This window comes from Triturus cristatus, chromosome 2_2, assembly GCF_964204655.1.
Source record: "Triturus cristatus chromosome 2_2, aTriCri1.1, whole genome shotgun sequence".
Classification (NCBI taxonomy): domain Eukaryota; kingdom Metazoa; phylum Chordata; class Amphibia; order Caudata; family Salamandridae; genus Triturus; species Triturus cristatus.
The window spans coordinates 1,224,115,580-1,224,348,946 of record NC_140582.1 but is presented as its reverse complement, the minus strand read 5'-3'; the positions used below and the strand labels follow the sequence as shown (position 1 = coordinate 1,224,348,946).

Below are 233,367 nucleotides of genomic sequence, written 5' to 3'. Positions count from 1 at the left end.
GGTCTTTTAGCACATATGATAAGGATGAAATGGTTCCTGTTGGCTATTATGCAAAGTTTGGGATGTACCACTTTGGGCTGGTTTTGGGTTGATGCTGTTCTGTGATGGGCTGCATTTGGGGGTTGAACTTTGACAGCTTAGGGACGGGGCTCAAAGTCAGGTAACACTGGACCAGGCGAGGGGCTGCTTGGCATATGACGTCACGTCCGCTTTCACATGTGCAGGACGTGAGAGACGCGTTTAAAACGCTTTGACGTCACCGGACCTGCATTAGCCCCGCCTTCATCGCCATTCTAGTTCCTTTCTGCTCTCGAGGGAGGGAGTGACTGATATTCGATCATTTGTGAGTGACTATTATATCCCAATATCCTTATTTTTGCAGTGCTGTATTGGGGGGAGGTGGTTAGAAGCGAAAACATTGCTCGGGAATTATTTTGATAATTTCTATTTATTCTCTGCGTCGCTGCCTCGTCGAGGCCTAAAATGACCCCGAGCTGTAAAACGCGTCAGCCGGATCGTCGAGTAAAGAAAGGTGTGAGGTGGGCCCGATTTCCGGCCTCAACAAAATATTGTTTTTAGCTTTCTTAGTCCACAAGTGTTTTCTATTTTTATTTGCTGTTTAAGGTTATATATAATACGTTGCCTGACATATATCCTGCAATGATATCTGCATATAACTGAACTACATGAATCCTGCAAAAGTATAGAGAGAGATGTGGGCTAAAAAGTCCGGCTTTAGGTGATTTTGCTCTTTTTTTATACCGGCCGGGACATTAAAATGCAGGGGGTGTCGGCTGAAAACAGGCCAGGTGGCAGCCCTAGCCAGAACACGAGCCGAACCAACAAATCAAATGTTAAATGATGGGAGCAATAGAGATTTCGCAAACCACTGAAAATAAACTTGTAAACAGTGTCTCATAAAATGAAAAAAATCTACATCGCAAGATGGGATATTCAATCCCCTATTTATAATAGGAAAAAATAAAATAAAATTATGAGCCTCAGAAAACCAACAGTTCACTTCCCAGTTTAATTTCGAGGTGAACGTTACTTTCAAACAAGCAAGAACTTTTTTAAGTGGTTGGATTTCTTAGTAGGTGGTGTAGTGTTGAAGAAGGGACGCTCCAAGCCAGGTAGTTTATCTCGTAGATTTATTTGAGGTGGTAAATTATATACAGAGAGATAAAGCTAGAGTCTTAGTAAGAGCCCCACCAGGAGCAGCTTCCCTGCTGCTCAGCCCTTCATCCAACTGATTCACGCACGCAGACATTCCAAACACAAACATTCCATCAGGCAGTCATTCTGGCTGAGCAGCAGGATACCACACATCTCCCCCTTTACAACGCAAAGGAAGGAAGTGTTAAAAGGCATCAAATAGGCAAGAAAATGGAAATAAAATATAGTGAATGGTACAATGGAAGAAGGCTAGAAATAGAAATATGGAAATTGCAGGCAGAAGAAATAAAGTGGATAGGAAGTGAGAAGAGATCAGTACAAGCGACTATTACACCATCTTCCTTTTCACAAAAACACAAAATAAATATAAACGTATACAACAGACCAAAGAGAAACCAAATACTGATCATGTATGCTGGCCAGGCAAACAGAAAAGTACAGGGTGTTAGAAATAAAATAAAAATGAAGTAGTAAGTAAACATAGAATATGCAGAAATGGAAAAAGAAGACCCCACCTGTCAAATGTGTGGAGAAAGACCCCACCGTGTCAAATGTGTGGAGAAAGACCCCACCGTGTCAAATGTGTGGAGAAAGACCACCCCGTGTCAAATGTGTGGAGAAATACCACACCGTGTTAAATGTGTGGAGAAAGACCACACCGTGTTAAATGTGTGGAGAAATACCACCCCGTGTTAAATGTGTGGAGAAAGACCACACCGTGTAAAACAAAATGCAAATAAAAGAAGCACAATAGCACATGACACATGCAGCCATACCAATAATTCAATATTAAAAATTACCTAAAAGGAAATAAAACATGTAGCATGTAAAAGAAAATCTTGCAGTCATGTAAATATAAATTGCGCAGGACATCGCAAGAAAACAATTTTAAAGAGCTGAAACTTCTCTCCGGTGAGCGACTCCTCACCCAAAGTCCTAGACAGAAGCACGAAGAAGTAGAAATGGAAACACAAACTACTTAAATAGGGACATGCAAGTTCCAATGAGGCACATGTAGCAATGAAGAAGTTGTGTGACTCTCCATGTGTGTCCAGTACATAACACATTCCTTTAGACGTGTACACAGACGCAGAAAGTGTGGGAAGAGAACACACCAGCTCCAAAATGACTCTGAGGCAATACATGTTGCTTGTGTAACATGTGGCAGGAATGCGGAAAGAAAAAGAGCAGTACCCTTGTTTTGAAGATTTGCCCTTTATAGAAACTTCCAAGGTTGCATGTCTGCCTAAGACAGAGCTTTCCAAAGTATGTGTCGCGACACGGTACTGTGTCGCCTGACATTCGTGGGTGTGTCGCGCGACGGTGCTCTCTAATCAAGCATGTACGTCCGTCTTAAATCTTTAAGACAAACGTACATGCTAGATAGGACGTACGTACATTCTCGTACGTCATTACGTCTGCGCTGCATACTTTGGAAAGCTCTGGCCGGGTCTCCCTTCTGCGGGTATCTTTGCTGCGGGTCCTGAGCTCTGGTCCCGTGTCCGGCAGGAAGCTGTGGGGGCCGCGGCGCAGGATGGGCTGCACAGTGAGCGCCGAAGTTAAAGCCGTGGCAGAGCGGTCGAAGATGATTGACATGAATCTGCGGGAGGACGCGGTGCGGGAGGTCAAGCTGCTGTGTAATGGGCCGGGGGCGGAGGGGGCGAGCCGGGCGGTTTAAAAAGACCTACTTTTAGTGCTGCAGGAGTGGTATTACTGGGGGTTGACGAGGGGTCCATGATCAGGATCAGGCCCGGTTCTAGCGGGTGAGCCAAGCCCTTCCAAACAGGAGCCTTGGCCCTCGCAGTTAGGGCTTGAAGGCAGGTGCACAACGGAATTGGGCTCAAAGAGCTGTCTGTGTGTGTGTGCACCCGGGCTGAGACAGCTTCCCACACACACAGCTTTGAGATTATCGCAGCCGCACCCAGGTACTTCACAGGTCTTTACAAGACCATTTACATGTTAACGAGGCTTTGTTTATTTTTTCACCCCTCCATCTCCACATGGCGAAAGGGACAAATCCTTTGTTTGGCACTGGTAACCTTTGGCTACTGTTCTGCTGTGTGGATATTTCCTTTTCTATGCAGTGCAGGAGAAAAGAAGTTTGTTTATTCCTGTCACCTTTCCTGACCCCTGCAGCAGTTTATCACATCAGGCTGTGACACAGTTTGACTAATGGAGTAGGTAAGAGAATTTGTCACTATTTGTTTTTCGGTTTAAAATGTGCACAGGACCAGCAGGACACATACTTTGTGCGTGCTTCATTTAAACAGTTTTTATCATTATCATGGCCGATGCAGGATAAAATAAGACAACACAACATGCCCAGATAACGCTGGTGATTAATGATCCTGCTGGAGGGCAATCGTTTGTCTGTCCGTAGTTTTTAAATGCAGATGAACTGTATTTTATGTGGAAGCTCAGTGGGTTACTGCCTTTGACACAGAGATCCTTGTGTTACTTGCAGTTCAGAAGTTACAATCCTAACATAGGACAGTGACCAATGAACTGTCAAAGAGCTGCATACAAACATGAATGGTGTAGTTAGAACTTTGCTTATTTTTGTTTTGTGATATAGTTAGAACTTCCTCAGTCTTTCATTATTCTAATGTTGCTAAAATGAGTATGTTTGGGCAGACATACATTTTTATCAGTAAAGCTGACCCCCATGGACTACTCTTTAAATCCTAAAGTTGTGTTTCCCCACACCAAACCCTCTTAAAATATATTGCCCACCAGTATGGATGACGTGATTCATACACCTTGTAATCCTCATTGGCTTATGTGACATTCCCTGTAGACTGATTTACATATTTGTATGACTCATTGTCTCTGTATAATGTGTGCGTGGTGTAAAGTACTGACACACACTACACTGACATGAGTAGCGCTGTACAACAAATGAAATGCATATGAGAGAGGGGCTACGTAAAGATGACGGGCACTGTTGGAGGGTGGCAGTGAGGGAATCTGAGGAGGAGGTAGTGGGAGGGGCTATGGAGCGATGAGGGGCACTGTTGGAGGGCGGCAGTGAGGGAATCCGAGGAAGAGGTCATGGGGTGGAGGGGGGAGCTAGGGAGAGACGAGGAGCACTGGTGGAGGGTGGTAGAGAGGGAGTCTGAGGAGGAGGTCATGAGGGGGAGGGGCTACAGAGAGATGAGGGGCACTGGTGGAGGGTGACAGTGAGGGAATCCGAGGAGGAGGTCACGAGAAGGAGGGGCTATGGGGAGATCAGGGGCACTTGTGGAGTGTGGCAGTGAGGGAATCCGAGGAAGAGGTCAATAGGGGGGGCCATGGAGGGATGAGGGGCACTGTTGGAAGGTGGTAGTAAAGGTATTTACGGAGAAAGAGGTTATTGGTGTGGCGCCAAAAAAGACTTTCGCATCAGCGCTAAACCCGGCCCTGTCATGGCCTTTCTGTTTTTGTTTAATTAGCAGTCTGGTCATACAGGCTACTGTGGAACATACTTTAAAGTGCGTGCTAATTATATTTACTGCTGTATTCAATGTTTTAAGTTTGAAGGGGATTTTACTTGTTTTTACCGGGAAAAATGAAAGTGGAGCACGATGGTGCCTGATATAGGTTTGGGGCCCAAGGTCAGCTGTGAGATAAGGTGCACTGGATAGGAGTAATGGATAATCAAGCCTGTAAGGGAGTGCGTTGCAGAGTCTGGGGTCAGGTGGAGGTAGTAATGAAGAGGGATTCTCCCTGAAGGCTTGCTCAGAGGAAGCCCGAGTAGTGTCAGTTGCCTGATACTACCACCTCAGGAACCTCCTTTTCCCATCAAAGGAACATTACATAGAAAAAACACTTTTTGAGAGTGATAATGTTTAGAAAGAGATTTGGAAAAGAATGCGTTTTACTGGGCTTTGTAAGACTAAGAATAGATAAAGGAGGGCCCTGAAGCAGGCCTGCCTAGACATATATGCGACAAATCGAACCCGCAGTGGCCCACCCAAATGCACCCTTGGCCCACCCAAATAAAAATTCCTGGAGCCGGGCCTGATCAGGATACTTAAATAAGAGGTCGCAAGCCATGGGGCCATTTTTACCAGCCCTTTTCTACCTTATTCCATGTCCCTCTCTCACTTACACACACCCAACACCCCAACCCTTTTGGTTAAGACATGTCATTAAACAATCCCTAAAGCACGGCTAATGCAACATGTTCACTTCTCTTTAGCAGTCACTGCTGCAAGCTGTTTCAGGCAATACTCTCACCCCTGCACCCTGCTGTATACAAAAAGCTGAACTAAAACCACAGGCTTTTACCACTGAACGATGAGTTGAACAACTGTATTACTTTTACCAGGTAATAACCCGACAAAGCAAAATGACAACTATCAATTATTTAACAAATCCTCTCAATCATCTCACAGCTTTAATGACTGCCGCTGAAAACAAAAACTAAAAATCAATATTAGTCACTGCCAGTAGCACAAGAAACCAAACATGAAAGTTATATGTTTGTTTAGCAGGTCTATCGTAAGTACATTTGAGCTCATTACAATATTTAACAAATTAGATTTTGCTTCGGGTTGTGCAAAAAAATTATGCAACCCTGATGCAAAATCAGGGCCTTAACATGTATTTATTTTTTAAAATCCTGCCACAAAGAAACTGGCAACAAGGAGAAATGCGGCAGTAAATCTGTTCTACTCAACTGGTTGCAAAGTCTGTATTTTAAAATATCATGGGGTTAAGGCACCTGTGGCAGAGAACTTTGTGTGCTCAGTAAAGCTCAGGGAATAATAATAATGGTAAAATAACTATTTGCTGGAGAGGTTTGTGTTTTGTCTAGTCCCAGTTTTGGATCAAAGTAGTATTGAGGGTTAATAGGTCTCCTGGAAAGCACATTATGTAACGCGCAGATGACAGATTTTTATTGTATGTAAATGGGCAAGTGAGTTAGCGCTTTGAACACAGAGATCCTTTTGTTACTTGCAGTTCATAAATTGTAATTCTTCTAATATAGCACAGTGAGCCAAGAAGGACATGTGGCTCCTACACCTTGTAACTCTCCCCGTCCTATGTAACACTCTCTTGATTTACACACATCATTTATTGTCCATGTATAATGTGTATGTATAAAGCGCTATGACACTCTGCAATGGGATTAGTAGCACTATAGCGCTGTAAAAGAAACAAAACAAAATAGTGGCATTTAAATTGTTTGTGTAAATACTGGGACAGACTAACAAATCTGACATTCCTACACATGAATATCTCTTATATAAAAGGACTGAACAAAGTCAAAAGCATGCCTGCCTCTTGTGTGATGTGATGTGATAAGCTGTGTGCCTTCGTTTCTCCTCCATTTCATTTAGATGTGAGGCTCCTGATAGCTCCCAGCCAGGATACTCCAACAAAAGGAAGCCTGATGGCCCCTTAACTTCGACCTTTGTTATAGGCCCAGATGGAATCTGATAAGCCCCTTCCCCGCCTGTACATTGCTGCTTGGAACAAAAGCAAACAATGTGCAGGCACTGTTGAATGTGTCCCGGTGTCTAAAAATTGCACCAAGACAAGTTTACCATATTTCTGTGGGGCCCAATCTCATAGCAGGGTAGACTGCGATCACCCTGTGAAAAGAGTAGGGGTGGGCGGAATTGGCGGAAGGCACTTCCGCCAATTCTCGCGAGAATGCAAGCAATTTCCGCGATCACGCGATATTTCCGTGATCGCGGAAATTGGTGCTTCCGGCCTGCCGCTGCCGCCCGCTACAGTTTGTGTACGTTGCCAGCCACGGCGCCGACGTCCCTGGGGTCCCTCGAGTCAGCTGTCCATCGTAGTGGGGGAAAGGGCGGAAGACGTTGCCCACCGCTGGTGTGTGGGGCGGGGCTTCCATGCAGTTCACATTCCGTGGGCCAGAGACGCCGCGGGCCAGAGACCGATCAGAGCAGCTGGTGTCAGGAACTACACGGGGATTGCGCGACAGGTAAGGACCACAGCTAGTTTTTGACGGTAGATATGGGGAGAACAGCACACCTGCCCAGCCTCGACCTAGCTCCCGAATGTATTGTGCCGATGAATGCGTTACTGAATTTGAGCTTCAACTCGGGCACCTGCTTTATTTATATCTGTAAGTGCTTGGCCAGGCAACAATTTCCGTTCCCTCCCGGAAATTGCGACAATTCGGCATTTCCGCGTTCAGGTCGGAACGCGGAAATGTCGAATTGTCGCAATTTCCGGGAGCGGAACGGAAATTGTCGCCCACCCCTAGAAAAGAGTGGATAGACGCAGTCTACCCTCAACTTGTGCCCGGTCTACTACATAGTGCCAAGAGATGCATGTGCGTCTCTTGACGCTATGTAGCAGCTATTGCTCATTTTAGTAATGACGAAGTTCACCTATATGCCCTAATACTGAAAAGCGAGTAGATAGGTACATAGTACATTTCCTTTACAACGAACCATGAAGCGGTGTTTAGGAAATTAATAATATGCTAGTTAAAACAGGTGCATTTAGAAAACTGAGGCCCAAGCTCCTAACTAGCAGGAAGGTCATTTATTTTCTTGATCTGTGCGTAAGTGGATGAGCTCAAAGGGGTCAGTACACATCACTTATCATGTTGCTGGCTCGGTGAGTGAGGTGAATAATAGAGCCGATCTACAAAGAAAACGAATTAACAGGGTTGGGGCGGGCGGGAGGAGATGGAGTGAGTGAAAACACCAGCACTCGTGTGGAGTGCTCAAAGACAAAGTAAATAGTAGCTCCTATAACGGGAGCAGTGGATGGACCCAAGCACTTGGTCCATGTTCAGGGGGAGGGTCAAACACAGGAAGAAGCATGACGCTTTTATGCTATGGACTAACGGGAATGACGGATATGAGAGCGCGATGGAGCAAACCAGTGGTAAGCCTATGGTCGGGCTGAAGCTCACAGATTGAAAACATGCTGTTCAAGACAGCACATGCGCAGCCTAGACGGGACCTAAAAAAAAAGGACAGAATGTGACAAACAAGGCCAACATGCTTATTATATAATAGCTCACCAGCAACTTAATATTTGGCCCAATACAGGAAATAGGTTTTCTTTTGATAACGTGGTGAAACAAAACCTCCACAACCCAAACGACAGTTGATCCAATGTACTGCCTTGTTTTTTTTGACTGGGAATTATTCTAATTTGATTCACATGTTTCTTTTTAGTACTTAAGAAGGAAGAAACGTTTGCCAAAACCAACACTCCATATGCTGTGGGGGTGCCCTTTTTGTGCGGTAAATCACTGGGGCATGTGTCGAAATGTGCAGGATTATATTCTTGTTTCAGGCACAAACCTAACCTTATTCCCTGTTTTGCCAGACACTGTCTTTGTTAAGAACAGATTCACAATTGCTTTATTAAACCTTCTTGCTTTCTCCAATTTGATTGAAAATGCACCATTTGCCCACTATTTTTTAAAAAACCCCGAACACCTCTGTGGTGATTCCGGCTCACTCGCTACGCTCGCTCGCATTACCGTGTCACTAAAGCAGGAATGTCAAAAAAGTGTGTCACCAACATGAAAAGTTTGGAAACCTGTGGCCTAAGAAGTAGTCAAGTCAGAATAAAGATTCGGATCCGCAGGACACAAACGAGGAGAAAGTCTGAGCACCAAAGCACCAGGCAGAAACAAGAAGACGTAGGGCATTTCAAACACAGGAAAAGTAACGTGCGAGCAACGACTCAACCAAGGCAAGTAAACTGATTGTGCAGTCAGAGTAGGGAAATGAAAGAACAGTACTTTGTCTGCGCCAATTGCAGTACAGATGAAGATGCAGGTTGAGATTTAAGAAAACAGTACCTGCATAGGAGCACGAGTGTCCACTGGAAGAGCACTAACGCAGATGGAGGCGCAAAAGGACTTCTTCAGCCTCACAATAACTTTATTGAGGCAAACGAAAATGTGGTTGGCAGGAAACATGGTCGGCAGAGATGTTTAGGCAAATCCAAAATGGCGGCACGCACGGTGACGCCGCGCTGGGTGGCTCCCGGCATCACCATGCACCAAATATGCTTAGTATCCAAAACCAACTGAAGACGTCACAGTGGAGTGAAGAGAGAAGTCACGAGGCAGCAGGAGGAAAGTAATGCTGACAGAGGTAAGGCTGCGCGCTCTGTATGTGCTCGTGGCAGATTTTTAAAATGAAGCGGTTAAACTGGCAATCGTGAAAACGAAGTAAAAATGGGCAAGATAACTCAAAGCATTCAATCAGCCCAAAAACTTCAATGTCGCCTCCACTGAGAGAAATTAGGCAGTCTTACAAAAGCACACAAATACAGCATCTGCGCCGTGTTCAAATGTCGCATGAAACTAATTACCGGTAATTGACAAGGAGTTAAGTGAGAACGGGAACATTTTCCTTCAACAAAACGAAATTGCAGGCAAATAAAATTCCCACTAACCTCCAGGAGATGGCAGCAAATATCTAAACAGTTCCGTTTTAAAAAACAAGAAAATTAGAGTGCTGTTTAAATTGTCGAAGTCTGAAATTGACAATACAGCTGGCTTTTGAGCATGTCAAACGGCCTCTTGTCATGTAAAATTTCTCTGGTTTCAGATTTCTTTCGCTGATATTGAAAGTACCGGTTTAGATTTCCCCTGATCTGGGCTCTCTGTAACCTGCTCTGTAACCTGAGCAGGAAACAAAAAAATGAGGGCGAAGGATGTCGTAAGAACTGCAGACAGCAGGCAGGAGGTAATGGCAAAATAAAGTTGTCTCACAATTGCGGCAAGTAATGGCAGGCAGCAGGAACTGGCACTTTTAGACTGGGTTGTGGGCGACCGATGGCAGGGTCACTGGTGGGGCTCGAGGTGGCAGTGTAGTTTTAAAAGCTTAATTTCAGGGAAATTCCTTTACAGCGTGAGGGGAAAGCTTCTTCAGGTTGATGAAGTTCAGCACTCCTGGTACCAAAATGTAGTGTTGAAGAAGGGACGCTCCAAGCCAGGTAGTTTATCTCGTAGATTTATTTGAGGTGGTAAATTATATACAGAGAGATAAAGCTAGAGTCTTAGTAAGAGCCCCACCAGGAGCAGCTTCCCTGCTGCTCAGCCCTTCATCCAACTGATTCACGCACGCAGACATTCCAAACACAAACATTCCATCAGGCAGTCATTCTGGCTGAGCAGCAGGATACCACAGGTGGTGACAATAGTTTTGTTTTAACTTCATAAAGTTTTAATGAGCACAGCTTATCTTCTACCTGTTGCCTCGTCGCGGTGAAATGGTTCACTGAAATAAAAGACTCCACAGCTCAAATGGTATGGTTGAAGGCTTTAATATGCTGTCAGAATAAGTACAACGGAGTGCAAAACACTATCAACTCCCTCGACTTCAACCGCAACACCCAAAAGGTTTCTCAGCGACATGCTTTAAGTATGGCTTCACACGAACACTCCCACATCACCACAGGCACCCGCGGAAGTGGTTTGAATTAAGTAAAGGTTCTTTTCCTAATACTGCTTCTGAGACATACGACACACACTGCATTGAGCAACAACATAAAGCCTGAAGCATTTGCCGGTCCTGACATACCTGGACCCAAATAGGGCTAGCCTATGATACATACATGACAAGCAAAGAAAGGTATGATGAGAGAGTCAGACGGGTTTCAAACCGAAAATATAAATGTGTCCTTCATTCACAAGTACTTCACCCAATATCTGTTAGGATTTTGAATGCAGAACATGAAAATAGGCTGCCAGTAGTAACTAGCTCCTACAATGTGTTGCCATTTAAAAATACCAGTAGTTTCAAGTAAGAAATTGCGTAGTTGGTTGAGGGGGTGAAACCCTCAAGCAGCAACCACAATTCTCCAGGTGAATTCACAAGCAAACCCCAAACTAGCCTGTGCTCAACCCTCGGGTAGTTTGGCACGGAGCAGTCGGACTTAACTAGGAGGCAATATTTGTGCAACACTTCAAACAGTAACACAGTGAAACCACACCACAAAAGTAGCCCACAACAGGGTTAGAAAAATAGAGTAATTTTTTATAAATAAAACAAGACGCTAAAAACAAAAATCCAACAAGACCAAAGCACCAAAACAACAATCAGAACCAAAGATATTCAATTTGAAAGTTTTTTAAATAAAAAATAACGACAAAAGGCATAAAGTGCCAACTGTGGGTATCTGGTCGCACAGTTCGGGATCAAAGTTGCAAGTTCAAGCCAACCGCGATGGAGCATGGGCGGCTACAGGAACCAATTTAGGCCCGCTGAACAAAGTACCTTTAATCCTAGTTGACAGAGCGTTGTGAGAATCCGTGCAAAAAATGCGTTGCACAGCTGAAGTGATGCGTTGGTTCTGAGATGCGGCTAGGGTGCTGTGCGAGGTCCTGTTGTGTTTTCTATGATCCCGTGAATGGGTCTTGTGATGCAAAGTCCGGCATTAAGGATGCAGTGCCCAGTCGGGCGATGCATTTGTTCATTCATGTGGCTCAGGTACCGGCTGCTAGAACCAAATGGCTAAGGCAGGAAAATGCCAACTTTCTAAAAGTAAAAGAAATAAACATTCACCCCACCACAAATAACTTGCTTTAATCCATAGTTCTTTTGCTCACCACGCCTCCCTAGTTTGGACCCAGCCATATGCAAATCAGTCTTGACCCTGTTCCTCATGGGAACAGTCCAGCCTGAACTGCCTAACCAGATCCTCCCTGGACAAAAAAAAAGAACATCCTGGGACCGGTTTCAGGGCATGACCCCTCATCAGCCAGGCTATCTTAAGTCCAGTGGCACAGTGAGCACAGGACCCACATCTGGGTGTACCCTTCCCACTTAATGCGACCAAAGCAAAAGAAACAAAGGATGGACGGAAAGCTGAACAATGCAAACATTTACTCCCAGTCACAAAGATCTGGGTTTAATCCATCGTTCTTTTGCTCACCATGCCACCCCAGTTTGGACCCAGCCATATGCATATCAGTCTGAACTGGCAAGCCAGATCCTCTCTTGACCCGAAAAAAGCATCCTGGGACCAGTTTCAGGGCATCGCCCATCATCAGCCAGGCTATCTTGAATCCAGTGGTGCAGTGAGCATGGGACTCATGTCTGGGCATACCCTTCCTATGAGGAACAAACCCGGATCTTCAGCTCCGGAACACTACCGGGTCACAACGCTCTGGCATGCCTAGACGCTAATGACGCTCCCACGCACCGGACCAGGTATTCTATCTTGGTTCCTCACTCTGTTCCATCGCGAGCACCACAAACCCTCATTGTTAAGGACTCTGTCGAGCCCTTTCTCGACCTTATGCGGACTGCACAAATATTGGATCATTATCCATCCTTTTACTAGTTGGCGCTTTACAATAATCTTTTAAGGCATAATTCTTGTATTCTGACGATGATCCGCATATCTTAATTGGGATCGAAACTTCTGAAGGAAGTGACCCGATTCAGGTCAATCGCGACCACCTCTGCCTTCCAAGAAAATAAGAGTCCATCAGACAGTAGAGAATACAAACCAAAGCATTTATTAATATTGCGCTACCGCGGAGCCCAGTCTGACCAGTCTCCTGAGATGACTGGCGAGGGACTGACCCCGTCACATGGTAGCACAAAATATACATTTCCAACACCTCTAAAGTCCCGCCCAAACTGGAATTTTCCAGCTCGGGCCATGGTGAACAAAGAAGGCAAACAAGGATGCACCATGGCACAGGGCTGGGTACATGCTATCTCGACCCCAATGGCGCTCGACCAGTGCCTACTATAGTATGCAACCATAGATCGTACATTCACACCAAAGCTTCAACCTTGAGAAGTACAGGCTGGAGGTGCAGAGGCAGCCTTTCTGCTGAGGCACGCATTATAAGACAGGAGCTTGGTTTCAGTTACAAAACAAGATGGCGTCAAGGAGAGCGCCATGAATACTATCTTAACACGGTATAGAGCATAAGCATTGTAAAGGGAACACTTTGAGTCTATGCATCACGGAAATAACATTTCAAATCTAACAGACCCTCCTATTAGCATTCATGCTAAGCTTTATTGGTGCCATCAGGTAAGGGTCTTTTCCCATTCTAAAACAGGGAAAAGAGGAATATTCGCACATAGACTACCATTGTGAACACATGAACTGTCCATTGAAACTAATACTCGAAAATGTTAAACACGTAATCAATATTAGAAAATACCCTCATCCATACTTAGCAAATTCTGAATACCCTGCATCATCATAGCTTTTGATTTAGAATCCCGCATCAGGGTCCTGGGACGTGCCTTGAACATTGATACACAGCAGCCGCAACAGGCAGGGAGGCAGTGTATACACAGACAGCATGCCAAAATGATACCTGCTATGGCAACCAGAAAAAATTAGGATCTTCCATCTCCCAAGTGACAAACAGGCCCCAGAAACGTCCTGTGAATGACCATGTACCATTCTCCTGGTGTATATCTGAGGCTATTTTATGCAATTTCTGTATAGCAGCGTATACAGTGGGTATGTGGTCAGGGATTTACAGAACAGCTACCGCTGATGGCGGGACAGGCCCCACCCAGATCAGCTAGGATAACGTCTAAAACCATACGATTTTGGAGGGCAACACGTCTCGTAGCCTTGACCTCTACTGTGATATTTGTCAAAATTCCTGCAGTTGTATTGATGACTCCTTCCACCACCCTAGTGAGCCGTCTAATATTAAGACTATTCGCCATAGGCCCACAAAAGGGTATGATGCATTTCATTGCGTCCGTGAACTGCTGCAAGGTGTCTGATCTATGTCATCAGTGCTAATCATTCTCTTAAACCGAAGCACATGGGCACCTCTACGCTGTAAGCAGTGGCCCCCATTGTAATGGGGAGGAGCTATATACACGGGTGGCCAGTGGTAAGAAAGGTAACACCATCCCGACCACCTTTCAGGAAGCCAAATATAACATGAGCTCCACAAACAAAATAGACATTAGGTGGCGGGATCAAGGGTGGACTATTTGTTGGCCTCAAGCTATAAGTAGTGTTGCATCTGCTCTCTCACATCTCTATTTCTACAGCTCCCTGGACACAGAAAGGAGCCATGACATCCACCACTGACGGGTATTGGCTTATCTTCAGTAACGTTGCGGGTCCGAAAGGACTGATAGTATTCTGATGCGTTGAACTGTAGAAAATTGTCGCTTTCCACCTGAGACCAATTTCGCTTCCTCACTCCCTTGTATGCATGCGTGCAAGAACTCAAGAACAACCTGCCAAACGGCTCTTGGCCTGTGGGAGCACCAGGGGGTACTCTGTGCTGGAAGTGCAGTTTGTGTCAGGGTGCGAGAACTAGTACTTTTTCATTCCAATGTACCAGCCTGTTAAAATGAACGGACCATGCTAAGCAAGGCAAACCATCCCTCACAGCTACTAACAATGACAATGGCATGGATAGCAAATTCTCACTTCTATGAGTTACTGAGGGCGACAATCCACATACCCGATGTTTTGTCGTATTATAAGCAATGTTCGTCTGATGCAAAGTTTGAATGAACACATTATCTTTATAAGACTTCCTGTGCTCCTCCTTGTGAGGCGCCTGACTAACAAAGATATATTCGGGGGGAACAGGCGTAGTACCAATCGAAGTATGCCCAGGATAATTCTCCTCAAGAAAATACGTCACCCCAAGTATTATTATTAAAGAAATCAGAATTACTGCTACAAACATAGCTTTATTTTTCACAGACGAGGCCGGCCCATCCTGCTCAGGGCACCGAGCTGCGAAAGACTGCTCCTCCTCTTTAATAGGGCAACCAAAGAGATACATACTTTTAAAACAGCGGAAAAGACTTACACTTGGAGCCAAGCTGGAATAAAAGCAAGAAACTGAGACATTATATATATATTGTTCGTTAGGCGAGGGCGCTGTTGAGCACCGGCGGTGGAGCAGTTCATCTAGCTCAGATCCAGATCCCAAGTTGCAGGGCAAAATATCTTCTCAGAAACAGTTCTTTTGCCCTGGTGACTGTCTGAATAATGCACAAATCTCCCTGTTCCTAAGCTTTCGTTGGTACCACGGACTGGGTATGTTCGCCCTATTCTTCAGCAATGCAGTCCATCCCTACTAACCTGACTTTCCCTTTGGTGCACTGTTCCTCTTATTGGGGCGCAAGTTGTTACTCAACACTCCAGGCACAGCGGGGGTCAGAGAGCAAAGGGTCAGGCTCAAGGGGACCAAAGGGTCGGACTCAGACAGGTTGGTGAATTGGCATTCAACTGGACGTGACCCAATCACAGGAAGGCCAAAAGGCTGGGGCTCCTGGATGGCCTTAATTTCAGGTGGCACCTCCTTATTCAGCGCTGCATGATTGCCCTCCTCTGTCGGTGCCAACATGAACCGGGCGTCCAAAAAAGGAATAAACCGTGGCACCTGCTCCGTCTCACAGTCCCGAATCCCGTCTGCGACCCTCTGCTCCTAGGGCTGCGGGAGGGGCACCCTCTTGCAATGAGTGCTGTGGATCCAATTCTTCCGACTGTTGACCTTCACCGCTGTCCTGGTGGCCAGAAGAACCTGCAGTGGTCCCTTCCAGCGTGGCTCCAAACCGCTCTTCCGCTGAAAAATCCGGACCAGTATCTAATCACCTGGCTGTATCTCGTGACCCGGACCCTCTGGAGTTACTTGCAATGTTTCAGCAATCTGCTGGTGAATAGAATGCAAATTTTTAGTCAACTCAAAAAGATAGTCTATAAGCAAGGGGTATTCTATGTCTGAGAATCTACGTGGTCGCGAGACGCCCCCAAAATTTGCCGGGCGTCCAAACATGACCTCATACGCTGACAATCCTGTTCTAGAGTGCGCTGTGACTCTCGTAGACATTAGTGCTAGGGGTAAAGCATCTGGCCACTGCAATCCTGTGCTCTCTTTGATCTTGGCCTTTTTTAGCTTAAGAGTACCGTTGTACTTCTCGACCAAGCCTGCTGATTGTGGGTGGTTCGCTGCATGAAACTTTTACCTAATGTGCAACCCTTCACACCTCAATTGGACGACCTTGGCATCGAAGCGGCTGCCATTGTCACTTCAAATCAAACTGGGCAAACCGAACGCATACTGCTTGTCAGTATATATATTGACAGCCAGTCCCTCACTCAACTCGCAGGCACGAAGACGGGCCACCAACTCTGCAGCTTGCGCTGATTGATAGGGAACTTGTGATGTCTCAACTACAGTGCGTAGGGTGGTGATAGCATGTGCCATCTGGCAATTTAAAACAAGATCCATCGACATATTGCTCCCCTTAGTGTTAAGATAGGGGAACATCAGTCAGGTCTACCTGTCCCTTTGTCTCTTCCTCCATCCGGAAGATGCAATCATGCACATTCGTATCCTCACTTTCAGAAGGGAGGCGTAGTAACATGGCTGGGTTCAGAGTGGCACATCTTTTAATGGTGACATGTGGTGCTAACAGGGTCAGCTCACAGCCAGTCAGACGTGCACTGGTAAGGTGCTGCGTCTTCGTTCTGTTCAAAAGTGTGTCCCACAGCATGCGGGACCTTAACTGTGAGATCAATATCAAGGACGAGACCTGCCGACTGTCGGATAGAAATAGCCACAGCCGCGACTGCTCTCAAACCGCCAGGGAGGGCTCTGGCGACGTTGTCAAGCAGAGCACAGAATTAGGCACACAGCCTTTGCTTATCTCCAAAGGTCTGTGTTAAGACAGAGAGCGCGCAGCTAGCCATTTCGTGTGCGTACAACACGAACGGCTTTTGATAGTCAAGTGCCAAGCACAGGTGCAGAGCGCTATTGTTAGTTGCTCAAAAGCATGCTGATAGTCATGCATCCAGGGCAGGGGTTCATGCAAATCTTTAGTGGTTAGGCGCAGTAAGGGCTTCGTTAGTAAAGCAAAGTCAGGGATCCAGAGGCAGCATTATGAAGTAATACCTATGAAGGCTTGCACATCCCATTGCTTCTTAGGGATGGGCATCGTAGTTATAGCAGCAATGCGCTCAGGTGTTAGGTCACCTACTGTTGATGGAGGGAAGGAGACTAAGTAGGTGACCTCCTGTCGACAATATTGACATTTAGAAAGGGACACTTTATGTCCGTGATGGGCCAAATGCATCAATACTTTAACCGTTGCATCCTTGCAACCCTTCTCGGTATCTGAAGCTATTAAGAGGTCGTTCACGTACTGCAATAGGACACTACTTGAGGGAAGGACGAGGGAGTCCAATTGGCTTTTTAAAGCTTGGCTATAGATACTAGGGCTTTCAGTTTAGCCCTGAGGAGCCTGACAGAATCTAAAGCTTCTGCCGGCCAGGGCGAACCCAAACAGGTACCTGCTATCTGGGTATATGGGGAAGCTAAAAAATGCATTCTTCAAATCAATGGCAGAAAAGTATGTGGCAGAGGGAGGAATCATGGTCAGGAGAGCAGTGATGTCGGGGACAACAGGGAGCGGGGGGACCACTATTTTATTCACCTCACGCAGATCAATCAGAAAGCGGTAGACATCGGGATGATCATCTGGGGAACCCGATGGTGCCCTTTTTAGGTCTCGCCTAGCGACACAGCGCATGGTTTGCGAGATTTATTGTCGATTTTTCTTCCGAAGGGGGACAGGAAATGTGCACGCGTCGGACAGGAGATGTGCACGCATACGTGCACGCGTACTGCTCACGGCATTTCAGCAGTAACGTACTCATGGCACGCTGTCACTTTCTCTCCCTTCCCCTGTCGGCTTCAGATCATCTTGGAAGCTCCCGGGGACCCTGCATGGCGTCAGCAGTCTCGGAGTCGGCTCACCATTCTGTGATTATGGGCAAGTCACTAATCCCCGTCTCTTCCACCTTTATTGATGCTTTAATTTGTTTTGCCCTACGCATTAATGTAGATTTCCCTTGATGTTGCAGTTTTAATTCCTTTTGTTATGCCGTACGCATTAATGTCCTTTCTAGCTGCATATTTCCCATCAGACCCTAGCCTGCCCGCTGCCTTTTTCTCTGCTTGTTGCGTGTTTCTAAGCAGACACCTGCCTCCGTCCCTGCTTGCTTCATGTTTTGCAGCAGACCCCCTGCCTGCCTGCTGTCTCCGTCCCTGCTTGCTGCATGTTTCCCAGCAGTCCCTCCCTGCCGCTCTCCGTCCCTTCTTGCTGCATGTTTCCCAGCAGGCCCCTGCCTGCTGTCTCTGTCCTGCTTGCTGCATGTTTCCCAGCAGACTCCTGCCTGCTACCTCCGTCTCTGGTTGCTGCATGTTTCCCAGCAGACCTCTTCCTGCTGTCCCCGTCCCTGCCTGCTGCAGTACGTTTCAGAACCCCCATGCCCAGAAGCAGCCGTGTAGAGTGAAGTGAGCTGTGCTCAGAGCCGGACTCACCCGACCGTGAACAGCAAGCACGCCACCTTCTGGGGACAGCTGCAGGGAAGAGGCAGGGCCGCGTGTCCTGGTCACTTAAAGGTGTCATTCCAATGTCAGCAGCAGAAGTCTATCTTAGGAGGCGAGCTGGTGTGCCCGAGGTCCCGGAGAAGGCTCTTGTGTTGGATTCAGGGCAGTGTGCACGCTTCATCCCCCTCAGAGGAACGTCTTCAGCTGTAAATGCTCCGGGTGAAGCATCTATTGTGGTGGACCCCAGCAGCAGGGCTGCTGGTGGGTCTAGCTTGGAGACAGCAGCCAACTTGTCTTTTAGAAAATGTAATAAAAATGCGTTCAGGTATATTTGGAAAGAGGGGCTTTCAGGCACCATCAAAAGGCATCTAGCTCATTCAGTACGTGTTCAAGATTGAAACGTTTATATTGCCCGTTAGTCACAATTAACCACTTTGCTCCGAACATCAGAAATAGAGCGCAAGAGGGCAAAATACATTCTTGTGATGTAATTTTAAAATGTATTGACAATACAGCAGTTGACCTTAAATCACTATCAATTAGCTAAAATGGTACCTACAATGAAATTATTTTCAATTCAAACACCAACATTTGAATTCCGGAAGGTTCACGGTTTATAATTTAATTCTATCTCTTTGGAGCGCAAGTGACCATGCCCTTCTGTGTTGTGTTATATTTTTCAATCACATACAACTAACGTGTTTTGCTGTCCTTTGTAAAGGCTGGCTTCTGATTCGTTAATAGGCTTGTTAGTCCCGCCTTAGAACCACCATGTCTTAATTTGGAACTGCCCATGAGGACTGGCCCTTTTATTTCTGTGTTACATGGTATGGTTTTTTTCGTATGTGAGCACTATTTTCTATAAGGAGTTTTGTGCTACTGCAGGCAAAACGTGCTTTACTGCGACATTCAGCACGCTTTCACTTTCCAACCTCCCCCCACCCCTACCGGACAATGGTGGTCGCCTCATTGCAATGCTATAGGTCTCGCATTTATGAGAGTTCCAGCTATTGGTATTTTAAATAACAATGCCTTTTATTTATTTATTTTTTTGTACTGGGGAAGACAAGGCAGAACAGCATTGTCCTTAACTCTGATGGAGACCTGGGGTATCTGCAACAGCCCTACGTCCGTATCACCTGTAGCCCATAATGTCGTCAGCATCTCTTAACTTCAGCAGAAAGAGGCTCATCTTTTGACAAACACTGCTTAGAATTCACTACATTGGGTTCTATGGTTATATAGACGCCAACCGGGGAGCACGAAATAGTCACATGTAACTTCAACAAGTCTAAACCCATTAAATTTCCTCCACAGTTAGATGTCAATAAGAAGGGCAAATCTACGGTGAAAGGACCAATAGTCGGGGCCAGTGGCTCAGAGATGGGGCTCTCAACCGGTACACCTGAGAAGCCTACCGAAACGTTATTTTGGCCAGACAGGGCTGTCTCATGGACCAGTGAACGAGAAACGACGCTATTCATTGCGCCTGTGCCCACCAAGAATTTCTTCGCTGAGCACTGCAGATCAGCAGTAACATAGGGTTCCCGCTAATCCATAGGGAACTGAACTGATCCCTCACCCTGCCTTTGGCTGTCCTAGCTGTGGGTAAGTCTTGTCACTTCGTCCATACCATAATCATCATGGTAATACTGTTGCCCCCTTGGGTCATCGAAATAGTTCTGCTCAGACCGACCTGGCTGTTCCTTTTCTCCCCGGTCTCCGCCATAGCCACATGCTCCCTGGCCTCGTCCCCTGGACTCCCGTCCCCTCGGAGCCTCAACCCTTTGGACACTCACTATGCCAATGCCCCTCCTCCTTACAGTAGTAGGCACACTGGTTTGGAACAGGGGTGTGGAATTTTATAAAATATCTACTTGTCCATGGGGCAGTTTGCTTCATAAATGTACTTGTCCTGTAACAAAATCCACTTGTCCCTTTAGTGCCATGTAATGCGGTGACAAATTATGGCAGCAATCTCATTATATAAGAGCTTCGGAATAACCTCTCTGATTATGCCAGGGCTCCTTCCATAGTAGGGTTTGAATACTAGCAATTCCCTTATGTTGCCACGTTTCTACAGATCTACATACCAGCACTGAAGGTAAGCATCAGTTCCAGGGTTGGAATGCCCTTTTGAGTCTGTGCAAACCTACTAATTTGCATATTTTAAGGGTTTTTACCAACTCTTCTCTAATCTTTTCCCATACTGAGAAAGGTTGGAAATTTACTCCTGACAATGGCAGACATAAAACTTCTTTCAGGGTTGGGGAGAAAATGGTTGGAGGGAAAGTGAACTTGCAAACACTCAGATTTTCGCATGAGCACATCTACACCTACATATTAGCTCATGCTAAAATAGAGTTCACAACTATTTTCTAGGAGTACTATTTCTTGGCCTACTTCTGTAAAGTCTTGTGAATTCATGAAAGTCATATATCTGCACTTAATGCAAGGACATGAGTGCACTTTTGGGACTTTAATAATTGGGCCCCTGATTAGGTCTGGCGTTAACCATGACATTTTGTGTATATTAAAATTTTGTCTCTCTCTCTGTCGGCTAGCTTCACTGTGAGTGACAGCATTCTGTTCTTTCACAAGGAGCATAATCGACACATAGTCGTCTTGTTCAGTGCCAGGAACTACTGTTGCAATGTGTGCTTTTTGAGACCAAAATAATTTTTGCTTTTGCCAATGTTTGTTATAATGAGGGCCCGGTAGCTCCCACACCAATAAGGTTTTACAAAAAACATGCCAAAACAAGTCACGCATAGACAAAACCAAAGGGCTGACCAACAATTGCAGACCAATTGGCTTTACCAATGCTTGTTTAGTTTTATTTCCCATAATCTTATTAAAACGGGTTTACACTGATTTTCCATTATGAATATTTTTGGGAAACACTAGCATACATCAGCACATTTGACTAAATGATGCTGCAGGAAAATGGTACCTAAAATGTTACAGTAGTTTAGCGAAATGTTTTTGCATTTGTTTTGTGAACATTTTATTTTGAAAGCAAAGAATAATCAATCTTGCTTTCAAGCTTCTGCATATATTTGCATCTAATCAGAGCATTCTGGGAGCAGTATGCATAGCCTCATATTGCTAAATATTGAAAACGTGTGTACACATTTTTATACTGGACCCACTGTCAGAAGTACAGTCTGAACTTGCAACATGTACTTAGATTACTCACCATAATGATAAAGGTTTTGCATTAATGAACCATAAATACAAGTTTGAGCAGCATTAACACATGGACACAAATATTACCTTAACTGCAGGCAAAGCCTTTCCCTAATCCATAATGTGGTACTGTAAACTGGCAGTCAAAGGGTTTGTGATGTAGGGGGTTGGGCCTACTTGTCCCAAGGACAAAATACACATGGAAACTTGTTGCCCTTGACCCCAAACAATATGTCCCGGGTGTCAGGCTATAGGAATTTCACATCCCTGCGGTTCGGCCCCACAGGCGTAGTATTCCTGCTAGTGCCGGGCAGCTGCCGGGCCGTTCCAGTGCCCTCTCCTCTACTATTGCCCCGGGACACCTGTTTCATCAACACCTTTGTCTTCAACTCCTTATCTTTCTTCTCTAGCTTCTCCTATTCTTCGTTCTCTCTGTGCTCGTAATACAGGGCCATACTTAATATTACCGATGGCGAGGAGGTAGTCCAAGTGCTCTCCGAAGCCTGCAACCGAGTCTCGATCGCAGGAAGCAGGTTGGTAACAAACCTGTTAACAAACAGCCGACGCCTCCCTCCATCAACAAATCCTGTCCAGTAAAATCCCGAAACACCCCTTCAAACGTAGTGAAGAAGTCGGATACATTTTCACCTGGTGACATGCTGTTAACTCATCCCAATCTACACTACTAGGTGGGATCAAGTAGTGCATATACGTGATAATTCGACCTGGCAAAGCCAGTATCTCGGCCTTAGGCTTCTCGCCTCTCTTTATCCCATGCCCTGATCTCAGCCCAAGTACCATCCAACTCCACTACGTGGTCCTGTGTGTGCACCTGCCGCCAAATATCAACTGGCACCAGCAATCTGAAAAACATCTCAATATTGGCCAGCGTCATCACCACCGAAGAGACAGCCTCTGGCAAATCTTTGTAATATTATCTGAACAATGGGGTAACCCTGTGTCCCTCAGAACCTGGGTGTGAGTGTTATAGAAAACAATGGTTCTGTCGGGTATGATCAAACAATTACTTTGTTCTATGAATGGATCAAGAAAAATTCAATATATCAATCCGAAAATGGAGAAATCAATCATAGAGAAGAGTATTCTCTTTTTGAACGGACCACATAAATTGTGAGATACAAATCACATACACAATGACAAAATACAAATCACGATGAAATCAAATTTGGAGGGTGACATGCTGTTCTTTATATATAAATTGCATCATTTATATAGACACCCATATCATTTATAGCAAAGCACGGTTGCCAAAGTAATCAGCCATAAAGTGAATTCGTGAATCAGTGAAAAAGTGACATGCGTGACAAAGTTGTGCATAATATATACAAGAATTAAATACAAAAGATTTTTATGTACACGATATAAAAAAGGGGGGGGGGCAGTTTTGAAGCAAAGTACAATGACACAGTTTCACGGATAAATCAAAGTATGTATGTAAACAGGTCTTGAACTGGTCCTAGCTATTATCGTCGACGTTTCAACCCAATATAAGCGACACTAAATCATCATGCGGGTCTTCATCAGGACTTTAAAATACACAATGGCAACCTGCAGAAGCAAGTAAAGTGCGTATCAACGTGTGGCGTGTAATAATTTAGTGTATGTGGTCCTAAATCTACAATGATGTAACAATAAAGAGGCCATGACTCACCTAACCGTCGGTCTAGGCTAGCCTAACAAGCAAGTATTCAAAAGACGAGTCACTCATCCAATGGGGTAGCTGAAAGTTAAAGTTAAAATAAGGGCGGGATGATATTAATTAAGAAATCATCATACCGCTATCACCATTAGTCATAATTCTTTACAAGGGGCTCCCTCTGTGATAAAGGGGATTCATAACATTCGAACAACCCCCTGTGCATCATGACACACTGAGGGAAAACCCAGATGCCAATAAAACGCAAGAAATGCGTCTAAAAGCGGTATCTAATTTAACAAAAAAAATAGCCCCGTTGGAACCGTTACCAAAAAGGCTAGTCAAGAAAGTGACGTGCTAGAATTAATTAGAACATCCTAAAACGCGGGCTGCTCTTAGGACAATTAATTAAATTCTTAAACAGGAGGCTCGATTGTAAAAGCAATCTCGTTAGATAAATTACGAAAACATGAACGAGTTAAGGCACTGAAAACAGCTCACCTCAAGGGCAGTTTACTAACTGCTAAAGCTGTGTTAGTTGGGTATTATCCGTCAGATCCAATCTGATGTCAAAAGTTATAAGAAGATTCTACCAGCGTCTGCAAAGAACAACAAACGCGCTCTTAATGAAAAGCTCGTGGCTACGTGAAAAAACGGAAAGACGCTTTGGAAGAATACTCACTTAGAGTGAATTCAAAGTTTTACTGTACAGCGATATCGACTCACGCTACCAGACCGCCTTTCGTTGTTGTGGGAAACCGCAACTGACAAGCCGGCTGCTATATGTAAGCAAGCTAGTTCCACCCTGCTTGACGTAGGCTGGATGACGTACCGGGATCGTTGCGAAGCAACTCCGGTCGCGTCAAAAACCTAAGACAGCTGAAGGATTAACGAGAGCGTCTCAGAGCGCTGTACTGACGTCAGCCGTGAGGGCTTGAAGGAATTAAACATCAGCCCATAAGGTGACTAGGCAAAAGGAGCCGATTTAAGGAAAAAAATTACTACGTTGTAGACAGCACGCGCTGCCATTGTTAACCGTAATTTGAATCATTAAGTGAGAAGCCATTGGCATGTAGTTATTCGTGGACTAGTCATTTACACAGACAATGGATTCAATAAGTGTGGAACAAAATTACTCCGTTGTCAACAACCCTGTGCTGTACAGAGTTGAATAACAAATAAACAAACAGGGGTAACCCTATAACCCAAGGAACCTGGGCTTTATCAACAAAATGTGAACAATGGTTCCAAAAGGGGGAAGCAATTATTTATACTTGAGAGAAATCAAACTTCACAAAACACAGCATTAGTAGATCAAAAAAGGATTAATCAATATTACACAACAAATAATATTTGCAAAAAACCCAAATAATTTATTTTTTGAGATTCATTTGAATGTCAACTCATTTGTCAATTCATTGGAATATGGACGAAAAATGAAGAAGGCTGTATATACAATAATATTAACAAAGAAACGACGCAGTGACAAAGTGAATAAGGTGACTAAGTGTAGTAGTGAAGATGCAAGTATTTACAATATATATACGTGATAATCAATAAAATACATAAACAATTTTTGCAGAGATTCGCAAAAAACGTCCTCAGCTTAATTATGGATAAAGAATAAACCTTGTAAGCCACATGTCCTAATTGTTTTATGGTATATACAAGGAATTCCAATTGATACGGGACTGTAGAACCGTCAACGTTTCGACCCTATAGTAACCAGTCGTTGTACATAGTCGTATCGGGTCTTCTTCAGGACATAGGTAGTGTATAACAGCCTACACAAAATAAATATATATAGATCAGTATCTAAGCTGTGTTCAAAACATTTTATTTGACAAGGAAAAAGTTTCCCATCAACTCACCTAAAATTCAGGTGACGAGATAGATGTTTCCCAAATTGCAGTTATTGCCACGCGATTTCAATCCGAAGGCACTGCCTGAGGACATGTGTACACATTAGTACGCATATACTAAATGCGCAAGGTATTTAAATTACAGCATTGAAAACATAAAAAAATTATTATTAATTACCAGAATCGTAGAGGGTCCTGATTCGTCTTGGTCTAATTTTTAAGTTTTTCTCTCTTTATACTCTGATTGCAAGGACCTGTTGTGGATATAAACCCAAATGGGGATAATCCGAATTGTATTCAAATAACTAAGATCGGGTAGTGTTATAAATTAATGAACCCCGTAATTGCTCACCTGACTTCAGGGTAGAAATTTGGATTATAGTGCTGTAGACATCAGGACACAAGTTCAGCTGAAAAAAGCATGAAGCAACCCAAATTTAGTGACACAGGAGTTGCTTGGTCTATTCAGACGTTAGTTTTAGGTCAGGTGTTCCAAACATAGATGCATGTCGTGATTACTAGCAAACAAACGATTTTGGATACAGTATTATCACAAAATGGATAATCGCTCCTCAAGTGGCAAAGACTAGTCGAGAGTCATTGCTAGCTACTAGCAAAAAACGATACTATCAAAGTTTCACACGATAGTTAATCGCTCCTCAAGTGACAAAAGACTATTCGAGAGTCAATGTGTGCGATAATTACGCAGACTCCCCAGATCGTGACGGGCAGCTTAACATTCAAGCACCGGAAAGACTGTGACCAAGCCACACGATCCGACTTCGTTATTTAAGGAGTCTATTCAGCTAGCGCAAAAATTATCATGCAAAGCAATTTTACGTGCTTCCTACCTGATGTCTTTCGTATTCATCTTCTAGTTAAAGGGAGTCCGTCTGCTGCATGCAACCGGTAGCGAGCCGAGCGTGCAGCAGCTATATTGGAGCTGTCAGCGGACATAAAAACAGGACTGGTGTGGGCCAATTCGATTGGTCTTTCAAAGACACCCCAATGCTCAAGCGTTTGAGGCAATTGTTTACGCACTTATCTTGCAAACAAGCTAACATGTTTGGGAAGTGTTAGGAATTCTATAACTCTTCAGAGTATAATTTCAAAGGCTTTCCTTATTCGTGAGGGCTTCATTATATATTAAAAACCAATGTGCCTAATTATTTTAAATCGTCAAACGCTTGATATCATAGTCTGGCAAAAAACGTATAGATTATTTGTAGGATGTATCGGCAAAGGATATAACATCCCAACATTGCACGACTTTGGGAGTATGACTTCCTCCCTAATTCCGACATATACGAAACACGTTAGATAATTAGCCCACAGTTCCCTCATGTAACAAAGTCATGCTTCCAGGGACATAGGTGGTGTCTATTGGCAAGTGTGACAGAGGTGGACAAGGTTGTCAGCTCCGGCATTCCACATAAAACAGTTCAAGCATTATTCAATGCATACACCCAAAAGATAATGTAGTGAAAAAAGACTGTTAGTTTCGTATTGCACATTAGATTCATCTAATTAATTTCATTTGATGTGTTTTTTAAGAAAATCATATATACAACGCGCATTTGAACAGACACAGTGAACATAGCACAGAGCTATAATTAAGTATATCAGCTCAGACAGTGCACATAGGCCAGTTGATACATTGCTTTACACAGTGAGTATACACAAATCATAGGTTTACATTCTATATATACCATGTGTTCGTCGCACATCAGAAAGGCACAGTGAACATGACAGGTATCAGAAAATAGACTTATCTCAGATAAACGAGGCATAGGGTAAGTCTATACTTATCTAAAGCATAACATTCCCAGTTGTTTATTGGTCTCCTCATTTTCATTGAGTCCTGTCTTTACAGAGTCCAAAGAGTGGATCCATCTACACTCCTTATAGTTGAGAATGGAATGAATGTTACCACCTCTCGGATGCAGCCGCACCCTCTCAATTACTGTCCATCTCATGCTTTCCGGTAAATGGTTGAGACTTACAAAGTGGTCCACCAGAGGGGCCCCTTGTGTTCTACACTTGATCCTGCTCATATGTTGTAAAATTCTACACTTAATTTTTTGTGTAGTTTGCCCTACATACACTTTATTGCATGGGCAATAGATTGCATAAATAACGTTGTTGCTATTACAGTTGGTAAATGTGGGTCGCGTGTAGCTTTTTGTATCATAAACAAATGTGAGGCCCTCTATCGTGGACATGCAAGCTTTACAGCTGCCACATTTTTTATGGCCCAAAATCGGTGGTAATGATAATTGTGAGCGTATGTCTGGTTTGGGGGGACTCTGAAGGTAGGCGTTAACCACAGCATCTTTTATACTCTTGCCACGTTTAAAAGCAAAAAGTGGTAATTCAGCAGTTCCAATTTCCGTGGCCACCAAGTTCCAATATTTGGCTATTGTTTTCTTGATGGCTTGGCTGTCTGGGTTAAAGGTTGTAACGCAAACCAATCTATCATTCACCTTTTCGCTTTTTTTGGTCTCTAATAGAGTCTCTCGTGGGCAATACCAGGCTCTCTTTTTAGCCCGTTTCAGGAGTGTATTAGGATAGCCTCTGTCCCTTAGCCTTTGTGTTAAAACTGATGCTTCCTCAAAGTAATCTATTCTCTGGGTGCAGTTACGCCGCAGTCTTAGGAACTGCCCATAGGGCAGATTATCTCGAAGACTGCGAGGATGATTAGAATTATAACTGAGAAGAGCATTTCTCTCAATGGGTTTTCTATAGAGTCCAGTATAGAGTACCCCTTCTGTGGTTTTCACATTGAGGTCTAGGAAACTAATAGTTTCACTGTTCTCACTCATTGTGAATTTTATGTCGTTTGATCTTACATTTAACCATTCAAAAAATTCCCTCAGAGTTGTAGTTGAGCCGGTCCAGATCATAAAAACATCGTCGATATAGCGTTTCCACATATCGATGCTGTCTCTGTATGGATTACTCTCATCGTACAGAAAGGTCCACTCAAAATTGTCCATGTAGAGATTCGCCAGGGACGGCGCATAGCTCGCACCCATAGCAACGCCCTTGCATTGGAAAAAATATTGGTTCTGAAACACAAAATAATTTTTGGTCATTGCGATGTCTAACACTGCTGTTAGAAATTCCGTAGGGATTCTGTGAGGGGTAGGTCTTGCATTGAGCACCTCTTGCACTACCGCAAGTGCCTCGTGCTGAGGAATGCTCGTGTATAAAGATGACACGTCTAGGGTTACTAGGAGTTGTTTCTCCTTGTCAAAAGGATGATCCTCTATGAACTGGATCATCTGAGTAGAATCCCGTACATAAGATTTGGTGACAGTCACAAATGGCTGTAAGAAGTAGTCAATATACTGATTAAGAGGTTCTAATACAGAGCCACACCCCGATATAATTGGTCGTCCGGGTGGCTTGTCTAGGTTCTTATGGACCTTTGGCAATGTGTAGATTGTGGGGATTCTAGGGTTAGTTTTAGAGAGAAATTTGGACTCTGGAATGCTCAGGAAACCTAATTCAAGGGCATGTGCCAGTAGGGAGTCTATCAGAATTTTTATTTCAGATGTAGGATCCTTCGTGATTGGTTGATAGCTATCACGATCATCGAGTTGTCTTTGAATTTCGTCAATGTAGTCATTCCGATTTTGTATAACGATTGAGCCCCCTTTATCAGCAGCCTTGATAATTATTTGTTCATTGTTCTTAAGGGACTGCAGGGCCAGTTTTTCTCTTACCGGGATATTGTAGGGGACAAATCTAGGTTTGTCCAGTATAGCCAAAACCTCTTGTGTAACAATTTGCTCAAAAGCCACTATTTTGTGGCTCATAGTCTGTATGGAAGGTGTAAAGACAGAGTCAGGTTTAAAAGGTGTCGCCGCAATAGAGCGAATACAAGGTTCTCTTTGTGCAAAGAAATACTTCAGTCTAACCTTTCTGAAAAACTGCATAAGTTCAAGTTTTACCAAGAACGGATCCGTTCTTTGAGTAGGCACAAAAGATAGTCCCTTGGAAAGAATATTGTTTTCTTCTTTTGACAAGGTATAGTTGGAAAGATTAATAATGGGATTATTATCATTTAGGACCACAGATTCCATTTGAATATTGTTGGCAACCAAAGAGTCTTCAGTGTCATCCACTCTGGGCGGGGCATTTATAGGTAATGAGATTACATTGATGTTCTCAGGGATTGGACTATCTAGGGTGGTTGAAATTACCACCGGTATGTCTGGCGCCTTGTTGAGATTTCCCCGTGGTTCCCCTGGTCGAAGAATCTCACTTGTTGGTTGCCTCTTTGGGGTGGGGGATTCAGATTGCCCCTCTGGGTGTAGGTCTGCTGGTTCCCGCCCCTGCCACGGTACCAGCCTCTCTGCCTTGGAAAGCCCCTTCCTCTGTTGGAACTCCATGGCCCGTCCCCTAAAAAAGGCTGTTGTTGAGGACCTTGTGGTCTCTGTGCAGCACTTGTCGATGCTTGTTCACTTTCTCCTTCGGAGTTGCTCCCAAAGGAGGAATTTGACAGAGTGGTGAACCTTCGTGGCCCCTGTCTGCTACGATTGGTATAGAACCCTTGATTATCCTGCTGGTAGTAATCGTCCGAGATGTACGGATATGTTATTTTTTTATCGTAGTTCTGTATATCCTTCTGCAGTTTATCTGCCTTTTTCTGTAGTGTAAACGTATGGAATTCGGCAAGTGTTTTCTCAGCCTTTTCCAACGCTTCTTTGGCGTTAGTTAAAGTATTATCTCCTACTATCTCCCTTTTGAGGTCGTTGATTTCTTGGATTAGTTTTTTCGAGTATTCCAAAGCCGTTTCTACTCCAAGTACCATCCAGTACCTGGAGCAGTTGTTTGAAATGAAGCTAAAACCTTCTCTAAATTTAGGAATGTCAATGAAGATGGCCGGTTCGTTTCTAACTTGGAGACCTTTCGGGATAATATTGGCCTGCAGATATTTCGGCAGGAAATGCCCATGTAGTCGTGTTCTTACTAACTTCTTTTCTAGGCGTTCCAATTTAGTTAATTTATCATTTAAGGTCGTGTTAATAGCAGATAACTCTACTCCAAAGGCATTTGCTGCACCTTGTTCTGCTATCAATTTAGCTATGTATTCTTCAGTATATGAGAGAGTATCTGACATATTTTATTCAAAATGAATTTGCAGAAAAAACCCTCGCAAGCCAGCGCTTGCACAGGACAACAAATAAACAAACAGGGGTAACCCTATAACCCAAGGAACCTGGGCTTTATCAACAAAATGTGAACAATGGTTCCAAAAGGGGGAAGCAATTATTTATACTTGAGAGAAATCAAACTTCACAAAACACAGCATTAGTAGATCAAAAAAGGATTAATCAATATTACACAACGAATAATATTTGCAAAAAACCCAAATAATTTATTTTTTGAGATTCATTTGAATGTCAACTCATTTGTCAATTCATTGGAATATGGACGAAAAATGAAGAAGGCTGTATATACAATAATATTAACAAAGAAACGACGCAGTGACAAAGTGAATAAGGTGACTAAGTGTAGTAGTGAAGATGCAAGTATTTACAATATATATACGTGATAATCAATAAAATACATAAACAATTTTTGCAGAGATTCGCAAAAAACGTCCTCAGCTTAATTATGGATAAAGAATAAACCTTGTAAGCCACATGTCCTAATTGTTTTATGGTATATACAAGGAATTCCAATTGATACGGGACTGTAGAACCGTCAACGTTTCGACCCTATAGTAACCAGTCGTTGTACATAGTCGTATCGGGTCTTCTTCAGGACATAGGTAGTGTATAACAGCCTACACAAAATAAATATATATAGATCAGTATCTAAGCTGTGTTCAAAACATTTTATTTGACAAGGAAAAAGTTTCCCATCAACTCACCTAAAATTCAGGTGACGAGACAGATGTTTCCCAAATTGCAGTTATTGCCACGCGATTTCAGTCCGAAGGCACTGCCTGAGGACATGTGTACACATTAGTACGCATATAAATGCGCAAGGTATTTAACCCCTTCAGTGCCCGCCCCTTTCCCCGCCCAGTGCCGGCCGTTGCATTAGCGGGCGGGGTCTATGACGAGCTGGACTCGTCATGGGCACAGCGCCACCGCGGCCCATGACGAGTCCAGCTCGTCATGGGCACTGAAGGGGTTAAATTACAGCATTGAAAACATAAAAAATTATTATTAATTACCAGAATCGTAGAGGGTCCTGATTCGTCTTGGTCTAATTTTTAAGTTTTTCTCTCTTTATACTTTGTTTCAGTAAGGCATGTTCAAAATAACATTTGTTTCAGTGAGGCATCGGAGTTCGTTAATTACAACACCTATACAAGAGTACACAAAAAGGTTGCAAGGGAGCATTCAATGTTCAAGATGAAACATCAAAAATCGTTAGTTACATCACCTATACAAGTATAAACAAAGAGTTGCAAGGGAGTAGTCAATGAGTAAGGCACAAGGGATATAACGGATTTACATGTGGGAAGAAATGTTACAACAAAGATACAGAATACATTAGTTGTTATTCAAAACCCATAGTATCAAGATGACATATTTCTTCTAGGGAATAAGTCATAGCCTATAATACAGTGAGTTTGCAGTTATATCAAGATGAATTATAATTGGCCCATCTCTCTGGATGTTTCCTCAAGGCTATCCAAACCATGCTCCACAGTATTAAGAGAATTAATCCATCTACATTCCTTTCTCTTTAAGTTAAACACAATTGAACCCCCTCTTGGAGCTAGGCTTACTTTGTCTAGTACCCACCATTTGATGTTATCAGGCTGATGGTTTTGCGCAAGAAAATGGTCCACCATGGGGGCCCCTTGTGTCTTGCATCTGATGCGACTCATGTTGAAGTATCCTGACTTTTATTTTTTGCGTGGTTTGACCCACATACAACAAGTCATAAGGACACCTTATCACATAGATGAGATTGGAACTGTTACAGTTTGTGAAACTCAAGGAATTATACGTTCTGTTGTGGTAGACAAAAGAGGATCCCTCTATTGTCAAGGGACAGGCTTTACATTGGCCGCATTTGTAATGGCCCATAAGGGGAGGTAACCCCAAATGATCTCTGAGCCCCCCCGGGGTTTTGGTGGTTCAAGATATGCCTTAACAACACTATCTTTCACATTCCTACCCCGTTTAAAAGCAAAAATTGGTTCCTCAGTAGTTGAGAGTTCACTAGCCACGAGGTTCCAGTATTTTTTGATGATTTTCTTCATGTCATTGCTCTTGGTATTAAATGATGTTACACATACAATTCTCTCATTTTTGGATGTACTCTCCTTGACCTGTAGAAGTTGGTCTCTCGGGCAATACCAAGCGCGTTTGCGTGCGCATTTCAAAAGGCCAGTAGGATACCCCCTTTCCTTTAACCGAGTGGTGAGGATCTCAGTTTCTTTAAAGAAATCAGCTCTTCGTGTACAATTCCTCCTTAATCTGAGGTACTGACCATATGGGAGATTATCTCTCAAGCTGCGTGGATGGTGAGAATCATACTTGAGAAGGGTGTTTCGCTCCGTCGGTTTTCGAAAAAGGTCACAAATTAGCTGTCCATCATCCACTTCGAAGGTGAGATCCAGGAAATCAATGGTACTGTTGTCATTCATCATGGTAAATTGAATATCATTTGATCTTTCATTCAACCAGTTGTGGAATTGGTTAAGTTCATCCTCAGTACCAGACCAAATCATTATCACGTCATCTATGTAACGCTTCCAAACCGTGATATGGTCAATGAAAGGGTTTTGGTGGCTATAGAGATGTTCCTCTTCATATGCATCCATAAAGATATTGGCCAGGCTCGGCGCATAAGTGGCCCCCATCGCCACGCCTTTACATTGATAGTAAAATTGCTTCATGAAAATAAAGTAATTATGCTTCATCTCAATTTCCAAGAGACCAATCAGAAAATCGGTTGGTATCCAATGAGGTCTCACTCTCCTATCAAGGGTAGCTCTAATAACTTCAAGAGCCCTGGTCTGGGGAATGGAGGTGTAGAGCGAGGATACATCTAGTGTGACAAGTAGTTGGGTTTGGGTGTCAAAAGGTTGTCCCTCCAACAATTGAATGATGTGAATTGTATCACGGACATAGGATTTGGTCTCAGGTATCCATGGTTGTAAGAAGTGATCTATAAATTGGTTAAGCGGTTCCAAAATAGATCCACAACCCGAGACAATTGGTCTTCCTGGTGGCTTGTCTAGGCGCTTGTGTATCTTGGGAAGGGTATAGATGGTAGGAATCCTAGCTTCCCGTTTGTTTAAAAAATCACATTCAGGTTGACTAAGGAAACCCTTCAACAATCCATCCATAGTAATCCCTTCAATCAGTAATTTGACCTCGGCTGTGGGGTCCCTTGGTATAGGGCAATAACTGTCTCTACATCCCAATTGAAGCTCTATTTCAGCAACATAGTCTTGTGTGTTCTGCAGGACGACCGCTCCGCCCTTATCCGCTGCTTTGATCACGATTGCCTCATTGGCTCCTAGTGTGGAAAGAGCCAACTTTTCTTGCTTGCTGATGTTATATTTTATGTATTTCTTTTTCTCCAAAAGCTCCATGATCTCCTCAAGTACAATTCTTTCATATGCGAGTATTTTCTCGCTCATCATATACGCACTCGGTGTAAATGTGGAGGGAGGTCTGAAAGATGTAGCAGTAGCTGCAGGAGCATAAATATTTTTAGAAAAATAATATTTCAACCGAATTTTCCTGAAGAAGCGTTGTAATTCAACTTTAACATTGAAGGAATCGGGAACCGTTTCATTGACCATATCACGGTTTGGAAGCGTTACATAGATGACGTGATAATGATTTGGTCTGGTACTGAGGATGAACTTAACCAATTCCACAACTGGTTGAATGAAAGATCAAATGATATTCAATTTACCAAGATGAATGACAACAGTACCATTGATTTCCTGGATCTGACCTTCGAAGTGGATGATGGACAGCTAATTTGTGACCTTTTTCGAAAACCGACGGAGCGAAACACCCTTCTCAAGTATGATTCTCACCATCCACGCAGCTTGAGAGATAATCTCCCATATGGTCAGTACCTCAGATTAAGGAGGAATTGTACACGAAGAGCTGATTTCTTTAAAGAAACTGAGATCCTCACCACTCGGTTAAAGGAAAGGGGGTATCCTACTGGCCTTTTGAAACGTGCACGCAAACGCGCTTGGTATTGCCCGAGAGACCAACTTCTACAGGTCAAGGAGAGTACATCCAAAAATGAGAGAATTGTATGTGTAACATCATTTAATACCAAGAGCAATGACATGAAGAAAATCATCAAAAAATACTGGAACCTCGTGGCTAGTGAACTCTCAACTACTGAGGAACCAATTTTTGCTTTTAAACAGGGTAGGAATGTGAAAGATAGTGTTGTTAAGGCATATCTTGAACCACCAAAACCCCGGGGGCTCAGAGATCATTTGGGGTTACCTCCCCTTATGGGCCATTACAAATGCGGCCAATGTAAAGCCTGTCCCTTGACAATAGAGGGATCCTCTTTTGTCTACCACAACAGAACGTATAATTCCTTGAGTTTCACAAACTGTAACAGTTCCAATCTCATCTATGTGATAAGGTGTCCTTGTGACTTGTTGTATGTGGGTCAAACCACGCAAAAAATAAAAGTCAGGATACTTCAACATATGAGTCGCATCAGATGCAAGACACAAGGGGCCCCCATGGTGGACCATTTTCTTGCGCAAAACCATCAGCCTGATAACATCAAATGGTGGGTACTAGAAAAAGTAAGCCTAGCTCCAAGAGGGGGTTCAATTGTGTTTAACTTAAAGAGAAAGGAATGTAGATGGATTCATTCTCTTAATACTGTGCAGCATGGTTTGAATAGCCTTGAGGAAACATCCAGAGAGATGGGCCAATTATAATTCATCTTGATATAACTGCAAACTCACTGTATTATAGGCTATGACTTATTCCCTAACAGAAATATGTCATCTTGATACTATGGGTTTTGAATAACAACTAATGTATTCTGTATCTTTGTTGTAACATTTCTTCCCACATGTAAATCCGTTATATCCCTTGTGCCTTACTCATTGAATACTCCCTTGCAACTCTTTGTTTATACTTGTATAGGTGATGTAACTAACGATTTTTGATGTTTCATCTTGAACATTGAATGCTCCCTTGCAACCTTTTTGTGTACTCTTGTATAGGTGTTGTAATTAACGAACTCCGATGCCTCACTGAAACAAATGTTATTTTGAACATGCCTTACTGAAACATATGTCACTTTGAACATTCCTTGCGTATCATTCACGTAGTGCTCTGTTTTAATCTAATTTTTTACATATGACCAGTCTACGAACTATCACGTGTCAATGGCGATTTTAGTTTCTATTTGATAGCTCTAATTATGACACACATTTACAACACAGGGTTGTTGACAACGTAGTATTGTTGTGCTTCACTCATTGAGTGCTTTGTTGCATTCTATTTGTGTATAGCGCATTGATGTGCTATTCAACTCTGTACAGCACAGGGTTGTTGACAACGGAGTAATTTTGTTCCACACTTATTGAATCCATTGTCTGTGTAAATGACTAGTCCACGAATAACTACATGCCAATGGCTTCTCACTTGATGATTCAAATTACGGTAAACAATGGCAGCGCGTGCTGTCTACAACGTAGTAATTTTTTTCCTTAAATCGGCTCCTTTTGCCTAGTCACCTTATGGGCTGATGTTTAATTCCTTCAAGCCCTCACGGCTGACATCAGTACAGCGCTCTGAGACGCTCTAGTTAATCCTTCAGCTGTCTTAGGTTTTTGACGCGACCGGAGTTGCTTCGCAACGATCCCGGTACGTCATCCAGCCTACGTCAAGCAGGGTGGAACTAGCTTGCTTACATATAGCAGCCGTCTTGTCAGTTGCGGTTTCCCACAACAACGAAAGGCGGTCTGGCAGCGTGAGTCGATATCGCTGTACAGTAAAACTTTGAATTCACTCTAAGTGAGTATTCTTCCAAAGCGTCTTTCCGTTTTTTCACGTAGCCACAAGCTTTTCATTAAGAGCGCGTTTGTTGTTCTTTGCAGACGCTGGTAGAATTTTCTTATAACTTTTGACATCAGATTGGATCTGACGGATAATACCCAACTAACACAGCTTTAGCAGTTAGTAAACTGCCCTTGAGGTGAGCTGTTTTCAGTGTCTTAACTCGTTCATGTTTTCGTAATTTATCTAACGAGATTGCTTTTACAATCGAGCCTCCTGTTTAAGAATTTAATTAATTGTCCTAAGAGCAGCCCGCGTTTTAGGATGTTCTAATTAATTCTAGCAAGTCACTTTCTTTACTAGCCTTTTTGGTAACGGTTCCAACGGGGCTATTTTGTTTGTTAAATTAGATACCGCTTTTAGACGCATTTCTTGCGTTTTATTGGCATCTGAGTTTTCCCTCAGTGTGTCATGATGCACAGGGGGTTGTTCAAATGTTATGAATCCCCTTTATCACGGAGGGAGCCCCTTGTAAAGAATTATGACTAATGGTGATAGCGGTATGATGATTTCTTAATTAATATCACCCCGCCCATATTTTAACTTTAACTTTCAGCTACCCCATTGGATGAGTGACTCGTCTTTTGAATACTTGCTTGTTAGGCCAGCCTAGACTGACGGTTAGGTGAGTCATGGCCTCTTTTTTTTTACATCATTGTAGATTTAGGACCACATACACTAAATTACACGCCACACGTTGATACGCACTTTACCTGCTTCTGCAGGTTGCCATCGTGTATTTTAAAGTCCTGATGAAGACCCGCATGATGATTTAGTGTCGCTTATATTGGGTTGAAACGTCGACGACAATAGCTAGGACCAGTTCAAGACCTGTTTTCATACATACTTTGATTTATCCGTGAAACTGTGTCATTGTACTTTGCTTCAAAACTGCCCCCCCCCCTTTTTTATATCGTGTACATAAAAATCTTTTGTATTTAATTCTTGTATATATTATGCACAACTTTGTCACGCATGTCACTTTTTCACTGATTCACAAATTCACTTTATGGCTGATTACTTTGGCAACCGTGCTTTGCTATAAATGATATGGGTGTCTATATAAATGATGCAATTTATATATAAAGAACAGCATGTCACCCTCCAAATTTGATTTCATCGTGATTTGTATTTTGTCATTGTGTATGTGATTTGTATCTCACAATTTATGTGGTCCGTTCAAAAAGAGAATACTCTTCTCTATGATTGATTTCTCCATTTTCGGATTGATATGTTGAATTTTTCTTGATCCATTCATAGAACAATGTAATTGTTTGATCATACCCGACAGAACCATTGTTTTTTATAACAAATCTTTGTAATAAGCAGTCAGATTTTTTCTAGTGTCTGGCAACTGTGTCTTAAGAGACAAAACCTCCCTCCTTTTCCAAACGGACCTTTGCTCGCGGCCTGGTGACTTGGTCCTGCCCATTTGGTAGCTCTGGTATTTCGGGGTGGTAGATGGGATGCACTTCCCTCATTGGATGTATGTTGAAACCTCGCACGCGATTACAGCGTGTGCTTTTACGACGCGTTTAAAGCATCGCAACCACCGTTACATCGTCAATTTCCACAACGCACGGCGTTGCAACGCAGAAACAGTGCTTCCTATTGCCAAGTACATGCCATCGCAGACTCTAAAAGCGCAAGTCACTACAACGCATTCTGTCCGTCTGATGCCGTTCTTAGTGCGTCCTACCACAGTTTCTTTGCTTTTTTTCCAAAAGCGTGATCCCGCCTCTAACCACCGGCCCCCACTGCAGTGGGGTAATGTGATGTGCACCAACCAGCAACCAAAGCAGTCCATTTAATAGCGATTGTTTGTAAAGATCATTTACGTCATAGTGCACGTCACCATACGTCATATGCAATTGCGTTTTTAATAAATTAGTAAATGTTCTCCATTTGTAATAGCATGATGTATCCAATAAAAGTGCGATGTGGATCCATCCACTTGCGTCACCAATTAATAAATATTCACTGTGTAAAACCGCGATGTTCAAATGTTAACACTGTTCAAATGCCACTTATGTCAGCATATGTCATATCCAATTACGTTTTTCTTCATGCACGTTTTTTAATCAATTAATAAATGTTCACTGAATGTTCAGTGAAATGCGATAATCAAAATGCGATAATCATGCAAGTTTTTAATCAAAACTAAATCTAAACTTGCTGTTATTGTAGCTCCGTAACTTAAGGGGAGAAGTGAAACTACAAGTTCCAGCAAGCTTATGTTGAAAACATCGCGGGTGCATTACAATGCGATAAATGTTCACTGAAATGTTCACAGCTAGCTTGAATTCAGTGGCAAAGTGAGCAATGTAATACTCAACCTGAGACATTCATCCTTGCTGAGCATTTATGAGGTTGTTTGGCACATAGTGTTGGGTAGATTCGCTGCAAAAGCTGCATTCATTCGTTTGCAGACATTAATAGTGAAGCAACAGGGGCACATTAGCAAACTGTCAATAATGTGAATCCAATCGATGTGGAACCATCCACTTACGTCACCAATTAATAAATGTTCACTGAAATGCGATAATCAAAATGAGATAATCATGTGCGTTTTTAATCAAAACTAAATCTAAACTTGCTGTTATTGTAGCTCCGTAACTTGGGAGAAGTGATTACATTAATGCGATAAATGTTCACTGAAATTTGCGTTGCGATGTGGATGAAAACCATTGTGGAAAACCGTGATGCGATGTGATGCGATTTAACAGCATGCGCGATGTAAAAGCTTGCATTGTAAAGGTTGTCGCGATGTAAAAGGTGCGTTGTAATGCACCCGCGATGTTCTCTCATCGTTGTAATGGGTGTTCGCCCCCTCATTGAGAACTGAGACACTGCAATCGTGCTCTTTTGGATCAACCTGCCTCGGTATCCAATTAACGTTGTAACGTTACTAAAAACATAATTAGGGGCCATGCCTGCTGCATACACACTGTCCCGAATATCATAGATAATTTGAGGGGGGCGACACCCTTAAAACACTGCTCCCATTGCCAAATCAGGGTAGCCTACATGCTTGAGGGACTGCTGTTGCACGAACGGCTCATAATCTTTCAATACACTCCACACAACCGCCACACTGTAAATCGGACTCTGAGCCCACTGAGAGGTCTGGTCAGCCACCATCTTCTTCTCGGCATCACCCACATCAGACTGAATTAACACTTGCCCCATTCTTTCCTTCCCAGCCTCTTGATCCCCATCATCCAGTCCCTGCACCGGTGTGCCAGCATACAACAAGGGCGAGGAAAGGGAGCGAAGGGAGGACACACTCGTAGATGTTATCGAAACTGGGGACACTAATGTCTGTGTCGTGGGTGTAAGCGAGAGAGGTAGGCATGAGCCAAGGGAAATGGGCACAGCACATCGACTTATAATTGCTGCAGTTCCGGCCGATGGAGCCGAAGAGGAAATGAGGGGTGCTCCATCTGAAACCGTTGAGTCAGGGGCAGAGGAACCGGAAGCAGGAGCATGGGAGGCGAGGTGCTGGGTCGGCGGGGCTGCTGTATATACCCTTTGCGGGGCATAAGGAGGTGGCAGCCGCACATCTAACAGATCCTCCACGAAGGGATCTTCCTCAGGTGTAACATAAGACTTATTGCAATCTAAACTTCCGGTCTGCACACTCTATACCCTTCTCTATCTTCTTTCTCTCGTACGCTATAGCCTTTTGCGTTACTGTCTGCGTTTTGCCCTATCCGGGCCTCCTTCGCCGCTCTTATCCACCTTTGTTTAGCCTCCTTTTGCCATACCTGAAGATAGTCAAACATTGACTGCCTGCTTCTCTCTACAAACAACTTATCCTGCAAGAAGTACAATTTCTGTTCATCAAAAGTACCTGTCAAAGGCCACTGTAACTCGGCGTTGTCCCTCGTATATTTGTGCCAGAATGTACTAAACATAATAGGGCTAAGGCCATGCTTCACATACATGTCGAAGTTTGTGGTGCCTTCTGGAGGCGCAGGCTGCCGCCGCTCTTCCAATTGAGCATCAGCAGAACAACAACGGCACCTCAAACAGCAGAACTAGCCAAAACAGGGCATCTTCAAGAATAAAGAGAAACAAATTCACTACTTGTACTCGACAAGTGACTTACCAAGTCCTTCCCACAGGTCCCTCCTCAGACCAGAACTGAATGCTCAAACGACAAAGCCAGTCCGCAGGCCGCACCAGTTCTTCAAATCAGACTCCGCATCACAAGTCCCAAACACTAGTCAAACCCCAGGCGTTTTCAAAAAAAGCCAAATTCACCAAGTCGCCTGGCATAGGGTCAACAGACCTGTGTCTCCAAAGCGGTCAGCAGTCGTTTCAAGTTCACAAGCAAACCAAGAAATGGTCTCCAGGCCAAATAAAAAATCATTCAAGACGGAGCAATATTTATCAAGAATCAAGACAAACTCACCTAGTGCACACAGGTCGAGCAAATTATTCTCCACTGCCAACTCTTAGGACCAAACAGCCAATTCTAAGGGTTTCGCCTTTCAGGACCCCAGTCGGGATGACCACTAGACGAGGCGCCGCCGATCAGACTGGCGGGGCAGCTGCGAGAACTAAGCTCGGTCATCGTGGGGATCCCCAAACCGCCCGTCCAACCTAATGCGACCCCGTCCTCCACACCCGATTGCGGGCGAGAATGGGACACCCTGTGGAGTCCCTGTTTGGGCGCCAAATAAATGAAGTGACCCGAATCGGGCCACCCTGGTCACTCCCGACAACCTCTCTGCCTTCCAAGAAATGTAGTCTTTCAGACAGTTGAGAATACATACCAAAGCATTTATTGTCGTTCAGACAGTTGAGAATACATACCAAAGCATTTATTAATATTGCGCTGCAGCGGAGCCCAGTTTGATCAGTCTCCTGAGATGACTGCCGATTGACTGACCCCCGTCCACACGGTAACACAAAATATACATTTCCAACACCTCTAAAGTCCCGCCCAAACTTGAATTTTTCAGCTCAGGCCATGGCAAACAAAGAAGCCAAACAAGGATGCACCATGGCACAGGGCTGGGTACTATCTCGACCCTAAAGCCGCTCGACCAGTGCCTACCATTCTAAGATGTGGGAACGGGTTTATCTAACAGCAAAGGTATGCAACAATAGATCGTACATTCATTAGTGCAGCAAAGCATCAACCTTGAGAACTACAGGCTGGAGGCGCAGAGGCAGCCTTTCTGCTGAGGCAAGCATTATAAGACGGGAGCTCCGTCTCAGTTACAAAACAAGATGGCGCCAAGAAAGATGGTGCGATGAATGCTAACTTAACACGAACTAGTGTATAAGCATTGTAAAGGGAACACTCCAAGTCTATGCATTACAGAAATAACATTTCAAATCTAACACTTCGTCGACCGCAGTGTCTTGATTTGATTTTCTACTTGCATATGTCCAGAAAAGTAAAGACACTTTTATGTATTGTGGCTCAGAATTTGTATTGTGTTACAAGTCACTCAAATGAACATTTCCTGAGACCTGGAAATCGTTTGATTTCCATGTTGTTTTGCCCACTATTTCTTTTATGACTATTTTTTATTTCAAATTTATGGTTGTTAATAAATGATTTAAGTCTCCATTTGAAGTAAGCAAACATAATTTTCATTGAAATATTCTATGTTCTATTAACAATTTCGTTTTTTAAGGGACCCTTGTTTGAGCAGTATAATTTACAGGCCCTGGATACATGAAGTACCACTTTACTAGGGACTTATAAGAAAACTAAAAAAATGATTTTTTTCACTAAATTTGAGGTTTACATGGGATTCTGGGTAGGAAAACGTTGGGGGATTCACACAAGCCATACCTCGCTGAACTCCCCTGGGTGTCTAGTTTTCAGAAATGTGTGGGTCTGGTAGTTTCCCCAGATGGCTGCTGAGCTCGGGGCCAAAAACCCAGGTGAACCCCCTTGCAAAACCAGGTTGTTTTGTGATAGGTAATTTTGATGTCTCCTCAATATGTTTTGGGCCCTTGCCTGTTGCGGGTACTTGACCCACCCACGCGAGTGAGGTACAATTTTTATCAGGAGACCTGGGGGAACGCTTGGTGGTAGGAAATATGTGGATCCACGAAGATTCCAGAACTTTCTCACACAGAAACGTGAGAAAAAGTGGGTTTTTTCAGCTAAATTTTAGGTATGCAGGGGATTCTGGGTAGGAAAACGTTGGGGGATCCACGCAAGCCATACCTCGGTGGACTCCCCGGGGTGTCTAGTTTTAAAAAATGTGTGGGTTTGGTAGGTTTCCCAAGATGACCGCCGAGCCCGGGGCCAAAAACCCAGGTGACCCGCCTTGCAAAACCAGGTTGTCTTGTAATTTTGATGTCTCCTCAATAAGTTTTGGGCCCTTGCCTGTCGTGGGTACTTGACCCACCCACGCGAGTGAGGTACCATTTTTATCGGGAGGCTGGATGGTAAAAAAATGTAGGTTTTTCTGATATCAAAATATTATGACAAATTAATGCAAGAAAACATTTTTTGGTTTGCATGGCACTGTGAGTAAAAAAAAAACTTGTTGGGATCTATGAGAGGCACACCACCGAGCACTCCCTATTTTTTTTCGTTTACAGAAGGATATAACGTTGGTAAATTTTCCCTAGAGACAGACTACTTAGCACAGAAAGACAGATGAGACAAATACGACTGCCTATCCATCTGTTCCATAAGTACACACACATACTGGTTGGATTTGGCACGAGGGTGAGTGAAAGGTTCAAAATTTATATTTGATTAACAAGAGATTTCACAAAAAGTTAATAATTAAAAGGTTAAAAACCTGAGCCAGTGACTCTCAGCTCTTGAGCTGTAAAACCAAGACAAGGCACCAACCTCTTTACAGGCCATTCACACACCTTTTATACGTGACACACAAGACCATTCACACCACCAGCCGCGGGCCCAGCCCATTACAACATTCACATCAACAGACAGCACCATTCAAGGGCTCATCACTTTCATACGCCTACATGACTGACACTGCAATCACACCAGCTGGTGGGTGACATAGTGTGTGCAGTGGCGTTTGGCTAGCAGAGTGTTTAATGGCCAGCAGCAAGTCACTTCTCACACCGCCAGCCAAGCCCCAGCCCACGCTCACAGCCAGCCATGCGTCAGTCCATGCACACCGCCAGCCATGCACCAGTCCATGCACACTGCCAGTCATGCGCCAGTCCATGCACACCGCCAGCCAAGCGCCAGTCTACGCACACCGCCAGCCAAGCGCCAGTCTACGCACACCACCAGACAAGCGCCAGCCTACGCACACCACCAGCTAAGCGCCAGTCCATGCACACCACCAACCAAGCGCCAGTCCGCGCACACTCAATTTTTTTTTTAACAAGAAAGAAATTACTAACCAATTGGAACTAGATACAAAACTATAACTACAAATACAACAGCGGTAACTTAAGACATCATTCTAATGCCAAACGTGAAACTGAACAACAGATAATCTCTTTTGAGTGTGATACAATCTGAAACATGTGGGCACACACAGCCCAGAATTAGAAGGACAATCAGCACAGTGCATACGACTCCTTCCGCATACCTCTTCGCAAACAGACTCTACATTTCTTACAGGGATTGTTTTTTTTGGGCGTGGGAGCAATTAAATCGGGAAAGTATCGATCTTTCAAACTAGCCACATTCTCCACCACTCCAACTCTAGGAACACTTGCCTGTTCCACTACAACAAGGCTGCCTATCACAGACTCTTGAAGCTGAACAAAAGTCATCTTTCACGCTGGAGAACACTCCTTGAACAGAACAAAAGCTTTAAACGTTGCTACATTGAAAAGATGGAGGTATGGTCTCAACTTCTTCAGCACCCAGGCCACAGCAAATGCCTCACGCTCAATTGCACTCCACCTCTGTTCCCGGGGAAGTAACCTCCTACTGATGAAGGCTACAGGTTGGTCTAGGCCAGGGGTACTCACAAACTTTCTCTTGGGGGCCAAATTTATAGTGTGGTTTGTGGCTGAGGGCCGCACCTTGGGGGCGGGGTCATTGGGGGAGGGGGCGGGGCTAGAGCAAAAAAAAAAACTGTGACCATGAGGTGGAACACAGGTTCCTGCAGCGGACGCCTTCGTCCACTGAGCCAGCGGACCCGGCATACACATATCTCTCTCTCTCCCTCCCTCCCTCCTCCGTCTCCCTCCATCCTCCGTCTCCCTCCCTCCTCCGTCTCCCTCCCTCTCTCCTTCTATCCGTCTCTCTCCCTATCCGTCTCTCTCCGTCTCCCCCTCTCTGTCTCCCTCTCTCTCTGTCTCCCTCTCTGTCTCCCTCCCCTTCTCTCCCTCTCCCTCCCTCTCCTTCCCTCTCCGTCTCCCTCCCTCCCTCTGTCTCCCTCCATCTCCCTCCCTCCCTCTGTCTCCCTCTGTCTCCCTCCCTCCCTCCCTGTCTCCCTCCATCTCCCTCCCTCTGTCTCCCTCCGTCTCCCTCCCTCCGTCTCCCTCCCTCCATCTCCCTCCCTCTGTCTCCCTCCCTCCGTCTCTCTCTCTGTCTCCCTCCCTCTATCTCTCCCTGTCTCTCTCCCTGTCTCTCTCCCTCCCTCTCCCTATGTCTCTCTCCCTCTCTGTCTCCCTCCCTCCCTCTGTCTCCCTCCATCTCCCTCCCTCCCTCCGTCTCCCTCCCTTCCTGTCTCCCTCCCTCTGTCTCCCTCCCTCCCTCTGTCTCCCTCCGTCTCCCTCCCTCCATCTCCCTCCCTCCATCTCCCTCCCTCCGTCTCCCTCCCTCCGTCTCTCTCTCTGTCTCCCTCCTCTATCTCTCCCTGTCTCTCTCCCTCCCTCTCCCTCTGTCTCTCTCCCTCTGTCTCCCTCCCTCTGTCACCCTCCATCTCTCTCCCTCCCTCCCTCCCTCTGTCTCCCTCCATCTCCCTCTCCCTCCCTCCCACTCCCTCCCTCCGTCTCCCTCCATCTCCCTCCCTCCGTCTCCCACCCTCCGTCTCCCTCCCTCTGTCTCCCTCCCTCTGTCTCTCTCTCTGTCTCCCTCCCTCTATCTCTATCTCTCCCTGTCTCTCTCCCTCTGTCTCCCTCCCTCTCCCTCTGTCTCTCTCCCTCTCCCTCCCTTCCTCTGTCACCCTCTGTCTCCCTCCCTCTGTCTCCCTCCCTCCCCCTCCTTTCCTCTCTGCCTCTCTCTGTCTCCCTTCCTCTCCCTCCCTCTGCCTCCCTCCCTCTCCCTCCCTCCGTCACCCTCTGTCATCTCACCCTGTGTGTGTCTCAGCCCTCAGCCCGGGCTGAGACAGCTTCCCAGCGCGCACACACACAGCCGCACTGAGACAGCTTCCCAGCGCTCACACACAGCCCCACCCGAGCACTTCACAGGTCTTTAAAAGACCATTTACATGTTAAAGCTTTGTTGTATTTCACCTCTTAGGCCCCTGCATCTCCACTTTGACAATCACTGGAATCCCCCGGCCCCCACAGAGCAGAGTCTCAGAGCCCGGGCTGCTGCACCCGACACTCCGACAGTGTTTGCTAACACTATTTAATTTATTTTTTAAAACACATGTAGGATGCCTGCAAGGTCCGCGGGCCGCAGAGGAAGGCTTGCCGGGCCGCTGGCGGCCCGCGGGCCGTACTATGAGTAACCCTGGTCTAGGCCCTCTTCATTAATCTGTGATAGAACAGCCCCCAAACCATGCTCTGAAGCATCTGTTTAGACAACAAATTCCTTTGAGAAGTTGGGCGCCTGAAGTACGGGTGCCGTACACATGGCAGTCTTCAGGGCGTCAAAAGCCTTCTGTCAGGTGTCAGTCCAGTTCACTCTCTTGGGCTGCTTCCCGGAAGTCAGCTCCGTCAAGAGTGAAACAATGTTGCCATACCCCTTGACAAACCTCCTGTAGTACCCTGTGAGTCCTAAAAAGACTCTTACCTGCGTCTGAGTCTTGGGGGGTTCCCATACCAGGATGGTATCAATCTTAGGTTGTAGGGGCGCCACCTGGCCGCTCCCCACCTGGTGTCCCAAGTACACCACGGAACCCTGCCCTATCTGGCACTTACTCGCCTTGATCATGAGGCCTGCTGATCGCAGTACCATCAACACTTCCCAGAGGTGGCGCAGATGTTCTTCCCAACTGGCGCTGAACACCGCAATGTCATCCAGGGAGGCGGCACTGAAATCCTTCAGTCCAGCCAACACCTGGTTGACCAACCTCTGAAAGGTGGCAGGGGCATTCTTCATCCCAAATGGCATAACCCGGAATTGGTAGTGCCCATCTGGTGTGGAGAATGCTGACCTCTCCTTTGCCCCATCGGTCAAGGCGATCTGCCAGTACCCCGATGTTAAATCAAATGTACTGAGGTACAGTGCAGCCCCTAGCCGATCAAGGAGCCCATCAGCTCTGGGGATGGGGTACGCGTCAGTTCTGGTGACTGAATTGAGTCCTCGATAGTAAACACAGAACCGGAGCTCGGGTGTGGCACCAGTTGCGGCAGCTTTCGGGACCAAGACCACTGGGCTGGCCCATGGGCTGTGAGAGGACTCCATCACCCCTAAGGCAAACATCTTGGAGACCTCCTACTTGATGTGAGCTCTGACCCTGTCAGTCACTCTGTAAGCCGTGTGCTTCACGGGAGGACTGTCCCTAGTTCACGTCATGGACGCACCACTCAGTGACACCGGGAACCAGGGAGAACAAATGAGAGAATTGCCCCAACAGTTGGCGACAATCTTGCTGCTGTTCAAGGGTCAGTGTGGCAGAGAGGTCGACACCATCCACTGACCCATCTTGCTCGGTCGCAGACAGTAGGTCCGGAAGAGGCTCGGTCTCCTCCTCCATCCATCATCCGTCGCTAGGAGCATGCCCACTTCGGACCTTTCTAAGTGGGGCTTCAGGCGGTTAACGTGTAGGACCCGCAAAGGGTTCCTCGGAGACTGCAAGTTCAGCAGGTAGGTGACATCACTCTTGCGCTCAAGCACCTCGAATGGTTCGGACCACCTGTCCTGGAGCGCACAGGGCTCTACAGGGGCCATGACCCAAACTTTCTGTCCAGGCTGAAGCTCGATCAGAGTGGCATGCTGATCGTACCGCTGCTTCATCTCTTCCTGACTGGCTTCCAGATTCGCCTGAGAGAGATGTCTGAATCGCCGAGTCTGGTTCCTGAAGGCCAGTAACTGTATACATCCTGGGGAGGTTTCCTGGGAGATTGCTCCCAGCCTTCCTTGACCAGACCCAACACCTCCAAATGAGACCTTCTCTCCACCTTAGCCCAAGGGTCGTTATCCAAATCGTTGCCCAACAGACAATCAACAAGCATGGCTGACCTCACAGCGACTTGAAGAGTACCTGAGCCCCCCCCCCTCCCATTCGAAGGGAACTTGTGCCACCTCACACTGGCTCTGCGAGTTGTCCACGGCAACTACAGGAAAGAATGCATGGGGGATAACCTGCTCTTTGGACACCAGCCGGCAACTGACAGCTGTCACACTAGCCCTGGTGTCTCTTAGAGCCTCCACCCTTTGGCCATTGATGGTCACCCACTGCCTGTACTTCTTAGTGTTATCAGGCAGCTGGGTCCTCGGGACCATCTCAAAGTCTCCTAGCGAAACAAGGGACATTTCTGCGTGACCCCACCCACCTTGGGCACCCATCTCCTCCCATCCCACCCAGGGCTACACTCGCCATCTAACAGGGTGGTGCACGTGGTGGTGCTTTGGAATCCTTCAGGGGACACTGTGCATCATACCAACGGTGGCCCACTTGACCACAAGTAAAGCATTTAGAGGGGCCCCTGTGAACAGGTTTACCTGTCGGGGCTTCTTGCTTTTTTCCAGGGAGAGGCTGGGAACCCTTCCCTTGGTTCCCTTGGGAATTACTTTGGGGCCCTTTCTGGAACTCCCTCTGTTTACCCTTGTCCCCCCCATCTTCTGCTGGGGACCCTGCCCACCTTAAGCGAAGTCTCCCTAGTGACCCTTGTAGACTCGGGTGCTGACCCAGCGATCCGCCTCCTCAGCAAGCTTCCTAGGGTTAGTCAACTTGCTATCAATAAGGTGCTGGCGTAGCTCTGGAAAACAATTAGAAGACAAGTGCTCCCATGCAAACAAATCGTGGATCGCTTCAAAAGTATGCACTTTGCTACCCTTCACCCAACCATCCATCGCTGTGCAAAAGAAAGACTGATACCCCACCCAGGTAGTTGCCTCCAGCTTTTTACAATTCCTGAACCTCTGTCTATAGAGCTCTGGGGTCAAACCATACCTTGTCATCAGGACTTCCTTCATATGGGCATAAGACATCCTATTCTCACTGGGTAGGTCTAACGATGTATCCCTCCCATCACTCGAAAAGTGGTCCCACAGCCCTGCTCCCCAATCCTTCTCAGGAACCTGGTGGGCCAACATTGCTATCTCATAGGCTGCAAACCACTGCCCAATATCTTCCTGTCTATGAAACTCCTTGATGACATCTTTCGGGATGTGGACTCTGCTTTCTACAGGCACAGATGGTGCGCTGCCACCAGAGGGATTGAGTTCTAAGCCTTTCGCTTTGAGCTCCAACCCCCTCAACATTCTCTCATGTTCCAATCTCATTCTCTCTCTCTCCAAGGACAACCTGCTATTCTCTAGGTCCCTCTGACCCTCTAACTTGAGCCTGGCCATCTCCAGCTTGTGCATCCAGTCTCTTTGCCGGTCATCCAGCTCTCCTGGGGACGGACCTTTGAAAGAGATGCTACTGTCAGGCGGGGACGGTAAACCTTCCCTGGCTGGAATCAACGGGCTATCCGGCTGCCCCTCTGCATCCCTGACTGGCTCCACCACCAAGTCTGGGGTTTTTCTCGCTTCCATCCAGGCCCTCAGCGCCTTTTGGTATTCATCCTTCTTTGACATACCTTGGGTAGCAACTTCCAATTTTCTGCAGAGGTGCTTCAGCTGTTTCACATTGTAGGTTTCCAACCTCTCTTCCTCAAAATCGATATCCATAGATGCAACAGATGCTGGTCGGCTCATGGTAGTAAGAATAGGCAGTTCTGGGTAAAACTACCGGTCCAAGGAAAGATATTCTACTCAAAAAGTATGTGGTTGCGTTTTGGTCTGTACTCACTAGTAGTGTACACCAATCACTGTATATGAGTCACAAATGCAAGTCTGAATCTTCAACGCTGACCACCAATGTTATAACTCGGGGTCTCTAGTTGGCAATGGTATACACATTTGTCCAAATACGGACCCTTACGTCTAAGTCAGGGAAATGGGATTACACTACTGGATAACCCCTGCTCACCCCCTTGGTAGTTTGGCACGAGAAGGCAGGCTTATCACAGAGGCAGTGTGTTAAGCATTTGTGAACACATACAGTAATACAGTGAAAACACTACAAACTGACACCACACTGAGAAGTATATAAATAAGTATTCTTTATATAGACTTATCACAAGACCACAAACGACAAAAATCCACAACACTGTAATCACAAGTAGTACTTCACGATGGTAGAAGTACTTCAAAAATAGGTAATTCACTCAAAGTCTTTAGCAACAGATAACTCCAACGGGAGTTATCACAACGTCGAGGTCAAAGAGATCCCAAAGTATGGCGCCGACCGCGAGGTGCGCAGCGTCGGGCACGGAGTCAAATCAGACCCCCACAGAACAGTACCTTGAGAAGCGACAACAAAGACAGCTCACGGCGTCGGGAAGATGCGATGTCGTTGGCGCGTTGCAGCGTCGGTTCCTTGCTTCGGGGGAGATGATGCGTCTGTGTCCTGGATGCTTTTGCAAGCAGGGGAGGCATTGATTCCTGATTGGAGAGGAGGTGACGTTACGATGGCGCCGGCACCACGATTCCTTACGATGTCACGATGTCGATGACTTCTTGGCCATCTTCGTCGAGGATCGGCTCCGCGATGACGTCGGTTGCGGAGTCGATACGGCACAGCAGCAGGCGTTGGTCTATGGGTACAAGTCGGAGCAGCGCTCACGACTTCGATGTGGATGGCGGCAACGTTCGCTGGCTCTCGTGTTGCAGATTACTTCTGTAGCGACTGAAACAGCTAGTTCCAGAAGCAAGCACAGAAGGGGTGAAGTCTTTTGTTCCCCTGAGACTTCAGACAGGAGGCAAGCTCAATTCAAGCCCTTAGAGAAATATTCTGCAAGATGATGAAGTTCTATAAAAGTTCCTTCTCCTTTCCTTGGCAATGAAGACACCACTGCAGGCCAACCCACAACAGCTCTCTGGCAGAGGGGCAGTACAACTCCTGCAGCTTCTTTCGGTTCTTCTCCTTGGCAAAGGTTTGGCTTGTGTTCCCAGAAGTGATCTAAAGTCTTGGGGTCTAGGCCCCAATATTTATACTCAGAAATCCTTTGTCCTCTGAAGGAAGAGGGTCCTGTACCTAGTCCAAACCAGTTTCGGGTGCATTCTGCCAGTGCACAACTTCTTCCTTTGTCAGAGTAGGCCATGGCCATCAGACGCTCCATAGGAGGTGGAGCCAGCATTGTGGAAGGCAGGCACAGCTCTATTCAGGCCCAGGTGCTAATCCTCCCACCACTCGTCAGGTAGATCGGCCTATTCAGCCTAGTGCTGATTCACCCTGTCTCCTGGAGCCCCTCCGACCCTGTCCCTCACAAAACCAGAGATACAATACACACGCTAGCAGAGGCAGGCTGGATGGTTAGGTAAGAAAATACAGACTTTCTAAAAGTGTTATGTTCAAACACAGAATGTTAAAACCAACTTCATTAAAAGATGCATTTTATCATTCTGAGTTCAGTCATATTAAATTCTACCTAGTTCCCTGAGTCAGTTAGGATTATGAGATGTTATCATTAAACTGCCCATTCTGGCCTATGGGAACAGGTAGCCTTTTAATAGTGAAAAACTAAATAGGTTGTAATTCAGGTCATGCCACACACACCAGGGCATGACTTACCTATTTCATACAATGCACCCTGCCCATAGGCCTACCGTAGGGGTGACTGATATGCAGAAAAGGAGAAGTTCAAGGACCGGCGAGTGGGTGCACTCGCCGAGTCGACACGGCAGTCCCTGACGGCATACGGTGCTCTGCAGTGGCAGGCCCGTGTTACACTTTACGGGCTGCTTCGGCGGGTGGCACAATCGGTGCTGCAAGCCCACCAGCAGCATTTCATTTACAAGCCCCGGGCACACGCAGTGACATTACGAGGGTCTGACAGTAAATCAAATAAGTCATTCATGGAGTCACTAATCAATACATCAATTTAACACAGGAAGCACCTGCAGTGGGGCACTGAATAGCAGTGTCCCAGTGCCCAAAGCATCTAAACCAGCAAAACATATCCGAAGACAGAGGAGGCAATCCGTAAAAAATGGAAGGGAGACTCACGCCAATGGCACCAGGTCTAACAGTGCCCTCTTGCTAGAATTGTACTGTCTAAAAACCACACGACCCTTGAACAGGACCAAAGACTCATCAATAGCTATTTCTTTCCCAGGAGTATAGGTCTCTGATAATCGATCTAGAAAGTGATCAAGAACAGATCGAATTTTAAAAAGACGGTCACAGTCAGGGTGATCTCATGGCAACGCCGAAGCTTTATCAATAAAATGCAGTATCCGAAGCACAAGTAAATACAGATCACGACTCATAATTACAGGAAATATGGCTGTTGCCATCAATCTACTAGTAGACCAATATGAAGCAATGGATGGCTTCCTTATCAAACCCATCAAAAAAGATTTATCGAATCCAGTATCTTATCCCACTTGGAGTTTCAGAAAAACATTTTTTTTTTAAACTTAGCCCCCAAGGCTATAATTTATTTCAAATTAGCTATTTCTCCACTGTGGGTATCAGGAAATAGTACTGACCGGCAGCAAGTCCTCATGGTGACTGCCGTTAATAGAAATAATATATGGATTTGGAGCAACTGTTTTTGAGAATGTTTTCCATAGTCCCCCTCTATAGGACACGGGTTTCCAGTTTGTATTACCTTGCATTAAGTGGTGATCATGTGAGCACTGCGCAAATGCTGGGCTGAGAGCATGGGCCACGTCACTTATCCTGCCCTTCTCTTACCTCAGAGCTGAGCATCACTCGGTGCCCTGGCCTTAATGGGAAGCGCTAGTGAAGCACCTATCGTTTTTTGTTCTTGCTGACCTGGGAACAAGAAAGCCTAGACTGCTAGGCACAGTTTCTGAAGGGGATGTTGGTCAGGGTTTATGGGAGCTAGGCCCTCATTTGAGGCTGGTACCCTGACTGGTGTCTTGAGAGGTGCATAGGAGAGATCCCAAACATATCACTCTCACTTTGTTTAGAATGCTGGAGACCATAAATTTAATTATAAAAGACGTAAAAGTAAAATATTGACTTGAGGGTAAAGTAGGATCTGGGGCCCAGTACGAAACAGGCCCGAGCCTTTACATGGCTCGCCCACCTCTACAACTCCCATAATGTACTAGGACATTAAAGGAAAGCAAACAACCTAATTGGCTTTTTCTTGATGCTAGGATTGACTTCACTCAAAGAGTTCCTGTTTAACTCCTAGGGAAATTTACACTGGCCTTATGTCTTATCTTAAAAAACAAACTTCAGTCCACTGTTGGATAGCAAAACACTAGAAATTGAAACCTTATTCTAGAGATCCCCTAAAGAAAAGAGAAGATGCATTGGCAAATCCAATAGGTGTTGCCTATGCAAGATATGTTGCTTTTGCCGTGCTGTTGTGCAACATGCAAGTCTAGAACAAAAAAGACGTGTTAGGGCACCTATTTTTTTTTAAGCCGTGTTGCACAACAGCCCACGTTGCTGTGCAACTTTTTTAGAAAAAAAGCAGGGGGAGCAACACAAGGCGGAAGGTGGAAAGAGCAACATTAACAGTGGGAGGAGGGGGTATAAGGAAAACAAAACGAGGGAGGTGGGGGCAAGCAGCGTGGTAATTGGGGAAGATTAAATGGTACCCCAACAACCTCAGGAGCAGCGGACAGGCTTAGAATAAGTTGAATCAATCAGTGCTTGGTCCCTGCTTCACAGAAAGGAAGGTAAGTGCCGCTTGGCCTGTGATGGGCAATTAGGACGCTGTAAATGTCAATGGGTGGGCTTCAAGCCCTGTAGTGTAAATTTGTGTCTCCCAAGTGAGTGGGCATGCAGCGCATGGTTGTTACAGGCTCAATCTAAGAGCTTCTAAGCAAGTCTGCTCATGCCCAGGAAATAATATTGTGTTGTTCATTCACTGGGCAAGGTAAAAAGCCCTTATTTGTTTGCATTCTGAAAAGACCTGAAAACACCCCGATGTATTTGTTTTCTGAAAACACACCTTTTAGCCTCATATCTTCCTTTTTGAACCTCTTTGTTGCATTTGCTTGAATCACTATATCGTTATATTGATTCCATGTTATCTTGTTATTTGTACAGTTTTCCATTGCTCTTGTGGCTAGGCCTGTCCTGCAGAAATACTTCAAATGAATATTAAAAAAATATATATATTGTGGACGACTTGTTAGTGGGAGTCCAGATACTTGCTGTTCCATTGGGCTTGAGGACAAATATGTTTTCTTAGACCATTGGAATGTTGGAAGCTCCATTGAAAACAACTTTATATCAACATTGAGTAATGGGATTGTTGAAAGTGGTGGTTTTGTGTGTGCTCGTTGCGTACATGAGTAGAAGTGATGTAGCTGATGGTATCAGTAAATGCTCTGGGCTTAGAGGATGACTGCTCATAAACACAAGTATATCTCATTTCGAGTTGATGTGGGGAAGAAAGGTTTGTTCAGCGCTGTCTGTAAGGCTCATTTCAACAGGCGTAAGGAGGAAAGGGTTGGTAAACCATCAATCAATCAAGCGTTTGTTAAGCGCGACTACTCACCCGTAAGGATCTCGAGGTGGGGGGTGCAGGTTCCAGTCCATCAAGGTAGGGGGTCCGTCGAGGAGCCAGGTCCTGAGGTCTCTTACGAAGATGGGAAGCGATGTTGTCTGTCTGAGGTGGAGCGGAAGGGCTTTCCAGGCCTTGGTCGGGAGGAAGGAAAAGGAGCGGCCTCTCAATCTGGTTTTTCTGGTGCGTGGGACCACGGTGTAGAAGAGCTGGGCTGATCGTAGGGTCCTTTGTGGTTCGTGGAATTTGAATTGGCTGTTCAGGTATGCTGGTCCGGTGTCGTTGAGGGCCTTGTGTGCGTGGGTGAGCATCTTGAAGGTGACTCTTGCCTCTATGGGGAGCCAGTGGAGTGTGTGCAGGTGCTGGGAGATGTGGCAGTGTTTTGGCAGGTCGAGGACCAGTCTTGCGGCGGCGTTCTGAATGTTTTGTAGCTTGCGGGTGAGGTTTTTGTTTATTCCGGCGTAGAGTGCATTGCCGTAGTCGAGTCTGCTGGTGACCAGGGCGTGATTGACAGTCTTTCTGTGTTCAAGGGGGATCCATTTGAAGGTCTTACGTAGGAAGCAGAGGGTGTGGAAGCAGGAGGACGAGAATAAGTTGATCTGGCGGCCCATTTTGAGCTCTGAGTCAGGATAATTCCTAGGTTTCTTGCCTGGGTATTGGACCTTGAACTTGTCCGTCGGAGATTCTTTGTTACTTTGTCCACCTGCAACTAACATATTGCGAACTTTGGGACGGTGTTAAATATAAACATCCCTATTATTTAACAGTATGTGGTTCAAGTGACTGTGGAACTACTGCGACGATAAGCAACTGGATCTTGGCTGTGACACTGACTATTCTGACTTGACGTCCATTGGGGAGTTATATTCAGATGATATTAAATGGCATTTTGCCTCTTAATATGAACAATCTAAGGATTGGGGTAAACCTACGAGGATATTTCCATCTATGATCTACGCTAGGATTTAGTGCCCTGAAGAAGTCCTGTTTCAGGACGAAACGCGTCGGCTGGTCTGCTTTGTAAAGTCACATAAACTGATTTTCTATGACGTTTTGAACTATTATATAAATGAAAATAAAATGAATATAAGGATTGGTCGTTGAAGAAAGTCTTTAATTACAAAGGATTTTTTTTGTTCTTAAGCCTTTCATGTGGTGCACCTCTCGATTATTGGTATAATTCCTAGGTTGCGTGCGTGGTCCGTGGGGTGGGCGGGTTTCCGTGGGCCACCAGGTGTCATTCCAGGCATCGGGGTTTGGGCCCACGATGAGTATTTCCGTCTTGTTGGAGTTTAGTTGTAGGCAGCTGTTTTTCATCCATTTGGCGGCATCTTCCATGCCTTCTCAAAATTTGTGTCTGGCGGTGTTGGGTTCGCTGGATGGGGAGAGGATAAGTTGGGTGTCGTCTGCATATGACAAAATGTTAAGTCCGTAGGTTTTGACGATGGGGGCGAGCGGAGCCATGTAGACGTTGAAGAGCATCCTGGATCCCTGCGTCGTGAAGTCTGTGTATTAGGGTGCGGTGGTGTTGGATGGTCCAAGTAGTTGGTTTGTAGTTTTCAATGTAAGGGATTGAGTTAGAGCATGGGTCTCCAACCTTTCATGTAATGAGCTACTTATGCTCATTGAAAATCATCCTCAGCTATTAATAACAGTAAGGGAATAGGGACCACCCAATCCAAGATTGTCAGCAGTGATCACATCAGCATTAGGCAGAGTTTCCAGTAGTAATGTAAAAAAAACTTTGGCAACTTGTAATTACTATACAACCTGCCAAAGAAGAGGTTGCTAAAAGGAAGCATTTAATTTCATATAATGTTGGTCTGGAAAAGAGGCTCATTATCAGTGTGTTAAAGTGCATGCTGTCATGGTCATGTATGCCGATTACCTTTTAAATTGAGGAGTGTGACATTTGCTAGCTAACATAAATAAGTTTCATTTCTAGTAGCCACACACCTCTTAAAGAAGCACTACCCCATACCCAACAGTTTGTCAATGACCATCTCCCAATAGTTGTGTCTTTCCTGGGGCTGGGTGCTTCCTCGTTAAGCACTCCATTGCTCTCAAGTCAGGTTCCTACTGTACACATAACCAACACATGCATATATACAAGAGAACGATGGAGAGGCTCACACAGAATCTTTCTGTTTTTTGCTTAGCCAATCAAAGCAATACCAATAACAGTATTATGGTACGTGATACACATGTTTCCAAGGGAAAATGAGAACACAAGACAACCAACCCTATTTAATACATGTTGAGTGTCACAGGAAGCTTCAAGCTAATATAAAATTGTGTCTATGTTTGATGAAACGGTTAATACATTCTGGATTACGTATGTGGTTTATAACACTGCATTACATAGGAGTATAAATGCACATGATACACATTTTTAGGTTATTGTCACCTTGTATTTCTTAAACCACAGTTTAATTGCCATAATACCACGTCTGACATATTTGTCTCTATTGAACTCCTGTCTAATGGAGGTGGAAAATTAGGAGAAACCAATCTGACTCTCTTGATACATGTAGTTGTCCTCCAAATACTCGCTACTTTGCCCTTGCAACTGCTTAGGAAATGCTAAAGATTACCACTTGACCTGTATTTCTTCTAATGTGCTTGCTAAGTACTGTTGGTTCTGTTCCACTAGTGATATAATACTACATATACATGGATTTTCGTAAGATCAGGTTTATTATATTGTTTTCAAAATATCTTATATTTCATAATTGTTGACTGTGAAACAGCATAGATATTTAGAAAGTCTACTAATAAATTTTAACAATTCGTTCCATGTATTGTGACATTACTGTTATATCAAAGATAGAGATATATTTTTATAATTTCTATTACAACAAAATATCACTGGCTGTGCAACACATCATGTGCCAACTCTTGACATTGTAGCGACATATGATGTGACTTGCATAATACGACATAGGCTTAACCAAATTGGCACTGAACTGTACGCAAGAGTAAACCTCAGCAGACGGGATGGTGATAATTGGCAAATAGATAGCACAAGAGATACTTAAAAATGTCGTATAGCCAGGGCACATGGCCCATGCACTGATACAAAATCAAATTGTGGGTACATTTATTTGTGATAACATCGTGAACACGTGACAAACTGATGGGTTAATAGTTGATACACGTGGATATGCCAGAAAATGGAGATGATGCCATAACACCATGTAAATGTAACAATGTCAGAATTGAATGGCACTTAGCCATTACCTTGATGAAATGTGAATTGTCAGTAACAGACATTAAATTGCAAAATATAACATACGTGGGCATGGTGGTCAGAGAATTACAACTTTATAGTCAGAATGTGTTTGGAGAACCTTGAGCATCACTGGAAAAAATGTTTAAAAATGTAACAGATAATTGTTTTTAAAAGAAATCTTGTTAGAACTACATATCCCATAATGCCTCATTATGGGCAACATGTGCTACCTTTATATACCTGTATAAATATGAAATGAAAGTAGCACTCACCCAACCGTGATCAAGACTTCACAGTCGAAACGCGTTGGTGTAGGTGGTGTGATTAAAGAACTTTGAAATATCAACTCCTGGATTGCGGCATAATTCTTTTGTTGGAGCAAAATGTATGTGGACTTGATTCCACCATGTATGCCGGCACCAGTTGTGAGATCACTTTGCTGGTGTATATATGTATGTGTACATATATATATATAAAATATAATCACTTTTCAGAGTTCAAATCGATTTGTCAGGTTCCTTGTTTTACTACTGGATGTCCTCTTGTAGGTTATGAATCAGTTCCGCTTTCTTTGGAAGAGAGTTTCCGTAATCCTGGAGACAGGAGTCTGCTCAGGAAAGGACCACATAACATGCTCACAATGAAGTCTCCTTTTCATTTCAGTAGTCTCACTGGAAGACACAATTATTATTTTATTTAACATGTATGCTGTCTGCCCGAATGCCAGATTCTCTTCCTGCTGATTACCCGGATATTCCCACACTCATGCAGGGCTTTTAATTTGATTATTTGATGGTGTTTTTCAGACAGTCGCCAAATTGAGCACTTGCCTATATCGTACGAAAAGATGAGTAAAAGAAAAATAGATTCGGATTGCCAGTCACTTTGTGATGAAGATAATGACTGTGGAGAAGCTGCTCTTGCATGTAAGTGATGTTTCTAATATTTGTTTGTGACATCATGGACCCATGACCTACTGCTGCTCTTGACATTAAAACAATGACATCGATGCCTAGAGTAGCTCCATTCTATTTATGAAGAGCCCCGAAGAGTTAAGAAGTCTAGTGCTGTATATTGACAGCAAATCATTAAAAACATAGACAGGATCAGTTGGTATAAAGTATGAACTTCTGTATTATATGTGTGGACTTGTGTGCAACATTAACTTAATGGCTCTAATGAGGGCGTCTTCATCCTGCTTACTAATTGTGTCCGGATTCCCCTCTGCACACACATCAACACTATGCCTAATTGCATTCTCAGGCACACTCGCCTTTCCTTAGTGTCCCCAGCACAAATTAATATTCTCATGTAAATATACTACATATTCCCATTAACAGTTAGAATGTTACTACTATAAGGCTTTCTAATACCACACACTTATAAAAAAGACTGGAACAAAGATATAAGCAACAAAACCCTATGGCATCTGACTTATCAGCAAAGACAACTTTGTGGCCATACACAAAGGTCCTCTTCTCAATGAGAGACCAGCAAGTACACATCGGTGCAACACTAGATTACTAAAGCACCTGCACAGTTCACCCACCTGAAAAAACACCCGACAAAATAAGTAATTGTAAACACATATGACTGGTCCTACTACATGGCCATAACCATACATAGGCAGGATATAGGTAGGGGTAGGTGGTAAACTCAGGCGGAGTTCAGAGTTTTTGTTACTCCGCTTGGAGGGTAGAGTTTGCCAAACACTCTGCCTACGCTGCGTGGCGGAGTTACCAGCACCCACCGCTATAATTAATTCACATTATGATCTCCAAACGCCCCTTCCACCGCCCACAAGTAATCACCGTTGGTTGGACCGCCAGTGTCAAATGATGTCACTACCTGCAACTAGACCTGTTTGGAAACAATTACTAGTTACGTCTGTGCAATTGCATCAGGAGGAAAAGTATAAAAGCAATGTTAGTTTTTTATTGGGTGTGCCATCCCGGGTTCCTATCACCGCCTTCTCCCTGAATCTACTCCTTCAGTGCCCCGACCGCCCTGTCATCATGGCCAATTGGAGCCAGGTTAGGGGTGGGCCTGCATGTCTCCTCTCCCTTTCTTTGTGCAGGCTTGTCGGGCAGAGCTGAGGCGGCGGTGGCCACCAGAAGTGAAGGTCTGACCTCCAAAGGAGCACACTCTTTTTGAACCCCTGTCAACAACAAGATGCGCTGGGAACGGTAGGCCACGGGAGGATCGACAAAAGAATGCACAGGAGGGCTGGGCTCCTGGGAGTATGCTCCAGCAACAGGAGTGTTGTATATTTTCTATAAATCTATAAAGGATCTGCACGTTTAGACAACATAGACTGTGGGATTGGTGTCAGGATTGATTCCAGACACCCCCACCGGGTATGTTCGCCTGTATACCAGCTAGTTCACAGTGCCACTGTAAACTCCTCTTACCAGGGAGAGAATAGTTCTTGGCAACTATCGAACATGACAACTCTGTCCCATCAGGGATCGTGGAAACAGTGCAATACTTTTTGCTCAGTCACTCGTGCTCACTTTGTCTCAGAGAGATACACAGTATAAAAGGTGGGGACTTTTTCAATAAGTATTTATTGAACCAGTGTCATTCTAGCGTAAAATAGGTGTGCTGAAACAACCATAAGACAGAAACAGATATAAATGATTATAAGCACCAACAGGGTAAAAGGATGGTAGGTTCCTACCATAGTGCTAAAATAATGAATATATGCAGGTATGGAACTACATGACCGAAATAATGCGTACTCCTACGATGCGACTCTAAATAGATGTACCTAAGTGTATCTAGCATGTATGTAGGTGTAAAGCCAAGAATCCCTCTAGGTTAAATTCAGCCCCATTACCTGAGGTGAGAGATTGTGGGACCCCGTCTTGGTCTCGAGATGGACACCCCGCAAGGGATGTCAGACCACCGCGAGCTGGAGAGTCTGCATGCAGGAACCTCAGCGTCTTGTGTCAGCATGGAAGTCCTTCTTCTCCTCTGCCTCCCTCAGCAAAGATATGGTGTTTATATACCCAAGGTGGTACCCTCGGGATCTACCTTGCTGTGTCATGTCGGATTAGTATGACGGAAGGCATGACCCTTGTACATAGTTATTATGCAGGAGATGGTAGTCCTGCTGAGACTCCAAGAATGCTCATGCATATTGGATGAGGCTAGTTTTTTGGAGAAAACCCCAAGTCCTGTAAGCAGTACCGTAACTAGGTAAAAGGTCAGTCCCAAGAACCGTTATGTGATGGTAGGGGAAAAATAGTTGAAATGTTCAGTTATTACTTGCGCCTACATTGGGGTACATGTATGAAACATAACAGGAGGCCCTCAGTGAAGCTCCTAATGAGATCAGGGGCCAAGAGGCTACCATCCACTCACCCTTTGGGAGAATGGGTGGGCACAAGCATAGATACACAAGGGCATCCTAGTCCTTGGAACAGCAAGAAACTACGTCAAAGCCCTCAAGAAGCTGGGTGAGAATTGGGCAAAGCTGAGCCCAGAACATCGCCGACCATTCGAGATCCGTGCCGCAGCCCTCCGGAAGAAGTACTGATCTACTTTGGCAGCCTACCAGGGCAAGATAAGTTGAGTTGGTATTAGATGCTAAGGATAAAGTTTTCTTCTGTGTTTAGATTGCTGGAGTTTTGGGGTTGAGGGCATACGTGAGCTGCTGGCGTGAGTGAACTGCTTGTGTTTGTGACATTTGAGAGTTCCTGGGATGTTTTTTGGATTGCTGAGGTCCTTGAGTTTTTTAATTTTTAGTTTATTAGGTTTGGGTTAGATAACAGTTGTTTTTGGTGTATTGAGGTCACTGAGGGTTTAGGCACTTTGGGCTCCTAAGGAGCTTGGATTGCTGAGGTCCCCTCCAGTGTTCTTGGTGATGAGGTATTTCGGTAGCTTAGTGGGCGAGTGGAGCTACTCCACCCTCTTGCAGAATTCCGGTGAGTTTCTATGCATCTATGCGGTATTCCGCATAGTGCAACTCAACCCTATATATAGGCAAACAATCACTGCAACAAACGACCCGCACATGAGAAGTCACATTAAATGACTGCAAGTCATAGCAGTGAATAAAAGTGTACTTGTTGAAACCCTACATAATGCAAAGCGGTATTCTCCTTTCCCAAGCCAACATCAACAAAACCACTCCGTGCCCATTCTACGAAATTACCAAATGATGTCAAAGGGTACTTTATTACCTGTGTTTGCAGTTCTTAAAAGTATGCCTGTAAGGAAAACACCATGTTGAAGGGGCAGTGACCTTACTCTAACATGCATCAACGGAACAAGCATATGCAGAGTTTACGCAAAAAACGAATCATGCAAAGGGTACCCTCATCCCCCAGATTGCACTCCATACATAAGTGCATCATGCAGAAGGGTATTTACTTTCTTCTGATCTACATCAACAGAACAAGCAATGAAACCTCTCTCGAACATCAACGGCACAACAGCAGTTTACACGTGCAACGGCACAGTACATACAATGTCCAGTTCACAAAGGTTATGCATCTGACAGCTAGCTGGCCCTTTGCAAACAACCGCACAACTCACAGCTAACTCTTTGGTAAAAGTGAGTCTTTTGCATATGCAATGGTGAAATGCTAAAATTGAGGATAACTTATTCAAATTACACGCATGCTTTGGAAGCATATATTTGACAAAGCCAAAGGAGCATACCACCGCGCCTTAGCATTGCTGGTCTAATAATCCCAATATTTTTTTTTAAATGCATGAACACAATTTATTTATTTTTAAATGGGATAATGTGCCTGTATGAGGCAACATTATCAACTTCCTTTTTGGATTTTAAAAAGTAATTCCCATTAAACAAATTGATAACAAATACATTTGGCTGAAAATGGTACTAAACTGCCCTCTTGCAGAACCTCAAATGTACCCTCTAATAGGCTAGGCACCGACAGTACCAAAGTAAGACACTGCACTTTTATAAACTCCCGAGCCAGGCAGTCTCTCCATTATGCAATCCAAGGTGTCTGAGGCAGTTTGATTTTCCTGCTCACCAGAGAAGTATACCTCAACACGGTGCCTTTCTGAGGCTCCTTCTTGGCTGAAAATTTTCATTGTTCATAGTTCATCTTTTGGCTTGGTTCAACGTTTTCTGACTCTTCCTTAATTTCACATTTTTTCCCCAGTAATTGCCATTTTCCCTTTTGAAGGGTTTCTCTTCACCTTTTCCTTTAGTGTCAGACCAGCTCTCTTTGACAGGTGGCCATTGTGTCGACAGTAGATTGTCCAAGAAGGATGAACATAATAATTGTCCCATCTGTCTTTCAGTTCTCAATCTATCATGTGGTTTAGGATATGCCTTTAGATGCCTTACAGGTGCTTTAGGATTTGGTGGCAGTTTGCCACAGGGTGAAGAAAGGAGAAATAGTCCTTCTACCTCATGATCTACTGCTTCCAGAGAGGTCTGAGTCCCATTTGAGAACATTTGGCCAGTCCTGGATTCACTAGCGATCAAGGTTGAGGTGATTAATGTTGCAATAAGAAGGAAGTGACCCCATTAGGGCCACCCGGGTCACTCGCGACCACCTCTCAACCTTCCATACAAATGAAGAGTCGGTCAGACAGTAGAGAATACAAACCAAGTATATTTTATTCAAGGTACACTTGAGTGAAGTCCAGTCTGACCAGCCTCCTGGGATTGCTGCTAAGGGACTGACTTCAGCAGGCATGACAATACATTATGTTCAATTCAGCACCAGTAAAGATACGTCCTGACTGGAAATTTACAGTTGGTAGCTGGTAAACAAATTGAGGTACAGAAGGATGAGTTTCGATCCTGAGAATGGGCACAATCTATCTTAACTCCAAGGTCACTGCCTGTGCCCGCTGCTCTAAGGGTGGCAGCAGGCCTATTTAGTGGAAAAGGTATGCACTAACAAGAACAGTGTATTTATTAGTACAGCAAGGCTCAACCTTGGAGAAACGCAGATCATAGCAGCTGCTTTCAGCTGGGGCAGCGAGACAGAAGTTAGTTTCAATCTTGACTCAAAAAAGTGGCTGAATATACACTGGTGCCGCAAATACTAACTTAAGACGTACAGTGCATGAACAATTCAGCTAAAACATTTTCATTCCAATAGACCATCCTTTTAGCATTTGCTAAACCATTTCAGAATTGGGAATGGGAAAGAAGCAATACGCAGAGAAACAAAATACATCAACACTCAGAATTATTCATATATTCAGTATCAGAAATTGACATTGCAGGGGATGATGTAGAACCCAAAATACCCTCATCAATCTGCATCATGTTGGGATTATCTTTTTGCAACATGATGGCAGCCCAGTGTCTGGAGCTGTCTTTTTCTGTTTTGGGAGTGAGAACTCTTATACAATAAGTGCAGCAGGTCGGAAGACAGTGTATGCAAATACAACATGTGAAGAAAATATGTGAAGAAAATACCAGCAATCACAGCTAGAAAGGTAAAGATCTTCCAGCCCCAGGACATTAACACAGCCCAGAACCAAACCAGAGAGAGTCCAAGTACCATTTTATTAGTGTATGTCAGGTGATAGTCTAGGCAACTTTTGTATGGCAGTATACACGTGGTCAGGTATGTACATACAACAGCTGCTGCCAATAACGCAACAGGCCCCTTCCTGATCAGCAAGGATGACGTCTAACACTATCCGGTTTTGTAAAATGACGAGCCTCGTAGCCTGGAGCACAGCAGTAATATTGGTCAGTGTCCCTGCTGTTGTATTTATAACCCCTTCCACAACTCATGTGAGCCGACAAATATTAAGGCTATTTGACATGGGACCCCAAAAAGGTATGATACCCTTCATGGCATCCTCAAACTGTTGTAAGGTAGTATCTGTCTGATCTATATCCTCCGTGTCAATGACCCTTCTGACAGATATACACTCCTACACTTTCAGCTGGTGAACTTTATGGTAAGTGGACGGAGCTATATACACAGGGGGAAGGAGAAAAGAGAGATAACACCTGCCTGACCATCCTCTCGGGAGCCAGACATAAGCTTGAGATCCACATTAGGTTGTAGTATTAAGGACAGACTATCCTTCGTACTCAATCTGTAGGTGGAATTGCATCTGCACTCCCCCACCTTTATTTTCAAACCAACCTCTGCAACTACTGATGTACGACAGTGGCATGGACAACAAATTATCACTTTTATGAGTCACTTAGGGAAGCAATCCACAAACTCAACAATTAGTGGTATTAGACACTTATGCAACATTTTTATAAGCATGTTATCTGTAGATGACTTTCGGTACTCTCCTTTGTGAGGGGCCAAAGTGACAAAAATGTTTTTGGGGGAATTGGTGTTGTACCAACCAAGGAATGTACAGGATACTTCTCCTCCAGGAACCAGGATATCCCCAAAACAATTATAAGTGCAATTGCAACTATTGATTCAAAAACTATTTTACTTTTTGTGGACCAGCCCCGCACGGGACGCCGAAGCGCAAACGGCTGTTCTTCCTCAGTAATAGGCCGACCAAACGGATACATTATGAAGCAACAAAAAGGGAATGCAATAAAACTGATGGCAAGGAGGCAAGTGTTCCCAGTGTCCATCTGAGCCTCACTGGTGGACACCTGTTGTTCATCAACGTTGGCACTCTTGAGCACCGGCAGTGGAGCTGCTCAGTCCTAGCTCGCGATGATTCACACGTCGTCCAGGATATTGTACCCCCCTCCAGGAGAGCACGTTTGATTTATCCTGTCCAGTGTCCGAAGAATGCACCAATTTCGCCCTCACCCAAAACTTACACCGTTGGTACTACTGACAAAGTACACCCTGACTTGTACAGTCCATCCCTAACTAATCTGACTTCTCCTTTGGTGCACTTCACCTGAGGACGCAAATTGTACCTGGTGACTCCAGGCACAGAGGGGTCAACGAAGAGGGGCTCCTTAATGGCCCTGATCTCCGAGGGGACTGCCGCATTTAGCACTTCATTATTTTCAGCATCATTTGGGTCCACGTTCGAATCGCATCGCTGAATAGCATGAACTGAGGCACCTTCTCATGCTCAAAGTCCCCAATGCCCTCCCTTACCCACTGATAGTAGGGCAGGGGTACTCTGCGGCAGTGGGTGGAGTGGATCCAATGCTTTCGGCCGGCGACTTTTATGGCAGTGCGGGTAGCCAGGAGGACCTGGACAGGTCCCTTCCAGCGAGGCTCCAAAATCTTTTTCCGCTGAAATTTCTTCACCAGGACAAAATCACCGGGCCTAATATCATGTCCAGGCCCCTCGGGTACAGGTGGAAAGGACTTGTGTATCTGTTGGTGAATAGAACGCAAATCTTTAGTCAACTGGTACAGGTGATCAGTCAGTAAAGGATAATCAATCTCAGAAAATGTACGAGCTCATGGGACGCCCCAAACATTCGCCGGGAGTCCGAATATGAACTCGTAGGGCGACAATCCTGTCTTAGAGTGTGCTGTTGTTCTTGTGGACAAAAGAGCTAATGGTAAAGCATCTGGCCACTGTAACCCTCTGGTCTCCTGAATCTTTGCCAATTTGAGTTTGAGAGTACCATTGTACTTCTCAACCAAACCGGCAGACTGGGGGTGATTTGCAGCATGAAACTTCTGTCTCATGTGTAGTCCCTCGCAAACTAGCTGGATAACCTTGGCATTGAAATGACTTCTATTATCACTCCAGATCAAGCGGGGCAAGTCGAAGCGAGGAAATAACTAATTTGAGTATCTTTGCAGTTGCAATGGCTGTACTTTATTTAGTGGGGTAGGCCTCAACCAATTTACTGAATGCACAGATAACCACCAACACATACTTCAAATTATTGACCCTGTCCATTTCAATAAAGGCTATCTGGAGGACCTCAAAAGGGAAAATGGGAGGTGCGAAATACCACGTGGTGTAGGGGTACCCTTGCCAGGATTGTGCATCATGCAGACCATGCAGTATGTTACTAAGGGGCCTATTACGATGGCGGCCGGACAAAGTCCGCCCGCCACCGTAACGGTGAACGGGACCGTCCACCAGAGGTGCGGCGGTCCCGCTGTGGCCATTAGGATGCCACAGCGGCATCACCCATCCACAACATTGTGTCTGGCGGTGCTCACAGCACCGCCCGCCACAATGCTGTGGATGCACGTTGGGCATTGGCATGCACAAGGTGACGGGCACCGCGCGGTGCCTGCCACCTTGTCCACGCCAATGGTACCCCCTATGTGCACCCCACAACACTCTAAGGGCCCGCATTGCGCCCCCAAAGGCAAGGACCGCATGCCTTTCGCCATGGAAAGGCGATGAACCGCCTGCATCATAATATGGATGGCGGTGCCTAGCAGACACCGCCACCATGTTATGCCCTTTTTTCCGCCCAGTCGCTGAAAAAGACCGGCGGAAAAGCGGCGGACGGTCTTTCCGTCTGCTGCGGACCCCCCAGCCATACTAATATGGCGGGGGGGTCAATCAGGCAAGGATGGCGAGTGGATCGGCCCCGCCGGGCCAGAGGTGGCTACCGGCGTGGGCGATCCGCCCGCCATTCTAATAGGCCCCTGAGTGTGTTACCTGTCTTGGGGAGTTTGTCATTTTGCCATACGGGGTCTAACAGTTTGCAAATACCCTTAGCACTGATATGGGCTGTGGCGTGGGCCATTGTCACTACAGGAAGAACATATGCATCTGACAACATCCATCTCAGCTTCCCTGATTTATCAATCCAACATCCCTCATCATTAAAATTATCTGTACTTACCTGCCACACCGCTAATTCCTCCATCGTGGCCTCACTCTGAATTTCCTTTACATTCTCAAGTGTATCCTCAAACATGGAAAACTCGGGCACCCACCTAGCTGGACCTGCTACAGACATCCTTTTCATCTTTGTTCAGGCTGTTTCCTTAGCTGTCTCATCTGCAAAAGCGTTCCCCCTTTCCCACCTTGTCAGTAACTTTCTTATGAGCGCTGCACTTCACAATTGCTAATTTCTTAGGTAGTGTCAGAGCGGACAGAAGCCTATGTATAAGAGGACCATGCTGAATGAATGTTCGATGGGAAGTGAGGAACCCTCTCTCTGGCCAGAGCCGCCCAAAATTACGGGTGACCCTGAAGGCAAATGTTAACAACCAGTCCCTTGCTCAATTCACAAGCTCGAATAGGGGCAACTAATTCAGCTGCCTGGGCGGACTAATAGGGAACTTGTGATGTCTCCACTACCATGTGCAGCGTAGTAATTGCATATGCTGCAGTGGTGGTGCCATCTTGTAATCTTGAAACAAGAGCCATCGACATATAGTGTTGCAGGGATTCTGCTCATGCACAGAGCTATGCGCAGGAAACCAGCACCTCAGTGAATTGCGGTGTACCAAAAACTCACCTCAGTACCCAGAACCCTTATCCGACTAGCATCAGTGTCTCATTCGCTCTCCGTATCATCTCGAAGGTACCAATGATTAGACAACCCAGAACATGCGACTTACAGTACTCTCAGGAATGGTGGGAATCGGAAATCCCTGTTTGTTATTATTCTCATATCAGTCCACAACAAGAGTAATCAGAGACACAGTAAAGTTTAAAATGTTTATTTTATAAACTACGTGTCCTAAGATGCAGTACTTTGGCTAACATAAGCAGACAAAGTATTAAGAGTAAAACCATTAGCATTGTTACAATACCATATAAAATGAAGGGAGAAATCATGTTACAAATGATAGTGGAATTCAACCCCCCTCCCTTCGCTAGTAAGCTAGCATTATTAAACGAATAGAAGGTCTCTAGGTTTGAATGGGGAACCCCATACCGTAAATATCAGCTTAGGTGAATCACATCACAGGCTCAGCTTTGCTCTGTGTCTGGAAAAAGTCTTCTCCAAAGTGTGTGTCTCATGCATGCAAACTGCAATATTAAAGGCACTCGAATTTCAGATATTTGCAGCTGTGTGCGTGTTATGGCTAGAACGTGGGCTGATCAACCTGAATTCAAAAGCATACATTGTTTGTTGGCCCTGACTGCGTCTGCACACAATGTTCAGACCAAGGTCGCGGTGCACATCTAGGGATGTGAACAACAGACCGTTCCCATGTGAAGAAAAGGCAAGCAAGCAATTTTCATATAATAAACTCTATCTGCAGTATCGTGTGCATAAGCAGCAAAAGTGGCAAGATGGCGTTTTAACTTCTAAGACGCTTATGCTAACATAGCAATGTGTGTACCTGGACCTCCGTCTCCACTGCAATAGTTCCCCTTGTGGATCAGATAAGGGAACATCAGTCAGATATACCTGTCCCTTCGTCTCTTCCTCCATCCAAAAAATGCAATCCTGTATGTCAAGCTCCTCATTCTCAGAAGGGAGGGGTAGTAATTGGCTGGATTCAGAGTGGCACAGCGTTTAATCGTAATGTGCATTTGAAAGAGTGTTAGCTCATAACCGGTCAGACGTGCACTGATGCGGTGCTGTGTCCTTGTCTTATTCAAAAGTGTATCCACAGCATGGGGTACCATAACTGTGAGGTCACTATCGAGTAAGAGTCCCGCCAATTGTCGTATTGAGACAGCCACAGCCGCGACCGCTCTTAGAAAGCTCGGAAGGGCTCGTGCAACAGGGTCAAGCACAGCAGAAAAATAAGCACAGTCATTGCTTATCCCATAATTTTCATGTTAAAACAGAAAGCGCACAACCACCCAGCTCATGGATGTACAACACAAAACATTTGGCATAATTAGGGGTACCAAGCACTGGAGCCGAGTAAAGCACAGTTTTTAATTGCTCAAAAGACTGCTGACACTCTGGCGTCCAAGGCAGGGGCTCATGCACATCTTTTAGTGTTAGTGCAAACAGAGGCTTAACAAGAAATGAGTATCCAGATATCCACTGCTTGCAATAGGAAGTGATACCTATGAAAGCGCGCACACCTTTCTGAGTTTGCGGAATAGGCATTTTCACATTGGTACTGCTGCTCTCAGGGGTCAATCTCCCACCCTCCTTCGACAGTAGGTGACCTAAATAGGTGACCTCCTGTCGACAATACTGAAATTTGGAAAGGGATACCTTGTGACCGTTGTCAGCTAGACGGAGCAACAATTTAACTGTGCTATCTCTGCAACCTTGTTCTTTGTCTGAGGTGATGAGCAGGTCATCATCAAATTGAAGGGGTGGACCAGGTGCTCTCTGAAGCCTGTAATCGAGTTGCGATCTCATGGGGCAAATTTGAAACAAAAAATCTACTAACAAACAAACGCTTACCAACTTCAATCGACAAGTCCTGTCCACTATAATCCAAAAACACACTTTCAAACCGAGTGGAAAAAACTCGGACACACTCTTATCTTTCTTCTGACGACACGCCGAGAGCTTGTCCCAATCAATCTTTCGGGGTGGGATAAGGGAATGCATATAGGTGATAATACGGCCAGGCAGAGTAAGTATCAGGCTTCCTGTCCTGATCCCATCTTTTAATTTGGTCCCAGGTACCACCCAATTTTGCAACGTGATCCTGTGTATGTACCTGTCTCCAAATATCAACAGGAACCAACAAACCAAAGAAAAGGTTAATATCCGCAAGCGTCATCACTGTCGAAGAAGCGACCATTGTCAATTCCTTGTAATATGCAGTAGGATTTTTCCTAGGGTCTGGTAACTGAGTTTTAAGGGACAAGACCTCACTCCTTTTCCATGGAGTGTAAACCCACTGTTCCTGGAAACGGGCCTCTACCCTTGGCCTAGTGCACCGCCCTCATCGGGTACTGAGATACCGGGGTGGGGCTCTTCTCCAGTAGCCTTCCCCGACAAGCAACCAATGTTGCAACATTACCAAAGACATGAGCAGGCTCCATATCAGTAACACACATGATCCCTAATATCGTATATAATCTGCGGTGCTGCACCCTTGAAATGCTGCTCCCAAAGACCGATCAGAGTAGCCGATATGTGCTTAAGGGCTTGTTGCTGTACGAAAGGCTCATAATCTTTCATCACACTCCACACATCTTTCACACTGTAAATGGGGTTATGAGCCCACTGTGCTGCCTGATTAGCCACCATTTTGTTCTCTGCATCTCCCATTTCAGACAGGACCAATGTCCCCCTCATCCGCTCTTTAAATTTCGCCCACTCTCTATTCGCAGGGCCGCGTATCGGTGTCTCACTACTCAGTGATGTCGGGCAATGGAGGAACACAGCGGGGTGACAACAGAGGGAGCAGGCACTCATGTCATTGTCAGCTGCGTCATGGGTGTACAAACTAGAGAGAGAGAGAGACACCGAAGCAATAGGTGTTGCAGAAGTACTAACAGTCACAGTTGCCACAGACGGCGAAGACAAAGGACAGAAGGTGCTGTGGGCAAGGCAGTTTGATTCGCAGAAACAGAAGAACCGGGGAGCTGGGCCTGTGGGGGAAGAGAGGGATATACCCCCTGTGGGGCATACGGAGGTTGAGGTCCGTATGCTCCCAAAAAAGTACCTCCACAAAAGTATCAGTTTCTTCTCGGGCTACATAAGATTTATCAATATTCAGTCGAAACTTCCTATCTTCACGTTCTATTCCGATCTCTTCTCTCTGTCATGCGCTACAGCTTTCTGAGTCAATGTTTGCATCCTCCCCTTCCGGGCCTCTTTCTCTGTTTTCATTCGCCTCTGTTTAGCCTCTTTTTGCCATGTTCTGAGGGAATCAAATATCGACTGCCTACTACTTTTCGCAAACAGCTTTTCCTGTAAAAAACAAATTTTTGTGTTAATCAAAATTGCCTGTCAACGACCACTGCAACTCGGCATTGTCCTTAGTATATTTGTGCCATAACGTATTAAACATAATAGGGCCAATTCCATGCTTCACGTACATATAAAAATTATGAGTGCCTTCCGGAGGCGCTGGCTGACTTTCTTCCAATCGAGCATCAGCAGAACAACGACAACACAAAAACAAACAAGCATTGGCATAGCTAATAGGTTGCGCCTTCTGTGAGGGGTAATTCGTTTTGCAGAATATGAGGCCTCCATAATTAATATGTTGAAAATTGTCTCCTAAATGGGAAACAAGCACCCAATTGTAGCAGTTGACTCTTTCAGGGAAGTGTAGTTCAAGGCCTATTGAGGGAGTTAGTTTTGGCTAGTACTCACCATCCACTAGTATGCATTAATAACATTAAATAAATGATTGTCAGTATTCTTTTATTTAAAAAATAAACATACTTTTTATTATACAAACACTACTAAATACCCTGGTGTAATTTACAAATATTTACATTAGGCAGATGGAAACACCTTTGGTGACATTCTGAAATCACATATGACCCCCAGTGGATTATGACCCCCGCAAAATCATACACCTGCCACCATACCAGATAGAACATCACCATATAGGAGGGGTCATGTGAATAAAGAGGTCTATTGGCTTTGTCAAGGTATTATTGTATTGAAATGTAAGTCTGATCTATTAATTTGGTCAAAGGGTTATAACAACAACATGTAGGGCAAGCCTATTGCATGTTTGTAAAAAGGAGACACACACAAAGGGGTGAAAAGCGGGTAGGGCTGGGCACAGTTCATTACACGTTACGTTGCTACTTATAAAAGTCTGCCTTAGTGAGGGACTGGTAGATCACACCCCAGCTTCAAACATCCATGCAGGACAGTCTGTTACTGTCTGTAAAAGGAGAGACACACAAAGGGAATGCGGAGAACGGGAGGGGGGTGGGAGCATTGTGAACACGGACAGCGGGTGGGGGGCGGGAGCAAACCAACAAAAGGTGAACATGCGTGGCACACAAAAGTGAAAGCGACCGCTTTTGGGGCAAAACACACACACACTTCAATAAAATATGTATTGCTATCTGTGAAAGGCTGGTAGGGCTGGGTACACTCCATTACATGTTACGTTGCTGCTTATAAAAGTGTGCCTTAGTAGGGGACTGGTGGATCACACCCCAGCTTCAAACATCCACGGCGCACAGTCTACTACGAATGCGTGTTTGTAAAAAGGAGACACACAAAGGGGTGTAAAACTGGTAGGGCTGGGCACAGTTGGTTACATGTTATGTTGCTGCTTATAAAAGTCTGCCTTAGTAAGGGACTGGTGGATCACACCCTAGCTCCAAACATCCACGCAGGACAGTCTACTGTGGAAATATGGATTTTTATGATCAGTTATGTCCCCTATCTTGGACCCCAACGGTTTCATGTATAAATCACAAGTACATGTATGTTTCCTCCAGTTCCAGTTATGAAGACGCAAACACATGTGCGTCCACCGTCAACATGTCCTCTTTCAGATCCGCCATGAATGGGCCGGATATTCTATTCCTAAGTATGAAAGGCCACCGGCTTTATATGGTTCATTTATCCCATTTTACGGTCCAGGCGAGTAGGCCCTGATTCTGCCATCAAGCCTTTTCTTGCCTTCTGCCTCTGAAAGCTCCAGTCTGAGCTCGCATCTGTATCCATGAACTTTGTCCTATTCCCTGCGCGGCTAACGGTGCCTGACTCCAGCCTGTTGCCTGCCAAAAACTGTATTTCACCTTCGAGATTATCTGCTCCGCTCCCTATCCAATGCATTCCTGTCTAGTAGTTTAAGTAAACATTCTTCCAGCTACCGAGCAAAGGGCCCGGCTTCTCTGTCTTTATGCAAGTAATTCATAGCCCTGTTACTATGGAAGATTTCTGCCCTCGCATCTAGTGTAGACACTTAGACGCTAGTACACGCACTCACAGTCAGTATAGAATAGATTTTGTTCGAAAGACCTTTCCTTTTGGATAACACAGTTCTTTAAACATAGGATGTTAGATATGATTTGGGATTAGGTTGACTTGACCCCCCAGACTTCTGTCTCCACATGTAGAGCTAAATGTCAAGTCCCCTTCACCCCCTAGTTGCACGTCAATCACACGTCATACTGCTGCGCGCGCATTTCTGCCAAGTATTTCTGCTGACATTGCGAAATTCTTTCATGAAACCACCCATTTATGACATCATACCTGATGACGTTCTTTAGTTACGCCCAGTTACACCCATTTTAGTTACGCATGTATGTTTTATCTTTGCTATCAATTGTTACGCCTCCTGCATCTGTTTCACTGTAATGCCTATTGTATAAAAATGATTACCTGTCAATAAAGTATGGTCCTTCACTTCCTGAACCTTCGTGGTGATGGAATATGGAGTCCATCAATTCGAATTGATTTTGGAATAAAGCCCGTTCCGAACCTCTAATACCACGGATTCTGCCTCTTATTTTACTGAGCTATTATTATAGATTTTCCGCATCAAATTAAGAACCGGTAATTAAATTATTTACCACATATATGGCGCCCGAATAGGGACACTTTCTCATCTCACGCGCCGGAGGTGCGTTGCAGGCCCGGTCTCCTGCCACAGCTGGACGGACAACAACGCGTACCCACAGGATTTCCTGTATCTCCCTCCTGCCGAGCGGGGGTAACTGAGGCTGCGATCAACACCCAGACGAGGCGGTGAGAAGTGCGAAGTATCCCGACCAGAGCCTAGCTGAGAGAGCAAGATCCGAGGTATACAGAGGCCCACCAGTTTCCGAAGTTTCCGAAGTTTCGAGTCGAGTCCAGTCCGATTCAAGTCCAGTTCAGTTCAGTTCCGAGGCCTTCCGTTCCGAGCTACCCGGTGAGTACCATTGTCGGGGAGGCGTTCTGACGTGCACATAGGTTGTGCCGGTCAAGACGGGTTTGGGTACACAAATCCGGTCTGCACTGTTTCAGCAGTGTATCTGTACTGTTTAGCAGTATATCAAGTATGTCTAGTATATAATTCAGAATTATCTAGTTAGTACCGAGTATTATGCTTAGTGACTAGTTCCCTAAATGGCCATCATTGTTGTTCATTAAATGTTAAATGTTAAAATGTTTTAAATACGTTCTGCATATTGTGGTGTGAATGACTGTTCATTATTGTGTTTTGTTGTATTAAACGTGTTCAAAATTAGGTATCAGATCAGTTCTCAATATGCCGCTCTTTTCGAAATTAAGACAGATCAAAACTAGAAAAGGGGTACTCGAAGAAGCTGTTCCCATTCCTCCTAGGGACACTCCAGGGTACTTCATGTATCATAAACATGGCCTAGACGCCATATTATTTCTTGATTTATGGGTAGACTACACCAAGGAATTACCAGAAAGTCAGAGGTGGCCCGCAGCTGGGACCTGGGATTGCAGATTGCATCATGAAAGTAGAGGAAGATTTATGGAAAAAGAAAGCTAGACAGTCACAGAAAGATGCCATTGAATTATGGCGTAAAGAATCATATAGACGTACAGAAAAAGCGCTCAGACAGGAAGAGAAAAGTAAGGAGAATTCAAATAAAGTCCGAGAAAGTCTATTAATTGAAGAAGGTACTCGAGTAAAAGCAGAACAAACAGACAGACAAAGAAATGCCCTTATGAATGGTATGTATCCTCTTCTGGCCGAAGGATTACCTAAGGCTACTCCGGAGATACCAAAAGACTTGCCACCCCCATTGTTTCCGATAAAAGTACATCCCAAAGGGCATCCCAGAACCGCAGAAGATGTTTTTCTTTCCTCTTATTTAGACGACGCAGCTCCCGAGTATGCTAATACTGCGCCACATAGACCGCCTGCCGAGGGGGTTCAACGCCAAGACCCTCCTCCGTCTGTACCTCCGCAACAGCAAACTCCGACACAAGTTCCGGCAAGCACATCTGTTTCTACATCTGTATCCACACCTATGGTTGCTATATCACGTTCAACGAATCCTTTCACATCCAGCACCCCAGGTGGTGCTACCGGAGGTACATCAAACATTTTTTCCACGCCACCCAGAGTAAATAAACTTTCCTTTCAAGAATTAGCCCACCAACGTACGCCCAAACTAGTAACTCCCGACACGCTCAAGGAACTTCTAATAGATTGTAGATATGACCCTGTGCCCGGAAAAGGGGACGAAATGCTGCTGGCATCATTACGTATCCGACGAGCTGCAATATATTTAGGGAGACTACCAGGAATGACTACACATTTAGAAAATATATATCACTTTGTCCAGTCAGGGCGAGATTCTGAGAGTATTAACAGAGCCATGGAGTACCAGAAAGTGGAAATACAGGGGGAACTGTTACGTTTCCTCATAAACTGTATGATCAGAAATCAAGACCGACCAGGGGTAAATCCGGAAGAAATGCAAATTCTTACCACATGGAGTCGGAATATATCAGAGGGGAGACATGATAAACGATCATGTATAGTAGCTATGTGCCGAAAGATCCGCAAAGAAATAGAACGAATACACGAAGAAAGATTAGCAGTAGACGAGCCTGAACAAACCGAGGAGGAGGAAGAATTAGAACTGCCCACAGGACAGTTAGAAACAATGGCCTATGTAGGTAGAGGAAGATCTTGCAATAATACTAGATGCTTTACTGATCCGATACGCCCGATACGTCCAGATAATAGCAGAAAATTCCAAACTCCTATAATAAATATAAGGTCCCCCGAACATTCGTTCCAAGCCGCTGACAAATTACTCCGAGAACGAAGGGGTTATCATATACTCGATTCTATGGACGAACAAGAATTAGCCAGGTCAGCCGTTCACTGGGTCGATAGTCCCGGAAAATATAGTGATGATACACTAGCGCACACGTTTTTGAACCTCACCCCAGATGAACAGCGTTTAGCTGGTATCTATATGATTCAACAACTCCTTATATTATATAAAAGCCAACACTCCGATCCTGGCCCCTTACCTGATATATTGACTGAATTACTCACGAATAAATGGAGAGGTTCAGGTACTGAGTTAATTAGAGAAATACTAGAATCCAGAAAGCAGTACATTCTTTTTGTATGTCCCGAACATGTCTCACTGCCCATCAAGGAAAGAACGACGTATTATATGGATAGACAGAATCCCTTACGCGAAGTCCACCCGATAAAAGGTGAGGACAATCAGTTTAAACGTGTATTTGTATACACACCTATATCTAAAATAGAACTATTAGAAATGAAGAAAGTGGTACCCAGTCATGACAAAGACCCAGCGGGTTTCCACCGTGAAATTAAAGATATGTTACTCATGGGAGAATATACCTATCCCGACATTATGACAATATTGAAGGTATTAATGCCTGCGGGCATTTACGAAAAACTCAAGGAAAAGGATTGGGAGGTGGGAGACCAGAAGATAGATTGGACAGCATTAGAAAACGAAGAAAAAGCTCGAGGTTCAGGGCTTGGGGAAAAGACCAAAACACTACCAGGTTTACTAGTACAGGTACTGCCACGTTTATTAACTACGAAAAAGGAAGACTGGGGTGCAATCTCAGCCTGTAAACAAAAGCACGATGAGGATACTAGTGATTTCTATGCCCGATTCGAAAAATGTTTTGGTATAAATAGTGGAATAAAAGCAAGTAGCGAATCGTATCCACATCTGTTTGTGACAAAATTAGTTGAAAATTCCTTGCCCCAAGTTAAGAATAGAGTATTGAAATTCGAGAGTACCTGGCAAGGTAACACTCCGTCACAGATGTTACAAATGTTACAGTACCATCACAATAGAATTAGAGAGGAACAAGAACATGAACAAAGACGCATGAAAGACACGAAAATGAAAATGCTAGTCTCCCAGACAGTTCCAGCTGACGGTCATAAAAAGGGTATGACACAGTCCAGTGTTTCAGCAGGTCCTGTAAAAGGGACATGCAACTATTGTAAACAGCCAGGTCATTATGTACACGATTGTCCAGTTTTAAAACATAATATCGCCATAGGTAATACAAAAGAAAGACCACGGCCACTTAGACAGGATCAGAACCAACAAGGAGCTCCGCAGCATGCACAGTCCATGCCAGCTCCGCAACAGTCTATGTCAGCTCCACCACCGCAGCCTATTGCTGCCACACAAACAACGACACAACAGATGTACCAGACCGCACAGTATGACTATCCTGATTATCAACGATACTCATGAAACAGCCTAGAGAGGGAAGTTGGCTTACCCCTTATTGAGGTTCCTGTAGATCAAGAAGGACCTTATGTACACAGTGAACTATTAGGCCAAGATAGAAAATTTTTACTTGATACAGGGGCAAGCCGAACAACAATAAAACGTAGTGAAGTTCCAGGGGCACCCCTCTCAGGCTCACAGAATATTTCCCTTGGCTTTTCAGGAAAACCTATCATTAACTAAGTATCACAGCCTCTTCCACTTACGATTGGTCCCTTGACACGAACTACAGATTTATTGCTTACTAAATCATGTCCAGAAAACCTGTTAGGCATAAAAACATTGAAAGCTCTAGGAGCTATAATATGTTGTTCTCCGGAAGGATTAAGATTGTTTTTACGTGATTTCAAAGGGCACTATGTGTCCCGAGACATGGATGACCGACTGCAGACTTTACCCACACATTTATGGGCACAAGGCCCTACAGATGTTGGTTGCATGAACATTACACCATATCGAGTCACACTAAAGGCAGGAGTGGTACTACCACGAATGCGACAATACAAGTTACCCCCAGATGCTGTAGTGGCTTTACTGCAAATCATTGACAAGCTTATTACCCAAGGAGTGGTTGTGGAAACCGACTCCAATGTATGTAATTCACCGATAATTCCGATTCTTAAACGAACTGATCCAACAGCCCCGCCAGTATATCGATTGGTTATTGATCTGCGCGAATTAAACAAATGTATTGTACCACAATACCCCGTAGTCCCAGACATTTCTTCATTACTGACAGCCATTGATTCCGAAGCAACATTCTTTACTGTAATTGATCTCAAGAATGCCTTCTTCAGCGTCCCAATAGATCCGGAAAGCCAATACTTGTTCGGATTTAGTTTAAATGGACGAAGCTTTAAATTCACACGCGCACCTCAAGGATTCACAGAAAGCCCCAGCATCTATAGCCAAGCACTGAAACGAGAACTCGACAGTATCCACATGCCAGTCAACACTGCCCTGCTTCAATATGTCGATGATCTGCTGATCACCGCTAGAAGCGAACCTGAATGTGAAAAAGCCTCACTGACGGTTTTACAATTTTTGGCCGAAAAGGGGCACAAGGTGTCCCCTTCTAAGCTGCAATTCTGTGTCCAGCGAGTTGTTTACCTTGGGCACTCGCTGTCCAAGGAGGGAAGGCAGCTTACACCAGATCGCATCCAGTTAATTGCTAACATGCCAATACCTAAGACACAAAAGGAGGTGCGGGCTTTCATAGGCCTCACTTCATATTGTAGGCAGTGGATCCCTCAGTATGCATTTCTAGCAAAACCACTCATCCAGTTGACAACACAGGAGGCAGCCACATCGACTGTTCTCCCTTGGACTCAGGAACATACACAAGCTTTTGAAAGCCTAAAGAAAGCTTTATGTCAAGCGCCTGTTTTAGCAACACCATGTTACAATAAACAGTTTACACTCTTTGTTACAGAACGCGAAGGTACTGCCTTGTCAGTACTCACACAGGAACAAGCAGGATCACACAAACCATGTGCTTATTTTTCTAGTACATTAGATCCCGTAGCTCAGGCTCTGCCTGCGTGCCTGAAATCAGTGGCAGCGACAGCTTTAGCAATCAGACAAAGCGATGCCATAGTGTTAGGACATCCATTGACAGTACAAGTACCACATGCAGTAGAGGTTCTCTTGAACCGCACACAAACACAACACTTGACTATAGCAAGACTCACTGGTTCCGAATTAACATTATTTCAGCCACACATAGAAATCAGACGTTGTAGTACATTGAATCCTGCCACACTGTTACCAGTAAACGGAACAGACCCACTAGCACATGATTGCATTGAAGTTATTACTATCACGACGAAACCTAGACAAGACTTGACAGACGTCCCATTGTCAGACCCACACCTGACGTTGTATGTAGATGGTTCATGTATGAGAACAAATACAGGAGAGTTAGTGGCCGCTTACGCAGTCACAACAGACACTGAAATCATTGAAACAAATTGCATAAATACCTTGTCAGCTCAAGCCGCAGAGCTCATCGCTCTGACACAAGCCTGTATTCAAGCTACGAATAAAAAAGTCAACATATACACTGATTCACGTTATGCATTCGGAGTTGTACATGACTTCGGCGTGCTGTGGCGAGAGAGAGGTTATTTAACTTCTCACGGTGCTCACATTCAGCACGGACCCCTCATTCATGCCTTATTAGATGCAATACATCTACCCACTGCAATATCAATTATGAAATGTAAAGCTCATACGAAAGTTACTGATATCATTTCTCAAGGCAATGATCTAGCTGACAGAACAGCTAAACAGACTGCTCAAACTCAAACATCTGACATGACAAAGACAATAGTCCCGACACCAACACATTGCATGATGGTTAAGGATCCCGCTCTTGACGTAATTGACATACAGACACATGCTACACCAGAGGAAATAAAGAAATGGACTGAATTAGGATGGATCCAAACGGATCAAGGATGGATGACGAAGGAAAAATCTGTATGGTTCCTTCCTGATTCGATGGTCCAAGTTATCATTAATACTGTACATAGTCCAGCGCACCTAGGAGAAAAAGCTATGCTAGACAGCATTCAACACATTTGGTTCAACAAACATTTACGAGCAGCAGCTAAACAAAAAGTTCGTACCTGTATGATCTGTTGTCAGTTTAACCCAGGTAAAAGCATTCCCGTAGAACAAGGTGGATTTCAGCCTCCTGATCACCCCTTTGAAGTCCTCCAGATGGATTATATCCAGATGGAACGATGTCGAGGATTCAAATATGTTCTCGTAGTTGTCTGTGCTCTTTCCCGTTGGACAGAGGCATACCCGGTTTCAGATTACACTGCCCCGACTACTGCCAAACAGTTGGTTCGAGAATTCTTCCCACGGTACGGTTTACCACGTGTTGTCTACTCAGATAACGGCCAGCCGTTCTCATCCGAACTAATGAAACACGTTTCACTTTTGTTAGGCTATCAGTGGAGATTTCACTGTGTCCGACACCCCGAGGCAGCAGGTCTCGTGGAACGACATAATCAAACCCTGAAAATTAGATTGTCCAAAATATGTAGAGAGAAAGGTGTCGACTGGGTAGTAGCCTTACCAGTTGCACTCTTTTACATGAGAATGGTAGCACACTCTCGAACAGGGCTATCCCCTTATGAGGTGATCTTCGGTAGACCACCAAATATGTGGGGGACGCCTATACCACGCAAAATAACTGATGTTGACTGTAATATGCTGACAGATTACTTGGCTTCCTTGATGTCTGCACTACAATCTTGTCGTTCACAGGTAGCTGCAGCCTTTCCCGACAACACCGAGGTGAAACCCCATGACGTAATTCCCGGGGACTTGGTGTTAGTGAGGAACTTTGACCGGAAGTCTCAGCTGGATCCTAGGTGGAAATCGCCTCAACTCGTACTGTTAACCACGAGGACAGCCGTGAAGATCGAAGGTCGAAAAGGCTGGATACATTCAAGTCATATCAAGAAATTTCATGGACTACCGTCCGATGTAAACGACACACCTCGCGTGTCTTCACCGATTGACTCAAAGCTTCCTTTGGTTGAACTGAATGACAAGGAACAATATAAACTAAAACTAAGGTCTAACAAGTCAGACAATTTGATTGTTTAAGTCCTCTCCAAGGTGAATCGGTCGAATTTGTCTCTGACATGTATCCTCTAGACCTGAATAGAGAAAGAAACCGAAAAATGCAGTTGAAACAACATGCGTACTGTAAATCACTGCGTAGTCATTGCACAGTGACGTTATTAATTTTGTTTTTCTTAAGTCTTTTAATAATCGCTGCAAGTATATTGTTGCACATATATTATCCTATTTCTAAACATATTTACAATGTTACTGCTGAACATTCTTTTAGTGAATTACCCCCGCATGAGTTGTCCTATAGATTTGCGCTGCGCAATAACACTTTTATTAGTATGTTACATCATTCCCATCAGGTTAGCAATGCTACAAATTGTTGGATATGTGGCCGACTCCCTCCCTATCAGAACTATAAGGGAATTCTGCCTCTCTTTCCATACCCGTTCACACACAATGGCTCCTGTGGAGCATGGTTTAGTTTGATTAATTCCCTAGATTCGAATTCTGCAGTTGATCAAGACAACTGGGTATGGGGAAACCTGAACTTAGTCTTACTCAAAGTCTGTTACCCTAACAAGGAGGGACTTCCCAAAAGAACAGGAACTGATCTAGAAAATGAAGTATATGGATTAGGTAATTTTACGCTTAATCTCATGATCCTGAATGTCGAATCCGAAGCTGCACCAATTTTGCCCGCTATGTCAGTATTTCCAGTTAAAGGTGAATTATGTGTAAGAAAGAATGGTTCCATACATATGGGCCATAGTAGATGCACCACTGTAATAGAATTCAGTGATCAAGGCAAGTCTACATTTAGAGCTTCTCGCCATTCCTACTTCATATGTGGTCAGACTGCATATATACGTTTGCCTCTAGATTGGGATGGTACCTGCTACATCGGATTCCTTTTGCCACCTGTTTTCCTAGCTCCTCCTGATTATCATAGAAATACTCATTTAGTACACAATAGAGAACGGAGAGATCTCCCAATAGTCGATTACACTGAGACAGCATGGGAAAAATACACAGATTTCAATAAAGGTCTCTTTCCCTATATAGGTACAGTTACCAATAGTAAGCTGATACGTAGATTAACCAGAACCCTTGAAGCAGTAGTGAACGAAACTATTTCCGCCTTAGGCAATTTAACAGAAGAGCAGTCTGCTATGCGGATTGTTGTGCTTCAAAATCGTCTTGTCCTTGACGTCATCCTGGCCGATAGGGGCGGGGCTTGTAGGGTCATCGGATCAAGCTGTTGCATTTTCATACCAGAAAATTCGCCATCTGTATATAAAGCCATAACTCGCCTTCATAAGATTGTAAGCCAGATACACCAGAATCCAGGCACCTGGACTTGGTCCGGTTGGTTTTGGAGTGTATTGTCTACCTTTGGATGGAGGGTCCTATCCTTCCTAGGTATTGGCTTTCTCATATTATTCAGTTGCTGTCTATGCCTACAATGTGGACCAGCGATTTGTGGTCTGTGTGCCACATCGTGTATTCCACCATCAAGATTTCATTCATCACGGAAGAAGAAAGAAGAACAAATGATGCTATATGAACAGATCAACGGATTGATGAAGATTGATATCTCTTAAGGGCAAGTAGGGGACAAGGAGGGAATGTGGAAATATGGATTTTTATGATCAGTTATGTCCCCTATCTTGGACCCCAACGGTTTCATGTATAAATCACAAGTACATGTATGTTTCCTCCAGTTCCAGTTATGAAGACGCAAACACATGTGCGTCCACCGTCAACATGTCCTCTTTCAGATCCGCCATGAATGGGCCGGATATTCTATTCCTAAGTATGAAAGGCCACCGGCTTTATATGGTTCATTTATCCCATTTTACGGTCCAGGCGAGTAGGCCCTGATTCTGCCATCAAGCCTTTTCTTGCCTTCTGCCTCTGAAAGCTCCAGTCTGAGCTCGCATCTGTATCTATGAACTTTGTCCTATTCCCTGCGCGGCTAACGGTGCCTGACTCCAGCCTGTTGCCTGCCAAAAACTGTATTTCACCTTCGAGATTATCTGCTCCGCTCCCTATCCAATGCATTCCTGTCTAGTAGTTTAAGTAAACATTCTTCCAGCTACCGAGCAAAGGGCCCGGCTTCTCTGTCTTTATGCAAGTAATTCATAGCCCTGTTACTATGGAAGATTTCTGCCCTCGCATCTAGTGTAGACACTTAGACGCTAGTACACGCACTCACAGTCAGTATAGAATAGATTTTGTTCGAAAGACCTTTCCTTTTGGATAACACAGTTCTTTAAACATAGGATGTTAGATATGATTTGGGATTAGGTTGACTTGACCCCCCAGACTTCTGTCTCCACATGTAGAGCTAAATGTCAAGTCCCCTTCACCCCCTAGTTGCACGTCAATCACACGTCATACTGCTGCGCGCGCATTTCTGCCAAGTATTTCTGCTGACATTGCGAAATTCTTTCATGAAACCACCCATTTATGACATCATACCTGATGACGTTCTTTAGTTACGCCCAGTTACACCCATTTTAGTTACGCATGTATGTTTTATCTTTGCTATCAATTGTTACGCCTCCTGCATCTGTTTCACTGTAATGCCTATTGTATAAAAATGATTACCTGTCAATAAAGTATGGTCCTTCACTTCCTGAACCTTTGTGGTGATGGAATATGGAGTCCATCAATTCGAATTGATTTTGGAATAAAGCCCGTTCCGAACCTCTAATACCACGGATTCTGCCTCTTATTTTACTGTGCTATTATTATAGATTTTCCGCATCAAATTAAGAACCGGTAATTAAATTATTTACCACACTACTACGAATGCGTGTTTGTAAAAAGGAGACACACACAAAGGGAATGCGGAGAACAGGAGGGGGGTGGCAGCATTGTGAACACGGACAGCGGGTGGGGGGCGGGAGCAAACTAACAGAAGTTAAACAAGCGTGGCATGCGAAAGTGAAAGCGACCACGTTTGGAGCAAAAAATACACACACTTCAATAAAATATGTATTGCTATCTGTGAAAGGCTGGTAGGACTGGGTACACTCCATTACTTGTTATGTTGCTGCTTATAACAGTGTGCCTTAGTAGGGGACTGGTGGATCACACCCCATCTTCAAACATCCACGCCGGACAGTGTCCTACGAATGCCTGTTTGTAAAAAGGAGACACAATAAGGGGTGGAAGGCTGGTAGGGCTGGGCACAGTCTGTTACACATTACGTTGCTGCTTATAAAAGTCTGCCTTAATGAGGGACTGGTGGATCACAGCCTAGCTTCAAACATCCACGCTGGACAGTCTCCTACGAATGCGTGTTTGTAAAAAGGAGACAGAAACCATGTGAATGCGGAGAACAAGAGGGGGGTGGGAGCATTGTGAACACGGACAGCGGGTGGGGTCGGGAGAAAAGCAACAGAAAATTGAAAAAGCGAGGCACGCGAAAGTGAAAGCGACTGCGTTTGCAGCAAAAATACACACACTTCAATAAAATATGTATTGCTATCTGTGAAAGGCTGGTAGGGCTGGGTAAACTCCATCACATGTTACGTTGCTGCTTATAAAAGTCTGATTTAGTGAGGGACTGGTGGATCATACCCCAGCTTAAAACATCCATGCAATACAGTCTCCTACGAATGCGTGTTTGTAAACCGGACACACACACAAAGGGAAAGTGGCCAATGGGAGGGAGGTGGACAACAGGTGGAGGCGGGAGCAAAGCAACAAAAAATTAAACAAGCGCAGCCCCGAAAGTGAAAGCGACCGCGCTGTGTTTAATTAGTAACATGATCCACGACGAGGGAGGAATTCATCTGCCACCCTGCGCGCTGCTGCTTGTTACCAAGAGCAAAATGCTGTGGAAGTGAACCTTAAGAGAAGAGGTGGGACATGCACCCGCCTTTGGCTATTTGCGTGCTTTCATTATTGAAAGCCACACACAAAGGCCAATAGAATTGTGGGAGTTGTCAGACCCACTCGGAGAAGTTTTGGGGAAGTTTGGAGTGCTCACAAGAAGCCTCCATAGAGCAACGCATGCGTGCTGCACTAGGCTCGACCTAAAAACTACTAAACACCGGCATTTTCAAAAGTAGGCCAAATTCATTATGTTGCCCAGCAAAATGCTCACAAACACTTTGTATCCAAATCGGTCCTCAGACCGTCCCAAATGCAAACCAAAATCGGTCCTCCGACCATACAAAAGACAAACCAGAATGGTACCATATCCACAAAGAACCAAAGCAAACTCACCTGGTGCACACAGGTCAAACAAACGTATTCTCCACTGCCGACTCTTCGGACCAAACGGTCAGATCCAAGGGTTTTGCCGTTAAGGACCCCAGTCGGGTTGAGCGCTGGGTGAGGCACCGACCGGTCAGACAGACTGGGCAGCTGCGAGTTCAGGACTCTCATGCAGGGATCCCTGATCCGCCTGTCCGACCCAACAATGGCCCGACCTCCCCAACCGTTCGCAGGCGAGGATGGGACACCCAATGGGGTCTCTGTTCGGGAGCCAACTGAAGGAAGGGACCCGATTAGGGCCACCTGGGTCACTCGCGACCACCTCTCAGCCTTCCATACAAATGAAGAGTCGGTAAGACAGTAGAGAATACAAACCAAGTATATTTTATTCAAGGTACACGAGTGGAGTCCAGTCTGACCAACCTCCTGCGATTGCTGCAGAGGGACTTACTTCAGCAAGCATGACGATACATTATGTACAATTCAGAACCAATATAGACATGCCCTGACTGGAAATTTCCACTTGGTAGCTGGTGAACAAAGGGAGGTACAGGAGGATGAGTTTCGATCCTGAGAATGGGCACACGCTATCTTAACACCAAGAGCACTCTGCATGTGCCCACCGCTCTAAGGGTGGGAGCAGGCCTATCAAGTGGGATCATAGCGGCTGCTTTCAGCTGTGGCGCGAGACAGCAGTTAGTTTCAATCATGACTCAAAATGGCAGCTGAATATAAAATGGTGCCGCAAATGCTAACTTAAGACGTACAACGCATGAACAATGCAGCTAAAACATTTTGTTTGAGGCATATGAGCTGCAGATTATACACTGTGCATAGATCGCCATCTGGTGTTGGGCCCGGATGTTTGCAGTTTGTTTTTCCTCTTGGAAAGTCTTTGGAAGTCACGAGGTCAGTGACTCCTCCTTTGGTTCGTATTGCGCATGGGCTTCGGCTCCATCCTCAGATTGTTTTTTTCCGCCATCGGGCTCGGATGTAATACTTCGCGCTCCGGTTCCGAACTTTTCCAGTTCAACGATCGACGCAAAATCCTCGCTCATCAAGATTCTTCAGATAATAAATCATCTTAATCACCTTCTCTTCGACACTTCTTCGATTCCGGTCGTCGACGGCGGCCTTCGGGCCTATCCCGGCTCCGGTCTCGGCTGATGGAAAGAACTCCCTTCAAGAAGTGCCCTCGATGTGGGTCCAAATTCCCCCACACCGATCTTCATGAGGTGTGCAACCTCTGCCTCTCCCCTGAACACGAGGCTCGAGACTCTCCCACCTGCAAGTCTTTTAGATCCAAAAAGACTAATCGAGATCGAAGGGCCAGACGCAACATGGCGCACTCCTCGACCTCCGCTCCAGTCGACATCTTCGGGGACGACGTCGAAGCTCCGGGACAGCAGAACATCGAAGAAGACGACGACGACCTCGTCAGTGCTTCTGAGGCCGACGACTCAGATGTGGAGGACATCACCTCGGCGCAGAGGGTCGTGAGTACTATACCCCCTCCCACACCGATACACAAAAAGGCTTCGGTCACGCCTTCGAGCCTAGGCAAGACCAAGGACACTGCTTCTAACACCCCACCTTCGGGCCCGGTGAAGAAGCCTACTAAGCCTTCCGGCAGCTCGGGCACGAGCCAGCCTACCAGCGGTGCCGAAAAACACCCTTCGGCACCGAAGAAAAAATCGGCCTCCACCTCCACACCGAGCTCAGTACCAAAGCCCTCGGTGTCTAAACCCGCCCTCTCGGTGCCGACCAAACATCATAAGGCCCTCGGCGCCGACACTCCCGTGCCGAAGCCTCTCTCGGCACCGAACAAAAAATCGGAGGTCCCGAAAAAGCACGGCACAGACAAGCCTAAAAAGCCGTCGGCCCCAAAAACCTCGGCGCCGACCGAACAACCAGTGTCGCAAGAACTTTTCACACCGGATCCTATGCAAAAGACACTTACCAAGGATCCAAAAACTGGACATTTGACACTGTCTTCAAAAAAGAGACATTTGGACAAACCAGCTCCACCTCCAAAGAGGAAGGACACTGCTTCCTCCCCTTTCAGAGTGCCTTCCCCACCCCCTCCACCTTCCCCACCGCCACCTTCTCCACCCCTGCCTCATCGCTCTCCGACCCTGTCTCCATACCATGATGATCAAGGGGACCCTTACTACGATCCAGCAGATGTGCCACAAGACCCCACCCCTACTGGATCCCCAGACCCATGGGATGACTACAACAATCCGGACATCCCAGATGTCCCACAGGATGACCTTTATCCATCTAGGCCATCCCCACCAGAAGACTCGTTAGGTTTTCACCACCTACTACAGAGGGCGGCACATTATCATGGGGAAGAGCTACATACTGACCCAGTAGAGGAAGATTTTCTCCTAGACACCTTCGATACTGCACATAGGTCTACTGCTATACTACCTATGCTAAAAGGAGTAATAAAACATGCACCAGAGGTTTTTAAAGACCCAGTCAGGGCTAGGGTCCTAAACCCACGTATAGAGAAAAAATATAAAGCCGCCCCCACAGATCCTTCATACATTAAAGGCCCTGCACCACTGGATTCCTTAGTGGTATCTACAGCTAGGAAGTGTTCAAATTGTCAGGCGAAGCACCACCACCTGACAAAGAGTCCAAGCTCCTAGACGCGTCAGGGAAGCGCACTGCGTCACAAGCCGCCAATATATGGCGTATCGCCAACCCTCAAGCGCTATTGGCCAGATACGACCGAGCGCATTATGATGAGTTAGAGACCATCATGCACCATCTCCCTGAAAAATACAGAAATAGGGCTAATGAATTGATTCAAGAGGGAAAAACTATAACTAATACCTCTATACGCTGTGCCCTAGATGCGGCAGATACAGCCTCCAGGGCCATAAACACCAGTGTCCTCCTCCGTCGCCACGCCTGGCTAAGAGTTTCAGGTTTTAAACCTGAGGTGCAAGCCTCCATATTGAACCATCCATTCGATCAACAACATTTATTTGGTCCAAAAGTTGATGAAGCCCTCGAGAAGATGAAGAAAGATACTGATACGGCGAAATCCATGGGAGCCCTACAGTCACACACTCCTAGGCGATCCTTTCGCCGCTCTTCCTTTCGGGGCACGGGTAGAGGCTACTCCTCAGATAGAGCATCCACGTCCTACAAATCTCCTCCTCAGTCTACCTTCACAAGGGGTTATCAAAGAGGCGGCTACAGAGGCAATAATAATAAAGGCAGAGGCAAGACAAATACCGCCCGCTCTGCCACACCATGACTTTCCCCCGCTCCCTCCAGACCATTCCACTCCGGTCGGGGGCAGAATACAAAATTTCTTTCACGTCTGGGAGACCATCACCTCAGACAGATGGGTGACTCAAAATATTCATTAAGGGTACTGCCTAGAATTAACATCTACCCCCCCAAACATTCCACCCAGGCAACGCCCAATGTCACAAGAACATGCCACGTTATTAAACCAGGAAGTAATCTCCCTCCTGCAAAAACAAGCCATAGAGCAAGTCCCCATCAATCAGCAAAATTTAGGGGTCTACTCCCTGTACTTTCTGATTCCAAAAAGAGACGAGACTCTGCGACCTATTCTAGATCTCAGACCTCTAAACACTTACATACATTCAGACCATTTTCACATGGTAACCCTTCAACAGGTTCTTCCACTCCTCTCCCACAACGACTTTCTCACCACACTGGACTTGAAAGACGCATACTTTCACATCCCAGTACACCATGCTCACAGAAAGTACCTCAGGTTTGTAGTGGACGGGCAACACTACCAGTTCAAGGTGCTCCCGTTCGGGGTCACAACAGCACCAAGGGTATTCGCCAAGTGCCTAGCAGTAGTGGCGGCACACCTCAGAAGACAGCACATTCACGTCTTCCCATATTTGGATGACTGGCTAATAAAAGCCACGTCCTACGACCAATGTGTGCACCACACCGCCGCTACAATGCAACTACTTCACCAGCTAGGTTTCACGGTGAACCACCAAAAGTCCCACCTGGTACCATCACACACAAAACAATACCTCGGTGCCACCATAGACACCTCAAAAGCCATAGCCTATCCCAATCCTGCCAGGATTGCCAACATACAGGCTCTGCGTCAAAAATTCACACTTCAACACTCTCTCCCAGCAAGAGTGTTTATGCAACTTATAGGGATGATGGCCTCTTGCATTTTCATAGTGCCTCATGCAAGACTCCAGATGCGTCCACTCCAAGAGTACTTAGCGCGCCAGTGGAACCAGGCCCAGGGGCAACTGACAGATCTGGTGTTGGTGGACGGTCGCACCCATCGCTCTCTGCAGTGGTGGAACACCACAAACCTTTCCAAAGGTCGACCGTTCCTGGACCCGGTTCCACAAATAACCCTAACAACAGACGCATCGCTCTCCGGCTGGGGAGCTCATCTGTTACATCTCACAGTGCAGGGCACATGGACGCCGCAACAGAAGTTACTCCACATCAACCATTTGGAGTTACCGGCAATCTTCCTAGCCCTAAAATCCTTCCAGACGCGGATTTCAGGCAAGGCAGTCCTCATTCGCACAGACAACATGACTGCCATGTACTACATTCAAAAACAGGGGGGCACACACTCTCCACAGCTCTCTCAATTAGCACACAGCATATGGAGATGGGCAATTCCGCAGAAATTTTTTCTCCTGGCCCAACACGTCCCAGGAGTCCAAAACACCGTGGCAGATCTGCTCAGCAGACAAACGCAACAGATCCACGAATGGGAACTTCACCCACAGGTTCTTCACCCGTTCTTTCAGAAGTGGGGGCATCCTCAGATAGACCTCTTTGCCACCCACGAAAACAAAAAATGCCCAAGCTTCGCCGCCAGATATCCACACCCATTGTCCAAAGGCAATGCGATATGGATGAACTGGTCAGACAAATTTGCATATGCTTTTCTACCTCTCCCACTAATTCCATTAGTGGTGCGAAAGCTACAACAGCATTCCCTCACGCTCATACTGGTAGCTCCAACATGGGCCAGACAACCGTGGTACACCACACTACTGGAACTCTCGGTAGTACCACACCAAAAGTTACAACTCTCACCATGCCTCCTAACCCAGAACCATGGAGAGATCAGGCACCCGGACCCAGCTCAGCTCAACCTTGCGATCTGGCTCCTGAGGTCCTAGAATTCGGATACCTTAACCTTCCCCCTGATTGCATGAATATTATCAGAGAAGCTAGACGCCCTACTACTAGGGCATGCTATGCTGCAAAGTGGAAAAGATTTGTTGTTTACTGCCATAACAACACAATCAACCCTCTAAATGTGTCCATACAGCACATCATATGTTACTTGCTCCATCTACAAAGGTGTAAACTAGTGTATACATCCATTTGGTTACACCTCGCAGCAATTGCTACTTACTTTCAGAACAGGCAGCACCTATCGCTTTTCAGGGTGCCTGCCATCAAAGCATTTATGGAAGGCCTCAAAAGAGTAATTCCACCCAGAGTACCACCCTCACCTGTCTGGAACTTAAATATAGTTCTCACAAGGCTAATGGGACCGCCTTTTGAACCATTACATAAATGTGAGCTGCAATTTCTCACATGGAAAACAGCTTTTCTAGTGGCCATCACTTCCCTTAGAAGGGTTAGTGAAATACAAGCACTCACTATATAGGAACCTTTTCTCCAAATGCATCAGAGCAAGGTTGTACTCCGCACCAACCCAAAATTCCTACCCAAAGTCATTTCTCCCTTCCATCTCAACCAGTCGGTAGAATTACCAGTCTTTTTCTCACAACCTCAAATCGTTGCGGAAAGGGCTTTACACACACTGGATGTTAAAAGGGCCTTACTTTACTACATCCAAAGAACACAACCTTTCAGAAAAACCAAACAGCTATTTGTCTCTTTCTCTCCACCACATAAAGGCAACCCTATTTCTAAATCGGGGATAGCTAGGTGGATTGTAAAATGCATACAGGTTTGCTACCACAAGGCAAAACGAACGCTATCTGTTCCCCCTAAAGCCCACTCTACAAGGAAGATAGGGGCTTCTATGGCTTTTCTAGGGAACATACCATTAGATGACATCTGCAAAGCAGCGACATGGTCAACACCGCACACTTTCACAAAACATTACTGTGTAGATGTGCAAACCAAGCAACAGGCTAGTGTGGGCCAGGCTGTACTAAAAACACTGTTCCAAACAACTGCAACGGATGCCGGTGGTCGCCGCTAGGGTTGGGTACTGCTATATAGTCTATGCACAGTGTATAATCTGCAGCTCATATGCCTCGAATGGAATATGCTACTTACCAGTATGCATCTGTTCTTGGCATGTAGAGCTGTAGATCTATACACGCCCACCCGCCCCCCCGGCTACCTGTATCCGTTCCAGTCTATCTTATTTAGATACAACACACATGGGTTTCTTTACTGTTATTACTACGCTCCATCTTTCCCTGCTGGCGAAAAACAATCTGAGGATGGAGCCGAAGCCCATGCGCAATACGAACCAAAGGAGGAGTCACCGACCTCGTGACTTCCAAAGACTTTCCAAGAGGAAAAACAAACTGCAAACATCCGGGCCCAACACCAGATGGCGATCTATGCACAGTGTATAGATCTGCAGCTCTACATGCCAAGAACAGATGCATACTGGTAAGTAGCATATTCCTATTCCTACAGATATTAGATGTCAAATGTATTTCAGAAGTCAGCCTGTCAGCATTTGATGGCTTCTCATTCAGTGACATCTGTCACTGTATTGAGGGCCATGAGTGCGATGAGGGATCTTCTTGAAACTTTTGCAGGACCGAAAGGTCTAACGCTGTCATCAGTGAGAAAATGAGACCCTGGAGAAGCATTTAAATGCTCCAGCATCTCCAAAGACACAACCTTCTGTTGAAGACCTTCCCTCCCCTGCTTCATTGTTGCAGGATAACTCTCATCCATCCAGAGCTCCAGTTTCTCCATTTACGCTTTTTCCTCCTCTGCTGGCTCCTTCAGCTTTGCAACAGTGACATAAGGAAAAGAAACGTTGTGGTCATGTTATTCCAGAAGATGGACCATCAAAGAGAATGAGTTCAAAAAAGACCCTCACTCTAGAGATAGCTCAGAGAGGCCTCCCATGTTACTCCTCTGAGAAGACCGTTGGCCTCTTTAGGGTTGGATTTGAGAGGGCTGTCCGTCAAGTGCCAATGCTCCAACTCCTAGACCCCAGTGTTTTATGTGGTATAGTTTCACAAAGTGACAAACAAAGGCGGTTTTGGAAGCTGAACATCGAAATTGCTAAAACTGTGTAAAAGACATCAATAATGTTCGAGACTTTGCTTCCAAAATCTCAAGCGCGGTGTATGGTTGTACTGATTCCATGTCTTCTTGAGCCTATATATCATATCTAATGCCAGCGTCTATGAAAACTCCCAACCACCATAAGATAATAAATGCTGGGCACAGGAATCAGATCCTCTCTTCTTGAGCTAGGTGCTACTTCCTGATTATTTTGTAGCTTTGGGAAAAACAAGGCGAGAAGTAGTTGGAGAACCTGTTCTTTCCAAGCGGTCTGAGGGTGCAAAAGTCTTTGTTAGCAGCCTCCTGCACTCGTACTCGGACCATGGGGCTGCGAGGAATGCCTTAATACGCACTCCAGTTCCACAGTTTGGTCTACACTACTTTAAAGCACCCCCTGTGAATTGATGGGCAGTGGTGGACTCCAAACTAGTGTCTGCTGATACACTGACCCCTGGTGCAGCATGGAATGGCTCCAAACAGCCTGCACTATAAACGACAATGGATCTGCAAAAGCTGCTCCCCATACCGCTGGCAGTAGGCATCAGCACTCAGACATGCTGAGCACTCGAGCCAGCGAGGCGAGCCTCGTCAAGGCGCGTCGCCTTGTTTTGGACCCCCCCCACCAGCACTGTTGTCCAAATTCAGCCCTGAGCAATAGGCCTGTTCCCCACTCGATTAGAAGTACAGTCATTTCTACAACGGGCCTTGTCTCTGTCCAAGGGCTGATGTGAAGTGTACACATGCACGATTGCCAGTAATCATGGGCACGAAGTTAGAGGCTGTCTGTCTGTGACCCCGACCTTGCCCGCATGGAAATCCTACATACCTACCCCCATGCTCTTCTAGCCTCATTGGCCTCCTTACTCTTTGGGCAGATTCCCCTCTCCCCCAACCAGTCTACCAGAGTTTTTATCCTGTTCTGAGTACGTAAAGCCATCTTTGTGCTATTCTCCTTCACCCCCATGACTGCTTCTGGGTTTGCAACAAATTGTTTCCCTTCAGGACCCCCTCCACTCCTTGAACTATGGATACAATAATATCTGCCCTGGCTAGGCACTGTTCCTAGAACTGCCATATGTCAGGCCCGAAAGCATCATGCCAACTTTACTTCTCAATGGTGTTTGCTGGTACGAAATCTGGGACTGCTTTAAAACAAGACATGCCCTCAGCACCATCCTCAAGGCTATGGAGGGCATAGTTTCCAAACTTTATGAATTTGACACCACAATGAATGGCCTATACGTGGAATAAAATCTCTAAGGTGACTTTGTGACTGTGCATAAACGCCTCGACACAGATGCACGCCTGGAGGATCATGACCCAGTAACCCAACTGGGACTCAGAGCTCTGGAGCCTTCAACAGAAAGTCCTGGACTTGGAAGCCCACTCCTCAGGGTGTGAGAAGAAGCTGAGAGGAGCAGCATGGTAGCCTTGCTACAGAACTTGATGCCACAACTCCTTGTCATTGGGTGGAATGAACCGCTGGTATTCCAGAGAGCACATAGACTTCGGTCATGTCGCTCCCATGCCTGCCTCCTTCAACATACTCCTGTCCAAACCATCCTACAAAAAGCAAGAGGGGCCTGGGGTGTGTCCCAGTGCGTGACTTAGATGGCTTTGCTGGCAAAGAATACTGTCCTGGGCACCTGTAATGATATAACCACATAGACTCGTGGCGGAATATTGAGGTACTTCAGAGGGGTGCTTGGAAACCTCTGCACTTCGTTTTGGGCAGCGCTTTTCACTGCTCTCAGGTTTCGCCAACACGCTCCAAAATGGCGGTGTTGATTTGCTGCTCTCTAGAGAGCTGCGTCATGGACATGATCCCCTGTTCTGAGGTGGGATGGTCTACACGCTAAGGGTGATCTTCAATTTCCCTCAACAGTAAGACTTTATTATATTCTACCTACGCGTGCTAGCAGCTCTCTCTGCTTTGTACTGCGGTACCTCAGCTCTTCAAAATGGGGGCCTTTTAAATTCCGACTTCCGCGGGCCTTACCTTCAACCGTTGAGGTCTCTCCTGCTGATTATGCCTGTGTGCTCGAGTGCTTTATTGTACTCTCGTGGTATGCGGGTCCTGAAAATGTAACATGCAGTGCTCACCTCACTTTTTCCCAGAGACTGGAGTCCTGAATCCTTCTACTGGAATAGATGCCTGTCACGCTACCGACCCGGCTCTTCGGTAAAACCTCCTATCGCCGCCGGCAGATGTGGTCTCTTGACACAGGCTCCAAACATTTTTGAGGACTATAGCCGTTCACTATACTTAACATGATAGGCAAACATAGGAAAATAATAAATAAACAAAGTGACAGACAATGTAGTAAACTCTGTGCCTTGTATGAACAAATCAGTGCTTTGCCTACTAAACTGGTCCATGTATATAGTGGAATGCAGTGAAAACAAGTGCAACTCAGTGTTTACAAATTAAATCAGTGGAGGCAGTGAAATCAGTGTGTCTAGTGAGGGCCAGTTTGTACCAAGAGACTCAACTTTATCTGTGATTCAGCGGTTGTTTCGGTTATTCTCTTGTTGTCCGCGGTTATCACTGGTATCATTTCACTGTTTGGCTACAAGGCATTGTTCTGATAGCGAAGCTTTCAATCACATGTTCTTTAGTCCTCAGGAGCTCAAGTGATACATCTTCTGAAATCTATTCTTCCCCTGGAAAGTGGCATTGCGTATTTTTCCTTTTGTCGTACTGAAAGTTTTCTGGACCATGCTCCCAGAGTTCAAATAGCTTGCTCCTGGGCCATAGTCAATACTTTTAGCTGCTCACTTTGTTCGCTATTCTTCCAATGCAAACACTTTCAATCACTGCGGGCCACATGGCGGAGGGTGCGAATGGAAACATGAAGGATATAGACACTCAAGCACCCTGAAACTGAGACCAGACTCTGCATCTACCTTGGAGGCCATTTTGCTCAAACTCAACACTGTGCATGACATTGCCCAGAGCACTAAAACAAATACTGATCTTCTCAAATTGGAAGTGGCGGCCATCCGTAAAGATTTTAGAGATATGTTAATACGAATGTTCAATGTCCAGAAATATTACGGTGGAAGACTTCACAAAATCTCAAGCCAAGCAGATCTATGGTCTTGAATGGTCCATTACAGCTCTGAGAAGAGCTCTCACTGATCAGGAAGACCGTAATCATAGGAGCAACCTACATATCTTTGGGCTACCAGAGGGAATTGAATCTTCTACCCCATCGGTTGCTGATTTTCTGATTACTTGGATTACGGAAGCCCTTCAGTTGTCTTTTAAAAAAGACTTCGAGATTGAAAGAGCCCACAAGGTTCCAAGGTTCCGACCCAAAAATATGTCATTTCCGAGACCATTGATCCTTAAACCGCTGCGACACCAGCACACGGTGCAAATGTTAGCCCACATGAGGAAGATATGTTCGTTGCAGTGGCATGACCACAAAATGTGCTATTCGTCATAAAGGTTTTCTGAACCTACGGAAAAGATTGTTGGACTTAGGCATTCCTTGCACTTTTGTAGGTCCTACGAAATTCCGGATAACCTTCAGAGGCCAATTAAAAACCTTTGCAGAAAGAACCCTTGGACTTGGCAATGTTCAGTCTGAAACGCAGATTGAAGCCGACGCTTTGCCCGGTGCTTCTTCTTCTCATCGCTGTGCTTGAGCTGTTATTTGCTCTACTATTTTAGTTCTTGGGGCACAGTTTATATCCTTTTTTTTAAAGAATTTGGTTATCTTTTTGGTGTTAGTGAGTTCATAAACTTTCCTTCTTAGCTGTGTATAACTGCGTATTACTGTGGCCACTCTTGGCTCAGATGCCTTACTCCTTTATTTCTCACTCTCATAATCAAAATCATATTCTTACTCTCACAATCACCTTCTTAATCACCTCACATATCTTTACCATGTCACTTAATCTCTGTTGTCAGTGTTCACTGACACAACATTGCAACTCACTGTCAGTATGTATTATCACTATATATTGACTTTGTCACTCTCTTTGTTACTATTTTTGGTGCCTAATTTGTTTGCATTTATTGACTCTTCTCAATGTTATTAGACACAGTCATCTCCAGGATTTAGCTATTACAGTTTCCGTATATCTCCTAGTCTTCTGTACACTTTCGTCTCGTTTCTACTTCTTTATTCAGTGACATCCAATGTTTCTCCAGTATTAGGGTGTCTTTCATAGATTCACATGCTTGAATATTCCCCGTCGTCGGAGTGGGAGTCCCACGGTAAATAAAATAGCAATATATATATATATATATAATAAAATATATACATAAGTAATCATATAATTAGCGCATGTAGGTGTAAAACACACATAGTGTACCTATAAGAGAAAACTCCATAGGAATACAATGGAGAGAGACAAAAGACCCTTGTAGTCTATCTCTGTCATTATGTAAGTCCGAACTCCAGCCAATCAGGCGTCAGCCCCTCTCTAGAACCTTCTCCTCAGAGCTTCTCACCTCAGATTTTCTACCGCACGTCGTGTGACAGGGAGTCTCCCTGAGCTCTGCTCAGTTTTTGTCAGTGAGGATGTCTTCTAGTAAGAAATCTTTGTTTAGACCATGTTCTTCATGTGGAAAACTGCGTTTGTTCTCTGAGGACCCACACAGTAAGTGTATTTACTGTTTATATCCTGACCATGAGGTGGCAAAATGTAAGTTTTGTAGAACTTTTTCTACAAAAACTCTAAAGGACAGAGAAGGCCGCCTGCTATTATGGCTACAGAGACTGAAGGACAAGGATAACTCTCCCTCTGATGTGGAAAGTCTCTTTTCTGGTCGTTCTCAACCAGCCTCTAAGCGCAGTAGTGTGCAGGAGTTACCATCTCCTTTCCTGAAGAAAAAGAAGCTGGCTTTGCCTCTGACAACTGCCACCTTTGTGGTTTCACCTACTGCTTTGTCGCCTATGGGACACTGTTCTCAGGCTGCTGAGGCGTCTACTTCCCATTCCTCGGGGAAAACTTTGTCAGCCTCGTCGACGATGCTCCCGACGACGAGATCTGCTGTTTCTACCTCGTCGACGGTGACCCCGACGACGACGTCAGCTGCTTCGTCGTCGACGAGCGTTATGTCGACGTTATCCTCGTCGACGATTACCATCACTTCTTCAAGGGCGGTGACTTCTGTTGTGCCCATTACTTCGACGTCGACGAAGAAGGTAAAGGTTCCGTCGACGAAGACTGTGTCGTCGACGAAGACGTCGTCGAGCTCGTCGACGCCCATTCCGTCGGCGAAGAAAAAGAAGATCCCGACGACGACACTGTCGACGGTGGTTCCGTCGACGAAAGCCTTGTCTACGAAGACCTCGACGACGGCTCCGTCGGCAGCGGCTCCGTCGACGGTGGCTCCGTCGACGGCGGCTCCGTCGACGATGGCCCCGTCGACGGCGAATCCGACGACGGCAATCTTGTTGCCACAGACGTCGTCGACGATAATTCCGTCGACCATCATTCCTTCGACGACGGCTCCGTCGACGAGTACATCCCCACAGACATTCGTAAGGGTACGAATACGCGGTGTGGCGACTACCCAGAAAACAAGAAGGGAAGGAGTTTCTTGGACACCATTACCTCCTACTGTGGGCTTGGAGAGCCAGGAACATAATATTCCTTTGGGAGTTGCACAGCCTCCCTCACCATTATTCGCTACAGATTCGGATCAGGAATCCGAGGGGTTACCGGAGTCTTTCGGAACGGCACAAAGTCCATCCGACTTGGTTATTAAGTGCCAGGATGTCAGTAGTGAGGATGAGGATCCGGTATATATACACCAGGCCCCTCCGAAGCATAAAACGGCGACTCTTCCTCTGTCGCTCATTACTAATCTCCAACGCATGTTGGACGACTACAACCAACGGTTCCCTCTATCCCCTCAACGTTCAGAGGTTCCGTCAACCCCGGTGATTCCAGCAATTATTCCACCGGTGCCTATTGTAAATCCTGCTCCACAGATGCCGCCTGTACCTCCACGACAGGTTCCGGAAAGGGTGTTGCCTCATTATGAGCCTGTAGAGGAAGGCCCTCAGGACCCGGAAGAGGGTGAAATCCCAGATGATGATGGGGATGTAGATGACAATGATGATGATATGGCGGAGTGGGACAATTACCAGGCACAAACACCATCCCCCTCACAGATAGTAACAGGGGATTCACCTCCAGTGGACATAGCCAATTTTCACCAACTGATGGAAAGGGCATCACACCGTTTTAAGTTAACAACGGAGCGCAGGGAGGAAGATTGCTTCCTTTATGATTTCAAGAATCAACCCTACAAACAGACTCATGCTATTCCCATAGTTGAGTTTATTTGGGAAGAAGGCAAGAAATTAATGCAGACACCGAATACCTTGCCAGCTCAGGTGCCTCGATTGGAAAAGAAATATAAGGCACCGATAGGAACCCCAGCATGCCTCACGGGTCAGGCTAAACCTGAGTCGGTCGTTACGCAGGCAGCGCAACGTAAGGCGAAAAATCCGGCATCTTCTATCACCTCGCCTCCGGATCGTGACGGACGTCGGATGGATGCCATAGGGCGTAAATTCTCTTCTATGGCCTCTACGGTGGTTAGAGCAGCTAATGCCTTGGCCATCCTGGGACGATATGACAGACAAGTTTGGGCTGATATCTCGGATGTGGTTCAGGAGTTACCAGAGCCATCTAAAGTGGAGGCAATGAAGTTGCTCCAAGAGGGAGAAGCGGCATCGGCGGAAATAATCGATTGTGCAGTGGACATCGCCTGCATGGGTTTCCGTCAGCTTGCCGGAGCGGCTGTTCTGCGTAGGCAAGGATGGTTAAAATCTACATCCTTTCGTCAGGAGGTTCAGTCTATGATCTTAAACATGGCATATGACGGCGAGTCTTTATTTGGGAGCCACGTCGATGAAGCTCTACAGTCCATAAAGAAAGACACTGAAACAGCTAGATCACTAGGAAACCTTCAATTTCAGCGGAGTAATTTTCGTGGTGCACGCGGACGCGGCACCTCCTCAAGTTTTCGAAGAGACAATAAACAATACAAACCTTACAATCAAGGGTCCAACCGTTACTCTTATGGACAGCAACAGCAAACATCACGGCAGCAAACCTCCAAGTCATATAGAGGAAAATCCTCATACAGAGGATCCGCATCAAAGAGACAGTGACTCTTACCGGACAGACAAGGTTGGAGGTCGAATCTCTCTGTTCTTTTCCCAATGGTCCTCCATCTCAAAGGACCGTTGGGTTTTGGACATTGTGAAGAAGGGACACGCCTTAGAATTCACCAAATTCCCTCCTCCCACTCCACCCTCCGGACCGCCACCAGCTCACATGAAAGAACTGTTGCATCAAGTCCGACTTTTAAGGCAAAAAGGAGCTATAGAACTGGTACCAGTGTCTCAGAAGGGAAAAGGTTTTTATTCCCGGTTCTTTTTGATCACAAAGAAAAACGGAGAGTGGAGGCCCATCCTCGATCTAAGAGCACTAAACAAATATATAAAGAGCCAATCCTTCCGTATGATGACGCTGGTAGACATCTTGCGCTTACTCTTGCAGGAAGATTTTCTGGCGACTATAGATCTCCAGGATGCCTATTTTCATATCCCTATTTTACAGCGGCATCGAAAGTTCCTGCGTTTTCGAGTGGGTCAACACGATTACCAATTCAAAGTGTTACCATTTGGCCTGCGCTCAGCCCCTCGAGTGTTCACGAAGGTACTGGCTCCAGTAATAGCGTATTTGCGCCTCCAGGGAGTGCAAATATTTCCATACCTGGACGATTTTCTCCTGAAATCTCAGTCAAGCACTCACCTGCGACAACACACTCTTCTGTGCCAGAACGTGTTTCGCTCTTTAGGCCTGTCCGTAAATGTGGAAAAATCCCAACTTCATCCGTACCAACAAAGAGATTTCCTGGGCGCAACTCTGGAGACTGTGTCAGCGAAGGCATTCCTCTCCCAGGAGCGTCTCAAAAGGATGCTGCGACTGGTGGCTCTGATCAGATCAAGAGAGTCAGTTTCTGTGAGACTATTAAAATCATTTCTGGGGATGGCGTCATCATCCATTGCCTTGATCCCTCATTGCCGGCTGAGGACACGTCCTATCCAGGAAGCTCTGGATGCTCAGTGGCGTCAGGTAACGGGATCTTTCCACGACATGATATGTGTCACAGATCAGATAAAGTCAGCACTCGCATGGTGGGCAATTCCAGCCAACTTGACGGAAGGCATGTCCTTTCTGTCGCTGCCACCGGACAGAACACTCACAACAGACGCCTCATTGGAAGGATGGGGCGCTCATTTGGAGGATCTCTCTGTGAAGGGAAGATGGTCCACACATCAAAGATCTTGGCACATCAACAGGTTGGAGCTCATGGCGATTTTTCTGGCTCTAAAATCGTTTCTGCCTTTGCTCCAAGGAGAGTCAGTGCTAATACAGACAGACAACACAACCTGTATGCACTATGTCAACAAACAGGGCGGAACAAGATCCCCAAGTCTCTCCAGGCTAGCTCAAAGAATTTGGGACTGGTCTCTCAGTCATCAGATCTTGCTTACGGCAGTCCACCTGCCAGGAGTATCCAATGTCCTAGCGGATTCCCTGAGCAGGTCCTCCTCGTCGACCCACGAGTGGGAGTTGCACCAACCCACTCTAGAGAGGATATTCCAACTATGGGGCCGTCCGCAACTCGATCTCTTTGCCACGCCGGAGAACCGGAAATGCCGAAATTACGCAAGCTGGCATCCCCACAAGCAATCACAAGGGAATGCCCTTTTGATAAACTGGTGCAATCTATTTGCGTACGCCTTTCCTCCAATACCCCTCATACCTCGGGTTCTTTGGAAGATGAGGAGACAGCCTTGCCACCTGATCCTAATAGCCCCGCGCTTGCCACGGCAGGCGTGGTTCTCAGAACTGCTCCTCCTGTCCCAATGCCAGCCAATCCTCCTGCAACATCGGACGGATCTGCTTACAATGAGCGAAGGGAGAATTTGTCATCCAAATCCCTCCTCACTGAGCTTATCAGCATGGAACCTGAACACCATGAGTTCGCCCACCTAGACATCCCCCAGGATTGTAGGGATATTTTGGCCCAGGCAAGAGCACCTTCTACAATCAGGACGTACAAGTTTAAATGGAAACGATTCTGCCATTGGTGTGCTGCTAACGGAGTTCATCCGATACATTCCACGGCAGAGCAATTGCTACCATTCTTCTTGCACCTAGCCAGTTCTGGACTGTCGCATGCAACCCTAAGGGTTTTTCTAGCAGCCATTTCCCGTTTCCGGCAAGATGGATCAAGTTCCCTTTGTTCCTCAAGAATAATCCGCCAATTCTTTAAGGGCCTATTCCGGAAATTTCCGCCAGTTCGGCGTCCTCCTCCGTTGTGGCACCTCAACGTTGTGTTGGCACAATTGATGAGACCTCCGTTTGAGCCCATTCACAAGGCCGACCTAAAATATCTCACTTGGAAAGTAGCTCTACTTCTGGCACTAACGTCTTCTCGTTGTGTCAGTGACATCCATGCTTTTACCATCAAACCTCCGTTCCTGCAGTTCAAACCGGATGCTGCAGTGTTACGCACCAATCCATCATTTCTACCCAAGGTGCCTACTGACTTTCACATTAATGAGCCAGTAATATTAAAGACCTTTTTTGCCAATCCTCAGACACCTGCAGAACAAAGATTACATTCTTTGGACGTCAAGCGGTGTCTTAAGTTCTACATCAGTAAGACAGCTTCTTTCAGGAAATCCGATCAACTTTTTATAGCATATGGACGCTGTCATAAAGGACGTCAGGTTACTAAACCAACGATTGCACGCTGGATCTCGGCAGCTATTGTCTTTTGTCACCAAAGGGCAAATAAGCCTCTGCAGTCTCCAGTGAGGGCACACTCCACTAGGGCAGTATCATCATCTACTGCCTTATTTGCTGGAGTATCTTTGCAACACATCTGCAGAGCAGCTACGTGGTCGACCAGACACACGTTTACTAAGCACTACTGCTTGGCAACTTTAAGCGAGGAGGATGCTGCAGTGGGACAGGCAGTGCTGCGCAATCTTTTTAAGTAAGGTGAGCCTCTTCCTCCCGCCTCCATATTGTTTCCATATATGTATTTTATGCATTTACAATGTTACAGTTGTTCAATACTGTTTTTATGCATAAGAAGATTGATAATCTATATATGTTGAATCTATTTTGGCTTGGAAACAATGGTGATTGTTACTGCTAGCTATTCTATATTCAAGCATGTGAATCTATGAAAGACACCCTAATACTGGAGAAGAACAATTGTTACTTACCTGTAAACAGGTGGTTCTCCAGTATTGGTGTCTTTCATAGATTCACATGCGACCCTCCCTCCTCCCTTCAGAGGCTCTCTTCTCCTCATGCACTTTACAGTCTCTCTTGTGCTACGAAAATCTGAGGTGAGAAGCTCTGAGGAGAAGGTTCTAGAGAGGGGCTGACGCCTGATTGGCTGGAGTTCGGACTTACATAATGACAGAGATAGACTACAAGGGTCTTTTGTCTCTCTCCATTGTATTCCTATGGAGTTTTCTCTTATAGGTACACTATGTGTGTTTTACACCTACATGCGCTAATTATATGATTACTTATGTATATATTTTATTATATATATATATATATATTGCTATTTTATTTACCGTGGGACTCTCACTCCGACGACGGGGAATATTCAAGCATGTGAATCTATGAAAGACACCAATACTGGAGAACCACCTGTTTACAGGTAAGTAACAATTGTTCGTCTGCACTGTCTCCTTCTACTCCTTAGAGTAGATATTATTTTTATTTTACATGTACAGTTATTCATGGGTCACTTTGCATTAGGTCATGATTTATTTCTGGTTAGTTCTGTCTAGAATCACATATTGTTCTACACATTTCACATAAGCTCTAACACGTTTACATCCTTGTTTTTCCACCTTACCAACTGCTTATGCTGGTATTGCATACTTTTCTAATGTGTAGTTTTCTCCGAAATGCATGTTTTTGGTTTTGCTCTAGATGCTCCTAATGACTAACTGGCCACCTGTTGCTACTTTTTTCCCGGCTGTATTTCCGGCGCAACTTTTGTGAGCACTTGCTGTACACTGTCCACATCTTATTGCGCGTACTAGATGTCTCTTACAGATCTTCCCTGGTGGGAGGGGGTCTCACTACCTCTTTGACATGGCACGGGGTAGGTGTGGGGCCCCACTTATGTTATCTCTTTCCTCGTACCGTCCTCCCTTTTCCCTTTACCAGTGGGACATCTGCTTCACTTAGAGTGTTCTTCTCTGCTAAAGTTCACACTGAGCCCCTCACAACTCATTGTGTATCTGGTGCTCTGTTCTCACCCAAATGTCCCCCTCGAGGGTGTTTACTTAAATACCAGGTGGCAGAATCACCCTGTGAAAACGGCCACACGTTCGAGGCATATGAGCTGCAGATTACACACTTTTGCATAGATCGCCATCTGGTGTTGGGCCCGGATGTTTGCAGTTTGTTTTTCCTCTTGGAAAGTCTTTGGAAGTCACGAGGTCGGTGACTCCTCCTTTGGATCGTATTGCGCATGGGCTTCGGCTCCATCCTCAGATTGTTTTTGTCCGCCATCGGGCTCGGATGTAATCTTCGCGCTCCATTCCGAACATTTCCAGTTCGACGATCGAAGCGGAATCCTCACCTCACATCGCGGTATTGTTTCGATCGCGATCTCCTACAATCCTTCTCATCGACAAATCTTCGGTTCCAGTCGTCGACGGCGGCCTTTGGGCCTAGCCAAGCTCCGGTCCCGGCTGATGGAAAGAACTCCATTCAAGAAGTGCCCTCAATGTGGGTCCAAATTCCCCCACACTGATCTTCATGAGGTGTGCAACCTCTGCCTCTCCCCTGAACACGAGGCTCGAGACTGTCCGGCCTGTAAGTCTTTCAGATCGAAAAAGACTATTCGAGACCGAAGAGCCAGACGAAACATGGCACACTCCTCGACCTCCGTTCCAGTCGACATCTTCGGAGACGACATCGAAGATCCGGGACAGCAGCGCACCGAAGAGGACCTCGTCAGTGCTTCAGAAGCCGACGACTCAGATGTGGAGGACATCACTCCGGCGCAGAGGGTCGTGAGTAATATACCCCCCCCCCCCCACACCCGCGCCGACACCCAAAAAGGCTTCGGTCACGTCTTCGCCTCCAGCCCTAGGCAAGACCAGAGACACTGATTCACACACCCCACCTTCGGGCCCGGTGAAGAAGCCAAATAAGCCTTCCGGCGGCTCGGGCTCGAGCAAGCCTGCCAGCGGTGCCAAGAAACACACTTCGGCACCGAAAAAGAAACCGGCCTCTACCTCGACACCGAGCTCCACACCGAGGTCCTCGGGGTCGAAACCCAGCGCTTCCGTACCGACGCCATCTTCGGTACCGACCAAACCCCATAAGGCCCTCGGCACCGACACTTCCACGCCGAAGCCCACCTCGGCGCCGACCAAGAAATCGGAGGTTCCCAAGCCCAGTGCTAAGCAAACTGGCACGGACAAGCCTAAAAAGTCATCGGCCCCGAACACTTCGGCGCCGACGGACCAAACATTGTCACAGGAACTATTTACACCGGATCCTTTACAAAAAACTCTCACCAAGGATCCAAAAACTGGACATTTGGCACTCTCTTCCAAAAAGAGACATTTGGACAAACCGGCTCCGCCTCCACCTCCAAAGAGGAAGGACTCTGCCACCTCCCCTTTCAGAATACCTTCCCCACCTCCTCCACCCTCTCCACCTCCTCCCCCTCCGCCCTCTCCACCCCCACCTCATCGCTCTCCGACCCCGTCTCCAGACGATGATGATCAGGGGGACCCATATCACGATCCAGGGGATGTGCCCCAAGACCCCACCCCTACAGGATCCCCAGACCCATGGGACAACTACAATAATCCAGATATTCCAGACGTCCCACAAGATGACCTTTACCCTTCCAGGCCATCTCCACCGGAAGACTCATTAGGTTTCCACCACCTACTTCAAAGGGCGGCACATTATCACCGGGTAGAGTTACACACTGACCCAGTGACCTCCTCGACACTTTTGATACCGCACATAGGTCTACCTCCATACTACCTATGCTCAAGGGGGTGGTAAAACATGCGCCAGAGGGTTTTAAAGACCCAGTCAGGGCCAGGGTCATTAACCCACGCATAGAGAAAAAGTACAAAGCTGCCCCCACAGATCCTGTCTATATCAAAGGGCCAGCGCCACTAGATTCCCTAGTGGTCTCCACTGCACGAAAAAGGTCAAATTCCCAGGCGTCAGGCGAAGCACCACCACCTGACAAAGAGTCAAAGCTACTGGACGCGTCAGGAAAGCGCACAGCGTCACAGGCAGCCAATATTTGGCGTATTGCCAACACCCAAGCGCTATTGGCCAGATACGATAGGGCACATTATGATGAATTAGAAACCATAATGCATCACCTCCCTGAAAGATACAAAACTAGGGCCAATGAATTAATTCAAGAGGGTAAGACAATAACTAGCACCTCTATACGCTGTGCCTTAGATGCAGCAGACACAGCCTCCAGGGCCATTAATACTAGCGTCCTCCTCCATCGCCATGCTTGGCTAAGAATATCAGGTTTCAAACCAGAGGTGCAAGCCTCCATCATGAATCATCCCTTTGACCAAGAACACCTATTCGGCCCAAAGGTAGATGAGGCCCTCGAAAAAATGAAGAAGGACACTGATACGGCGAAGTCCATGGGAGCCCTGCAGTCACACCCTCCTAGGCGCTCCTTTCGCCGCTCTTCCTTTCGGAGTACATCTAGAGGCTACTCCTAAGATAGCACGTCAACTTCCTACAAATCCCCCACTCAGTCCACCTTCACAAGGGGTTATCAAATAGGCGGCTATAGGGGAAATAATAATAAAGGCAGAGGCAAAACAAATACCGCCCGCTCTGCCACACCGCCTACCCAATGACTTCCCTCCGCTCCCTCCAGACCATCCCACTCCGGTCGGGGGCAGACTACAAAATTTCCTCCATGTCTGGGAGACCATCACCTCAGACAAATGGGTGACCCAAATTATTCGGTCAGGATACTGCCTGGAATTAACATCTACCCCCCCAAACATTCCACCCAGGCAACGCCCAATGTCACAAGAACATTCCACATTACTAAAATAGGAGGTAATCTCCCTCCTACAAAAACATGCAATAGAACAAGTTCCCGTCAATCAGCAAAATGTAGGGGTCTACTCCCTATATTTTCTAATACCAAAAAGGGACGAGACTCTATGACCTATTCTAGATCTCCGGCCCCTAAACACATACATACATTCAGACCATTTTCACATGGTAACGCTTCAGCAGGTGCTTCCGCTCCTCTCCCAGAACGACTTTCTCACCACAATGGACTTGAAAGACGCATACTTCCACATTCCAGTACACCATGCTCACAGAAAGTACCTCAGATTTGTAGTGGACGGGCAACACTACCAGTTCAAAGTGCTCCCATTCGGAGTCACAACAGCACCACGGTTGTTCACCAAATGCCTAGCGGTAGTGGCGGCACACCTCAGAAGACAGCACATTCACGTCTTCCCATACTTGGATGACTGGCTGATAAAAGCCACGTCCTACAACCAATGTGTACACCACACCACCACTACAATCCAACTACTTCACCAACTAGGCTTCACGGTGAACCACCAAAAGTCCCAACTAACACCATCCCAAATAAAACAATATCTCGGTGCCACCATAGACACCTCAAAAGCCATAGCCTACCCCAATCCGGCCAGGATTGCAAGCATTCAGGCTTTGCGACAAAGATTCATACTTCAACACTCCCTTCCAGCAAGAGTGTTTATGCAACTGATAGGGATGATGGCCTCTTGCATTTTCATAGTACCCCACGCAAGACTCCAGATGCGTCCACTCCAAGAGTGCTTAGCGTGCCAATGGAACCAGGCCATGGGGCAACTGACAGATCTGGTGTTGGTAGACGGTCGCACCCATCGCTCTTTGCAGTGGTGGAACACCACAAACCTTTCCAAAGGTCGACCGTTCCTGGACCCGGTTCCACAAATAATACTAACAACAGATGCATCGCTCTCCGGCTGGGGAGCTCATCTATTACACCTCACAGTGCAATTCACATGGACGCCGCAACAAAAGTTACTCCATATCAACTATCTGGAGTTACTAGCAATCTCTCTAGCCCTAAAATCCTTTCAGGCACAAATTTTAGGCAAGATAGTCCTCATTCGCACAGACAACATGACGGCCATGTATTACATTCAAAAACAAGGCGGCACACACTCTCCACAGCTCTCTCAACTAGCACAGAGCATATGGAGATGGGCAATTCCACACAAAATCTTTCTCCTAGCCCAACATGTCCCAGGAGTCCAGAACACCATGGCAGATCTGCTCAGCAGACAAACGCAGCAGATCCACGCGTGGGAACTTCACCCGCAGGTTCTTCACCCGTTCTTTCAAACGTGGGGGCATCCACAAATAGACCTATTCGCCACCCACGAAAACAAAAAATGCCCAAGTTTCGCCGCCAGATACCCACACCCATTGTCCAAAGGAAATGCGATATGGATGAACTGGTCAGGCAAATTTGCGTACGCTTTTCCACCTCTCCCACTAATTCCATTAGTGGTGCGAAAGCTACAACAGCATTCCCTCACGCTGATCCTAGTAGCTCCAACATGGGCCTGACAACCGTGGAACACCACGCTGCTGGAACTCTCGGTAGTACCACACCAAAAGCTACGCCTCTCACCATGCCTCCTATCCCAGAACCATGGAGAGATCAGACACCCGGACCCAGCTCAGCTCAACCTTGCGATCTGGCTCCTGAAATCCTAGAATTCGGATACCTAAACCTTCCCCCTGACTGTATGAACGTCATCAGAGGGATCACTGACGAAATATCGAGAAGAAAAATATCGAATTGCCAAAATATCGAAGGAAAAATATAGAGTGCCAAAATATCGAAGCCCTATCTCCAAACAGGTAAGTACAAAAATATAGAATCCTAAATATCGTTGTAAAAAATATAGTTAGTCACAATTTCGAATTCTTTTAAATGTCTTAAAATTAATGTAAAATTAATTAAATAAAACATATAATTAACTGAAACATACTTCAAAATACTTAAATTACTTTCAAATTAATAAATAATTAATGTAAGTAAAAAAAAATAATACATATATATTAACGTAATATTTATTAAAAAAATTCAATATTTTTTGCGTAGGCTAGCGGGCGGGTAGAATTTACTATTACCACTCCAGTAAGTGCAATAGTAGGGAAAACGTTGGATAGCGTAGGGGTAAAAATTACTATTCCCACTCCAGAGAGTGCAACAGTAGGGAAAGCGTTGGATAGCGGGAGGGTAAAAATTAGTATTCCCACTCCAGACAGTGTAATAATAGGGAAAGCATTGGATAGCGTAGGGGTAAAAATTAATATTCACACTCCAGAGAGTGCAACAGTAGGGAAAGCGTTGGATAGCGGGAGGGTAAAATTTACTATTCCCACTCCAGTGAGTTCAGCAGTAGGAAAAGCATTGGATAGCGTAGGGGTAAAAATTACTATTCCCACTCCAAAGAGTGCAACAGTACGGAAAGCGTTGGATAGAGTAGGGCTAAAAATTACTATTCCCACTCCAGAGAGTGCAACAGTAGGGAAAGCGTTGGATAGCGTAGGGGTAAAAATTACTATTCCCACTTCAGAGAGTGCAACAGTAGGGAAAGCGTTGGATAGCGGGAGGGCAAAATTTACTATTCCCACTCCAGTGAGTGCAACAGTAGGGAAAACATCAGATGGCGTAGGGGTAAAAATTACTATTCCCACTCCAAAGAGTGCAACAGTAGGGAAAGCGTTGGATAGCGTAGGGGTAAAAATTACTATTCCCACTCCAGAGAGTGCAACAGTAGGGAAAGCGTTGGATAGCGTAGGGGTAAAAATTACTATTCCCACTCCAAAGAGTGCAACAGTAGGGAAAGCGTTGGATAGCGTAGGGGTAAAAATTACTATTCCCACTCCAGTGAGTGCAATAGTAGGGCACATAATAATTTAATATTTTATTAAAACTAAATAAATGATTATTACCAAATAAAAATATTAAAATGAATTACCAATCACACAATATTTAATAATTAATTTATTATAAATACCAATGTTTTTTTTAATAACCTATTAATAATTAACAACCACTTAATTTTTAATACCAAAAATTAATAAATAAAATTAATACCAATTAATAATTAATTAAGAATAAATTAATTAGCAATATACAAAAATTATTTCAATAATTAATTATTTACAATTAAATTAATTCCCACCATATTCCCCTATAAACCCACAACCCGCTACAAATATTAAATTAATACAATTAACATAATTATCAATTAAACAATGAATACTAATTAATTACCAATTAATACTAATTATTTACCAATTAATAATTAATCAACAACCAATTAATTTTCAATACCAATTAATAATTACCTAATAACAAATTAAATTACTTCCCACCCTATTCCCCTATAAACCCGCTACAGAAGTAAAAGGCAAAATTAAATTATAAATAATTATTAATTCCTAAAAATTATTATTTAATGTACTATAATTAAATTACTTCCCACCCTAATCCTCTATAAACCCTCAACCCGTTACGGAATTAAATTACACAAAAATTAAATAACATACAATTCATTACTCTAAAAATATTCAAACATACATTCCAAAATGTATACATACTTTTAACACATATACTAAAAATTCGATATTTTTAACAACTATATTATGACTGTTGATATTAGTTACTTCTATATTATTTAAATCGATATTTTATTTCTTACCTGATTTTCGATATTCTTCACCACTATATTTTGGCAATTCGATATTCTGTCCATTCTATATTAAAAACTCGATATTCTGTCCTATCGATATTTTGAATTCGATATTATGTCTGTTTACCCATCAGAGAAGCTAGACGCCCTACCACTAGAGCCTGCTACGCTGCCAAGTGGAAAAGATTTGTTGTTTATTGCCATAACAACACAATCAATCCTCTAGACGTGTCTATACAACACATCATATGCTACTTACTCCACCTACAAAAGTGTAATCTAGCATATACCTCCATTCGGCTACACCTCGCAGCAATTGCAGCTTACCTACAAAACAGGCAGCACCTATCACTTTTCAGAGTACCTGCCATTAAAGCCTTCATGGAAGGCCTAAAAAGAATAATTCGCCCCAGAGTGCCACCCTCACCTGTGTGGAACTTAAATATCGTTCTCACAAGGCTCTTGGGGCCGCCCTTCGAACCTTTGCATAAATGTGAACTGCAATTTCTCACATGGAAAACAGCTTTTCTTGTAGCCATCACTTCCCTTAGAAGGTTCAGTGAGATACAAGCACTTACCATACAAGAACCTTTTCTTCAAATGCACCAGAACAAGGTTGTTCTCCGTACCAACCCAAAATTCCTACCTAAAGTCATTTCCCCTTTTCACCTAAACCAATCCGTAGAATTACTGGTATTTTTCTCGCAACCTCAAACTTTTGCAGAAAGGGCTCTACACACGCTAGATGTCAAACGGGCCTTACTTTACTATATCCAAAGAACACAACCTTTCAGAAAGACCAAACAACTGTTTGTCTCTTTCTCTCCACCACACAAAGGCAACTCCATCTCAAAATCTAGGATAGCTAGGTGGATTGTAAAATGCATCCAGATTTGCTACCACAAAGCACGCTATCTGTTTCCCCTAAAGCCCATTCTACACGAAAGATAGGGGCTTCTATGGCTTTTCTATTGAACATCCCATTAGATGATATCTGCAAAGCAGCTACATGGTCAACACCGCACACTTTCACTAAACACTACTGTGTAGATGTGCAAACCAAGCAACAAGCTAGTGTGGGCCAGGCTGTACTAAAAACACTATTTCAAACAACTGCAACAGATACCGGTGGTCGCCGCTAAGGTTGGGAACTGCTATATAGTCTATGCAAAAGTGTGTAATCTGCAGCTCATATGCCTCGAATGGAATATGCTACTTACCAGTATGCATCTGTTCTTGGCATGTAGAGCTGCAGATCTACACACGCCCACCCGCCTCCCCGGCTACCCGTATCTGTTCCAGTCTATCTTATTTAGATACAACACACATGGGTTTCTTCACTGTTATTACTACGCTCCATCTTTCCCTGCTGGCGAAAAACAATCTGAGGATGGAGCCGAAGCCCATGCGCAATACGATCCAAAGGAGGAGTCACCGACCTCGTGACTTCCAAAGACTTTCCAAGAGGAAAAACAAACTGCAAACATCCGGGCCCAACACCAGATGGCGATCTATGCAAAAGTGTGTAGATCTGCAGCTCTACATGCCAAGAACAGATGCATACTGGTAAGTAGCATATTCCTTTTGGGCTATTGTAAAAGTCTGAATAGGGATGTAGTATTCCTCCAGGAGACCAGGATAGGTTTTATAGAGGCTCTGCCTATGAGGAAGGGATGGATTAAGGACATTATCTGCTCTGAAGCCTTGGGGAAGCGTAATGGGGTTCTCATCCTTCTTTCTAGACACTCGGTATTGCCCACAGTCGCCTCTGAGCATGACTCTAATGGGGGAAGGGTGTGGGGGGGGGGGTGGCTACTTACTAGACTGATCAATGGCCCTCAAGATTTATATGTAATATATATTTATTCACCCAATTCAGATGACCATACGTTCTGGCGTACAATCAACAAAAAACTGTCTGATACTCCTCAAAATTCTAAAACAATTGTAAGAGGTGATTTTAATCTTCCTCAGGACCCTATCTTAGACTGTCACTTGGCATTCAGATACAGAGACCCTAGGGCACCCAAACATTTACTCAATATTTGCACGTCCCATCAGCTGTTAGATGTTTGGAGGTTACATAATCCACAGGGCAGTGACTTTACTTTCGTCTCTTCTCCCCATTCTAGTTTTTCCCACATTGACTATCTATGTGAACATTTTATCCAATAGATTGCAAACCCGTATACATAAAATAATTCATATCTCGGAAAAGGCATTTGATCAAGTTTATTGGCCTTTTTTACATGCCGTTTGGGAAGCACATGACCGTGGTTCCTCCTTTACTAATATGGTCTTGGCTTTACATGCGAATCCTAGGGCAAAGATTATAATTAATGACCTCCATCAAGGAACAAGACAGGTGCCACTTATCCCCCTAATTTTCTTACTATTGATCCTCTACTTAGACTTCTTAACTCTGAACCTAGCATTAAGGGTCTTCAATTTGGACATCTTGCATTTAAGACAGCTACATCTGCAGTCAATATCCTTATATTCTCACAGGATGTAGAATTGTCTATCCCCCTCGATAATTAATATTATTCAGAATTTCTTTACGGTCTCTGGTTATTCCCTGAAAAAAGATAAAACCGAGGTATTCCCTCTAAATCCCCTTCGTTTTCCCTCCCATCTGGATGCCTCTGGTCTGAAATGATGGTCTTCTCGCCTTAAATATTTGGGTATCTGCTTCTGTAGAGATCTTGCCGAAGCAGTATCTGACAATGAATCACATACACTTGCCAAAGTTAAAGATCTTCTTAGTAACTGGTCTTCTAAATTAATTTCTTGGTGGGGTAGGCTTCATACCCTCAAAATGAGGATTACTTAGATAGTTAATTTTCTATCTTCACTACTCCCCCTAAAGGTTTCAGTAGGTCTCTTACAAGAACTTGATAAACTTACCTCTAAATTTCTTTGGAACGATAAACTAGCAAAGATCTCATATAAATTTCTTTGGAAGCCAGTTGCTTTGGGTGGTTGTAATTTCCCGAATTGGTATCTTTATCAAACAGCTTTCCTAGTGGCTCAAGGTGCAGGTTGGTTTACCCCAGATTCACTCCATGCTCCCCCTTGGTTACATATTGAACAATCTCTTTGTCACCCTTATAGTTTAGCATCCTTCATTTTGATGTCAAAATGTGTCCCGTCACATTCGCATAGTATTCTTTCGGATACAGCAGCGGCCTTAAAGATCCTTGACAAGCGGCTCAAGTTCCATCTTAATAACTCTAGAGGGGCATCTCTTTGGTTTAATCCAAAACTTGCCTTTGATCTTGACCCCCACCTTCCTGAAGATTGGGCCTCCAAAGGCATTAGGACTATTCAGGACCTTTACGATATTAATTGTGATCTGCTTCCTTTTGCAGCTCTCGCTGTAAAATATGACCTCACTAATAATTTTTATGGTTTTTAGGTCGAGCATTCGAAATCTATTGTAATTTCTTATGTTGGGTTAAAGCTATTCCCCAGCTTTTGATTTGTTTGTGTCAGTGTCCTTCAAAAATCCTTGCTTGCCAGTGGTCAGTCCTGCCTCCTAGTCCCTCCTTTCTCTCTTCAGTTCCTCCCATGCAGCAGGGACTAAGTACTGTCTCATCACAATATAGTTCTACATCTCTTCTTTGATGGACTACTTTTTTTTCTTGGTTTCCTGCTCTGTTTCTATTTGCCTGTGTGTAGTGTCAGCACCATAGCTGATTACATTTAAATATCCTTTTCCTCCCTCCGACCTCCTCCTATTTACACAGTTGTATTGGGGTACGTCTTTTGTCATGCCTCCTTCGTTGCTTATATTTTTTAGACTTCTAGCAATTTTCGATGTCCACTATAATTTGGGCAAAATGTTAGTAGGATTGGGCTTATTCACAGTTCCTCCTGGCCATCAAGTGCTTAACAATACCCCTCCAATATTCTCTTATGGAGCTAGCGCTATATAAATGTACAAAAATAAATTGTGGAAAGCTTTAGTATTAAAGTGTTTAATGTCAGCTGCTCTATATAAAAAATCACATAAATGTATAGATATGACTACATAGTCCGCCCTTTACATCCGTCTTGGTGTTCTTTGTTTAGGCGAATGGCCACGCCCCTTCTCCGAGGAGAATTTCACTTTGGTCGCGCTTTACTTTCTACAGGGAGTTCAGTCTTGATTTATGTATTACAATACAATGTGCTACTAGCAAGATGGCTGCTCTTAGAGGCTCCCTGCTGAACTCCAACTTTCAGGATAAGGCGGAGAAATCCCAACGCACGCCACCCAGCTGTAATTAATTTGGTGGCATGACTGCGATGGCTCCATGGAGACAGCCGGTGAGTTTAGCAGTGCTGGTCTGCTGGGTGCTCGAGCTCGTTATAACAAGTTTGCTATACGTTTTTTCACTCTTGTATTGAGTTAAAGTTGTCTTTGTGAAGACGGTGTAAATGATTTGTGCCCTCTTTTTGATGAGTTACATGCTTATATAGAAAAATAAAGAGAAATATCTTTAATAAAGATGGAATTTTCATAATGAGAACACTTCAAACTAAGCCGCCAAGGGCGGGCGTGGTTAGCAGCCGACAAAGATGGCCGCAGCCTAGGACAGCGCCGCGATCGACAGCGTCTATCCCTGTCAATCCTGTCTTAAATCCGACGGCAAGTTAAAAATCTGAAAACGGGAGAGGGCACCGGAACATCAAAGGAATTATCGAGGAAGATTTGGGCGCTGTACAACCACCCAGCAGAGACCCGCACCGTGTGCAGAGGCCGTGGCCTACGTAGCGATAGCAAGCTGTGGCCTCGCCTAATCTTAGCGTGGCTGAAATAACGGCGTGCCCACTGCCGAAGACGAAGAATTAACTTAACGGATGACGGCGGTGGCTGAGACCCGTGACAAATCCTGCAGCGCGAAGAACCTCAAATGTGAGTGCACAGGTCGAAACGGCATACCAGTGCAGTCCTCACCGGAGGATCCGGAGACGAGAGGTGGTCCTAGACAACCGACCGAGGGCCCAGGCTGAGCACACGCACGGCGGCACCGCCGCCAGCACGCAGCCGAGAGAGCAAAGGACCGTAGGTGGGGCTGGGGGCAGGTGAAACGCCAGCGCTTCATGCAGAACCCGCGACATCCCTCCAAAGTGGGCCCAAGAGCTCGCATGGAGTTAACCACAGGCAAGTCACAAACTCAGGCCGCACGGCTTGAAGGGGGGTTAGATACGGCCTGCTTTCCTCAGAGGCATCAATTTACCCACACCTGCGAGAGACGTGCAACCCCGGGGCACTCACTGTCTCAGCTGTGCAGGACACGGCCGACGCCTGCTCCTGAAGGCGAAATTAGGTGCAGCAAGGGACTGAAATTGGCCAGGAAGCGAATGCAGCACTGCAAGTACAGACCTGAACTTTAAGACTCAATAAGATATCCCGGAGCTTCCGGGTGGAAGCAGAAAGCAATTACCATTAAGCAGGGACTCGCACCGATGGCAGTGGGGAGCAGGAAAACCGAAAGGCTGCGCATGGAAGATACCCCCGCAGGCAGGCAGCGGCGACTACTGTTCACCCCACTGTAGAATTGGTGATACCACCAGGCGATTCTGGCACCACGGGAGGAAGCAGCCAATGCGCGACGCAACTTAACAAGTTGGAAAAATACGCCTATCACAAAGATTAATCGCCTGCACCAGAGACACAGACGGGTAGCGGCGATGGCTCACAGACCACGAAACCTAAAGAGGTAACCCTGCAAGACATAATGGCCACCCTAAACCAGATGCAAACATCAATTGGCACTATATCCACCGATATTACACTACTACGCGCGGATGTTTCCCAGATGAGTACGAGACTGACATAGGTCGAATCTACTACGGCGACTCTTCCACCGACACAGCGACATTGCAATGGCAGGTCCGAAAACAAGAACTGGCGCATAAGCAAATGGAGGTTAAGCTTGACGACCAGGAAGGCCGCTCCGTACGCAACAGTGTACGCCTAGTGGGGGTGCCGGAAAGTGTGAAGGGACTGGCTGTCGACCTCTTTGTAGAAGACCTTGTTAAAACCCGACTACAACCCCGAGGGCTGTCCAGCTTCTTCTCCGTGGAACGGGCCCACCTAGTACCTGGCGGGAAACCCCGACCGGGCGCCCCACCCAGACCCATACTGGCACGTATATTTAATTTCCGGGACACAATTCTGCAGGCAGCACGTATTGCTCCCCCCATACAGGTGAAGAACTGCACAGTCACGCTTTATCCAGACTACACGGCGGCGGTAACAAAGCAACGGCGTGACTTTTTGGAGGTTAAGAAAGAACTGCGTAAGCGAGGCCTGAAATATGCAATGCTGTTCTCGGCGAAATTGAGAGTAGAGGCGGAAGGAAAAACTTGTTTTTTTACATCGCCACATGAGGCACACGACTGGCTAGAGGGATGGTGCCAGGCCACGGGACCCAGATGACAAGGACAGAGACAGAGACAACTAACCAAGAGATCGGGAACATCAGGAGCGCAAGAGATGGCAGCATCGGGTTGCATGACCACACAGACTATGACTGAAGACTCGGATTAACGTCACGTAAAACATGCCATAGTAATGAGAGTAGAAGCACCCCCACAGAAACGGGCGCATGGAGACCTGACACCACCATACTTAGCGGCTGAAACACAGCGGACCCGGACTACCTGAGCATACGCACTGATTTCACCAGTGCCGCTGGTTTTTTAATGCCAGTGACACTAAACCCTGTATAATAGGCCGTAGATATCGTACAGGCCTAAGGGAGAGACCACGGAAGATCGCAAAACAGCTGCACCCCCCCCCCACGCAAGTACAAAGTTCTGGGGATTAAGCACTCTGCTAAGTTGGGGAGGCGGGTAGTTCAAAGTTCGCTGGGCAGGGAGGAGGGAGGGGGGGCAGGGTACAGTTAAAGGGGTTTTGGTTTGATTCATTTTTGATGCATAGTGTTGGACAGGGAAGCATACAAGTTGGCAATATGGCATGCACATTGCAAGACACCCTCGATTTATACATAGATCCAGTCCTCTGTTGCGCACATAGATATTCCCATGGCAGACACAAACTCACAGACCCCGGACACTAGGGGGATATCCGCTCCCCTCACTGTGATGTCCTGGAACGTTAACGGGTTGGGAGATAAGATAAAAAGGGGACTGGTTCTTCAGTATATTAAACGTAAGGGTCCAGCGGTTGCACTGTTACAAGAATCGCATCTGACGGGCTCCGCTTGTAAGGCCCTAGATAGATGGGGCTACAAAGTGGCAGTACACTCAGAATTCACCTCAGGGTCTAAAGGAGTTGGCATCCTTATCCAGAAGCATTACTCCCTGATACTAACTGGGTCCTGGACAGACAACCAAGGGAGATTTGCCTGCGATATCATGTCAATGGGAAGGGAGGCAGTATAATATGATATCAGTTTATGTCCCACCTGTATTGCATCAATCAACCTTCCCGCCTCTGGGGAAATTCCTGTAATCACTCCCGCAGGGAGAACTCATCGTAGGGGGTGACTTTAACGCTACAACTGACGCGTCCATTGATAGAAAACCCCCTAGAGATTCCAGCAGCTCCAATCTCAAGTTAGCAGACTTTGTTAATGCAATCGGTCTCACAGATGTATGGAGAGCCAGAAACCCACAGGAAATACAGTATACCTTCCACTCGGGTGCCCACAATAGTCTTTCAAGAATAGACTACATATTTACATTGGCGGCAGGGATGGAGAGAGTACTAGAAAAAACACATTTGCTCAGGGGTATCTCGCACCTCTCACCAGTGCTCATTACTTATGCATCCTATATCCAGGAAAGACGCAGACTGTTTCCGCTCTACCCCGGGTTTTTAAAAAACAAAGCGATTAGGAAGGGCCTGCTCGCAACCACAAAACAATATTTTGCGGAGAACGAACACTCGATGCCCTCTCTAACGACGTTATGGGAGGCATACAAAACAGTCTTATGTGGCCAGGCAATCTCACTGGTTGCAAATCATAAAAAGATACAGGAACAGCAGGTCAAGAGGCTAGAGCAGAAGGTAGCACAAGCAGAGGCAGACCACGCAGCAGACATCACTGATGATACGACACATGGGCTACATCTAGCCCAACAAGAATACAAGGCCTTCGCATTGAAGGTAGCAAAATCCATACTCACTACCACGCAGCATACTATCTACGAACAAGGCGATAAAGCAGGCAAGCTCCTAGCCTGGCTAGACAAAAAGGAGAGGGCCAACAGATGGATAGCACAACTTCAATTAGAGACTGGGGTCGTGACCTCAGACCCCCAGCAAATTGTTGACATATTAGCGACCCGTTATGAGAAAATATACACTCCCTTAGCCACAACTACGATAGAAGAAAATCTAGTCTTTTTAAAAGACATACGAATGCCCACATTACCTACTGACGCAACCCAAACGCTGTAGGCGGATCTGACCCAAGATGAGCTCTTACGAGCAATAAGCACCCTACATACAGGAAAAGCCCTGGGACCTAATGGAATCCCAGTGGAATTTTACCAAAAAACAGCCACTAAACTTGTGCCGTACCTACTTAATATGTACGAAGACAGTTTGATAAAGGGGGAGCTTCCCAGGGATCAGCGCCTGGCAACGATAGCCGCAATACATAAACCAGGTAAGCCGCCTCAGGACTGCATGTCATATAAGCCGATATCCCTAATAAATGCTGAAGCGAAAATACTTGTTAAAGCTTTAACAATGCAATTACAACCATATCTTGGAAAAGTGATCCACCCGGACCATTCCGGATTCATGCCAAACCGTAATACGGCACTGAATCTCAGACGACTCCATAATGTCATGGCGCGTAGATCTACTATAGACGAAGATGCTATAATTCTGTCCCGGGATGCAAGTATGGCGTTCGACATGGTTGAATGGCCATTTATATTCGCAGTCCTTCGCCACATGTGTTTTGGCCCCAAGTTCTGTGAATGGGTGAAACTGCTTTACACTAAACCCATGGCACAAGTGATGGCGAATGGACGCATCTCGGCAGATTTCCCCCTGTGTAAGGGGACAAGACAAGGCTGCCCCCTGTTACCGCTCCTCTTCGCAATAGTGCTGAAACCACTGGCGGCATGGATACAGCAGGATCCGATTATCCCTGGTCTCAAATGGACTATGGGGTGGGAGGCTCGCATCTCGCTATATGCGGACGATGTGTTGCTGTACTTGGCTTCCCCTTCGTGTTCTCTTAATCCCCTTTTGGATATATGGGCGAGTATCAGGCTACACAATAAACTGGGCAAAATCACTTATCTTTCTACTTCGTGGTCCCCCGCCGCGACTCCCGCAAAATTGCGAGGTACAGATAGCTAACAAGGGATTCAAGTATCTCGGCATTTATATAACACATCATAACACGCTTTTCATTGAAGAAAATCTCATGCAGCCCCTGGCACGTTTCCATCGAGATGCCAGCCACTGGTGATCATTACCAGTCACACTACTGGGGAGGGCAGCCATCTTTAAGACGATGGCGCTCCCCAGATTCCTATATGTCTTACAAAACACACTGTTCCCAGTCTCCCCGGCGTTCTTCACAGCGATAAACACTGAAGTGAATAAGCTACTGTGGGATGAGAGATCAGCCCGTATAGCTGTGCATAAATTAGTAAAAAGCTGGTACGACAGAGGTATCGCACTCCCTAATATAAAAACTACTACTGGGCAGCCCAACTTGCGGTGATAAACCAATGGCTCCATGCACCGCAGGAAGATCCGGCTTATCGAATGGACAGGCATCTCCTGGGGGCAGACGGGATGATTAGGGCTCTATATAATAACACCAGACAGACGGTTCTTACAGGTCCAACGGCACATACAGTCAAGGTGTGGCATGATGCGCAAAGGGCACTGGGATGGGAAGTGATCACGACGCAGGCAACACCACTATGGGACACGCGGAGGCTAGGCACTCTGCGAAATACCAGAGGATTCAGACAATGGGACATCATAGGTATCTCAAAGGTGGGAGATCTATGGAAAAAGGGTGAGGTCTTCCTGTTTACACAACTACAAAACACTTATGGCCTAGCAACAACGGAAGCCTTTAGGTAAATGCAGATACGACATGCACTCATGGCACTGATTCCACCTGGCACACAACTGCCAGAGTCCTCGCCCCTAGAAGTCAGATTACTTACAGACCACATGACCAAAAAAACCATTTCCGTAATGTACAGGAAAATACTAAATAATCAGCCAGACCCCACGGCGGTCCTTAAAGTAAGATGGGAGGCGGAACTGGGAGATTAGGACGAAGCAGACTGGCAGGAAGCAATTGCATCCCCAAAGAAGTAGCGATCCCCTCTAAAACTAATACAACTAAAAATTCTACACCGCACCTATTAAACACGAATACTGATGCACAAACTAGGAAATTCAGATACACCACTCTGCGTACGACAGTACGGCGCACCAGGCACATTTTGGCACACACTCTGACAATGCTCGGAGATTGCATCCTACTGGGAGGCGATCATGCACACAGTTTCCCAACTTACGAGGGTGCTGATTCAACCTGAACCAAAGAGGTGTCTGCTTAATATTTGCGAGCCCACAGATCTTAACCATGCGGCTCAAGATTGGGTGGCACTGGGAATGGCACTAGCGAAAAGGAATATAGCGCAGCTCTGGGACTTCAGATCGACCCCTACCCTTAGAAGATGGTGCCAAGATATGGACGGTGTAATGATAACAGAAAAATCAGTATGTTCGAGGCATGTGGGCTGCTGAATTCATATCTGTGCATAGATCGCCGCCTAGTGTTGGGTCCGGATGATTGCACATTGTTGTCCTGGAAGAGTCTTTGAAGTATCACGAGATAGGTGGCTCCTCCCCTGGACTACAGTGCGCATGGGCATCCTCTCCATCCTCAGATTGTTTTTTCCGCCATTGGGTTCGGATGTGCTTATCTTAGCTCAAGTTAGGAAAACTTTATTTAAGGCCAAAAGCCTTTAGATATCGTCGGTATCGTTTGCGTTCTGTATCGATAGATTATTATACTTGTTTTCGAACTTATTCGCCTTTATCGGATCGAGTTTCGGTTCGAAAATCGATCAACGTTCGAAGATGGAATCGAGGACTTCCTTCAAGAGATGCCCTCTATGTCACGCAAAATATCCACACGTCGATGTCCATCCGGTGTGTAACAAATGTTTATCACCGGATCATGATGAGACCAAATGTATGGCCTGCGCCCGGTTCCGGTCGAAGAAGACCCTTCGGAATCGACGAGCGGCTCGATTGGAGGCCAAGAAATCGGCGCCTAACCCGGTTAACATATTCAGTACCGAGGACGAAGAAGTCGAGAGCGTCGAGGTGGTAGACCAACCCGACGACGTTGAGGAGCAGGATGTTCAAGACCAATCGGACCCTGCTTCGGCGCATGACTCCCAATATGACGTCGAAGATGAGGAGATCTTCTGGGAAGAATACGTCGTCGACGAGGTAGGAGACGACGAGGAAGCCCTTGGGGCCGAGGAAGATAGCTCAGGCGAGGAGCTAGGCCAATCCGTCGATGCGGAGGCCGAGGGAGATAGTCTTGATAAGGCTCAGGTCGAGGGATCGCCTGCGGGCCTTACCCAAGATCGGTCGGATCGTTCTACAGCCCCGCATAAAGGCCCGGCTTCGAACATTTCAAAAGAGCCAGAAATATCAAAAAAGACTGGAGTCGATTCTGTGAAATCGAAACCAAACCCTGCACCGGTCAAATCGAAACCGAAAGTGCAACTGGTTCAGGTCGGATCGAAGGCTTCGAAACCTTCCAATCCTTCGACACTAAAGAAGGACATCGGAGCCGACAAACCAAGTAAGGACTTCGGTACCGAGAAACCAAAAAAGGACTTCGGCACCGAGAAACAAAAGAAGGCCATCGGTCCCGAGAAGACGCAAAGGCCTATGGCACCGAAGGTTGGGGCACCAAAGACCAAGGTCAAGGTGGTCGATCCGACTACATCCACACCGAGGAGTGCTGAGCAGATCGCAGCCCCGAAGACAGGAAAGAAACCGGAGACCGCGTCGAGGCCTATCTCCAAAGAGCCTGTCGGATCGAAAGCACCGTCGCCATTCACGTTGAAACTGGTATCGGAGTCCCTGAAGCGCATCAGGGAACGGGACACTCTTGAACCGAAAACAGGTCCCGAACCGAAGAAGGTCGCCAAGGCTCACTCGGCGCCCGCACCGATCAAGTTTGGATTGCCACCACCGGGGACACCTAAAATGTTCGAACTTAGGAAGAGTATCGAACAACCACAAACGGTGTCGACAGAAAGAACAGATGTTGAAGACTCACAGGACCAGTTTATCGACGTGGACACTGGTAGACTGTTCCGCAAGCGGAAAATTATCCCAGAAAAGACTTTGGAATCATACAAAATTCCACTGAAACATAAAATAGTGTCAGGTTCGACACCAGTGCTTGTGGAACCTTACCAAACATATCATCAGGAACCACAATCCTTTTCTCCCGCACACTCAGAGGCGGATGCAGGAGAGGGCTATAATGGGGATACCACTTATCCTGTGGATATCGACCCTGATGAACAACAGCAAGACCAGGATCAAGCATGGGGAGACCCTAATGACCCAGGAGACCCACAAAATGCTCCTGACACTCATACTTATAATATAAAAACATCTCCCACTGAAGATACTGCTGCTTTTAACGCCCTCATTGAAAGAGCGGCGGCCAATCACGGAGTGGAACTTCATTCTGACTCGGTGGAAGAGGATTTCTTGGTGGACATGTTCTCAAAATCAGAAAGAACAGTCAAGACTCTACCAATGCTGAAAGGGGTTCTTAAACATGCTAAGGACATCTTTAAGGAGACAACCAGAGCACGGGTATTGAACCCAAGAATTGAAAAAAAATACAAACCAGCCCCAGGAGACCCAATGTACATTAAGGGTCAATTGCCGATGGACTCGATGGTAGTTTCTAATGCTCGCAAAAGAGCTAACTCGCAAACTACCGGGGATGCTCCTCCTCCAGACAAGGAGTCCAAAGTGCTAGAAACATCGGGAAAAAGGATAGCAGCACAAGCAGCAAACATCTGGCGCTTTGCCAACACTCAGGCACTCCTGGCCAGATACGACAGGTCACACTACGATACCCTAGAAACACTACTAGAACACCTACCAGATGACTATAAAGATGGAGCGGAGCTCCTCATCAGAGAGGGACAACTCATTACAAATGCGTCCATCAAATGCGCACTAGATGCAGCTGACACTGCAGCAAGGGCAATCAACACTAGTGTGATGTTGAGGAGGCACGCATGGTTGAGAATATCAGGTTTCAAACCTGAAATTCAAACTAATATATTGAATCAACCAGTCAACCCAGACTTTTTATTTGGCCCCGAGGTTGATACTACACTAGAAAAGATTAAAAAGGACACTGAAACTGCAAAATCCATGGGGGCTCTACAGTCGCAGCAGTTTCGGAGTGGCTCCTTTCGTCGCCCCGGGAATAGAGGAGCAGCTAGAGGTCAGGGGTCCCAGCAGCAGTACAATAAAGGAGGTACCTAGAGTACCTATAATAAGACCAATAGGGGTGGATATCGTGGATCAAGCACCAAGGGCAGAGGACGAGCAAACAACAACACCAGGTCCTCCGCCAATAACAAACAGTAACGTCTTGTCACTGCCCCCCGACCACATAACACCAGTCGGGGGGAGACTCCAACAGTTCCTGCCAGTCTGGAGATCCATCACCACAGACAGGTGGGTCAGAAAAATTGTCCAGTACGGTTATTGTCTGGAATTAACATCCAATCCACCCAACATACCACCAAGACACCATCCTATGTCCGCAGAGCACTTGATATTATTGCAGCAGGAAGTACTAAGTATGCTGCAGAAAGGAGCCATAGAGCTCGTGCCTGTAGAACAACATGGGTCAGGGGTGTACTCTCTGTACTTCTTAATCCCAAAAAAGGACGGGTCTTTGAGACCTATACTGGACCTAAGACCTCTCAACCAATACATTCTGTCAGAGCATTTTCATATGCTCACCCTCCAGCAGGTTCTGCCGTTACTCAGTCAGGGAGATTTCCTAGCAACACTAGATTTGAAAGATGCGTATTTCCACATACCCATACACCCATCAAACAGAAAATATCTCAGGTTCACTATTCAGGATCAACATCATCAGTTCAAAGTCCTCCCTTTCGGAGTAATAACAGCGCCCAGGGTCTTTACCAAGTGCCTAGCGACAGTGGCTGCACACTTACGGAGACAGCACATTCACGTCTTCCCTTACTTGGACGACTGGCTTATTCAGGCAAAGTCAGCCCAGCAGTGTGCCAGCCACATATCCCACACCATTCACCTTCTTCACAGTCTGGGATTCTCACTGAATTATCCAAAATCACATCTTCAACCCGCCCACGTAAGGCAGTACCTGGGCGCGACCATAGACACTCTGGCAGCCACAGCTCAGCCAAATTTAGTGAGGATCAACAGCATGCAACTGCTGATAACAAAGTTCAGACCTCAACACTCCCTTCCAGTGCGAGTGTTCATGCAGTTGATAGGCATGATGGTCTCCTGCATCTTCATAGTCCCGCACGCGAGACTACATATGCGCCCGCTTCAGGAGTGCTTGGCACGTCAATGGAATCAGACTCAAGGACAGTTGAAATACCTAGGGCCTCATGTAGAAAACCAAATACCGGTCGGTAACAGCCGAAATTCGGTAAATATCCTGTTACCGACCGGTATTTAGGCATTTGCGATGTAGGTGGCTGATTTTCTGGATTCGGTATTTACCGAATCGGAAATTAAGAAATCAGTAAAATACCGATTCGGTAAATACCGAATCCAGAAATACTATGTAGGGGGCACTCAAGTGAGTGCATCATTGGTGTCTGGATTCGTTATTTACCACCAACTACAAGTTGATGGTAAATGACGAAAACCTTTCAAAAAGCATTTTTGTGCTATTTGAAAAGTGCAATGTGGCAGACATACATGCCCTTAGGGCATGTATGTGCGCCACATGTGCACACATGCACGAATCAGGAGTGCAACAGGGTGTCAATGTGACACCCTGCCACCCATGATAATGCCTCCCCTATTACCGATTCGGTATTTACCGAATCGGTAATGGTAACTGGCTTCCCATTCATTCCTACGGGCCTCCAGGCCCATAGGAATGAATGGGAAGGGATGCATTATTACCGATTCGGTAAATACCGATTCTTAAATACCGATATTTACCGAATCGGTAATAATTACCGATTGTTTACCTACATTACATTTACCGATTCATAAATACCGAATCGGTAAAATTCGGTATTTAAGAATCGGTAAATATAATTTACCTACATATGGCCCCTAGTGTTGGTGAGCGGTCGGGCATACAACTCTCTGCATTGGTGGAATCCACAAAACCTTTGCAAGGGCCGACCGTTCCAAGAGCCTGTTCCACAAACAATACTGACAGCGGACGCGTCTCTCTAGGGATGGGGAGCTCATGTACTCAATTACACAGTGCAGGGACTATGGACAACACAGCAAAAGAAGATGCACATCAACCTTCTGGAACTGATGGCAATCTTCCTGGCAATGAAGGCATTCAAAGTACACTTGTGCAACAAAGTCGTGTTGATCCGGACGGACAACATAACTGTCATGTACTACATACCGAAGCAGGGAGGAACACACTCTCCACGGTTGTCTCATCTGGCTCAGAGCATGTGGAGGTGGGCCATTCAGAGGAACATGTTCCTCATGGCAGAACACCTCCCGGGCAAGGACAACCAGATGGCGGATCTGCTCAGCAGACACAGCCACCAAATGCACGAGTGGGAGCTACATCCGTCAGTACTCCAACCGTACTTCCAGCAGTGGGATCATCCAGAGATAGACCTATTCGCCACAAGGGAGAACGCAAAATGCCAAAGCTTTGCCGCCAGGTTCCCCCATCCACAGTCGCAGGGCAATGCGATATGGATGAACTGGTCAGGCAGATTTGCGTACGCTTTTCCCCCAGCGCCATTAATACTGCTGGTGGCACGCAAACTAAGGCAACACTCGATAACACTCATCCTGGTTGCTCCAACGTGGGCACGCCAGCCATGGTACACCACGTTTCTAGAACTTTCCGTGGTACCGCATCAAAGACTGCGGCTAACACCCAAACGTTTAACGCAGAACCATGGCGAAATTCAGCACCCAGATCCGCAACAGCTAAACCTGGCGATCTGGCTCCTGAAGTCTTAGAGTTTGGCTACCTCAACCTGCCTCCAGAATGTATGAATATCATCAAGGAGGCCAGGAAACCCACGACCAGAGCTTGCTATGCGGCTAAATGGAAAAGATTTGTCATTTACTGTACAAACAATGACATTAATCCGCTGGATGCATCCATTCAGAACATCATCTGTTACCTGTTACACTTATACCAGTGCAATCTGGCACACAGCTCCATACGTATACATCTAACCGCAATAGCAGCCTATCTTCAGAACAGGCAGCACCTCTCTTTATTCTGAGTGCCTGCCATCAAAGCCTTCTTAGAGGGACTCAAAAGAGTCATTCCTCCAAGACACCCACCGGCACCAGTGTGGAACCTAAATGTGGTCCTCACCAGATTAATGGGTCCACCCTTTGAACCTCTACATTCATGTGAGATTCAATTCCTCACCTGGAAAATAGCTTTCTTAGTGGCAATCACTTCGTTGAGAAGAGTTAGTGAACTCCAGGCACTAACCATTCAAGAGCCATTCATACAGGTTCACGCAAACAGAGTCGTACTACGTACCAACCCCACATTCATGCCTAACGTGATATCGCAGTTCCACATGAATCAGACTATTGAACTGCCTGTTTTCTTTCCAAATCCAGAGAATGTCGCAGAGAGAATGCTCCATACACTAGATGTAAAGAGGGCCCTCATGTACTATATAGACAGAACAAAGGATTTTAGGAAAACAAAACAATTGTTCGTTGCCTTTTCTCCACAACACAAGGGCAACGCCATTTCCAAAGCAGGGATAGCCAGATGGATCGTTATATGTATTTTGCTATAAAAAAGCTAAACGCACATTAACGATTCCTCCAAGAGCCCACTCAACACGAAAGTTAGGGGCGTCCGTGGCTTTCCTAGGGAACATTCCTTTAGAGGAAATATGTAGAGCAGCCACATGGTCCACTATACATACATTTACAAAACACTACTGTGTAGATGTACATTCAAAACAGCAGGCAGCTGTAGGACAGGCTGTTCTCAAGACCCTTTTTCAGACTGCTGCAGCTGGCACAGGTAGCCACCGCTAATGGAGGGACTGCTATGTAATCTATGCACAGATATGAATTCAGCAGCCCACATGCCTCGAACCGAATATGCTACTTACCAGTATGCATCTGTTCTTGGCATGTGGGCTGCTGACATTCATATCGCCCACCCTCCTCCCCGGCGCCTGTGGCAGCTGCAGCACTCAGACTTACTGTATAGCATGGTCATCACTTACTGTATCTACTCCATCACTGCCACAATGGCGAAAGACAGTGTGAGGATGGAGAGGATGCCCATGCGCACTGTAGTCCAGGGGAGGAGCCACCTATCTCGTGATACTTCAAAGACTCTTCCAGGACAACAATGTGCAATCATCCGGACCCAACACTAGGCGGCGATCTATGCACAGATATGAATGTCAGCAGCCCTACATGCCAAGAACAGATGCATACTGGTAAGTAGCATATTCGATATGCACAGGGGATGCCCCAAAAATGGACCCGGGTGTGGGGAAAGTGGAATACGTCTCAGGGCAATATCTTTGAGCCCCCACAAGAGGAATCGCTATCAGAGGACAGTGACTAACTACTAAAATGAGATAATTCAGTGGTACAATAAACATTGATGTGGACAAATTGTGAGGGTGGGAAGGAAAACCCTAGATGTGCACTGTAAGAACTAAAATCCACTGCTGTTTGTTGGATGTTCTAAACCATATTGTATGCGAAAGTGACTATTTAATGTAATGCATCACTGCTTTAAAACATAAAACGCCAATAAAAAGTTTTGTAAAAAATAAAAACTACGCTGCCAAACTAAACAGGGTTATTGGAGCAATTCTTTATTTCATGAAAAAAAGGTGGACAAAACAAAAAATTGTCAAAGAAATGCAGAAGAAATTGGGTTGTTCTCTGTCTGACTTCGAGTCATGCAAAGGACTTTCAGCTGACAAATGTTCTCGTTTCATACATGATGACAAAGGCCAATTCAGTTTTTAACCAATACATTATAAAAATAGGAAGGCGTAGCAGCAAAACCACAAATCCCAGAATGCAATATCTTGGCGAGTCGCTTGTTTTTACCTGCTGGATGGACAGTTTTGAAAGAGATTTCCATACTTCTCTGCAGAGTTACTGGGCAGGACAAACCTTCGGTATGTGATCAGCTTCCGCACAGCCGCACCTGACAGGCCCCGAGACATGTGATCTCAGACAGGACCAAGCTGGGGGCAAAGTGCATCCAGGGATGGTTCTCACAAAACAAGCATTCCCCAGGTGTGTGTGTGTGTTTGTGTGTGTTAAAGACACAGGCACCTCGGAATGACCCTGCTGCGTGCCAGATACTGACTGGCCATCAGAGCCAACCTACCGGGCCTCATTTGGAAGCATACACACCTTTTCATACTGCAAACTTCTGTTTCGTCAGGATGTGGGGCTGGACGCAGGTGGTATGCAGGCCTCAAGAGGAGGCTTTGCTATGGGTGACCCTCAGTCCGTAAAATACACGGACTGCCCGTGATTTTAGCCTGATGTCCGTTATTGGTCTGATAACGGACAGCATTTGTCCGTAATTTCGACTGTTATTTGACAGCTGTCTGGTTCATTCTGCAGCTGATAGCTATGTGATGCTGGTATCAGAAGTGGCTTTCAGTGCCGCGTCAAAGGTTGTTGAGCACTAAATGAAACAGAGAGATATTTTTTAACAGAACATAGTAACATTGTAAGGCATTTGGGAAGCTCTAGCTTGTCGCTTGTGCTCCTTTTTTCGGGCTTTTATTATGGTTTTGCATTTTTTAAACTATTTTCTTGTCATATAATATGGCAGTACGATTTGTACTTACATGGGTTTTTATTTAAATTGAGCACCTTGATGTTTCAATTATTATTGTTTGAGGTGGATAGATGTTGGATTGATGGATGGATGAACAGACTAACAGATAGAAGAGTAGGTGGATGAACTGATAAATGGATGGAGAGTTTAGGCATGGATGGAGAATGTGTAAATGTGTGAATGGCTGAACAGATGGTTGTATTGGTCGAGGGAGTGGCTTTATCAATGGATGGTTCTTGAATGGAGTGGTGATAGTTGAATAGATGAGTAGATAGATAAATGGATGGACATGGGTGCCTGCATGGATACTTGGACGGATGAACAGATGGATGGATAGTTCTTCCTGCGGTTTTAGTATGATTAATAAAAAATCATTACAACAAAATCAATAAAATCAGCATTTAAGCTACTGTACACATATTACAAAATAATCTCATACCAATCATATTCAAAAATCTGTGTGAGTGAATACTAAAGTGCATAACTTTTAACTAGTTCATTTAGCACAATGCTTATGTGCTTAACTTCTAACCAATTAATTTAGCATAATTCTATAAATCTTGGTTGAGCATTACAATAGTTGCAAAATATGACAACCAGATAAAATGATCACTGAAACCACTAGTTCAAAGACTTTATTGTGTAGGTAATTAAAACCATAACAATATAAAATGTTTTAGGAGACATTGCGTTGCCCTCAAGCAGGACCAACATATAATTTTACCATTGAATACCATTGAAACCACTATACGTATGTGGTTGTGCAATATTAATCATGTGCAAGAGAGTGCTAAAGTGATTACCCTCCAACCAATACATGCAGAACAAGGCCAAAAAACGTAACATTTGATAACTCTCGGTTAGGCATGTGCAAATAACATTCAGCTATACATGCAAGAAGCCTTGAGTGTTTAACATGGAATTGTAATCTTTTAGCTCCATTAACTGTCACTATTTAGGGCACAGTTACATGTGTGCATAAAAGCAAGTAAAAGGAAACCACATAAAAATAATAGATATATAGATAATAGATAGTAAAGATGTAAACATTCTTTCCGCCTCGGTCAGAAACATAACAAACCAGCAAATGAAGGGGATTGACGTGCCCGAGTAAGTATTCTATATTGTTTGACTATTAAAAACGTTGTAATACACTACACAATAAATGTATTAAAAACATACATTCAAAGAATTACATTTAAAAGAAATTCATAAAAGACATGTGGTCCTGTTGGCATTTAAAAGACAGAACCCTTGAAAGAGACTCACTCCCCCCCTCCCCCCCTCCGGATTAAGGTGAAACTGCACCAAGCCTGTTAATATCATTAGTTTCAACCTGAGTGAGGGGGGCAAAAATTAAGATACGCCAATAAAGTGTGACCAGTTTTCTTGATGAACTCTTCCTGCCACAAACCATTACGGGTTCATGTGAGCAGATTTTTTTAAACAGTGAACCTGTGAAAGTGTGTGTGCAGCAGATAAAATACAGTATGCCTGGGATAAGATAAGAACTGTATCAAGACTGTTGCTGTTAAAAGGTGCATATACAAAGGTCCAGACTTCTGTTGACCGTAGCCAATTGGTGGATCTGTGGAACAAATAAAGTGCAATGTGCTTAAACTAGAATAATAACTGTGCCAGAGCACATGTTAGTTAAAAAGCTTAAGCTGTTAACACTAAAAAAGGTAATTGTGCAAGGTGTAGGCTTGTAAGGGCTGTATCCGTCTGGATTACCTTTGTGCACCTGGTGAGACTTTACGGGGAAAGACTTTAAAAGTGATCCAAGAGATGTACATTAAGGGGTGGGGAAGGATGAAAACACTGTCCAAAATGCCAGGTCTAAAGGCTACTGAAGGCATTATTGTAACAAGTGCGGAAATAGCAGGCTAGACATATAAAGACTTTATCTAGCTTACAGCCTACACACATACATGAAAAAATCAGGAGTGGGGGTTTGGGCTGAAACCAGAACTGTTAGTTGTCTAATCACACCCCTTCCCTTCAGCTGCTATGGCCATGGTCTCCAACTTTTTTAAGAAACGAAAAAATTTCACCAGTGCACAAGTTTAGTCTAGTGTCCGATGGTTCAAACCAGGCCAACACTGCCTCCCTGTAGGACCTTATGCCCCAGACGTGCCCAACTGTTCCACATGTATACGAGCCAGCCTTTTCATAAACAGCTCCTACGATGCATCACAGCTATGGAAACCACTTGCCCTGGGTGGCGGCAGCACAATCACAGATAGATGCTCTGTCAGCCTTATTGTAGACCATGCTGTGTGTCTGAAATGTGCTTTGTAAGTACATAGGCCCCTACATGATTGCAGTGGTAGGAAATGAAGGAAAGCAACGATCCGCTGACTCCAGGGTGGAACAGAAATAGCTTGAGTCATTACCTTCGTTGGGCCTGGGGCTTCTAAAGTACTGGCTACAAGAGCTCCAGCGTGGCCTGTACGGCAACGGGCACAGCGGGAGAGCGAGTGCTGGTCTCCGTGCTATCGCCGGCGAGAATTTTCCGCCACAGATTTACTCTGAACCCTTCATTGGACTTCTTGCAACAAATTAAATATCAGAATCCTCAGAGGGAACAGAGGAACCTTTACTGCAGTCTACTAAAGACCCCACATGTTTGTTCACGCAGCCAACTAATTACGCGACTTCCTTCTGGACAGGTATTACAACCACACCTTTGGAAATCACTGATTGACAGCTCCCTTCCCTCCAGAGGTGCCCGGACCGGCCCTATGTGAGTATCCCTTGCTACCCTTCACTCCCACATGTGATCACTAGACCACTGTCAGTCACCTTCAGGTGTCCCTACATTGATAGGTCCTGATGAGACCCTGCATTGCTAGTTGGGTCGAAACGCTGTCGACAACATGAAGCGAACCAATTCTCTGCCCCTATGATTACACTAGGAGGCTGCCAACATTGATTGTGTATCTACTGAACTGTCGTTTCTGTAAAAATATTGAAACCTTGTTTTTATGTCACTAAAAGTCACACTCCATACGAATAGGTTTCACTCTTCTCTTGGGACACTTCGCACTGGAAATTTTGCGGCAAATGTGAATTTATGATATAAAAATACCTTGTTTCTCCACATACTCTGTTACATGTCATTTATTTTTCTGACATCTATGTACCTCCCTTTTACTGCAAGTGCGCCAATATATATTGTAATAATCCTTGAGTGTCCACAGGAACCTCTAAATTGTAAGTACCCTGGTTCCGTGTGAGTAGGGTGTCCCTTGTTTCCTTATACACGAGCAGTAAAACTGATGGCACAACATGTAGCACCAGAACAGTACTAGCTGTATTTAACTGAGAGCATCTACCCCTGCTAGTAACCATATTATATACAGACATGCTGTAGATGGGGTCGTTTTATGGGTTCCCTTGTTGCAACAGATGTTCTTGCTGCACCATGTTAATTCCTGGGGGGGATTTTCAAACCTTTTGTGCTGGTTTAGCGTCACAGAATTAGTTTTTTGGTACTATTTTCTTTTCAGTGCACAACTTGTTTTGCGCTGGAAAGCACCCTTTAAGTATCTCAAAGCAGCGCAAAGCACTTGATTTTGACCCTGGCCCCTATTTACAAAAGCAGTGTAAGTAGGAGGCAGGACCAACATTAAGACCAGGGAAAACCTGGTCTTACACTAGTGCAATGTGGAGACATTTTTAATTTCTCATTGATTTTGCTATTTCCATGTGTGCTGCGTTGTGCAATTTCAATAAAACACTTTGAACAAAAAAAAAGGCAAGAGTGCCCTTTTTGGACGCCCAACACATCCACATTACAGTGAACTTTGCTTATGAGATGGTGATAAAGCACGAGAAGTTCCTGGCCATTAGCACCCATCACCGCCACCACATCAAATACAGCCTCCTCAACCCAACCAGTGATGCTTACTATCTACAACAACCGCACATTGGATTCCTACGACCCAGATTCCTTAGAGGACATTTGTGACGCTCTGGGTCTCACACTGATGTAGAAAGAGTCCTAAGTGCCTTCGCAGGGGCATGAGACCTTGCACATGGGTAGCCAGGATCAACCACTTGCTAAAGTTCATTCCCATGATAGGTCTTGCATACCACAGGAAGTCAGACAGAGAAGGGCTCTACAGGGTGGTTGAAGAATTTTCTTTGGACCGGGATAAATCACACTCCCTGCTGAAAGACAGGAAGCCAACATTGTGGGCCATGCTGCGCTCCGCTTTAGTCCACTCCCTTGAGGGATTTCCATGTGGGGACTCTTATACCTGGGAAAGACAACGCCTGGGCTCCTTAGTCTGAAACTTTGGACATCTGTGCCTCCAGTACTTGGACACCATAGCTTCCCTGCTGTGCCTCTAGTAGAGATAGCCATACCTCCCCGACCGCTTCATTGCCTGTTTATTAGTTTTACAGCAGTGCTATTAATTTTATCTGAAAGAAACACGTTAGATAGATTCCTTACCTTAGAATATCCCCAGGCGTCGGGCTGGATCCGGAAAGATTTTCGTCAGCAATGCCCTTGCGCGTCGCTAGGCGTCGTCTGCGGCTCCGCATCCGTCGTCATCGCCGGGATGACGTCGTCGGAGTACTTAGATGCCGCTCTCGCGCGCTGACGTCAGTTCTTCTTTTTTCCGCACCAGTAAGCGCAGATCAGGGAAGAGCATACCCTTTAGTCACTTTTTGACTAAACTTTTTGAACTTTATAGAGATCCGGCAGTCGGCTCTGCGCCGCTCAAGGTCCCGGTCGAGGAGGAGGTCGAGGGACCGGTTGCGGAGCCGCAGCCATCACCGCTCGTCGGGGTCGAAGTCTTCGCATTCCGGTAAGTCGAGGCACAGTAAGAAGTCGAAGAGGCGACATCGCTCTTCTGACTCCCCTCGCCTGTCGCGCGACTCGGCTCAGGGTTCGGGTGGCACCACCCACGCGGCTCCATCGGAGCCGCAGGAGTCGCATCCGGCCCCATACCCTCCGGTCCCTGGGCCTAATGCGACTCCGAGCGAGATTCGAGACTTCCTCGTGGCCATGAGGAGTCTCGCTCCAACGTTGAGCCTTCGGGCCCCGCAGGTCTGATTGGGAGGCCTAGTGAGCCGGCGGCGCCGTCGTCGACTTCGGTCCCAACGCCGCAGGCCCCCATGGGATCCCGGTTGACGCCGGTTGACCTTACGACCCCTCCACCGGCGCCGACCCCTTAGGTGCCGCCCCGGGAGCCGTCTTCGGACGATGTCATCCCCAGGTTCAGTCCCATCTCCGGCGTCAATGGATGAGCAATTCATCTACCGCCCGGCTCTGACCTTTCAGCCTGTCTACCAGGAGTCGGATGATGGGGACGACTGGGAGGGGTCTGAGGACCCTCTGGCCCAGCAGTGCCAGTTAAGTCAGGACTGGCAGAGAGCTGGGGGATGCCAGTGGTCTCGACACCTCCCCTGAAACTGGCTTCATCTCTCCTCCCTCCGTGGCTACGGAGGAAGGTGCTACCTATTCTGTGGTGCTGCGCAGGGCTGCCGAAGCCCTTCATCTGGAGCTCCCTGCAGTGGCCGTGAGGACTAACCTCCTCACTGAAGTGCTTCAACCGCCAGTAAGCTCCTCGGAGCCTCTGCTGCAGTTCAATGAAGCACTGACTGACGTTCTGATGGGCACCTGGTCCAAGCCCTCCACAGTCACTCCTGTGGACCGGAACGTGGCCCCCGCAGCACGGTACTCGATACGATGTGGGCTATTGCGACCACGGTGGCGATTCGTCACCACGCCTGGCAGAGGTCCACAACTTTCTCCGGGGATGTCCAGAGCACCCTCATGGACATGCCCTTCGATGGCCGTCGCCTCTTTGGCGACAAAGCGGACAGTGCGCTGGAGCGCTTTAAGGATTCCAGGGTTACGGCCAAATCCTTGGGCCTCTCGGCCCCGCGCCCGCAAACTTACGCTTTTCGTCCCTTTCGTGGCCAAGGAAGGGGCACCCCCACACGTCCGTCTAGCCACAGGCCGCAGTCCCAGCCTCAACGCGGACGTGGATTCCGCCGAGGCGGAGCAGGGGGACAGAGAGCCGGTCAGCCCACATCTGCCCCAGCAGCATCTGCCTCAAAGCCTTCCTAGTCCGAGCTTTCAGGCCCATTTCACGCCAGTGGGAGGCAGAGTTCGCCATCACCTGCTCCACTTGCGTACCATCACATCGAACAGGTGGGTGCTGCAAATCGTCCGAAGGGGCTACTCCCTCCCCTTCGAGGCGACCCCTTCAGCCATGCCACCGCAGTACCACCGCATGTTGGGGGATCACTTGCAACTTCTGCAGGAGGAAGTTACGTCCCTCTTGGCCAAAGGGGCCATCGAGCGCGTTCCTGGCCCAGAAGTAGGTCGGGGTTGTTATTCCCACTACTTTCTGGTTCCCAAGAATGGCAAAGGGGGCCTATGCCCTATCTTGGACCTCAGGAGCGTCAACGCCTTCCTCCGGAAGGAGAAGTTCAGGATGCTACAAATATTGGAAACCTGTGCCATAACTGCCTTCTCAAACGTTAAGACCTGGGGTGGAATTTGATGGGGAAGAGGGTTCAACGTGGATTTATTCCTGAGGCCTGAATTGACATCAGTAGCCACTACATTCTCAGTGGATTTATCCTTGAAGAAAAATTCAAGCCGGATCTTGCGAAAGAACTGCGCCATTTCCTGTTTGATCTGAAAAGTGTCACCACTAAAAGTAGGTACAAAACCTAAACCTCTCCTCAGAAGGGCCTGTTTGTCCTCATTCAAAATACGGTTACTTAAATTCAGGATTATATTGTTTCGTTGGTCGTGCTCCCCATTGCTTCCGTCGTGCTCCTGGTGGAGTGGGCAGGTGGATTGTCTGCCCAATGAACCTGTGCCCTTTGGTTCCGACGCTTTCTCTTGGTCTGTTTCGGCCATGTCCTAAAAAAGGCTGGTTGAGGTACAACTGTGGTTGCGGTTGAAAAGGAAACATCTGACCCTGAGGGGGAGGAGGAGGAAAACCATAGGGACTGGGAGTCCACCAGGATTGAGGAAAGGGCGGAGGACCGCCTCTGTAGCCTCTCCATTGTCTTCTCCCACCAGAACCATTTCTTGATTGAAAACTCTGGTTCGAATTTTCTGAGTCACTTGACCACTCCTCACTGCCTGAGGTGGAATAAGTAGAGCCATATCTCCTCCCTTGTCGATTGAACTGGGGAGGTACATAGTCAGGGCTAGTATATGGATAAACTCTCTCCATAGAAAATCTCGATAAGTCTTTCTTAAATTTATTGATTTTAGTCAAAAGGACTGAATCCTTAAATTCTTTATTACACTTGTTGTTTTCATCGTTTTGTTTTTTGAATTGAGCGTTGGTTAAGGTGACCTTGATCTGTGATTCCAAGGTTTGTATTTCAACAAGGATCAAGTCAGCTACTCGTTTGGCCGTGTTGATAATAAGAATAAGCCAATCGCGCGTGCAGCGCCAGGCTATTAAGGACACAGCTTAGCGAACCTGTATGTACATGACTTTGAACAAGAACATATCTTTAGCACTCTTAACCCATACAGGCAGCATATACGTTGTTGGAAACGCTATATTGACGACGTCTTTGTGGTATGAACAGGCTCAGCTTCCACTATTAATGAGTTTAAGGTCTGGCTCAATAATCAGAATGCTTTTTTGAGATTCACATGTGAGTTCAGCAAGGTATGTTTACCTTTTCTTGACATTCTTATTTCCCCGGCAGATTGTGGATTAAGCACTGAACTTTATAGGAAACCATTGGCTAAGAATTCTCTATTACTGTTTGACAGTTTCCATCCTAAAGCATTAAGCCAGAACTTGCCCTTCGGACAATTCTTGCGTATCAAGAGAAATTGTTCAACGACAATGAAATATTATGATCATGCGAAAGAACTAGCCAATCAGTTGTTGACAAGGAAGTATCCTAAGAAACTTGTCAAACAGTCACTGAAACGCGCAGCCAACAACAACAGAGCTGCCCTACTTGAACCCAAATGTGCCAAAGAGACGGTGAATAGACTAACTTGTGTCAACACCTTCTGTACTTTTTCCAATCAGATAAAAAAAAGTATTCTATCCAATTGGAAGATTCTGAGCATTGGGACAGATCCTATTCCTCGTCCTCTTTTTGCCTTTAAACGCAGCTCCAATATTAGAGATAGGCTAGTACATACTCGCCCTCGCACAGTTAGCACCACTCAGCAAGACACTCTATGGGGTCTTCCGGCAGTTCGAGGCCATTTTCCTGTGGGGGTTGTGCGGCTTGTGTACACACTCGACATAGCACTGAAATTGACGTTGGGACATCCAGACCTTGGATTTTGAAGAATCACACTAACTGCAACAGTAGCAATCTTATCTACCTCATTACCTGTCCTTGTTCCCTTCGATATGTATGGATGACCACCAGACGAGTAAAAACTCGAATACTGGAACACAAGAGTACGATTCGGTGCAAGAAGACCTCTACTAGACTGACCCAACATGTCGTTACAGCACAACACTCTCCACAAGAATTGGCATGGACAGTGCTTGAACAACCTTTCATTCCCCCACATATTACAGACACGTCTACTTTTCTATTTAGGAAAGAACAGCGCTGGGTTCATAAGCTCAACAGCTTCCAGTTGGGTCTCAATGATGAGATCCCTTGGGTGTCTCTTTAAAGCAGGGCGGCACTATTGGGGTACTCTCCAGTGTTACCATAATTGCAAAACCGGCTTGGCGATACGTTGATATCTATGAATGGATAATTTATCATAGATATAAAGAGATAACTGTAGACCCCTTTGACGACATATTACTCTCTATGAGTGGTTCATGAGGTTCTATTTTTTATTCTCTATTTTTTCTCTCCGTCGTTAAGCCCTGAGTGTTTTTAGCACATTGGTATAGAAGGTTGTTATATGTCAGGATGCATTGAGGAGTGAGCGAGATACTGAGACAACATCAAATCTCTCACCCCTCTATTTGCAATTCTTTCTTTTTATCAAATTTAGTACAGTTATGGTTTTCTTTATAGGCATCATGATTTTAAGATTGTGGACCTTTTTGCTTTACTCCGATTGGCCCTTTGACCATTGGTGCCAAACCCAGGTGATATATGTTTCTCCTGTTCGGGGACTGTGCTCCATTGTTTGAGCAGCTTGAATAAATGCGTTTGGGGTCTTGAAGTTCCATGACACCATCGTGGTCTCTTTCATTATTGATGAATAGGCGGTTGCAGCCGCGAATGCATTTTGGCGTTTGCAGCATCGAGGATTTTTGGCACCAGACTGTGAGCACTGTTTGCACTATACATATGCCTAGTTAGGCTAGTGTGCATTAACCAAGCATAACAGTAGGTGTAGCCGCCAGTATCTCTTTGCGGCATCATACTGCGAACATGAATTTTCAACTATACGCATGCCCAGCTGATAGGGTCTCACTAAACGGACATGCGCGTTGCCAGTTAGAGCGCATCCGCTATGGAGCATGCGTGTCTACCTAGACACTAGTATTTACGGAGCACACATGATCCCAATTAAAGCTCAGGGTTAGTGGGTATAAATAGACCACACCCACCACCCTGCGCTCACCTCCGGCAGCAGGCTCTTCCTGCTAGCAGTACCGACGGATAGGTGAGTCCTGTTTATGTGGTGCATGTTGAGACTTTTTACTGCCACTTGAGTTGGGATAGCTACCTCCTGGCGTTTCCTGTACTTTTCTATGCACCTTGAGTCGACTCTGTGCTGCCTTTACATGGTAGATGCAGCGGTTTATCTATCTAGGTCGACCCCTTGATAAATCGTCCACGTTGGTATTGTGGGAATCTTCTAACAAGGTTCAGCACTCGGTCCTTGGGTTTGCTGTTACTTATGCCACTTGACTTTAGTTGTGGTATTTTTTATTGAATGTAGTGGCTTACATTGAACAGACAGAATTATATAATGGTTTGGTCATGTAGTCATGATTTCTACATCTGATATTTGATTTTTATATATATGAGGGTTTGGTTTGGCAGGGCTCTGCCACACCATTATGTTACATAACCCCGTTTATTGTTTTAAAAAATTGTTTGGATGACTTTTGAGTGCCTACGCCACTCCTCAGCCGTTTGTAGAAGCCTTGTTTTGATCATTTGAACATTTCAGACTCAATTTGCCCATCTCCTGTCTAGATACTAAGTGACTATCAGTGGTAGACTTGGAGATGATGTTCTCAGTGTATCTATTGACACTCACACTCTAGTCTACAGCATCTTTCTTTGCCTTTTTGTAGAGCGGTGCTCGCCTCCTGAGCGGCTTGCCAGGTTGAGGTGAGGCTTTGTAACCAGCATTAGCGGGTAAGGTTCTTTTTGTTTTTGTGTATTCATCCTATGCGGATCCACCTAACCATGACACATTCTGATAATGGTTTTGTTGTTTTTTATCTGCAGGTATCATGATATTTGGTTATTTGCAGACTAAAGACCATATTTTGGTTTGATATCCTTTTTTGAATCAATCGTTCACTATATCTTAGCAGCAGCATCCATTGTTTTAAGGTCCTGACGAAAGCCTGATTCCAATATGGTTTATATAGGCTGAAACATGTTGACCAGTAATCATCACACCATAGCGGTTCATATCCATACCGCTGGTGCACTGCATTTTTAACCCCGACAGCAGGCATATCTCTATTAAAATTGTTGTTCTATGCCTTCTAGCCAGTTTTAGAATTCACTTGATTTTTCACTCTTTTCCCATCATTGTTTAATTTGCGCTGCGACCTCACTCACATTTCTGGCTAATCATAAGTGGGTTTAGGATACCCTACATACTCCAACAAAACATCCCAGAGCTCCTCCCTCACAGTGAGGGGGTTGTAGCCCCCAAAGGAACTAGGAGTTTCCTTTGGGAGGAGAATCCCTATGATGAAGCATGTCACCTCTGGTGAGTGAGGGATTACGTCCTAACAAGGGATCTGCCCTTGGATGATTTCATAAACTCATATGTTTGTTCACATACATTCTTTACATAAGGAGTATTGTTTGATTCATGTATACTATTGATACATGTTTAGACCCTAGGATTTCTTTGTATTGTACGGTATCTTTTAGGGGAAACAATCCTTTAGTGGTCTCTAAATTTCTTTCCCTTGGACCCCCACCTTGAACTACATTGTTTTTCCCTACATAACCTATGTACAGATGATTTATTCTCCACTCTAGCCAGAGGACAGAGGAGACACAAGTGTCAGCCCTTGCTAGTAAGGGATTACACTGAAGATGACTGTGATTTGATTTGATTTGTCTATTTATAAAGCGCACGAATGCCCGTAGGTGTCTTGGCGCTAAGAATTGTCCGGTTCCGGTGTAGGTCTGACATTAGTGTATTTTATGCGGTGAAAAGCCAAGTCTTGATTTTCTTTCTGAATATCTCTAGAGTTAGGCTGTTTTTTACATCAAACGGTAGTAAGTTCCATGTCCGTGCTGAGTGAACGAGGAAACTTCTTCCTCCCCAGTTTGATCGTTTGAACTTGGGTATTGCTATCAGTTTCTTTTGACCGGATCTGAGAAGCATTGAAGGTTCGTAATGTTTCAGGTATGTTTTCAGGAAGTGGGGGCCTTTACCCTGCAGTGCCTTGTAGGTTAGACACAGTGATTTGAACTTGACTCTTTTGGCCACAGGTAGCCAATGGAGACACTCTAGTTTGTGGCTAATAGGCTGGAACTTTGGAATTTCCGCTGCATTTTGGAGTAGTTGCATTTTTTCTATAATTTTTATTCTGGGTCCCGCATATAATGCGTTACCGTAGTCCAGTCGAGACAGTGCAAGGGCTGTCACTACCGTTCTACGTGTGTCTTGAGGCAAATATGGCAGTATTTTTCTTATCATTTTTAATATCAGCCAGAAAGACGAAGCTAGTTTGTTTACTTGGGCTTCGTAAGTTAATTTGGTATCTATCATAAATCCCAAGTTTTTGGCTTTCTCTGAGAGTTCTGGTCTGGTTCCCAGTTCAGGAGACCACCACTCTGGGGACCAAATATCAGCATTGCCTCCAAGAATCAATACCTCACTCTTCTCTCCATTGAGTTTGAGGCAATTTTGTTGCATCCATTGACTAACTTTTAGCATACATAGTTGGAATTTTTTGGCTGTTACTTTATTGTCTTTGCCTATGGAGATGACGATCTGTGTATCGTCGGCATAGGATATAGGTGTAAAGCCATTTTCTCTTATTACTTCAGCAAGGGGGGCAACATATAAGTTAAAAAGTGTTGGGCTCAATGAAGAGCCCTGTGGCAATGAAGAGCCCTGTGACTGTCTCAGTCTTCTACACCTGCTCGACACCCTTATCGCAGAAGCCAAACTGAAATTCCATTACTTAAACTACATCATGGTTGGTACTTGACTCCCTAAAAACTGCACAGACCTAGCTTCATGCCGCATGCCTTGTGCTAAAGATGCTTGGCCAGAGGTTGCCACCTACCACATATCCTCCAGCACTGCCCGCCTCTTTAACCATACTGGGCTGTGTGGCCAACCCTGGATGCGGACTGACTATCCACCCCTCGATGTACTTGGCCCATCTACATATATTGGCAGATTGCGTGATCCCCAACAAGCATAATGAGCAAAAGCTGGCGACTGCTCGCTCATCTGCTAGGGGGGGGAATTAAAGGGCACTGGGGACAACCCTCTCTCCTCCCCCCACTAAGTGGTTGGCAGAGCTGTCTACGGTGACAGATTGTGAGCGCCTAATTTGTGAACTTGATGACCAAATGAGAGTATTTGTAGCGTTATAGGAACCCATTCTCTGCCTCGCCACACACGGACAGTGCTACATAGACGTTTACCAGAGGTTGGTGTACAGGTGTTATGTCCTTAACCCCCTCCCTGGCTAATCCGTCCTTATCACTTAGCTAGGATACTACCCTCCCCCAAACAAAAAAAGTGATTATACCCCATGGGTACTCAGTCGTCCGACCTAACTACAATGAAGACGCCTTGCCCTCCTAAAGCAGCTTGCTGGTGCTACAGAAGGACTAGCACCCCCACCAGTACACAGACAGGTAGGCAGCATATCCCTGGAGGGACGATGACAGTCAACCGCAGGTAGAGTAAAATCTTTCGTTCTTTCATGGTGTTCAGACAGCCCATATAGAGGGATGTTCTTGTTGACACGTTCTGTTGTCAATGATTCCTTGACAGTGTCTTGCATGACTTGTTTCATCTATGATGTTTAAACGGTCTTAAGTTGTCCCTAAGGCATTGTGTTTGCCTACAGCTTTAAGTATGGATCTCATTGTATGCCATGAAAATTCCAGTAAAGAAATATTCTAGGGCTAAAAAATGCCTAGCAGCAGCACTTAAGAAATAAGAACATGCTTGGCTATCCGTATTTTGATAGCAGGCTGGTAAAAGCTATTTGGACATTGAAACTTCAGCAGGACATGGACCACATTCTTGCCCATGGCAAGTTGGGTCTTAAGATCAGTCCTTACAAGTCAGTCTTTCAACCACTGCAAACTATACTGTACCTAGGACCCACATTACTTGCTCAGTGTCTCCTTTAAAGGAAGGACAACCCCCTTTATATAAGAAAACTACTTCTCTATAAGCAACAGCAGCTCTGTCAGATAGGATCCATCTATTCTGAGCTGCATAGCTTCTTCCATTCTCTTTTTTTCCAAATGTCAGACTACGTATAGAACAGCAATAGTTGGAAGAAAAGTGATGTCAGAAGTCGGGGAATTGGGAATACACATTCAGTTTGAGTACCTAAACTGTAAAGTCTCTCAAGCAGTGGTGTTGCAAAATGGATATGCTGAAGGATGTTCAATTCCAGAAACCTCTAAATCATATACCATTTTCCATGCAGATGTGGCTAGAGGGCTGGGTTGCCCGCATGGGAGATCTTTGAACTCAAGGAGATTGTCTCCTACAGAGAAGCTTAGCCACATCAGCATGTTGAAGTTGGAAGCGGTCTACCTAGCTCTGAACTATTTTCTTCGGTTTTTATTGGCGAAAGTGTGCTTATGCTAATAGTCAGCAAACCTGCCAAGCATTGTATCAAGAAGCAGTGGGGTACAAGATCCAGTGTCTTGTCAACGAAGCACAATGCATTAGGCAATGGGAATCAGGGACGAACATTTCACTGACAGCAAATACATCTTTTAGGTTTACAGAACAAGCATGCATTGGCAAACACAGTCGGTCTGGCTTTAATTTACTAATACATGTAAATAAACATAGACATTCACAAATGCTGTTTGCATGCAGTGTATGCACAGATGTTGTTTATCACAATAAAGCTTGACCTACTGGCTTCAGAAAATAGTAAGAAAAAATTGTTATTTGTCTAGAATTCATGTTTGTGACAAATAGACCAGTTCAGTTTATTTTTCACATTTTGAGCAACCTCATGCATTCTAACAAAAGCTTTTCCTAGAAAGTGGAAGGATACTTTGCCAGCTGATAGCATGAGATGAGAGAGTAGTACTCTTCTAGGTGGAGTAAATCCAAAGCCCACTCTTAAGCAAATTTTAAAGAATTTCTAACATATGTCATGCTGTATCTGGGATGTGAAGCTACACCTAAAAGGGAAGTTTTCCTTACTTAGGTTGGCCATTGTTACCTAAAATATAAAAGTGTCATTAGCAAATGTCTCCCAGGATTCTTTTGCTTTTGACTACCCAGTTTTGGGGCTTTTACTGAGCAAGAGTCTCACAACCTCAGTTCTAATTCCGGTAAATTCCTTGTAATTGGACTGAGCATGTTAACCGACAATGACCATATTTCAAGGTTAGATTGCTGCTATACTGCTATAGTAAGAGGTTCTGGGCTGATTACTTGTAAACATGTTAGAACATGCGTGTATAGGAAACGAGTATGACTACTGTTTTGTGCAGCCCAGTATCTGCATACAGGTAGCTTGTCCAGAAGGAACTCGCCTGGGATTGGTGCTAACCTGATGTAGGCCTCCTAATGTGAGTGGGCATTCATAGTGTAGGTCTTTAGAGTTTACTGAAGGTCTGTGGTGCTTAGACTGTGTACTTGTAGACAAAATCTACCCTAAAATAATGTTATGCAAATTTGTCCTTTAGCATCCAGCGAGGTACCAATCTAGAGACAAACATGCACCAAGTGTAAACTTACAGTCCTGAACATCCCACATACACACTTTATGGCCCTTTAAGATTTGTCCTGTTCCTAGATGAGCTCAGAATCCTGGTCTTTGTCCCCGTTACTGGGCCAAGCTAATTACTCTGCTCTCCGGCGGATGGCTCAGCAGCCTCGCCACACCTTAAAGCAATTAACAGTGCTTGACCCAGTTCCTGGGAAAGGAAGGAATGGGCAGGAAATATAAAGATGATTATTAGATTGTGTCACTAAGCCCAGGCGCACTGAAGCAAAGGACCGCCAGGACAGTAGGGGCTCGACTTTGAAGGTTTGGTAGGTAGGGACTAGGCAGTTGTGTCATCAAGGACCAAAGCTGAGACTCCAAGGAAGCCCTTTCCACAAACAACTTGAAGTCGCCATATTGGATTGTCCCTGAATACTGTGCAAGAGGGTTGGGACAGGAGCGACCAGGGACACCTGGTTTCTAGAACTCCCCCTTCCCCGCTCTACGCGCCCCCCACTGAAAAGTCACTGCTCGAGGGAGAGAGTTGAGAAGACACTGCACCTGTGAGTGACAAAGACGAATGGAAGCCCTGCAAGGATGGACTGAAGGGTTTTTACTTCAGCTGATTCCCAGGTCTCGGAAAAGTCTCTCCAGGGCAGTGGTGCTAAACCCCCTCCCTGTCCACCTTTTATCGCTTCCATGTCTAACCCCCTTATTCTACTTAAGGAAGGCAGATGGGGTAATGGACCTGCTGGAGGATCCTAGATGGTTCCACCGAACACTATGTGGACTAGCCCTTGACTCTACTGACAAACAGGTGTCTTTGAAGAAGGCAGGAGGCCCTGGGACCGGACGAGTGCAGTAGATCCATGCTCCCTTACAGCAGTTCCCAGTGCCACCACATCTTACCTCCCCTTGAGTTCTTCATGATTAATACCATTGTAGACCTCTCCTTTTCTTTAGTGCCCTATTCCACACTGCTCTACTTCTACTACTGCTGTTGCATTTGTGCCTTCATTATGCAAGTACCATTGGGTAATAGAATCATCCCATGAAGATGGAGCATCCACTAGGAAGCTGCAATTTATAGTCACGCTTGATGGTACAGTGGTAGACGTCTACCTCTGCCACACAGAACCCTTGATGTAAACATCTTGTAGATGTCACATTGAGGCTTAATGCTAAGGGTTAAGACAAATACACTGATGGCATGGACCGTATACAAAAATCCTCTCTTGTTCGTATGTAATCAAGCCCTTGATGAGAGTTCTCAATGAGTGTCAACTATGGTGAAGCAAATCTACCGCATGGCAGACAAAAAGCAAGAAAAAACTCACCAAAAGGTGAAAGTTGTTGCTGATCCTGGTCACCAGGTGTTCCGTATCTGGACGACTGTCTCTTTAAAGCACTGTCAGTGTAGAGGGCAGGGCTTTCCCCAGTAACCTTACTATTATTCTTTCAAAATCTGGGTCTCTCTCTTGAGTATAAGTCATTCAGAAGACTCCTTCTCCAAAGTTTTTCTGACAACCATTCCCCACAAAAGACCACATTGTAAAGTTAATTTCTTGGGCAGAGCGCAGCACAGCTCCAGTTAGAATCTGCAAGTCCTCTTGAGCCATATGTCTTCCTGTATTCAATTGCCTTATGCCAGCTGAGCTAACACAAGATATAGCAACAGACATGTCACAGAAACCTTGTAACATGCAGAGATGACCTCTCTCCTCAGTTGTAATGAGATCTGTGTAGATGAACTTGCTATCTAGCCCCATTTGTCTGATGATACTTCAATGATGGCTGTAGGGTTACATGCAGGATCAGTTAGCTACGGCCATAATACAGAGGAGAAAAAATACTTTACCTAAACATCTTTGGAGTGCTGGTCATATAACTTTGTCTGCCTGCTTTCTTGCCAAGGTTGACTGGATAAGCTACATGGTCTTCATATAGTATATTATTAAAAAAGAAGGAACGGGGTCTTGCATCCTATACGAGTAAGCAAAAGAATAGTGGTACTGAGCAATTCCGAAGCAGCCTCTCTCAGTTTCAAAGAGTGTTTAGAAAGCATTGCCAAAGGGATGGACATCAACTTTTTGAAACTGAACGCGGACAAAACTATGGGGCTTTTCTTCAGTCAGATGGCTCCTCCTCAGTCTAACCTCTGGTGGCCCATTGCATTAAATCCTCCACCAACACCGGCCACTTCAGCTAGAAATTTAGGGATCATGTTTGATTCTGACCTTTCCTTCGCTACCCAAATTCAGCGGATTATATCATCCTGCTTTCTGAAGTTAAGATCAGTCAGGAAGCTATTGCATCTTCTTCCAGAAGTGACCAGAAAGATCGTAATCTACATGTTTGTGACATCGTGTTTGGATTACGCTAACAGCTTATATCTGGGTCTTCCATCTTTCCTGACTTGTAGACTCCAAATGATACAGAATGTGGCAGCCAGGTTGATTCGATGGGTACCCTTTAGTCATCACAGCTCCCTCCATTTGAAGGAGCTTCATTGGCTTCAGGTCGCAAAAAGAAGATTGAGTTCAAAGCCATGACATTGGCATTCGGAGCCATAAGGGGCAAAGGTCCATGATACCTGAGAAATAGGCTTAATCAGCACCATCAGGAGAGAGCCTTGAGATCTAATCACTTGCGACTCGTGCGCATCCCGAGGTTTGTCAAGGTGGCAGGTCTTTCTCAGTACTGACGGCCAGGCTTTGGAACACCTTGACTATCCAACTTCGCATGGGCGAGTTCGAACACTGTTTCAGGGAAGATTTAAATTCCTGGTTCTTTAATCAAGATATGAGTGGCTGATCCTGTTCTTCAGTCTTTCTTTTGAGTCATGTGACTCCTCTGCTGAAGCAGCCGCTCGCTGTATAATTGACTTTGATTGATTGAGTGAATGATTGGCAACCAAGTGCTCCTCACAGCAGAACACCTTTAAAGGCTCTCCAACGACCAAAATAGTGCCCCAAACCATTCCTTATTGGAATGCCTCTAATGGGAACTGCATCACAACCAACTTGAGATGATCGTCATCTGCTGAAGCAAGTCTCAGCTGCACCACTTTAGTACCATACTAAACAAGAAATGCCGGTTACACGTCACCGTATATGTGCACCAGCAGCCAGAGTCCAGGGGGAAGTGATTCCAATAACCTGCTGCAGCATCTTTACCCACACTTCTCCTTCATTACCCCTGGTCCATATTGTCACCAGCAAAGCCAAGAGGGGGTAGTTTGCCTTATACTTGTGGTACATGTCTGGCTGGGACAATACTGTCAGATGTAAACTGATGACCCCCCAATTTCATGGCTGACCTAAGAAACAGATGTGAGATTATCTGATTGTAGGACTCAAAAAATGGTAGCGGTTTAACCCCTAAACATTGACACAACAGAGGTAATCGCAAAGAGAAATCTCAAGAAAACGCTGACAATTTGCTGGCCACCCCAAATAGGGAGCCACCTAACCCAGTTCAAGTGTCCTGTTGTATACAATCCACTCCGAAAGCTGAACAAGTTCCACTTCTACTAGCAGACTACAATAACCGTGGATGCTTAGCCTAGCACCTTGCATCCATGCAGTGCTAAGAAAGATTGGCTCACAAATGTGGCAGCTGTGGAGTGTCCAGTTTGGACAATTGACGGATCTGTGCTTCCCTGTTATTTTTGGGCTAAGTGCTACCTTTTACTTGTTATCTAAACTACGGAGGTTAGAGACTACGGAGTTCATTTACATCAGCGTGCTTTTCTTTAACTGTTACTTAGCTGTATTAAAGTACCAGCTCCTGTCCATTGCAAAATCCCGAAATCTAAACAAATAGCTGCCAGTAGTTTCCAACAAAATTGTGCTAATCTGAATCACAGGTAGATATAGTACTGTAACAATAGGAAACTAGTAACTGTATTTGGACTCTGAGTTGCCTGCTGAGAGTAAATAGTGATGTTTTTACCTATTACACCATCATAGATAAATAGCGTATTGAGATAGATTGCCCTGAGCTTCGTGACCAGTTCCTGATCATAGAGGAATCTGTTTTTTGAGGGATCAAATAGGTACTTAACTGAGAAAATAGAATGGGTTCTAGAAATTCATGAAGTAGTCCTATATTTGTAATAGAGGTCTACAGTACAACATGTAATACATTGGGAAGAAAATATCTGCAAGATCTAAAAATGTTGATGAATTGCAAGGTGAACTCGTATTAATAAACTATCATGATTGCTTATTTCTGAAAATGCTATTTTGATGTCTAAATATGTATGTCTTCGTCAACAGGCTGTGAAACCACAACAGCAAATAAGTTTCTAAAGCAGTGTATTCAAATTGAAAAGTATTGTAAACCTACCATTCACAGACTTCAGTTCAAAAGCGTGAAGCTTGATGACAATGGATACTGTCAAATGTGCACTTTCGGAGCCGGAAAATCTACCCACAGTGACAAGGTGATCATGCTGGTCGGAGCAACGGGGTCAGGAAAAACTACTTTAATTAACGGGATGGTAAACTATGTCCTTGGGGTGCAGTGGGAGGATGATTTCCGATTTAAACTAATAGATGAAGAGAGCACTCGATCTCAAGCGGAGAGTCAAACCTCGTCAATTACTTCATATCAACTCATCCATCAGGAGGGTTTCCAGGTACCATACAGTCTTAAACTTATAGACACTCCAGGTTTCGGAGACACCAGGGGGATCGACCGAGACAAATTGCTCATTGAGCAGATTAGAGAGTTCTTTTCTACACCAGATGGTGTTGATCATCTAGATGCAGTATGCTTTGTAGTTCAATCCTCATTTGCTCGCCTCACCCATTCTCAGAGATACATATTTGATGCTATTTTATCTATCTTTGGAAGGGATGTGGCCGACAACATACTCCTTCTGGTCACCTTTGCAGATGGTCGAAAACCACCAGTGCTGGAAGCAATTAGAGAGGCGAAGATTCCTTGTCCCGGAGAGAGTGGCATTCCCCCTCATTTCAAATTCAACAATTCAGCATTATTTGTTCCTAATGTAGCTGATGCGCCCTCTGAGATTGCAGAGGAGGATGATAGTTTTGACAAGATGTTTTGGAAGATGGGTGTGAAGAGCATGAAAAACTTCTTTGTAGCGCTAAACAAATTGGAAACCAAAAGTTTGTTCTTAACAAAGGAGGTTCTAGATGAGCGTATGCAGCTTGAGGTTGTTGTGGAAGGTCTGCAGCCACAAATCAAAGCTGGCCTTACAAAGCAGGAGGAGATCAGGAAAACAAAGGCGATATTGGAGAAGAACAAGGATAAGATGAAAGCCAATGAGAACTTTGAGTATGAAGTGTCAGTAACTGTAGCAAAAAAAGTAGTTGTAACCAGCTTCATAACCAACTGTCAGAGGTGTCGTCATACTTGCCACTATCCTTGCCTTATTGCGGACGATAGTAAAAAGCACAAATGTTCAGCAATGGATATATTGCTGCAGTGCCGTGTTTGCCCTGGCAGATGTATCTGGAATGTTCACTTTAATCAGAAATACAAATGGATTTATGAAAAGCAGATTGAAATGGGAACTTACCAAGAATTAAAGGCTAGCTATGAGAAAGCATGTGGAGAGGTCATGACAGCTGAAGAAATATTCAAGCAGTTGAATGAGGATCTTGCGGGTGTCGAGAGAAAGGTTGTTGGTCTTCTTGGGGAGTTATCTGGTTGCCTCCAGAGACTAGAGGAAATTGCCCTGAAACCTAACCCGCTCTCTGTGCCAGAGTACATTGATCTGCTGATTGTCTCGGAGAAGGAAGAAGCCAAGCCAGGCTACTTAGAGCGCATCCAGTCACTATTGGCTACAAAGGAACGGGCTGTGCTCATTTCCAAAGTCAGCAATGTGAATCAAGCGATTACAAAAGTACATTGTTCACTCAGAGGAACAGTTGAGAAGGCTTTTTACCAGTCTTTTGATATAAGAAGTTGGATCATTCATAAATAGAAATGTTTGCTATGCATGTTATTCCTACCTTATCTGATCCACAGGTATGCCTACTTGAAACTCAAAAGACAAAAATAGTGTACATCACTATCATCTTCATCCTAGTGTCCTAGAAACTAATGCAAAGATTAAGAGTGTCAGAATATCCATTTTATCTAGGAATAATATGTTCTATGATTTGCCCTACTGACTTTAATGATCCAGTGTGTAAAATGACCACTCAGGTTGTGTTTATTAGCAACCATTGGTTCCATATCTCTAAAATGTTCATTTGTCAATTTGTGTGCTATGGGCTAAAGACTTAGAATCTGATGATGCTGACAGTGAAATAAATAAAATGTCAAAATGCAGACACCAAATGAAGACATGTAGGTTGCTGTGTAACTAAAGGTTGTTTTGAGGTACGAAATTTTGTGGTGAGTAGCCCAAAGAACATGTAAGGTCAGAATAAATTAGATTTAATTTGATTTCCTAAAAGGTTTTGCATGATAGGTTACAAGATCTCTGCAAAGTTTCACTCCTGAGAATATTGATGATGAACCTATTTACAATTGAAATTTAGTTCTGGCATCTACTGTCAGCCTGTCTAATGTCTGTTTAGCTTTTGTCAAATGGTTTCTATCCTAAGTCTATTCCATTGGCCCGGCACAGCCCAATACTTCTTTCGGAGCTGGTGCAGTGATTTTAGGCATGTCCAACTGAGGTAATTAAACTTTCTTCAAGCCAGTCCTATAAAGTGTTTATAAGAGGGAAGAGGCACTATTCTGGTGCCAAGTGGACGGTTTGGCACAGTGTCATCCAACTCAAAATTGTAATGTTTTCACTTGTTGAAGTAATTCAGTGCAGTAAAATAAATCCATCTCAAGATTCTAACAATTCAGGATTCGGCAAACAATTTGATGCATACCTTTTTTGAAAACTTTGACCTGTTATAAAAGTATTATTTTTACTATAAAATTGGTTCAAAGACCATTTCTGATCCTTTTAACCACCCCTTTTGTACATGCATTCCTCACAAGAACTTGAACAAGCCTACTACGGAATAATTGTTCAGAAATTCCGGTGAAGGAGTAAGAGCAGATTATGGAAATGAGGAATATCAAGCAGAGGCTGTTGTTGAAGGCAGATTTGCTTTGTTTTGGAGTGCTGTTGCGATTTTCCATTAGCCCTATATATAACAGAGATCAACCTGTTGGTTAAAAGACACAGGTTTCTGTGTTTAAGAAGAATGTATGTTATATTTTGCATTATGTAAAGTAAGTGCCAAATGGTAATTATTTGTTCATAATTTTCAGCGCATTGTGAACAAAGAGGAGTCCAACTTTGTACCCTCATACTGCATGGAGAGCACTTTGAAGGCTTGGATTTCCTGTTAAGGATTTATGCATTTAAATAGATATAAATACAAATGGTATAAGTAAAAGTGTTTGCCTTGCGTTAAAATTTTGTGTCTGGGGTGTTTTTGTTGTTGTTGAAAGAACTGTATTTTATTGTATTATATATTTTTTTGTCAAAGGTCTTTCTATTCAGCATGTTATTCAAATAACACATATTACTCCAGAATTGGAACTTTCATAGATTCCCATGCTTGTATCATTCCCCATCGTCGGAATCAGAGTCCCCGGTATACATAAAATAGCAATAGAAACCATTACCAAAACAGAACCTAGGCCTAGGCCCATTCTTGTTTTGCAACCTATCCACCTCTTTTTGTAAAAGAGACCAAAAAAAAAAAAGAACAACCAGTCAGATTAGCCTCACCCCCTAGAACCCTCCTGTGAGAAGCTCAGAACCTCAGATTTTCTACCGCACGTTGTGCAAGGGAGTCTACACTGAGCTCTGCTCAGTTCTTTTCCTAGAACTTGGATTCTACAACTTTTTCAACAGTTTTTTCTTCAACAATTTCTTCAGGATGTCGGATAAAGAGAAGAAGGCCCTCTTTAAAGCATGTGCTACCTGTGCTAAGAAGAGGTTATATATTGAAGACAAGTACAAGGACTGTATTTACTGTCTGTACCCTGACCATAAGGCTGTGGACTGTAGGATATGCCGCACCTTTTCTACCAAGACTTTGCGTGACGTGAAGGGCGTCTTTTGACCTGGCTCCAGAAGCTGAAGTCAAGAAAGGAGCCAGTGTCCAGTGACAGCGACGAAACATCTTCTGCGACCTCTTCCAGTAGATCTGTAAAAAGGGGTAGAGCTTCTCCTTCACCTTCTGAGAAACACCCTGGTAAGGCCTTGAAAAAGACCTCTGATAGGTCTTAAGAGCTTGGTCCTGTCAAATCTCCTCACCAAGGTGTAAAGGAGAGGGAAGGACTATCAAAAGGAGTAAGTCTTGAGAGGAAATCCAGTTCTGTTCCTCCAACGTCTTCTGTGGCTTCAAAGACCTTCAAAAAGCCACCATCGTTGACTTCTGAGGTAAAATCATCAAAAAAGATTCACTCGTCGACGACGCCGTCATCGATTCCGTCAACGAAAAAGCCTAAGGTACAGTCTTCTTCATCTTTCACCCCGTCGACAGGCTCGTCGACAGTGGTTTCCTCGTCACCCATACTGACACAGGGCTCTGTGTTGACGAGTTCAACGCCGGTGGGGACGAGTGTGACGACGAAGACATCGATGACATCTACAACGACTGCATCGACGACAGCTGCGTCGACGATTGTGATTTCTTCATCGACGATTCTTTCTTCTTCGTCGACGACGGTGGAAAAAAATTCGATTTTGCTCAAGAAACGTCATATCACACCGGAGATAACTTCGCAAGGAGGGTGACTCCTTTACCTCTTGCACTTCTCCTCGAAGAAGAGCAATCGGATGAGGAGGAGGGACCTTTTGGCTATGCTAATAGTCCTTCTCAGCTACATGTAAAATTCCAGGACACGGATTCTGAAGGGGAGTTTGAGGAGTATGGTCCTTCCTCTCAATATCAACGAGACTATAATCAGGAGATGGTCCAAATGCCCTCCTCCTTGCTAACAGACTTACAAGCTATGCTCTTGGATTACAGGAAAAGATTTGCAACACAGCCTCCTATTCCAGTAGGAGTGCCGGTTACTGCTGTTCCTCCTGATCGTCCCGTGGCCCCACAATTACCACAGCCTCAGCCAATGCTGGAAGCGCAGGCTGTTCCACCACTTGCACCTCCCGTGCAGGATGACACCTCTGACGACGACCAAGGCAATGTCACAATCCTGGATCCAGATGTGGAGTGGGATGACTATATTATTCCGGATCCAGCTTCTCCTGCTCCGGCACCTGTTGATTCCTCCCCTGTGGATATAGGGAGTTTCCATACCTTAATGGAGAGGGCCGCCAAAAGGTTCGACCAGCCCATGACCAAGGTGGAATCTGAGTGCTTCCTTTATGACTTTAAGGAACCTTATAAGAAATCGGTCTGGTCAATTCCAATTGTGGACCATGTTTGGGAGGAAGGCTTAAAGGGAATGCAAAATCCAGCCATGGTCATTCCAGTTTTACCTCGTCTGGAGAAGAAATATAAGGCCCCCGGAGGGTAGCCCAGCCTGTTTAACCAGCCAGCCTAAACCGGACTCTGTCATCTCACAGGCCGCCCAGAGGAAATCTAGAAATCCTTGAGCTCCCCTTACCACTCCTCCAGATAAAGAAGGCAGGCGTCTGGATAATGTGGGCAAAAGATTTTCATCTATGTCTAGCCTGCTGGTCAGAGCAGCTAATTCTTTGGCTGTACTTGGACGATACGATCGCCAGATGTGGTGCGACCTGTCCCTCTATCTCAATTAGTTGCCGGAAGAAGGAAAGAAAGAAGCTAAAAAGATTCTCCAGGAGGGCGAGATAACATTGGCAGGAATCGTTGATTGTGCAATGGATATTGCAACAACTGCCTTTCGCTCTTTGGCTAGAGCGGCTGTCCTTCGCCGACAGGGCTGGTTGCGGGCCACTTGGTTCTATCTTCAACGAACTAAAGACTTCAGAAAGTCTTCTCAAATGTCTTTTAGTGACCCTCGTAAGGGATTTCCCCTTTCCAAGCAGGGGATCGCTCGTTGGATCACCAATGCTATCCAATATTGTCACAAGGCAGCGGGCAAGCCCCTGGAAGGTCGAGTCCGTGCTCATTCCACGAGGGCGATGTCTTCTTCTACAGCTCTCTTTTACTGGTGTTCCTATCCAGGAGATCTGCCGTGCAGCGACCTGCAGCAGTACACATACGTTTACAAAGCATTACTGTCAGGATTCTGTGACGTAGAGTGACACAGCAGTTGGCCAAGCAGTCCTGAGGATCCTCTTTCAGTAGTGGTGAGCTTTCCCTTTCATCCCTCCTTCCATGTTACTGTTTTATCAGCTCTAGCACATTTTGTAACCTTATGTATTTATGTTTCTGAAGTTTCTAAGGGGCATATGTATCAAATTCCGTTTTTGCAATTTGAGAATCGCAAAATGGGATGTAATAAAAAATTTGCAAATGTTTTGCGATTCCTTGACATTCCTTAATTGCGATTAGCAAATTGCTAATCGCAATTAAGGAATACCTTACCAGTCATTCCTATGGGCTAGGAGGCCCATAGGAATGAATGGGAAGACATTGTCATTTTGCGATTCGCAATTTGAGAATCGCAAAATGAGAATGCAATTTCAAGGGTGTCAAAAGGACACCCTGTTGCACCCCTGAAATATGTATGTGTGCACATGTAAATGTTGTAAATGTTGTAAGCTTGTAAAGCGCACAGCTGCCCACCAACGGGGGCGTCCCGGCGCTGTGGACCGCTGGGGAACCCGTCCTGGCTATCCCTGTGAAATGGTCCATTTCTGGGTATCTCCAAGGTGAAACCAGGCATCCCCGGCGTCTGTGGGGGGCCGTTGTAGAGATGAGGCAAGCTTAATGCCCAGAGTTGCCGAGTGTGTTCCTGGTTAGAGTAGGTACCGAGGCGAGAATTATCAAGTCCATTTTGACCCTGGTCCACGACCCTGTGGCGCACATACATGCCCTAAGGGCATGTCTGTGCGTCACATGGCACTTTGAAAAATGCCAAAAGGTGCATTTTTCAAAGAAATCGCAAATTACCACCAACTAGAAGTTGGTGGTAATTTGCGATTCCTTACGGCCAAATTGCACTTTTTCTAGGCTTCATACATTGCATTTAAGGAATCACAATTTGCGATTCCTTAAATGCAATCTCAAAATAGATTTGCGTTGCCCTTTTGGGATGATGCATCCCAAAAGGCCTTTTCCCGTTCGCAAGTTTGCGAACGGGAAAAGGGCTTGATACATATGCCCCTTAGTATGTTGTTGACCATTGAGAATGTCTTAATGATTTGTTTAATATGGCTTTGTTCCTAGTTTGATATTGGTAATGGTTCCAAAAGATGTGCTGATAACTGCTAGCTACTCTGATACAAGCATGGGAATCTATGAAAGTTCCAATACTGGAGTAAGAAAACAAGTTACTTACTTGTAACTTTGGTTCTCCAGTATTGGAAACTTTCATAGATTCCCATGCGACCCACCCGCCTCCCCTGGGAAAGCTCAGCCTCTTCCATCTTCAGTGGTTTGGTTACACAACGGCTACGAAAATCTGAGGTCCTGAGCTTCTCTCAGGAGGGTTCTAGGGGGTGAGGCTAATCTGATTGGTTGTTCTTTTTTTTTTGGGGGGGTCTCTTTTACAAAAAGAGGTGGATAGGTTGCAAAACAAGAATGGGCCTAGGCCTAGGTTCTGTTTTGGTAAGGGTATCTATTGCTATTTTATGTATACCGGGGACTCCCATTCCGACGATGGGGAATGATACAAGCATGGGAATCTATGAAAGTTTCCAATACTGGAGAACCAAAGTTACAGGTAAGTAACTTGTTTTCTTACACAGGAGAGTGGGCAGGAACCCGTACATATACCTGCCGCTAATATGAGTCCTGTTTCTCATGTTCGGAAGTCCCATCACCCCCTCATGCCTCATGCCTGTTTTATCAAATCAAACAATAGGGGCGTCCCCCCAAACTATAACAGTATACAAACCCCCCCTAGCCCTCCCTCCTCCCCTTGCCCCGTGGTATATATATATATATATAGTTTTTTACATGTTTGCTGAGGTTCCACATCGTCATTGAGTTGTCAGAAGGAAGGCACATTAGCATGGGAGGCAGAAATGGCAGCAAGCAAATTGACTCAGTGAGCTATGTAAGCAATTGCTTAAGATGGAGTGTAATCTGCAGGCCAAAGGTTTGAATTGCTGAAATGCCAAGTAAGCCTTTTATCCTTCAGAGGTCTTTATTTTGCGTACCATTCATTTAGGGTGTAGTACACCATGTAACACTAATAGGTCTTGGCTTTAAAATGCGAGGGTTAATTTAATGGCTTTTCGAATTCTTATTTGCTAAGCATAAGCAAAAGTAAATTACAAAAAGTCCAAAAGGAACAGCTGTGCATCAGGATGCATAGGCATGCATGACGATGCACCGGTGACCAGCTCGGAATATTTCTCTATTATAAAATCTGTTCCAAGATGGCTGCTGAAGCATGCACATGTATTGTGATTCCTTTCTTTGAAAGTTAAATTTACCTTTCCAGTTTGGTCGAGAGGAAGTAACCTTACAGCTAAAGCGGTCGACCTCAAAGCTGGGGAACCAGGTTCGAGTCTCAGTAACGACGCTCAACATCCTATGATTCTGGGCAAATCACTTAATCTCCCTGTGCCTAACAAGAAAATGAATGTGTCCATCTGCAATGAAACTGGTTCTCATGTAAAGTGCTCTGATACCTGATATCTTCGATTCTAGTTTGTGCTATATAAAACTCAAAAAAAAAAATCAAATGTACAGTACTGCAGCAACAGAATACCCAGAAAAAGGTTTTTTTCCGGAGGAAATAGTCCTTTATTGTGTTGTTATTTGAAGCAAGCAATGCAATCAAAAATGACATAAGGATAAAGTATAAATCAATAATAATATTTATTCGGTTAAAAACCATGAAAGAATACAGTTTATTCATTCATGATATCGCAACAAATAAAACTCAATAAAAGTTAGTGCCAAAGACAACGTATTCGACAACTAACAAGGCCTTCCTTCAGTCTCTGCAAATACTTGTATGTACACCAAACAATGTAGGTTAAGTGCAAACGCAAGTCCTATCCTCACCTCTGACAACCAATTTTAGAAATAGGTTTTCTGGTTGGCTAATGTTTGCAACTAAGCCAAGCAGAATCTACCACTCTAGCCTGGATAAGGGGATTACATGTCTAAAATAGCCCCTCCTCACCCTCTTGATAGATTAGCACGAGGCAGTCAGGCTTATCTCAGAGACAAATGTGTAAAGCATTTAAAGCATTTGCATGTAACAAACAATAATACAGTGAAAACACCACAAAAGGACACCACACCTCACTAGTTTAGGAAAATAGCCAATATTTATCTACGTAAAACAAGACCAAAATGAAAAAACACACCATACAGTAATCCACAATACCATTAAAGCAACCATAGACAGTTCCGTGAAGTCAGTAGCTCCTTACGGGGCTATCATGGCTTCGTGAGCAACAAATCCAACAGTTCTCTTCCAGGGGATCCCCATCAATAGTCATAAGCACTAGAATATTCCCGCCCACGTACGGGACCCCAGAAACACAATCATGCATCTCCACATACATACACATATATATATATAAATAATAAAAAAGCAAATGCAGCCTTTCACAACCAGAGCTGAATAATGCTGTAAAGACTCCCCTGTATATTATAAATAGTATATCTAATATAAACAATATATCATAAAACAGGGAATAGCAAAGCATGTTTTAAAACTGTTTTAATGCTTAGCATTTAGCCCAAAACCTCAGATAGGACTGAAAGCATTGACAGCTCACAGGCTGCATTGCAGAAAACTACAGCCTAGAAAGGCTAGAAAGCTAACTCATAGCAACACAGAAAAACTGGCACCGTGCCTTTAAGGCAGCCATGACCCCTAGCTTCCCATCATGCCTCAGGGGTGACAGTTAGGTCAGTTGTTCTTTCCGGCTCCTTCAGCCAGGACCCTGGTTACACAGCTCCACTCTTTTCTGATTTTATTCAAAAATAATCTGCTTTTTTCAAGAAAATGTTATCTTACTTCGACGTTTTACATCTAGTCAAGTAAGGTGTTTACTTTTTCTGATGAATTTTGTCATTTTTTTCCACTCAAAATGCCATCCCTTTTGATCCCTGCCCTTCTTGTGGAAAAAAGAAGGCCAGGTCAGACTCTCACTCAGTCTGTATTCTCTGCCTGCCTAAAGATCATGTTCCCAAGACTTGTCCTCATTGCCAGTCTCTCTCTAAAAGAACTTTGAAAGACAGGGAGCGTATACGTCTTTATGGGCTGGCAGAAAAGGCTTCCAGAGGCAGGTCTCCGGTGAGAAAGGGCTCTAAGAGGCCCAGATCCTTTTCTAGGAGTAGGAATCCGTCAGCGTCGGGCTCGGCGCTGAGAAAACAGCCACCGGAGGGGCATACATCCAAGAAACGACCGTCGACGGCGGGCTCGCCGTCGAGAGAATGCAGGCATGAAGGTACGTCCCTACATTCAACATCGACGTCGAGGATTCGTGAGCCTCCGACGTAGTCAACCTGGCGACGATCGACGTCGAGGAGTTCCAGTCCACCGCCGATGTCAACTCAGCGACGATCGGCGTCGAAGAGCCAAATTCCTCTGCCATCGTCAACCCGGCGACGATCGGCGTCGAGAATCAGCAGACCTCCGTCGATGTCAATAAGACGTTCGAAGGCTGGCAACCCTCCGTCGTCGTCACTCCAACAACGACCGACGTCGAAACCAGGTGGCGATCGGCGTCGAGAACGAAAAGCCCTCCGCCGTCGTCATCCCGGCGATGAACGGCGTCGAGGATCAGAAGCCCTCCGCCGACGTCAGTCCAACGACGATCGGCATCGAGAACCAGAAGCCCTCCGCCGTCATCATCTCACCGACGATCGGCGTCGAGGAGAAGGAGTCCTTCGGCGTCGTCGATCCCACAACGCTCGACGTCGAGCCAGAGTACCTTGACGTCGTCGATGCGCCACTCGCCGTCGAGACATTTGACGTCGAAACAAGCGGAGTCAACGCCGAGATCGCTCCCAGAACCTGGTCGAGGTTCGACGGCTAGAAGAAGATCTAGATCGACGTCAAGAACGGCTCCGTTGGAGCGGGCTCTACGCTCAATGTCGAGACCCACATCAGTTACATCTGGAGAGGGTTCAGTGGTTTTATTGACTGAGTCAGCCTCGAGACACTAATCCTGTCATTCCTCGAGACGTCCGTTGACGCATTCTCCATCTGCGTCCCCAGAACATAATTCGAGGAGGTCACGACAAAGGTCCCTATCACATCAGAGGAGGGCCTCTCCTTCTGTACATCTATCCCCAAGATGGCTTTTACCAGTCCATCACTGGAGTAAGACTCCTGCGGGAGCATCGAGAAGGGAGGAAGAATATACAAGCCCTATCCACAGATCCCCTCTATAAAGATTGGTACAGGAGGTGGATAGATCGCCATCGCCGGTACGTCATCACCGTGCAGGAAGATCTCGGGAACGCAGACCTTCTACGTCTCATCACCGAAGAAGGAGGTTTCCTTCATGGTCATCTTCCTCCACCCACTCCTCTAAAATGGACTATTCGCCTACTCTATCGGACAGCCCTCAGTCGAGAGTGTCTCCGATGGATGACATTAACACATATCATGATGTGCTACAGAGAGGGGCCCAGAAACTGAACATTGAAATGTCCACCCCTCAGGTCACAACGACAGTGATCTTCGAGACGCTGCACCAAAGATCTGCTTCGCGTCCGTTACTACCTCTGGTTCCTGGACTTCTGGACCCAGTAATGGACATTTTTCTAACACCCTCCGCGATTAAGGCTACACCGGCCAGAATACAAAAAAAATACAAGCCTGCTAAAGCAGACCCCGTGTTTTTGAAAACGGATCCGCCTGCAGATTTAGTTATCGTCGCAGCGGCACATAAAACGTACGCAGTCTCTGCACATGCGTTGGTCCCTCCGGATAAAGAGAGTAAGTCCCAGGATTCTTGGGGACGAAAGGTTTGTGGGTCTGCAGCGTCATCGCTTAAAGTCTCCAGTGCAGCAGCCTTATTAGGTCGGTACGACAGAGCCTTATGGCACTCTTTGGTTCGTTTCAAAGAGAAGCTACCAAAGGAGGATCAGAAGGACTTTGAGGAAGTCATTACAGAAGGGTCCCTGGTAGCTAATCAAATGATTAGCACTGCAGCGGGTGGTGCCACTCTATCGGCGCATTCGTATGCACATGGCATTTGCGCAAGGAGGTCTGCCTGGTTAAGGCTTACAGCTCTAAAGCCGAATGCTCAGCAGAGGATCCTTAGCCTGCCTTTTTCTGGTTCTTCATTATTTGGCACCCACGCAGATGAAGAGATGGCTCGAATGAAAGCCGAATTAGACACTTTGAAGGCGGTGGGGTTAGAAAAGAAAAAATAATTCAGACGGAGATACAGACCCAACCAGCGCAAGGGATACCAACAGTGGGTTCAAACCCCTCAGTGGTCCCAAAGCAAAAACCAAGGAAGATCACAGTTTCAAGGTCAAAAGTCGAACAGAGGTAGAGGAGGTAATCAACAGCAATCCTCTTCCACAGCTCGATCAGAAGGAAAGCAATGAGCCAGAGCTTCCTCTGACGCCGTTGCCCACTCCAGTGGGAGGAAGTGTTTCACGTCATCTAAAAGAGTGGTGCAACATAACAAAAGATCGTTGGGTGCTCAGTATACTGCACAATGGATATTCACTACGTTTCCGTGTGTCTCCAAAGGACATCCCTCCAAAAAGATATCGTCCTCACCAGATAAAGTTACTACGACAAGAAGTGGTGGCCCTTCTGCAAAAAAAGGCCATAGAGAAGGTTCGCCCCTTTCAGCGGGGAAAGGGAGTGTACTCCAGGTACTTCCTTGTACCAAAAAGAGATCAGGAGCACAAGTTCAGACCTATCCTGGACCTTCGAGCGCTGAACAAAACTATCTTTAAAGAGAAATTTCGCTTGCTAGCACTTCATCAAATATGTCCACATCTGCAAGCAGGAGATTGGATGTGTTCAGTGGATCTCCAGGATGCGTATTTCCACATTCCTGTAATTCCCCGTCATCGCAAATATCTGCGATTCGTGGTTGGCAGCAATCACTACCAGTTGAGGGTGTTGCCCTTCGGACTAAAATCTGCCCCACGAGTCTTTGCCAAGTGCATGGCGGTGGTAGCGGCGGCTCTACACAGAAGAGGGCTGTTCGTATATCCGTACTTGGACGATTAGCTCTTGAAAGGGCCATCCCCGCAGCAAGTAAGGAGCGACTTCCAAGTGTGTCTATCTATACTCCGCAGGCTAGGCCTGCACGTGAATATGGAGGAATCGGTTCACCAGCCTACTCAGGTGATCCATTATCTGGGCTCCATTCTAGATACTAACCAAGGAAGAGCGTTTCCTGCGGAACAGAGACTTTCATCAATTCGACAGAAGTGCAAAGTTCTTCTCCAGATAAATCGTCCAACGGTCCGGCAAGTGGCGTCTCTACTGGGATCGATGGCTTCTTGCTTATTCCTCATTCCCAACGCCAGACTGAGAATGAGGCCTTTACAGCAGGACCTGGAGGACAAGTGGGACCAAGCATCGGGTCTCTGGGAAGACCGGATGGTGCTTTCACAAGCAGCAAAATCGTCTATTCTATGGTGGACTCGTCCACAGAACCTCTTAGTGGGAGTCCCCTTCCATCAACCTGTTCCGACCCAGTCCTTTGTAACAGATGCATCTCTACAGGGATGGGGAGCACACATGGATTGCCTACAGATGCAGGGGCGGTGGTCCGTCAAGGAGCAATCCTACCACATAAACATGTTAGAGCTGCGAGCAGTCCATCTAGCTCTGAAAGCTTTTCAGCCCTCGATCAAGTCCAACTCAGTCCTCATCCAAACAGACAACACGACCACCATGTATTACCTCAACAAACAGGGTGGTACGCGTTCTCGCCCTCTCTCCCTGGAAGCTCAAAAGATATGGCATTGGCTTCTAGCCTGAGGCCTCTCCGTCACAGTGGTGCACCTCCCAGGGGAACGAAACGTGCGAGCAGACGCACTCAGTCGGCCCTTCGAAGATCAGCCAGACTGGGTGCTAAACGACGAGGTAGTGGCAGAAATTTTCAATCAGTGTGGGCAACCTTCCATAGATCTGTTTGCAGACGATCAAAACAAAAAATGCCACACCTTCGCCTCCAGGTTCCACCGTCCAGGGACGAGAGGGAATGCTCTTTTGATGGATTGGTCCGGAATATTTGCATACGCCTTTCCTCCCCTGCCTCTGATTCCGAAGGTGGTGTCCAAGCTCATCCGGTCCAACATGTCAATGATCCTGATAGCCCTGGACTGGCCTCGGCAGTGGTGGTACCCGGACCTATTACAGCTGTCGGTGCACCCCCACAAGAGGCTTCCTTGCAGACCGGACCTACTGACCAAGATGGACGGGAAGATTCTACATCCCAACCTTCCCTCGCTGAACTTGGCGGCATAGTACCTGAGGTCCTGCAATATGGACATCTGAACTTACCACAAGACTGTATGCATATACTAAAGGAGGCAAAGAGACCTTCCACAAGGGCATCGTACTCCTTTAAATGGAAAAGATTCTTCTTGTGGTGCATTCGTAATCATTTTAATCCTACCACAGGGCAGGAGGAGGTTATTCTTCCTTACCTCCTGTACTTGGCTAAATCAGGATTAAAGTATTGATCGATCAGAGTACATTTAGCCGCCATTACAGCCTACAGAAAGTCTCCAAACCAGTCTTCCTTTTTTCAACTACAGGTGGTCAAGGATTTCCTACAGGGGTTGAAGGAAGTGTATCCCCCTGTTCGGCCTCCTTCTCCTCCTTGGGAGTTGAATCTAGTCCTCTCTAGGTTGATGGGTCCTCCTTTTGAGCCCATCCATAAAGCCACGCTGCAGCATTTGACACGGAAGACCGCTTTCTTAGTCGCGATTACATCAGCGCGCAGAGTAAGCGAAATCCAAGCGCTGTCTTCCAAAGAGCCATATACTATCTTTCACCACAACAGAGTAGTATTAAGGACTCACCCTGCTTTTCTACCGAAAGTTGTATCTGATTTTCATGTTAATCAGTCAATTTCCTTACCATCCTTTTTCCCCAATCCCGCAACTCCTGCGGAAAGGTCACTCCACTCCTTAGACCTTAAGAGAGTGCTTAAATTCTATCTAGAGGGAACGAAGGACATAAAAAAATCAGAGCAATTGTTTTTAAATTATGGTTCCATGAGGACAGGTTTTCCAGCTACCAAAACGTCCATTTCAAGATGGATAGTGTCCTGTATAAAATTGGCCTACCAGCTGGCAAATAAACCCCTATTGTTGTCACCTAAAGCACACTCCACTAGGGGGAAAGCAGCTACAATAGCGTTCTTGCATGACGTTCCGATGGCAGAAATATGCAAGGCACCAACCTGGAGATCGGTGCATACTTTCACAAGGCATTGTCTTCGATCCGACTCCAGGGCGGATACTCAAGTAGGCCAGGCCTCCTTGAGAAATCTGTTCGGATAAGAGAAATATCTGAGTTTTCAAGTTTAGTTGTCTGAGCTTGATTGTTAATTATTATTGTCCTTTGCCCGCAGTGGATGAGGTGAGGCTCGCTATTCTATTCTAGTGCTTATGACAATTGATGAGGATCCCCTGGAAGAGTAGGATTAGTTACTTACCTGTAATCCTAGTTCTCTTCCAGGGGTATCCTCATCAAAGTCATAAGCAACCCTCCCGCCTCTCCGGGCAAAGGAGCCTTATTCTTAAGGCATTGTCAATTCTTTGTGTCATGGCTTTGTGTCACCGCAAAGAACAACTGACCTAACTGTCACCCCTGAGGCATGATGGGAAGCTAGGGGTCATGGCTGCCTTAAAGGCACGGTGCCAGTTTTTCTGTGTTGCTCTGAGTTAGCTTTCTAGCCTTTCTAGGCTGTAGTTTTCTGCAATGCAGCCTGTGAGCTGTCAATGCTTTCAGTCCTATCTGAGGTTTTGGGCTAAATGCTAAGCATTAAAACAGTTTTAAAACATGCTTTGCTGTTGTTTCTTCCCTGTTTTATGATATATTGTTTATATTAAATATATTATTTATAATATACAGGGGAGTCCTTACAGCATTATTCAGCTCTGGTTGTGAAAGGCTGCATTTGCTTTTTTTATTATTTATGTATATATATATATATGTATATATATGTGGAGATGCATATATGTGGGTCACATATATGATTGTGTTTCCGGGGTCCCGCGCATGGGCGGGAATATTCTAGTTCTTATGACTTTGATGAGGATACCCCTGGAAGAGAACTAGGATTACAGGTAAGTAACTAATCCTTCTGGCTGACCGTGGCGTTGCAGTCCAGCAATGCTGTCGGGAGACCCATAAAACAGTACCTTTGGAGATGCAGGGCGTCGGACCTTGCGATGAGCTCTGGATGAGCGGCGTCAGTTCCGGAAGTCAATGCAGAGGTTTTCGGGCCTTTGAAGTCACACGCGTTGCAGGTTGAACTCCTTGAGTTTGAAGTAAGGAGCGCAGGCGTTGGGGCTGTGTTGTGAAGCGGAGCGGGTCGATGGGCGGTGCCCTCAGGTCACGGTGCAGGCAGCGACAGTCTTCCAGCAGCGTCGGTGAGACCAGGGCTGCGTTGCTCGTTTCAGTGCTGATCGGTCACAGTGCGTCGTCATCGCTGAAGCGCTGTTGGTATACCCAAGGCTGCCGTGCTAGACGGGGCAATGCAGTGTGCGGTGCCCGCAGGTCGCATGCAGGCAGCGGTGTCAGTTGACGATGTGGAGCCTCTGGCATTGGTGAGCCAAGGCTGCGGTGTGGAACAGGGTGGTGCGTCGTGTAACTTACAAGCGGTGCCCCCAAACCATGGTGCAAGCAGCAGCGTCAGTCAGCTTGGAGCGTCATTGTCGGTGAGACCAGCGCTGCTGTGCGAAGCAGGACGGTGCTCCGTGTTCTCCACGAGCGGTGTCAACAGGTCATGATGCAGGCAGCGGTGTCGCTGACTGCGTCGTCTGCGATACCAGGGCAGCGGTGTAAAGCGAGGCGGTGCAGAGTGTGGTGTCCAACGGTCACGGTGCAAGCAAAGGCTCAGTGGTGGTGGCAGACAGCCTGGTCGGTGAGACCAGGGTTGCAGTGCGAAGTGCGGCGTTAGTTTTTCCTCTGTCGCAGCTGAAACATCCAGTTCCAGAAGCTGGTACCCAGAAGATGTTGCAGTCTTAGATTTTGCTGAGACAGTAGGCAAGCTCTACATCAAGTCCTTGGAGATACTTGGGGGCATATGTTCAAGTAAGTGGCGGAGTGAGGTGTTAGCCTTCATGGCTTAACGCCTCTCTCCGCCACTTCAGAAACACAAGGCTGCAACGATATGGTGCAGCCTTACGTTTCCCCTGCGCTGGATATAAACTTAGCAGTGTATCGCCAACGCAGGCACCCTTGCACCATACTGCCTGGGTGTCTGCGTGCAGAAGAATGTTTACTGAGAGGAAGGGGGACTATGTGTGCTGCACAAGGCAGCACACATATAAAAAGCAACAAGCATTGGCATAGCCAATAGGTCTCGCCTTTGGGACCTTATAAGTATTTAATTATGCAGCACAATATCCTTGGTGCAACATCGACTGTTGCATGGCTAAACACTTTTAAGTCACAAAAGCGAGACCTATTGGCTATTCCAATGCTTGTTAGACTGGCCCTTGCTGGTGATGTTAATGGGTCAGGTTTTATATCCAAACGTGGCTACCTAAACCTCATGCCCGGCCTCGCAAGGAACGTTTATCTTGAAAATTCAATGACATGCGTTTGGATAGAAATGACTTCTTTGTGGGTTACAGTTGAAACGATTTGATGACCTTCTTGTCCTCCGCCACCTTTTGAATCAATTTGTTAAGTTCGGCTCCAAATAATTCATGACCTGAGAAAGGACATTTTCGGATGAGGTTTCTTTGACTTGATTCCAGCTTCCAAGATTTCATCCAGAGGAGTCTACATCAAGCCACAGTAGCTCCTAGAAATGCTGTCCATACACAAAGACTGTTAAATGAGACATTGGAAAGAAACTTTTCTAAAAGCCCCATTTTTCACCAATATAGTAGTTGGATCACCATTATCCTGAATGTAGTCAAAGAGAAGTTGATAACCCTTTAACAGGAGCTGGGTGGCGTAAGCTGCATAGGTATTTGCCCTGACTGCAAAAGGATAGGCAGCATAAGACCTTTTAAGGGACGATTCAACCCTTCTGTCAACGACATCAAAAAGAGCTGCGTCTTCCGACACCATTGAAACGAGGATCGTATGGACCTTAGGAGTCTGGGGAAATTCAATCTCAAAATGGTTTGGGTGATAGCTTTTTTTGGGAAAGTGAGATATGGACGCTTTATCAGAGTCTTTCCACTCTTTCAATAAAATGTCCTTAATGACACTATGGAGGGGTAGGTCATCAGTGACAGGACCAAAATATTGTGAAGAAAATCCTTCCTCTTGAGGATTCTTCTGCACAAAACCCAAAGCAATCCTGATATGGATGAGTTTGTGACACGGCTAAGAGCCTTGTAAGTATTTCTGCCTTTGGTCTTCCTCAGGCTCTTCTTCCTAATCTTTGGGTTGCTTATTACCTGGCGCTACTGAAGCAAAGTCTACTGCACCTGTTAGCATGGATTGTAAATCTGACCTGGAAATATGGAGAAACCTTCTTCTCTTGGTCCTCTTGCATTTGCATATTGTGCTGCATCTCAGATGTTTTTCCTCCCTCCATTAGAGAATACAGGACAAAAATGCGCTAATGCAACGTTGTTCCTGCTTTATAGTTAATTCGTAACGAGATCCCGTTACCAAACGACTATAACGCAGCTTGCTACTTCCCTGACGCGCCAACTCTCCATCACAGTAGTCCGGTATCTCAGTCAAAGACTGCTCCTGTGCTGCCCGGAGTCCAGCGTAAACTGCTCCCCAGCACATGGGTGGGGAACACGGAATGCTGAATAAAACTCGTGCACCTTTATAACCCCTGCACCTTGCAACAACGGTTAGCCAAAACTCAGATAGCTGGCAATGGAGTAAAGCAAAACAATATGAAAATTACAATGCATGGCTTACTTCGTCGCCGAGGACAGAGCAAAATAACAGGAAGTGTGCATGGAGGGTGGGCCATATATTAGGTTAACTGACATAGAAGGGATTGGTATATGCACACTCTTCTAACATGGGCAGGGTTAACTTTCTTCCGGGAGGATGGCATGCATCATGATGTCACTGGAGCGAGGAGGACGGAGATGAGGAGGAAATACTCCTTCACAGTGAGCATCAGTTATTTTCAGGCTGTATAGCCTAAAAGTAGTTCTGAATTCTTTGCCAATGAAGCAGTCCCCGGATACAGGTTTACAAAAAAGCATATATACCCTATGGGCTTTGCTATTTTTCTTTTGAGTGCTTGCCTGTATGACAAATATGTTTGAGTGCTACTGCGTTGAGTTATCCTGGAGTCAGCTGGCGCTGAGCACCTATGATGTCATCAATAGACGGCTGGGGAAGAGAAGGAGACATTTGGGAGAGGAGACATAGGCAAGAGGGTGAGACAGGAGTGTTTGTGGAGATAGAAATTCAGGCATAGAATAGTGTTATCTCAGGTAACCTGGGTGGACACCTTCGTACAGATATCCCTTGTGGTAACATGATTTTTGAGTTACCTGGGGCCTCTCTCAGACTAAGTCCCTAGTTCCTGAATCCCCATGTGCGCTTTTGATAAAAACCCTCCCTATCGCATTAATAAAAGTTGCGGATGAGTGGACGACCCAAGATAATTAGCATTTTGTGTGAATGGCCAGGATTCACAATAGTGTGCAGCAAATACAAAACAGTAATCCCTGTGATTTCCTGGTTGAAAGTATGATAACGCTGGGGTAGACTGACAGAACGGTGTGGAAAAGTGTTCTCACTCATGGAGATACCAGAGCTAATGGAAAGTGGGGAGAAAATGTGTGTAGGCAATTGCTTCATAGCTCCTCATTTTGATAGAAGGAGCTATACAAATGCTGCAGTTTAATATAACGAGATGTTCCCTTACTTTTTTTTTTTTTTTTTTTTTTTAAACCGTTTATTACAATCTCAGATGGTTACAAGTATGGGCCTACAACCGTCTGGCCGGCCGCTAGAGTAGCAATAGCATATGACATACATACAGAAACATCTCATGGCAGTGCAACAAGGGTAAATCAGGAGATATCAGTAGTGCAGGCCACATAACTCCAAACCAACAATACGGTTTCCTTTTGTCAAGACACAACAACACAAAAACAACCACACCCGCAAGGCAACCCGCAATCCCAAGTGACAGCACGCGCTCCTTAAGTGGGGGACCCCAACCAATCGCCAAACTCTGAAGAGGGGAATGAGAACAGATCAGGGACTGGGGAACCACATGCCCATGGCTGGGGGAGGGGGTCGGCTAGGGGGACGGAGCTGGCGAAGCAGCCGGCAGCAGCGGCGGCTCGCAAATACCCCCGCGATAGGCGTTCCAGGGGCCCCAGATTTTCACCCACGCCCCAGGCTTACCCCTCGCAACATACACCACCTTCTCGCGAAACATACACCAATCCATGTGTTCTTTCCAGGCCGACACCGCTGGAGGCCTCTGGGATCCCCACAATTGAGCAATGTCACGCTTAGCGATCATGTATCCCAGAGTCACCCACCGCGTCTGCGGAACCGAGTAGTCAGTTGGCTCCCACACATTCAGCAAGCATCTCCTCGCTTCAGGCAACAGCACGACACGCGTAACCACTCGCAGGACGTCATGCACACCACGCCAGAATCGCTCCACCTTTGGGCATTCCCACAGAATATGCAAGAAAGTTGCCAAAGCACCACAGCCACGCTTACACAGGCCATCCTCAGCTAAGCCCATACGTAGAAGCCTTGGCCCCGTCACGTAAACCCGGTGGAGGATCTTAAGCTGGACGAAGCGAAGGCGAGCCGGGATGGCCACCTCCTTCGGAGAGGCCACCGCGGACATCCAGTCCTCGTCGTCCAACTCCAGCCCATCAGCAACCCAGGCCTCGCGGAGGCCAGCCAGCGGGCCCGATCGGTCGTTAATCAGTTTTTTATATATAAGGGAGATCGTGCTGTCTGGGACATGGCCATCCAGCACTCTGTCCTCCAGGGGGGAAGACTCCGGAATGGACGCGACATCCGGGAAGACGGAGCCCAGCGCGTGGCGGACTTGTAAGTACCGGAAGTACTCACTGCCTTGCAACTGAAACTCCGTCTGCAGCATCTCGAAAGTTTTGAATCCCCCCCTCGTCCAGAGATCTCCCACTGTGCTGATGCCGATCGTGTCCCATTTCTCGAAGCCCTTCGAGGTCCACAAGGAGCCCAACCTCGCCGATGCATAGGTTCAAACGGTCCTTCCACCCCATAGCCGCGTGCCATACACGTACCATGACACGCGTCGGTCCCGTCAGGCGAGGGTCCGGCGCGCCAGAGTAGAGCGCCCGATTGTAGTCGCCACCGGGCAGGAGCATCTTGTCCATTTCAAATGCCGGGTTCAGGGCAGGCCCGTAAAGGCCATGGTTAATCGCAGCTAGCTGGGAGGCCCAGTAATACCGTTTAATATCCGGGAAGGCAACCCCCCCATCGTACCACGGGAGCGTCAATTTAGCCAAGGCGATACGTGGCCTCCCGTCCCAGAACAGGCGACGCTGCAAACTCTCCACCTCTCGGAAGTAGCGCGCCGGGACCAAATCCATGGTGTTCTGGAGAGCGTACAGAAAGCGCGGCAACGACATCATCTTAAACAAGGCCGCTCGGCCAAGCGGTGAAAGCGGCAGACGCCGCCAACGCACCACGTCCTCCTTCAAGCGCTGGAGGGGGGGCAGCAAATTCCGCTCATAGCGGGCCTCCGGGTCCAGAGTAATATATATACCCAGGTACCGAAACCCCTGGGAGGCGATCTGGATCGGACAGTCCCGTGGTAGGACCGGAGCCTCCCCGGCAAGCACATATACACAGGATTTCGCCCAGTTGATGACGAGGCCTGAATTGCGACCGAATGAGCGCAAGACATCAACTAGGACGATCAGTGATTTACGCGGGGAGGCGAGATATAGAAGGATATCATCAGCGTAGAGGGACACACGGTCCTCATGCTCGGGGGTCCAACGGAGACCACGGATGGAAGGGTGCCACCGCAGCCACTCCGCCAGGGGCTCCAGGGCCAGTGCAAACAGGAGAGGCGACAGGGGGCAGCCCTGTCGCGTACCCCGTCCCAGTGCGAATGGGGCCGAAACTCGTCCATTCACCACCACCTGCGCCAATGGGCCGGAATACAACAACTTGACCCAGCTGATGAAGCCCGGTCCGAAGCCAAACTTCGCCAGCATCGCCCAAATGTATGGCCACTCAAGCGTATCAAACGCCATGGTGGCGTCCAAGGACGCCAAGATGGCCGGTTCCCGCACGAACGGGACACGCGCGAGCACCCCGTGCAAGCGTCGCAGATTAAGGGCCGTGTTACGATGGGGTATGAAGCCGGACTGGTCTTGGTGGACCAAGTCGCCCACCACCCCGACCAGCCGGTTGGCCAGCACCTTGGCGAGGATTTTGGGCTCCGCGTTCAAGAGCGAGATAGGCCTATAGGATGTGACCCGCTCACGGGGTCTCCCCTCCTTGTGGATCACCACGATCGTGGCCAGACGCTGGTCCGGCGGAAGGGAACCCCGCGAGCAGGCCGCCAGGAACATCGCGCGCAGGTGGGGCGCCAGCACATCCGGTCGCAGCTTGTACAGCTCGATAGGAATGCCATTGGGGCCCATGGCCTTGCCAGATGCGACCGAGCGGATAGCAAGGGCAATTTAGTCCGAGGTGGGAGGAACGTCCAGCGAATCCCTGTCCTCCACCGAAAGGGAGGGCAGCGCGATGTCCCGAAGCAGGGCATGGGAATCCTCCTCCGAGCAGGGAGAAACCGGGGAATATACCTCGCGGAAATAATCCGCGAAGCAGGAGACAATGGCGTCCGGCTCGGTGACACATACACCATCCATCCTCTCGATCAACGGAACCACACGACTCGCTCTCTCCTTTTTATCCAATCACGCTATCAATTTACCAGCCTTATCACCCACATCATACAGTCGCCCCTGTTGCTCTCTACTGAGGCCCCTGGCCGCCTCCGTGACGAGGGCCCTATAGGCCGCCTGCTTGAGGTGTAGAACATGCAATGCGGCATCCGTCACCCCGCTCCCCAGGTCACCCTCTAGTTCAGTAATTTCGGCCTCCACCCGGGTTACCTCCTCCCGCTCGCGCCTCCGGGCATGGGAGATAAGGGAGAGGGCCTCCCCCCTAAGAACTACCTTAAAAGCCTCCCAAAGGGAGATGGCAGAAGGGACAGACCCCACATTCTCCCCAAAGTACCGCTGCAAGGATTTGATCAATTCGGCTCAAATAGTGGGGTCGCGCAGGTACCAGGCGTTGATTGGGGCTACCCTGCCCTCCCCCCTCGGGAAGACACCAAGATGCAGCAGTAGTGGGGAGTGATCTGAAATACCCCGCGCCAAATGGCGCACCTCTCCCACCCTCCCAGCACAGGCCGCAGGAACAAGGATATAATCAAGCCGCGAGAGGCTACCATGGGCACCCGAGTGGAAGGTGTATTGCAGCTGCGCGGGATGCTTTAGTCGCCAGCAATCCACCAATCCTAGTGTATCTAAGAGGCCGGACAGCCACGCCTGTGCCCGGGGGAGGTCCCTGGGGGGATGACGATCCATAGACCCTGAAGCCACCGCATTGAAGTCCCCCCCAACTACCAGAAGCCCATCCGGGAGGTCAAGGAGGAGGCGCCCCAGGTCCGCAAACGTGGTGGATTGCAACCCCGGCGGAACGTACACTGATACAAAAACGACCACTCTGCCCTCCATTCTACCCACCAAGACAGTGTAACGTCCCCTCTCATCATGGCGCACCTCATCAATCTCCAATGGGAGCGAGTTCTTAATCATGATGCCCACCCCCCGCGAGCCCGAGGTGAAGCCCGAATGGGCCACCAAGCGATAGCCTCTCCGATTCATGGCATGAAAGGAGTTACCTATAAGGTGTGTCTCCTGCAGGAAGATCACATCTGGTGAAATTCGTTTCAGATACTGCAGGACCACACCGCGCTTAATCCTATCCCCCAGTCCGTTAACGTTCCATGATAACACAGTCAGGTCCCTACCCCCCATCATACATGGAAGCCATCAATCGTCCCCCAAAGAGCATCTCAAAAACAACAATACAGTAAAGGGTTCGCCTTGCGGTGCAAACAAACAACACTCCACCCCCACCCACCCATCCCAACAGAACTCCCCCCTCCCTGCACCCCTGCATGAGCCCAGACAGCCCCCCCAAAGTGCAGTGTGCCTGTCGCCCCATAGATGAAAAACTAACTAGTCCCCCAGAGGAGGAGGGAAAGCCCCCAACGGACCCCGTACGACCTCCATGGGAGGGGAACATACACGATCAGTGAATGGTAACCAAAATGTTGTCCAGAGCGAGGCCTACTATTACCCCCTCAGTTCTGATCCGGCGCGCCCTCCCCGCCAACCGCACCCCCCCCACCCCCCCGGCCCCGATCCCCAGGCAGAGTATCCAACCAGTCCCCAGCCGCCTCGGGACGGTCAAAAAAGTGCGTGCGACCATCCACCTCCACCCTCAGCTTAGCTGGAAAAAGCATTGAGTACTTAAGGTTCATGTCCCGTAGGCGACGTTTAACTCCGAGAAAACTCAGTCTCTGCTTTTGGACCGTCGGAGTAAAGTCAGGGTAGAAATTCACGTCCATATTATCAAGCTTGACCGGTCCCTGTAGCCTGGAAGTCTGCAAGATAGCGTCTCTGTCCCGAAAGTTAAAAATCCGGGCAATGAGAGGCCGCGGCGGGGCTCCGACCTTAGGTCTTCCTCCGGGGACCCTGTGAGCACGTTCCACCGCAAAAAGTTTACTCAGCCCCCGGGGCTGGAGATGGGTGAGGATCAGGTCTTCCACAAACAAATCTGCCGCCTCCTCCTCCCGTCCCTCCGGCACCCCGACAATACGAACGTTGTTCCTCCGGGCCCGACCCTCGGCGTCCTCCAATCGACGGTCCATCATGGCGCTCGCCTGGCCAAGCCGGTGCACCTCCTTTTGAAGGGCCGCCACGTCTGTAGTGAGACTTGAGGTGGTGTGGGCCAGGGAATCGACCCGGTCATTTGTTTTAGACAAGTCAGCTCTCACCAGGCCCACCTCCACCAGGGCCGAGTCTATCTTCTGCGCCAGAGTATCAAAGCGCTGGTCCACCGAGGCCTTCATTTCGGCAATGGCGCCCATGACGTCCCGGAGGGTCAGATCCGCGGGTTGAGCAGACGCCTCAGCCGGGCCCGCGGGGGATGTACGCTGTGCCTCTGGGGATCCCTTCTGGAGGGTGTAGCGGTCCATACTGTTTGACTGAAGTGCCGGGCCGCGGCGGGTCGATTTCACCTTGGCCCGGTCGCCATCTTGCTTTGTGGACATTTCGCACTCCCAAAGTCGTGCCAATCTCCTCAAAAGGGCCGATAAACCAGTTCACGGGTTCCGGGGGGGGGGGGGGTGACCACTGCACCGCAGGACAATTCACAGCCGGCGGGTCAGCCGGGCACAGGGGCAAGGCCACACCACCGCACCCCGCTCCGCAACCCTACCTCGCTTGAGGGCAAGGAGGGCGCAAAAGCGAAAGTGAAAGCGCGGGGTACGCGAGTCGCCCAGCCCTGCCCGCCGTTGTTGTTCGCTTTGTCCCCGGATCGCCCCACAACTCCAATCCGGGGGGCCGGCGCGGAGAAGGTCGCAATCTTCGATCGGTGCTCCCACCAGTGTCCGGGGTCCGATTCGAAAACGGAAAACGGGCGCCGTCTCAGCTCGGGTACACAGACACAGTCCCCTCGTCAAAGACAGGATATAATCAGGATTAATTCAGGAGGTCGCGGAGGTCCTCGGGAGCTTCGCACCTACGCGGCCATCTTGGTTGCGCGCTAGGCTCCTCCCCTGTTCCCTTACTTTTAGCTCATTCTCTCTTGCCCACGGCACGCCCCCGCCATCCATCACTGTCGCCATCCAACCCACACGGCACGCGCACACGCACGCTGGAATGGAATAACACAACAGCAATGAACAAGTTACCAGAGAGTATGAAGAGGAAGTGTCCCTCCCAAAAATATTTGGAGAGGATGCTGCCTCTCCCTCCGCCCCCACAATGAGAAGAGCTGTTTTAATGCCATGAATTCTTTGTTTAGAAATCTTGCCGCGCTGCTACAACACCAGCTTCCTATCCAACGTTTCACCCATTTCCTGTCCGAGAAGTCACTGCAAGCCACATGCGCACAGGAGCAGAAAGCGGGGAAGCAGTGTCAGCGAAGCAGAAGCCCAGCATGATCTGCAAGTGTCTTCAATCGTCGCGCGCACACACATATATTTATATTTTTTGTTCTAATATGCTCATAGGGCTGTCGAGGAAAAGGTATGTTTGTAATCTGGTCTGTTTGCTTTGTCAACATGAATTTGAATCTGAGCTTTTGTACAATATTCTAACATATTACAAACGAGATGACCAAAAAAACATACATTTTAAAGGGGTTCGTTTCGGATTGTTTACCTGTACTAAAGTCAAACGCTTTCAGGGCGAGTAATGCGAGCTGCAGTCGGGGCGTTGTGTCTGCGCTAATCTGGTCTGCTGTAGCCTAGAAGCGGCCCCCGGGTGTGAGGGCAGCGCCAGTGAGTGCGGCCACGGAAATTAGGGGGGTTGTGCGGCCGAGAGCAGGCAGCGTTTCCCTTGCTAACATATGGAGCCGCTCGCTCCCACAAGGGAATCGCCAGACGTGCACGCGTTGCCATCGGAAGCAATGCAATGTCTGCACGTTTTTGCCTGCAAAGCTGCATCGATTTCAAGAGGTCTCTTTCCTATGCAGCGAATGCGCGCTGCGTAGGCAAGACCTAAAAACGAGGAGAAACAATGCATTTCTCCTTGTTTCGCCAACTTAAGACCAGGTTTTCCCTGGTCTTAATTTTGATGCTGTCCCTATTTACGCTGCCCTTGTAAATAGGGGGCAGCGTCAAAATCAATGGGTGTTGCGTTGGAACGCCCACTGCCCATCTCTTTCACGCTAAGCAAGCATGAAAGGGTCCTTATTTACAAGGCAGCATTAGCCACGTTAAGTAGCTTAACGCTACTGTTGCAATCGCGATGGAGCCATTGGCGGCTCGCATCGGCAGCACCACACTGCGAGGGGCATAGGGCTTAGTTCCAGGAGTCTACTAATATTATATGCCGATGACGTTACTCTATATTTGATCAACCCAGAGGTCAACCTTGACCCAGTTTTGAGGGAATTCATCCGATTCGGAGGGATCTCTGGGATCTCTATTAACTGGGCAATGTCAGTGATATTTCCGTTAACAGATGGCACGCCGCAGGTGCACTCTGAATACCCCTTAAAATGGGAGGCGGAAGAGGTCAAATATTTGGGCATATGAATCAGTCGGGACACACAGGCCATATGGAATCTAAATTACAGGCGGGCAGTAGTATGGTTGGAGGAGAAGGTTAAAATCTGGTCTAAACTTCCACTCTCGGTAGCTGGGAGGATAGCACTGGCCAAGATGGTCATTCTACCCAAATTCTTATATCTCTTCGTAAATATCCCGATCCCATTAACGACCCGCTTCTTTAACATTCTTAAATCGCACTTAATTTCGTTAACTTGGGCGGGCGGACAGGCGCGGGTATCCTGGGACATGCTCACACTCCCGTTGCGGCAGGGCGGATTGGGTGCTCCGAACATGCATCTCTATGCATTATGCGCCCAGGCCCAGTTTTTGCACTTCTGGGTACACCCCAGGCCATTCCAGCCCCATGTTGCAGGAAATGGATGCGGTTGCACCTGTCCCACTGCGAGTTGCAATCTATAAAACGTCCCGGCACCCACATAGAGACATTGATACTGCCGGCATGCTGCGATGGGCCTGGGAGGAGCTGCGAACGCGGGCGGGGATCCCGTTGCTGTATGCCCCCTCCATCCCCTTAGCACAGAATCCTATGATGCCCTGTTTTGAAAACGGAGTAGGTAAGCGCCTAACGCAGACGTTACAGTTGCGCACCTTCGACGATATATTCCCTGACAATGAATTCAGACCGCCACCGGCTACAGAAGAGGGCCAGGCAGTACCTTTTGCTGAGCTATTTTTATATCATAAACTGCGAACAGCATGTTGTGCGATGTCTAGGGATTTCCCGGCGGCCCCTCCACAACTTCACGCCCTGGAAAATCTATTGAAATTCCCATCCCCGCGTAAACTGATCACGCGTTTATATACACATATGCAGAACACAGCTCCGGTGGTGGAGTCCAAATCCTTTCAGTATTGGAACGTAGATCTTCACACCCCGGTAACCGAGGTACAATGGGATTTTTGTTGCAGGCAACTGACTGAGCTTTCCCCTAACTACAGACTTCGCCTGATCCATTTTAAATACTTAAATCGATTTTACAGAATGCCCATAAGTCTGCACCACATGGGGTTAAAAGAAGATGATAGTTGTTGGCGATGCAGGTATTCCCCCGCTACTTTTTTACACATGGCCTGGGATTGCCCGATGCTTGTGGAATACTGGTCGAAGGTGTTCACTTCAATTGGTCAGATTGTTGGGGTGCCTGCGGATCTGTCGCCTCTGTTTGGCTTGCTGGGTTATGTTAAAGACACACCGCCCAAACAGCGCAAATTACATGCCTTACTTTTACTCTACGCAAAACGACAAGTGGCGGTGCACTGGGGGAGGAGGAGGGTGCCATCATTTAAGGGGTGGATTGCAGATGTAACCTATGATAATGTGCAGTTGAGTACATTCTGGGAATTGATGCCTCCTACCTCACGGCCTCGGGACATCTGGGACCCTTTTCTGACGTGGTTAAGGAAACAGAGCGAAGTAGCTGGCGAAACTCTGGGTGTGAATGCATGTCATGACCATTAGCTTGATCTAGCCTGGGGCAACGCACTGCTGGATGGGACCCTTGGACCCTGTGACATGAACTGTGAACCTTGTGGGGCTCGTCTGCCCTGAGAAATGTTAGATCTGCTGCATGGTGTGCTAGACGAACCGGTTTTGCAAATTTCCATCGAGGAGACCACACATGTATGTGATTGGGCACTGTTACATACTTAAGGCTTGTGCTTGGCGGGACCGGGTATGGGTTTACTTTCCAATGTGCAAATTGTCATTGAGCTAACATCTATTATGATGTACCAATGTACTGGCTTGTTCTGTTGTATTACAGTTTTTGTATTCTGTAAAATGCCAATAAAAAAAATAAAAATAAATAAAAGTAGCTTAACGCTGCCTTGTAAATAAGGAAATGCCTCTATCCCCACCACAACGTCGTAAAAAGTGACGTCGTGGTGGTGATAGAGGCTTGTACATATGCCCCTTAAAGTGCAGAAAGAACAATCCATTCATCATCATCAATAGACTTTATTTCGGTTGAATTACCCTAAAAGCAAAACATACAATACAATTTGTAATAAAGAAATAGTTAAAAATATCTCATAAAATGCATATGTACATGTTACATATACAAATTAGTTAAGATACCTAATGTGATATGTTACAAAACACAAGCAATTATCAAGTATTACGCTAATATCGAATAAAAGCCCAAATGTTCAGTCTCTCCTCCTAGATGGACAAGTAAAACCAATAGCAGCAAGAGCCTCTAAGAATACCTAATCTTGGGCTAAAAAAGGTCCGTTATGCTGTCTAGGTTCTCCAGTCCAGCAATAGATTAAATGGCCCCTAATATATATTGGTATAAGCTTGTTACAGGGACTGGAACAGAATAAGACCATTGCTAGCTTATGGAAGGACAGTAAATATAGAAACTTAAAAAACATAGTAGCCACATTTTGCCTACAGGGCTTGAGGCAACATATTTTTGGATGGCTAACTGTAACAAATTTGCTAAATGGATTTTAATCTCCTGGGGGGATAGATTATACTGTGATTCCTAATTGTTGGAATCTACTCAATCCACCAGCAGGCCTTAGTTGGGCACAGGAATTAGGTATAGATACATATATACCCTCTAGACCTTGAATGTTCATAAAGATTTAGGGGTTCCGCGATGGCAACCCTTTTGATCTAATGTTCCATGCCCTCCGTAGAAAGTGGACCACTGCGAAGACTATTGATTTCTTTAGATTACTTTTTAAAATTCGTAAAGCCTCCCGGCAGTGCCTTGTCCCCTCCAGCCTGTATACTGCAATTATCCATATCTGAAAGAAACACGTTAGTTAGATTCCTTACCTTAGAATATCTCCAGGCGTCTGGCTGTATCCGGAAAGATTTTTCGTCAGCAGTACCCTTGCGCGTCGGTAGGCGTCGTCTGCAGCCTCCGCGTCCGTCGTCAGAGTACTTAGACGCCGCCCTCGCGCGCTGACATCAGTTCTTCTTTTTTCCGTGCCAGCTATCGCAGATCCGGGAAGAGCGTACCCTTAGTCATTTTTTGACTAACTTTTTGGACATTTTTGTCTATCTTTTTCGAGTCGAGTCGGTGGGTCGTTTGGTGCCGGTAGGGATGCCCGGGTACAAGCCGTGTGACGTCTGTCACCGACTGATGTCGGTAACCGACCCCCACCATCAGTGTCTCTACTGTCTTGGGGCCGACCACGATGGCAAGTCGTGCCCCGACTGCCGGGCCTTGACGTCGAAAGCTAGGCGGGAGAGGTCCCGCAAGCTTCTTGAGATCCGGCAGTCGGCTCAATGCCGGGCGAGGAGGAGATCGTGGGACCGGTCACAGAGTCGCAGTCATCACCGCTTGTCGGGATCCAAGTCCTCGCACTCAGGTAAGTCGAGGCATGGCAAAAAGAAGTCGAAGAAGCGACATCGCTCTTCTGACTGCCCTTGCCGGTCGCGCGACTTGGCCGCGCGGAGCCGCAGGAGTCGCATCTGGCCCCACACCCTCCGGTCCCTGGGCCTCATGCGACTCCGGGCGAGATTCGAGACTTCCTCGTGGCCATGAGGAGTCTCTTTCCATCGTCGAGGCCTGCTGGCGTGCCTCTGGGCCCCGCAGGTCCTACTGGGGGTCCTAGCGAGCCGGCGGCTTCGGCCCCGGCGCCGTCGTCGACTTCGGTCCCGACGCCGCAGGTCCGCGTGGGATCCTGGCCTGGGTACCGGTCGACACCAGTTGACCTCACGACTCCGCTGGCGCCGACCCCCATGGTGTCGCCCCCGGCGTCGTCCTCGGACGACGCCGTCCCTGGTTTCAACCCCGGTCCGGGTCCGACGTCATTTCTGCCTGTTTACCAGGACACGGATGAAGGGGAGGACTGGGAGGGGTCTGAGGACCTTCTGGCACTGCAGCGCCAGTTAAGTCAGGCCTGGGTGTGGTGGAGGCAGCGTTTTAGATACACTTTTGCTGCTTTTGCACACGACACAGCAGTTACATGTTATTATTTGAAAACTGCTTGCTTGCCTTTTCTTTACATGAGAACTGTCTGTTGTTCACATCCCTAGACGTGCACTGTGACTTTGGTTTGAACATTGTGTGCAGAAACCGTCTGAGCCACCAAACAATGTATATTTTTGAGTTCAGGTTGATCGGCCCACGCTCTAGCCATAACACGCACACAGATCCTGTGATGTGATTCACCTAAGCTGATCTTTACGGTATGGGGTTCCCCATTCAAACCTAGAGACCTTCTATTAGTCTAATAATACTAGTTTACTAGCGAAGGGAGGGTGGTTGTATTCCACTCTCATTTGTAATATATTTTCTCCCTTCATTTTCTATGGTATTGTTACAATACTGATGGTTTTAATTTTAATCATTTGTCTGCTTATGTTAGCCAAAGTACTGCATCTTAGGACACGTAGTTTATAAAATAAACATTTTAAACTTTACCGTGTCTGTGAGTACTCTTGTTGTGGACTGATATAAGAATAATAACAAACAGGTATTTCTGATTCCCACCATTCCTGAGAGTACTCTAAGTCGCTTGTTCTGGGTTGTCTATACATTGGGATCTTCGAGAGGATACGGAGGACGAATGGGACACTGATGCTAGTCGGATTGGGGTTCTGGGTTCTGAGGTGAGTTTTTGGTACACCGCAATTCACTGAGGTCCTGGTTTCCTGCGCATAGTTCTGTGCATGAGCAGAATCCCTGCAACATGGCGCACCTAACGTTTGCTCTTCTGATTTGAAACGCCTTAGTAGTGCTTATATTAGTCCACGACACCCTCACTCTTGTTTCCGGATAGCGGGAGTGACGGTTTTAACCTACCTGTTTGTACGATAGGTTCCCTCAAGCTTGTGAATTAAAAAGGTTTTATATTTCTGAACTCTTGTGCTACTGTATGTGAGAAGTTGGCCTGATATATGATGTCACTAGTTCTAGTGTACACCCTGTATCAGTCCAAACAACCCTTATGGTGATTGGTTGTAAAGTCAACCTTATAGACCAGCTATCCTAGTGGTAGCATGGACAAGAGCAGTCTTAGGCTAAACTCTGTATGGCATGTGAAGCCAGCTGTTATACCATTTGCAATCCCTTGAATACCAAATGAAAGGACACCACAACAGATATATATATAAAAATAGAATGTATTTATTCTAGTCAAAATACCCTCAGCACTCTTTATGAGATTCGAGGTAAGTACAACACAGTCTTATTTAAGCATACATAAGTCACACAGGTACGTAATACAGTTAGGCCCTAGGGGCCACGCCAACCATATACTAAGTAAGTGGTATAAGAACCACTGTCACGAACACAGGTTAGGCCAAGGCCTAGAGAATCGCTGGAGCTACACTATACTACCAGTTACTAGGCAGTGGGAGGCCCACGGGATTCAGGTGCAGAGTGGAAACACGCGTAATGCGTTAAAGTCGATAGAAATAGTAATGTTTAGAAATTAAGAGTTTTAGGACACTTCGGAAGGAGCTAGGAGTTAGAGACTTGGAAACTAGATCCTAGGATAGTCAATACCCTTGTGAGCACCGGAGTACTCAAGTTACCTAGCCCACGGGCTGCGGGTGCATAGGTGTGAACTTGCGTCGAGTTTCGTCGTCGACTCCTATGGATGCCTGAAGAAAAGATGCTGACAGGCAGTCAGTGAAGAGTGTCCGGTGGATCCCAAGGATGGAATCAAGAAGGAGGATACCTGCAAGCAGAGGGGACAGAGTCTAGGTCACCAGCCAGGAGCCGGGAAGGAACCAGGCGATGTCGTGAAGATGCAGGTGAAGAGGTGAAGCTTGTCGCAGCGGCCACGGGTACCAGGAGGCGTCGAGGACGACCAGAACCAGGAGGCAAGCTGTCCCACGAGGGCTCTTGCTGTTGGCGGCATCGATGTCGAGTTCGGACCCAACAAGCCTTGGCAAGCGCAGCCCACGCAGGATGAAGGATTTGCTTCTGTTGCAGACCAGGAAGGCCTGAGGTGCTTCTCTTTCACAGGGAAGCAAGGGCCAGTCTGGAGGAGCCAAACCAGCGGTGGAAAGTTAAGGGTTCATCGTCACAAAGGCTACTAGCCAACGGGCAAGCAACCGGACAGACGTGTCGAGCAGGAAAATGCAGAAGGGCCCCACGCAGAACTCGTGGAGTGTGGAGGGCTGATCTTCGGTGCAGATGGTGCTCGGGGTTGGGGCTTCTCAATCCCCAGAGCCACAACTTCGAGGATGCCTCAGAAGCTGCGCTGGAAGCAAGTAGCCAATTTTCCCATGTAGCCGGTCCCACGTCTCTCGTCGCCTCCACGGATCTCAGCTTTGCTGTGGATGTGGATCAGGGTCGGAGAAGTCTGGAAGTCAAGGCGCTGGTCGGGCTCTGCAGTCGGTTCCTCGTAGAACTTAGGCAAAGCAAACGGCAGGTCGCTTGATGGTGACTGTTTGCACAGGGTGGCCACTCCTTGGCCACAAGGGAGATTTTTCAGTCTTTTTCCGTAGTCGAATGTCGAAGGTCCAGAGTTTCTGTTCAAGTTTCAGTTTTCGGGATAATCCAAAGTCCTAGGGACTCAGCTCCCACTCTTATACTAATCTGGGGGGCTGGGTTACCTGCTAGGTCCCTCCTATGGGTGGGACCAGGGAGGGGGGTGGTTACACCCCCTTCCCTTTGTACAGTTTCACGCCAGGACTGGGGCTGGAGTGCCCCAGCACCGGTTTGAACCGGACTATGCATGGGACACCTTGTGTGCCCCAGGCAGTGTCTCGTTTCTTTCATCCCTCCCTGCCCCAATACACTAAGTCCTGTCTAGGGTGGTGCTAGCACCTCCCAGGGCAGGAAACCTATTGTCCAAGCCTCCCTCGCTGGAAGGTCTCCCAGCAGCAGGAGGTCAGACTCGTGTCTGTGGCAGTAGCATCCATTTTGTGATGCTGGGGCTCTGGTTAACTTTAACTGGGTAGTAGGTCTTCAACATGTCTTCTCCCTCTAGAAGGGGGGAATACTATCCTCATCACCAGAAATGGTGTGGGGGTAGTATTCCAAAGTGTTAGACACCTTACACGGCATGTTTTGATAAAGCCAAACCATAGTTACCATAACTGCGAGGATTATAAGGCACTTTAGGAGTATATGGTAGGCGATATCATAGAACAGCTATAAGGACATGGTTCTGAAAGCTGCAGACAGGCTCAGCTCATGCTAGAGCACCATCTCACATGTTACCAAGCACTCTGCCTTCAGGATTGTTAAGGCCTGCCATAGGGGTGACTGATAGGTTACCCATGTATCTATATATAAGGTAGGTGTAGTAATACTACACCTAAGCAAGGGGTGATTACACAACCTTGCCCCAGCTGAGTGATCAGCCAGTTGTGTCATGTGGAAGGCCAGCCAGGGGTGGCATAATATATGCTGCAGCCCCTGGTAGGCCTAAGGTACACCCATGCCCTGGGTACCTAAGGTACACTGTACAGGGCCCTAGAGGGTGATCCTTATCAATTGGGTTATGTACCTAAAGTACATAGTATGAATTTAGAGAGAGAACACCTGGGCTGTGGGTCTGATTAGCAGGCTCACAGCCACATCTAAGTCGAAAACCAGTGAAGCAAAAGCAAAAAGTGGGGGTGACCATAGAAAGCAGACCCTACTCTCCTACACAACCCCCCCCCCCCCCCAAACTTAGGGACATTAAACTAACCTTGACCAGTTGAGTCTTCATGTTCTAAGTGGAAATATCTGGAGAGTCCATCTGCATTGGCATGGTCAGTCCCAGGTCTATGTTCCACTGTGAAGTCCATCCCCTGTAGGGAAATGGACCACCTAAGAAGTTTGGGATTTTCATCCTTCATCTGATTTAGCCACAAGAGGGGCTTATGGTCTGTCTGAATCTTGAAGTGAGTGCCAAACAGGTATGGCCTCAGCTTCTTCACGGCCCAAACCACAGCAAAGGCCTCCCTCTCAATAGCTGACCAACGTTTCTCTCTAGGGGTCAGCCTTCTACTAATAAAAGCAATGGGCTGGTCTTGACCATCTATATTCAGTTGTGAAAGAGCAGCTCCCACACCCAACTCAGAAGCATCTGTCTGGACAATGAACTCTTTGGAGTAGTCTGGACTTTTCAGAATAGGTGCAGTGCACATGGCCTGCTTCAGGTCATCAAATGCCTTCTGAAAGCTTACTGTCCACTGAACTTTCTTTGGCATCTTCTTAGAGGTCAAGTCATTAAGTGGTGTCACAATGGACCCATAGTTCTTAACAAACTTTCTGTAGTACCCAGTCAGGCCCAAGAAAGCTCTGACCTGTGTCTGGGTAATTGGAGGAGTCCAGTTCTTTATGGTCTGGATCTTGCTCTCCAGTGGTTGAACCTGACCCCCACCTACTAGGTGGCCCAGGTACACAACCTTGCTCTGCCCTATCTGGCACTTAGTGGCCTTGATAGTGAGGCCTTCCTTTTGCAGGGCCTCTAAAACATTCCTCAGGTGGACCAGGTGATCCTCCCAGGTGGAGCTAAAGACAGCAATATCATCAAGATAAGCTGCACAGTAGTCATCCAGGCATGTAAGGACTTGATTCACCAACCTTTGGAAAGTGGCAGGTGCATTCTTCAAGCCAAAGGGCATTACCACAAATTGGTAATGTCCTCCTGGGGTTGAGAAAGCAGTTTTGGCCTTTGCACTCTCAGCTAGTCTGATTTGCCAGTAGCCTGCTGTCAGGTCAAATGTACTCAAAAACTTGGTAGCTGCCAATCTGTCAATGAGCTCATCTGCCTTAGGTATTGGGTGGGCATCTGTCCTAGTGACAGCATTGAGACCTCTGTAATCCACGCAAAACCTCATCTCTCTCTTACCATCTTGGGTGTGAGGTTTTGGCACAAGAACTACAGGACTAGCCCAAGGGCTCTCTGAAGGTTCAATGACTCCCAGCTCCAACATCTTTTGTACCTCAATCTTTATGCAGTTCCTGACATGGTCAGGTTGCCTTTAGATTTTACTCTTTACAGGCAGACTGTCACCAGTGTCCACCTCATGGGTGCACCAGTTTGTCTGACTTTGGGTCAGAGAGAACATATGTCTATAGGCCTATAGAACTTGTCTGCTGTCATGTTGCTGATGATCAGTGAGGCTGTCAGAAAAGACCACACCATCAACTGAACCATCATCAGGGTTCTGAGTCAGCAGGTCTGGGAGAAGGTCACTCTTTTCCTCCTGCCCCTCATCTGTAGCCATGAGTAAGCCCATGTCTGCCCTGTCAACATATGCCTTCAACCTGTTGACATGAAGCACCCTGTGGGGGCTTCTGGGAGTCCCAAGTTCCACCAAGTAGGTGACTTCTCCCTTCTGTTCAACAATAGTGTGGGGTCCAGACCATTTGTCCTGGAGTGCTTCTGGGGCCACTGGCTCCAACACCCACACTTTCTGTCCTGGCTGGTACACAGTCAGCACAGCCTTTTGGTCATGCCAAGCTTTTTGGAGTTCTTGGCTTGCCTCAAGGTTTTTAGAAGCCTTCTTCATATACTCTGCCATCCTGGAGCGGAGGCCAAGTACATAATCCACTATGTCCAGTTTGGGTTGTCTGAGAGGTCTCTCCCATCCTACCCTTACTAGACACAGGAATCCCCTTACAGGATGCCCAAACAAATGCTCAAAAGGGCTGTAGCCAACCCCCTTTTGTGGGACGTCTCTGTAAGCAAACAGAAGGCAGGGTAAAAGGATGTCCCATCTTCGCCTAAGCTTGTCTGGTAAACCTTTTATCATCCCTTTTAGGGTCTTGTTGAACCTTTCAACAAGCCCATTGCATTGTGGGTGATAGGGGGTAGTGAATTTGTAGTTTACACCACACTCCTTCCACATTGCAGTCAAATATCCTGACATGAAGTTGGCACCTCTGTCAGAGACAACCTCCTTTGGAAAACCCACTCTGGAGAATACTCCAAGTAGGGCCCTTGCCACAACAGGAGCTGTTGTGGTCCTCAGGGGTATAGCTTCTGGGTACTTGGTGGCATGGTCCACTATCACCAGTATGAATCTGTGCCCAGATGCTGTTTGGGGGTCCAATGGTCCAACAATGTCTATCCCCACTCTCTCAAAGGGGGACCCCCACCACAGGTAGTAGTATGAGGGGGGCCTTTGTGGTGCCACCTGATTTGCCACTGGCTTGGCAGGTGACACAGGAGCAACAAAACTCCTTGCTATCTTCTGACATGTGAGGCCAGTGAAAGTGAGGGACAAGTCTGTCCCAAGTCTTATTCTGGCCTAAGTGTCCTGCAAGGGGAATATCATGGGCCAAGGTAAGAAGGAAGCCTCTGAAACTCAATGGTATGACCAACCTCCTGGACGCACCAGGCTTGGGGTCTCTAGCCTCTTGAGTACAGCAGCCCTTCATCCCAATACACTCTATGGGTACCTTGAGCATTCCCTGCAGCCTCAGCAGCAGCCTACTGTCTGAGGGGTTCAAGAGAAGGACAGTCTAATTGTGCCTGCCTCAGATCTGCCCTTGAAGGTCCCCCTGTCCCAAGAAACTCAACCTGGTCAGGTTCCAGTTCTTCTAGGACAGTTCCTTCAGGACTCTCAGAAACATCCTCCTGTGAGGGCTGACTCTCTACCTGAGGCAGGGGGGAAGGCACAGCCTTAACCCTACTGCTCTTTCTCTTGGGTTGTGTCTGGTCCATTGTCCCAGGATCCAGCACTTGGTCAGTGTTGCACTTTTTGGCCTGTGACCTAGTCACAGCAAGGACATGTGCATCTATTCCCAGCATTTCTGCATGGGTCCTATACTCCACTTCAGCCTACACTGAAGTTTCAAGGTCATTTCCCAACAGACACTCTACAGGAAGGTCTGAACTCACCACAACTTTCTTGAGGCCAGTTACCCCTCCCCAGGAGAAGTTAACAATTGCCACACTATGGGAGGTAGTGGCATTGCTAGCGTTGGTCACTAGGTAATTCTCACCTAGCATGATCTGTCCAGGGTCCACAAAGGCAGGTGTCACCATTGTGACACTAGCACCTGTGTCCCTGTAGGCCTGAGCCATTCTTTGGTTGATTAAAGGAGTCTGTCTGTACTTGCCCAGGTTACTGGGACCCACAGTAGAGGACAAAGCTATGTCCCCATCACAGATCAGAACAGCCTGAGTGGGTATTCTGACTAGGCCAGAATCCACTTCAGTTCCCAGGGTTAACCCTATTACACCCTTTTGTTGGGGACCACCACTTACAGCTGGACTAGGGGTACAGTTGCCTTAGGGGCAGTGGTGGCTGGGGGCTTGTCCTTTTTGGTGCACTCACTAAACCAATGGGAATTGGACTTACAATAGTTACACCAAGGTTTTTTTTGGCCATCTTTCTTTTTATCCTTTTTGGGACCTAAAGAACTAGGCTTTTAAAGCCCAGCGCCGTAGGGTACGCCTGAAATCTTCTGAGTTCGCCTTCCAAATTACAGAGACACGGAACACTCTGCTTGCGTAGGAACTTCAATTTATTAGCTGCAGCTAGGTACAGTTGTCCTAGTAGTACATCATATGTCGGTTCTCAGGAGACTGCCACTTCAATCTGTGGCTCACAGTCTTTTGTAGCGCTTGAATCCCCTAAAGCAACAACCCCCACAAGGTGCAATAAAAATTCAAATCATCCACAAGAAAACATTCTTTGCACAAGATACATGCTAATGGGCAATAGAAATTCCTTCCCCAAGGTCGTGTTCTCTACCCGACCCTATAGGTCAGGTGGCATAGCCATTCCTAGGTTGAATTAATTTACGACAGGACGTGTTTGCGTGTTGAAGATGGTGATTCGTAAAACAACTGGAGAGGCCGAGAACGGTCACCAAGGGTCAATAGATGGTTATCTGGGGGATTAGTTGCTTTGAGCCGGGTCTCAGAATGGACTTAGCTCAGGGAAACAGGAAAGGTCGTGTAATATGTGCAACAGTATAGAACGTGAAAGAAACGCTATGAATGTTGGAGGGGCCTGAGTGAGGGCAACAGCGTGGTGGTGTTACAAGCAAAGACAAGCCATATTTTGAATTTCCTCAGACCCTCCTTTTGCCATTACTCAGGCAAAGAAACCAGAGGCTGGTGTTAATCTGAATCGACTTCAATAGTCATGAAATCTACAAGTTGTTGTTGCAGCATTATCTTTGTGTTTGCTGCTTTCTGTGATACCGGATTTGGAACACACAGGGTGGCGCAGAGTCTGCATATAGCTGGACCACATTGTAGGCAAAGGCAACATGAGAAGAGAATAGCCAAAGTCGCTCCGACAAAGGTAAGAATCTTCCATCCCCATGTAAACAGTAGTCCCCAAAACCATCCCATTAGAGACCAATTCCCTTCATCCTGGTGAACGGACTCAGCGATCTTATGTAGCTTAGAGATGGCTTGGTATACTGTAGGGGCGTTGTCTGGAATAAGAATGCAGCAGCTAGATCCGATCAATCTGCATACGCCCCCACGGTCAGCTAGGATGATATCTAATACCATCCTATTCTGAAGCGTGACAAGGCGGTCAGCAGCGAGTTCTGCAGTGATGTTACTCAAAGCTCCAGCTGTTTCATTGACGGTGGCTTCTACATCTCGAATTAGTTGTCTTATGTCCCTACTGTTGGCTATTGAACCCCAGAATGGAATGAGTCCTTTCAAGACATCCCCGACTTCTTGTCCTGACGTATCTTGGCCGGACGCCACCCCTCTTTTCTGTAAATGATGCTTGGCATCTGCTATATATGTAGTGGGCAACAACCAAGCAATGTAACAGGTGCCTCTCCAATTACCTGGTAGAGAAGTGTAAGCCTTATTTCCACACACGAAGTATGTGTTACGTGAGGGAACCATGCGAGGCCAATCTGTCCCATTTAAGGTCACGATATGTTGGCAAGTGCTTGTACCTTTATATTCTAACCCTCCTTTCCTAATACAGAATGGTGCTTGTCCAGGTACCACTAGAAAAGTTTGCCCTTTTCGAGAGGTTCTATTAGAGGGCAGAAAATACAAATCCGTAGATTTGGTTTGGCGATCTGCATATTCTAATTTCTCACTATCCGTCCCATATATCCTTTTTCTGTCTCGCCAACATAAATGGTATAGGTGTACTCCCAAGCTCTTTACTTCTCGTGTATCCCCATCTCCAGTAAAGACCCAACTGGCGCTCAATTCCCACCATGCACTACAAGAGCCATTAAATGAAAAAGGAAGGGTATTGTATGGCATTCCAGTATTCACTGAACTTGGCAGAAGACCACAAACCCAACAGTTTGTCGCATTAGTGGCCAATTGATGTTGGTGTAGCATGGAAACAAATGTGTTGTTGCGGAATTCACTCCTTCTTGACTCAACGTGAGGTGGTAGAGTGCCATGCGTATGCATTTCAACCGTAACTTTGGGAGTAGGCTGTGTACAAATTATGTGTAGTCCCCATCCTATACAAGACAATATAATACATATCAAAATCAATATTATTAAAACCACTATAAAACGATTATGCAATAATTTACAATGCTTCGTGCTCATTGTTTGTATTTTGTCCATTCCCTTGTTAACAGTCATTTCCAGCTCTAAATATTGCCCGTGACGGGAGGTTGCTTCACTCAGCTGTGATTGTCTGTAGTTTTTTATACTTCCCTACAAGTCCCACAGGCCTAAAGCCACATTTGGGTCACAATTCTGAGACTTACGATCACGGCCCTGCAATCGTGTGGAAATCGGGAAAAAGACAAAAATCAATGAAACACTATTGAGGTATTTTGTTCAGTCTGGGCCTCAAATCGTATCTCTGGGAACCAGGTACAGTTTGTTCTTGGAAAAGGAGATGTGGTTTAGCAATGTCCAATTTTACTGCCGGTGGTATAGCTGTCTGGAGGGCCTTGTCGTCGTCTTGTCCTGCTCCAACAAAGTCTAGGCGTGCATCACTGAATAGTCCAAATTTCGGTGTCCTTCCGGATTCAGAGTCACTAATTTGTTGATGAACCCATTGATCATAAGGCAATGGTAGGGGCACTTTCTTGCAATGTACCCCATTGTGACGGGGCTGGGGACATGACAGAGATGGACTCACCTATTTGGCCATATTGGTCACAAGACCCCTCTATACCCCTTTGTGTTCTTACACAGGCTGGCGAGGAACCGGAGAGACCGAAGGAGTGGACTTCCTACCCTCTGCGAGACTGGACTCAGGAAATGGGACCGCGTGCCTTTAAGAGAGGACTCCCTTGGGACGAGACTCCTCCCCTGGATGACGTGTCCTGTAGCGGGACTTCAAAGGTGAACAGGAACAGGAAGTTAGTGGACGGCGTTTCCCCGGAGTTGGAGTGTGAGTTGGAGTGGAGGAGAAGAGCGGCGGTGAGCGAAGAGGAGTACGGAACATCGGAGGAGAGCGTGTTGGAGTGGCGGAAGAAGAGTCGAGAGAAGCGAACAGCGGAGCCGAGAGCAAACACCGAAGAGCCTACGGGAGCCGAGAACGACAAGCCAGGAGGCAAACGATCCTGCGAGGCGCCCTGCCACGTTCCCAGGGGAGGAGCGTGGCTGAAGCAGGTACGGGGGAAAGTCGCAGGCTGGGTGGGGAAGGGAAAATCCTTTTAAAGAAGTCACAGATAGCATCAGACACCCGTCATCACCCCCTTTACCAAACCCCCCCCCCTGAGCACTTAGGCACCTCCTAGAACTTCGCTGCACGGTGTCCTTCACTCCTGGCCCCTTCACTTCTTGTTGCTGGGCAGAAACGCCTAATACGGACTTTTCTTTTCCTTTTGGGCACTACCGGGGAAGAGACCAGACCGGAACGACGAGGCGGGGAGCCTTACAGCGAGTCCACCTTTCCTGACCACGGCAGAGCTCCATCTACTCCTAGCACGAGAAAAACTGTAAACATCTGGCAATAAACCTACTACAAAACTACTGATCCTCCTAGTGCAGCGTTTCTGTCACCCCGAACCCACTACACTGGTGTCAGAAGTGGGATCCTGCCATCTGTATGGACAAGATGGACGCCCTCATCCAACACCTCGTGCAGGGGCAGGAGAAATTGGAGTGGGCTATCCAAAAACAGATGACGTCAGCCCAAGCGGACAGGGAGGTGTTTCAGACCACAATCAATGCCCAATTGGAGCACCTGCAGAAAACAGGCACGGCCGCTCCCATTGCGATGCCCCTAGAACACCGCCCTCATCCCGGCCCGAACCCGTCAGGGATCGCCCTACAGAAATACCTTCCTGGGGATGACCCTGACGTATATTTAATGAACTTTGAAAGGGCCGCCAGAGCACTGGGGTGGCCAGAAGACAAGTGGCCCTTCTTCTTGGCTCCCCTATTAACAGGTGACGCCCAGTTCGCGTACCAGGTGGCTAACCCCACAGGAACAGTGCCCTACTATACGATAAAAGAAATCATCCTGGATCACCTGGGACTGGATGGAGAAGCCTATAGAGTACGTTTCAGGAAGGAACATGGTTTGCCGGGGGAGAACCCCAAGACGTTGTTTTTCCGGCTCAAGATGGCAGCCGACAAATGGTTGAAGCCCCTGACTAGCACCAAAGAGGAGGTGATGACAAAAATATACCTCGAGCAATTCATGGACGCGTTGCCATACGGCACACAAAGGTGGCTGAGGCAACACTCCGGACTGACACCTGAACAAGCTATAGACATGGCCGCCAACTACGCGAGAGCCCAACCAAAAGTAGCCGGATGGGAAGGCGAGAAGGGACACAAAGGGGGGAATCTCGGAAAAGGGGACAAGAAAACAAGGGGTATACCCGAGCCTCCTAGACCACGACCGATACGGGTGGAGGGTCCGCCGGTCAGAGGACCACAGTGCTTTGAGTGTGGGGACTGGGGGCACATTGCTAGACTCTGTCCAAGGAAGCGTACAGCGGAAGAGCCGATGGAGGTCGGATATTTGCCCAGGTCCATCTTATATTCAGCGGAGATGGGGAGTTCTTTTTATGTGAGTTTAAAACTGAACGGTAGGGCTGTTAGCGCATTGCTTGATTCGGGCTGTCGACAGTCCGTAGTACAAAAACACCTGGTCCTACCTAATCAGTATATACCCGGGGCGGTCGTACACATCCGCTGCATACATGGTGATGTGAGACCTTACCCTCTCGCACAGGTTACTCTTCATCCCCGGGATAAAATGCCGTGTACTGTTAAAGTTGGGGTGGTGGACTCCTTGCCCGAAGAAATGTTACTGGGGGTGGATAATCCTGAGTTTCTATCCTTGTTCCCGGGGTCCAGATTAGAGCCACCTTTGAGGCCTGGGGTAATCAGGGCGGCCCTCATGTCTCCCGAACCCTGGGTCCTGGACCGTAGTTTTCGGTTTGCACAGGCCAACGACACCACGCTTTTTAACGCATGGGAAAGCGCCCATATGTCCGACCCCCAGGGGACTAAACGGTACCCTCGTTTCCTCATAAAAAGCGGGCTCTTATACAGGGAAGGAGCAGAAGGAGCAACGCCCCAGCTACTGGATCCGGTGTCCTTTCGGGAGTAGGTCCTCTTTTTTGCTCACGCGCATCTTACCGCCGGACATAGCGGGAAGGAAAAGACCACGGACAACATAACCCACTTCTTCTACTGGCCGGGTGTATACAAGGATGTCTACAATTATTGCATGCAATGCGAGACGTGCCAAAGGAAGAATGTACATCGTCCACCAGCAGCCCCACTACAACCCTTATCTTCCATTGGCACGCCTTTCAAAAGGGTCGGGATGGACTTGATCGGGCCCTTACCGAAGACATCAAAGGGGCATGTGTACGCGCTGGTGGTAGTGGACTATGCTACCCGGTTCGTCGAAGCATTTCCGCTGCGGACCCCGACTACCAGCCTCATAGCGGAGAGGTTCGTAGAGCTGTTCTCCAGGGTTGGGTTCCCCAAAGAAATCCTCACAGACCAAGGCACGCCGTTCACCTCCAAGCTCATGAAAGAGGTCTGCAAAACCCTGGACATGCACCAGCTACGAACCTCCGTATATCATCCACAAACGGATGGCCTCGTGGAGAGGTATAATCAAAGCTTAAAGAACACTCTCAAAAAGATGCTCACAGCGGAGGGGCGTGAATGGGACCGGCTGTTGCCGCTTGCATTATATGTCTTGCGAGCCCAAAAGCAAAGTAGTTTGGGCTTCTCGGCCTTTGAGCTCTTATACGGACGACAACCAAGATCCCTATTGGAGATTACAAAAGACGTATGGGAATCAGAAGGAGAAGAGGAACAGAGGTCCCTTCTGGAATACACACACCAGCTCAGGTCCAAGCTAGGGAAGTTAAGGACCCTCGCCTGTTCCAACCTGGAGCAACAGCAGTCCCGTCTGAAAAAGTATTACGATCGGGGAACCAAGCTACGGAAGCTACAGAAAGGCGATTGGGCACTGCTGCTCCTGCCCGGAATAGCCGATAAAAGGAAACACGAGTGGGTGGGACCATATGAGGTCCTGGATACAATCGGAGACACGACCTACCGACTGCGGGTATCCCCCACCAAAACCCAAACATATCATGTGAACTTGTTGAAAAAATGGATTGGTTCGCCTCCGAAAACAGCACAGCTTCTTATTCCCACGAGTAACAGCCCGACTTCCAAGATGGACGAGCTCGTCGTGAACGACGGTCTAACCCCGCAACAGAAGAGGGAGCTCAGGGATGCACTACTACCATACAGAGACGTCTTTTCGGATCTCCCCGGTAGAACCACGCTGGTGGAGCATAGCATTGAGACCCCACCAGGAAAGAAGATAAAACAACGACCCTACAGGATCCCGGCGGCCCGACGGGAAGCCATACGTAACGAAGTACGCGACATGCTGAAGTTAGGAGTTATCCAGCCTTCAAGGAGCGATTGGGCCTCGCTGATCGTGATGGTCCCAAAACCGGACGGGTCCAGGCGTTTTTGTATGGATTTCCGCGCCTTGAACGCCATCTCTACATTCGATGCATATCCGATTCCACGAGTGGACGAGCTCATCGAGAAACTAGGAGATGCGGTATACATCACCATGCTAGACCTAACGAAGGGGTACTGGCAGGTACCCCTTAGAAAAGAGGACAGGACGAAGACGGCGTTCATCACAGAAGAAGGACTGTTCGAATTCACCGTTCTTCCGTTTGGGCTTCATGGGGCGCCTGCCACATTCCAGCGTTTGATGAACACCCTCCTACAGCCCTATACCGCCTTCTGTTCAGCATATCTGGACGATATCGTCATTTACAGTACGCACTGGGAGGGTCACTTACAACATGTCCAAGCGATCCTGACGGCGCTCAAGAAAGCCGGCCTACACGTAAATGCAAAGAAGTCTCGAGCCGCCTTCCATCGGGTGAACTATCTGGGTTTTGTCTTAGGTGAGGGAACCATAACACCCCAAGCAGAGAAAATTAGAGCCATCGAGGGTACCCCTTTTCCACGCTCCCGAAGAGACCTACGAGCCTTCCTAGACTCATCGGCTACTACAGACGGTTTATCCCAGGCTTTCGGCTGTAGCCGCCCCCTTGACCAACCTACTACAAAAATCGGCCAAATCCCGAGACCTCACACACCCCTCCCACGAAGCCGAACGGGCTTTCCTTGACCTGAAAGAGCCCATTACATCTCAACCAGTACTAGCCTCCCCCGATTTCACCAAACCCTTTATTCTCGCCACAGATGCATCCAACGTGGGGGTGGGGGCTGTTTTATCTCAGGAAGGGTCAGACGGGCTGGAACATCCTATACTTTTCATCAGTAGGAAGCTCTTTCCTAGGGAGATGAAATACCCCACTGTAGAACGGGAGTGCCTAGCCATCAAATGGGCTGTCGATAAGTTACAATACTACCTGGCAGGTAGGCCCTTCGTGTTATACACGGATCATGCCCCATTGCGATGGATGTATCAGAACAGAAGCCTCAATCCCCGTATACTGCGCTGGTTCCTGTCTCTGCAGCCTTATTCGTTCACGGTGAAACACAAGAAGCGACGGGACAATGGTAATGCGGATTTTGTCTCCAGGGTCTTCCCTCTCCCCGAACGGGAGACGCAAGGGGGGGGGGGTATGTGACGGGGCTGGGGACATGACAGAGATGGACTCACCTGTTTGGCCATATTGGTCACAAGACCCCTCTATACCCCTTTGTGTTCTTACACAGGCTGGCGAGGAACCGGAGAGACCGAAGGAGTGGACTTCCTACCCTCTGCGAGACTGGACTCAGAAAATGGGACCGGGTGCCTTTAAGAGAGGACTCCCTTGGGACGAGACTCCTCCCCTGGATGACGTGTCCTGTAGCGGGACTTCAAAGGTGAACAGGAACAGGAAGTTAGTGGACGGCGTTTCCCCGGAGTTGGAGTGTGAGTTGGAGTGGAGGAGAAGAGCGGCGGTGAGCGAAGAGGAGTACGGAACATCGGAGGAGAGCGTGTTGGAGTGGCGAAAGAAGAGTCGAGAGAAGCGAACGGCGGAGCCGAGAGCAAACACCGTAGAGCCTACGGGAGCCGAGAACGACAAGCCAGGAGGCCAACGATCCTGCGAGGCGCCCTGCCACGTTCCCAGGGGAGGAGCGTGGCTGGAGCAGGTACGGGGGAAAGTCGCAGGCTGGGTGGGGAAGGGAAAATCCTTTTAAAGAAGTCACAGATAGCATCAGACACCCGTCATCACCCCCTTTACCAAAACCCCCCCCTGAGCACTTAGGCACCTCCTAGAACTTCGCTGCACGGTGTCCTTCACTCCTGGCCCCTTCACTTCTTGTTGCTGGGCAGAAACGCCTAATACGGACTTTTCTTTTCCTTTTGGGCACTACCGGGGAAGAGACCAGACCGGAACGACGAGGCGGGGAGCCTTACAGCGAGTCCACCTTTCCTGACCACGGCAGAGCTCCATCTACTCCTAGCACGAGAAAAACTGTAAACATCTGGCAATAAACCTACTACAAAACTACTGATCCTCCTAGTGCAGCGTTTCTGTCACCCCGAACCCACTACACCCATGTACCCAGTTCTTTTTGCCGACCACCTTTACTGCAGTACGCGTCGTCAGGAGCACCTGACGGGGCTCTCTCCAGCGAGGTTCCAAGTTCTTTGACCTCTGGAAGTTTTTGATACAGACCCAGTCTCCCGGACGTATGGTGTGACCAGGATCCGTTGAAGCCTGGGGCAAAGTATCTTGTACCTGTTGATGAAGGACACGTAACTTAGTGGTTAGATCATGTAAATAGTCAATCAACAATGGATGCTCTATCTCAGAGTATTTCTTTGGCCTTGGGACTCCCCAAACATTTGCAGGGCGTCCAAAGACAACCTCATATGGACTAAGACCCATACGGGAATGGGTGGTTGTTCTGGTGGATAAGAGAGCCAAGGGCAAGGCATCAGGCCAGGCAAGACCCGTGCCGACTTGTATTTTCGCCAGCTTAAGCTTAAGGGTGCCATTATAGCATTCCACCAGACCTGCTGACTGAGGATGGTTCGCTGCGTGGAATTTTTGCTGAATGCCAAGGCCTGCACATACTTTCTGCATGATCTGACCCACAAACTCACTTCCATTGTCACTCCAGATAACTCTTGGTAACCCAAATCTTGGCAGAAACTCCTTCAAAAGGACTTTTGCCGTGGATAGAGCAGTATTATCTTTCAGGGGATAGGCCTCTACCCACCGGGAGAAGGCACATACCACAACAAGAACGTACTTCAGATTGTTACATCGTTCCATGTGGATGTAATCTATTTGTAAAACCTCAAAAGGGTAAGTTGGGGGAGCAAAGTGTCCTGCTGGTGTTGGTGTTCCCTTCCCTGGGTTATGCGTTAAGCATACAATACAATGCTTAACCAGATTGTCTGCACATTTAGGGATCCTCACATTCTTCCATACCGGAGCCAGAAACTTGCATATACCTTTAGCGCTAATATGGGCTGGACCATGTGCCATGGTAACTACTGGGAGTACATAAGCATCTGGTAACAACCAGCGTTGGTGTTCTGACAAGTCTGTCCAGCACCCTGTCACATCCAATCTTCCTATACTTTCTTTCCACGTACTCAATTCTTTCTCTGTGGCCTCTGCCTGGATCATTTTCACACTGTCCACAGTATTCTCACACATCCCCCCTTGTGCAACCCATCTAGCAGAGCCCACAACATACATGCGGCATGTAGTGTCTCTAGCTGTCCCTTTTGCTATGTGGTCTGCGAAAGCGTCTCCTTGACCTACATCATCAGTGATTTTCTTATGTGCACTACACTTGACAATCACTATCTGAGTGGGCAAGGTGAGTGATTCAAGGAGGTCATTTACCAATTGGCCATGCTGTATCTTAGTGCCATGGGATGTGAGGAACCCTCTTTCCTTCCACAGGAGGCCAAAACTATGGGCCACTCCAAACGCATACTGACTATCAGTATACACATTCACCCTTTTCCCTTCAGCCAACACACAAGCTCAAGTCAGTGCTATCAATTCAGCTGCCTGGGCTGAGTTATGTATAATACGCGCTGTTTCTACAATAGTGTATAAGGTAGTGACTGCATAGGCTGAGGTCGTTTCACCATTGGGAAGCTTAAAACAAGAACCGTCCACCCATAAGGTCCCATCCGGGTCCGGGAGTGGAGTATCTTTTAAATCAACTCTGCCTTTTGCCTCTTCCTCCGTGCGGAGGAAGCTGTCGTGTTGCTCCTGAGTGTCATTTGCTACTGGAATTGGCAGTAATGTTGCTGGGTTTAAGGTATTACATCGCTTAATGTGTATGTGGCTAGCCAAGAGTGTCAATTCGTACCCCGAAAGGCGGGCACTCGTAAGGTGTTGAGTCTTCGTTCTATTTAGGAGGGTATCTACAGCATGCGGTACCATGACCATAAGGGTGTTGTCTAATACCAATCCAGCAGACTGCCTAATGGAAACTGCCGCTGCTGCTGTAGCCCTCAAACAGCTAGATAATGCCTTGGCCACTGGATCTAACGTGGCCGAAAAATAGGCACAGGGGCGTTGCTTGTCCCCAAATCTCTGCGTTAAAACTGATAACGCGCAACCTTCATTCTCATGAACATAGAGTGTGAAAGGCTTACTGTAATCAGGAGTACCCAACACAGGGGCAGAGCACAAGGCAGTGCGCAAATCCGTGAAACTTTTCTGACATTCCGCAGTCCATAGAAGCGGGTGTGGTGTATCTTTAAGAGTAAGTGCCAACAAGGGCTGTGCCAGGAGGGAAAAATTGGGGATCCACTGTCTACAATACGAGGTAATACCTAAAAAGGCACGCACCTCTCTTTGCGGACATGGAACAGGCATTTGGGCAATTGCTTGGATACGTTCTGGGGTCAATCGCCGTCCCTCCTTTGACAAGAGATGACCTAGATAGGTAAACTCTTGGTAACAATATTGCAATTTTGATGGTGAAACTTTGTGGTCGTGGTCAGATAAGTGGCGTAGCAGTGAAATGGTAGCCTTTTTACAAGTGTCTTCAGAATCTGCTGCAACCAACAGGTCATCCACATATTGTATGAGAGTGGCTCCTGGTGGTAAACACAAAGTATCGAGCTGCGATTTCACTGCTTGACTATAAATGGAGGGGCTCTCGCAATAGCCTTGAGGAGCTCGCTTGAACCGGAAGCTTCGGCCTGCTATGGAGAAGCCAAAAATATCCCTACTTTCCTCGGCAATGGGGATGCTGAAGAAAGCATTTTTTAGGTCAATGACGGAAAACCAGGAAGCTGAGGCTGGTACCATCGTCAGCAGGGCATTAATATCCGGGACAACAGGGAATTGAGGTATCACTATCTTGTTGACCTCTCTAAGATCAATCACAAAACGGTAGACAGGTGGCTGAGAAGGGTTGGTTCGTTTAAAAACAGGCAGAACGGGGCTATTACATACATTTCCCCTAGTCTCTTCAACCACATCGTTTTGTACCAAATCATGAACTAAAGTCAAAAGAGCTTTCTCGCCGTCACTGGAAATTTTATACTGTGGAATGCGAGGAATTTTAGCATTAGGCTTGAGTGTTACAATGTAGGGAGGGATCCGCAGTAGGCCCACATCATTGGGGCCGGTGGCCCAGAGGGTGGCTGGAAGAGATTGTAATTCAGGGGGAAGCTGATCTTTAGACAAGTATATCGGTGAGGCCAATTTCTTACCTAAGGTAAGACGTACACCAGAAGGGGAACAATGTAATGTCGCATTCAATCTCTTCAATAAATCTAAGCCCAACAAATTTTCACCACAACCAGTCGTTAAAAGGAGCGGGGCCTCCAACTTGTAAGGACCTATTGAAATGGGCAAAGGGCATGAAACTGGGTTTTGAACTGGGGCGCCAGAAAAACCTACAGAAACATTTGTACAGCCAGATAAAGGTGCCCCAGTGAGTTTAGAGTGAATCATAGAGCTCTTCGTCGCACCAGTGTCTAATAGGATTGGCTCTGTAACACCTAGTGCTTCCACATTAACATAAGGCCCACTCTGGTCCACTGGAACTGATACTACTCCCTTACTTTGTCCATGGCTGTCCTAGTTAGGTTGGGAATTCTGGCTCTCATCCTCAGTATAGTAATCACTGTTGTAATAGTTGGCAGACTGAACATTTTGCTGATCAAAATAATTAGTGGAGTTTCCAGGGGGCATGGAACGTTGGTTATTAGGTGGTGCACCTTGACCTTTACCTCTTGGTGCTGACTGATAACCACCCTGGCCTCGTGACGCGGGAATACCGCTCGTGCGCTATAACAGAACCGGGCAATCATACTTTAAATGTCCTTCTTCTTTACAGTAAGCGCATTGATTTGGGCCCAGTGGGGTTCGGGGAACGAAAGGCCCAACCCTCTGTGACTGTCTCTGGTATGGTGGAGACGGCTGATATTCACGTTGGGCCGTGCGAGGAGGATAAGCCTGTTGCAAAAGAACTTTCGTTTTCAACTCTTTGGTCTTTTTATCAAGTTTCTCTCTTTCTTCCTTATCCCTATTTTCATAATACTGGGCAGTAGCCAATATCTGAGCCGAAGAGGAGACCGCCCACGCGCTTTCGGAATTCTTCAACTTATTAGATATTTCCGGAACCAAATTAGACACAAATTTGTCTACAAACAATCGTTGGCCACCTTCCGTGCTCATATCCTGACCACTATGATCGATGAACGTCTCCTCGAAACGAGTGAAGAAATCAGAGACGTTTTCATCCGCTTTTTGCTTACAAGCTGCTAACTTATCCCAATTAACTCGCAGAGGGGGCATCATAGTCTTCAGTAAGGTAATGATCCTAGCTGGGAGTTCTGTAATTAAAGGTTCAGGTTTGGCACCACCCACTTGGAGTCTGTCCGCGGCGAGTATGGCAGCCCAATCGCCCCCCAGTTCTCCTACATGGTCCTCCTTCCGAATCCTAGCCCATAACGGTTGTGGGACCACATTACCCATTAACATGTCTATATCGGCCAAATTCATGATACATGCATCGACAGTTTGAGACAACTCTTTGTAGTACCCTGCAGGATTTTTACGGGGGTCCGGTAACGACTGTTTAAGGGCCAATACCTCAGATCGCTTCCACGGAACGTGTACCCACACGCATTGGAAATGGGCAGGTATAAGAGGATTAGCACCCTGGGCTGCAACCTCCTCTCTCCACACTGGGGGAACCTCTCTCATGGGATAGTGCTTTAAGTTTCGCCTGACGGAGGAATCGCTTTTCGGCAAGGACCAGCAGGCAAGCATCGTTCTAAAAGTGACGAGCGTTCCTACCGCGTCCTCGACCTCTGCGCCCACAATCAGTCCTCTATCAAACTCGGCCTGTACATCGAGCAGACCCCGAGGGGCTCGTCCCAAACCCATATCCTCCCACTCTTGACTTAAAATTTCACACATAGCATCAAAAACATATCTCTGCGTTGGTGCCTCAAACTGCCGAAAGGTGACCATAATATCTTGCACACTATACTGGGGGGCATTCGTGATCCACCTTCGGGCTTGAAGGTCTAGCACTTCCCGTTCCTCCGGACCTGGTAGCTGACTACGAGTTTGTCTACGAGGAGGAACCGGGGTCATTTGAAATGGCCCGAAGAGAGGGGACAAAAGGCCAGAAACGGTATCGATCATTCGCCTCCGAGCGGAGGGAGAATTCGTCATTAGAACAGGAGACAGAATATTAGGCGGAGCAGAAGAGGAAGTAATACTTACAGAGGGAGCCGAAGGTAAGGGAGAGCTCGGCAACGCCGGAGAAGACTGTAGTGGGGGTGCAGGAACCGTTTGGGGAGCGACAAGTGGGACAAAAGGTGGAACAGGTGGGGCAGGTGCTAACAATAAAGGTGCATTCGCCGCAGGGGCAGGCGGTAATCCAAAAGGCACATTAGCTTCCTGCGCATAGGGCGGGGGTAACCTCAGCAGATGGGACATTAAAGGATCCTTCTCAGGGTCCACACTTTTCTCCGTAGGGGAAGTTGGCAACACTGGGTAACATTTATGTACCGCCATACGATGTTGCCTATCTGAGACCTCAATCGCATGATCGGTTTCGTTATTTTTAAACTGTTGCGCAGCTTGCAAAATAGACATATCCCTCCTATCCCTTTTTGCTTGTTTTATTTCTTTCTGTTTGGCCTCCTTCCGCCATAGGCGAAAAGAGTCAAACATAGCCGGCCGGGCTTTTCGCTTAAACAAAGTGTTCTCCAAATTATCTAAAATCCTGAGCTCATAACTGCCGTTCTGCAGCCATTTTAAAACACCATCTTTTCTAGTATAGCGAGCCCACGCCTCATTAAAAGCTATGGGGCCAATACCATGTTTAGAATATACTTCATAAGTGGGAGTTCCGGCCGGAGGAATTGGACAAGAATCCTCCAGTCGGGAAGCCCTATCGCGATAACAACCAAACCAATTTCCAAATTTACTGAAACCAGGCATCACTGCAACACTAGTTTCTGTACAAACTTCAAGGGGTTTAAATAGTCACTTTATCGTACACAAACTGCACTCACCCCTCGGTTTCGGCTTTTACAAAAGTCAAACAAAACAAAGACAAAGGAGTGGCCACTATACTTAACTTATCCAAGTGTTCCCGTACGCCAACAGAGGTCCGTCTGATGTCTCGCTATACCAAGTACAAAGGGAGCCAAAGAGTGGCCGCAGTCAGGGCAGCAGGTCTTTTCAGCCGTTGGGAGGGAGAAGCCACACGGTAAAAACCTTCGGTCCACTTACGACATGCAGAGGTCGATCACGTGGTGCGCATCCTCCGGAATTTCCCTGCGGGGCTCCTCACGATCCTCGGGCTGGACCCACGTCCTCTGAAGCGGCCTCACAGAGGGCACCAATTGAAGAACTAGGCTTTTAAAGCCCAGCGGCGCAGGGTACGCCTGAAATCTTCTGAGTTCGCCTTCCAAATTACAGAGACACGGAACACTCTGCTTGCGTAGGAACTTCAATTTATTAGCTGCAGCTAGGTACAGTTGTCCTAGAAGTACATCATATGTCGGTTCTCAGGAGACTGCCACTTCAATCTGTGGCTCACATTCTTTTGTAGCGCTTGAATCCCCTAAAGCAACAACCCCCACAAGGTGCAATAAAAATACAAATCATCCACAAGAAAACGTTCTTTGCACAAGATACAGGCTAATGGGCAATAGAAATTCCTTCCCCAAGGTCGTGTTCTCTACCCGACCCTATAGGTCAGGTGGCATAGCCATTCCTAGGTTGAATTAATTTACGACAGGACGTGTTTGCGTGTTGAAGATGGTGATTCGTAAAACAACTGGAGAGGCCGAGAACGGTCACCAAGGGTCAATAGATGGTTATCTGGGGGATTAGTTGCTTCGAGCCGGGTCTCAGAATGGACTTAGCTCGGGGAAACAGGAAAGGTCGTGTAATATGTGCAACAGTATAGAACGTGAAAGAAACGCTATGAATGTTGGAGGGGCCTGAGTGAGGGCAACAGCGTGGTGGTGTTACAAGCAAAGACAAGCCATATTTTGAATTTCTTCAGACCACCCTTCCCCTGAGCCTTTTGGGGGCCTGGTGAAGACTTCTGGTCTTTTGATTTCTGCTCATTACCCTTCTGGTCTGTCTTTTTCTGATCACCGCCCTGGTTCTGGTTTCTCTGCTTAACTCTAGTCCTGACCCACCTATCTGCCTTCTTTCCCAATTCCTGGGGAGAAGTTAGGTCAGAGTCAATCAGGGGTTGATGCAGTAACTGGTTTTGACAGTTGTTAAGGATTTGTTCTCTCATGATCAAATTATACAATCCTGTATAGTCCTTAACCTTACTACGCAATAACCAGCCTTCCAAAGCCTTAGTGGCACAATCTACAAAGTCAGTCCAGTCCTGAGTGTGTGTCTTCTGGGTATCCCTGAACAACAACCTGTATTGTTCAGTGGTTAGGCCAAACCCATCAATCAGAGCACTCTTCAGGACAGTGTAATTGTCAGCATCCTCATCACTAACTGTGAGGAGCTTGTCTCTACCTTTCTCAGAGAAGGAGAGCCACAAGATAGCTGCTCACTGACTTTGGGGTACCTGCTGTACTTTGCAAGCCCTCTCCAAAGCAGTTATCCATTTGTGGATGTCATCCACACACTTGTAGGGAGGGACAATCTTGCTCAGGTTTCTATTGTCATAGGACCTGTCTCTATCTTTAGGGATAGTGCTGCCACCAGTGGGTCCTAAGCCACTTAACTTTTGCTCTCTGGCCAGAGCAAGTCTCTCTTTGGCAAGGGCAAGTTCTTCCCTTTCAATCCTCAGATTGAGTTCCCTCATTCTGGCCTGATGCTCTTTTCTCTGTGGAGAAGTCATTCCCCTGTGAGAAGAGGCATTGGAGCTATTAGAGACATGGGAGTGGATAGATTCCCTGGAAGGGGATCTTCCTCTCCTGCTTCTCTGGTTAAGTCCACTTGAGGGTCTGAATGGGGGGACCCCATTCTGACTCCCATGTAGGCTTAAGTTAGCCTGGCTAAGTCTCCTAACTTGGACCTGGCTGTCTACCTCATCTTCTGAAGTCCCTGCTGACTCATCTAGATCAGTATTGTGAGGGGAGTCTTCTGTAGAGGGTAGACCCTCATTGGTACCTAAGGTACCATCCTGGGAGGCTCTCTGAGCATCATACTCTTCTAAGATCTCCACTAGATAAATGAGGGTAGGGTTTGAACCCTGTTTTAACTTTCTGGAGGTACACAATTGTCTCATCTCCTGAAAAGTTAGGGTATCATATCTAGAGGGTATCTTTCTAGGATATCCCCCTCCTGGGAGAAAATCATCTTGATCTCCTCTCAGAGACATGATCTAGTTAGGGTGTGGTGTGTGCACCTACCTACACTAGTTGTATCTACTAAAACCTCTCTAGTAGTTGTAGTCAGGGTGTGCTAGGCCCTTCAACCTACAACAACTAAGTTCAGTAGAACTTAAGTATTTATAAGCTATGATATATGTACCTGACAAATATCCTTGTGATCTTTCAATTTGATATCTCAAGATTGCAATGGTATCACAACAGCAAGCTCAGATCCCAACCGCTGCTCACCAATGTGAGAAGTTGGCCTGATATATGATGTCACTAGTTCTAGTGTACATCCTGTATCAGTCCAAACAACCCATATGGTGATTGGTTGTAAAGTCAACCTTATAGACCAGCTATCCTAGTGGTAGCATGGACAAGAGCAGTCTTAGGCTAAACTCTGTATGGCATGTGAAGACAGCTATTATACCATTTGCAATCCCTTGAATACCAAATGAAAGGACACCACAACAGATATATATAAAAATAGAATGTATTTATTCTAGTCAAAATACCCTCAGCACTCTTTATGAGATTCGAGGTAAGTACAACACAGTCTTATTTAAGCATACATAAGTCACACAGGTACGTAATACAGTTAGGCCCTAGGGGCCACGCAAACCATATACTAAGTAAGTGGTATAAGAACCACTATCACGAACACAGGTTAGGCCTAGGCCTAGGGAATCGCTGGGGCTACACTATACTACCAGTTACTAGGCAGTGGGAGGCCCACGGGATTCAGGTGCAGAGTAGAAACACTCACGCGTAATTCGTTAAAGTCGATAGAAATAGTAATGTTTAGAAATAAAGAGTTTTAGGACACTTCGGAAGGAGCTAGGAGTTAGAGACTTGGAAACTAGACCCTAGGATAGTCAATACCTTGTGAGCACAGGAGTACTCAAGTTACCTAGCCCACGGGCTGCGGGTGCATGGGTGTGAACTTGCGTCGGGTTTCGTCGTCGACTCCTATGGATGCCTGAAGAAAAGATGCTGACAGGCAGTCAGTGAAGAGTGTCCGGTGGATCCCAAGGATGGAATCAAGAAGGAGGATACCTGCAAGCAGAGGGGACAGAGTCTAGGTCACCAGCCAGGAGCCGGGAAGGAACCAGGCGATGTCGTGAAGATGCAGGTGAAGAGGTGAAGCTTGTCGCAGCGGCCACGGGTACCAGGAGGCGTCGAGGACGACCAGAACCAGGAGGCGAGCTGTCCCACGAGGACTCTTGCTGTTGGCGGCGTCGATGTCGAGTTCGGACCCAGCAAGCCTTGGCAAGCGTAACCCACGCAGGATGAAGGATTTGCTTCTGTTGCAGACCAGGAAGGCCTGAGGTGCTTCTCTTTCACAGGGAAGCAAGGGCCAGTCTGGAGGAGCCAAACCAGCGGTGAAAAGTTAAGGGTTCGTCGTCACAAAGGCTACTAGCCAACGGGCAAGCAACCGGACAGACGCGTCTAGCAGGAAAATGCAGAAGGGCCCCATGCAGAACTCGGAGTGTGGAGGGCTGATCTTCGGTGCAGATGGTGCTCGGGGTTGGGGCTTCTCAATCCCCAGAGCACAACTTCGAGGATGCATCAGAAGCTGCGCTGGAAGCAAGTAGCCAATTTTCCCAGGTAGCCGGTCCCACGTCTCTCGTCACCTCCACGGATCTCAGCTTTGCTGTGGATGTGGATCAGGGTCAGAGAAGTCTGGAAGTCAAGGCGCTGGTCGGGCTCTGCAGTCGGTTCCTCGTAGAACTTAGGCAAAGCAAACGGCAGGTCGCTTGATGGTGCCTGTTTGCACAGGGTGGCCACTCCTTGGCCACAAGGGAGATTCTTCAGTCTTCTTCCGTAGTCGAATGTCGAAGGTCGAGAGTTTCTGTTCAAGTTTCAGTTTTCAGGATAATCCAAAGTCCTAGGGACTCAGCTCCCACTCTTATACTAATCTGGGGGGGCTGGGTTACCTGCTAGGTCCCTCCTATGGGTGGGACCAGGGAGGGGGGTGGTTACACCCCCTTCCCTTTGTCCAGTTTCGCGCCAGGACTGGGGCTGGAGTGCCCCAGCACCGGTTTGAACCGGACTATGCATGGGACACCTTGTGTGCCCCAGGCAGTGTCTCGTTTCTTTCATCCCTCCCTGCCCCAATACACTAAGTCCTGTCTAGGGTGGTGCTAGCACCGCCCAAGGCAGGAAACCTATTGTCCAAGCCTCCCTCGCTGGAAGGTCTCCCAGCAGCAGGAGGTCAGACTCGTGTCTGTGGCAGCAGCATCCAATTTGTGATACTGGGGCTATGGTTAACTTTAACCGGGTAGTAGGTCTTCAACATGTCTTCTCCCTCTAGAAGGGGGGAATACTATCCTCATCGCCAGAAATGGTGTGGGGGTAGTATTCCAAAGTGTTAGACACCTTACACGACATGTTTTCATAAAGCCAAACCATAGTTACCATAACCGCGAGGATTATAAGGCACTTTAAGAGTATATGGTAGGCGATATCATATAACCGCTATAAGGACATGGTTCCGAAAGCTGCAGACAGGCTCAGCTCATGCTAGAGCACCATCTCACATGTTACCAAGCACTCTGCCTTCAGGATTGTTAAGGCCTGCCATAGGAGTTACTGATAGGTTACCCATGTGTCTATATATAAGGTAGGTGTAGGAATACTACACCTAAGCAAGGGGTGATTACACGACCTTGCCCCAGCTGAGTGATCAGCCAGTTGTGTCATGATTTGAAGGCCAGCCAGGGGTGGCATAATACATGCTGCAGCCCCTGATAGGCCTAGGGTACACCCATGCCCTGGGTACCTAAGGTACACTGTACAGGGCCCTAGAGGGTGATCCTTACCAATTGGATTATGTACCTAAAGTGCATAGTATGAATTTAGAGAGAGAACAGCTGGGCTGTGGGTCTGATTAGCAGGCCCACAGCCACATCTAAGTCGAAAACAAGTGAAGCAAAAGCAAAAAGTGGGGGTGACCATAGAAAGCAGACCCTACTCTCCTACACTGTAATATCCATTGTTGTTCTTCTCTGTGTCCTTATGACATTCAATATTGCAGCGCATAGCCGTACACCTCTGCGGCATCATTTGACGCAGTTTGGGATGCCGGACGATGGGATGGTCGTTATTTTTGTGGTGAGTGCCGATGCATCATACCCCTACGAGTTGTTTTTCTCTTGGGTGACGATGCCGGCAGTGAATGCGGATGATGATACGTTTCACTCCTATACTCCCACGCCGCTCCCAGCAAACTATATGCCATATAGGACACAGGAAATTCCTATTTCAGCTTGGCAGCATCGCATTTGGTTTAATGGTGCCCTTCCCCATGCGGTTACAGCGGTTAGAATGGGCCCTTTGTCAATTCCAGGGGCCACTTGGCCGGTGCTGGCCGGATTTACACCTCATCCTCGTTATTTGAATGTTGCGGTGGATGAGTTGCGTGTCTTCCATACAGCCTTGATTACAGTGTATCGGGCTTTATTGCAATACGATTCACGCAACGTGCAGGTGGGGACACCTGCTGTTGCGGGACAGCCAGCTGGCCAGGCCGGGGTTGTTATTAGTCCCGTCATGGTTAATTCGGTAATGGGCAAGCGCCCCCAGAATAAGGACGATTTGCCTTATTGGCTTGCTGAGAAATTTGACCAGCTGGAAGCAGTATTTCCGCACTGTACTCCTGTGGAGAAACCCAGGATTCTCACCATTAGTTTGCAAAAAGACTTAGTCCCGGAGGTGTCCGATTGTGACAACTGGGGTAAGGTTTATACAGCGGTCTACACGAAGTGCTTTGGTACCCCATCTATGGCCGTGCTTCCCTCCGTCATCAAACGTGTTCAAGATCAACACGGTCCGGAGGCGGCGGTCGAGTTGGGAATGCGGCTTGTCGGTGTGTTCGATGTAGTTGCCACTCTCGTCCTTGGTAATCTCAAGGGTGATGCGGTACACTTTCAAGTGGCTAATGGCTTAGCCCGCGTCCACAAACTCGATAAGCCCCGAGAATTGCCTAAAATTATTGCGGAAGCTTATAGAACTATTGGCCGCAGTAGTTTAGGGATTAAGCCTACTATTGTCATTCCTGACTTACAAGAGCAAACTAAGGTGAGTTCGTCTGTCAAAAACGATTGTCCAACTTTTCCTAAACAAAATTGGCGAACTAAGAAACGGAAAGCAGCAACAGAAACAGGGGTCTCGTCCTGCGTCTCCAGTACAGGCGACTGGTGAACGCACATACGATTTGTGCGATCGCACTAGTATTAGGTCACCTGATAGATTTCAGGTTACTGAACAACGTTCTCCTCGTTCTTCACAGGAAACGTCGGTCTCACAGTCCAGTGGCGGAGAACATGGCAAAGGTCGGGTTGCCCAACAAGTACGTGAGCAACCCTGTCAGCCTGACGGTAAAGGCAAGCAGGACGAGTTTGCACGTCAACGTCCCCAGTTTCAGAAGGAGAAAGTTGCTGCACTAACAGCGAGGTATGCCGCAGATAGTGAGAACGCAGCCTCGGAACCTGACATGGGCACTAACGCTGCTCGACAGCGCAGCGGAGGTTACAGTAGTGCGGCAAGCACTGCGTCCATATCTGGAGGCGACAGCAACTGACACGTTCATTACTGTAGAAACTGCTGACACTAGAGTGGCTCCCCCTGACAGACTATATGACATAGTCCTCTTAATTGAAGGTGACATACAACGTACAATACAAGGGATTTTTTTGGTATAATCTGACTTCTTCATATGACATTCTCTTAGCAGAGGCGGATTGACCCCCGGCTTTCATTTTAGATGCTCCAAGGGGGGAGGAGGTAATCCTCCTGTCCTTGGCGCACACTGTGCCAAAGGAGCATGCTGAAAGGTTTGCCCAAGAGTGGTCTCAGGTGCTTGCTCCGGCGTTGTACCGTACTCAGGTTGGGTGGGATAAATTATCTCCAAGCCATGAGATTCCTTTACGGTCCATGCCCCAGCCGCAGCCCCAATATCCCATGCGCCACGAAGCTAGATCTCTCGTCGCGGAAATTCTTGAGCAATTGGAATATCAGAGCGTTATTGAAATGTGTGTCACCAATGAATAATCCTTTATTCACAGTAACGAAGCCTGATGGGTCGTACCGCCTAGTTTTGGATTACCGAATTTGAACTCTCATTGTCGGACGTGTGCTGTACAGAATACCCACAGTTCTGCCCTCGTTGATAGTCTCGTGAGAAAAAGGTTTAAGACCACACTTGACATATCCAATGGCTTTTACAGCCATAACCTGTCCTCTATTAGTAGTCAGTGGACAGCGTTTACTTCTGGCGGCAAACAAAAACAGTTTAAGAGATTAGCCATGGACTATAAACACAGCCCTGGCGTCTTTGCCGCACGTGTTGTCCCTCTGTTAGAGAGCATTGACCCTGATGCGTACTCGTATGTTGATGATATTTATCTCACAGACGACGAATTATGGCAGCATCTGTGTCGCGTTGATCGCATCATTGTTATGTTTGCAGACTTCGGTTACAAATTCAACTTTGCGAAGTCTCACATTGCAGAGTATACAATGTTGTTTTTGGGCTACAGGCTCAACAATGAGGGTCGAGGGTTAGCACCTCACTTTCTGGAGAAATGCGCATGCTTGCGTGCTCCTACAACACTGAAAAAATTACAGTCATTGCTGGGCTTTCTGAATTTCGGACGTATGTACATTCCCGTTTATGCCCAGCGTATCAAGCCGCTATATGCCTTGGTACAACCTACTTCTCATCCAGGGGATACTCATCAATAGTCATAATATAAGAATAATCCCCGCCCACGTGCGGGATCCCGGAGCATATAGAAAATACATATATATACATATATATGCATATGTGAAAACATATACATGCAGCCTAAAAATGTTTCAAACATGGCAATGCTGTAAATTACATAGGTTTGCATTGTAGTGCCCCCTAACCCATAAGGAAAAAAGGAAGCACCAAGCCTATTGTCACACAACAATGCTTTATTGCCATAAAGCAAACCTGTAATTGCAGGCACTTGCCTGTAGTCTGCAGTAGAGTATCAAGAAACAAAGAAAACTGACACCTTGCCTTTAAGGCATTAGAGTAAGGGGACCGTGCCTTTAAGACCTGCAGGAGACCCCTTGCTCCCATGATGCACCACAGGTGACAGTTAGGTCAGTTCTTTTTGACGGTGCACTCGCACCTGAGTAGATCTGCAATTAATAAACAATGCCTTGAGGAGAAAAAGCTCGCCCGGGGAGGTGGGAGGGTCGCTTATGACTTTGATGAGTATACCCCTGGATGAGAACTAGGATTACAGGTAAGTAACTAATCCTTTTTCCAAATCGAGCTGGCTGCCAGAGCATTCAGCTATTTTGCAGTCTTTGCAGGCTGATCGTCTTGCTTCGAAATTTTTACTGACACGTGATAACCACACTAACCTGGTAATAAGAATTGTGCCGGTCGCAGTGGGCTTAACGTACTTAATGTTCAATGAGGGCGACACAGTCCCCATTGCCTACAAATCACACCTGTACACTTCGGCTGAACTGCGCTTTTCCACGGTCGAAAAGGTTTTGACTGCAGTGCAGATGGCGATTCTTAAAGAACGAGCGCTGTCGCAAGGAAAACGCATGTTGGTGGTTACACCATATCCTGCTCTAGAGGCAGTGACGAAAGCCAGTGTACCTAATTCTAAAGCTTTGCATCCGCGTTGGATACAATGGGCCACTTCTTTGACATCGCCAGATGTCACCTATATCTTTGATGCCTCATTGCAGACTCAGGAGTACTTGCAGTATGAATTCGTTTATCCAGCTCCTCTGTCTTTGCGCCCGCTTGAAGATTACCATTGTGTCATTTACACTGACGGTTCGGCGCAACCAGTGATGGGATCGAAGCATGCCTATTCAGCAGCCTGCGCAATTGTGGCGGGTACTTTCGAGAATGGAGAATTCAGGTCTGATGTCATGCATACGCAATCATTGGGTGATTGTACCGCACAGTTGGCAGAGCTCCGTGCTCTGGTGCTTGCACTGGAGTTTGCTGATCCTCGGGTTACTACTCTTATCGTGAGTGACTCATTTTACTGTGTTCAATCTTTTAACGACAATCTGTTCTTTTGGTCTCAAAACGAATATCGCGATTCCAAAGGTAGCACAATTAAGCATAAAATGCTTTGGGTTCGAGTGGCAGAACTTAAGCAGCATCTGCCTCTCTTGAATGTAATTCACACTCTTGGTCACCAGCGAGTTGGTGTCCACGCTGTCGGTAACAGCTTAGCTGACGAAGCAGCGAAAACAGCAGTGGCGACATATCTAGTAGCAGCAGTTACAAGATCCAAAAGTAAGATTGATGATGACATCTTGGCAGCTATTGCTGCTACAGAGAAGAGAAATAATTACCCGAGAGGTTTCCCTTCTCGGTACCATTATCACTTAAGTCCTGATAACGTCCCGTATGTGAGAATTAACGACGTTGGTGACAGATTGATTCCCAACGCAGACTGCAGACCGTCTTTGATAACAGCGGCTCACGAGGGTATGGCCTCTGCCCATGCCGGCGTGTCAGCTACTGTTACTCATTTACAACAGCGTTACTGGTGGCGCGGGTTGTATAAACAAGCTCGCACTTATGTTCTTGATTTTGACATTTGCCAGCAGATTAAACCTTCGACGGCTGCGCGCCCCCCACAAACTCAGTTGTACATATCTAATAAACCACTTGGGTGTGTTTATTTAGATCACTGTGGTCCTTTCTCCTCTGATACTGCGTATAAGTACATCTTAGTTGTAGTGGATTCGTGCACACGTTTTCTTTGGGTATGGCCACAAAGGAGTGCTGATGCTCGTACTGTCATAAGTGATTTGCGTGGCTTTGTGGGAATTTTTGCGTGTGGTTGTGAGAAAGTGGCTCTGTATATACTGTTCCCTAATAGGTACAGGGTGTACAGAGTCCTCAGTCTGCAAGGGTTTGACAGAGGCTAAAGTTAGATATAACCTTACTCTCCAAAGTGGTAGCTTGGTCGAGCAGTAAGGCAGTATCAGAGGACAGTGTAAAGCATTTGTTGTACACACTCAGCCAGCAAATGGTCTCACACACTCAAAAACTGAACTCTAGGCCAATGGTTTATATATAAAAAATATATGCTTGTTTTATTTTAGAACCAACAATTGGCATTAAAATATACTTTCTCAGAATGAGATGCTTTATATAAATACTTTTGCAAAAGGCAATTGACTTTTGTAGACAGTTACATGTGGTTGCAATAGGCAACACTATTTTTAAACACAACAATGCATTGAGCTCAATGGAAATTTCAAGTTATTTGCAACAGATTACTTTTTGGATTACTTTTGGAATTCCAGGACTGGATCCTAGATTCAGTCCTGGGTCAGTACTTAGAATCAAGTGATGAAAGTCGACTTAATTACTGTGATGATTTTTAAAACAATATTTAGCTATTTTAAAAGTTGACAAAAAATATTTCGGAGAAAACAGTCAATGATTCCCTATGGAAGAAAATTCAAGTTGCAGGTACAGTATGTTCTCGTTACTTTTGTAATCCAGTACTGGGTACCTAGACTCAGTACTGGGACCTTTATCCAAAACAGGTAAGTAATTACGTTTTCAGATATTATACGATTTTTAAAGAATATTTAAAGATTGCAGAAATGGACACTTAGAAGAAATTTCACAGAAAAACAGTCAATGGTTTCCTATGGAAGAAAATTGAGTTACTGGTAAGTACAGTTGTAAGTATTTTTCAGAGTCAGTACTGGGCACCAAGATCCAGCACTGGGAGCTCACCTAAGAGCAGGTGAGTATTTTCGTTTTCGTTACTCGGCTGATTTTTGGTGAATATTTTAAGATTTGAAAAGTCCACACTTAGAAGAAATTTCAAGAGAAAGCCAGTCAATGTTACCCTATGAAGAAAATGGAGTTAGCGGTTTAAAGGTAAGTACTCGACTGGCAGAGTTGAGGTTCTGGGCATAGACTCAGGGGTCCCCCAAGGTCAGGTAGGTACAGTTGGTTCACCCTCAGCGACTCTAGGGCGGCCGGGTGCAGAGAGAGTTAGGCCCAATGTTATCCTATGAGGGATAGGGGGGCCTTGGTTGGTGGCTGCTGACTAGCAAGCCACGCGGCTGTGGGAGCTGGGCTCCTGGTCACTTACTCAGGGCAAGTGGGGAAGTAGGTAGGTGTAGAGGTTACAATGCCAGGGCCACTCGGGCGGCTGGGTGCAGGGTGCTTTTGAGCCTTCGGGCGCTCAATTGGTTTCATTAGAAATAGGTTTTGAGTAGAGCCTCTACTCATGGGAGTCCCAGGGGCTTAGAGCCAAAGGTAGCCAGGTCCTCCGGGATTTGTGAGGTTGCTGGCCACAAGAGATGCCGGGCCTGGGGAGGAGCAGGTTCGAGGGTCGACAGGCCGGTAGGGCTGGGGCCAAAGCAGTTGGTTTCTTCCTCTTTTTAGCAGCTGCATGGCAGGTCTTCTTTCTTCTTGCTCTTCTTTGTAGTTTTGGAATCTGGGGAAGGAAGGTTTAGGGTGCCCCTAAATACTAGATTTAGGGGCGTTACAGGTAGGTGAAGGGCAGGGACCAATGGGTCCCTGTCCTGGGGTGGGTACTCCCCCTATCCTGCCTCTCTCCTGCGGGAGGGGGGCAGTAGCCTAGTCCTGATAGGGTTGGGCTCCCCATCTTCAAGATGGCGAGAGCCCGGAGATGTGCTTCACCTCGCCTCCCCCACCTGAGGGGTGGGGTTGGCAGGCTGCCACAACCCCTGTCCTTATTTGGGGTTTCCGGCCAAAGCTTCCCGCCAGAGTGGGGGGTTGCAGTGGCCTGGGAAGCTCACAGAGGCGGCATGCCTTTGAAGCTTCCCCCTGCCCATCCTGGGGGAGGAAATTTAGCACCTCGCCCAGGATGTGCATTGTTGCAGGCCCAGGAGAGCAGGGGCTCTCCTACCCAGGGGTCCAGCAACATGTCTGCTGTGTGGCAGCTGGGGCAGCCTCAGAGCAGACGTGGATTGTAGGTTAGGTTTAGGGGGCATCTCTAAGATGTCCTCTGGGGTGCTTGGTACATTACATCCCACACTGGCATCAGTGTGGGTTTAATGTGCTGAGAAGTTTGATACCAAACTTCTCAGTCTTCAGTGTTGCCATTATGGTGCTGTGGAGCTCGTGTTTGACGGGCTCTCGGCACCATGTACTCTTAAATGGCAGCACTGCACTTACAGTGCTCAGGAATGGACCTGGGTACTGTAGGGGCACAGGGCTCCTGCTCCTGTGCCCACACCATTGGCATAAGGCACCCAGCTAGAGGGGTGGCTGATGTATGCCATGGCAGTGTAGGTGATGGGCATGGCACACAGGGATGTGTGTCATGTCGACTTTGTTTTTGTCTTGCACCCAAACACTCAGCCTGCAAAGGCAGTGTGTGTGTGTAAGGGTACAGGGCCTCTAAGGGTGTCACAATGAGTGCTGCAGCCCTTAGTGGCCTTCCCTGGTCACAAGGCCCTGGGTACCTAGGGTACCATTTACCAGGGGCTGACATGTGGCCAGGGTTTGCCAATTTGGGTTTGTTTTGTTTTAGGGAAGGAACATAGGCCCTGGGCACCTGATTGGCAGGAGTCCAGGACACACTCAGTCAAAGTACATTCAGCAATTCAGCAAAAAGTGGGGGTATACCATGCAAGAAAGATGGCACTTTCTCACACAAACCCCCCCCAAACGAAAGGTGATGAGACTAACCTTGCCCTATGGAGTCTTCATTGTCTAAGTGGAAGAACCTGGAAAGTCCATCTGCATTGGCATGGGCAGTCCCTGGTCTGTGTTCCACTTCAAAGTCCATTCCCTGTAGGGAGATGGACCACCTTAGTAGTTTTGGATTTTCCCCTTTCATCTGTATTAGCCATCTGAGAGGTCTGTGGTCAGTTTGAACCAGGAAGTGTGTACCAAACAAGTATGGCCCCAACTTCTTCAGGGACCAAACCACAGCAAAGGTCTCCCTCTCAATGGCACTCCAACACTGCTCTCTGGGGAGTAGCCTCCTGCTTATAAAAGCAACAGGTTGGTCTTGGCCTTCATCATTGGTCTGGGATAGGACCGCTCCTATCCCTAGCTCAGAGGCATCAGTCTGCACTATGAACTGCTTGGCATAATCTGGAGCTTTTAGAATTGGTGCTGAGCACATTGCTTCTTTTAGGGTGTCAAAAGCCTTTTGGCAACTAACTGTCCAGTTAACCTTCTTGTGCATCTTCTTGGAGGTGACTTCTGTGAGGGGGGTCACAATGGACCCATACCCCTTCACAAACCTCCTGTAGTACCCAGTCAAGCTAAGGAATGCCCTGACTTGGGTCTGTTGGAGCTACCCAGTCCATGATGGCCTGGTTCTTGGGTTGTAAGGGGTGTACCTGGCCTCCACCTACAAGGTGGCCCAAGTACACCACAGTGCCCTGCCCTATCTGACATTTGGATGCATTGATAGTGAGACCTGCATTGTGCAGAGCCTCTAAAACTTTTCCAAAGTGGATCAGGTGATCCTGCCAGGTGGAGCTAAAGACAGCAATATCATCAAGATAAGCTTCACTAAAGGACTCCAGCCCAGCCAGGACATGGTTCACCAGCCTCTGGAAAGTGGCAGGGGCATTCTTTAACCCAAAGGGCATCACAGTAAACTGAAAATGCCCGTCAGGGGTGGAGAATGCTGTTTTTTCTTTTGCTCCTGGGGCCATGCCAATCTGCCAGTACCCTGCAGTTAAGTCAAAGGTACTGAGGAATTGGGCAGCCCCTAATTTATCTATCAACTCATCTGCTCTTGGGATAGGGTGAGCATCTGTCTTGGTGACAGAGTTGACCCCTTTATAGTCCACACAGAACCTCCTCTCTCTCTTTTCACCTTGTTGATGAGGTTTGGGGACCAGAACCACTGGACTGGCCCAGGGGCTCTCGTGGGGGTTCAATGACCCCTAACTCCAGCATCTTGCTGACCTCAGCTTTGATGCTCTCCTTGACTTGGTCTGACTGTCGATAGATTTTGTTTTTGACAGGTGCACTGTCACCAGTGTCCACATCATGGGTACACCAGTTTTTCAGACCAGGGGTCAGGGAGAAGAGGCTAGCATACTTCTGCAAGACTTGCTTGCAGTCAGTCTGCTGTTGGGCAGAGAGGGTATCTGAGAAGATCACACCATCTACTGACCCATCTTTTGGGCTGTAGGAGAGGAGGTCAGGGAGAGGTTCACTCTCTGCTTCCTGCTCCTCATCAGTCACCATCAGCATGGTGATGTCAGCCCTGTCATTGTAGAGCTTGAGGCGGTTCACATGGATGACCCTCTTGTGTGTCCTGCTAGTGCCCAGGTCAACTAGATAGGTGACTGTGACGGAGACTCCCTCCCTCGGGTCCTGCCTCCCTTACTCACCCTGCCCGGGGTATCACTTCCCCGCAATCCTCCCTTCCAGGGCGCGCGATCCGGGGTTTCAACCACAGCGTCCGTGACCACAGGAACCCCGCCCCTCTCTCTATTACAGAAGCCTATCCCGAACGACGACCCACCGGAAGGACTACCTCTTGCTCCCGGAAATCCCTCCTCCCCGTTCCCAGCCGGAGATAGAAAAGAAGGGAGACGAGAGGCCGAAGTCGTCGGAGGATCGTGGCAGGAGATTTCGGCAGGAGGCACGGCGAAAGGAGAGGACGAGAGTGGCGAACCCGAAGAGTGGTCCGAAGACTGGTGGAATCCCCCGGAGGTGGCTGAAGAGCGGCCGTAACTCGGATGAGAGTTACGGCAGAGCCCGTGAGTACCAGCTTCCTTCGGTATAGCACCCTAGGTGCCGTATGTCTAGTAGTTCCCTTGTAGATATATATAGTCTCTCTATCTTAGGCACGCCATTGCACCCTGATAGGATCCAGCTGTAAATATTGTATAGCATCTTACACAGTGTAAATAGTAGCCCGCACGACCCTTTCCGAGCACCCCTCTTTTCTTCAGCATACCCCCCCCCCTCCCTTTCTCCCCGTCCTTTTTCCTCACGTTCTCTTTCTCCTTTACCACTCCCGGTGACGGTTACAGCAACGACATAGTGCGCCAGTAGGACTAACGGCTCCCTCTGTGTTTTTGTCTTACTGCCCTCCGAGGTGCCCATCCACCCTCCTACCTGCGGCCGACGACGACGGTCTGGACGTCAGGGGAGCTCCAGCGAAGACGACAGCGACAGACAGACCCTTCATCGGTTCTAGTTTATCCTCCTGTTTCGGAACTGTATACTTTCCTGTTGCACGGAGTGCCTTGGGCACAATAAAAGTAGACTATTGCACACTATATACGGCCTCCTTGCCTGCTTTTCCAGCCCGCGGAATAACCACGCTCACAGTGACCTCACTCTTTCTTTCTAGGATAAGATAAGGGCCACTCCATTTATCTTGGAGAGCCCTTGGGGCCACTGGCTCCAAAACCCACACCTTTTGCCCAGGATGAAATTCAACCAGTGCAGCTTTTTGGTCATACCAGTGCTTCTGGAGCTCCTGGCTGGCCTCAAGGTTCTTGGATGCTTTTTCCATGTACTCAGCCATTCTGGACCTTAGGCCAAGCACGTAGTCCACTATGTCTTGTTTGGGCTCTTGAAGAGGCCTCTCCCAGCCCTCTTTTACAAGACAAAGTGGTCCCCTTAGAGGATGACCAAACAGAAGTTCAAAGGGTGAAAAACCTACTCCCTTCTGTGGTACCTCCCTGTAAGCGAAATGCAGGCATGGTAACAGGACATCCCATCTCCTTTTGAGTTTTTCAGGGAAACCCATGATCATACCTTTCAATGTCTTGTTGAATCTCTCAACAAGGCCATTGGTTTGTGGGTGGTAGGGTGTGGTAAACTTATACTGCACTCCACACTCCTTCCACATGTGTGTTAGGTAAGCAGACATGAAGTTGGAACCTCTGTCTGAAACCACCTCCTTAGGAAACCCCACTCTGTTGAAGACACCCAGGAGGGCCTTGGCTACTGCAGGAGCTGTAGTAGTCCTAAGTGGAATTGCTTCAGGGTACCTAGTGGCATGATCCACTACCACTAGAATAAATGTGTTCCCTGAGGCTGTGGGAGGTTCAAGTGGACCCACAATGTCCACTCCTACCCTTTCAAAGGGGACCCCCACCACTGGTAGTGGGATGAGGGGGGCCTTTGGGTGGCCACCTGTCTTGCCACTGGCTTGATAGGTAACACAGGAGCTGACAAACTCCTTCACCTTTTGGTGCATCTGGGGCCAGTAAAAGTGACTCACTAGCCTTTCCCAGGTTTTGGATTGCCCCAGATGTCAAGCTAGGGGGATGTCATGAGCCAAAGTTAGGAGGAACTCCCTGTACTTCTGTGGCACTACCACCCTCCTGGGGGCTCCAGGAGTAGGGTTTCTTGCCTCAGCATACAGTAATCCCTCTTCCCAATAAGTTCTGTGGGTACCACTGACATCTCCCCTTGCTTCTGAAACAGCTTGCTGCCTCATGCTTTCAAGAGGGGGACAGTCTCGCTGACCCTGGCACAGCTCTTCCCTAGAGGGTCCCCCAGGGCCCAAGAGTTCAACCTGGTAAGGGTCAAGCTCCATGGACTCAGTTCCCTCAGGGGTATCCAAATCCTCTCCCTGGGGAGAGGGGTCCTGAATGTTTTGCTGTGTAGAAGCTGGTTCCCCAGTCTTCTAACCTTTTCTCTTGGTTGGCTGGGCCATTATTTCAGGCTCCAGACCTACTTTTTCACCCTTCCTCTTGCTCTGAGCTCTGGTTTGCACACACACCAATTCAGGGAAGCCCAGCATGGCTGCATGGGCTTTTAGCTCAACCTCAGCCCAGGCTGAGGTTTCCAGATCATTTCCAAGCAGACAGGCAGCTGGCAACTTTGGAGAGACCACTACCTGTTTCAGGCCAGTAACCTCCCCCCCCCCCCAGCCTAATGTCACCATGGCCATGGGATGACTAGTGGTAACACTGTCAGCGTTGGTGACTGGGTAAGACTTCCCAATCAAGTATTACTCAGGGAAAACCAGTGTCTCTTTCACCATAGTGACTCTGGCACCATGTATCCCTCAGAGCTTCTACCCTTGTTCCATTCACCCAGGGGTACTGTAAGTATTTCTTTAAGTTGGGGGGCCACAGAGCTACAGTGGCAAACTCCACTTCTCCCAAGGAGACTAGACTTGCTTCAGTGTGTTCCCAGATTTGCTCAGGGTACACCTCTGATCCCATTTCTATACTTGCTGCCCCAGTAGTAGGTGTATTGGGTGCCTTAGGGGCTTTGTTGTGGGGGCAAGATACATTTAGGTGTCCTGACGTCTTACAGTTATTACACCAGGCCTTTAAGGGATCATAGTTCTTCCCCCTATAGGGTTCAGGCACATAGGGAGTAGTTTGGGTCCCACCCACCTGAACAGGTTTTTGGGGCCCTTTAGAAGACTTGGACTTTTTATCTTGGGGATTCTCACCACCTTTTCCCTGGGGAGGTTTTGTGACCACCTTCTTTTGGTCACCCCCCAGTGGCTGTCCTTGTCACCCTAGTTTTGACCCAGTGGTCTGCCTTCTTTCCCAATTCTTGGGGAGAAATTAGACCTAGGTCTACCAAATGCCGATGCAACTTTTCATTTGTGCAGTTACTTAATATATGTTCCTTCGTGAATCAATTGTACAATCCAGTAAAATCCTGCACACCATGTCCAGCTAACCAACCATCCAGTGTCTTCACTGAGAAGTCTACAAAATCAATCCAGGACTGGGTCTGGGTTTTGTGAGCCCCTTGAATCTAATTCTATACTCCTCAGTGGTGAATCCAAATCCCTCAATCAGAGCTTTCTTCATGAGGTCATTGGATCCTGCTTCTGGCCCAGAAAGGGTCAGAAGCCTGTCTCTGCAGTTACCAGAGAACAGTTCCCACAGGAGTGCCCCCCAGAGAGGTTTCTTTACTTTTCTGATATCACAAGCCCTCTCAAAGGCTGTGAACCATTTGGTGATATCATCACCTTCCTCACATTTAGGGACAATCCTTTTGGGGATTTTAAGGTCAGAAGTTTCCTCCCTATCCTTATTTTTATTATTGCTGCCACCATTGGTGGGTGCTAAACCCATCTCTCTCCTTTCTTTTTCTAGAGCCAGAGGCCTGGACTCTAGCTCTAACCTTCTGGCCAGCCTCACAAGCCTGTCCTCTTCACTGGCGGGTCCCCCAGTGTTCTCTCTGGTACCAGAGTCACCTGTAATCTCTAGGTGCCCAGATGCTAATTCTTGGATTTAAAGGTATGGGTGCCCTCTCCTCCCTAGGGGATAGTATGGGGAGGTCATTGTCAACCTCCTCTGCTTCCCCTTCCTCATCTGACTGGCCATCACCATGTTCAGATGGGTGGTGTTGGACCCGGCCTCGTGGCGTGGTCTTAACCCTCTTGGATTGTGCTCGTCCCCCGCACCGGCCTACACGGGCCGCCCTTCCAGGCCGCCAGGGACCCCTCATCCCTTCGGGGTCCCCCCCATGCTTGCTCCACGCACCAGCCCACGCAGCCCGGCTCCCTCCGGCCTCGGCCCCAGCGAAGCCCCGACATCGAGGCACCAAGATCTGGCCAGGGGGCACCGCATGGCCACTTCACCACTCCCGGAGGAGGAGAGTTTCGATGGGACCCCCACCGTCCCTCAACACCTAGGTGCGATCGTCCTCCGGCCTCCCCGGGCCTGGCGCCTCTCCCGCTGGGCGTCTGGCCTCTCCCAGCCCGGCCTCTCCGCCCCCCAGGCGCAAGGGTCCGGACATCAAAGGGCTGCAGACCTATATCTGGGGCAACCCCGCAATGGGACAGCAGTTGTATCCCGGAGTCAAGAGCCCTGCTGATGGAATCGCGGCTGACCCTACGGAGAAGAACTCTTGCTTGACACCATACCACGAGCCCTGCTGACAGCGTCGCGGCTCCACCTTATTGAGACAAGGAACCTCACGGAACATCGGGGCCCTGCTGACGCTGTCGCGGCCCAACCTCGCTGAAGCCTCCCCCGGAGCCCTGCTGACGTCGTCGCGGCTCGAGCTGAACTGAAACACCTTAAGAGCCCTGCTGACCTAGTCTCGGCTCAAGCTCCACGAACTTATCACCAGAGCCCTGCTGACGCCGTCGCGGCTCGCCCCCTCCGAGACCCGGAGTCCCTCCAGCTTGAGGATCAAGAACTGGGCCGAAGGTACCCTCGTACCCAGCTGCTACTAAAGATTGTCCCGCTACCCCGTCCCTACCAAAGACTCTGAGACTCTTGTGGATCCCTCGATCCCCCCTTGTATATACCGATAACCGTAACTTCCTAAATGCTGATAAAGAATTGCTCGTCTTGATAAAGATCCTCGAGTCCTGTGTGGTGGTGTTACTGTGCTAGTACGGTATAGGAGAAGGACCTCTCCTAGGAGGCTTCTCAGCAGCGCTCGGCTACTTCGTACAGGTGGGGGCCCCCTTGGGTGGTCTCTCCGACCCCCCGAGGTCCGCCTTCCAACAGGTGGTCCTTAGCATACTCAGCCAAGAGCTCCTAGAGCCCTAGTTTGGTTGGATGCAGGCCCATTGGTAATTTTTTTAGTTTGCATAGGGACCTCAATTCCTTGAAAGACAAGTGTAAGTAAGGTGTGAGGTCGAGCTCCTCCACCAGGTCCATGTTATTATTGTCACTAACAGTTGGGTTTGTTTGAGTCATTCTAACCCAACAGTTCTAATCCTCTACCCTGACTATAGTGACTTTGATTTTTCTAAAATTCTAATGGGTCTTAAGCAAGGCCCTAGCAAGGCTTTTAGTAATTTTGGAAAAGACCAATCAGAATTCTAAAGGCAATTTTAAGAGTTCTGTCGTGTGATCAGATGGTAACCAAGTAGTCCAACAAATGCAAGTTTGTATCCCACCACTGATCCACCAATGTGAGAAAGTGGCTCTGTATATACTGTTCCCTAATAGGTACAGGGTGTACAGAGTCCACAGTCCCCAAGGGTTTGACAGAGGCTAAAGTTAGATATAACCTTACTCTCCAAAGTGGTAGCTTGGTCGAGCAGTAAGGCAGTATCAGAGGACAGTGTAAAGCATTTGTTGTACACACTCAGCCAGCAAATGGTCTCACACACTCAATAACTGAACTCTAGGCCAATGGTTTATATATAATAAATATATGCTTGTTTTATTTTAGAACTAACAATTGGCATTAAAATATACTTTCTCAGAATGAGATGCTTTATATAAATACTTTTGCAAAAGGCAATTGACTTTTGTAGACAGTTACAAGTGGTTGCAATAGGCAACACTATTTTTAAACACAACAATGCATTGAGCTCAATGGAAATTTCAAGTTATTTGCAACAGATTACTTTTTGGATTACTTTTGGAATTCCAAGACTGGATCCTAGATTCAGTCCTGGGTCAGTACTTAGAATCAAGTGATGAAAGTCGACTTAATTACTGTGATGATTTTTAAACAATATTTAGCTATTTTAAAAGTTGACAGAAAATATTTCAGAGAAAACAGTCAATGATTCCCTATGGAAGAAAATTCAAGTTGCAGGTACAGTATGTTCTCGTTACTTTTGTAATCCAGTACTGGGTACCTAGACTCAGTACTGGGACCTTTATCCAAAACAGGTAAGTAATTACGTTTTCAGATATTATACGATTTTTAAAGAATATTTAAAGATTGCAGAAATGGACACTTAAAAGAAATTTCACAGAAAAACAGTCAATGGTTTCCTATGGAAGAAAATGGAGTTACTGGTAAGTACAGTTGTAAGTATTTTTCAGAGTCAGTACTGGGCACCAAGATCCAGCACTGGGAGCTCACCTAAGAGCAGGTGAGTATTTTCGTTTTCGTTACGCTGCTGATTTTTGGTGAATATTTTAAGATTTGAAAAGTCCACACTTAGAAGAAATTTCAAGAGAAAGCCAGTCAATGTTACCCTATGAAGAAAATGGAGTTAGCGGTTTAAAGGTAAGTACTCGACTGGCAGAGTTGAGGTTCTGGGCATAGACTCAGGGGTCCCCCAGGGTCAGGTAGGTACAGTTGGTTCACCCTCAGCGACTCTAAGGCGGCCGGGTGCAGAGAGAGTTAGGCCCAATGTTATCCTATGAGGGATAGGGGGGCCTTGGTTGTTGGCTGCTGACTGGCAAGCCACGCGGCTGTGGGAGCTGGGCTCCTGGTCACTTACTCAGGGCAAGTGGGGAAGTTGGTAGGTGTAGAGGGTACACTGCCAGAGCCACTCGGGCAGCTGGGTGCAGGGTGCTTTTGAGCCTTCGGGCTCTCAATTGGTTTCAATGGGAAATCTCCGGTTTAGAAAAAGACTGCAAGCTCGGGGACGAGGATTCTTCAGGTGCCACCACCACTTCGAGAGGTGAGTTGGGTAGTTGGAGGATAGGTGGGTACCCCGGGATTGGGTACAGGGGGCCGCGGGGCGCTGCGTGCAGGGGTACCTTTTGGTGTCGGGAAATCTTACCCTCTGTTGATCGCGGTAGGGGGGGCACCTTGTTCTGAGGCTGCAGGCTTCTTCAGAAGTGTCGAGGGAGGTCCTTGGGTGCCGGACTCGGGGTCACAGTCCCCGTGGGGTCGTCCTCTGGGTCTTGGTTCACTCCGGCACTGGCCAGGCTTGGCTGGTGCAGAGTGTGCTGGGTTTGCGGTTCCGGGCTGCTGCCAGGGATTAGAAATAGGTTTTGAGTAGAGCCTCTACTCATGGGAGTCCCAGGGGCTTAGAGCCAAAAGGTAGCCAGGTCCTCCGGGGTTTGTGAGGTTGCTGGCCACTAGAGATGCCGGGCCTGGGGAGGAGCAGGTTCGAGGGTCGACAGGCCGGTAGGGCTGGGGCCAAAGCAGTTGGTGTCTTTCTCTTTTTAGCAGCTGCAGCAGCTGCAGGGCAGGTCTTCTTTCTTCTTGCTCTTCTTTGTAGTTTTGGAATCTGGAATCTGGGGAAGGAAGGTTCAGGGTGCCCCTAAATACTAGATTTAGGGGTGTTACAGGTAGGTGAAGGGCAGGGACCAATGGGTCCCTGTCCTGGGGTGGGTACACCCCCTATCCTGCCTCTCTCCTGTGGGAGGGGGGCAATAGCCTAGTCCTGATAGGGTAGGGCTCCCCATCTTCAAGATGGCGAGAGCCTGGAGATGTGCTTCACCTCGCCTCCCCCTTCTGAGGGGTGGGGTTGGCAGGCTGGCACATCCCCTGTCCTTATTTGGGGTTTCCGGCCAAAGCTTCCCGCCAGAGTGGGGGGTTGCAGTGGCCTGGGGAAGCTCACAGAGGCGGCATGCCTTTGAAGCTTCCCCCTGCCCATCCTGGGGGAGGAGATTTAGCACCTCGCCCAGGATGTGCATTGTTGCAGGCCCAGGAGAGCAGGGGCTCTCCTACCCAGGGGTCCAGCAACGTGTCTGCTGTGTGGCAGCTGGGGCAGTCTCAGAGCAGACGTGGATTGTAGGTTATGTTTAGGGGCATCTCTAAGATGTCCTCTGGGGTGCTTGGTACATTAAATCCCACACTGGCATCAGTGTGGGTTTAATGTGCTGAGAAGTTTGATACCAAACTTCTCAGTCTTCAGTGTTGCCATTATGGTGCTGTGGAGCTCTTGTTTGACGGGCTCTCAGCACCATGTACTCTTAAATGGAAGCACTGCACTTACAGTGCTCAGGAATGGACCTGGGTACTGTAGGGGCACAGGGCTCCTGCTCCTGTGCCCACACCATTGGCATAAGGCACCCAGCTAGTGGGGTGGCTGATGTATGCCATGGCAGTGTAGGTGATAGGCATGGCACACAGGGATGTGTGTCATGTCGACTTTGTTTTTGTCTTGCACCCAAACACTCAGCCTGCAAAGGCAGTGTGTGTGTGTGTAAGGGTACAGGGCCTCCAAGGGTGGCACAATGAGTGCTGCAGCCCTTAGTGGCCTTCCCTGGTCACAAGGCCCTGGGTACCTAGGGTACCATTTACCAGGGGCGACATGTGGCCAGGGTTTGCCAATTTGGGTTTGGTTTGTTTTAGGGAAGGAACATAGGCCCTGGGCACCTGATTGGCAGGACTCCAGGGCACACTCAGTCAAAGTACATTCAGCAATTCAGCAAAATGTGGGGGCATACCATGCAAGAAAGATGGCACTTTCTCACAGTGGTACCTTTCATTCTGATCAAGGCCCTGCGTTCGCCTCTAAGGCGTACAAAGAAGCCATGAAATCTTTGGGGGTCCAAGTCAAATTTTCGTCTCCATACCGACCTGAGGGTAATAGTGTAGTGGAGCGAATGAACCGTGACTTAAAGCAATCCTTGACAGCCAGGGTTTTAGGCACTGTCCGGAACTGGTTAGCCCATTTGTATAACGTTAAACGTGCACTTAATAATCTCCCTAGAAGGTCTCTGGGTGGGCGGACCCCATACATGATGCTCTTTGGCATAAAAATGTTTGTCCCGGACCTTGATGGTCTAGACCTGGCGGCGTCTGCCGCACCCTTTGACGTAGATGATCACTGTGCTGTATTGCAGAATCTACAAGAGATCAGAGACAGTCTCGCGAAATAACACTTGCCCTCCACATCTGATGCTGCGCTTCAGATTCCGGTAGTCAGCTGGCTACCTCGAGTTGGAGACCTGGTCCGTGAGAAGGTGGAGAGCAAGAAGGAGTTCGGCCCCTCTTATCGTGCCCCAGTTCCAGTGCTTGGCATGCAGGGTACAAGAACAGTCATTTTACCTCCACTTCCTGGTCGCAAGGATAACAGGTACATCTCCATTGATAATGTCAAACTACAGCGAGTGGCCGATTCTTCATAGTACAATAGCGGTTTCTTGCCCTGCGATGCTGAGAAATTCTGTTTTGGCTCCGGCTTCTACCACCATGCCTGATATTGCCATCGAGATGCATACAGTGGTCCACCTGAAGATACTGAGTATGCTTATCCTGTAGATGTATCATTGCCTGTTTTACAATCAACCGCAGTTAACCAGTCACGTTTCTCCTTTGACACTAACTCTATGACTTCCAGTGCTCCATCAAAAGTTTCTATTTTTGCTGTTTGGTTTAAAAGACACTTTTTAATTCCCCCTTTGACATACATTTGGGTGGTGCTCATATGTATTTTTTTGTTTATGTCCATTGGATTTGTGGTGGTATTTTTTCGTCTTGTGAATGGACACTACCTAAAAGAAAGATCTACAATTAGACTAATTGATGTAACTTTGGCCCCCCACTCCTCATCACACATCATGAAGAGGGACCAGACTTTTGTGAATATTACTGCCTGGCCTGTGTTAGATGGGATTGTGTGGGATGCTGTTAAATTTCAAATTCATGGACCCACTGAAGTTATTAATGTTCCAAATGTTCTTCGTGTTTCTATGGGGGATGTAGTGAAACAAAACATCCGCTCTGATGATTGGGACGTTCAGGCCATAGAGGCACTGTTTTCTGATTTGAAATATTATGCTGCATTTGATGCTGAAGATTTGTATTTAGACACTGCTAATTATGGGGAACTGTTTTGCTATCAACATTATGACAATCATTTCCTACATAAAGCCAATACATTTCGAAATTTTGTAAATTATACGCAATGGGAACATTGTCCGACGTCAATGCAAGGCAGCTCCAGCACATTAGTGAACAAATTTGCCTATTTTACTGATTTCAGTGTTTCAAAACCTGCCACATTTTATTTTAAAGTGGCAGCAGAGTCTTCCTCGAAGGTTAGGCTGACGCATACTAAATTGTTGTATTCCAAATCCTTTATGGATGAATTGGCTATCGAGGGGTACGACCTGTGGAAAGCTACTATTGATCTTAAATCTTTTTGGGGTTCCAAGAAATGGCAGGTGCAAGGTACTGAGGCTCTGCATCGTGCTTGCCTTATCCCAAACCACATGTTATTTTTGAATTCTACTATTTTTCAAACCACCTGCTTTGGATTGGCTACTTCTAAAAAGCTGAATTCCCATTCTATTCCAGATCTAGGTGCTTATCCAAATTGGGATAATCATATGGATCTGTCCCTTGATGCGTTGCAGTCATATATTACTAATACATCCTTCAATATTTCCAAATTACATTCGGAAGGATGGTTGACTTGGCAGACAAGCTCAGATTCCTGTCAACATCGTTTTCTGGGTCTGCGACCTGGGTATACGCAGGTTCGCGTAGACCCCCGCTTTGAATCTTCTCATTCTGTTACTACCTACTCTGTAGGGAAGTTATGCCAGTCTTGGCTGCAACATTCCACCTTGGCATCTGTTAAACTTCATTTATCTAAATTAAATGACAAAATAGATTTGAATGATTTTGTTAAGGGTCCTGTTGGTGGCAGGTCCAAAAGGTGGGTGTATGCTGTTTATAACGAAGTTTGGAAATTATCGCGAATTGAAGCAGCTTCCAGATTGAGAGCCATTGATCAGGCCAATTTGGAAAAAGTACTAGCTGTTATCGATAATAGCATTAACACCCTTTCTTCCAGAATTTACACATTAGACAGACCCCCAGGATATAGCGGCATGGATTAGCAAATTTAGCGGCACAAATATGGAAATTTAGCGACAATTTTGCGGCATTTTATTTGGCAGTTTATCCTACAACAAACACAGATCTCTTTGTTTTTTGAGTTATTTAACACCATGAAGCTATGTATATTTGGTTTATTTACAATGTAGAGACTTTGTTTGTCTTCAAGACTACAAATAGGACATAAACCTGTTACTGAATAAATGCCCAGGGTACCTGTATGCTTGTCGTGTTAATCTTGCAGTTCTTCTGAGCAGTCCAAATGTAGCCCAATATTGTGCTGCTGATTATAATGCAGGAACAATAATGCCCGGATGGATTGCTCTGAGAGGGACCGTCGTCTGGCTGACAAAATAATTTTGTAGATGCTGTTGCTCCTTTCAGCATCTGCAGAACTGGTCACACAGTCCTTGTACACAGCTGCAAGCTGTGAAAGGACTTGAATGCGGTCAGCCATCCCACACCAAAAAAGGTCAGTGTCAATCACCCCAGAAACAGATGCCTGTACTGCTTCTGGGCCTACATGTTCAAATTAGAGGCAAAGCTCCTGATCGGGGACTTCACTGAAACCAGGGATGGCAGAATATGCACTCTTGTCCTTAGGCAGGATGCAGAGTCGTGCAGGATTGAAAAGGCGCACTTGCTTCAAGAACCCAATGCCCGGTTGGGCCTCCCCCATGTATTTGCCCGCCTTTTCCAGAGAATTTTCAAAAGCTTCATTGAGCTGGGCTGTTATCTTTTTTTTCTGTGTCAGAGTTAATTTAGCCCCTGCAGTCGTCTGCAGAAATGGTTGTAGTGACTCCAGAGTGAGGACTGAATTGTTTGTTAGGTCTATGTGAAGGTCCTCCAAATAATCATACACCTTCATTGTCACTGGTGTCTGACTCTGGAATAAGTCCATCAGATGCAAAATGTTTTGGCATTTTTCGGCCACAATGTCCAATTGCACTTTTATGCAGTTTCTTTCGTCGCTGTTCAAAATCCTTTTGCAGATTTTCAAGGGAATCTGGGGGAGACTTGCTGAGTTGCATCTCAGACTCAACAAACCCAGCATAGGCCTCAAAATGCTTGCAATGGTACTGGACAGCAGCAAACCAAGAATTCCACCGGGTACTGCAAGGATCAGGTGCCATCCGTGGTTTCATCCCATGGTTCTCAGCAAGATGGTGCAGGTACCTTCTCTTTCTGCTCCCGGCCATGTAAAAGATGCGCGAGAAGTACAGGAGGAAAGCATTTAGCTCCACAAAAGGCTTCCTAAATGACTCTCCAATAAGGTTCATTATGTGTGCCAAGCAGGTGATATGTATGGAGTTTGTGTACAGATTTCTCAAAACAGTGTTGTATGCCTTGAGCATGTATGCCGCATTGTCAGTGTTAAAGGAAATAACGTCCTGAAAGGCTATGCTGTACTCTGTGAGCACCTTCACAACTGCTTGCGCTACAGTCCCATGGTTGCACTGTGAGAGGAACACTGTGTCCGCTAGGTGGGTGTGGATCTTACGGCCACCCTGCGTAGAGACAACCGCAAATAACACATTCAATACACACCGCCCTTCAACATCAGGTGTTTCATCAAATATAACACTGATCTTCTGATCTTGCAAGTGTTCTTTCAGCTCGTTCTTTGCTACTATATATCTCTCTGGGAGATAACGTTCTTGAAGCTGATGACTTCCAGGTATTGCTCCACCATTTCGCACTCGATCATGGAGAAACTTGCGCAACACAGGGTGGTCGGTTTTGCTCAGCGGAATGTTCAGCGCTGTGCAGACATTGACCCACTCACTTATAATTTCCTGTTTTGAGGCACCGGCAGCTGTACTCTTTGTGAAAAGTGAGTTGACAGTCATCTGACGGGCACGTTTTGGCGAAGAGTGAGGGTCTGGGTCATCTGAACAGCGCTTCAAGTGTTTTTGGGACTTCACATGCATATCAACAGTGTGTTTCCGGATGTGATCCACCGCCACATTGCACACACTGCAAAACAGCACACCACCATCCGCATGCATCACAGCGCTGTACTCTTTGGCCCAATCTGCTGCAGTTATATGGGTGGGTAGATGTGATCGGTGCTTCACAGTCTTCAAAGGCTGCATAAACTTCTCCATCGGGCTTTTGTTGTGGTGGCTTGCTGGCCGCTTGGAATGCAAAAGATCTCTGGCTTGTGGCACACTCGCGTTACTCACCTACAAATATATTTGTTGTTACTAGATGTCTTCCAAAGGGGAAAAGGACATTGCAGTTGTTGGGTGTAAAGTTAAGCAAGCATAGGGTAAACGTGGTTAGGAATGCATGTGCCTCTGAAGCAAAGTTGCATACATGGCGCGTTAACATACAGGTAGGCAGAGGTCCTTCGAAGGGAAATGGCACACTTGTGTGGTCCCGCTCGGCAACTTTTAGTCTGTGGAGGGCAGTGGGGGTGCGAGGTAAACATAAAAAACATAAGCATCACTTTTGGGCAAAAATGGGAAGAAGGGGAAGGAGCCACCTGCAAAGAAAGTGAAACCTAACAGCGCGAAACAAATTTGTACAAGTTTAGTTGCAGGAGCATCTCCCCGGAAGTATACAGAAACCAAAACTTAGTTTTACCAGTTCTTTGCAGCAGAAAGCAGATGTTAGTTGCCAGACTGCCCAATGACTCGTGAACCAGCAGCTCCTTGCCTCCGGGACTCTACAAAAGAAGAAAAAAGAAGAAAAAGGAGTTACAGCTGGCTTTGCTAGCCCTTCCCATGGCACACCCCCCCCCCACTACGATGCTCTAAATACCACAGCACCCCCTTGTGCCCCTGGGCCCGCATAACCAGCTGGCCTCAAAAGAATGGCACCTAGACCTGCCGCACACCGTGCACGCGGCGGGGACAAAACTTACCTGTGCTCTGCACCGGATCTTGCACCAGCAGCTCCTTGCCTCCGGGACTCTACAAAAGAAGAAAAAAGAAGAAAAAGGAGTTACAGCTGGCTTTGCTAGCCCTTCCCATGGCACACCCCCCACTACGCTGCTCTAAAAACCACAGTACCCCCTTGTGCCCCTGGGCCCGCATAACCAGCTGGCCTCAAAAGAATGGCACCTGGACCTGCCGCACACCTTGCACGCGGCGGGGACAAAACTTACCTGTGCTCTGCACCGGATCTTGCACCAGCAGCTCCTTGCTTCCGGGACTCTACAAAAGAAGAAAAAGGAGTTACAGCTGGCTTTGCTAGCCCTTCCCATGGCACACCCCCCACTACGCTGCTCTAAAAACCACAGCACCCCCTTGTGCCCCTGGGCCCGCATAACCAGCTGGCCTCAAAAGAATGGCACCTGGACCTGCCGCACACCTTGTGCGCGGTGGGCCCCCAACGACAAAAATGCCCACTTCTGTGCAGCCGGGGCCCGCCTCGTGCCCTCTGGGCACGCGGCGGGCCCCCAACACAGTCAATTTTTTAAAACAAATGCCCCCTTGAGAGCCCGCCGCGTGCCCTGTGTGCGGCGGGCCCCCAACGACAAAAATGCCCACTTCAAATGCAGCCGTGGCCCGCCGTGTGCCCTCTGTGCAGCGGGCCCCGGCAGAAATGACACCCGAGGGCCCGCCGCACACTGGGCACGCGGCGGGCCCCCAACACAGTCATTTTTTAATAACAAATGCCCCCTTGAGGGCCCGCCGCGTGCCCTATGTGCCCACTATTATTTCAAAGTTTTCACGGGGGAAACCCCCTCCCCCCCCCAGCCCTCCGTAGGTGGTTCAGGCTCGCTCGCTATTCTCGCTGGCCGCAATAAAATACAACAATTGTTTTACGCCACACCACTTTCAAATGTCACCAGCCGCCACCGACCGTGACCACTGGCGACTTCTTACTGACATCTATATACATAACTGCATAAGCACATAAATATATAAACATGATTTATTATGAATATAGGAAAGAGCAAAACTATTCATCATTTGAAATGTTCTAAAAAGAGGTCGCATCTCATCTCACCTGCGGCTGCTTCTGTCCGTCTTTGTTCTCACACTACCTCACTCGCTCCTTGCTGTCTCCTGCACCTGCGTCAGAGAGGGCAAAAACACTCCCAGGTCATAAAAACACAAGCCAAGTGAAACTTCATCATGGAAGTCATAAGTCAGCGAATGATAAGACTGAACAGCAATAGAATTAACATGCGTTTTATCCTATACATAACACAGAAGAAGGGACCTGGGGCTGGAGGGCTGACGTCACCACGTAGCTGTACAGAGAACGTGTTTTCGCTTGCTCTGGCATATCTGCCTGAGAGTGACTGAAGCGAAATTCACAAGATGCATCGTGTTCAGAGAAAAGGCAAACGCATATCTCTTTCATCTTTATTTCTTCCCAAAAGTAAACTGACAAGACAAGAACTTCAGCCTCAAGCGGAGGTCGATTAACTAAATGCCAAGAGTAAAGGAAGTGAAATTATGTGCCTTTTGTCCCTCAGTTGCATCACAGCAAATGGCATCACTGACGCCGGGGCCCGGGACTGGTGGCAGGTGGTTGGTGCTTGGGCCCGCCGCACACTGGGCACGCGGCGGGCCCCCATCAATTCAGCGCTCACAGCGCTCACAGCAGCCAATTCAGCGCTCACAGCGCTCAGCTCACAGCAGCTTACCTGGGCCTCTGGGCCTCCCGAGACGACGATCCACCACCAGCACCAGCCACAACGATACGATGACGATCCAGACCAGCAGCGCCGCTCCATACCAGGTGAGTCGAGTCGTCAGCACTGCCTGCTGTGAGAACCCCCCCCCTACCCCCCTTCTATTGGTCTATTGGACCCGTGGCAAGAGCCACTGGCCCAATAGAACAATAGAAGAGGAAGAGGGGCGGGTGGTCTGCTGTCTGCTGCTGGATGGGGGTGGGATGCCACCAGGATGCCAGGATTTCACGGGCACTTTTGTAAAAATCGTGGCATTTTTACAAAAGTGCCGATTTCGCGATTTTTTTGCAAATCGCGAAATTGCGAAATCCTGGATGGTCTGATTAGATAATATTGTTTTATCTGTTGTTGATATTGTACAGGATGATATGTCTGTTTTGTTTCATGGTCAAAATCAATTACGTTCTATAATGCAGTTTGCATGGAGTTTGCAAACGTTAAAGGCCGGGAAAGTCCCCTGGGACTACATGAATACTTCGTCTTTATTCCTTCCCTTTATCTGACTGCGAAGCAACAATTCATGTCCATGAAAGATGCAACATACTCATCACTGCATATTGAAAAGTTAGAACCTATGCCTTTCTCTGTGGCCGAATTGAGCTCCGCTGTGTGGCTTATCCACGGGTTAATCACATTGCCCTTTCCTTTGTTTAAGCTCAGTTCGTGCATGAAACATTATGCCCTAGGCAGGTATGAACCGTTGGGTACGGCTTTCTTGCATGAGGTTTGGTCACTTCCATTTACATATAGGTGCACGAGAGAAGATAAAGAAGTTTATTTGAAGGGTGAGGAATGCACTTCCACACCTGATCACTCTGTAGTCTGTAGGCACATCCAATGACATGGCGCGTGCAATGTTCATGGACCTAATTTAGCATGCGTCCTGAAAGGGATTCCAGTGCCAGCTATTACACCCTCTTTCACGTTGCTAGCTAACGGTAGTTATTTGCTTTTAAATAACGAGGCTTGCTGCGGGATGCTAGTGGGAATTCCCTACAATGTGACTGTATCACAGAGAGTAGTCTGCTGTAAAAATGTCCTTTTCCCACCCCCACATGGGCGGCTGGATGTATCCATCTGGCCTTCCATTCCAACCTTGAAAGCAGAGTTCAACAAGATGAGCAGAATAAGGGCTCTATTGTCTCAAAAAGAAGTCGCTCTGACTTCATCCCGTGAAAGATTTGTCCTTCACGTAGCAAACACCCGCACAGAGGTGCATGCGCTTTTAAATACTGATCTCCCACTGCATTTCGGTGCCCTGATTCAAACTATATTTAATGCCTCGTCCACAACTGGCTTGGCGCATTTTTTCAAAATTGTGGGCTTCGGCCTCGTGACCTCC

General features: G+C 46.7%; 2 protein-coding genes and 1 long non-coding RNA gene across 3 annotated transcripts; 1 reads left to right on the top strand and 2 right to left on the bottom strand.

The window, feature by feature from the left end:
• The first annotated feature begins 286 nt into the window (after window positions 1–286).
• Window positions 287–151,679, top strand: LOC146863450 (uncharacterized). The gene is made up of 3 exons (XM_085643373.1): window positions 287–343; window positions 58,045–58,164; window positions 148,594–151,679. The coding sequence occupies exons 2-3, from the start codon at window positions 58,086–58,088 to the stop codon at window positions 150,270–150,272; spliced, it is 1,758 nt and encodes a 585-aa protein (XP_085499499.1). The 5' UTR covers window positions 287–343; window positions 58,045–58,085; the 3' UTR covers window positions 150,273–151,679.
• Window positions 62,824–128,616, bottom strand: LOC146863451 (uncharacterized). Its single transcript, XR_014978610.1, has 2 exons — window positions 128,495–128,616; window positions 62,824–65,511 (listed from the first exon to the last, which is right to left on the bottom strand). It is a non-coding gene; the product is annotated as an uncharacterized LOC146863451 (long non-coding RNA).
• A 77,172-nt stretch (window positions 151,680–228,851) lies between the features above and the next one.
• LOC146863449 (CGG triplet repeat-binding protein 1-like) lies at window positions 228,852–229,479 on the bottom strand. The gene is made up of 2 exons (XM_085643172.1): window positions 228,974–229,479; window positions 228,852–228,879 (listed from the first exon to the last, which is right to left on the bottom strand). Exons 1-2 carry the CDS (start codon window positions 229,477–229,479, stop codon window positions 228,852–228,854), a joined length of 534 nt encoding a protein of 177 aa, XP_085499298.1.
• Between the last annotated feature and the right edge of the window lie 3,888 nt (window positions 229,480–233,367).

Bases quoted from the DNA above. Each gene is read 5' to 3' on its own strand.
- LOC146863450 (XM_085643373.1), top strand. From the start codon at position 58,086: ATGAGTAAAAGAAAAATAGATTCGGATTGCCAGTCACTTTGTGATGAA. The intron at 58,165-148,593 runs GTAAGTGATGTT...CTTCGTCAACAG, and splicing joins TGGAGAAGCTGCTCTTGCAT to GCTGTGAAACCACAACAGCA.
- LOC146863449 (XM_085643172.1), bottom strand. From the start codon at position 229,479: ATGGAGAAGTTTATGCAGCCTTTGAAGACTGTGAAGCACCGATCACAT. The intron at 228,880-228,973 runs GCAAGATCAGAA...GTCTCTACGCAG, and splicing joins AACGAGCTGAAAGAACACTT to GGTGGCCGTAAGATCCACAC.